The sequence below is a fragment of the Stegostoma tigrinum genome, chromosome 1, assembly GCF_030684315.1.
Source record: "Stegostoma tigrinum isolate sSteTig4 chromosome 1, sSteTig4.hap1, whole genome shotgun sequence".
Lineage (NCBI taxonomy): Eukaryota > Metazoa > Chordata > Chondrichthyes > Orectolobiformes > Stegostomatidae > Stegostoma > Stegostoma tigrinum.
In genome coordinates, this window is record NC_081354.1 from 48588499 (window position 1) to 48815316 (window position 226818).

Sequence of the window (226818 nt, forward strand, 5' to 3'; positions counted from 1 at the left end):
TGCGCTGGTTTTGGGATGCGCTGGGGGAAGGGGAGATTTTGAAGCTGGTGAAGTCCACATTGATACCATTGGGCTGCAGGGTTCCCAAGCGGAATATGAGTTGCTGTTCTTGCAACCTACAGGTGGCATCATTTGGGCACTGCAGGAGGCCCATGATGGACATGTCATCTAAAGAATGGGAGGGGGAGTGGAAATGGTTTGCGACTGGGAGGTGCAGTTGTTTATTGCGAACTGAGCGGAGGTGTTCTGCAAAGCGGTCCCCAAGCCTCCGCTTGGTTTCCCCAATGTAGAGGAAGCCACACCGGGTACAGTGGATGCAGTATACCACATTGGCAGATGTGCAGGTGAACCTCTGCTTAATATGGAAAGTCATCTTGGGGCCTGGGATAGGGGTGAGGGAAGAGGTGTGGAGGCAAGTGTAGCATTTCCTGCGGTTGCAGGGGAAGGTGCTGGGTGTGGTGGGGTTGGAGGGCAGTGTGGAGCAAACAAGGGAGTCACAGAGAGAGTGGTCCCATACAGATGAGTTTTTCTCCGTAGTGTATGACAGAGTAACAGGTAAATCAGAGCAGCTATGCACTGGGTACATATGTTGCTGCATACAGATGCCACTGGTTGTGATTTCTGATGCCCGTATAACAGTAATTTTTACCTAACTAATTACCATTTGCTTCTTGGGTTGGACCTTTAAGCATTTAAAGGAGAGGACAAAGTCTCCTACATTCCAGCCTCTAAGCATAGAATAGATTAGATAAGACTGTCTGTTAAATATTTCTTCATTTATCTTACCTGCCAGAGTTTTTGTTTCTTCAGGCAATTAAATTGAACACCACATGACGAGAAAATATTCTACACGCTCCTTTTCAGTATGAAACAGAAATTATATGCTTTGGATCAAATGACAAGACCAGGAGTTAATGTTATGCTACTTAAACTAATTTAGAGAAAGGAAATGAAGCAGACAAAAGCAATTGAAACAATTTGTTTTATGCAAATTGGCTGCTGTATTTGCCCATATGATGGCAATGATCGTACTTTACAAGTAATGAATTATATGTAAAGCTTTTCAGGTCATTCTGTAGACGTGATCATTTACTGCACAATTACAAGTTTTGTTTCATGTTAGCACTTAGAGACAAATATGAACTTTATAATTGCACAGTAATTGTGTGCCAATTGGACTTGATTAGATTGACCAAATGTAACAGTCTGTATTGTTATGATGGAGAGAAAGCGCTGAAGGAACACAGCAGGTACAAACAACATCTGTGGGAAAGACAAAAAAAAATCAGAGGATGGTGAATCTGTGGAATTCATTGCCACAGAAAACAGAGATGGGCAAGTCATTGAATACATTCATGACAGATAGATATGTTCTTGATTAGTAAAGGTTCAAAAGTTATGGTGATAAGTAAAGAGAATGGGGTTGATAAACATATCAGCCACAGTTGAATGGCAGAACAGTTTCAGTGGACGAAATGGCCTGATTTTGCTCCTTTCTCTTATGGTCTCATGGAGTTATAAACTGCAATATTCTTATTCCATCCACATACTGAACCATGTGATCTCTTGACAAAAGTCCTTGAAACTGTATGACTCTGTGTGAGCTCTCTGCATTGCTGCTGTTGTACCCAGTGCCTTTTCCTCAGCAAAGTGTCCTTTGTTTAAAACATGCAAGATATTTTTACGTGTTTACATAATCTTTTTAAAAATAGCATTGAGCTTATGTGTTTTTTATGACAGCATTAAAAACAAACTGCAACAATATTTCAATTGGCATATCTACACAATGGTAAACTAAAATGGAAAAACAATTCACAATTATTGATGCTTATGATCATTTCATTAAATGTTTATCCATAAAACATAATAATTGAATTTCTCACTACACAGACTTCCATGAGGAATTGCTACATGAAATATTTTTAACTGTTCAAACCAAAAAAGGGGGAAAGAAAGCTGATGAAAATCAAACAATGCCATTCAGGCTTTATTCAGTACATATCCAAATGACTAATACTTGAGAAGCAAAATGTGATGATGCCATAGACACAGCAATATTAATTGATACCAAGGTATCAACTAACGTTAAGAAAATGCCATGTAATCAAAGTGGACAGACAGTAATAGGAGTCTTGCCAATCCAAAGGAAGTACTTTGAAACAAGTTTGAATTTTGGGAATCTACTTCTGTTATAGAGTCACAGATGACATAGTTCCTCTTCATATTTTCAATGGGAGCAATGTCAGGAAGTAAGATCTGGCACTATACCAAACCACTTCATAAATTATTAAATTCCCTGAGGAAGACTGTCTATATCTAAGTGGAATTATTCACAATTGTGATCCTAGCCACAAAGCCAGAATCACACAGATACTGGAACACTGGAAGCCACTTTCAGAAATTCACATTTACTCAAAGATATAGAGTTCTGTAACATGGGAGAAGGCCCTTCAGCCATAATGGTTATCAAGCACCTGTCTACTTTAATCCCATTTTCCAGAACAGGTCCCAAAATCCTTGTATACTGTCATGTTTCATCTGTTCCTCTAAGTCCTTCTTAAATGTTATGAAGGTACATGGCAACTATATTCATTACAGAAGAGTATTTTGCATCTGTATTTAGTGTAGAGAAGGACAAAGTTGGTATAGTAATTGGGGAGAGGAAATGTGCTATTCTTTAACAAATTAGCATTGAGAGGAAGGAGGAATTAGCAGCTTTAGAGGGATGAAAAGTAGACAAATCACCAGGCCTAGAGACATTGTATCCCAGTAAATAAAAATAAAATACTGCAGACACTGAAAATCAGAACTAAGAACGGAAAATGCTAATGTGGGTTGATATACAAGCATTCTTCTCACAAGGAATATAGAGCCTGTCATTTTGGTATAGAAGGTGACATTCATATTCACACACTGCCAAGATTTAATGCAGCCAGATAATGGAGGCTTTAGAAAATATGTATGAGAATAGTTTCAGAAATGAACAACTTCATTTACATAGATAAACTGGAGCTGCTGGGAATATTCCTCTCTGGGAATAGCAACATTGCAAGATGTTTCAGTGAAGTGTTCAAAATATGAGAGATCTTGACAAGGCAGATAAAGAAAAATTGTTTCTATTGGTGGAAAGGTCATGGCCCTTTTATAGAAAGGATATTATTCAATTGGAGAGCATTCAAGAAGATTTACCAGGGTGTTGCCAGGAATGAAGGGCTTGAGATATAAAAATAGACTGGAAAGGCTGGGATGTTTTTCACTGAATTGTAGGATGTTGAGAGGTGGCCTTTTTGAGGTTTATAAATTCTTGAGGAGCATACATAACGTGAATGACAAGGGTCTTTTCTCTGGAGTAAGGGAGTTCAAAACTAGGGGACATATCTTTAAAAAGAAAATGATGGGCAACTTTTTAATGGAGAGAATGGTTCATGTGTGGAATGAACGGCCAGAGAAAGTGGTGGATGCAATACAGTTACAACATTTAAATGACATTTGGATAAATTCTTGAATAGGAAAGTTTTGGAGGGATGCGAGCCAAGCGCAGGCAGGTGAGATTGATTAGTTTGGCAGCATGGTCAGCATGGACTGTAGGGTCTGTTTCCATGCTGTATGACTCTATGACAAGAGACAACAAATTAAGGTTAATAGCAACAGAACCAACAGCCGTATGAACCATGAGGAAATGGTTACTTTTGCATTGAATGGTGGGATCTGGAAAGCACTGCCTGTGAAAGTATTGGAGGAAGATTCAGTTATTGATTTCGAAAATAATTAGGCACCCAAATAAAGAAAATTTGCAAGGCAAAGCAGACAAGGGTAGGAACAAAAACAAAGTTGCTTGAAAAGCTCAGCAGGTCTGGCAGCATGTGTGAAGGAATAAAACAAAGTTAACACTTTGGGTCCAGTGACCCGTCCTCAGAACTGAGGAAGGTGGGTAGGTGTGTACGGGGTAGGAGGGTAGGTGTGGGCCTAGTCCTGTTGCCCTGGCAGGCTACTCATGCCCATGACCAGAGGCTGTCTTGAAGAAAAGTCGCTGGACCCAAAATGTCAACTCTGCTTTCTCTCCACAGATGTTGCCTAACCTGCTGAGTTTTTCCAGCAATTCCTGATTCTGCTTTTAATTCCCACACCAGTTTTTAAGGGACCAGTAAGGAAGGTGCTAGTGAATAATGTGGGATGTTTACCAAAAGAAAATGCAAGATATCAGAATATCCTTATTATCACAGATATGACTATTCAATTTTCAGAGGCCATCCTATTAAGAACAATCACTGTTAAGATAGTGTTAAAGAAGTTAACGTGGTTCTTCACTTAATGACTGATTGCTGATGCAGGTCAATCGGATCAAGATTCTACTTTTCAAGGAGTTACGTAGTCTGGGAATAACACATTTAAAGGATTCAGCATGCCACATACTCAAGGTGCTTTAAAAAGACACCACCAAATCCTCAGTATGATGATTATGGCATACTGTAATAAGCATCTTTATGATAAGGATAAAACAATTTATTCTGTCTGTCACATGGGATATACCCAATGATCCTGCAGTTTTAGTCCAGTTAACAACCATCTGACACTGATCAAAGCAGGGTTTTTAGGACAGAGGGATGTGTCATCCATGTTAAACTATGTATCCTTGTTCCAAGTGCAGCTCACAGAAGCCTGTAATGTGAGCTCAAGAATACCTTACAATGGCAGCATGAAAAATGGGACAAACAGAAAGCCAAATCTCAAACATTCAATATGGGTTAATATATTGATATTACTGTTTTTACAGGGTGAGCAACTAAAAGCACAGTTCATTGGTTCACACACTGATACCCCAGATCACCAGAAAAAGAATCATGTTTAATCATTTATGATCTTTGTATATTTGTATGTTATTATCTGCCTGTACTGCATGTAAGACAAAACTTTTCACTGTATTTAAATACTCATGACAATAATAAATCACATCAAAATGTTGAAACCTTATTACCATCAGGAAGTGATAATGCAGGTACAGATGAATCTGGTGGTAAAGACCAGAAGCGATAATGAGGATGAGGCAGGAGGAGGACAAGACAATTCCCAAACTGAGCAACCTACTATCCAGTTAGCTAATATTAAACTGTTAGGGGATGGGGGTTAAATGCTACGCTTTCAAATTTAGAGGCAGTAGGACAAAAAGCCCTGCTTTTACTAAACAGCTTGTCATTCGAAAAGAGAGTTACACCTATTTCTCAGCTATCGGCTGAGCTACCAGCCCAGCTACCAGATTTTTCGTCCCTTGCTCTGAGAATCAATGGATATCAGGAGTAGGCAGGAAAGTCGATTTGAAGCTAAAGCTCAGGCACAATCATGCTGAGTGATGGAACAGGCTATACATTCTTAAACCCTTCCAACTGAAAAGCATTCCATTGTATTCATTTGGTACACTTAAGGGAGTAGTACGAGATATTGTGAAGAAGACTGGCCTGTCGGTGAAACATCATTCTCACTCATCCTACTTCACTCTGACAGTAGAGAAATAGACGTAACTCTCAAGAAAGGGCTTCATGCGTTTCTCCCCAAGGAACTTGAGCTAGGAGTATGGTCTCCTAAAGACCATTCATGGACATTGTAACCCCCAAATGCTCTTCCTCCTGTTTTCTTTCTTTTTGTAGCTTGTCCTGCTCTGTGGTGCCTTCATTAATGCTCCAAGCAAAGCTATATATTCAGGGGAGCCTTTGTAATATCATGACCAATTATCTATGGCAGTCCAAAATTACAACTTAAATTCTGCATGAAGCAAATGCACATCATCTGCATAATTAAGAATTATTGAATGGTTACAGCACACAGAAGCAGGCCATTCAGCTCAACATTCTGAAAAAGGGTCACTAGACCTGAAATGTTAACTCTGCTTTCTTTCCACAGATTCTGCCAAACCTGCTGTATTTTTACAGCGATTTCTGTTTGTGTTTCTGATTTCCAGCATCTGCAGTTCTTTGATTTTCAGATGAGATTTAAAAGTGCCAGTCTGACTTCATGTTTTGATTTTCCTACCAAAGACACGTTTGGTACATTTTACAAAACTTTACCACAACCTGTGAATGTCTGCCAGTAAAAAGGTTATACATATTTGGGTCTTCTCAATTCTGACATGTTCCGCCATTGAAATTTCATGTGCTGTCCTTAACATTTCTTGACAATATTTCAGCAGTACCAATATCTGGTGAATTATTACCCACTCTTTGTCCACAGGTCCTGAGGAAGTATCCGCTTTCTTATCAGAGTCATATTTTTCATATAGTAGCACTCTGGATTTCTCAATTTCTACTCCAGTTTGAGTTTACTAGCTACTTTGCTTAACTTTAGATCAGTTTGCTGAGCCTTGATCATTGAATACTTATTGAACACTTTCCTTAGATTTTCCAAATCCTCAAAGAATATTTCAGGTAACCAAGAATCTGGCAGCGGTGCCAATTTGACCACATTTGATGGATTTTGTTTAGCTATTGCTCAGTTTATTGCACAGGAAAGAAAATTTCCTGGAAACTTTTTCTGTAATTGCTCTGTTTCCTTGCCTTCACTCGGCCTTCCTGTGACAACTGGAGAAGCCACAACTCTTGCTCCTGTCAGATCATTCCCAAGAAGTAAGTTAACTGCATCTACAATTAAACTACGGACATTTCCAACAGTTACTACTCTAGATATTAGTCTCCCTGCTAATATCATTCACTAAAACTTTAGCATTCATTATCACTCTCTGGTGAAAATGTTGTACCGTTCCCCAGCAAGAGTTTGAGTAGTTTCCACATCTCCAAATATAACTAGATTTATTTGCCTCCTTTGAGGTATAACGAGTTATTTTCCTTTTGATGAGAACTTCCTATAACTTTTGGGTACCTTGTTTATTTACCCTACATTCAAAGCAGTATTTATGTATTGTCTCACCATTATAGTTGGAGCTACAACTTGATCTATTGTAGCCTCAGTCAGGGTTCTTTTCTCTGCAGTGACTTGTTTACCCCAAATAAACCCTATGAACTTCTCTTAAAGCTTTCAGTAATCTGCATTAGATCATCTTACATTGTGGCAGTGGAAATACTTGAGCCTTTGGACATCACTTCCAACCTCAGCACCTGCCTTTCATGTCTGAGAGAAAGATCCTCGGGCCTTTCCAATTGTCCTTTCCTTTCATCATCCCATTTGCTGTCCTCCTCAGATTATGAAGGTGACGGAAGAAAGGTTTGGATTTGTGGAGCAATAGGTAATCATTAGTCATCTCAGCTTTCTATCTCGCTGTTGCAACATATTGGTTTTCTCTAAATTTGCATAGTGGACAGAGGGAAGGAATTACTAAATTCTTCCTGAAGAACAGCACAGAGCAGCACAGTGGCTCAGTGGTTAGTGCTGCAGCCTCACAGCACCGGGGACCCGGGTTCAATTGCAGCCTCAGGCAACTGTCTGTGTGGAGTTCGCACATTCTCCCCATGTCTGTGTGGGTTTCCTCCAGGTGCTCCGTTTTCCTCCCACAGTCCAAAGATGTGCAGGCTAGGTAGATTGGCCATGCAAAATTGCCCAAAGTGTTCAAGGGTATGTGGGTTATAGGGGGATGGGTCTGGGTGGGATGCTGAAAGGGGCAAAGTGGACTTGTTGGGCTGAACGGCCTGTTTCCACACTGTAGGTAATCTAATCTGAAAAAACTACTTTCTCAACTATCTCATAATTAGCTCTACCTTTAATAACCACATCCAGTGACTAAAGTTATTTTGCTTTACTGTTTCAAATTCTACGTAAATCTGTCCAGAGAGCTTCCAATTATTCCAAAGTTTCTGTTTGTATGTTTCAGGAACCAACTTGTACACCCTGAGAACCATTCCTTTTTCTCGTTTCAATTTATCAGTCTTCTCAAAAAGCAAAGCATAAACTTTATGAGCTGTCCCTGTCAGCCTGAGCAATAATCTGATTTTTTTAAAGTAGTTTTTTAAAAATAAAATTCCCTGGCATCCCTTTTAGCAAATTTTGGAGGGGCTTTCATACATTTAAACAGCTTACTACTTGATCTTTCCACTTCAGAATCTTTACAAGAGTGAGATGTCTCATTTTTAGTTCAATCCTTTCAAGATAGCATTCTCTATCTGTTCTCTTCCCTTGGGTTAAATTTTAACTCTAACTTTTTAAATTCTCTTTCTTTGTTCTTCTGTCTGAAGTGCTCGTTCTCTCTCTTTTACTGCTCACTGAATTGCTTCTGTTTCAAGTCAAAGTTTTTTAGTTTCCAAATAAAAAGCGGAAGAACTGTGAATGATGTAAATCTGGAATAAAAACAGAAGTTGCTGGAAAAGCTCAGCAGATCTGGCAGCATCTGTGAAGAAAAATCAGAGTTAACGTTTCAGGTCTAATGACCTTTCCTCAGACCCTGCTACCTATTTTTAAAACACTGAGCTATCTATTTCTAACTTATATTTATTTTATTATTTAAATACACACCATATAGGGCTGCTACACCCTTTAAGAAACTTACTTCAAAACAGTGCTTCTGTGAAACTGCATAAATGAATGTGTAAGTACTGTCAAGGCCAGCAACAGTAAATGAAATCTCATGAGCCAGCTGCGGGAGATCAGTATCCTCTATACTTTTATTTAGTACACGTGTAATTTTTTTTACTTATTTAGGTCATATAGGTCAAGTATTTTTACTAACATTATTAACTGTAAAGACAAAAGGATGAGGGGAAGGTGATGGCCTCGTGGTATTATTGCTGGACTGTTAATCCAGAAACTGGATAACATTCTGGGGATGTGGATCTGAATCCTGCCACGGCAGATGGTGGAATTTGAACTCAATAGAAAATAATCTGGAATTAGGAATCTAACGATGACTGTGAATTCAGTCGATTGTTGGGAAAAAAACAATCTGGTTCGCTAATGTCCCTTAAGGAAGGAAACTACCATCCTGACCTGGTCTGGACTACATGTGACTCCAGACCTGCCACAATGTGGTTGACTTTTAACAGCCCTCTGGGCAATTCGGGATGGGCAATAAATGCTGTGTAGCCAGCGATACCCTCATCCCGTGAATGAGTGAAGAAACTAACACCTTTTAATTATGCAATCTCAGACCAGACAGACATTCTAATCCCATCAGGAATAACAGTTTAGGCACGTGCTAAATGCTGGCTATCTTTGTCCTCCCTAGGACAAACCTGTGTACAATAGATACACCAATGTGACACTATCATGCTAACATATTAATGTATGTAAAAACTGTGTAAAAGAGTCTACTGTAAAATTGTAGGCCAGGTAGCATCAGTGGAGCAGGAAAGCTCCAAGAAATGAAGAAGGGTCCAGACCTGAAATGTCAGCTTTCCTGCTCCTCTGATGCTGCCTGGCCTGCTGTGTTCATCCAGCTCCACACCTTGTTATCTCAGACTCCAGCATCGGCAATTCCTACTATCTCTCCTGTAAAACTGGACTTTAGAATCCATCACTGCCTCGAACTGTGCTCCTGCAAATGCTCAATAAAGAGGCTATTTTCACCACTCACCAATCTCTGCTATTATTAAATATGATCCCACACACAGCTTGCTTAGGAAATGCCATGTTGAATTGTTTCTTCAATCATTCTTTCAAAAGAACAAATTGGTTCCATCCTGAACTCAAAAAGAGAGTTTTCTTTTTAGAAATGAGAAGAATGGATGGGCAGGTTTTCTAAGCAAGTAAGAACTCCAGATGGTGGAGTCAGAGATAATATAGTGTGCCACTGGAGGAACACAGCAGGCCAGGCAGCATCAGAGGAACAGAAAAGTTGGTGTTTCGGGTCGGAACCTTTCTTCCAACTCACTGGTTTCTCTGAAGCTTAACTAGAAAAAGCAAGCTCTAATCCAAGCCAGTCATTGTTCAAAATAGCTCCAGCTGGTTCTACGGCACAGCAAACAGATATCACCAATTACTTCCACATTTAATGGAAGTCTCGCCAAAAGAAAATCCAATGTCCATAGTGAACTTGCAAAAATCTCTTGTGAAGAAACAACACCAGGTATTCCCAAAAAATTTGAAATAAAAAACTTCTTTGTGACAAAATATACAAGTCTTTAAGGGTGTATTAGTTGCATGGCTTTTTTGTCTTTTTCTGAGTTGGTAAATGCAGAGGTGAAGTCGATTTGTCACTCCTTTGTAAACAAGGCTAATTCTGGAACTCTGTCAAGAGTAGAAGTGTACTATTATCAGTGAAGGGAGACATTTCTATAAGAGGTTACTAAATAGCATTGTGATTCTAAACCAGTAGGCCATTTGGGTAAATTCCCAATGTGTTTCCAAGAACACTTTTTTCAGAACATGATCTGTCTTCTGCAATGATCTGTATTCTCAAAAAGAGCTTGTTTCTTCACAATATTTTCTAATATAGTAAATTAAGATTTTTGTTCTCTCTTGCTTGGTTTTCTCTTTCCTTTTTAAGCTCTGATTCACTTACACCCCTGTAGCTGAATGTTTTTATCAGATAACATTGTCCAATGTTATTCCTGCTTGAAATGTTTTTGTATCGATTTCATAAGCACATTTGCTGCCTCAGTAGAGGATTTTACGAAGGCTATTGTAGCCTTATATGACTTACTCTCCAAGCTTCGACTGTGTTGGTGGACTACAAAATGCTGAAATTTTAGAATAGCACTCTCCTATAGGTAGTTGGACCTCACCAACTCCTGATTACTTTTAATGTGCTCAAGTTCCTTCCACCGCACTATGTTAAATCTATTGCAATGTAGTTCTCGAAGAACAGATTTGTGAAGATGAGGATGATCCCATTTTGAATGAAGGACTTCCTTTTCCCTGCCATTGATAGATCTTCTGAGTGTTTGTTTCTCCCTCATCTCTGTACATTGTTAGGATTTTCTGTAATGTTTTATGGACTGTTGCTGGTTGATGATGGTTTCTCTGTTCTGTGCCTTCTGTCTTTTCTGTCAGCTCTTGTACTGGCTTTGCTTCCCAACGGTTCAATGTCTAGGTAGGTTTTGAGTTCATTGTTCACTGGTCCTTTCAGTGCTGAGCTTCTCAGGGTGTTGCCCCTAACTCTGGATTTAGATTGTTGCACTGGCCTCACAATTTAATCATATCACTCTACTGTTTTTGAGTTTCAATTTGTGCTCCTTCTATCACTTGTGTCTGATTGCAGGAGTCTGATCATTCTTGGTGAATTTATAGAATTACGTAGTCCACATTCTTATGAGAGAACTTCAACAAGCTGGGGAGAGAAACCATCAGCCCTGGGGCTTCACTTATTCCTGGCCCACTTAACTTCACTGTTTTAACTCTCAACAGTTTCTGTCAAGCACCATCAAATGTACCTTGGGTCATATGGAATAGAATACTGCATTGCAGAAACAGTGCATTCAGCCCAATTCAATCTGCATCAGTACTTCCATTACCTATTATTTTTCTCCAAGTATTTGTTCCATTTTGTTTTGCACACTAATATGAATTTAAATCCACAAAGTCGTGGAAGGAGTGAATTCTAGATCCTAGCCACTCATTGTGGAACGGTTTCTCCTCGGGTCACCTCAGTTCTTTTGTCAATCAACTTAAATGAATTTAAACCTAATGAATTGTCAATCCTTCTCCAACAGGAAATAGTTAGCATTTAACCCTTTGTAATTTTCTAAAGCACTATAAAATCTCTTTAAGTGTCTTAGATCAAAGGGAATAACCCCAGCTTCCGTTTGTCCATAAAACCTTTAAGTCTAAACATCTTTCTGGTGCCCAAAATTTGAAACCATAGCCACAGTAGATTGAACTGCTTCATATAGATTCAGCAAAACATCTTCAGACTTGTACTCTATACTTCTATTGTATGTTTCAGTATGATATGCTTTACAACCATAGCTTAGTTAGACAATCACACACAATTTAGCCATTCATATTCTGTAAAAAGTTCCACTAATTTGAAATTGGCCAGATGCTAGAGGTGGACAGCAAAATCCAAAAGAATTGAAGCTCTTAAATAGCACACACACCAACCCAAACATGCTCAGTCATTATTCTTGGAGTAAAGATACAATTAACAAAACAGTCATCTGATACTACAAAAGTTGAGTTTTGCTGAAGAAAGACATTTTGTCAACGATTTTTGTCTTGCACTCAACAGACTAATTCACAAGAAATAATAAAGGGAAAACAATATTTATACTGTATGAGAGGATGTGCTATTGGTAAACAAGTGGCACATAGACAACTTTTAACTCCACATTGTTTAATCAGCGTTCAATCAACCTTCAGTACACCTGATGTTAAGAAATAAATTTTGTGATCTCTGACACATGCTCCCCTTGACTGATGCCTGAACCTCATAATCTATTTTCAGAATTATGTGTTTAATGTCTCATAGTTGCTTTTTTAAATTATTTTCTCCTTCATTCCATCCCCTTACAACTTGCTTTCAAAGCCACATACCATCCTGACTTAGAACTATATCTCCAATGCTCAGTGAATTAAAATCCTGGAGCTTTTTTCGAGCAGCTCTGTGCATATACACCACCCTGTATCATTCCCAACACCGCCCCCCCCATCTCCCCCCATATGAAGTACAGTAGTTCAAAAAGACAGCTCACCACAACCTTCTCAAGATCAATAATTACTGGTTAAACCCCTTCTCCTTCGAAAGGCAACAACTTATGCTTCCACATCTGCAGTCAGTTCTCCAGTATGTTGCCCACATGGTAAGAAACTTCATTGCATATATTACAAAATTATTGGCTGTAATCTAACTGACCACAGAGACCATTCAGCCAAACCAAAATATTTTGTTTTTAACCTTCTGTTGACATAAACCCTTTTGATAGAGGTCAAATTAAAATTACTGTACATGCCAGAAATCTTAGAAAAAGCTGGTGAAACACAGCAGGTTAGTCAGCATCTGTGGAAAGAGCAGAAAAGTTTTTCTTTTGGTCCAAACAATAACCTGCATTTGTACAGCATTGTTAACACAAGAAGCTTTACACAAACTGTCACGATCAAGAGGGCGGTAGGAGGAGGTGTCAGAGAGTTGATGCCTGGACTCAGCGATGTAGAGGTCAGTGCGCCATACTAATACTGCACCTCCCTTGTCCGCAGGTTTTATGGTGAGGTTGGGATTGGAACAGAGGGCTACATGTTCTGCAGGGGAGAGGTTGGAGTGGGTGAGAGGGGTGGAGAGGTTGAGGCGGTTGATGTCTCGACAGCAGTTGGAGACGAAGTGGTCGAGGGAGGTAAAGAGGCCTTGGGCTGGTTTCCAGGAGGAGGGGGTGTGTTGCAGGTGGGAGAAGGGGTCAGTAGATGGAGGGTTAGGCTCACTGTTGAAGTAGTAATCATGGAGACGGAGGTGGCATAAAAACTGTTCAATGTCCAAGTGTGTTGATGTGTGAGTTGAGCAGGGCACAGAGGTGAGCCCTTTACTGAGGATTGGCCGTTCATTCTCAGTAAGGGGAAGGTCTGGGGGGATGGTGAAGACTCAGCAGGGCTGGGTGCTATTGTCTCAGCCTTGCCCTACCCTTACCCTGCCCTGTCGAGTCTTCACCATCTCCCCAGACCTCCCACCCACCTTCCTCCAAAAATGCCATCCCCTATTCCTAAGTACTTTGCCTCTGCCGCATCTGCTCCCAGGATGAGGCATTCCACTCCCGTACATCTCAGATGTCCTCATTTTTCATGGACCGCAACATTCACCCCTCAGTGGTTGAGAGCACCCTTATCTGCTTTCTGGAGGGACCACTCTCTCTGTGCCTCCCTTGTCCACTCCACACTCCCGTCCAGCCACACCACACCCAGCACTTTTCCCTGCAACCTCAGGAAGTGCTACACCTGCACATCTGCTAATGTTGTATACTGCATCTGCTGTTCCTGTTGTGGTCTCCTTTAGATTGGGGAAACCAAGCGGAGGCTTGGGGACTGCTTTGCAGAAAAACCTACACTCAGTTTGCACTAAACAACTGCACTTGCCGGTCGCGAACCATTTCAACTCCCCCTCCCATTCCTCAGATGACATGTCCATCCTGGGTCTCCTGCAGTGCCACAAATATGCCACCCGAAGGTTGCAGGAACAGCACCTCATATTCCACTTGGGAACCCTGCAGCCCAATGGTATCAATGTGGACTTCACAAGCTCCAAACTATCCCCTCTCTCTACCGCATCCCAAAACCAGCCCAGCTTGTCCCCGCTTCCCTAATCTGTCCTTCATCCCACCTATCCCTTCCTCCCACTTCAAGTCCCATACCCATCTCCTACATACTAGCCCCATCCCACCCCCTTGCCCAGTCCATCCTCCCTGGACTGACCTATCTTCTCCCTAACTCCCCACCTACTCTCACCTTTCCTGGTTCCATCCCCGCCTCTTGGACCTGTCTCTCTCCTCTCCACCTATCTTCTCCTTCAACCATCTTCTGTCCACCTCTCCCTCTCTCCCTATTTATTTCAGAAGCCCCTTTCCCTCCCCCATTTCTGAAGAAGGGTCTAGGCCTGAAACGTCACGTCAGCGTTCCTGCTCGGCCTGCTGTGTTCATCCAGCTCTATACCTTGTTATCTCTTACCTCCTCACCCATCCAGCATTGTATATTTAACTTCCACACGAAGAAACATGTTTATAACTGAAACACCTTTGTAAGTGGGGAGAGATAATGGGAACTGCAGATGCTGGAGAATCCAAGATAATAAAGTGTGAAGCTGGACGAACACAGCAGGCCAAGCAGCATCTCAGGAGCACAAGGTCTAGGCGCAAAATGTCAGCTTTGGTGCTCCTGAGATGCTGCTTGGCCTGCTGTGCTCATCCAGCTTCACACTTTATCATCTTTGTAAGTACTATTTTTAAAGTCCTTCAAAATTTGTTGCTTTCGATGTTACCATTCTTGCTTTTGCCAAAAAGACATTACATTCTCTTTGGTCCCACGTTTATTTAGCAGAACACATTGTGTTCAATGTTCAACACTGGGAAGTGGTTTTACTCTGTCAAGCGGGCGAGAATAAGGCAAAAATTCCGACAGCGTTGCTTTTGGCGTGACTGGAAGGTCAGTTATTTGATTCCCATCCTGAAGGAAACGCACGGGATTAAAATGAGCAAACATCAATTGATCGGTGTTGGACTGGGCTGGGTGTCGTACCAATGCCTGGAGAAAAGTTGCATAAGGAGCGTCGCTTTCGTCTCGAGGTTAGGGAGGCTTAGTCGACGCCTCTTCTTACCGAGTGCGAGTGCTCCGCCCTCATTCTGTGGACTGCGCGAGAACCGGGGGTTGAGGCTACAACCTCCTGGCAAACGCCTTGCAACTCTCGCCTCGGTACTTTGTTGCAGTGCTCTTATCCCTTGCAGCCTCGGATTTGCTTTCGCCTCCTTGTCGTTCTTCACATAGCTCCCGAACGGAGTTGTTGTCTTCGTGCAGATAATTTCAGAGAAACTCGGGATTTTTCCGGGTGTGGTGAATTTTCCTATTCTGTTCTCCCTTTGAGTCTCTGTAAAAGGATTTCAAGGCGGGAAAGAATGGGATTGCAGCCTTTGGAATTCAGTGACTGTTACCTGGAGAGACCTTACTTTCGGGAAAGGTTGAAAGCACACGAAGCTGAATTGGATAAGTCCAACAAGTTCATTAAGGAGTTGCTGAAGGATGGGAAAGCGCTCATTGCAGCCAGCAAGGGTAAGTGAACTTCGGCTGGCCCAAACCGAGCTCCTAGTGGCGGTTTTGGATTGAGGGTGAACTGTGTCGGGGCCGGGCCTGGGGACCTATTGATGGGAGCTGGGAAAGTCTTGACTGTTTGAACAAAGTTTTCCCCGCCCCGCGGCGTGACTTTTCGAACACCTGTGAGTTAAACACTAACAAGTTGTCAATTCATTTAGACAGTGTCGAAAACTTCATTTTAAAGGACATTGTGCATCCTGAAAATACCTGAACCAGATCTTGGGGAAAGAACGTGTTGAATATTTTGTTTTTTTTCGTCTATCAGCTTTCTTCTTTCAGTACATTCTAACTGCAGGCTGGATATCTCCCATTGATTGGTTGTAAATGTTTTCAATGTCAGCGATTTCAGGAAGCCTTTTGGCAGACTGAACTGAGTACTGTGAACATTCTTTGGTAAGGGAGGGAAGCATTCATAATCTGGATTTAAATATCTAGAAAGAAAGACTGGTATTTATATAGCTTTTCATGGTGAGTGAATGTCTCGAAGCCCTTTACAACCAATGAAGTGCTGATGTTTTGTGGAAGAAGATTGAATTATAAGAGTTGAAAAACCTCAGCCTGGGAAGGAGAGAGAGACTCAGTGCTTTAATAGATGTATGCAATACATAGAACATAGAACATTACAGCACAGTACAGGCCCTTCGGCCCTTGACGTTGTGCCAACCTGTCATACCGATCTGAAGCCCATCTAACCCACACTGTTCCATGTATGTCCATATGCTTATCCAAATCGACTTAAATGTACCTAAAGTTGGCGAATCTACTACCGTTGCAGGCAATGCGTTCCATTCCCTTACTACTCTCTGAGTCAAGAAACTACCTCTGACATCTGTCCTATATCTTTCACTCCTCAATTTAAAAGCTATTTAAATAGTCAGTCCCTGGTCAGTCCAGGGAGGATGGACAGGCCAAGGGGGTGGGATGAGGCTAGTATGTAGGAGATGGGGATGGGGCTTGAAGTGGGAGGAGGGGATAGGTGGGATGAAGGACAGGTTAGGGAAGCGGGGATAATAAGATTTTATTTAAAATAAAGTAACTATTCAAAGTGTAATCAAACCACTCTGAGATACATCTCAGCACATTTCTCCCCACCATCTTTAAAAAACACTTCCTGTTTTTGCTTCAGATTTTCAGCAGCCACAGTTTTTTGATGTTTATGTGATGGAATAATATTCACTTGGCTGGATGAGCACATCCCAAAAAATGCTCCAAAAGCTCAACACCATTCTCGACAAAGCAACCCACATGATTGAAATCTAGTCCATTATGCTTTGTGGCTGTGTTGTTTACCATCTACAAGGTATAATACAGCAACTCTTAAGATATCTGTGATAGCTTCTTTCGACCCTGCATGCTGTACTGCCTGGAAGAACAAAGGTAACAGATTGTGTTAATCTTATCAATCTGTAAGCTTCCCCTTCAAGTCATGCACAATCCTGTCTTTGATCTATTAACTGGACATTCTTCATTGCTGCGCCAAAATCTTAGAATTCTGCATCAACATCACAAGGCCTGCAGCAGGAGAAGAAAGCAGCTAACCACCATTATCTCGAGTCAATTTGTGATGGCCAAAAAATACTGGTCCAGCCAACAATGACCAGATCCCTTGAATAAATTACCAAAACCAACTGTCAGTGCTGGACTTGAATTGCAATATCTGTTGGCACACTTAGGATTGTTAAGCAAGTGCTGCCTTCTCGTGGAATCATTTCCAACGTACATTGTTTCTTTTTGTTTTGTAAATTCAGGCTGGTTTTATTTGGTCTATATTCTGCCTGTAATGAACAACCAACAGAATGTGTTGTTTGATTTGATCAGCCATTCACTGGGACACCGTGCCTAGATAATTTGAAAAATATTTTAAACAAACTATTTCACACAGCTATTACAGAACAGTTACTTGAGTGATATTTTCCAGCAATCGGACACTGCCATCAGCCCAAAAACTAGTTTTGCGTCGCACAGTTGAGCCATGTATGAATTTCAGAGCACTTGCTGAACAATCCTGAGTGCATTCAGAACTACACTAAAGCAATTTATGATAATTAGTTATGCTCATGCCATGGCTAATTTATATGAGCTGAAAGTGGCATATAGTTATTCACGGGAACAATTCTCTACAAACAAAGGGAATACATTCAAGAGTTATAGCATAGTTCCCTGTTGTTTTCTGTATGGTAATGCCTCAGCCAATCAGCATTGACTTGCCAACTAGTCAATACCCTCTTCTTCTTATAAATTGTCCTGAACATTTTGGATTCTTGTGTTTATCCCAAGAAGTGCAAGATACAAAGCTTTAGAAAGATAGCTCTCCTTTTAATAAAAAAACCTATTCTTACATAATTACAAGTTTGGATAGACCACAAAAAATAATTGTGCAGCTTAGAATAGTAAGACAATGGAATGTGCTGAATATTTGAGAAAAAGTTTCTAGAAATAATGTTTATGTTAACTGCTGCTTTCTTTCAAATTATTTTGTATCTATAGTTATTAGGATGGTTTTCCAATATTACTGCAGGAATTATACTTCAAAAGTACTTAATTGGCTGGAAAACACTTTAAGGTTGTAAACAATGCTATGTTTAAAAAAAAAAGTCATAGAATCCTAAAGGGCAGATAAAGGCCATTTGGACCATTGAATTTGCACCGACCCTCCACTTAGACCCATACTTCCATGTATTCCATTAAACCTGCATATATCATCGTTAATCCACCTAACCCACACATCCTTGAATACAACGGGGCAATGATGTGGAGGTGCCACTGTTGGACTGGGGTGGACAAGGTCAGAAATCACACGATACCAGGCCTGTTAGACTATAAGCTGGTGTTGTGTGATTTCTGACTACGGGGCAATATAGTATGGCCAATCCACCTAACTGTATGTCTTTGAACTGTGAGAGGAAACTGGAGCACCAGCGGAAACCCTCACGGACATGGAGAATGTGCAAACCCCACACACAGTTGCTCGAGGCTGGAATTGAACCTGTGTTCCTGGCGCTGTGAGGCAGCAGTGCTAACCACCAAGCCACTTGTAGCTTTGCAGATCCACACTAAAATACTTGCAAAATTGGCTTTACTAAAAATCGTTTTTTAAATAGGTTTACTGGTGAGATGTTTCTCCCATAGACCCTGTTCTTAGTTATGGTCGAAGTGTTGAAGTTTTACTAAAGTGAAGGTATATATTACTTTGTCTTTTATACAAACATTTGCAATTATACAATATAGATGTATAATTTAATTATGCATTTTAGAAAGTATTTCAAGTCTCCCAGCTTTTTTTTGTTACAGTAGGGTGTGTTTGGCTAGCCAGTTTAGAAACAGCTGTTTTAGATGAGCAGCAATATGACTCATTTGAGCATTAATTGTGGGTGTGAGTGTTGCATAAAAACAGTAATTCCAAACGTTGTGTTGGCAGATTGAGTAAAACACGGGTAAGTGTATCGATGAAGCATAAGCAAATGACTGTGTGCAAGACAGAAATGATGTGGGATTTAATGACACACCAAATTGGGTGTTGTGGCAAAAACACACAAATTTAAGAGAAATTTGATCATCTCGATCTATGAGCAAAGAAATGGCAGGAAGTATTGGCAAATGTAAGTTTATGAAATTAAGGAGCAGGAAAGTTGAAATGGATTCATGGACTAAATGAAAATGTACTCAAGGCATCATCTTAAACTATTTTTCAGCAGATAAGTCATTAAAACAATCAAGATGTTGTCTTGGAGACAGCAAGAACTGCAGATGCTGGAGTCAGGGACAACACAGTGTGGAGCTGGAGGGATACAGCAGGCCAGGCAGCATCAGAGGAGTGGGAAAGTTTAATTTTTCCAGATAAATAATATGAACCAATTTGAATTTCAGTTGTTATTTATAGAAAAAAAAAATGTAATTTCAAACTAAACGTAAAAAAATGGTTTCAACTGTAATAGATTCTGGAATGAATACATGTATCAGTTTTTTTAAAAAACAAATGCTAATCTAAGGGGCGGTAATTAGCACTGACCTCTGGAGTGATCTGGCAAAATATACTGTAAGTACGACTGATTTTAATGATAAATTTGCCCCCATTCATTAACGATTTTTTTTGTAGAAGAAAAGGGAAAAGAAAAATGAGGGGTGCTGAATGCGCAGGAAATAGCAACTTGCATGTTTGATTTAGCACAATTAATACAACTTTGGCTGGGAGTGCCAATTGATAAAATGTATTAAAGTTGTTTGTAATTTTTGTCATTGTTTTTCTTTGTATTTCGCTTTTTTTTTGCTTTGCACATTTACACACACAAATCTACTCACTATATGCACGTTGTATTTTTAGCTGCCAGAAACAAAATTAAAGTTTACATTGTTAAGATGGACTGCAAGCCAGTGAAGACATGAAACCTGGGATTTAATTGGTGTGGCTTTGTGTCGCTAGGGGGAGGGAAACATGTTTTGAGTGGTTTTAGCTGAGAATATTTAAATTGTATCAGAGATAATGGGAACTGCAGATGCAGGAGATTCCAAGATAATAAAATGTGAGGCTGGATGAACACAGCAGGCCAAGCAGCATCTCAGGAGCACAAAAGCTGACGTTTCGGGCCTAGACCCTTCATCAGAGAGGGGGATGGGGGGAGGGAACTGGAATAAATAGGGAGAGAGGGGGAGGCGGACCGAAGATGGAGAGTAAAGAAGATAGGTGGGGAGGTAGGGAGGGGATAGGTCAGTCCAGGGAAGACGGACAGGTCAAGGAGGTGGGATGAGGTTAGTAGGTAGCTGGGGGTGCGGCTTGGGGTGGGAGGAAGGGATGGGTGAGAGGAAGAACCGGTTAGGGAGGCAGAGACAGGTTGGACTGGTTTTGGGATGCAGTGGGTGGGGGGGAAGAGCTGGGCTGGTTGTGTGGTGCAGTGGGGGGAGGGGATGAACTGGGCTGGTTTAGGGATGCAGTAGGGGAAGGGGAGATTTTGAAACTGGTGAAGTCCACATTGAAACCATATGGCTGCAGGGTTCCCAGGCGGAATATGAGTTGCTGTTCCTGCAACCTTCGGGTGGCATCATTGTGGCAGTGCAGGAGGCCCATGATGGACATGTCATCAAGAGAATGGGAGGGGGAGTGGAAATGGTTTGCGACTGGGAGGTGCAGTTGTTTGTTGCGAACTGAGCGGAGGTGTTCTGCAAAGCAGTCCCCAAGCCTCCGCTTGGTTTCCCCAATGTAGAGGAAGCCGCACCGGGTACAGTGGATGCAGTATACCACATTGGCAGATGTGCAGGTGAACCTCTGCTTAATGTGAAATGTCATCTTGGGGCCTGGGATGGGGGTGAGGGAGGAGGTGTGGGGACAAGTGTAGCATTTCCTGCGGTTACAGGGGAAGGTGCCGGGTGTGGTGGGGTTGGAGGGCAGTGTGGAGCGAACAAGGGAGTCACGGAGAGAGTGGTCTCTCCGGAAAGCAGACAGGGGAGGGGATGGAAAAATGTCTTGGGTGGTGGGGTCGGATTGTAAATGGCGGAAGTGTCGGAGGATAATGCGTTGTATCCGGAGGTTGGTAGGGTGGTGTGTGAGAACGAGGGGGATCCTCTTGGGGCGGTTGTGACGGGGGCGGGGTGTGAGGGATGTGTCGTGGGAAATGCGGGAGACGCGGTCAAGGGCGTTCTCGATCACCGTGGGGGGAAAGTTGCGGTCCTTAAAGAACTTGGACATCTGGGATGTGCGGGAGTGGAATGTCTTATCGTGGGAGCAGATGCGGCGGAGGCGGAGGAATTGGGAATAGGGGATGGAATTTTTGCAGGAGGGTGGGTGGGAGGAGGTGTATTCTAGGTAGCTGTGTGCAGGAGGGTGGCCTCAAGGCCCTCCGCTTCTTCCTGTCCCGCAGGCCCGACCAGGCCCCCTCCACCGACACTCTCATCTGCCTAGCTGAACTTGTCCTCACACTCAACAACTTCTCTTTTGACTCCTCCCACTTCCTACAGACTAAGGGGGTGGCCATGGGCACCCGCATGGGCCCCAGCTATGCCTGCCTCTTTGTAGGTTACGTGGAACAGTCCCTCTTCCGCACCTACACAGGCCCCAAACCCCACCTCTTCCTCCGGTACATTGATGACTGTATCGGCGCCGCCTCTTGCTCCCCAGAGGAGCTCGAACAGTTCATCCACTTCACCAACACCTTCCACCCCAACCTTCAGTTCACCTGGGCCATCTCCAGCACATCCCTCACCTTCCTGGACCTCTCAGTCTCCATCTCAGGCAACCAGCTTGTAACTGATGTCCATTTCAAGCCCACCGACTCCCACAGCTACCTAGAATACACCTCCTCCCACCCACCCTCCTGCAAAAATTCCACCCCCTATTCCCAATTCCTCCGCCTCCGCCGCATCTGCTCCCACGATAAGACATTCCACTCCCGCACATCCCAGATGTCCAAGTTCTTTAAGGACCGCAACTTTCCCCCCACGGTGATCGAGAACGCCCTTGACCGCGTCTCCCGCATTTCCCACGACACATCCCTCACACCCCGCCCCCGCCACAACCGCCCCAAGAGGATCCCCCTCGTTCTCACACACCACCCTACCAACCTCCGGATACAACGCATTATCCTCCGACACTTCCGCCATTTACAATCCGACCCCACCACCCAAGACATTTTTCCATCCCCTCCCCTGTCTGCTTTCCGGAGAGACCACTCTCTCCGTGACTCCCTTGTTCGCTCCACACTGCCCTCCAACCCCACCACACCCGGCACCTTCCCCTGCAACCGCAGGAAATGCTACACTTGTCCCCACACCTCCTCCCTCACCCCCATCCCAGGCCCCAAGATGACATTCCACATTGGCAGATGTGCAGGTGAACCTCTGCTTAATGTGGTATACTGCATCCACTGTACCCGGTGCGGCTTCCTCTACATTGGGGAAACCAAGCGGAGGCTTGGGGACCGCTTTGCAGAACACCTCCGCTCAGTTCGCAACAAACAACTGCACCTCCCAGTCGCAAACCATTTCCACTCCCCCTCCCATTCTCTTGATGACATGTCCATCATGGGCCTCCTGCACTGCCACAATGATGCCACCCGATGGTTGCAGGAACAGCAACTCATATTCCGCCTGGGAACCCTGCAGCCATATGGTATCAATGTGGACTTCACCAGTTTCAAAATCTCCCCTTCCCCTACTGCATCCCTAAACCAGCCCAGTTCATCCCCTCCCCCCACTGCACCACACAACCAGCCCAGCTCTTCCCCCCCCACCCACTGCATCCCAAAACCAGTCCAACCTGTCTCTGCCTCCCTAACCGGTTCTTCCTCTCACCCATCCCTTCCTCCCACCCCAAGCCGCACCCCCAGCTACCTACTAACCTCATCCCACCTCCTTGACCTGTCCGTCTTCCCTGGACTGACCTATCCCCTCCCTACCTCCCCACCTACACTCTCTCCACCTATCTTCTTTACTCTCCATCTTCGGTCCGCCTCCCCCTCTCTCCCTATTTATTCCAGTTCCCTACCCCATCCCCCTCCCTGATGAAGGGTCTAGGCCCGAAACGTCAGCTTTTGTGCTCCTGAGATGCTGCTTGGCCTGCTGTGTTCATCCAGCCTCACATTTTAATATTTAAATTGTGATGCGATTCCTCCTGTTTTCCTTGATTCGAGTGCAACACAAGAACAAGATTCCAGCCTTGAGCGACTGTCTATGTGGAGTTTGCACATCTTCCCCATGTCCATACGGGTTTCCGGTGATTGTGCTGGTTTCGACCTGCAGTCCACAGTTGTGCAAATTAGGTGGATTGGCCATGCTAAATTGTCCATTGTGTTCAGGGATGTATAGGCTGGTGCATTAGCTGTGGGGAAATGCCGGAAAAGGATAGGGGGAGTGGTTGTGGGTGGGATGCTCTTCAGAAGGTCTGTGTGGACTTGTTGGGCCAAATGGCCTGTTTCCACACTGGGGATTCTATGACAGTCATTCAGATGAATGTTTTATGATAGTAACTGAACTTGCATGGTGACAAATTGCACCCACCTAGTGAATAAGCTCCGTATAAGTTTCATTTTAATATTACATGGTTCACATCAGGGATTTATTTGATGATTTTTTAAAAAATCGTGTTTAGGGCTAGCATTTCTGAAACGTTTTAAGGATTTTATGTGCTTTCTTAAATCTGTGCTGTACAAAATTTAGGTGATGTTTTGAACTGTAATCCAGCTATTGGCTCTCTAACATTCTAGGCACTTGTTTAAAATTGGTGTGGTGCAGTGTGATGGCATTGTTAATAACTTTAGGATGTTGAATTAAGTGTTGGTTCTTCAGGGAATGAGACTAGGAAATTAATAATGAAAACAAGGAAATGGCAGAGACTTTGAACAAAAATTTCGTTTTTGACTTTGCTAACGGCATTGAAAGCTATCAGGTACTAGAACATTAGTGGTGAAAGAGAACCAGGAACTTCAAACAATATTTATCAATGAAGTACGAGGCAAACAAATGGGAGTAAAGGATGACAAGACCCTCTAACTTGAGGCCTGCATCCTGTATCCTTAAAAGAAATGGTTGAGGAGATAGTTGATACATTTGCTATAATCTTCCAAAAGGTTGTAGATTCTCAAAGGATCCTAGTGATTGGAAATCTATAAATTCAACACGGAGGGGATCTTCATCTTTTGAAAGGCTACAATGGGGAGAGTGTGGGGAAGTGGAGTTGAAATGCCCATCAGCCTTACGTCCACTCGGCTGTATTATGGTCTTTATGGCTGTACAAAATGGTGTAATAGGCAACATGTTAGCTTGGATAAAGGACTGTTTAGCCATTAGGGAGTAGATAGCAGGGATATTAGACCTCTCTGCTGGCCAGGATGTGATTTGTGGAGTGTTTCAGATATGAGTACTGGGCCCCTGATTTATCAACAAGGTGCTGCTGAAGGAGCCTTGTTGAACTGTGCCAAAAAATTATTTGGATGAGGTGATTGAACGCATGGTGGTTAAATGTGTTGAAAGCAGTAAGATAGGTACGCAAGTGACTTAAGAAGAGGAGGTAGGGAGCCTGCAGAAGAATATGGGCTGGTTAAGCGAATGGATGAAATTTTGACATATGGAGACCAATTTAGAAAAATGTGAACTTCCTACTTTAGCAGGAAGAATAGCCAAGCTGTATGCTATTTACATGGAGAGTGATTGAAGAGGAATTTTGAATCTCCTTGTGAATTACAAAAAGATAGTGTACAGTAAGTGATTAGAAATGCAGCTGTATCGCTGGTATTTTGTTGCAAGGAGAATGAGCCATAAAAGCACAGCTATTGTTTAAGTACAAAGCCTTGTACATCTGGAGTATTGTATATAATTTTGATCTTCTTATTTGACAAATAGTATATTTGCATTTGAAATGGTTCAGAATAGGTGTACTCGATTTTATTTATTTGAATCTTATCACTTTACGAAGAGGAGTTAAGCAGATTGGACATGTACTTGTTGAAGTTTAGAATTAGGAGAGGTGATTTTCTTGAAACATATACAATCAGCTGGACTCTGGGAAGATGTATTCTTGTGGGAGAAACTGGAGCTAGGTGACACCATTTAAAAATAACCAGAGTCACTTTTAAGCCCGAGATGAATTTTTTTTTTCAGGGTCGTTAATCTTCGGAATTGTCTTTCTCCAAAATCAGTAGAGGCTGGGTCACTGAATATTCAAAGCTTAATTAGATAGGATTTTGCTTGATAAGGGAGTCAAGGGCTAAGGAGGTGGGACTGAAAGGGAAGTGAAGTTGAGACCACAATCGATCAGCCAAGATCTTGCTGAATGGTAGAGTAGCTATCTGCGGAACAGGCCAAATTACTGACTCCATCTCCAAAATCCTGTGTTCCACTGTGAAAATCCGTGGTGTTGGTTATTTGCTGTTTTTTAACATCTGTCAACACATTGAATTGGGATAGGACATAATTTTAAAATTCCCAGATGACACAAACATTCAAGTGTGAATGCTTTTGAGGCTGGTGTGATAGGGTGATAAAGCAGAGAAGATCATTAACTTTTTGAAAGGAGAGATAGAATATAAAGACAAAGAAGCTATGATAAACCTATATAAAATACCAACATGGCTCCAGCTGTAGTATAATGTCCTGTATTCACTCTCTTGCCTCAATTATTTGCTCCTTTCTCCACCAACGCACAGTGACATCAGAGAGTACTAGATGCAAGATGCACTGGCACAGTTCAGCAAGGCTCCTTCTGCAGCACCTTACAGACCAGTGACCTTTACCACTAAGACGTCAATGAGCAACAGATGATTGAGAATACCACTTTCTTGAGGGCACAAATATTGGCCTTGACAGCGAAGTTCATATCCCAGTAATGTATTACAATAAAATCCAGTCATTTCCAGACAATATTCTGCAATGGTTTCACTTTCTGTATCTGCATTGGTGACATTCAAGGCTCAATCTAAATTTATCGTATCATGTCATTAAGATCACTTTTTCTGTCTCTTTAATATTGCCTCACTTCAGTCCTTTGCCTCAACTTATGGGCTGCTGAAAACCTCATTAATGACTGTTGTCTTCAGATTTTAACTGTTCCAACACACTTCTGGCTGGCCTCCTACTTGGTAGCTTCCATAAGCTTGACTTTATCAAAAACTCTGGAGTCTGTCCTCACTTATACCAATCCTGTTAAGCCTGCCTAACCCATTGCTGTAATGATGAGGGTCAGGGTGCACTTATGGGCTGACCTAGTGACAAGTCCGGTTTAATAGGAATGCCATGTATCAGGAAGCATACAATAATATTGCAAAATTAATAAGCAGCAAAAGAGGAGGAAGAAAACCCTTGAAACAATTGTGCAGTGAGTAGGTGGTTGGTAGAGGATAGACCTGAAATGGTCCCAATATTTTCAACAGGTGATACTTAGCCTTAAAGCATGGAAGTGACATATGGTGAACCATCCACATGCCATCCTGACTTGGAACTATGTCAACGTTGCTTTATTGTCACTGAGTTAAATCCTGGACTCCTTCCTTTGAGCACTGTGCTTGCCCCTACATCCCATGGCTTGTGCTGATACAAGAAGGCAGTTTCACCAGGGCAGTTAGGATGGATAAAAATGCTGGCCTAGCCAGTGACCTCAAGAATAAACAAAATGTGTTCCTGAACTTGTAGCTTTACCTTTTATCTGTAGAGAGGACCTACCACAAAACCAATAATATCAACCTTCACTAATGTTCTTGTGAAGATTTGTAGCTCTTCACTTTGTTGATAATCCTCAGAGTGTCAGACCTTTCATAAGAACACTGATGAAGTTGATGCTCCAAATTGTAAAGGTGTAAGGAGTTAACAGTATTTTTACTGTGATAGTTTGCCTGTAATTACTAATTTATTACAAAAGACAAGGGTCCTTCAACCAAATAAATTTTAAAACCATTGTTTTCTTCTCTCCTCAGGGTTAAAGTCTCCCATCACTTGTACAAATCTGTAGTTTGTGCAGGTTTAGTATAGCTTTCGAGGTTTTGTTCTCAATAGCTGTATTTATAAAGTTATGTGTCTTGTTTCCTGTTTTCTTTTTAACTTCCTTTATCAAATTGTTATACCACCTTCAAAGATATGTTTACATGACCCCTCCCTGTCTCTGTGCATGTCCTTTGCCATTTAATTGAAAATACCTTTCCTTGTTGTTCCTTTCAAATTGACACATCTCTATATTAGAACGTAGAACAGCACAGCACTGTACATTGGCCCATGACATTGTGCTGACCTATAATCCTACTTCGCTCCAATGAGAAAAGCCCTAGCTCTCTCAACCTTTCCTCATAAAATCTGCCCTCCATTCCAGGCAACAAAGGGTGGAGCTGGATGAACACAGCAGGCCAAGCAGCATCTCAAGAGCACAAAAGCTGACGTTTCGGGCCTAGACCCTTCATCAGAAAAGGGGGATGGGGAGAGGATTCTGAAATAGATAGCGAGAGAGGGGGAGGCGGACTGAAAATGGATGGAGGAGAAGATAGGTAGGGAGGAGAGTATGGGTGGGGAGATAGGGAGGAGATAGGTCAGTCCGGGGAGGACGGACAGGTCAAGGGGACGGGATGAGGTTAGAAGGTAGGAAATGAAGGTGCGACTTGAGGTGGGAGGAGGGGATAGGTGAAAGGAAGAACAGGTTAGGCAGGCTGGTTCGAGCTGGGCTGGTTTTGCGATGCAGTAGGGGGGAGGAGAGATTGTGAAGCTGATGAAATCCACATTGATACCATTGGGCTGCAGGGTTCCCAAGTGGAATATGAGTTGTTGTTCCTGCAACCTACGGGTGGCATCATTATGGCACTGCAGGAGGCCCAGGATGGCCATGTTATCTAAGGAATGGGAGGGGAAGTTGAAATGGTTCGCGACTGGGAGGTGCAGTTGTTTATTGCGAACCGAGCGTAGTTATTCTGCAAAGCGGTCCCCAAGCGTCCGCTTGGTTTCCCCAATATAGAGGAAGCCGTACAGCGGATGCAGTATACCACATTGGCGGATGTGCAGGTGAACATCTGCTTGATGTGGCAAGTCATCTTGGGGCCTGGGATGCGGTTGCAAGGGAAAGTGCTGGGTGTGGTGGGGTTGAAGGGGAGTGTTGAGCGGACAAGGGAGCCATGGAGAGAGTGATCTCTCTGGAAGGCAGACAGGCAGTTTCCTGATAAATCTCCTCTGCACCCTCTCTAAAGTTTCCACATCCTTCCTGTAATGAGGTGACCAGAACTGAACATAATATTTCAAGTGCGTCTAACAAAGGTTTTATAGACCAGTAGCATAATCTTGCAGCTCTTAAACTCAATTCCCCTGCCAATGAAAGCCAACACACCATACACCTTCCATACAAGCTATCAACTTGGGTAGCACCTTTGAAGGCTTCATGGACGTGGATCACAAGATCCTTCTGTTCTTCTTCCACGGGCCAAGAAACCTGCCATTAACCCCGTATTCAACATTTAAATTTGACCTTCCAAAATGAATCACTTTGCACTTTTAAATTTAATGATTAAATTTCATATTAAACATATCAGGTCATTTCACTAATCTGTGATGATCATCTTGAAGTCTGCTACTGTAGTTTGTTCCTACAACATTGCTTACTGCATTTTCAAGCTTTCCGTCATCTGTGAACTTTTTAAAATGATGTCTCTCAGCCAAATTCAGTTCATGAAGATGTATGTAAAGAAGCTGCAGGCCCAACACAAATTCCTGTAGGACTTCCTGTTTGCTTCCCTCCAGATTGATGAACTGTGCACTGTACTCACTATTTTCTGTCTCAGCCTGTTTTGTTTCCACATTTAAACTGCCCCTTTTATCCAATAGTTTACACTTTTGCTGCTCTTTCATGTGATACTTTATCAAACTTCCAAAAATCAATATATACACCTACTGTACCACCCTGACTAACCCTCTCCTTATAATATTTGAAGAACTTTATCAAACTTTGCAGACATTACATTGTTAAGCCCACATTTGGAGTACTGCGTACAATTCTGGTCACCCTGCTCTCGGAAGGATGTTATTAAACTGGAAAGGGTGTAAAAAAGATTGACAAGGATGTTACTGGAACTGGAAAATTTGAGTTATAAGGAGCGAATGGATTGGCTGGGACATATCACCCTGGAGCATGGGAAGCTGAGAACTTTCCAAAATGTGGATCATTAGATGAGGTGCATATCCAAGGACTTTTTCCCAAGTTAGGCAAGTCCCAAACGAGAGGGCATAGATTTATGGTGAGAGGGGAAAGATTTGAAAGAGTCTTAAGGGGCAACTTTTTCCACACAGAGGGTGGTGTGTCTATGCAATGTGCTGCCAGAGGGAGTGGCACAATGGAAGAGGTGGGTACATTACAACATTTAAAAGTTATTGGGATAAGTATATGGATAGGAAAAGTTTGGAGGGACATGGGGCCAAATGCAGGCAAATGGGACTAGTTCAGTTTACGAAACCTGGTTGCCGTGGATGAAATGGGCTGAAGGATCTGTTTTCGTGCTGCATGTCTCTGTGACTCTGACACTGACTCTATTTTTGCTTTTGACAAATACAGTTAATATTTTCCTGGATTATGATCTTACAACTCAAACTGTGCCACAACTACGCTGTCTGTCTATTAATACTACCAATTGACATTAGGCTAATTAATCTGGTTTAAATTTTCTCCTCATTTAGTAGGGGTGTAATATTTGAAATCCCGCAGCGTTCACCCAGCACTCGTACTCCAGGAGGGCTATAAGGTTATGACTAAAACCTCTGTTGTTTCACCCTACTTGCGTCAGCAGCGTAGGAGACCATTCTACCTGAAGCAGGTGACTTTTCTACTTTACACGCTGCTAGTCTTTTAGGAACTATCTTTAGGCAAATAGTAAACATGTAGTAAATTCTCGTAGTGAACACCAGGGTGTGATCAAGTTGCAGCAGGTCAAAATGCCAGACAAGGTGAATGGAACTGTCCTGTTTTGGATTTATTGTGAAATATTGTGTTTGTCAAAGAAAGCTTTGTACCATTTGGCATTCCCTTTCCAGGTCTAGTTTATTACAGCTAAACACACAGCATATCTGCTAAGTTCTGTACCAATAATGTGCCTTTGTATTGCCTTACCTACCTTTCATTGCCAAATAATCCAAACAATGTCCTAATATTGAAAGGCCATTTGTTGTTCTCTGGACTTAAATCTATTATAAGAATGGTTCAGAATGTACAAGACCTTTTTATTATCGTGGCAAAAAACATGTTCACTTTCCTCACTGGACAGAATTTTGACGAAAATTAAGAGACAGTATTTGAAATGTACACTCTCTAGCCCAAACTCCTATTTATCTGAAAATCACAGTGCCGTTTTGTCTTGTAACATATGGTACTTTATTTTAAGTGACTTATTTGTCTGGATTCACTTCCTCTGTTTTTAGTGCAGCTAGAAGGATAATCAGGTCAGGTTGTTCCATTCCTTTATGAAACCCAATGCAATTCCTATTTTCTAACCCTGCTCATTATGATATTTTTTCCTCTCCTTTTCCCTTTTTCTCTTGATGCTTGTTTTTTAAATTAAAAAAAGAAAGAGAAATATGAATGCTATAAATCAGAAACAAAAACAGAAATTACTGGAGAAGCTGATCCTTCCATTCTGAGGAAGGGTCACTGGACCTGAAATCTTAATTCTGATTTCTCTTCACAGATGCTGCCAGGCCTGTTGAGCTTTGTCAGCAACATCTGTTTTTGTGCTTGTTTTACAATTTGCTTAATTGAAACGCACCTGATAAGTTTTGTTCCAGCCATTTAAAAACACTTGCACTCCATGCATGGCTTAGTGCCATATTGAGATGTTTTTGTTTTAAAAGCAAGAATCTTAAATTGCAGGGGAAATTTCAACAAATTTACAGAATAATTTCTTAGAAAGGCATGATGTGGAGATGTCGGTGATGGACTGGGATGGACAAAGTCAAAAGTCACATGGCACCAGGTGATAGTCCAAAAGATTTATTTAAAATCACAAACTTTCAAGTGCTGCTGCTTTGTAAGGTTAAAAAAAACATGCTGTGCCTGTGCACCCCCTTCACTTCACTTGACAAAGGAGCAGTGCTTTGAAAGCTTGTGACTTTAAATAAATCTGTTGGATTATCACCTAGTGTTGTTTGACTTTTGATTTAGCAAATCTATGGTCTTTAGGTTTAGAAAATGAAATGAGCCCATCCAAAAACTTCTACTATTATTGCTTTTGGTATATCAACAGTAAAGTGTCTTGATGGTAGTTGCACCCACAAGCAGCAAAAGCTGAAGAGTATTTTCCAAAGTGAGTTACTGTCACAAGAAGGACATTTACTGACAATTCTTAATATCTTATATTTCAATGATTAGTAACTGTATTTTTGGACCATGGGCTTTGACAGTTGATAAATTGTGGATAACCTTCAATGCACCAAGTCTGTTTATAATTTAAATTACAGGGTGCACAGGTCGGTATGCAGCACAGCAGTGAGAAAACCGGCTTTTATGGAAAAGAGACTTTGTTATCCAGCATCTGTGACAGCAGAGAAGCTGCAATCTCTCTGGAATTGAATGTGCATATGGCTTGATCTGAAGCACAGTGTTTTTTCTATAGATTGTAGATGCTACGAAAAGTAGTCCTTATGAACTGAGGTGGTTAACACCATATCTCCATCCACAAGTATCAGCTGTGGCTCAATGAGCAAAGCTCTGAGTCATGAAGTTCAAATGCCACTGCAGAAACCTGAGCACCGAAGTCAGCATTGATATTTCAGTGCTGTACTGAAAAAGATGCTGTCTTTCCTTTGACGTTTTAGACCAAAGTTTTAGTTGCCATATCAGGTGGATAGAAGAGATTCCCAATCTACTATTTTGACAAAGAGCAGGGGAATTCTCCTTGGTGTCCCTACTTGTATTGACTCTGGAATCAACATCATGAAAAAAACAAAAGACTGTTTAGTAATTATCACATCACTGTTTGCAGCAGATTAATGGTGTTCCTGTACTTTGTTGCAACATTTGCTTCATTCCAAAATGACACACTTCAAAAATTTATCATTGAATGTAAACCACCTTAGTACATCCAAAAGAGATGAAAAATGCTTTTGTGGGTTTATATACACACACAGTATAGTAGGTACTGATGAGATGCATTCCACTCTCAAATACTTGAGACATTCATCGTCGCAGTTTACAAAAGTCCTGGACCACAGGGCACAACTCCCTCGGAATGTGATTTGGAATTTCTAGCAACTCTGGCCTTTCTGCGGCCTTCCTACCCTGTGCAGACTGCCAAACTGACAGATGCAGGAACACAATGTACCTCCATCAATTAAAACGATTCCTGGCATTGAGTCAAACTTGGAAATCCAATCAATGTAAGGAGGATATACTACAGGGGGACCTTCTATCCCGAAACACTTGGCTAATCTGGTTCACGGTACATACAAGAACCATTTGAAAGTAATAACACTGCTTACCTATGAATTGCCCCTGATTTACAGGTTTTGCTGTATAGCCAATTAAGAATTTGGGAATGTTGAGAGATTTCTTTTTCACCTCCCTAGAATTCCGAGTTGTCCTTGAATGCTATAATTTGTTTTGCAGCTATATGCAAAATTGCAAAGAAATATGTTCATTGAGATCTGATGTAGGAAAAGCTTTTGACTTCATTGGGACCATTTAAAACTGTGTCTGTATAGCCTTTCATAGTTGCCAATTTAACTGTCAAGCATTGTGCTGCATTTGAACAACAATGGTTTCCATGTAGTATATCCAGAGGTTAAGATATACTGAAAAGTTAAATTAGGAGAAAAAGAAAAACAAAAGGTTATATGCTTTTTAGTGAGTTTCCTGAAATTTCTTTCATAAATGTGAAGTACTGTACCTAAGAAATAACTAAATACATTTTTGCAGGATAAGTATTACTTGCAAATGTTTGAGTAGATGTTATGATATGTTGTAGAGTTTTAATTCCAGTAAAAGTTCTGTAAATGTGATTTAAGGAAAATGTGTACAACTTGTCATTTGTCAACTCATAGTATGGACAAGTGACAAATTTAAGCTTCATCGCAAATGTAGTGCAACTTGCTGGATACTTCCAGCATTTCAGTTTTATAGCAGGTATGGTGCTTTTTTTGTGTCTGGGGATTTTTAGCTTCACTCTGAGAATAAAGTACCATGTAATAGTCTGGTTAGAAAAAGTGAAGCAAGTTGGATTAAAGAGGTAACAAGGTAGCAAGTTTTGAGAAGATTTGTAGCTCAGGTTGAGGTTCTGGATGTGAGTTTGCTCGCTGAGCTGGAAGGTTCGTTTTCAGACGCTTCGTCACCATACTAGGTAACATTATCAGTGAGCCTCCAGACGAAGCGCTGGTGTTATGCCCCACTTTCTATTTATAATAAATAAATAGAAAGCGGGACATAACACCAGCACTTCGTCGGAGGCTCACTGATGTTACCTAATATGGTGACGAAACGTCTGAAAACGAACCTTCCAGCTCAGTGAGCAAACTCACATCCAGGTAACAAGGTGTAGAGCTGGATGAACACAGCAGGCCAAGCCTTCTTCAGAAGAAAGGCCTAGGCCCGAAACGTCAGCTTTCCTGCTCCTCTGATGCTGCTTGGCCTGCTGTGTTCATCCAGCTCTACACCTGTTACCTCTGATTCTCCAGCATCTGCAGTTCCTACTGTCTTTGGATTAAAGAGGCATGGATACTAAATTGGCTACAAGAGAAACAGTAGATGGTGAATACTTCTTTATTAACCGCAGGGAAGTATACAATTGTGACCTCTGGAATCAGCATTCGGTACATAATTTTTTTGCATAAATGGGACAGACTTTTTTCATTCCTGGGGCTCTCAGTGCCATTAACATTTATGTATAGCCACTTATTGCCTTTCCAAATTCCCGTCAAGAAGGTGGTAATCAGCTGCCTTCTTGAACTGCTACAATCTGATTGATTTAGATCTCCTCAGTGTTGTTAGAAAGTGAGTTTCAGGATTTTAACCATCAACATTGAAGGTATGGTTCTCTATTTCCAAGTCAGGTTGCTGACTACATTGGACCAAAAGTTTGGGTTGTCTTGTGGGGAGTGTTGTCCATTCTTACTTTGGGTCCAACATGTAGATGACACCTTTTGTGATTATTAAACACGCAAAACTAGAAGAAACCCACTGACATGTAAACAACATCCTCACCAGGATAAAATTCATGAATTAAGAAACGAATAAGAACAGACTACCCTTCCTGGACATAATGGTAGAACACAAAAACAACGGGGAACTCCAGACTAGCGTATATAGAAAGACCACACATATGGACCAAATACTCAATTACACTAGCAACCATCCCAAAGCCCACAAACAGAGCTGCATCAGGACACTATTTAAATGAGCCACAACACATTGCAGCAACCCAGAACTACGTAAAGCAGAGCAGGAACACCTATAGGGAGTCTCCAAAAGAAATGGATACCCAAAAAGCTCAATCTGCTGTTGCCTCCGAGGAAGACACAACATGATTGGACTCACTAATCACCCTACCGTATATCAAGGACAATTCAGAGATGACCACAAGACAACTCAGACCTCTAGGTATCAGGGTAGCCTACAAACTGACAACCACTTTATGACAGCTACTGACAAACGTAAAGATCCCATATCCAAAACCAGCAAAACTGGAGTTATATACAAAATACCATAGAAGGACTGTGAGACACACTACATAGGCCAAACCGGAAGAAAATTGACTATACGGATACACCAAGCTAGACACCATGAGACATGACTAATTCTCACTTGTCTCAAAACACACAGACAATGAAGGACATAAATTCGACAGGGACAACACATGGATAATCACACAAACCAAACAGAGACATGCCAGGAAATTCCTGGAGGTCTCTATCAAGAAGCACATTAAACTAGACCCTGTATACGAACCACAGAGAAACAAAATCAGAAGTAATACCAAACACCCCAGCAAACTGAGGCATATAAAATAACAAGCTGGACAGAACACTGATGCTTCACCGGAGGCACACTGATGATGTTACGTAGCAGGGCGATGAAGCGTTTACAAGAAAACCCACTAACTTGGCGAGCATGTCTACAACCTCATTTCCAACATGTATTTCAAATTTCCAGCAGATGTAATATTTTCTTGTTAGTAAATAAAGTTGACTATAGGTCCACTCAAGTCATTTTGGAAGGTAGTAGACATTGCTTCAGTAAACAAATGCAGTTTTGGAACTGTTTTGGATGCCAATCAACTTGAAGTCCGGAATTTGAGTCTTTCCCTTCAGATAGCCAATTCAGCCAAATTATTTTTTTTTCTTTGGAATTAAACATTTGACACCATTGTGCTGTAAATCTGCTTGAACCAATTGTTAGTCTGACTGATAAAGCAATAATTAAATTTTCAATGCTCATTGCATCCCAGAAGTTAAAACTTATTTACAGCACAACTGTACTTAGCTAACTAACATCATCCAGAACAGGATCTGTTTTGCAGATCAGAATCTCTGATTTTAAAAAAGTTTGACAAATGGATTAATATTTGATTTAAGGAATTCTTCCTCTCAAAAAAGGAGGTAATCAGTTACTGTATTTGTACAATTTTGACTTTACACACAGCAGATGAGATTAAAAGAAAAACAAGCAGCATTCACTGATGCAGCAGTTTGACACTGCCTTGATATTGTAATCTCAAGCTCCTCTCCAGAAACCTGAGCACAATGTACAGTGGAACATGCCAGCTCAGCACTGGAAGAGTACTGCATTGCTGGAAGGACCCGCCTTTGGGTGAAGTGATAAACCGAGTTCTTGTCAGCCCACGTAGAAAAATGTTAAAGATCCTACAACATTCTTAGGAGAAAACAGGAGAGTTTTCTTCCTTGGTTAAAATTTTCCTTTCTACCAACATCACTAAAATATATTAGGTAGCTATCATTTTGCTGTTTGTGCAAATTGCCACGTGCAAATTACTGCTGCATTTCCAGACCTTATAACAGTGACTAGCTTCAAAGGTAATTAACTAACTTTGATCTGCTTTGGGTTACCTGTAACCTCTTCCATCCCTCAGTGGTATTTCCAGTTCTGGCCATTTGCCAAATCCAACTTTAAATACTTCATCCCTGTCAGTTGTGCTTCCTGTTGCCAAGGACCCATATTCTGGATTTCAACCTCCATTAACAATACAGCCTCGATATTGATTGACTTTATTGTTGTTTCATTTACCAAGGTACAGTGAAAAGCGTTGTTTTGCGAGCTCTGCAGCTCTACCAAAAAAAGTACATTTAAGGTAGCAGAAAAAATGCAGAATACGTCTCTTTATCTTTCTTTAATCCTTCCTTAACGCCAGGTATTTTGTTATGTCCCTGATATCCCCTTAACTAGAGTGGAGTAAAATTTTGTTTGAGAATGGTCTTGTGAAGCACCTTCAACTGCTTTGGTACAAGAAAGGCATTTTAGCAGGACAAGTTTTGGTGTTGCCCTGTGGTCATGGAAGAGACTAATACAACTTCAAATTTCAGGCTGTTCATTTTCATTACTTCCAAAATAATTAAGGCACAGATGTATTAAAGTATTGAGCTCCTGTTTATTTTCCTGCTGTTCAATAGAATGCTGGAATAAACATATAATCTTTTCCTGCATTATATCTGGTAGACATTTAATAATCATCTACAATGACACAATAACTTGAATAATACTCAAACTTTGACAGTGGACTCAAAATACATTCTAACCTACCACTGTAACATAAGTTATTTTAGATATCAGCAGCAATTTACGCTGTTTTATTAAATATAAAGCTGTTAAATTAAAATTTAATTAAAGAAAATTCTTAACCCAAATAATCAACACTCAGAAGCAAACAACCTGCAACTGTATGCTATTTATCATAAAATTTTAGAGAAGAAATGAAGCCATTCAGCTTTTTGTGCCTTTGTTAGCTCCATGAAAGAACGAGCTCTGGCCTTTCTCCATTTGATATTAAATCCTGTCTTAAAATTTACAAGCATTCTCCTTCATAACATCCTAGTCGGACATTCATGTCCAAACAACTGTGCACAGTAATACTGTCCTTACTTTAACAGTCCCTTCATGCTTGTAATTATAAGTCATAGTATTCAATGTGGCCACATTCAGCTTTGCTTGATATGTGTTCAATCTCTATTCTGCTCATTATTTATTCACTCTATAATTTGACAGGCTAAGTGCAGTCTTCTCAAGTATTTTGACTAAAGTATAGTATTTATTCAACCTATAAAAGGTACAATAAGTAAACTCAGGAGTACTGAATATCTAAACTGATTACTCCCTACTGTGCCTTCCCAAACTTAGCTGCTGGGATACTCATTTTTGAAACTGGTGGACATTTTTTTCAAACTGTTCACCACAGTTCTATAAAAACAAATGTTTGCCTTTTAGTCATTGACAGATAGTGTAAAATATTGTCCCTACACCATGTGCCCTCGATTCAAAATCAAGCTAAAGTTAGATAGTTACCCACAAGGTCAGAAATCAGATGTCCAATACTCAAACTTGCAAACCTTCCAGTAGCCATCCAAAGCGGCAGCTCACATACGGTTGCATTTGCCATATGTGGAGCTTGGGACTTGATAATGTTATAAGAAAATACAATATCATGATAAAGACCCTTAAAAGCCCAGAAGGACCACTTTGAGCTGTCAATGATTTTTGGCAGACAACTCAGTAAAAATATCATAGTTTGAACATCTTTATTAAATCTCCCCTCAAAGTTTCCAGCTTCTCTCGTATCTCCAGATAACAGGTATCCATCCCAGTATCACTCTAGCAAGCCTGCCCTACACATTGTCCAAGGCCTCATCATTCTCCATGAAGTATGGCACCCAGAAATGTGCAGCACTTCACTCTCAAACTAACTAGGATTTTATAAAGGTTTTGCATAACTTTTCTGCTTTTGCACAACTTTCTTGCTGTTGTACCCCATGCATCTGTTTATAAAACCAGGAGTCTTATTTGGCTACTTTGCCAGCTATTGACAGCCCGGATTTGTGCGTGTAAACCCCCAGGTTACACTGTTCCTTCATAATTGCAAGATTTATAAAGAAAAGGAAAGAAATATTTGTATTTATGCAATAAACATCATAATTTCAGCTCATCCCTATTGACTTTACAACCAGTGAAATTAATTTATCTTACAGCTACTGAGGATTTATTTTTGGACCACAAATCATTTCATTGCACTAAATTTAACTGAGGGTATATTTGTCCATCATGTTGATTCCTTTATGTCCTCTTGTGGTCTGATACCATCCTCCTCACTGTTTATGACACTTCGAATCTCATCTGATTTTGATTTGATTTATTGCCATGTATACCTAAGTACTTTGAAAAGCTTTGTCTACAAGCAGTACAGGCAGGTCAACATAAGCAAGGTCATAGATCGTAGGATGGAAAAAAAGTCTTGGATAGAGCCATACAGGTTATATTGCATAGGGAATATGCTATGCAAATCAACATTAGCAAGATCAGCATTATTTGAAGTTAGAGAGCCCATTCATCATAACGGCAGGAAAGAAGCTGTTCTTCAATCTGCTGGTGCATGTGTTCAACCTTCTGTATCTTCTGCCCAATGGAAGAGGTTGTAGGAAAGCAGTACTAGGGTGTGATGGGTCTTTGGCAGCCATTCTACAACAACAAGCCATGTAAATGCAGCCCATGGTTGGAAGATTGGCTTCCGTGATGGTCTGGGTTGTGCACACTACCATCAGTAGTTTCTTACGGTCCTGGGCAGAGCAATTGCCATACCAGGCTGCTATGCACCCAGAGAGTATGCATTCAATGGTGCATCTGTAAAAATTGGTGCCAAATTTCATGAGCCTCCTGAGGAAGAAGAGATGTTGTGCCTTTGTGACCATTGCATCCATATGACAAGTCCTGGAAACTTTCATTATTTTCCCTCAAATCTTATTATTTCGCCAAACCCTTAGAAATCTATGATTGATGCCGCCTCAAACACAACCTGAGCTATAAATCTTCTCGAACACTTTAAACATGTTAGAAATATTTAGTAAGTTAGGTAACATCAGTGGAGGGAGAAACAATCGATGGTTCTGGTGGTGTAAGTTCTTATGGAACATCGTTGATCTGACATTAATGATGTTTCTCTCTCCACGGGTGCTAATTGACCTGCTGAGTATTTTAAGTTTTCAGTTTTATTTAATTTTGTTTATCAAGCCCATATGTGCGTGCACTTTTTGAAAAAATTAAAAGTTTACCCATATAATTTTAACTTCTGCCATTGTAAAGTTTGCAAGTATTCATTTGATACTTATATGGTGATGTTTGCCATTATGTAAAGATTTAAAGTAGAATATTGTTCTCAAAGAAATGCTGATCCTGTGTTGAATTTGAGATATAGTTTTATAAAAGAGATGATATTTTAAAAAAAACTTCTTAAGAGCTCTGGGTCCATTTAAGGTGGGAATTCTGAAAATAGAGCCGAGGTGACTTAAAATCTTATCAATTTATTGGACCAGACAAGGCAAGAAGTGAAAAGGAGCATATGCCAGAGATTGTGGCAGAATTGGAGTTTGTGAAGCAATGGAGGGATTTGAAGATTTTAACCTTGGTGAACAGGTAATTAGATCCTTTACTGAGGATATCAGAGATGGGTGAGCAAAGGTTGATTTAGATCACAATATGTATGACTGCATTTTGAACAAGCTTAAGTTTGTGGCAATTGATTGAAAGGATGGTGAGGAGTCAGTTGGTGAAATTGCATAAATAGCTGTGGAATAAATCTGACCTTGACCATTTGTAGGTGGTGACCTTAAGCTGACAGTTGCCTAGGAATAACATTGTGCAGGTATTGTACATTAAAGAGAAGAAGCCATGGCTGGGTCTTTGACTCTGAAGGTGATCCTGGGTAATGGGAGAATTGTGACTTTGACCAGAGCATGCTTGGAACTCTGAGAAAGTAGGAAGATTTTAGAGCAACAGCAAATTATATAGCTTTGAGCCAAAATCAAATGTCTCCCTTGTCTGTGTGAGTTTCCTCCAGGTGCTCCGGTTTCCTCTCTTGGTCCAAAGATTAGGTGGATAGGCCATGCTAAATTGCTCATAATATCCAGGAATGTGCAGGTATCCATGGGAGATGCAGGGTTATGGGGATAGGGTGGGTGCTGAGTCTCGGTGGGATGTTCTTTGGAGAAGTGGTGTAGACTGGATGAGCTGAATGTCCAGTTTCCACACTGTAAGGATTCTATGATTCTATTAACATAGTAAGTGAGACAAGTACGCCATACCTGGCAAAGCCAGATTTGATGGAAGCTACAAATCTTCAGCTCTGTGCTCCCATTTAGTTTTAAGACCTACAGCACAAAAATCATTCAGTTTGCTTCAGTTGTGTGGCATTCCATACGGAAGGCTGCTTTTCAGAGAGCCTGGCTACTTTTGTTGATCTAGAGCTATAACTAGAAAATTTGAAGTTGCAGAACGTTACCTCACAAAACTTTGAGATTTGTATGTGGAAAAGCAAACGCCAATGATTTTTACCCATAAAAGAAACCTTTTATCTACAGGTATAAGGGAGTGGGGAACGGTCTTAGTTTAACTTATTTATTTACAATTTACCATTTAGCTTCTCAGCTACAGGAAAACTGAAGAAAAGCTGATTTGAGCTTCAGAATGTTAAGCAGCTTGAAAAGGCCATTTCTTTGTATCAATTTGTCTGAATTAAACCTGGGCCCTAAGTGTGAAGAATGTTTCCACTTGCAGATTAACTTCCTCATTTCTAGAATCGTATGATGTTTACTGGCTGCTTCTAATAGTAACAATTTACTTGAAATAAAAAATATATATGCTTGATGTAATATTACTTAGTTTGCTTTGCTATATCTTTCTGAAGTGTAGTTGGGCTGTGCAAAATTTTAAACCCGACCTTCAGTTTGTGGCCATAGGAATTCTATCAGAAATGAAAATTAGCAGGAGTGAGATAACTTTGGATAATGTAATAGAAATGTAAAAGGACACATTCCGTCTTTCTTTGATAAAACAAAGAAATGTAGCTGCTGAAACAAAAACAGAAATTGCTGGAGAAACTCAGCAAGTCTAGCAACATCAGTGGAGAGAAAACAGAGTTAACCTTCTTCTGAGAAGGGTCACTGGACTTAACAATTTAACTCTGCTTTCTCTACACACACCCCACCTGGTAAAATGCCTTTCCCAACCTCAGGACATCTCGAGGTTCTGAGCAATAATGATGAGCTTCTTGAAGTGCCATCACGATTTGCAATGTAGAGACAGTTGGCCGCTGCATTGCAAAAAAAAACTAGCTGTCCCACATGACAATGAGATGAGTGATCACATATTCTGTTTTAGTGATGTTGGTGGTTGAAGATTAATGTTAGCTGTTTGGCTAGGACATTAGGAAAAATTCCCCTATGACCCTGGGAGAGTACATTGCATTCATTTAGCCAAATTCTTTTCCTGCAGCTGATGAATTGGCATCCAACAATGTGGTCACTGTGTACTCGAGCAGTTGCAGAAGTTGCTTTAATTCAGTGATTTACATTATGGAATGTGGATTACTGTGACCAGCTGTTAACTCTGTGGAACCTACATTATTGAAAATAAGCTGGTTCCATGTTGAGCTATTGGTTCACATCAGTGAGTACTTGCAATCAGTGTCTCATAATGATAACTTCCTTGTTGTATATGTTCTACAAATATCTGCAATTTGGGCAAGTGTTGTGAGCCAAAGCTAATTTCATCTTTGAGCACCTTCTTCAGTCACAAGAAGTGCTTATTTTCATTTGGACTGGGCTGAGTTCCAACAGCTGTCCCACATGTGAACATTCAGTCTTGATTGTGTTTTGATTCAAATTGCTGAACTGTGTATGGTACTTTCATAGCTTATTTTGATGTGCAGTAGTTTGGCCTTGACATTTTTAACATTCTAATACTTAAGATATTTTTAAAGCAAATACAATGAACTTCTGTTTAATGCCGATAGTACTTAGTGAACGACGGCATCATTTTCTTGCATTAAGAAGAGAATTATTGCTTGAAATTAATTTGTATCTAAAACACTACTTCTGTTATAAGTTTTTCCACTTTAACATTGTCTTAATAGGAGCTCACTTTCTCCTTCAATTGCAAAATTTCATTTTAAACTTGCTACCCACATGTTGTGACAAATGTACCATGATCCATCAGGCACCGTTTTGGAGTTGTTTATGCTGCTCCTTCGCTCACCCTGATCAGCTCTCCATCTTGCAGCTAACCTTCTGCAAGTGTGAAGTTGTTCTTTCGGCTTCTCATGGTTCACCTCCGGAGTCTTGCTAACAGCAGGAGATTGGGAGAGGTGGAGAGTGGAAGGGTTTACAGTGACTGTGAAGGTCAGGAGCAGGATGTATGGTATGGCCTGTCAGATGGGTGAGATCAGTAAGAAACAAGTGAGTTAGTGTGTTGGAGATAAGTATCTCTTAAATTTTGAAATTTGTTTAATTTTAAAAATTACTAATTTTACCAAGTCTTATTCTAAGAATCTTGTAACTCGATGGTATTGTGAACTCGAAGGTTGGGTTCAAAACCCATCTGTCCTGGAGGTGTGTCATAACATGTCAAACCATTTGATTAGGAAGTTTAATGTCTTTTTTTTGTTTATAGTAGGAAGTTATGATGCACTTAACATTGTTTCATTTTAAAGTTGTATTTTCCAGGAACATAACTACAACTTCAAATAGAGATGTTTACTGTTGTTATTCTTGACATTGCAAGCTGTCTTAGATGAAGGATCAAAAGAACAATACATGACTCTCATGTACTACTTAACTGTGAGTCATTTTATTGTTGTCTTGAGAACAACTGCTGCAGAAAAGAAACATATCCTGTTTGGAGATGTGCCTGCGTAAATTTGGTAATCTCTACTGCATCTGTTCAATGGCTTCCTTTCACTACAGTAGGATGTGAATGAAAATGTTTTGTGAATCTGAGTTACATGTTCTCATAACATAATCTTGATGTGCAATTTAATATGAATACAGCCATTGCAATTAGAAGTTTCAAAATGTTCAAGAAAGTTTCATATTTATGTATCCTGAAACCTACGGTGTTGAGAAATGCAGTCAATAATTATGTATTTTTCACAGGGTAAGTTGACAGTATTGTATGGTGCTGACAACTGTTTTCTACTGATTTTTTTTTAAAATTTTGGCCAACGTCCTGATTGATCTTGGCAATGCTTCAAAATTTCTTATGTGGCGGCAAAGTCTTTTCACAAAAATGTTAGGCCACACACAGTAAGCCACAGCTGTTTTTGGAGCAGAAGATGATTTTGCAACATTCGTCTTAGAAATATGTGGAATGAAGGACAGCTGTTAGCACTTCCTGGTAACAAGAAGTTATCAGAAGTTAATAGCAAAAAATTATTTCGGTACTTTAGCGTAATGGTATCTGACAGATTATTGCCATGAATAACTTGTTAAGTTTTTTAAAAATTTATATGATATTGGGTTATGCAGTGATTAAAAAATTATCAGCTATTTGTCTGAATTTGCTATCCGTGTGATCTACTTCATCGGATGACCTTTCCTCATCAAAATCTGACACCTTGGGAAGCCAAAGAGTTTGGTTAGTAATCCTGAGAGATCACATTGAAAATGACAAAGTGATTAAAATACTTAATTTTCAATTTGCAAGGATTGTATGTGTAAATCCTTAAATCTCTGAAACTTGGAAAGCTTTTGAAATAGGTAAAGGTTAAACAGGTTGGGACTCCACTCATTGGAATTTAGAAGAATGAGGGACCCTCTAATTGAAACATGTAAGGGGTTTGATAGGGTAAATGCTGAGAGGATGTTTCTCCTCGAGTATCTAGAATCAGGGGGCACAGTTTTGGACCAGCTGAAGTAGCCTAACAATTAAGGGGTGTCAATTTAAGACTGAGATGTAGAGGCATTTCTTTTCAGAGTTTTAGATCTGTAGAACCAAGTACCTTAGAGAGCTGTGGGAGAAGAGTCCTTGTGTTTGTTTAAAGCTGAAATACATTCTTGATTCATGGGGCAAACAAGAGTTATGGGGAAAGGCAGGAAAACTGATCTGAGGAATATCAGAGCAGTCGTGAATGGCTGAGCAGCCTACACCTCTTCCTCAGAGATTGCAAGAATTGCAGATCCTGGAGTTAGAGATAACACAATGTGGAGCTGGGGGGACACAGCAGGCCAGGCAGCATCAGAAGAGCGGGAAAGTTGACGTTTCAGGTCAGGTTCCTTCTTCAGAGGAGGGCTGGGGCTGGGGAAGGTCAGTGTGGTGGTGATAGGTGAATGCAAGTAGGGAGTGGTGGTGATTGGTCAGTGGGAAGCTGATAGGTGGGAGAGAACATAGGCAGTTTGTGTCAGGCCAAAGAGGTGGGGATAAGAGGGAGGCTTAGGCATGGGATGAGACCGGGGAGGTGGGAAGATTTTAAAACTGGTGAATTCCGTGTTTAGGGCAGTGGGCTGTAGGCTCCCAAGACAGAATATGAGGTAGCGAGTTTTGAGATGATTTGTAGCTCAGGTTGAGGTTCTGGATGTGAGTTTGCTAGCTGAGCTGGAAGGTTCGTTTTCAGACATTTCGTCACCATTCTAGGTAACATCATCAGTGAGCCTCCGACGAAGCGTTGGTGTTATGTCCCGCTTTCTATTTATCTGGTTAGGTTTCCTTGGGTTGATGATGTCACTTCCTGTTCTTTTTCTCAGGGGATGGTGGATTGGCTCCGAGTCAATCCACCATCCCCGAGAAAAAGAACAGGAAATGACATCACCAACCCAAGGAAACCTAACCAGATAAATAGAAAGCGGGACATAACACCAGCGCTTCGTCGGAGGCTCACTGATGATGTTACCTAGAATGGTGACGAAACGTCTGAAAACGAACCTTCCAGCTCAGCGAGCAAACTCACATCCAGAATATGAGATGTTGCTCCTCCAGTTTGTGGGTGGTGTCATTGTGACACTGGAGGAAGCCCACGATGGACATGTCACCCAGGGAGTGGGAGGGGGAGTTAAAATGGTTGGTGACTGGAAGGTGGTGGTGTTTGACAGGTACAAAGCACAAATGCGTTATGAAATGGTCTCCAAGTCTCCGCTTCGTCTCGCTGATGCAGAGGAGGCAATGTCTGGAGCAGTGGATACAGTAGATTAAGTTGACGGATGTGCAGGTGAACTCCTGTCTGATATGGAAGGTTTGTTTTATTGCTTAAATGGAGGTGTAGGGGCAGGTTTAACACTTCCTGTGGTTGCGTGGAAAGGTGCCGAGTGTGGTGGTGCTAGTGGCGAGTGTGGAGTGGTTGAGGAAGTCACATAGAGAGCGGCCCCAGCGAAAGGCAGATAGCAGTGAGGAGGGAAATATCTCTTCAGTTGTGGGTTCGGATGTGGCAGAGAATGATATATTGGTTGCTGAAATTGATGGGATGATATGCGTGGATGAGGCGGTGTTCTGTCTTTATTTTTGTTGGGGGAGAGGGTGTGAGGGCAGAAGTGCAGGAAATATAAAATATGTGGTTGAGGGCAGTTTTGATCACCGGAGAGGGAAAGTTATGGTTCTTGAAATAGGAGGACAGCATCTGGTATGTTCGGGAGTGGAATGCCCTATCTTTGGAGCAGGTGCGGCAGAGAGAAGCAACACCTCATTCTGCCTCGGGAGCCTACAGCCCAAAGGCCTAAGTGTGGAATTCACCAGTTTTAAAATCTCCTCACTCCCGGCCTCATCCCATGTCCAAACCTCCTTCTCATCTCCGCCTCCTTGACCTGACACAACCTGTCCATCTTCTCCCCCATCTATCTGTCCCACCCATCCCACTGACCAATCCCCACAACTCTCTACCTGCACTCACCTATCACCATCCCACCGACCTTCCCCAGCCCAACACTCCTCGATCGATATATTTCCAAAGAAGGGTCCCAACCCAAAAAATCAACTTTCCTGCTCTTCTGATGGTGTCTGGCCTGCTGTGTTCCTCCAGCTCCACACTTGTCCTGTTCCTGTCTCTTTTGATACTATAGGAATGCAACTGCGGTGAATGCTGAATAGCTGACGTATTGCGAAATGAAATGATTGTAGTTTGCTTCCTGGCTCATGCATTCAGGTGCTCCTCATGATTCACTGCTGTTCATGATATCTGCAGAATTATAAGTTGCTTTTAGGTTTGTTTAGCATTAATCTATGCATAATCATTTAGAGGTGAAAGATTTGAATATAAATACTTTTCTCCATAAATGTGTATCTTCGTGTAGGTGGGAAATTCATTTCCATTGAGGAATTCACCAAAGCCTATTGCAACAATTTAAAATTGCTTTTATCTAGTAATTCAAGTATAGTAAAATGTCCCAAAGCACTTCATGGAAGTCTAATCAGACATCAATTGACAGTTTGATGTAAGAGATATGGGGAGGGATGAACAATGGCCCTCTTGTTGTGCAGAGGTAGTGTCCCTAATCCCTGAATTGGGAGGCCTGTGTTCAAGCCCACCTGCTCCAGAGGTGTGTAATAACATCTTTGAATAGGCTGATTTGAAAAATAGTTGAAATAAAAGGGTACTTGTTGCTCAGTGGTAATATCCCTATCCCTGGACTGAGAGACCTAAGTTCAAGTCCCACCTGCTAAATAAGTGTGCAATAACATCTCTGAACAGGTTGATTAGAAAAGTAGGTTTAATACAAAAAACAAGGATGGGATGAGTGCCTGCTTGGTCAAAGAGCTATGTTAGGGATGGTCCGCATAGGCAAGCAAAGTGGAGAGTGAGAAATGTTTCAGAAGGGAATTCTAATACTTAGGGCCTGGATTGTTGAAGGCACAATTGCCAATTGTTGGCAAATGTAATGGAGCTGATGCATATGAGGTTAGAACTCCAGATGTTTCTAAGGTTCTGGATTAGATTTGTAGCTCGGGTTGTGGGTGTTGAGGTTGGTTGGCTCGCCGAGCTGGTTTGTTGTTGCGCAGACGTTGCGTTACCGTGCTTGGTAACATCCTCAGTGCAGCCTCTGATGAAGCGTCGGTGTGTTTTCCCGCCTGGTTTTTAAACTCTGGGGCCCGTTGCGATGGATTGCCTCACGTCCAGGTTTCGTCCGTGGTGGAATGTATATGGGGTCAAGTTCAATGTGTTTATTAATAGCTTGCTTCGTGGAGTGCCATGCTTCCAGGAAATCTCGTGCTTGTCTCTGCCTAGCCTGTCCCAGGATCTTAGTGTTGTCCCAATCAAAGTCTTGGCTCTCCTTGCCCATGTGGATTGAGATGAGTGAGTATTCATCATGTCTTTTTGTAGCCAGCTGGTGTTCATGTACTCTTGTTGTTAGTTTCCTTCCTGTTTGTCCTGTAGTGTTTCTTGGAGTCTCTGCAGGGCATCTTGTAGATGACATTGGTCCTGTCCATGGCGGGGAGTGGGCCTTTAATTTGGGTGAGCACTTGTCATAGGGTTGATGTGTGCTTGTGTGCCACTCTGATGCCCAGCGGTCGTAGAAGTCTTGTGGTGAGTTCTGATGTGTTCCAGATGTAGGGTAGAGGGATGTGTGTGTCGTGGTGTGTAGAATCTTCCTGATGTTGTTCCTGTAGGCATCGCATGTCCTAGTTCTTTGGATATCCATTATCTTTGAACACATGGAAGAGATATTCCTCCTCCTCCTCCTGGCATAGTACCATGTTGCAGCAGTGTGTTCTTGCTCTTTTAAATAGTGTTCGCACGCAGCTTCACTTGTGTGTGCTAGGATGGCTACTGTTGAAGTTCTGGTCTGTGTGTGTGGCTTTTCGGTGTGCTTTTGTTTGCAGTTCCCATTTGTCTTGCGCTCTAGCATGATGCCCAGGATTGGGAGTTGTTTGTTCTTCTCCTCCAGTGAATTTTATTCCGGTGAGGGTGTTGTTTGAGTTTGTGTGTGTCTCTTCTTATTTGATCCATTTAATGATGACAAAGGCGTCGTCTATGTAGCGTATCCATAGTTTAAGTTGGATTTGCAGAAGGGCAGTCCTTTCCAGTCTTCACATCACTGATAGCGATCATGATTTTGTTTGATGTCACCGCCTATTCACGTCAATAGACATACCACTAGCAAGTGAAACAATGACAATGCTACTTGATAATGGAACATGACCCCAGTGAAACCATCTCCAAAGACAATATGCTTAAACTACTGGACCTATGCCTGACCGCCCACTTCACCTTCCATGGCCAAACATATAAGCAATCAAGGGGACACCCATGGGATCGCCTATCTCCGGACTCATAACAGAAGCAGTGATGCAAAGACTCCAGAGGTTTATAAATCTAGAGAATGCTACAAAGAAAGGGAGAGCTGAGGCCAAGAAGGAATTTTTAGATACTGAATTGAAAATGTTAAACTGCAATAATCAAAATACAGGCGGCCAATAGACAACTGTGCGTGCAGTGGTGGGTGAAAAGGGCTTAGTGTAGATTTAGATGTGGACAGCAGAGCGTTGAATAAGCTGAAGTTTGTGGAAAAGGAGAGGCAAGAGCTTTGGCATGACAAAGGCTTGCCGAGTTTCAGAAACAGAAGAGCTGAGATAAATTATGCTGCAGGGACAGAAATGGACAGTCTTTTTGATAGAGAGGGAATTGAATCAGCTTCAAATAGAATGTCAAGTGCCTGCTTCATTTTTCTTGGCAGTGGGGCGTACTTTGACTTGATTCAGTTAAACATTGAACAGATTAAAGTTATGATCCACCTAGGGATGGGAAGCCAGATAAACAGGCCAAATGGCACAAGAGCATTGAAAGGGGAGAGAGAGGGATGGAGTTAAACAGCTGCCATAGTTAGGCACATGGATGTCGAAGTCCTGCGGAACAGCATATAGATGAAAAACAGCAAGGGACAAAGGATAAATTCTTGAGGACTTTAGAGGCAATGTTGTGGCACCACTAAGAGGAACTATTGTTAGTGTTTCTCTGGTTACAGCTGGAGAAGGAAAAATGGATCCAAGTGAAAGCAATCCCGAAGAGCTGTTGTGTGCTTGACCCTGATAGACTGGAAAGGTCAAGAAAGGCGAGGAGAAGTTGTACACCACAGTCACAGTCACAGTGAGTAGTCATTCATAACCTGCATTGGGGCTGCTTTGGTGCTATGGCACATTTGAGAAACTTAATTTGGAAGGCAACAGCATGTTCAAGGACTTTGAGGACAATAAAAAGGTGAGGTTTGGAAGATAGGATGGGTTTTATCATGAGAGGATGTGAAAATGCCATAGAGTCATGGAGGGATACAGCATAGAAACAGTCCCTTCAGCCCAACCCGTCCATGTTGACTAGATTTTCTAACCTGTACGAGTGCTATTTACTTGTCTTTGGCCTTATCCCTCTAAACCTTTCCTGCCTGAATATCTTTTAAATATTGTAATTGTACCTGCCTGCATCACCACCTCTGGCAGCTCATTCTGCACCACCCCTGTTTGGAAAGGTTGCCCCTCCAGGCCCCATCTTGAAATCAAGGGGATAACATTAAGATGATGATATAAAAATTACAACAGGGAAACAGATCATTCAACACATTTGATCAATGCTAGTGAAGGGATAGGTCAGTCCAGGGAAGACAGACAGGTCAAGGAGGCGGGATGAGGTAGTAGGTAGGAAATGGAGGTGCAGCTTGAGGTAGGAGGAAGGAATGGGTGAGAGGAAGAACAGGTTAGGGAAGCGGAGACAGGCTGGGCTGGTTTTGGGATGCAGTGGGGGGAGGGGACGAGCTGGGCTGGTTTTGGGATGCAGTGGGGGAAGGGGAGATTTTGAAGCTTGTGAAGTCCACATTGATACCATTGGGCTACAGGGTTCTCAAGCGGAATTTGAGTTGCTGTTCTTGCAACCTTCGGGTGGCATTATTGTGGCACTGCAGGAGGCCCATGATGGACATGTCGTCTGAGGAATGGGAGGGGGAGTTAAAGTGGTTTGCGACTGGGAGGTGCAGTTGTTCATTGCGAACCGAGCGGAGGTGTTCTGCAAAGCGGTCTCCAAGCCTCCGCTTGGTTTCCCCAATATAGAGCAAGCCACACTGGGTACAATGGATACAGTATACCACATTGGCAGATGTGCAGGTGAACATCTGCTTGATGTGGAAGGTCATCTTGGGGCCTGGGATGGGGGTGAGGGAGGAGGTGTGTGGGCAAGTGTAGCACTTCCTGCGGTTGCAGGGGAAGGTGCCGGGTGTGGTGGGGTTGGAGGGCAGTGTGGAGCGGACAAGGGAGTCACGTGGGGATGGAAAAATGGCTTGGTTGGTGGGGTCGGATTGTAGATGGCGGAAGTGTCGGAGGATGATGTGCTGTATCCGGAGGTTGGTGGGGTGGTATGTGAGAACGAGGGGGATCCTCTTTGGGCGGTTGTGGCGGGTGCGGGGTGTGATGCGGGAGACGCGGTCAAGGGCGTTCTCGACCACTGCGGGGGGAAAGTTGCAGTCCTTGAAGAACGTGGACATCTGGGATGTGTGGGAGTGGAATGCCTCATCCTGGGAGCAGATGCGGTGGAGGCGGAGGAATTGGGAATAGGGGATGGAATTTTTGCAGGAGGGTGGGTGGGAGGAGGTGTATTCTCGGTAGCTGTGGGAGTCAGTGGGCTTGAATTGGACATCAGTTTCCAGCTGGTTACCTGAGATGGAGACAGAGAGGTCCAGGAAGGTGAGGGATGTGTTGGAGATAGCCCAGGTGAACTTGAGGTTGGGGTGGAAGGTGTTGGTGAAATGGATGAACTGTTTGAGCTCCTCTGGGGAGCAAGAGGCGGCGCTGATACAGTCATCAATGTAACGGAGGAAGAGGTGGGGTTTGGGGCCAGTGTAGGTGCGGAAGAGGGACTGTTCCACGTAACCTACAAAGAGGCAGGCATAGCTTGGGCCCATGCGGGTACTCATGGCCACCCCCTTTGTCTGTAGGAAGTGGGAGGAATTGAAAGAGAAGTTGTTGAGGGTGAGGACGAGTTCGGCTAAGCGGATGAGGGTGTCAGTGGAGGTGGACTGGTCGGGCCTGCCGGACAGCAAACTGCCTTTTTGAAAGAGATGGTACAGGCTCAATTGTCTGAAAGCCTCTTTGTGCTATGATTTTTTGTGCTTTAAGCCCCTCGGAGATTTGCTGGCCAATAGTTGAATGGGAATGCAGTCCAGAGAACAGGTGATGGGCCTTGGGGAGGGCATGTCTTGAGATGGAAGGGACACTGGATACAAAATTAGTACAGCTATGATCCTTAGATGAAGTTTGGCTTGTTGGGCAATGGAAAGTACGTAATGTGGCAAAGGAAGTTTCACAGATGTTCTCACATTTAGTGATCAACGAGTTTATGAACTCCTTGCACTTTTTTGAAGTGTTATGGAAGTGGCAGAGAAAAGACATTAAAGCAGACAATTGATAGTGGATAAACGTGTTGATAGGTAAACGTGCTGGCCTAGAGCCTGAACAAAATTGAAAACTTGGGGCTTATTAAAGTTATGAATGCTCAGAAAATTTATTCACAAAATAGCAATCATCTTGTTAGCAATCCCGAAACATTTTGGATTCTCTAACTGGGTTAATTGGGCCAACAGAGAGTTTTTGTTTTCTAGTTTAATGAATTTGTCTGCAAACATCTTTGAGTGATCGGAAAATTGAATAGAAAGAAGCCAGCATAGTTTATTGCAGCTGATTATTGTACTTATTGTTTAGTAGAGCTATTCGATAGACCCCATTTCCTGCTTTTCCTTATAGTCCTGTAAATATTTCCTCTTCAATTATTTGTCTAATTCTCTTTGCATGTCACTTTATATCCGCTATACTCGGGTTTCAGGCATTGCATTCCAAATTTCAACTGTTTTGTGCAAAAAAAGGTTTCCTCAAGTCATTTCTGGTTCTTTTGTCAATCACCTTAAATCAATGTCTTCTGGTTGCCTACACTTATTGATTCAGTGTTCTCTGACCTACTCTTATGTCTCTGAAAATAGTTTCATATATATATGCTAAGAAAACCATTCGTGATTTTTAAACAACTTTGTTCTAGCCTCTTGGTCCAAGGAAAATAACTCCAATTACTGAAGTCCGTTATGTATCTACTGAATCTGTCCTGCACCATAAAATTAAACACTGTTTATTCACAATATTGAACATAATGGAACCTATATAGTGTTTTATGTGTTTAATATAACCTTCCTTTCTTTTGCAACTTGTCCTGTATAAGAAAGCCAAAGATCTCACATGTAGTTCAGTAGCTCTCAGGATTTGTCCAGGATGCTTCAAAGATTGTATATTCACCTTGACATTGTTTTCTTCCTGCATCCCTTTTAAACTTCTAATGTTTATTGTACAAACATGTGTCACTTTAAACTTCGGATTGATGTTCATCTGCCATATGTCTGTTCATTTTGCCGATCTATGTCCTACCAGTCTGTTTACTAATCTCCTCAATTTTTACTACCTTTCCAAGTTTTATATCATGTGCAACCTTGAAATTAAATCCTAGGTCCTCAAGTGTTGCTCATTTAACATATATCAAACAGAGCAGTTGTCCCAGTACTGACTCTCTAGTCTAGAATCTCTGCTGATTAGTTTCTGACTTTTAGTCAATTTTGTATTCATAATGTCACAGCTCTTCTACTTCTCTGTTTCAATATCCTAACGAGCCTATTTTGCATTATTTTGGCACATGCCTTTTGAAAGTCCCTATGCACAATATCAGAGGCATAACCATCACCAAACCTCCCAATTTCTTTTTAAAAAAAGACAAATCAAAATAAGAGTTGTGATTAACTCTCAACAAATTAACATTGACTTTTATTGATCATACTTTTGCCAATGGCAATTCATTTTGGTCAAGATTTGTGTCTTAAAAGTTCCTTCACCACAGATACCAACGTTTTGCATGCCAGGTTTATTTCACACTGGTGTTTGATTTTTCTTTTTAAATAATGGAGTCCTTTGGCATTCATGCCTGTATAAAGAATTAGAAGATTGTGAAATTTGCTTCCTGTATTGCTGAGTCACGTAGAGTGCATCTCATCCTGGCCGGCTAACCTTTCTATTTTGAGGACTGCCAACCTTTTAAGTACAAAGTGAATACTCGATTATGACTCTCATTCTTGCCAATGTTTTTATTCAAATGGGTGGTTCAGTATAATAAAAGATAAGAAAGTAACTTCTTTGTAATTATCTCATATCTGTCAATACCTCCTGGTGCTAGACAGAGTTGAGATTGTGGACCATTTTCAAGCAGCAATTTATATTCTTCCTCTAAAAATTCATAGTGGGCTGAGATTTCAAAGACTCGACATCTCAGGAGGAACAATCCTAAGGTTGCTATTTGAAGCAGGATATTGATCATCACAGGGTGTACAACCTGTTCTTTTATTTGATCATCTTGATTTGAGATTCGCCTGATGTGAAATGAGTGACGTACCAATGTGGTGGTCTGTGTTTTATTTGCTCAGTTTGCTGATTGTTCTGTCTCATCATGATCTTGAATCTTGAAGAAAACCAGTTCCACCACATGTACAGTTTTTGGTTTTCGGTCATTTGGGAGGAGTGCATTGTTCATATAATTTTATGGGTACAGATTATAGTATGAAATGTCAACATGATTGTGGTAGCTCTGTTCCAACCTGCAGTCACGTGACATTTCTGCTTAGATAATGGCTTCACTTTCAGTACCTGTATAGACTGGTCACATTCAGAAGCTTTAAGATTGGGTTATAAAAATAATTAGAATTAAGATAAATGGTTCTATAAAGCTTTAACAATCCTGATCTCCAACTGTGAAAGTCCGAAACCTTCATTTTAATCAATGTTTGATTTAATTTTCAATATAAAATAAAAGCAAAATACTGGAGCAACTCAGCAGGTCTGGCAGTTTCTGTGACGAGAGAAACAGAATGGATGTTTCATGTTCAATGACTTTTCTTCTGAACATGTTTTTCCTTGATTAATGTTTGCCTGCCAATCATTTCCAAATTATTTGGTCCAGACTAGTTCTCTCATTGTTGAAGTTGGCCCTGCCCTAGTTTATTATTTTTACTTTGGATTCCTCTTTGTCTTCTCCACAGCCAAAATAAACCTGTCCTGCAGGTACTTTATAAGGTGTGCACCTCTACGTAAATTCCTAAGGTTCTCCATCTCTTTCCCACCCTTTGGTTGCAGAATTCAGAATGCTCTGAGCAATGTAATCATATTGCCACAAGGTCATACTTTTAATATGGTTCAGCTAATCGAAGCTGGAACTGATTTAGTCATGTAATTTATAACTATAACTCAAACTGCTTATTATGGTAAAAGATAAACCCCAGAGGCAAATTAAATAATTCACAATGTTTGAATTTTTTAGGTTGTCAAAGCACACGTGGTACATTAAGTCTTCACTTAAAGTTGCAGTTGAGTTCCTGGAAAATATAACTTTAAGTAAAAACAACTTAAGTGAATCAGATATTCCCACTAAAACCAATGTTAAATTTGTAACTTGGTGACATAAGCCTTACCCATCAGAAAAATAGTTCAAATAGTATGAACTAAGAGGTGAAGTATTCTACGTTGCTAAGTTCCTATATAAGTAAATGAAATAACATTTGCATTTTAAAATTTATTTTATTGGAAGAGAAATATGCTAACTTTTACTTACTTTCTACTTGTTGAACCTCCTGCTTGCCACTCCTCTCATTCCCTAATCCTGCCAGTCACTGCGAACCTTCCTGTTACAACCCTCTGGTCTGGGGACTCTGTGTACTTCTATCTTGTCACAACATCTCAGTCTTTCCCGCTCCCAGTTAATGGTCCATTAAGGCTGCTACCACTGGTATTTTTCCAGTGGGATGAATGCCCATGCTAAATGGTGAGGCTTCCAGATATACAGCAGATGTCTAGCTGCAAGCTTAAGAGGATAGGAAGGTGTCTCTTTGGCTTCACTGCTCTGCATTTACGCCTCTAGAGTCGTTAGTTCAGTTGACTGATGGCTAATTTGTAATGCAGAGTGATGCCAATATCTTGTGTTCAGTTCTTACACCAGCTGAGGTTATCTTGAAGGATTGTCCTTCTCAACCTCTCCTGAGGCGTGGTGACTCTCTTGTTAAACCACCACAAACTGTCTCGCTCTAATGCAAGAGCATCCCTATGTTCTGGTAAGCTGATGGTGACTTTACCTTTACCTTTACTTGCATGACTGGTGATGTCGATGAGGTGGCAGCAGCAGAGTCAAGGATTCCTGGGGCATTGGCTGGACCCTGAATGGGAACTCATTGCAGCCAGGAGGCTGGAACACCTTTACAGAAACCCCAGTCTCAAGAACAACTGTAAAGTTGCATATTATTTCCTATTTTTCTGCCTTTATATTTTTCAGTCAATTGAATAGAAAATTAAGCTCCATTTAGGCAATTTCTTCTTTATTCATTTTGCAATACAAAATGGCATTGGCTTATGGTGATAAAACACTTCTCACTGTATTTTCCCAAATACATGTGACAGTAAAATCATTTGTTCAATATAAGACTTCATCTCCACAGGACTATGCAGTGAGCACTCTTACCAATACTGTCTTGAATATTCACATTTGTGAAAGCTAGTTTGGTCATGATAAAATTAAATATGTTTTTCCATCTTGTTGATTACCTTATCACGTACCACAGACCTGTAGGACCCAACCAACTCGACCTTGCTGAGCCACTCATGGTGGTTGACCTTGAAACCCCATCCAGTGGACATTTCTGAGCCACCTGCCATGCTTCCTCCAAGGCTTGATCAATGTGCATAAGCACTGATTCATCAGCTGAGAGGATAGCAGTAGGTGATGATCAGCAGGAGTTTTCCTTGCCCATGTTAAGCTGATGTCATGACATTTCACAAGATTCAAGGCCAATGTTACAGATTCTCGGGAAAATTCCTCCACTATATAGCACTGTGCTGTCTGGTTTGTCTCTCTGCTGTTCCTTTCGTTTCAACTTCCCCAACTCTTCCTCTACACCCCTCCATTCCCCACTCTTCCTCTTGTTACACCCCTGTTCTTCTTACACACCCCATCCTCTTATCCCTTTCTCATCCTCTTCCTGTTCATTCCTCCATGTACCCCTCACTCTTATGTCTAGTACCTGCTTTGTATCCCCTCGTGGTCTTTGGTTAACAATCCACATGCTATTTGTTGCATTTTTTCTTCTCCTATTCAGTGCTCTGGGGAAATTTACAATTAATTTTCATATTAGGAAATTATGTTGTGAGTTCTTAAACCTGTTTTCTTTCCCAAAGATAAATTGTGTATCCCAAAATAGCTGCAGCCAGCATTCTGTTAAAAGAGATAGTGGGCCAGAATCCAATGTTTTGAATCTGTGTTGACAAGATTAGATACTTTGCATTGCGTTGAAATTCTTTGTGTTGTTCGGTTAACGGCCACAGTCAATTTCATTTCTCCAAGTTGTTTAGGAAAATGTCTCAAAGTGATCAGGATATCTAGTTTTGAAAGGTGTCACAAATGTACATTTTATTACTCGCATCTGAGTACGCCTCCATTTCCTAACTCATGTTTTGCATCTCCCCGAAGAAGACGTGCATGTTCTGTAAGACAAACAAAATTCTAATAAAGGTTCAATCTTGTACAAAATTATTGCTCCCTTTCACCCCACTAAAGCTGGACTACTTAATGGGTGGAAGCTATAACCATAGAGTGTTCCTGCAGTTGAATGCTAAGAGACTTGTGGGGACTTTATATGATTAGTTTTCTCTAAATTCTGAAAAAAACACATATGAAGAATCTATTTTTCTGTGATAAATTCACATTTTTCCCTTGTTTATTCTTGACAGCACTTTCAGCAGCACAGCAGAAATTCGCTCGATCACTTGGGGAATTTTCCTTTGAGTTTATTGGAGATGCTGAGACAGATGATGAGCGGTGCATTGGTAAGGGGTCTCATTATTTTTAATGGAGATTTTAATTTCATTTTCAGGCTTTTCATACACCAGAAATTGCAGTGTGAATGAGTATGATGCCTGCTTTTAAAAATGTAGTGAATGACAGATGTAATATACTATATTTGGAGAAACCTTTTGAAAAAGTATTAAACATTATGAACTTGGGGTTATAAATCTGCCTTTAATAAAACTATTTTGCAAATATTTCTGTAGGTTTAAAGGTTAGACCAGAAGTTGCTCCTATGTTCTGTCTTAGCTCAAAACCACATTTTAAAAGTGTCCACGAGCATTAACCTTTTTTAATTACTTCTGTATATGTATATTTACCCTATAGTCCCTCTGGCCTATCTATATAACTCTTCAGCTATGGAAGAGTATCCATGCATCAACAATACAGGTTGAGAGCAAAGTAACTTCTGCATCATGTAACTTGTTTATGCACTTGATGTGGTTCTAATAACTCAGTATATTCTCTTACAAGAGGTTCAAAATGAACAAATTCTTGGCAGGTCCACTTTAATGGTGTCAGGTAGAACACCTGCATTTGAAATCCAGTGATAAGATTACGTTGGGATAAAACTGAGTTCGCAATTAATTGTACCTAAAATATGTGATCTTCACACTTATTTTGTTAAGTTTCATTCTATCATTCTATCATACAGAAGATTGTTGATAAGTTTTTAACTGCATGAAATTGTTTTTCATATGGCCCCCGTATGAATTGGGTCTGCCAGCTCTTAATAGACTCCTTGCAGTTTGAACACTTGATATTTGACAAATGATATTTACAGTTCAACATGTAATTGCTTTTGAATTTCTAGATGTCGTGTCCCTGTAGTGAAATGTCTTTGCTCGAACAAAAATCAATAATTGCAAAAATAATCAAAAGCTACCCTTGTTTAAAGTTTTCAAGAAGATTTGTAGCTTGGGTTATGTATGAGGTGGTGGACATGCTCGCCAAGCTGGCAGATTTGGGCGCATACATTTTGTCACCCTGTTCGGTAACATAGTCAGTGCGCCTCCGGTGAAGTGTCAGTGTTCTGTCCTGCTTGTTATTTATGTGTCTCGGTTTGCTGGAGTGGTTGGTGTTATTCTAGTTCTGTTTCTCAGTTTCTCACTCCAGCAAACCTATAAATAACAAGCAGGACAGAACACCAACGCTTCACCGGAGGGGTACTAATGATGTTGCCAAGTAGGGTGATGAAACATTTTTAACCAAACCTATCAGCTTGGCGAGCATGTCTACAACCTCAGATAGCCTTCTTGTGTAAAAACAAAATTTCATGTATTTTGCATTTTCTAACATAATCATCTTATCTCTTTTTAAAACTAAACAAATGGATTAAGTAGTACACGGATTTTCAGCCTGGTTGTTTAAGGAACTTATTAGCCTAAGTGCTACATACAGGAAGGGGAGAGGAGTTTTTAATTTTTCGTCTGTCCTCGAGCAGAGAATTTTTAAGAGTTTTCTAATTTTCTTTCTCAGAGGGTTGTGGTGTCTTCCCCCAGTTAAATCGTACTCCAGCACAATCTGCAACCTCCTGACCCAGTATGTCCCCCACTCAACAATTATCATCAAGCCAGGAGATCAACCTTTTTTACTGGAGAGTGCAGGAAGGCATGGAGGAGCAGCACCAGATGAACCTATGAAGAGATGTCAACCTGGTGAAGCTACCAAACATGTTAAACAGCAAGTGATAGGTGGAGCTAAGTGATCCTATAGCCAACGGATCCAATCTATGCTCTGCAGTCCTGCCACATTCAGTCGTGAATGGTGGTGGACAATTAAACAGTAGGTTCCTAAAATATCCCCATTTTCAATGACGGAAGAGTCAGATACATTGGTGAAAAAGATAAGACTAAAGCATTTGCAGGAGTCGTCAGCTGAAACTGCCAAGTGGATGATCCATCTTGGCCTCCTCCAGTGGTCCCCAGCATTACATACAGTTCAGCCAATTCGATTGACTCTGCATGATATCAAGAAACATTTAGAGGCACTGAATTTTGCAAAGGCCATGGACCCTGTCAACATTCTGGCAAATGTACTAAAGACTTGTGCTTCAGAACTTACTAAACCCCAGCCAAGTTGTTTCAGTTCACTTACAACATTGGCATCTATCTGACATTGTGGAAAATGCTCAGGTATGTCTTGTACACAAAAAGCAGGACAAATCCAACCCAGCTAAATACCACCCCATCAGTTTCCTATTGATCATCTGTAAAATGATGAACGATGCCATCATCAGTAGTGCTATGAACAACATCTACTCAGCAACAACCTGCCCAGTTTGGGTTCATCAGGGCCAATCAGTTCCTGACAGTTCAAACATAGACAAAAAATAAACAGAAGAGATGAGGTGAGAGTGACAGCCCTTAACATCAAGGCCACATTTGACTGAGTGTGGCATCAATGAGCCTTAACAAAGCTAGGATTGGTGGGTGCCAGGGCAAACTCTGTACCAGTTGGAATCATACCTCTGCAGCCATCTTGATATGTGCACTGTTGGAGGTCAGTCATCTCAACTCCAAGACTTTACCCTGAGCAACTCATGCGCCAATGAATTAGGTCCAACCATCTTCAGCTGCTTCATCAATGACCTTCTCTCCATCATAAGGTCAAAAATGGGAATGTTCACCAATGATTGCCCAGTGTTCAATACCATTTGTGACACCTCAGATTCTGAAGTAGCCCACGTTCAAATGCAACAAGATTTGGATTGTTTTCAGGCTTGGGCTGATAGGTGTCAAGTAATATTCTTGACATTTGTGGGGCATGAAATGACATTTCCAATAAGAGACAATATAGCCACCGCCCCTTAACATTTAGAGGTGTTGCTGTCATCGAATCCCTGAATGTCAACATCCGGGTGGTGGTGGTGGTGGTGTAGGAGGGGAGAGGTTACCATCAACAAGAAACTCAGCTGGACTCACCATATAAACACTGGCTACCAGGACAGGTTGAAGGCTTAGAATACTGCATTGAGTAATTCACCACCTGGCTCCCTAAAGCCTGTCCGCCACCTGCAAGATACAAATCAGGAGTATGATGGAATCTTCCCGACTTGCCCAGATGGGTGCAGTACCAACAATACCTTGAAACTTGACACCATCCAGGGCAAAGCAGATGGCTTGATTGGCACCACATCCATTCCCTCCACTGATGCTCAGTAGCAGCAGTGCATACTATTTGAAAGATACACTGCAGAAATTCACTAGTGATCCTAAAACAGAACCTTCCAAACCCATGACCACTTCCATTTAGAAGGTCCTAGGCAGCAGATATATGGTAACGCCACTGACTGCAAGTTCCCCTTCAAAGTACTCACAGTCGTGAGTTAGCAAAGGAACAACAATACATTTATGTCATTGGGTCAAAATCCTGGAGTTCTCTTCTTCAGGGCATTGCTGGCCAACCTACACCAGGCGTACTGCAATGGTTCAAGAAGATAGATAACCACCACCTTCACAGGACACTAGGGATGGGCAGTAAATGCTGGCCAGCTAGTATTGCCAATGTCCCATGAGCAAATTTAAAAAAAACTCTGTGAACTCCAGTGTAAGAATAATGCAATGCTTCACTGTGGTAGTACGCTGGAAATTGAGCCCAGCTATTCCCTGTGTCATCGTAAAAATGTAAATTTTTAAAAGAAATACACAAATGTCCTCAGGCTGCATGATTTTCAGACCCTGTTAGAAAGCATAGACTAGGTTTTTGTACTTAACAAAAATTATTGTTCATTACAGATAATTAGATTCTAGCTACAAGTAAACAATTAAACTAAATTAAGTAAACTCCACAAATAAATGTCTTAACTCCTTATAGACTCCACCTTACACATACATGCAGGCAAACAAGCAGGGCAAAAACACCTGGGCAAAGGGAAAACTGGGAAATCAGTTCCATAGTCTTTGTTCACAGCATTTGTTGATGTAGAGGAGGCCACAACAGGTACAGTGGATATGGTATACCACGTTAACAGATGTACAGGTGAACATCTGTTTGATGTGGAAAATCTTCTTAGGGCCTGAGATGGCGGTGAGGGGGGAGGTTTAGGGGCAGGTGTAGCACTTCCTGCGGTTGCAGGGAAAAGTGCTGGGTGTTGTGGAGTTGGAGAGGAGTGTGGAGCGACAAGAGAGTCCAAGAGAGAGTGGCCCCTCTGGAAAGCAGATAAGGGTGGGGATGGAAAAATGTCTTTGGTGGTGGGGTCGGATTGGGGTCGGAGGGTGATGCGTTGGATCTGGAGGTAGCTGAGGTGGTATGTGGTATCTCCACCTATCTCTACTCCATTTTCTCCCCTTTGGTCCAGGAACTCCTTACCTATGTCTGTGACACCACCCATGCCCTCCACTTCCTCCAGAACTTCCAATTCCCCGACCCCAACACTTCATCTTTATCATGGACATCCAGTCCCTATACACCTGCATTCCCCATGCAGATGGGCTAAAGGCCTTCCATTTCTTCCTGTTCTGCAGGCTCAACCTGTCCCCCTCAACTGACGCCCGCATCCGCTTAGCCGAACTCGTCCTCACCCTCAACAACTTCTCTTTCAATTCCTCCCACTTCCTACAGACAAAGGGAAAGGCCATGGGCAATTGTGTGGGCCCAAGCTATGCCTGCCTCTTTGTAGGTTACGTGGAACAATCCCTCTTCCGTACCTACACTGGCCCTAAACCCCACCCCTTCCTCTGTTACATTGATGACTGTATCGATGCTGCCTCATGCTCCCAGAGGAGCTCTAACAGTTCATACACTTCACCAACACCTTCCACCCCAACCTTAAGTTCACCTGGACCATTCCTGATATCTCCCTCTCCTTCCTGGGCCTCTCTGTTTCCATCTCTGGCAACCACCTGGAAAGCGATATCCATTTCAAGCCCACCAACTCCCACAGCTACCTAGACTACACCTCCTCCACCACATCTGCTCCCAAGATGAGGCATTCCACTCCCGAGCATCTCAATGTCCACGTTTTTCGAGGACCGCACCAACCACCCCCCATCAGTGGTTGAGAACGCCCTCGACTGTGCCTGCAACACATCCCAGACACCCCCTGTTGCAATAACAACCAAAACAGAATCCCCCCTCGTCCTCACATACCACCCCACATACCAACTTCCGGATGCAACGCATCGCTTCCACCATCTACAATCAGACCCCACCACTAAAGATATTTTTCCCTCCCCACCCTTATCTGCTTTCAGCGGGGCAACTCTCTCTGGGACTCACTTGTCTGCTCCACACTCACGTCCAACCCCACCACACCCAGCACTTTTCCCTGCAACCGCAGGAAGTGCTACACCTGCCCCCACACCTCCCCCTCACCCCCATCCCAGGCCCCAACAAGACTTTTCACATCTTGCAGATGTTCACCTGCACATCTGCTAATGTGGTATACCGCATCCGCTGTTCCTGTTGTGGCCTCCTCTACATTTGGGAAATCAAGCGGAGGCTTGGGGACCGCTTTGCAGAACACGTACGTTCGGTTTGCAATAAACAACTGCACCGCCCAGTTGCAAACCATTTTAACTCCCGTCTCATTCCTCAGACGACATGTCCATCCTGGGCCTCCTGCAGTGCCACCACGATGCCAATGGTATCAATGTGCATTTCACAAGCTTCAAAATCTACCCCCCGCCACCACTGCATCCCAAAACCAGCCCAGCTTGTCCCCACCTCCCTAGCCTGTCCTAACTCCCAGCTACTCCCTCCTCCCACCTCAAGCCCCACCCCCCCTCCGACCTACTAACCTTATCCCACCCTCTTGACCTGTCCGTCTTCCATGGACTGTCTTACCTCCTCCCTCCCTCCCCACCTATAACTCACCTTTACTGGCTCCATACCCGCCTCTTCGACTGGTCTGTCTCCTCTCCACCTATCTTCTCCTGTATCCATCTTCTATCCGCCCTCCCCCTCTCTCCCTATTTATTTCAGATCCCCCTTCCCCGCCCCCATTTCTGAAGAAGGGTCTAGGCCCGAAATGTCAGCTTTCCTGCTCCTCTGATGCTGCCTGGCCTGCTGTGTTCATCCAGCTCTATACCTTGTTATCTCCATTGTCTAGTCTACTTGTTTTCATTGTACTAAGCAAGCTAGCAACCTGTGACTGGAAAAATTTATGGAAAAAAGCATTTCCAAGAGTTTCTCAGTGATGGTATTCAATTATGCATGTTAATAGAGGAGCGACTTATTGCACGGTTTCCGATGGATCACTCAGGACAGTTCAGAAAGCCATGGGTCAGGCATTTGAAGGAGATCAACAGAGTGTTAAAAGAAGTCAATAGTATGTGAAGGAGACAGATATTAGATTCCCTGTTTAAAGTGCTAATTTTTAGCTGTATTGCAGGGTACACAACGAACGCTAAAGGGTCTGTGTCGGTGACATAGCAAGTTACGTCCCAAGAACACTCAAATATCTCTGTGCTGCTAAACCCAGACTAACTTCTTAGAGTTATTGGACAGCTAAGTGTTGCCCTCAGGACTTGGGAAAAGTCCTGAACGTTGCGCTGGATTACAACAAGGTCGGTGACATTAAAAAGCCAGTTTCACTGACAGTGTGGCTTGAAGTTTTAAGCTGTTACTGCTTGACGCAGCTGAGCAAGGTGCTAGCTCAGGGAAAAGCAAAAGGAAAGATTATTGCTTGGTGAAGCTAGTTGTCAGTGAAAAGCTGGAGTGATGCCATGAATAGGTGAGTACAGCCTTTGAATTTTGTGACAGGATAGTGTTTAACCAGAACAGTTGTTGATGCTGCCTTCTATAATAGAGTGGCTCTTGAGAGGGAGTTCCACGGCCAAATGGGCAAAAATGAAGAATTGTAATACCTTACATCGTTTAATTAGATTTGATGAACCTTTTGGGGGCATTACTAAGAAATTTGCGATTTGTCTTGTTTGCTTTGGCTAGTTTTGTGTCTGCTGTGGGATATTTGGATCACAGTCTATTACCCATGTTTACCACATGTTAAATTTGGGAATTCGAAATAAGTTTTGAGTGTATTATAGACTGTATTAATGATTCAACTTGTAGAGAATGTCTGTCTGTTTGTTCAAAATCATGTAATCTTCCAGCTTTACTCTCCTTTCTATATCCTCTGGACCCTAGACCACTGAATTACGCACCAGCTCTGAAAACCAACAAAATAGAACTGATGCTTACATTCCATTATTCTGAGCTGGAGTATTCAAGTGCTTGAAGCTAAAACAAACATGGCTGGAGAAATTTAGCAGGTCTGACAGTGCCTGTGGAGAGAAAGCAGAGTTAACATTTTGGGTCCAGTGACCCTTCTTCAGAATGGCGTAGAGTATCAGCTTAGACCATCAAAGGAGCACTGAGAGGCAGAGACTGGGGAAGCTGTAGCTTACCTCAGTGGACATCTGGCTCAGTTCCTAGGTCCAATTATGAGCTTTTTAACAGCAGCTGTTTTAATATCTGCCATTGAAACTGGAATTACCCTGTGGCTGCTGGAACCAGGCTTGTATTCCTTGTTAAAGGATCTAAAGTGTACTCATTCCAACTACAGGTCTTTGCTTGTTCTGTTATTTTCTGTCACTGCCTCCCCGAGTCAGGACTGAGTAATTTGTGTGCCTGCTCCCTTTTATGGATGTGTTCGGAGTTTCTCGAGCTCTATCTCCAGAATTCAACCCTGCTTCCTCAGCACCATGAAAGACTCCGGAGTAAATTTTGAATGTTCATTGAGCAGCCATTTGGATAAGTTGTCGCTATCACAAGGATATGAGATCAGCCTGAGATTATCTAGTGACCAGGTGAGCTCATTTTGGATTTGGTCTGTTAAGCGGACTCATCCCCAACTGGGTCTGTACTTGTTTTAATGAGTCACTTGCAGTTTCAGCTTACCAGCCTTGTGCAGTTTATTCTGCATGGCTTACTCCTTGAGATAAGCGATTGCTGCTGGCAGGATTGACCAGCCAACAAGTCTGGGGGAAGGGCCTGCAGGCATAATAATTCGTAGTAGATCCCCCTTAATCTCAGTTGGGGGAACGCCATGTCTCACGTTCTTTTGTATGTGTTCAATACAACATCCTCAAAATGCAAGAATGTGAAATTACAGGAAGATGGCCTAAGCTCTGATAAAAGTAAATTATGGCAGATGCTGGAAGACGCTGAAAATAGAAAATGCAGGAGAAATTCAACAGGTCTAGCAGTATCTGTGCAGAAAAACAGAGTTCATGTTTCACATCCAATATGTCTCCTCTTTCTCTCTATTCCAGATGAGTCACTTCAGGAGTTTGCAACATTTTTACATAACCTTGTGGAGCAAAGAGAAATGATGGTAGGTAGAACAGTGTTATAGGGGCATAGGAAAGAATTTGTGTTGGCATGCTGCAGCTGTGTAGTTTGGGAACTGTCTTGCCTGTTTGCTTAATTCATATATGCAGCAGGATCCCGAAGTGATCAATTTGTCAAAAGTGAAATTCGTATCAACAGGAATTTGATTGTACTATGCTCTAGCATGGACAGTATGTCTATACTCTTACTCTCTCCTTCCTAAATCCCCTAGAGCAAAAGGTCATAATAAGTTCTGGCACTTGTTCCAGTCTGCTTTTTACAGTTCCCACATCCAACTTTTCACTCAGCTGTTGTTCTCCAGATGCATTGTGACCTTCATTCTGTTTCGAGTTGATTCCAAAAATGAGATTTGCTTTACGGTTTGAATTCCTTTTATTGAAAATCTGTTAATGTATGGTAATTTAAAACCTTGACTGCTTTTCATCTCTTTACAGTTTTGTCAATTTTCTTGATGAAATTTTGTTGTTCTGAATTGATTTGCCTCTGAATGATTCCAGAGTAATTGTTACATTGGCAGCCTGTGACTGCCATTCGAATTTAAGACAGTTGTTGCTTTGCAAATTCTGTTTTGCTTGTGTACTTATTGTTTCTTGGCAATTATTTATGGCAAATTGTTCATAACTTCACATTTTTACAAAGGTTACATTTATGGTCAGATGGGGAAGAAAGGTCAAAATTTTAACCTGGTTTCTGTCTCAAGTTTGATCTGTTTATACAGTTGTACAGACATTGTTGCACATATGCCTGCTTTGAGAAGAAAAGTCAGGGTTAGGAAGTGGGGAGAGTAGAATACACACAAAAACAAAAAAACAATACAGCGCAGGAATGGGCAGTTCGGCCTTCCAAGCCAGTGCTGACACTTTTTGCCTTTCTCTACTAAAACTGTTCTTACTTACAGGATCCATATCCCTCTTTCCCTTTCCTATTCATGTATTCATTCAGGTGCTACTATTCTGTTTGCTTCCACCACCACTATTGGCAGTGCATTCCAGGCACTCATCACTCTTTGTGTGAAAAATTTGCCATGCTCATCTCTTTTAATTGTGCCCCTGCCCATACCTTGAACCTGAATTCCCTAGTAATTAACCCCTCCACCCTGGGAAAAAGCCTCATATTTTCCATTCTGTCCATGCCATTCACAAAATTATAGACTTCTATCAGGTCACCCCTCAACCTCCTGCATTCCAGTTAAAATAAACCCGGTCTATCCAACCTTTCTTCACAGCTGAAATCCCCCATACCAGGCCACATCCTGGTAAACCTTTTCTGTACCCTCTCCAAAGCATCACATTCTTCTGGTATTGTGGTCACCAGAACTGTATGCAATATTCCAAGTGTGGCCTAACTAAGGTTCTATAAAGCTGTAATATAATTTGTCCTTATACTCAATGCCTCTTCCAATGAAGGCAAGGATACCAAAGGCCTTATCTTACTACCTTATCTACCTGTGCTGCCACTTTCAGTGATCTGTGGACCTGCAACACCAAGATGCCTCTGCAAATCAATATTCCAAAGGATTCTGCCATTCACTGTATAATTTCCACCTGCACTTGACCTTCCAGAATGCATCACCTCACATTTGTCCGCATTAAACTCCATCTGTCATTTTTTTCTGCCCATGCCTCCAACTGATCTATATCCTGCGACAGTCATCCTCTTTATCCGCAAATCTACCAATCATTGTATCATTTGCAAACATACTAATTAGACCAGCTATGTTTTCCTCCAAACCATTTATGTAGACCGCAAACCGCAGAGATTCTAGCACTGATCCCTATGGAACACTATTGGGTCACAACCCTCCATTCCAAAAAGCAGCCTTCCACTGCTTCTCTTTATCTCCTTTAACTGGGCTAGTTCTGTATCCATCTTGCCAACTCTGATAACATGTGACTTTACCTTTTTATACCAGTCTGCCATGAGGTGCCTTGTCAAAGGCTTTACCGAAAGCAATATAGACAATATCAACTGCTTTTCCCTCATCAATGATCTTTGTCACCTCCTCAGAAAACTTTATTAAGTGAGTGAGGCACAAACTCCTCTGCACACAACCATGCTGTCTATCGTTACTAAGACCATTTGCTTCTAAATGCATATAGATCTTATCTCTGAGAATCTTTTCCGATAATTTCCCCACCACTGACGTGAGTATCATAGCCTTGTGATTTTCTGGATTATCCCTGCTGCCCTTCTTAAACAATGGGGCAACATTAGGTATTCTTTAATTCTCTGGGACCTCACCTGTGATCAAAGAGGATACAAGGATGTCTGCCGATGCTCTAGCAATTGTTCTCTTGCGTCCTTCAGTATTCTAAGATAGATTCCATCTGGACGTATGGAATTATCGAACTTAATACTTCTTAAGACACACAACATCTTTTCCTTTTTAATAGCAATCTGGCTTGGACATCCAACACTCCCTTACCTGAGATCATCCTCCTACAATTCCTTCTCTTAGGTGATCACTGACACAAAGTACTTTCTGTTAAGATGTGGTTCGAGTAAAATACAGTTACAATATCTTACTGCTATAAGGCAGCATGGTGGCTCAGTGGTTAACACTGCTACCTCACAGCACAGGAACCCAGGTTTGATTTCAATCTTGGTCTGCTTATGTGGCCTTCTCCCCATGTGTGCGTGGGTTTCTGCTGGGTGCTCTGGTTTCTTCTCACTGTCTGTGCGTGTTAGTTGCATTGGCCATGCTAAGTTGTGCTGTAGTGTCTAGGAATGCGCAGGCTAAGTGGGTTAACCACGGGAAATGTGAGGTTATGGGGATTGGGTGGGGGACTACTGCGTCTGGGTGGGGTGCTGTTTGGAGGGTTGGTACAGACTCAGTGGGTTGAATGGCTTCATTCTGCACTGAAGGAATTCTGTGATTCTATCTCCTGACCATGCACAGATCAGCTAGCTTGGGCCTAACCACATCAGTCACTTGAGTATTCTACTATTGGATGGATGTGGCATGTTCATTTTAATTGTGACCTGTGTTTTGGGCCAGTTTAGGAGCTTCCTCAGAACTGTCCCAACTTGTGAAATATGCTGCTGGCTTCACATTGTTGACATGGAGCTGGCACAGACTTTTCTAGGCAGTGCTGGATGGGTTCCCAAACTAATTGAAGACTTTTTGTCCTCTGCTAAAATTTTGTTGTTCAATCTAGACCTTACTGAATTCTTTCCTGTAATCTATTTACTGATCTGAATCATTTCAGCAGCAATTCTGATCATATCTAGGAAGTTTTTTTTAAATTCCTCAATGGTTCCCATAGTTGTTTTTCTTTTAAATGTAGTACTTTAATTCTGATTGCATTTGATTTAGTTAAATTACAATTCAGCCTTTTTTTAAAACCATTTTTCCATTGCCATTATTTTGCACCTAAAGGTGTTGATTCTTGCTGGGGCATAATTACACTGGTACCTGTAATCCTAGGGTGCTTAAGCATTTGTCTGGGGGTGCATTTAAAATGAAGGTAGTCACTTGTCCTCCTCTGCCCCGTTGTGTTCCAATGGTAACATGCGCTTTCAATCAAATGTTGGTATTTTTATTTTCATTTTTAAAGATCCAGAGCATGTCCTCAATAATATCTTTGGGCCTTGACTGCAGTGTTAACCTGAAGCCAGAGTATGTAAACAGCAATGGTGTCCCAGTCATGCCAGGAGATGGCTCATGGGCAAGATCGGTCCAGGAAGAGAATATTTAATATTATGTTTCCTTGCAACAGCAAGAGGAGCATATCAGGTAAAGAGGAAATTAATCTTAATGAAATTTGGAGTGCCCTGCACATCGCTGGGTTTACATTCCGCTTTTGTGATTTGGCAGACCGTTCCTTGGCTGATCTAATCTCTCCAAATGCTCCCGTCTATGGAGCTGCATTGCTTCTAGTGTCTCGCTGGCTGAGATCAACGAACAAAGGGATGAAACCTAAACAGACTTAGTGGAGCTCCACTTTAGAGGGCAGAAATATTATTTAAAATTACAGGATAGATCCTTTTTTTAAAAAAAAGCATCTGTAAAATATCTCATTGCATGGCCTATTGCATTTTGGTTGTTTTGCGGATTACTTTTTGTTTTGTTTCAACACTGTTCATTAGGTTTCTATCCCAAAATAATTTAACAATAATAAACTATTGTCATATGGCAGCTCCCTGCTCTTTTATGGTAGTTAGTATCTCACTTAGTTGCTGTGAACAGTGTTATCATTTTGGTTACCAAATTAGTGTGGGTGCGGCTGTGCAACATTGATCAGCCTTTCTGGGTAAAATCTTTGCTGTAAATTTACTGTATATGAAATCTAGCTGGCTCTACAGTATGAGTTTTAGAATATAAGTTTGGATCTTCTTAATATCTCCAGCTTTATCAAGTTAATAGTTAACAGATAAGCATCAGATGTGGCTCAATTGGTAGTTGACTTGACTGAGTCAAATGATCATTGGTGTGAGACTGCAGGACAGGTGAGGACAAACATTAAAACTGACCCTTTAGTGTTGTGTTGAAGATGCCTTCTTTCAGATGGACACTTATTTCCATTTAGGGTCTTGGTTTAAAAGATCCCACAGCATCATTTCAAAGAAGGAATATCCCAAGTGTTCCATCACAGTGGCTCAGTGGTTAGCACAGCTGCCTCATGGTGCCAGGGACCTGGGTTCGATTCCACTCTTGGGCAACTGTCTATGTGGAGTTTGCACATTCTCCCTCTGGCTGTATGGGTTTCCTTCCAGGTGCTCTGGTTTCCTCCCACAGTTCAAGGATGTGCTGGTTAGGTGATTGGCCATGCTAAATTGCATGTAGTGTTCAGGGATGTGTAGATTAGTGGGTTATAGGGGGATGGGTCTGACTGGGATGCTTTGATCAGTGTGGACTTGCTGGGCCAAAGGGCCTGTTTCTACACTGGAGATATTCTGTGATATTTTATGATCAGTGAAATAGATGATCTGATCATTGTCACGTGATTGTCGTTTGTGGAAACTTGCAGTCGGCAAATTGACTGCTGTGTTTCCTACATAATAACAGTGAGTGAAATTATGAAGTACTTCATTAGCTGCAAAGAACTTTGAGAATTCCAATAGCCAAGAAAGACACTGTATAGATATCATCTTAACGTAGTGATCAATTGATTTGGACAGATTAAGTATGTAGTGGATGAATATCCAACCAAGGCATTCAAAGACATATTGGATTATTTGAAAAGGTACAGTGAGCACATTTTCCAGGAGAAAGCAGGCAAATGATGGTACATGAGCTGCTTATTTGAAGAGCCAGTGCACATATCGTGTGATAAAATGGCTCTTGTGCTGTAACAGTTCTGTGATTATGTTCTAGTTCACTGATATGCATTAAATTCTAAATGACAAGCTAACTTCAGTTAAGACAGACATGCAACTACCAAGTTTGATCTTTGACTTAAATCCATGAGATTTTTCTGCTTTGTAAGATTTGCAAGTAGAATTTGTGTTGGCAATTCATGCCAGCACAAGTACAACATGAAAGCATGCATAGTGAGCATTAGTGAGGCTTTACTGTGGGGAAACTGAAACATCACACTAGTACAAGTAGAATGTCCGTTATGACATTTAAGATGATTTGTGAACTTAGAAATTACTGTCAAAAGAAATTGCCCAAACTAGAGAGAACCCTTGGTTCCTGTTCAATTTTATGCCACTCAGTATTTGCTTCTCAATAAAGGCTGTCAAACCCTCACAATTCCAATAGTGGTTACATTTGCACATTAATGACTGATGACGTTTACACAACAAATTAAAGTTTTTCTGAATTACCCTGAGAGCTTGAGCCTATAAATGCTTGTTGCATTCTCCATGTCAGTGCTGTGGCTAATTCATCAATTTTCCAACTAATCGGTATCAAAAATTGTTGTGATTATTTGAAATTTGACATCCTGGTCATTATCCTGAGCAGTGCAAGACACGAGCTTTGTCAGCATTCTTCTCGTTTCAATAATTTTCTAAGATAGAGCTGCTAATTGATAGCATAAAATTACTTTAAATGAGGTAATTGTTATCCGTGCAATGCCAATCAACTTCTCTGGCCCCGTAAGAGAAAAATATCAATTAGGCTGCCTCATCCTTTTAGGTAGTAATTTATTATTTGGACATTTTTAAAAACATAACAAGTAATAAAATTCTTTTCCGTTATCCTTTGCTTGTTCACTTTCATTTTGTCTGCCTTCCCTTTACTTCTCTTTCTATATATGATGGGATACTCTTTCAGACCACCTGCGCCATTTTTCCTCCATGTTTTTCAAGCCATTAATCTCATTGGTTAAGAAGATACATTTTGTTCACTAGGATTCTAGCTGCTTCATTGATGTCATCCTTTCTGAACTTTGAATAACGTTATTTTGAGCTGCAGGACTAATAAGCTCTAGAATGTCTGTGGTGCTATACACACCCCGTTTCAACATCTAATGTTGTTTTACAGCAGATCAAAAACTTTGAAATGTACTCATTCTTGAAATGAAAGAAAATACAACAGATGATTGGCACACATCCAGCTCCAACAAACAGCAACGTAATAATGACCAATTAATGTGGCTTTATGATGATGTTTGAGTGCTACATATTGGTCACAATGCACAAAGTAAGTGAGTTCAGAGAAGGAATAAATCCCAGTTTCTTTTTTGCATTTGTGCCATGAGATCATTTATATTCATACGAACACCCAGTTGGAGCCTATGCTTAACATCTTATCCCTTCTGACAATGCAGCACTCAGTACTGCACTGGAGTGTCAGCCTTGATTTTTTTTGAAGCTACCCCTGAAGTAGGGCTCGAACCCAGAATCTTGTAACATAGATCAGAGTGCTACTGAGTCCTGACTGATACCAGAAGAAAGCCAACAGCCAACTAATGTGTTGAAAGTTCCTGTTTTGTACTGTTTTGAAGTCAAGCTTTGTGGTGCTGCTAAAAGTTGAACGCCTTGAAATCTGTGGGAATTAAGCTTAGTACAGAATAGTTAAAGAACTACCAAAATGACTACTTTAGCTAAACACGGGAAACATTCTCAAATGTGTTTTTCTGAATCCCATAAATATTCCCATGCGAAACTTGTGTGAAATAACATGTTTTTGTAGAGTAACCCAGTGAGGAAGAGTTTTATTGTTGCTGCCCACATTGGTTAGGGAAGAAAAATCAGCTTTAAGCAGGAAAATTATGAGAAGGGATGATTTCATCAAAGGAATTTCCCTAATGATTTGCATTGCTGTGTGGCTTTGTCACCAGATCTTTCAAATTCCCTAAATTCTGTTGGTTCTAAATATCTCACCTCCTCAGACTTGATCTTTCAAAGGGATAGTGGAGATAGAGTTACTTTAATGCATAAACTGAAATGTGTTCAATTATGTGAGCCTGAAATATCCACTGTGTCTGTTTGAAACCAGCCCCAGACCAAATCTTGAGTAACAGCTCGTCAGCATGTAGACCCAGGCATTTCTACCTGACACCCAGTCTCCCCACTCCTGAAATGACCAGACCCATTTTGTAAATGAAACATTTAAGGTGAGATTTTTCCCCCAAACTCATTAGAATACACACAGACCTTTGGATATGAATGAATCAGCATATACAACTACTGCTCATGGAATTCCATCTAATTTTGTGATGCAATTATATAAGTTGTGCAAGCAACCAAACACTGTCATTTTGGTTTTCCATATGATTATTATCCTGACTGACTTTGAGTGTAGGTATGCCTTACTGTGAATTTTTTTGCAATCCTGAGACGAGTCTGCCAAATGCCTCAACTTACAAAGTGACAAACAAAATAGTTGCCCTCTTCCTCATCATATCGGAAAGTTCAATTTTTTTTCTTTGCAGCCACCTGCTCGACTGAGTACCATGCAGGTCTGCAGATTCACAGGAAATAAATCAAGTACAAATTGTCTTATTCTAAAAATGCTTGGAATAGTGGAAGCTTCAGTTATGAAAGCCTGTTTCAAAAACTCTGCAGAGACATTCTGTTACTTTGTGTATCTTAGTCTGGTGGATGAGTATTCTTAGTATTGACCATGCTTGAGTGAATTCGCTTTTCCAAAAATAACCAGTCAGTTTCTTTGCTATTTTATGAAAAGGGTTAAACCATAACTGAATATCTTTAAGTCAAATAGCATGACAAAAATTTAAAGCATAATTTAGCATTCACAGCATTCATAATGTCATCTGCTTGTCGTATGAGGACTTCTGAGTGAATACTTATTAATTTATGTTTTCAGTGTTTTAATCAATCTGCCCAAATATGTTATTACACACCTCCTGGAGCGTTGAGACTTGAACCCAGTCCTCCTGACCCAGAAGTACGGACACTGTTTCTGTGCCAAAAGACCCTTTGATTTGCTTGTTTATATTCATCAAAATATGCGTTGTCAATCCATTGGATTTTGTGGACTTTAATCAAAGCTCTTTAAATACAGTTTGTTGCAATCTCTATGTTTTGTTTGTCTGTAGAATCCAAGACCAAAATCTGGTTATTAATAAAATGATTCACTTGAGCTTTGTGATCCTGATAACGTGGGCTTACGGTCAAGTATGACCTACAAACTCTAGCATGTTTAGACATTCAAATTATCATCCGTTAAATGTCAAAGTCCAATTACACAATATTCCAATGTACCTTGCACTTCATAAATTACTGGATTATTCAGTTACAGAGCTGTTTATAATCCCACAATTTAAAGGATCTGTTATGGGACTCTGGAAACTCACCAATGGTTGGACTTTCCTCCTTAGTATCTTTCCCCAAATATAACTCCACTTCTGATTTAGTTTCAGACTCAATAACAGATAATGTTATAAAACTGTAATCATTTTACCTATTGTCCCAATCTGCATTGGAACAAAAGTTCACTGTTTGACTTGGAGTAAATTGGGTGTTTCTGGAGATGATGAAAGTATGACTGGGTGTGATGGAGCTGGGCATTGAAGAACATGCTTGCATAACCCACTATGATTTAATTATCCTTGGGCTGGTTTTTACCCAAACCAGGAAGATAAGACAGGGAGGAGCTCAAATTTATATGACAGCAGACTGCTGCCAGGGACTTCACAAAATGGCGATCGGTTTAGACCTATGTCATTAGTCAGTGCTGGGGAGACAGTCAGCGTGTGATCCCAGTCACGGGAGGAAGGGAGGTCCAAGGGCAGGAAAGAAACCCTTGTAGACCCTAGAAGAGTGCTCCTGTTGCTCCTTGTCCCTGAAGAAATGTTTAAAAAAATAAAATTTCCTTAACTGTTCTTCCCTATAGTTGAAGACTTTTGGGCATGGCGTATGATTTAAACTGTTCTTGAGTTACTGAGTGAGGATTATTTAGAGAGAGTTGTTTTTTATGAGATAGGAAAAGAACACTGTTTTAAAAGCTCAAAGTTAAAAGGAAAGCTGCAGAAAATGTTTGAAATGTTCATGATTTAAGATGAAGATGACCACATTCATTACCTATGGAGAGTGTGGTAGGTTTTTAGTGGCTATGTAACTGCTCAGGCTCACCTGTGTCAAGAAAGTTCTGCTTCAAGTAGAACAGTTCTGGGGCCACATTATTGAAAAGGTTTGAATGTATTCGAGAAGAGATTTACAAGGATGGTTCCAGGAATAAGAAATTTCAGTTAGTAAAGAATTTGTGACTATTCACTTTGGAGAGAAGAAAGATGAGAGAAGATTTAATAGAAGTTTGTAAAATCATGAGAGGGCTGGATGGGGTAGATAGGCAGAAGCTGTACCTGTGGTAAAAGAAAAAAAGGACCAGGTAGGCATAGATCTAAAGCAATACACAAATGAAGCAAGGGTTATGTGAGAAAAAGATTCTATCACACAGCAAGTGGTTAGGGTATGGAATGCACTGTTTGAAAATGTCGTGGATCCAGTTTCAATTGAGGCATTCATGAGGACATTGGATGATCATTTGGCTAAAAATGGTGCTCAGGGATATAGGGAAAATGTGGAGATTGATGCCAGTTAATAGAGCCAGGCTAACCTCCTTAAGTAATGATCCTGTTATTGAACAGAATACCTTAGAAAACTGAGTTTTGAATGAATGGCTGCCTCTAGATTTGCTCTCCATGCGTTTTCTCGCTGCCGTTTGTATACATTTTCTTTTGAAGATGGCTGTACCATTTTGGGTTACATCAGGTGGAGCAATTTAAGGTGAGTATCTCCCAGGACTCTATCACAGTTCTGAATTGAAGCCTTTATGGTGTCCTCGTGGCATATCTCTTCACTGCTGTGGCAGTTTAGCTCTGACTTAGACTCCTTTGTTGAAGATTTACTTTGGCACGTGATTGTGAAATGTCCTGACTACATGTCGTTCCTGCCTCATGCTTTGGGTGCTTGGCCTGCTTCCGTTTGCATGAGTACCTCAGTGTTTGGTATTTTGTCCTGCCATCTCATCTTCATAGAAGTCCAAAACTTCCCATGTATAAAGGAAAATGGGTAAGACTGTCTTTCCAAAGCAGACTTGGTGCTTTTTATTCCCATATTGATGTTGAAGTCTACCAAAAGCTACTTGTTTTGACAGTTTTGGATGTGTCCATTAATGTTGTCAATATGAGTGAGTGTTGCGACTGAGATAATTGAGCCTGTCCACTGCTGACAGATTTTGGTATTTTATAGTCATTAATCCTCATGCTGGAACAGCACATAGTACTACACAATTATAAATGGTGTGTTTCTAGCCATGCCCGAGCTTTTCCTGAATAAGATATCACTTCTTCTGTGTAGTTAGAGGCACTTTTAGTTTAAACATTTGTTCATTGTGAATGGGTTGATACTTTGAGTTAATTTCATTTAACACTTTTGAATACTGATTAAAAATAGGAAACTTACATTCCATAAAATCTAAGAGCAGAAGTAGGCTATTTTTGCATCGATTCTATTCCTTCACTCAGTGAGATCGTGACTTACAAGATCATTCTCAACTCCACTGCCTTGCCTTTATCCCTGAACCCTTTGTCCCTTGCTGATTAAAAATCTTTTCCATCTCAGCCTTGAGTCTGCATAATGACAGTTGTGCATGGTAAAGAATTCCGCAGGTTTACTACCCTCTGTCAGAATAAATTCCTTCCCATCTCTGCCTTACATGGGCAACCCCTTATTCTGGGATTATGTCCTGTGGACCTAGATTCACCCATGAGGGGAAACAGACTTTCGGCACCTACCTTGTCAAGTTTGCGAAGAATCTTTTATATTTCAGTAAGGTCTCATTCTTTTAAACTTGACTAAGTAAAACCCCAGCCTCTCCTTGTGAGACAGTCCCTCCATACCCTGGATCAACTGAATGAACCTTCTCTGGTTTGGATGTGTACCATATTGATGATATGCTCGGTTTCAGAGGTAAATAGTTCTCCTTTTCTTCCAAATTGTATTTGTCTTCATTGCTTCTTCTGTGCTCCTCATTCCATTCGCTGTCCAGTCACAAGTAACTGTTCTCCCAGCCAGTGATGTGAGGTTATTTATCTTGACTGCTGCTCCTGTTTTTGTTACAGATTTTCATTTCCTGCAAGATCTTGATCCATCATTTTATTGTTGCGTTTTTCAGCAATAACACTGAAATCAAGAATAAAGTTATAGTAAATTGTGGATATGAATTTGTGTTTAACCAATGTTTAGAAATTGCCTTCATATGAAATCAGTATTGAGACATAAGACAATACAGAGACCATCTGTTACTGATTATGCAGCTTCATGATGAGCTTGATATCTAAAAGAAATTACTATCTAACTGTAGGTCCATATTTCCGTATGTTATCTTAAGGTAACAAAATTTTGTCATAAGCTGCAATGAATGGTAAAACTGCCATTTTCATGGCTAGGTAACAAGCTACTACATTACAGATTTGTTCCAAATCCTAAAGGTGTATCTTCAAATCAAATTAAGGACCCAGGCGAAAAGCTTGCATCTTTCTAACATTAAGTTCTTTAATCATAAGTAAATTTGTTAAGGACATTTTTCTGTATATTTATTATTTTCTATTATTTTCTTGTTGTGCTTGTTCTAACCCCTTTTGTTAGATTAATATAGCAAATATTATTTTTGTTCAATATTTGGTCTTGAGCCTAATGCAAGAAGGAACAAGCTATCCGTGGAGAAATGGGCAGGTACTGGTGTGGTGAGTTCAAATGAACATGATCTATCAGTAAAAGTAAACATTTCATATTGTGTGAAAGCATTACATGCTTTATTTTTCTGTTGGAACAAAATGCTTCTTGTATGATTGGTCACATTTTCTTTCAGACACTTAACATCTTTGAAACATTTATCAAACCACTGGAGAAATTCAGAAAGGATCAAATTGGAGCAGCAAAGGTAAAAAAAATTCAGAATAAATTACTACAAAAATGTTCAGATCTGAAAAGATTACAGTTCTTTTTGCATGTGGACTTTGACTTAAATAAAATTCTAAATTCTGCACATTCATTGTTGGTTCTATTGAGGATGTGTACTAGCAACAATTATTTCCATTCACATAACTGCTTTTAAATGCTGAAATGCGCTAAGGCTTAGGAGTATTATCAAATCAAACTCAACACCCAACCACAAAGAGATAGTGGGGAATGTGTCCAAAAGCTTGTTCAAATAAAGGTTTAAGGAGAAGGAGAGTTAGAGAGATTTAGAGGGAAAATCTGAGCTTAGGGCCTTATGCAATTGAAGATAAATGACCAACAATTGTAGATGGTGAAAATTGGCAATGAATATGAAATCCTGTAAGGGGGAAGAGTTGGAGGATATTGTAAAGATAGGGTGATGCATCTACATTTTAAAATATTGAGCAGCATATTCATTATGCATAAATCCTCAGGCTAGTGTTTTATTGTGGTCTTTATATTGGTTGCACATTGGCAAACTAAAAATTTGCTGGTGTTTTCTCAGTCCTCTGCCATTCTTTGAGAGAATTGTGCAACCTGTAGAGAAATAGCATGAATAGCAGGTTATTCTATTTTCCTGGAGGTTTTACTATTTTTCCAATTGTGCACACAATACAGTCGGCAGATTGCTATATTATCAGAGGTGTTGTCTTCATGAAAATATTACATTTTCGAATTGGTCATAGGACATGAGCTTCACTGATGAGGCCACTGCTTATTACCAATCCCTAGTTTCCTTTGAGAAAGTGACGATGAAACACCTTCTTAAACTGTTGCAATCTGAGTTGTGCATCCACAATGCTGTTTGGGAGGGGAAAGTCAGGATCTTGCCCGAGCAACAGTGAATTGATAGAGTTGTAATTCCCAGTTGAGATGCTATGTGGAGAAGAAGTTGCAATTTCTCGTATTCCCGTGTGTCTGTTGCCCATGTCTGATGTCCTTCTAGGTCATCAAAGTTGCTCATTTGGAAGGTGCTTTGCTCAAAGGGACAAGTCACTGCACTGCTTCTTGTGATGAAGCTATGGCTTTAAGATTTGTATTTTGTCCATTTTTTATGGAGGAGGAGAAGTAAAGGACTAAAGATAAGAATGTTGAAGTTCAATTATTAAAAAATATTGATCAAATGTTTGGGAAAACACAAGAACAGGTAGAGGACAAAGTGGATATTTTTAGTTTGGAGAACTAGCTGAATTACAGCAGAAAAATGAACAGCTAGAACAGTTGTATCAAAAAGCGTACAAAGAAGGAGAATCTGAGTGTACCCTAGAATGTCACTAAGTTTAAAAATGAAAAATTAAGCCTTGATGAGGAAATTGAGATCGTGACATATTCTGGCAGGTGAAAAATGGGCAGATGTTCATCAAGTTGTATTACCAGTGAGTTACAGAAAAGAGGTAGCGCGAGTAGCACATGAATTACCAGTAGGAGTAATTTGGTAGGAAGGAAAACTTGAGCCAAAATAAAAAAAAAAAAATTTTTATGGCCTGGACTACATAAAGATGTAGTTGACTTTTGCCGCGCATGTCACATGTGTCACCTAATAGGAAAACCTCAGACAGTGATGAAACTAGCACTCTTAATATCCACACCCACATTTGCGGAACCTTGTATAAGAGTTGATTCATTGTGTAGGACCTCTCCCAAAAACAAAAAGTGGGGATCAATATTTGTTGATTATAATGGATGTGCCTATTGGATTTCCAGAGGCCATTTCAGAGTATAGTAACATGGTTAAAAAGATTGTGGAAGAGTTACTCGATGTTTTTATTAAATACAGACTAGCCATACAAATACAATCTGATCAAGGGTCAAATTTTACATCAAAATTATTCAAGCAAGTTTTGAATGGCTTAGGAGTAAGACAATTAAAATTCACTGCATACCATCCAGAATTGTAGGGAACATCAGAACAGTAGCATCAAAGTTTAAAAGTCGGGATCCCTGACTTTTGAGAGTTTATAGTCCAAGACAATCCAGAGGGTAGTCCATTTGCACCTTTTGCAATTAGGGATGCAATTAATTGACTCGTTTTTGGACATGAGGTGAGAGGACCACTGAAATTAATTAAGGAAAAATTGGTAAGCCACAGTTCAGAGACCACATATTTGGACTATGCGTCAAATTTTAGGGAAAGATTAAATAGAGCAGGTGAGTTGGCTAGACAACATTTAAAAGTGGCACAGCGTATGATGAAACAGGAAGCAGACAAGAAATCAAAAATTCACAATTTTGCTGGTGGAGATAAAATATTACTGTTACGAGTGATAGGTAAACCTTTGAAGGCAAAATTTAATAGGCCTTATAAAACTGAAAGGAAATTGAGTGAGGTGAATTATTAAGTAAGAACACCAGGTAGGAAAAAATTGGTGTCATGTGAATATGCTCAAATGTATTTTGATAAGGAAGGAAAGCAAAAGGAGAATGTTACTGGTTACAACACGGAGTGAAAAACCAAGTTCAAATGATTCTAAATTGGACATTTCTCAAATTAAATTAGATAATGAGAAAGTTCTCAGAAAATAGGATAAATTATTCGGTTACTTTCCAGAAGAAATCAATGACCTGAAAGAGTTAATACTATCACGTGAGGAGATATATGGGAATAAACTGGGAAATACTAATCAGATTATGCATGATGTGTATATGTAGGAAATGCTGTTCCAAATGAGTGACATCCTTATAGACCTAACCCTCTAAAGTTGGTACAGGTTTAAAAAGAAATTGAAAGCATGTTCAGAGATGACATAATTGATGTGAGTTGCAGCAAATAGATCTCACCCATTGTAATAGTGCCAAAACTAGCTGGTACCCAACGATTATATGTGGACTACAGCAAAGCCAATGCAGTTACAAAATCTGATTCATATGCTATTCCATATTTAGAAGACTGTTTTGAGAAGGTGGTGCAAGCAACTTATTTTTCTAAGGTGGGCTTATTCAGAGGATACTGGCAGGTATCTTTATTCGAAACGGTGAAAAAAATTTCAGTTTTCAGGACACTAAATGGACTGTACCAGCTTAAAGTCATGCCATTTGGTATAAAAAATGTCCCAGCCATATTTCAAAGAGGTTATTTAGAGATTACTCGTTTGTGTAATGTACATAGAAAATCTGGTGATTTTTGGTTACACATGGAAGGAACATTTGGAGAATCCAGCAGAATTATTTGACTGACTTCAGCAGGTGGGCATGTTGATAAACCTGGCGAAGAGCAAGTTTGCAAAATCACAAATCACGTTTCTCGGCCATGTTGTTGGACATGGACAGATGACTCCATGGGATGTAAGGACAAAGGTTATGAGGAAGTATCCCATACCATCAATGAAAAGGGAAGTACTATGATTCCTGGGACTGAGTGTTTTTTATGTGAAGTTTGGACTGAATTTTAGCAGAGTGGCCGCTCCATTGACTGACCTTTTTTTGAGAAATGCAAAAGACTTCAATGGACAGATTAAAGTCAGAAAGCATTTAACAACCTGAAAGTTGCATTGACCACTGCTGCAACATTAGCAACACCAACTATACACAACTGTTCAAAGTGGCTGTCGATGAGACCGATGTGGGTATTTGTGCTGTCCAAGACGACTTGTGAGAATGGAAAGACCTATCAGGTATTTTTCCAGAAAGTTGAATATTCATCAACAGAAATATTCCATAACTGAGAAGGGCACCTTAATTTTGGTGTTGGGCATTGCAACGTTTCAACATTTATGTCACCAGTAATGTATCTGAGACAATTGTTTTTACTAATCACAATAGCCTGTTGAAGTTTTTGGAAAAAATTAGCAATAAAAAAAATTCCAGGCTATTTGGATGGAGATTATTGTTGGTGCCATTCAATTTAAAAATTATGCACATGGCAGGACATAATTGCTGACAGGTTGTCATGACTGAGTGAAGACAATGTCATTCAGTGCCAGGAGAAATGAACTGAAATGGACTGTGTATTAGTGAATGTTTGCATGCTAAGAGTCAATGTAATGCATGCTTATTGTCGTGTTCTTATAGTATAAGACAAACTGGTCTCAAAAATGCTGTCATCTTCATGTATTTACGATTTTTTTTAAGGCAGAAGGTTGCCATTACTTTAGCTTTAAGAGGTGTATTTAGTCCCTTTTTTAATGAAGAAGTTGAGACAGAGATGCAGAGTGATCTGTTCCAAACCAATAAAGTAAACCTGTATAAGGAATCATGGACAGGCTTTGGGGAGTCAGGAAGTGAGTTATTCACCTCAGTTTTCCAAGTCTCTGACTTGCTTTTTTAGCCGTTGTATTTATACAGCTATGCCAGTTGAGTTTCTGGTTAATGGTAGCCCCCAGGATATTGAAGCAGGGGATTCGTGATGATAAAGACATTGAATGTCAAGTGACAATGCTTTGATACTCTCTTGTGGGACATGGTTATTGCCTGGCATTCCATGGTGTGAATGTTACTTTGCCACTTTTCAACCAAAACCTGACTGTTGTCCAAGTCCTGCTACGTTTGGATATGGACTGCTTTAGTATCTGAAGAATTATGAATGGTGCAAACATGCCCACTCCTGACCTTATAATGGAGGGAGGTCATTGATGCAGCACCTGAAGATAGTTGGGCCTAGGACACTACTCCGAGGAATTCCTGCAGAGATGTCCTGAAGCTGAGATTTCTGACCTCCAACAATTACAGCCATCTTTGTATGTTCCAGGAATGACTTAACCAGCGCGAGTTTGCCTCCGGTCCCCATTGATTTCAGTTTTGCCAGGGTTACCTGCTGCCAGACTAGGTTAAGTGTGGCCTTGCTGTCAAGGGCCGTCATTCTCATCTTACCTCTTGAATTCAGCTCTTTTGTCCATGTCCACTAAAATTGCAATGAGGTGAGAAGCTAAGTGGCCGTGGCAGAACTAAAACCAGACATCACTGAGCAGTTTAAAAAATTGAAAGATCTGCAGATGTTGTAAATTGGGAACAAAATAAAAAATTGCTGGAAAAGCTCAACAGGTTTGGCAGCATCTGTGAAGAAAAATTAGATGAGGTTGTAGACTTGCTCACTGAGCCGGTGTGTTTGATTGCAAGTGTTTTGTTACCCTGCTAGGTAACATCGTCAGTGCGCCTCTGGTGAAGCATAAGTGTTCTGTCCTGCTTGTTATTTATATTGCCTCAGTTTGCTGGGCTGGCTGGCATTACTTCTGGTTCTGTTTTTCAATGGTTTGTATATTGGGGCTAGTTCAGTGTGTTTGTTGATGGATCCATGGATGTGTTGCCCCAGTCAAATTCATGTCCTTCTTTGTTCATGTGTACTGACACCAGTGAGAACTGGTTTTGTCTCTTAGTGGATAGTTAGTGTTTGTGTGTTCTTCAGTTTGGCTTATGTAATGTTTCTCATAGTCCTTGCATGGTGTATATTATGTTGGGTTTAGTGGTTGTGGATATGGGATCCTTAATGTTTGTCAGTAACTGTTGTAGGGTTGTTGTTGGTTTGTGAGCTACCCTGATACCTAATCTTGTGGTCATCTCAAGTGTCCTTGATGTACGGTAGGGTGACTAGTGTGTCTGACTGTTGAGTTTCTGTTGTGGATGTAATGGAAGATCGTGCTGTTTGGGTATCGATGCCTTTTAAAATCTCCTTTGTAAGTGCTTTTGTTCCGCTTTGTGCAATTCTGGGTTGGCGCACTGTTGTGGCTCATTTGAGTCATGTCCAGATGCAACACTATTTATGGATGTTGGGGTGTTTGGTGTAAGTATGTATCTGGTCCATATGAGTGGTCCTTCTATATATGTTTGTCTGAAGGTCCCTGTTGTTGTTGGGTTTCATTATTATGTCTAGGAAGGGTAGTCAGTTATTGTTCTCTTTTTTTCCTTTTATGAATTATATTCCGGTGGGGATGTTGTTTGTATCGGTGGTTTTCTTCTATTCTCGTGCATTTGATAGTCATAGAGGTGTCGTCTACATAGCACATTGAGAGTTTGGATTGTAGAGCGGAGAGCACAACCACAGATACTTAAGTAAACCAGCACCCTCTCCAACACGCATAAATGGTGCTGCATCAGAACATGATTCAAATGAGCGATAACACATTGCAGCAACTTAGAATTGTGCAAAGCAGAACAGGAGCACGCACTTGGAGTTTTTGAAAGGAAAGGATATGCAAAAAGCACAATCTGCCATTACCTTCACAACAGAAAGACACAACACAGCCAGACACACTAGTCACTGTACTGAACAGCAGAGACATATTAAAGATGACCACGAGACTTCTCAGACCCCTAGTTATCAGGGTGGCCCCACAAACCAATGACCACCCTGTGACAGCTACTAACAAATCTAAAGGATCCCATTCCCACAACCACTAGGACTAACGTAATATTCAAAATATCATGCAAGGGCTGTGAGAAACATTACAACAGCCAAACTGGAAGAAAACTGACAGTAAGGATACACAAACCAACTAGCCACCAAGAGACACGACCAGTTCTCACTGGTCTTAGTACATTTGGACAAAGAAAGACACAAATTCAACTGAGACAACACATCCATAACAGCACAAGCCAAATGGAGACATGACCAGGGAACTCCTGGAGGCCTGGCATTCTAACCTGAGCTCCGTCAACAAACACATTGAACTGGAGCCAATATACAAACCACTGAAAATCAAAACAGGAAGTGATGCCAACCACCCCAGCAAACCAAGGCATATAAATAACGAGCAGGACAGAATCCCAGTCCTTCACCAGAGGCACACTGATGATGTTACCTAGCAGGGTGACAAAATGTCTGCAATCAAACACACCAATTCGGGGAGCAAGTCTACAACCTTATCCCCAACCTGAGCCACAAATCTTCTCAAAAACTTGCAGAAAAATCAGAGTTAACTTTGCGGGTCCAGTGATCCTTCTTCAGTTCCTTGGTCCTGAAATGTTAACTCTGACTTTTCTTCACAGATGCTACCAGACCTGCTGAGCTTATCCAGCGACTTCCGTTTTTGTCACTGAGCAGGTTATTTCTGAGCAGGTGCTGCTTGATAGCACTCTGGATGATACCTTTCATCGCTTTACTGATCGTCAAGAGTAGACTGATGGTGTGGTAATTAACTGGGTTGAATTTATCCTGCTTTCTGAGTACAGGACCTACCTGAACTATATTCCATGTTCTTAGGAAAATATCAGTGTTGTAGCTGTTCTGGAACAGCTTGACCATGGATGCATCAAGTTCTAGAGCACAGGTGTTCATTTACTGTGGCTGGAGTGTTGTCATGGCCACGGCCTTTGCAGGTGATAAATGAGGCACTGATCAAATCAAGTGGATTATATTCTTTGAGTTGCAGCCATCCAGTGCAGGTGGAGGATATTCCATCACATTCTTGAGGTGTGCCTTCGTGATAGTGGACAGTCTTTGGCGATATCAATTATATGTTAATTCTTCGAGGTGACCAAACAAGTGGATGAAGGCAGAGCAATGGATGTAGTATACATGGATTTAAGTAAAGCGTTTAAGGTTCCCCATGGTACGCTCATGCAGAAAGTAAGGAGGCATTGGATAGGGGGACATGTGGCAGATTGGATTCAGAACTGGCTGACCTTTAGAAGACAAAGAGTGGTAGTGGATGGAAAATATTCAACATAACGCTCACTTGTGAGTGATGTACCACAAGGATCTGAGGTAATGGGAACTGCGGACGCTGGAGAATCCGAGATAACAAAGTGTGGCGCTGGATGAACACAGCAGGCCAAGCAACATCTTAGAGGCACAAAAGCTGACGTTTCGGGCCTAGACCCTTCATCAGAAATGGGAAAGGGGAAGAGGGTTCTGAAATAAGTAGGGAGAGAGGGGGAGGTGGATCGAAGATGGATAGAGGAGAAGATAGGTCGAGAGGAGACAGACAAGTTAAAGAGGCAGGGATGGAGCCTGTAGAGGTGAATGCAAGTGGGCAGGTAGGGTGGGGATAGGTCAGTCCGGGGAGGACGGACAGGTTAAGGGGGCGGGATGAGGTTTGTGGGTAGGAAATGGAGGTGCGGCTTGAGGCGGGAGGAGGGGATGGGTGGAGAGGAAGAACAGGTTAGGGAGGCGGGGATGAGCTGGGCTGGTTTTGGGACGCAGTAGGGGGAGGGGAGATTTTGAATCTAGTGCAATCCACTTGATACCTGCAGCCCAATGGTATCAATCCAATCTTCATCCAAGTTGTAATGCTAATTTACAGGCAGTGCTTGAATGCTAGTATGCTGACTTATGTGGATATAACCCAAACTCCGTAATAAATTGAATTTCATTCCCTTAAATATCAAATGTTGGCAGAAGCCTTCCGGCCCAGCTTTATTTAGGAGGCTAACTAAAATATTTTGATTTTAATCTCTCATATTTGTGTTATTCACTTTTAGGAAGAAAAGAAAAGGTACGACAAAGAAACTGAGAAATACTACAGCTTTTTGGAGAAACATGTCAATTTATCAGCAAAGAAAAAAGAAGCATTGCTGGTTGAGGTAAAAGTCATCTGTTAGGAAAATATAACTTTTTGCCCAAAGAAGTTTGGATCATTTTGAAATGTCAAATGTTGCAATTTCTTGAGGAAAAGAATTTTGGATTTGGTTACATATGAACTTAAGACAATATTTGTGAAAAGGAATTTATTTGATTGTGCATTTGAGATTCAGATTGTATTTTTGAGTGTACAACACAGTGCATTCAACAGAAGGGCTTTATTGAAGTGAAGCTTAAGATACCTGCTACTTGGTGTGTGCCTCATGGTTGTGTTTCAATCCAAAGAGATTGCATGATTATTGCCAGGCACTTCCACCAAAAATCAAGCTCTAAAGCACTTGTGTGCAATGTTGAGTTTACAACTGTAGAAGTGTTTTTAATTAGAAACATTGAATAGAGTCAATGAAGCTTCATTACTGTGGGAACTGAAAAGAATGCTTGCCACATCTGAACATAATATTTCATTTGAGAGTGAATTAATGCAGGAATTGATTGCTATTTCTTGTTATTGGCATTAGAAATCCTAGGACTCTGTGGGAAGAGAGGGAAGAGATTGCTGGGCACTTGCTACAATATTTGTGTCATCGATAGCCACAGGTGAGGTGCCAGAAGACTGGAAGTTGGCTAACATTATGCCACTGTTTAAGAAAGGTGATAAGGAAAAGCCAGGGAAGAACATACTGGGGATAGAAAACAGACTTTGGCCTGTGGTTAATCCTTGAAACTAAGGGATAAAATGTAGGATGTTCTAGTGTGTGTAATTCTAATGTTCTGGCATGTATGGTCAAGTTACTAGTCATGCATGGTTGTCTCTGACATCTTTGCAGACCCAGCTTTTATTAAATACATTTGTAGGATGTGGGCATCGCTGGCTAGCATTTATTGCCCACCCCTAGTCGCCCTTGAGAACGTGGGACTGAGCTGCCTTCTTGAACAGCTGTAGTCTATCTGCTGTGGGTTGACTCTCAGTGCCATTATGGAGGGAATTGCAGGATTTTGACCCAACAACAGTGAAGGAAATGTGATATATTTCTAAGCCAGGATTATGAGTGGCTTGGAGAGGAACTTGAAGTTGATGGTGTTCCCAAGTATCTGCTGCCCTTGACCTTTTACGTGGTTCTAGGTTTGGAAGGTGCTGTCTGAGGATCTTTGAATTTCTGCAGCGCATCCTTTATATAGTACACCCTGCTGCTACTGAGTGTCGGTGGTGGAGGGAGTGAATGCATGTGGATGTCATGCAGTCAAGTGGGTTGCTTTGTTCTGGACTCTGTCAAGCTTCTTGAGTGTTTTTTGGAGCTGCGTCCTCCAGGCAACTGTGAAGTATTCCATTACACTCCTGGCATGTGCCTTGTAGATGGTGGACAGTCTTTACTTCAGTGTTCCTACCGTCTGACCTGCTCATGTAGCCAATGTGTGAATGGTGAGTCCAGGTGAATTTCTGATTAATGATAACCCCCAGGATGCTGGTAGTGGAGGATTCAGTGATGGTATTGCAATTGAATATCAAGGGGCAGTGGTTAGATAGTCATTGCCTGGCATTTGTGTGGCATGAATGTTACTTGCCATTTATCAGTCCAAGCCTGGATATTGTCCAGATCTTGTTGCATTTGAACATGGATTGCTTCAGTATCAGAGGCATCACGAATGGCACTGAACATTGTACAAGCATTGGTGAACATTCCCATTTCTCAACCTTATGATAGAGGCAAGGTCATCAATGAAGCAGCTGAAGATAGTCGGGCCTAGAATATTACCCTGAGAAACTGCTGCAGAGATGTCCTGAAACTGAGATGACTGACCCCCGACAACCACAACCATCTTCCAATGTGTCAGGGATGACATCAACCACTGCAGAGTTTGCCCCCCAAAGCCCATTGATTCCAGTTTTGCTAGAAGTCCTTGATGCCACACTAGGTTGAATGTAGTCTTCATGTCAAGGGCTGTTACTGTCTCTTCACCTTTGGAATTCAGCTCTTCTGTTCATGTTTGAACCAAAGCTATAATGGGATCAGGAGCTGGTAGAACCCAAACTGGGCATCAGTGAGCAGGTGCTTCTTGGTATTTACTCAGCAAATACAGTTGTGGGAGATTCTTTCAAAAGAGCAAATAGATTTCACTAAACTGAAATAGAGGACTTTTTATTTTGAGAAATGAGAAACGTGAGTTCTGTCAAACTCACATCAGTTGAATTACCGATTCCTTGTTGGAATGTCCTAGCTGTTGGTAGTTCTAATGCATTAACATCGTTTTTGAGTAGCTGTTTGGCCTATTTGTTTCTCTGAAAGCGTGTCCTAATTCTGCCCATCTCAAATTGACCTATAATTTTACAGTTGTGGTATTTTGTAATAACTGGATGCTACTTGTGGCTGTAAGGTGTCTTTGTTCTGCAGCACTGACATTGACTCTTAATTTTTGATCTTTGCTCTATCATTTGTATTGGCTAGTCATATGAGTCTTTACAATGTTGATATTTTAAAAAATTGTTGGATTGTGTTGCCCTCCTTTGATAAAGTTGCCCTTCTCTTAGGCTTTATTGGCGAATCTGTCCAGTTCCTGCTCCCAGTATAATTTGAATCACTTTTTGCAAAACAAAATTTTCTTTGAACTTTAATATATGTGACAAAGATTTACCAATAATTTCACAAGTAATTCCATCTCTACTGACTTCAAAGCTCCATGACCGTGGTTTTTCACTTATCTAGCAAATTCATTAAGGAAATTATCCATTGGATTGTTCTGGATGCGGAACTTGTATTTTCAGTCATGCTCTTTTAATTGTTTTCAGATGAAAAGCTTGAAGAGTTCCTTCAAAATTTTCTTTGTCTCCTTTTATGCTTTGGTAGTGGTAGACCCTATTGAATAGGTTAGTGTGTTTTTGTTGACTGAAATTTAGTACTTAAGTTTGAAATAATTCTGCATCCTAGATCTGTTTTCTTCAATATGCCCAATGTTTTTCATTTGCTTATCCCGCCTATTAAATCATTGTGACAATATCATTTCTTTGCAATGTGTTCTGATTGTAATTATTTGTGATTCTTCCTTTGAAGCTGTAGTCATGCTGCTGTACCTAAATGCTGCTGTATTCCCGGCTTTAAATTTTTTAAGCTTTCAGTAAAACAAGCAATTTTCATCTCTTTCATTGGAAGACATTTAGTTCTGTAAATAGTAATGCTGTTATTTTCTTTTTCCATTATTTTACAAACTTCTGAACTGTGCATGTAGCATTATTGTATTTTTTTCTAACAAAACCTTAAATTGTATCAGATAACAATGTTGTGTCTAAACACTGCTTACCAGTGGCTCTTGCCATCTTCTTGCAGTTGAAATGACTGTTTCCTGCCTTCTGTGGAAAAGATGAAGTTTTTCTGGTTTTTGTAGTGGAGTTGAATATTTTCCGTTTTTAGGCTAAGTGGATTCTTTCACACCTTGCACAGCTTCAAATGCCATGTACGTTCCCTTCCACAATTTTGTGAACAATGTTTTGTAGCTAATACAGAGAAAGTTGGAGAAACTCAGCAGAATGCCAGATCAGCAATCTGTATTTGTTTTAGATTTCCAGCATCAGCAGTATTTTGCTTTTATTTGAATGTTTTATTGTTACAACCTTAAATCCTTTTAGCAAATCTCACAGTTTAAATTATTGATCTTCCATCCTTATTACAGCTTTAAAACTCTTTTAACTCTCCTCTGTTAGACTATGAGTTCTTCATCTTTACTTTGCCCTTCTATTGCATTAAATCTGCTGCATGATGTTCCAGTTGCTGCTGTCTTGGTATAAATTAAATTTATGACTCTGAACTTTGCAACTGCAGCCGTACCTCACGGTGTGCGTTCATTATGTTAGCAATAGTCATTGTGAGCGGTAATTATCCTTTCCTTAACTTCTGTCTTTCCCAGTCTTTGCATTCTTTGATCCCATGTGTTATTAATTTAAAGTTGTTTTGTTTTTTCCCCTTTTCCCTAATGGAAATCTTCACCTTAACTTAGAGCCAAAAACATGAAATAGGACTGCTGCATCAGATTCTCCTTCTGTAAGGACGTTGTTACTTCCATGTATCAATTCTTTTCAAGCTTTTAATAGGCCTGACTGCTTCACCTACGCTCTTTACCAGATCTAAATTGAAAGCTTTTGTCTTGAGTGCTGGTTCTGGCTTAGAACAAGGGAGTAAACCCATTTGTCTTCTGAAACTTCCCTTTCCGATGTTCAATGGATTTAAGGAACAATGCCCATTACCGATCACCATGTTGTCTATGTTGTGGAATTAACCACAAGACAGCATAGAACATAGAACGTAGAACATAGAACATAGAACAGTACAGCACAGAACAGGCCCTTCAACCCACAATGTTGTGCTGACCATTGATCCTCATGTATGCACCCTCAAATTTCTGTGACCATATACATGTCCAGCAGTCTCTTAAATGACCCAATGACCTTGCTTCCACAACTGCTGCTGGCAACGCATTCCATGCTCTCACAACTCTCTGTGTAAAGAAAGAATTTTTTAAAAAATTCTGGAACTCCCAAAAGGAACTGAATATTTAGTTGAACAGGGAAAATGCTGCATCATGGGGAAAGTGTGTGTGAATGCGATGAACTGGACTGCGCTTCCAGGCGGATAAGACAAGCCAAATGATTTTTAGCGACAGTAGGAACTGTCAATGCTGGAGAATCTGATGCAGCAGTCCTATTTCATGTTTTTGCCATTTACCATTTAGGCTGGATCCTTTGTAGCTTCCACAGCTGGCTCCAGCTGTGATACAGTGTGTAAGAGAGCCCGCAGTCAAATTATTAGTCATAACTCTAGTGGGGAGTGCCTCCTTTCTGTTATAAACTGAAAAATTGTCCCTTGCTGCATCTTCATTGAATTGACTATCACCCATTAATTTAAATAGAGCTCTGAAACTTCATTCCCTTACTCCTCTGACAATGCTAATCTCACTCATGCCAATAGTGTTCACTTGCTCTTAATAAAAGCGAAATGTCGATGCTGAAAATTCGAAATAAGCACAGTGGGGAAAACTGAAGAAGAGCCATACCGAACACAAAATGTTAATTCTGCTTTTTCTGTTTTTGCTTGAACCCCTGTCAGTTGTATTTTGACAGTGTCGTCTCTCACACAGACACACACACACATAGTTCATGTAACTTGCATTTAAATTATTGTGAAGTATAATAACATTCTGAACCAAGAATATGCAACTCTAAATTATAATCTTAAAAATGTCACAGATGTAACAATGTATCAAGATAACAGTGATCATAACATTGACTCCTCCAGTCTGAAAAATATTCACAGCATTTCAATTAAAAAAAGACTTGGATTTATATTTCACCCTTAACAAATGTAGACTTAGTACAGGCAGATCTTGAATTAATAAAAGCGCTTTGTAAACAATTAGGTAATTTGAAATCTCGACACTGTTGTGAGCAAGCCAGAATTGTACTGTTGAAAATGTTGATATCTGTTTTCCCTAATTGTCATTATGCACTGACCTACCTCAAAGCTGGCATCTAGGGTGCCTTGAAATGTCATAGTTCGATTGTGCCTAAACTATGACTCAACTGTGACAGGAGACCCTGCATTACTGACATAATGACTGGGTCTGTTTTTGAAGCTCTGTCTCCTTTTAATTAATAATTTGAGTAGGAAATTAATCCTAATTTCAATTTCATTGTTGTTTCCAAACTTTAGCCGAGATTCAGTCTTAAATATATTCTTCTCAGTTCAGCAAAGTATTAAACAAAACAGTAGAATCTGCAGTTATTGTTGCTTCACTTGTCTAACAGCTCAGAAGGCCGCAGATTTATTTTTTGGCTTTTTTAACTTTCATCTTCAGCCACTATAACCATTAAAGTCACTCTTTCAGGAAACTGCTAATTTCTGAGGCTAATGAAATGCAAGTTTTCCTCAAGTACTGCTTTGATCACTTCTTTTTAAAGAAAAAAGTAATTGCTCAGTTATCAGGGCATCCTAATTTGGTAATACAGTAAAATATAACTTTTACCTGACAGCAAAGTATGAACTTATGTAGAGATGGTGCCTCCAGCTTGAATTTATCTTGTGCCTTTAAACAGGAAAGTGTTCTGTAGAACATCACAGCAGTGCAGGATAAAACAAAAGATTGCAATGTGTTTGTAAGGAGGATCTTAAAGCAGGAAAAGGAGATGGAGAGGCAAAAGTGTTTAGGGAGAAGACTTAGAGCAACCAAAATCACAGCCATTAGTGCTAGGATAGTTGTAACTATCAAAAATACAATACTGAGGTTAAAGTTTAAATTAATTCAGTTTCAAAGAATAGTAATAAATTGGAGGTTCCTTTTGTTTGTTCTTTGTTTAATTTAAAAACATTCTTCAATGAGGGCTGATGCCATCATGGAAAAGTGCAAACTGGAATAGTTAGTGTTAAAGTCAAATAGCAGTCTATTCAAAAGTAGTTTAGATTATTGGTTATTCATTTCTTCTCTCATCCTGTCTGCTTCAGTAACTTGTTCAAGTGATTCCTGTGATAATATCATAGACATTTATCATTTAAACCAAGCATTTTCAATTAACAAATGATCAGACCAAAGCAAAAGAAAGAAATCTGTCAACACTATAAAATTATATTGCACCCAATAAACATTTAATCTAGTAAGAATTTTAATTCTGGGATTAGTGGGAATTTTATTATAAAGGTGGCAGCACATTTCTTTAAAACTCTTGTATGATTGTTGTGCCCAGCTAATGAATGAAATGCAGACAGTGAAATTCTAAGCAGTCAAGCATTCATGTCTCACCTTCAGCATGCCCAGTTCCTGGCCACAGAGCAAACTTATTCTGAGGAATGTGACCACGTCTTAGGGCAGCATGTCCAGGGGAATGCATGGTGTCTGCAGCACAAACTTCAACTGTACGACTCAGATCCAATATTGCTCAAGTTGCAAATACTTGCTACAGATGGATGACACCCAGCTGCTGCAACATGCAATAGCTGCATACATCACCTGACCTGCCGTCTCTACCACGTTATTTAATTTATTAAACATTCTAGTACCCCTGCTCTTTACTTTTTAGTTTTTTAACGTATCAATCTTATACCTAAAAGCCTTGTTTAAAAAAGAGAAACAGAAGACTAGACACCTTAATGCAGACTAGAGAACTTAGAGACTAAAGGCCTTATTTTAACTTTAAAGACTAGAAATGCTCATCAATCCTCTTCACCAATAAGCACCAACATTGCTGTATGTTGGTGATGTGTATGCTCCCAACAGTGAGGCTGGTGAGTCACTTAATGAGGATCCACTTTTCTTTTCTATTCATTTGTGGGATGTGGGCATAGCTGGCTGGCCAGCATTTCTTGCCCATTTCTAGTTACTCTTCAGAAGGTGGTGGTGCACTGCCTTCTTGAACCACTGCAGTCCTCCTGCTGTGGGTTGATCCGCAATGCTGTTGGGGAGAGAATTCCAGAATTTTTACCCAGTGACAGTGAAGGAACAGAAAAATATTTCCAAGTCAGGATGTGAGTGACTTGGAGGGGAACTTGGAGGCGGGGGTGTTCCCATATGTCTGATACCCGTGTCTTTCTAGATGGAAGTGGTCGCCAGTTTGGAAGATGCCGTCTGAGGATCTTTGGTGAATTTCTGCAGTGCATCTTGTAGATAGTACACAGTGCTGCTACTGAGCGTCAGTGGTGGAGGGAGTGCATGCTTGTAGATGTAGTGCCAATCAAGCAGGCTGCTTTGTCTTGGATGGTGTCAAGCTTCTTTAGTGTTGTTGGGGCAGCCCTCATCCAGGCAAGTGGGGAGTATTCCATCACACTCGTGACTTGTGCCTTGTAGATGGTGGACAGGCTTTGGGGACTCACGAGATGAGTTACTTGCTGCAGTATTCTAGCTTCTGACCTGCTGTTTTAGCCACTGTGTTTATGTGATGAGTCCAGTTGAGTTTCTGGTCAATGGTAACCCCCAGGATGTTGATAGTGGGGGATTCAATGTCAAGGAATGGTAGTTAGATTGTCTCTTACTGGTGATGGTCATAGCCTGGCATTTGTATGGTGTGAATGTCACTTGCCACTTGTCAGCCCAAGCCTAGATATTGTCCAGATCTTGTTGCATGTGAACATGGACTGCTTCAGTATCTGAGGCGTTACGAATGGTGCTGAACGTTGTGCAACCATTGAACATTGTCCAACCATTGGTCAACATCCCCACTTCTGACTTTATGTTGGAGGGAAGGTCATTGATGAAGTAGCTGAAGATGGCTGGGCCAAAGACATTATCCTGAGGAACTTCTGCAGAGATGTCCTGGAGCTGAGGTGATTGACCGTCAACAACCATGACCATCTTCTTATGTGTCAGGTATGACTGTAACCACCAGAGAGTTTGCCCCAATACCCATTGATTCCAGATTTGCAGCGGCTCCTTGATGCCACACTCAGTCCAATACAACCTTGATATCAACGGCTGTCACTCACCTCACCTCTGGAATTCAGCTCCTTTGTCCATGTTTGAACCAAGGCTGTAATGAGGTCAGGAGCTGAGTGGCCCTGGCGGAACCCAAATTGGGCGTCACTGACCGGGTTGTTGCTGAGCCAGTGCTGCTTGATAGCACTGTTGATGACACCTTCCATCACTTTACTCATCGTCAAGAGTAGACTGATGGGGTTGGATTTATCCTTCTTTTTGCATATAGGACATACTTGGGGAATTTTCTACATTGTCGGCTGGATACCACTGTTGTAGCTGTACTGGAACAGCTTTGCTAGGGAAGCAGCAAGTTCTGGCGCAGAAGTCTTCAGTACTACTGCCAGAATGTTGTCAGGGCCCATAGCCTTTGCAGTATCCAGTGTCTCCAACCGTTTCTTGATATCATGTGGAGTGAATTGAATTGACTGAAGACTGGTATCTGTGATGCCGGAGACCACTGGAGGAGGCCGAGATTGATTACCCATTAGCACTTCTGGCTGAAAATTGCTGTGAATGCTTCAGCCTTATCTTTTGCGCTGATGTGCTGGGCTCTCCCAACATTGAGAATGGGGATAGTTGTGGAGCCTCCTCCTCCAGTGAGTTGTTTAATTTTCCACCATCATTCATGATTGGACGTGGCAGGACTACAGAGTTCAGACCTGATCCATTGGTTGTGGGATCACTTAGCTCTGTCTATCACTTGCTGCTTTCGCTATTTGGCATGCAAGTCATCCTGTTTGGTGACTTCATCATGTTGATACCTCATCATCAAGTACGTTTGGTGCTGCTCCCGGCATGCCGTTCTGCACTCTCCAATGAACCAGGGTTGATCGCCTGGCTTGATGGTAATGGTTTAGTGGGGAAAATGTCGGGTCATGAAGTTATAGATTGTGCTGGAGTACAATTTGGCTGCTGTTGATGGCCTGCAATGCCTTGTGGATGCTCAGCCTTGAGTTGCTAGATGTGTGTGAAGTCTGTCCCATTTAGCACGGTGATAGGGTCACACAACACAATGGTGGTTGCTCTCAAAATGAAGGCGGGACTTTGTCTCCACAAGGACTGAGCCATGGTCACTCTTACTGATACTGCCATGGACAGATGCAACTGCAGCTGGCAAATTAGTAAGGATAAGGTTAAGTATGTCTGTCCCTCCTTTTGGTTCCCTCACCACCTGCCACAGACCCGGTCTAGCAGCTATGCCCTTTAGAACCCGACCAGCTTGATCAGTAGTACTGCTGCTGAGCCACTCTTGGTGGTGGACATTGAAATCCCCCACCCAGAGTACATTTTGTGCCCTTGCCATCCTCCTCGCTTTTTCTAAGTGTTGCTCAACATTGAGGAGTACTGATTCATCAGCTGAGGGAGGGCAGTATGTGGTGATCAGCTGTTTTCCTTGCCCATGTTTCATGGGGTCCAGAGTAAATGCGGAGGACTCAGAGAGCAACACCCTCCTGGCTGTATACCACTGTGCCGCTACCTCTGCTGGGTCTGTGCTGCCAGTGGGACAGGATGTATCCAGAGATGGTGATGGTGGTGTCTGGGACATCGTCTGTAAGGTATGATTCTGTGAGTATGACTGTCAGGCTGTTGCTTAACTAGTCTGCAAGACTACAGTTTAATTAATTTACTCTTTCATTGCAAACCTGGCAAGGTGGAGGGGCACTCCTTAAGTGTATCACCAGAAGACTTTAAAATAATAGATTTCTATTTAATGCCAACTGTAAGCTAATTAAACTTAATTAAATATTTAGACTATTCCCCCAGCAATGGACAGATTCAGTCCTTGGGTTGCCATGGAGGAGGAATCCCAACTATGAAAGGCAGTTCAGAGATCAGAACTTGTTAGGCGAGAAAAGAGAACAACAAGCCATCTGGAGTTGAGATTCTTTGAGCAACTTGTAGAAGAATTTAATGTCTACACAAGGGGCAAAATAATTTGGCTGTGTGAAATATGATTTTGGTTGTGCTAACGAAAAAGAGGAATATTTTGTATTAAATTTGAAAATACACTTTCCCTGCAAAGAAGGTGTTCAATAATGCTTTTGAATAATTTGTAACAGTCAAGATTTTGTTAAATTTGATAGGATGCAGAAAAGATTTACAAGGATGTTGCCGGGATGGAAGGATTTGAGCTATAGTGAGAGACTGAATAGACTGGGGCTATTCCCTGGAGCATTGGAGGCTGAGAGGTGACCAAACAGAGTTATATAAAATCATGAGGGGCATGGATAAGGTGAATACCCAAGGTCTTTTTCCTAGGGTGGTGGGGGGGTCCCAAAGCTAGAGTTAAGGTGAAAGGGGAATGGTTTTAAAAGGAGCTGAGGGGTAACTTTTGCATGCAGTGGTGCATGTATGGAACAAGCTGCCAGAAGAAGTGGTGGAGGTAGGTACCTTTTACAACATTTTAAAAAAACATCTGGATGGGTACAGGAATAGGAAGGATTTAGAGGAATATGGGCCAGATGCTGGCAAATGGGACTAATCAGATTAGGATGTCTGGTTGGTACACATGAGTTGGACTGAAGGACCTGCTTCTGTGCTATATGATGTGGAAATGCTGGTGTTGGACTGAAATGGACAAAATCAGAAATTAAGTGACACCGGCTTATAGTCCACTGTTTATTTGAAAACACAAGCTTTCGGAGCCTTGTTCCTCCTTCAGGTGTTAGTGAGAGAGGCAGATCAGACCACTGACAATGTATTAAACAAACCTAAACCCAAAGATTTCAATTAAATCATTAAAATGCTTTAATTGATTCATATGTATTTGTAAATCCCAAATTCTTTTCAAGCCACTGTCCTGAGAAAATAAAGGCTTTATTAGTGTAAAGAAGAGGTGACATTTTAGGTCATACAATGCGTGTTAGGTATGAGGCCTTGTTTAGTATCTGTGCTTTGGTTTGGAGTCAGACTGGTATTAACAGTATCTTAAGTTTGTTTAATACATCCTAATCAGTGGTGTGACCGTTTGATCTTTTATTTATAAATTCTGTACGGTATGACTCCAAATACCGGACAATCTGCCCACACATTTATGTTAAATGGAGCTTTGAGACAACTGAGGGAGCCCTAATATAATGGAGTTCAAATGCACTCAAGCAAACAAAACCCTGAATGAAATCACCGTAAACCAGTAAGTATGTGAAAATTGTCTTTTAATTTGTTCACACCTTGCAATGGCCTGGCCTTGAATGGTGTAAGCATTAAATATTGTTGGGAATTAGCTCAGGGAAGTGTCAGAAATCTTTAATGTGCTGACTTTGGATGAGTATGATTTGGCCTGTCATGTCAAATGTAGTTGAACATGTTATACTATGGTGTTGCAGTACACTTCAATGGCTTTTGCAATTTAGCTAAGGAAACAAGTGAGCCATCAGGCAGACATTCATCAGACTTCTGAGTTGTTGAGCAATGCGGCGGAGGAACATACTGCATCATGATTGTCTCATCTGTCAGTTCTGTTGGAAATGGTACAAAGGTGTACATTTGCACGGTTGTCTGTGCTGAATTTCTATGCCAACCTCCTGTCGATGAGTGAAAAGAGGCTCCATTTCAAGTTAGTTGACCTCATCCTGCTCTTTCTCCTCTTGGCGTCGTATGCAGATGTAACCCATTTGAACCCACTGGGCCGGAAGCCTTTTGGGGCTTCCGTCACCATCTTCCACTCTTCCGTCAGCGATGGCAGAGTCCACAGGGCCATTGCCTATAATCGTATTCCTTTTCTTCAACTGATATTTTTGTCCACTTTCCTCACCCATGCCTTAACGCTGGAGGTCATATAGGTCGTGTGTTAGCTTTCTGCTGCTTGGTTAGTGTCTGTGTATTTGTAAAGCAACATGTGCTCTTGGACTTTCCTCTCTCAAGAAGTGGCATCTTTCCAGTGACATCCACTTTGGTGTCGACCATAGCAGTGACACATTCCTTGGTTTGTTTACCTCCATTATATCATAAACATCAAAGAATGACCTGGTAAAAAGTTAGTGGAACAGTCTTGTTTCATCAATGTTAAAATTGTCCCTTGGTGCGTACATGTTCAGGATGTGGATGAGACCATTTTGTAGCCAATCATCTGAGACAGCTGCCCTAACCATTGCACTTTCACTGCCTGCTGAACAGACGCAATGAGACTATAAGATATATGAGCAGAATTAGGCTGTTTGGTCCACCATGTCTGCTCTGCCAGTTGATTACGGCTAATATATTTCTGATCCTCATTCTTCTGCCTTCTGCCCATAACTCTTGATCCCCTTTCTAACCAAGAATGTATCTATTTCTGTCATAAAGGCACTTAATACTTGGCCTCCATAGCCCTCTGCGGCAATTGGATTGATTTGATTTATTGTAGTCACACGTACCAAAGTACAGTGAACAGCTGTGTTTTGTGATCGGTACATGCAGATTTTAGCAAACAAGGACACACAGATCATAGGGTGCTTAGAGCAAGGCATACAGGTTACAAGTGCAGAAGGGGGATGCATTATCAGCATTATTCCAAGTCCATTAAACGGTCTAATAATGGAAGGGAAGAAGCTGTTCTTGAACCTCTTGGTACATGCGTTCAAGCTTCTGTATCTTCTGCCTGACAGAAGAGGCTATAGGAGAACATTACTGGGGTTGGAGGGATCTTTGATGATGTTGGCAGCCTTTCCATGGCAACAAGAAGTGTAAATGGCATCCATGGATGGGATATTAGTATCAGTGCTGGTCGGGACTGCGCACACAACCTTCTGTACTTTCTTCCAGTTCTCAGCAGAGTAGTTGCTATCCCAGGTCATATTGCACACAGATAAAATGCTTTCTGTGGTGCATCCGTATAAGTTGGTGAGAGTCCTCATGGACATGCCGAATTTCCTAACCATCAGCCTTCTTCCTCAGGTGGCTTATCATTTCTCCTAGGAACTTGACACTGTCTACCCTGTTTGCATCAGCTTGGGCCCTTGAAGTCAGAAACGGGTGAATTTATTATGGGGAACAAGGAAATGGCAGAAGGGTTGAATAGGTACTTTGGATCTGTCTTCACTAGGGAAACACAAGCAATCTCCCAGATGCAATAGTGGCTGAAGGACCGAGGGTAATGGACGAACTGAAGGGTATTTATATTAGGCAGGAAATGGTGTTGGATAGTCTGTTAGATGAAGGCCGATAAGTCCACGGGACCTGATGGTCTGCATCCCAGGGTACTTAAGGAGGTGGCTGTAGAAATTGTGTACACATTGGTAATTATTTTCCCAGGTTCTATAGATTCAGGATCAATTCCTGCGGATTGGAGGGTGGCAAATGTTGTCCCACTTGTCAAGAAAGGAGGGAGAGAGCAAACAGGAAATTATAGACCGGTTAGCCTGACATCAGTGGTGGGAAAGATGCTGGAGTCAATTATAAAAGATGAAATTACAACTCATTTGGATAGCAGTAACAGAATAGGTCAGAGTCAGCATGGATTTACGAAGGGGAAATCGTGCTTGACTAATCTTCTGGAATTTTTTGAGGATGTATCTATGAGGATGGATAAGGGAGAACCAGTGGATGTAGTATACCTGGACTTTCAGAAAGCCTTTGATAAAGTCCCACATAGGAGATTGGTGAACAAAATTAGGGCACATGGTATTGGGGGCAAAATACTGACCTGGATTGAAAATTGGCTGGCTGACAGGAAGCAAAGAGTAGTGATAAACAGGTCCCTTTCGGAATGGCAGGCAGTGACCAGTGGGGTACCACAAGGTTCGGTGCTGGGACCGCAGCTGTTTACAATATATATTAATGATACAGATGAAGGCATTAAAAGTAATATTAGCAAGTTTTCTGATGACACAAAGTTGGGTGGCAGTGTGAAATGTGAGGAGGATGTAATGAGAATACAGGGTGACACAGGCTAGGTGAATGGACGGATGCATGGCAGATGCAGTTTAATATGGATAAATGCGTGGTTATCCACTTTGGTGGCAAGAACAGGAAGGCAGATTACTATCTCAATAGAGCCAGGTTAGGTACAGGGGAAGTACAATGAGATCTAGGTGTTCTTATACATCAGTCAATGAAAGCAAGCATGCAGGTATAGCAGGCAGTGAAGAAAGCTAATGGCACGCTGGCCTTCATAACAAGAGGAATTGAATATAGGAGCAAAGAGGTCCTTCTGCAGCTGTACAGGGCCATAGTGAGACTGCACCTGGAGTATTGTGTGCAGTTTTGGTCTCCCAATTTGAGGAAGGACATTCTTGCTATTGAGGGAGTGCAGCGTAGGTTCACGAGGTCAATTCCCGGAATGGCGGGACTATCATATGTTGAAAGATTGGAGCGACTGGGCTTGTACACACTTGAGTTTAGAAGGTTGAGAGGGGACCTGATTGAGCCGCATAAGATTATTATGGGATTGGACACTCTGGAGGCACAAAACATGTTTCTGCTGATGGGTGAGACCAGAACCAGAGGACACTGTTTAAAAATAAGGGGTAGGCCATTTAGAACAGAGTTGAGAAAAAACTTCTTCACCCAGAGAGTGGTGGATATATGGAATGCTCTGCCCCAGAAGGCAGTGGAGGCCAACTCTCTGCATACTTTCAAGAGAGAGATGGATAGAGCTCTTGAAGGTAGTGGAATCAAGGGTTATGGGGATAAGGCAGGAACAGTATACTGATTATGGATGATCAGCCATGATCATAATGAATGGTGGTGCTGGCTCGAAGGGCCGATTGGCCTACTCCTGCACTACTACTCTGTTGCCTATTGCTGATGTAGATTGAGGTGTGTTCTCCTCCTTTCTTCCTGAAGTCAATGATTCAGTTATTTTGTTTTGCTGACATTGAGAGAGAAGTTGTTGTCATTGCACTATAACACCAAGCCCTCTGAGTTCCACGGATTCACCACCCCCTGGCTGAAGAAATTTCTCCTCCTCTCAATTTTAAAGTATTGTCCTGTCAGCCTGCGGCTGTGCCCTCATGTGCTAGTCTCTTCTTCTAATGGAATCGTTTCCACATTCACTCTATCCAAGCCTTAGTATTCTCTACGTTTCAATCAGATCCACCCTCATCCTCCTATTCTCCTGGGAGTCAACCCAGTGTCCTCAACAACTTCTCATTTGACAAGCTGGCCACCACCAGGATTATCTCATAAGATTCTTCCAGACCTCCTCCAACACCAACACGACCTTCCTTTGGTATAGAGCCCCAAAACGGCTCACAATATTCCAAAATGCAGTCTGCCCAGAGTCTTGTAGAGCCTCAGCAGTACATCCCTACTCTGGTACTCTAGACCCCTTTGAAATGAATGCTGACATTGCATTTGCCTTACTAACTGCCAAGTAAACCTGCATGTTAGCCTTAAGAGAATCCTGAACTAGGATTCCCTAGTTACCTTTTATGCTTCAGATTTTTGAAGCCTTTCCCAGTTTAGAAAATAGTCTACACCCCTATTCTTCTCACAAAAGTGCATAGTCTCACACTTCACCGCAATGTATTCCATTTGCCCCTTCTCTGCCCACTCTCCTAGCCTGTCCAAGTCCTTCTGCAGCCTGTCCACTTCCTCAACACTACCTATCCCTCCACCTATTCATGTCATCTGCAAACTTAGCAACAATGCCCTCCGTTCCGTTGTCCAGGTTGTTCACGTACATCATGAATTGTTGTGGTCCTACCACAAACTCCTGTGGAACTCTATATAATGCCTTGCCATGAATAAGTTTTTAGTCATCTGTTACTGCATGTGAGCACCCTTTGACCCAGCCTCTCAGCTAGAATGACTCCCCTTTTCTGTTCACCACACAGTGGCATTGTCACTGTCACTGGGCCAGAATCCAGAACCCCAGTATAATGTTCTATGGACATGGTTTCAAGTCATACTGTAACAGATGGAAATAGATTTAATAAAAACCTGGAATAAAAAGCTAGCCTAGTGGCGAGCATGTAACCACTGTTGATTGTTACAGAAACCCATCTGGAGCCTTTTTAGGAAATGTCATCTTTACCTGGTCTGGCTGACACATGACTCCACACCCACAGTATAGTGTTTGTCTCTTAACTGTTGTTTGGCAATAAATGCCACATCTAATGAATGAATGAAACGATTGAATTGTTGTTTAATTTGTTGCATTTTTAAAAAAAGTTCCTAACTATTCAAATAGACTTTGTGGATGATTTAAAGCAATATATGGGTATAAGCAGAAAAATAGGCAATTCAGCAAGCAGAGATAATGGGAACTGCAGATGCTGGAGAATCCAAGATAACAAATTGTGAAGCTGGATGAACACAGCAGGCCAAGCAGCATCTTGTGCTCCTAAGATGCTGCTTGGCCTGCTGTGTTCATCCAGCTTCACACTGAGTTAATTCAGCAAGCAGACCATGCCAACATATATGTAAACTTACTTTGAACCTCCTGCCTTCCTAATCTCACCATGCTAGTCTAGCCCTGCATTCCCTGCTTTCTTATGTTTTTCTCGTCTAGTCTCCTTCATTGCATGTTCATTTCACCAGCTTTCTGTGGTAGTGAATTCCATGCCCTGACCACTCTGGGTAGAGTTCTTTTGAATCGTGGTTTGGTTTCTCATTGACCACCTTCTATTGATGGTCTCAAATTTTGCTGCTGTTCTTCACATAGTAAAACTGTCTTTGTGCCTGTTGTAGCAAAGGTTTTCAGAATTTGAAATATTGAGCTATGTTAGTTCCAAACTTTCTCTTTCTAAGGGAAGAGATGCAGCCTGCCCCTCATTTCTTTATAGTTATAAAAATCAGATTCATGATACCAGCCTAATAAACCTTGTTTGCACACACCCCACTTCCTCTACATTTTTATAACTTTGCGGTCATTGGTAAATACAACTTGAGTTGGGAAAATGAGATTAGATTGCAACAGCAGTAAGAACTTCTATAGCACTATTGACATATTAAAACATTTCAAGGTACTTCACGGAAATATTAGAAAATATACTATGGCATTATGTCATATAAAGGAGACATTGGATCAAAGGATAAAAAGTTTGGCCAAATATATTGCCACTTTCTTGGACACTGCTTTGTGATTGAGAATGACAAGCTTCCATCTGATTTGATGAGTTCCCAAATGGCTGAAAAATCCATTGTGAAATTCGCAAGCTCTGTCACAAACACGGCAGGTGGTGCTTGAAGAGTTGGGTTGAGATGTTCATGGTATGGTTTCTCCTGCTCCTGCCTTGATGCTGTCCATGCATATTCCTGACATTCTTTCTTGAAGTGTTGGGTGGCCTTCCTGCAGGAGCCTTCACTGTGTTGTCAGTCACAAACCAGGGTCAACCGTGAACCAGAAAATTTAGTTTTGTCCATTCAATGCTCAAGTAATACCTCAAGTTCAGCCCTCAAGCTTTTCCATGTATACCTGGAAGTCTCCTGCCATGAATCAAATTCTAAGTAGAGCTGTTGCTTGGTCTGTGAATGACGCATCACATCCAGTTGAGCTACATTTGTGTGATGAACACCTCGATGTTGGGCATGTTGCCTTGAGAGAGGGCATTGTTGCTGCATTGCCTTTGTTGCCACTGGATTTAGAGGATCTTGCACAGAAACTGCTTGTGGTACTGTCCCAGCATTTCAAGATACTTTCTGTCAGTTCCTCAGGTCTCTGAGGCACCTTGCAACATGAATCTCACTGCTGATCAGTAAGATATGATTTTACTGTCAGGTTTTAAATCCTGATTTTCAAATGTTGTTTTGCTTCGTTGGCTGAAAGCTGAGTTTGGCACATTGATGATGATGATGATTAACTTGTCAACAATATTTGGCTTTGTCGCAAGGAGGCTCCCAAGATAAATGATGGCCCATATTGTCCAGGATTTTGCTGTTAGTTTAGTTGGTGTGGAGAAGTAGTTAGCTGTCCAAACTGGCCAAAAAGGTAGGTTTGAGGAGGAAAGTGAATCAGAGGGGCAGAGAAGTGTAGGGAGGGTGTGCCAGAACTTGGTGCCTAGGCAATGAGGTGTGGCAATCAATGTGGAGTGATTACATTTGGGATGATCAAGAGAAAAGAGTTTGAGAAGGATAGATATCTCAGAGCGTTGTGGGGCTAGAGGAGTTTGCAGGGGGTCACAAGCATGTAATTACAATATCATAGATTTTGTCACAAAATATAACCTTTTAAAAATGGACATTAAAGAGCCACAGACTTCTCTTGTAGGTTTGATTGCAGTCAATGCAAAGAGCTAGACCCACTGAAATCTGATTAATAAGACTTTCCTTTCTTCAAGAGTCAATCACAAAGGACTATTAATTCAAGAATTTCAGGACCACCCAAAAAGACTCAAAGCTGTTGTAATAGAATCTTAGAGTCATACATCACAGCAACAGACCCTTTGTTCCAACTTGATTTGTGCCAACCAGACATCCCAATCTGATTTCGTCCCATTTGCCAGCATTTGGCCAATATCCCTCTAAACCATTCCTATTCATATACCCATGCAGAAGCCTTTTAAATGTTGTAATTGTACCAGCTTCCACCATTTCCTCTTGGAGTTCATTCCATGCATGCACCACCCTCTGCATGAAAAAGTTACCCCATAGGTCCCTTTTAAAACTTTTCCCTTTCACCTTAACATATGCCCTTTAGCTTTGGACTCCCGTACCCTGGGGAAAAGACCTTGGCTATTCACCCTATCCATGCCCCTCATGATTTTATAAACCTCTATAAGGTCACCCCTCAGTCTTTTACAGTCTAGGGGAAAAACACCCTAACCTATTAAGGTGTATCTCATATAGTCATGATAAAAAAGAACTGATAATGATATGCATTTGGGGACTTTCCTCAGAGAGAAGTTTCTGGAAGGTGTTGTCTTCCAGACTCATGAGAGAGTTTGGATGGATGAAGGCAATTACATCAAAAGTGTGGAATATGGTATCAGGAAGACTGAGCATTGGAAAAAAGAAAAAGTTTATTTATTTGGGACCTTTTCTGATACATTTGAATAATGATGTAGTCAGCGATGTGAGACTGACAAACACTGATTAGGCCGTTATTCCCAGCAGTCTTACAAGTGCTGTGTTATTTGTTCCTTGGACATGTGTGTAAGAAAACTCTCGAGGGCAGTATTCCAAAGAGGTTGGACAATCGGATATTGGAAGTTGAAGAAGCATTCGCTAAGGATACTGTGTCAATAGACCACAAATCAGTGGAATAAATTTGCTCCCAATATTGTTGAAAAATATTTCTAAAAGTGTCCACTTGCTGCTACGATGATGCTATTTATGATTTTGTTTGCCCAGTAAAATATACCACAACATATGCAAAAATAACAAGGTGTAGAGCTGGATGAACACAGCAGGCCAAGCAACACCAGAGGAGCAGGAAAGCTGACGTTTCAGGCTTTACCCTTTGACTAACAACATTAAAATAGATTTTCTAGTGATTATCACTTTGCTGTTCACCCTTCTAGGCCCAGAACGTCAGATTTCCTACTCCTCTGATGCTGCTTGGCCCACTGAGTTCATCCGGCTCTACACCTGGTTATCTCAGATTCTCCAGCGTCTGCAGTTCCTACTATCTTTCCACAACATATGCATCCATGTTGAGTCTGTTATCTTGAAATTTATTACAACAGAATCAATTTACAAGGCTATAACATCACAGACTCACACACACCGCCTCAGTTCATGCTGTAATGATGCTACTATACATTGCATGAACTTAACAGACTCCATTACAGACACAGTGACTAAAGATGATGCTAGTACCAAGTATTTATGCTTCGTTAACACGAATCGCCTATAACGTGATTGAATAGTGGATGCTGTTTGGATAACGGCAATTTTCTGCAATATAGGTGTAGCGATTTTTCTCTATCAATTTCCCAAGAACATGATTTTCTATAGCATGAGGTCGCACAAGAACACAACGATTGTGTTATAGGAGAAATACCTGTAGTTTTATGTCAGAACATCATGTCCGTAACTTTCTTAAAGGTACAAGCCTGACTGGTCTGAAATCTATGTTCTAATACAATATAGTGACAGTACCAAAGGTGATTACTTGTAGAATGGTGATATCAATGTTACAAAAAATGAAGAGTAAGAGAATTCTTATGCTATACAATGAGGTAGTTGAGACAAATTAATCAGTCATTTTGATGGTGATCAAATTAATTTTGAAGAATTTCAACAATGTGTTGTAGTTAATTTGTTGTGCATTTATATTGGTTTGGATGACATGTACGCAGTTTGAAAAGTTGAAGTAAATTAGCATTAATATACATTACCTAGCATTGTTGGTTATTATTTTATTCTATTTATTTTGGACTTTGCTTGGGCCTAAATCAAGCCTGTATATTAACCCCTTGAGAACGTTGCCCATGTAAAAGGTGACCCAAACGTTTGGCCTAAAATATTGCTACAAACATGTATAAAGTTTGTTATACTTATCGTTACTTCAGGATTTCCCATACCGCTTTACAGTCAGTGCATTACTATGTAAGTAAACACTTGTAAGTTGGAAAATATTTCCACCAGTTTTTGCACAGGATCTCTCAAACAGCAAAGTGATAATGACTAGAAAATCTATTTTAATGTTGTTAGTTAAAGGATAAATTTTGGCGTGGACTGTCTAGCTCTTCTGTGAAATAATGTCGCGAGACCTTTTACATCTATCCAAGAAGGCAGAAAGGGCCTTGTTCCATCATTCCATCTGACAATGCAGCGTTCCCTTGGTTAGCCTGCATTTTCACTCAAGCCTGTAAAATGGAAGTATAGCCAGAAATATTCTAGCTTGTGCAAATATAGCATATATTTTCCATACCATAATTCAACTAAAATAACATTTCAAAGTATCTTTCTGCTTTTTAGGCAGATAGTCAGCTAGAGCAGATTCGACAACACTACTATGAGCTGTCATTGGAGTATGTGTGTAAGGTGCAAGAAATTCAAGAGCGGAAGAAGTTTGAATTTGTGGAGCCTGTAAGTAAAAAATTATACTTGGGTATAAAATTTTTGATTAGTTTCTTTTTTAAAATCCATGCAGTTTGTACTGAAATCAATAGTGTAATAATCTTTTCCTGTCCCCTAAAACTGTCAACATGGACTTCTTTAATTCTGGAAGTCATTTTAATCCTAATTCCAATGTTTGATCTAAATCAGGGTTCTGTTTTGCTGAATGAACTGATGCATTATTGCAGGTAACAAAGTGATGGTGGAAGTCACTAGCTCTAGCCATAGTGCCCCAATGCCCAGTCTTTATTGAAGGATAGAGCAAAGAACCATGGATACTGGAAATCTGAAACAAAAACAGAAGCTGCTGGAGAAACTCAGCAAGTCTGGCTGCATTAGTAGAGAGACAGCAGAGTTTAAGGTTTTGAGTCCAGTGACCCTTTGTCAAGAAGGCTGTGAAAAAGGATCACTGGACTCAAAACATTAACCCTGTTTTCTCTCTACAGATGCTGCCAGATCCGCTGATTTTCTTCAGCAGTTTCTCTTTATTTAAGGATGTTGGATTGGATTTTGCTAGTAAGAAGAAAGTCCCACTATAGGGATGACAGCATAGCAATAATATTGCTGTAACTCGTTCAAAAGACTTGACTATCACTGCAGAAGCCATGAGTTCAACCATAACAGAAACCAGAATTAAAATTCAATAAATTCATTAAAATCTGCAATAAATACTGGTTAACAATAATTAACAATGATGCCACTTGATTGTTGTAAAGGCCCCATGAATGTCGTTTGGAGGGGTAAATCTGCCATATTGACCAAATCTGACCTGCATATGATGTTTAGCAATGTGGTGAGTTCTGACTGTCCTTTGAATCAGTTTACCAAGCTATTCCATTATATGCAGTTTGCCATCATTTGCTCAAGGGCAGTTAAGGATGAGTAAAAAATGTTGGCCTTACTAGCAGTGGTTACATTCCATGAATGAATTTAAAAATGCATTCCAAGGCTTTAATCTCTTTTTAACTTTTGGTTTAATAACTATTTTCTCCCTTTCAATATCAACTATGTTGTCATTCTTTTTAAGCTTATCCTTTAGTGAAGTGCCTATTTTGTTATCTTGTTAGTGAACACTGAGCTAAAGTAATTATTTAATTAGATTTACCTCTTTTCGCTTGCTTTTACATTATCAAGGAATAAATGATTATATAATTTTGTAATTTTTTTGTTTCTTAATGCTGAATTGTTTTAATTTCTTTCCTAAGTTTATCTTTTCCTCCTCTTATTCCTACTTTTCATATCTTGGTACTTATTTGGTTCAGTTTACACTCCAGTTCATTTGCCATCTATGGTTGTTTTTCTGTCTGAGTGAAATATATTTCTGGTGAAGCTTATTAATTAGGCTTTGTTCTTCCATTTATTCTTTTCAACATTTTTACTCCTTTTACCTTCTTTGAGGTTCGACATTTGTATCGTCAAAATTTTCATTTTATGAACTTATTTTGTTATTCCACTTCTGTAAGTCTCAATCCTTGAATCATTGTACATTGTGACCAATACATTGGAAGTCTTCTCTCTGCATACTTTTATCTATTGTGGTTCATCTGAGTGTGAAAGGCCTGCTTTGATTGAAAGTGCGAAAACTGAACCTGGTGCTATCACAGTAGAGCTGGAGGAATGAATACATGCTCTTGAATGCATGTTGGGAAGAAACAATGGCAACTTTTACCAAAATGAAATGACAAAATTCAAGTTCAATGAAATATGGAGAAACAGAAGGTGACTGGGAGAATTATGAACTGGATAAAATAAAATTAAACTTGTTGAAATATTAAAACAACTTCAATGGTTTCTTTAAAAAACAATCTGATAAAGACGACATTATTTGGCAGAAAATTGATCCTGTATTTAATTAGGATGAGTGAATTAAATTGTCCTTAAGAGCATTTTAGGTGTTTGGTTGGGTAACCCATGTTTGTAGTGACTTGGACTTTTTAAAAAAAAACTTTACAGACTGCAGGAGCTGGAAATCTGAAGTACAGACCTGAGCAGAATGATTCAGAACCAGTCTTAAAAAGGTAAAAGCTCTGATGCTAGCACCAAAAGAAAGCCTGGGGGTAGTTTATTGTGTGGCTTTAAAGCGAAGCGAGCAAATTTCTGAATGCAGAGCAGCAGAAACAGCATGATCAGGAATTTCTTATGTTTGAATTCGTTATAGCCAGTGGCCAAAACCAAATGAATCACCATCAGTCAGCAGTGCTAAAGTTTATCAAACTAAATTAATTGTTTTACAGCTATGATTAGTACAACTATTATATTTTAGAACTGTTGCTTTAACTGAGGGTAAATGAAGTGAGTATATGACCTGTTCTCCAGGTCTGTCTAGTAGTAAGTCTGGGTATTTTAATTGTTAGCGATAAAAGGAAGGTATATTACTGAGAAGATATAAAGTACCTACATTTGGATACGATGGGAGCAGTCTCAAGTTATCATGGGTAGATTCTGAGTCTCCTAAAGATTGTAAAATCTATTGCAGATACTGCATTGTAAACAGTTGTGTTGTGAACTGTTTACTTCTGAGATGAAAGGAAGTTGGATTCAAGGGTAGCTAATTAACATTTTTACCAAGACATGAGGCTTATGTGTTCCTTGTTGGCATAGAGAAGAGGCCACTGGGTGCTATGTTTGAGATCAGACTGAAGACTTCCCTACAATGATTGTCATAGATGGCAAAACCTCTCTGTCTTGAAGAGAGATGGACAGTTTCTTGACTTTACAAGCAACTACAACCTAATGGAGGAGAGAGTTGGTCTCTAGTTATAGAGGAGCATCCTGCAGCCTCCTATATATTCTGGGAAATTAGTTCAAACTTGACAAGGGGGAGGAAAAATCAGCGGCTTTATCATTGGTAAGTCATTTCAGAAACTTCCTGAGAACTGAATAAAATGTTTTGAAGAAGGTCAGTCCACCTACTGACTAGCACAGCAGGGATACTGGAACTCGTGTGAGTTACAATCCCTCTAAAGGCTAATACTGTTCAAAGAAAACAGAGAAAATCGCTGGACAAGATTTCACTACCTGAAACTTTTGTCATAATAAACAAACTAAAATGAACATACATTGAACATTAATAAACAAGTGAAGGGAATAACAAGAAAAGAGGTAAATTTTGTTTTAAATGGCTCAGTAGTTTAACAAAGCTTAATACTGTTGGAAGCACACACTTTGCTTTCCAAACAAATGTAGAGCTACCTGCAGTCTCTCAATCTTTCAAATGACGTCTATTTAGTAGATTTCCCATTTCCCATCCAATCGCTTTGCCTACTGAGTGGCATATAGCAGCAGCTGTGTTCTGCCTGAAGCCCCACAGACACATTTACCAATGACTGAGGGTGTGTCTATGAACCTCTCGCAATCAGGCCATCGTACATAATAATACAGATTCTTGAGACACAACCTTCTCTGACTCCTTTAAATGACCTGGTGGACAATGATGACACTGAGACGTTAGCAGTGGTTCTTGTCCAATCACAATCCAGTCACCTTGCTATTCTCTTCACATTCTTCTGTTTTTTTAAAAAGGAGCTCATAGAATCCTTGCAGAGTGGAAACAGGCCCCTCAGCCCAACAAGTCCACGCTGCCCCTCCGAAGAGCATCCCACCCAGACCCATTCCCCTTCCCCCAATTTCCTATGTCTAACCCACCTAACCTAAACATCCCTGGACATTATGTGCAATTTAGCATGGCTAATCCATCTAGCCTGCACATCTTTGGGCTGTGGGAGGAAACTTGACCACCCGGAAGAAACCCACGCAGACACGGGGAGAATGTGCAAACTTCACACAGACAGTCACCATGGCTGGAATTGAACCTGAGTCCTTGTGCAAACCACTGAGCCACCGTGCTGCCCATCTGGAAAATAGTTGAATGACTGCATTTTCTGCTATATTCTCAAGGATCTGTTTCAACATCAATATCTGTTTGAAGGCTGCCAAGCAGAAGCTGTCCCATTTTGAGAGAACCTTGCTCTTCACAGAAATGCACAGTGTGTTCTTAATTCCAAACAGGTAACATTGACTGAATTACTCAACTCCATTGCAGTTACCTTTCTATTTGCCCCTTGCTTCTCAAGCATTCAACCCCATGAACACCCAAAGTCACATGAACCTAGCAATATAATAAACAGGATGCAGTCATCTTTTCTGAGAATGCTTATCAGCAACTTTAGCCTTGTAGGGACATCACACAAAAAGAAAACACATGCTTCCGAAAACAAGTTGGGTCATTACATCATCTATTGCTTTGATAATTTTCAGATGGTGTGATAATTATTGGGATTACACTCTTCTTTTGGACAGACTTGTGCAACTTTCCACATTGTTTGTTAGCTGTTAGTATTGTAGCTGTACTGAAACACCTTGGCGATGGGTGCAGCTAGTTTTGGAGCATATATTTCAGTGCGACCACTGGATAGTTGTGAAAGCCTGAAGTGTTTACTGAATCCAGTGGTTATTTTTATGTCGTGTGAAGTGAATTGTATTGGCTGATGAATGCAATGTTGGAGACCTTAGGTGGAGGCTGAGATGGATCATCCACAATGCAGTTATGGCTAAAGATTGTTGCAAACATTTCAACCTTTTTCTTTGAACTGATGTACTGGGCTCCCCTTTTATTATGAGTCAGCATGCTTGTAGACCATTCTCTTTTGTTATTTGTTGAATTGTCCATCACCATGTACAACGGAATGTAACAAGACTGCAGATCTTTTACCTGATCTGGTTCTGGGATTGCTTTATTCAGTTCATTGCTTACAGTTTTCTCTGTTTTAACATTCTTGTAGCCATGTGTTTGCCAATTTGGCAGCTCATTTTTAGATATGCCCGGTGTTGCTCTTGTCACCTTTGTACTCTTTATTAAACGAGAGATCATCCTCTGACTTGATAATGGTAGAGAGGTGGAGGTGCTGAGCCATGAGGTTATAGTTTGTGTTTGAATAGAATTATGCTGCTGTCACAGGCCTGTTCAGTGGTCACTTGTTCCAGTGCTATTATGGACAGATATGACAAGTGCATTTCCTCCCTCATGTACCTTCAAGCTGACTGTGTTAGATATGTTCTTCAAGACTCAGCCAGCTCAGTCATTAGTATTGCCACCAAGCCAATCTTGATCACAGAATGCCTGCACCCAGCATACTGGCTGTGCCGTTATCATCCTTGATGTTTTTCAAAAGTTGTAATCAACAAGAAGTAATATACAGATTCATCGTTTTGAGGGAGAGCAGAAGTTGGTAATCAGCAAGAAGTTTCCTTGTCATTCAAATAAAAATAAAATACTGTGAATGCTGAAATTCTGAAATTAAAAAAAACAAAGGGAGAAGAAACTCATCTGGTATGGCAGCATCTTTGGAGAGAGAAATCGAGTTAATATTTCAAGTCTAATTATGGCTTTTCTTCACTACCTTCTCTTTTGTGTTCTGAGGGACAGTATTCCAAACCTGCTGAGGGAGAACTTTTCTGCTCTTCTGTGTCCTAAAAAGTGATGACTAATTTTGTATCAGTGTCCTTTAGTTCTGGACACCCACAAGAGAAAACATCCTTTCTGCATTCATCTGTCAAGACCTGGATTATTTGACCAGTAACATTACTGTAGTCCCTTTAAAGAGAATAAGTGCTCCAGCTCCTCTTCCCAGCGAAATGTAAATATCAAATAAAAACTTGACTTTTTTTTTCTCTTTCAGATGTTGTCTTTTTTCCAGATGCTTTTCACCTTCTACCATCAAGGCTATGAGTTGGCCAAAGATTTTGACCACTACAAAACAGACCTACACCTAAACATACAAAATGTAAGCATTGTTTTTCATTTGGAAAGCTGAGCATAAATGGATCTACATTGTATGATTGCAAGGTGGCTCGTTGGTTTGCACTGCTGCTCACAGCACTAGGGACCCGGGGTCAATTCCACCCTCAGGCGACTGTCTGTGTGGAGTTTACATATTCACCCCTTGTCTGCATGGGTTTCCTCCCACAGTCCAAAAATGTACAGACTAGGTGGATTGGCCGTGCTAAATTGCCTGTAGTGTTCAGGGATATGTAGTTCAAGTGGTTTATAGGGAGTCTGGGTGGGAAGCTCCAGGGGTCAGTGTGGACTTGTTGGGCCGAAGGGCCTGTTTCCACACTGTCGGAATTCCATATTAAGAACTGGAAGTGATGCCAACCACCCCAGCAAACTGAGGCATATAAATAATAAGCGGGACAGAACACCAGCGCTTCATCAGAGGCATACTGACAATGTTACCTGGCAGGGTGACGACACATCTGCAATCAAACACACTGGCTCGGTGAGCAAGTCTACAGCCTGAGCAGTTACTAGTTAATACAAAGTAACAGATAATGCCCATCAAATTTTTCAACTTGTTCCATGCAATGTAACTGTTTGCTGCCAGCAAAAAATTAATTGTGAATTATTGAGTAATCACTAATATTTACGTAGATATTTTCAGTGTAGTCAGAATTTTGCAGTGCTTAATTTTGCTCTTGATTATTAAAATGCCTTGGGTATTTTTCAAATAATCAAGTGACAATTAATTTTCAAATTGAACCACACTAAACTTTGTCACAGAACATGAACACTTACTTTGCAATGTGTTTCATGAATATTTGCAAAAAATGTTCCTGTTTTCATAAAGCTTTAATAGTGATACTAATGCTGCAGTTTAATATGCACACTAGTGCAAGTAGCTCAGGTGCTGCCATCTTCTGTCCAAGTAGTATTAAATCACCAACTGGAGTTGCAAGTTTTATCAGATAATAAAATGTGAGGCTGGATGAACACAGCAGGCCAAGCAGCATCTCAGGAGCACAAAAGCTGACGTTTCGGGCCTAGACCCTTCATCAGAGAGGGGGATGGGGGGAGGGAACTGGAATAAATAGGGAGAGAGGGGGAGGCGGACCGAAGATGGAGAGTAAAGAAGATAGGTGGAGAGGGTGTAGGTGGGGAGGTAGGGAGGGGATAGGTCAGTCCAGGGAAGACGGACAGGTCAAGGAGGTGGGATGAGGTTAGTAGGTAGCTGGGGGTGCGGCTTGGGGTGGGAGGAAGGGATGGGTGAGAGGAAGAACCGGTTAGGGAGGCAGAGACAGGTTGGACTGGTTTTGGGATGCAGTGGGTGGGGGGGAAGAGCTGGGCTGGTTGTGTGGTGCAGTGGGGGGAGGGGATGCACTGGGCTGGTTTAGGGATGCAGTAGGGGAAGGGGAGATTTTGAAACTGGTGAAGTCCACATTGATACCATATGGCTGCAGGGTTCCCAGGCGGAATATGAGTTGCTGTTCCTGCAACCTTCGGGTGGCATCATTGTGGCAGTGCAGGAGGCCCATGATGGACATGTCATCAAGAGAATGGGAGGGAGAGTGGAAATGGTTTGCGACTGGGAGGTGCAGTTGTTTGTTGCGAACTGAGCGGAGGTGTTCTGCAAAGCGGTCCCCAAGCCTCCGCTTGGTTTCCCCAATGTAGAGGAAGCCGCACCGGGTACAGTGGATGCAGTATACCACATTAAGCAAAGGTTCACCTACACATCTGCCAATGTGGAATGTCATCTTGGGGCCTGGGATGGGGGTGAGGGAGGAGGTGTGGGGACAAGTGTAGCATTTCCTGCGGTTGCAGGGGAAGGTGCCGGGTGTGGTGGGGTTGGAGGGCAGTGTGGAGCGAACAAGGGAGTCACGGAGAGAGTGGTCTCTCCGGAAAGCAGACAGGGGAGGGGATGGAAAAATGTCTTGGGTGGTGGGGTCGGATTGTAAATGGCGGAAGTGTCGGAGGATAATGCGTTGTATCCGGAGGTTGGTAGGGTGGTGTGTGAGAACGAGGGGGATCCTCTTGGGGCGGTTGTGGCGGGGGCGGGGTGTGAGGGATGTGTCGCGGGAAATGCGGGAGATGCGGTCAAGGGCGTTCTCAATCACCGTGGGGGGAAAGTTGCGGTCCTTAAAGAACTTGGACATCTGGGATGTGCGGGAGTGGAATGTCTTATCGTGGGAGCAGATGCGGCGGAGGCGGAGGAATTGGGAATAGGGGATGGAATTTTTGCAGGAGGGTGGGTGGGAGGAGGTGTATTCTAGGTAGCTGTGGGAGTCGGTGGGCTTGAAATGGACATCAGTTACAAGCTGGTTGCCTGAGATGGAGACTGAGAGGTCCAGGAAGGTGAGGGATGTGCTGGAGATGGCCCAGGTGAACTGAAGGTTGGGGTGGAAGGTGTTGGTGAAGTGGATGAACTGTTCGAGCTCCTCTGGGGAGCAAGAGGCAGCGCCGATACAGTCATCAATGTACCGGAGGAAGAGGTGGGGTTTGGGGCCTGTGTAGGTGCGGAAGAGGGACTGTTCCACGTAACCTACAAAGAGGCAGGCATAGCTGGGGCCCATGCGGGTGCCCATGGCCACCCCCTTAGTCTGTAGGAAGTGGGATGCTGCTTGGCCTGCTGTGTTCATCCAGCCTCACATTTTATTATCTTGGAATCTCCAGCATCTGCAGTTCCCATTATCTCTTGCAAGTTTTATCATCTTGCTTGGAATAACCTCTTCTCTAATTTTTGATATATACAGTACGTCAGTCAAGAAAATGAAAGAAATACAGGACTTTCACACCTATATGCTTTATTCATGAGCACAGGCTGTCTCAAAGCATTTTATTATGTCTCAAAGCAATCAATTAATTAAATTCTCTTGACATATTGGCCCCAGGAAGTGGCACTGAAGGTGTCAAAGGGGATGTGATAAAATTACAGGAGGTCCAGCTGAGACAATCTTGCAGATGACTTCACTCAGAATCTTGCAAGCTATCTGTCCCAAAGAAATAGACAACCGACTTTAAATATGCAAAGTATCTACTAAGGGCTATTGGCATAGGCTACTTCCTTTAGAATTTGCAACAGTGTAAGGAGACTGTGAGCAAGATGGCCTCTCACCAGTGTCTGCCTGACAAAGCGGTCAAGAAACTTTAAACAAAGAGCGAGGGGGCATCAATTCCCATAGCTGTAATGCTTACAGCCAAAAATTTTATCTTTTGATTCTTCCCACTGGAATTTATTAAAAGTGTTTTCTTGTCTACCTGCTGCAGGCTGTCAGGGTCCTTGCTATCTCAACAGTGACTCTATAGCACTGTAATTGGGCCTGCTGTTTTCAGGTGCAGGCTGCAATTAGAAGGGGGTGGCACACTAGATGCCCATATGTACTCCCAGCATTCTTTTCCTGGAAGCTGGATTGACAACATTTTAACACATTGACTGTGATCTTGGCAGGAACTGCTCATGGATGGGAGGGGAGGGGATTTGTTCGGTGTTTGGGGAAGGAGGAAGTGGAATTGTAGGAAGAACTGTTGGAAAACCCACAAGTTCAATTGACCCTGCCAACTGTGTTATTCTCACTCTACAACATATGTGCATTATATTTATTTTGTAGGTTATCTGTCTGTAAATCAGCCTGATTGTCAGACTTGGTTTCAGTTGAGCAGGGAACAGGAGGGGAACCTGCAGCTGTTACAGTGAACGGGGCGTGGATTTAATGCCTCACCCTCATGAAACTGCCCAGTTCCAAAGGCTGGGTTAGGGGAAGAGAGAAGGCAGTTTGGGGAGAACTTGGAAGAGTCTGGTTGAAAGCCAAAATTCTCTTTCTTTTCCTGGGTTGGTGTGAATTTCTAACCTTCTCTCTCAACCTGTTCCTCCCCTTTCTCAGCTGCAGAGTTTTTGGTTGGCTGAGGAACCTAGTCTGCTGAGGCTATGCCCACAAAGCAAGTTAAATCAGAGACTGCTAGCCTCATCAAAATACTTACATTGCCTCCTGTGAGTGAGTTGACTGTCAGTCCTTAGTGCAGCCTCCAATAAATCAGCAAGTGGGGTCAGATCTGAGATTTTTAAACTTTTCAAAGTTTGTGTGGGCCTAAACTGCTACTGCTTTTGAGATTAATGTATCAGTACTTATTACTGTTGTAAGAAGTACCACAACAAGGTTCCACAAGTGGCAATGAAATGTAACCAGTCAATGTTGATGCTTCATGCTCTTTCACAGATTGTGTTTTGTCAAAAACTTTACATTGCTCTGTTTTACAGGCAAGAAATCGATTTGAGGGTGCTAGGTCAGAAGTAGAGGAACTAATGAATAAAATTAAGAAAAACCCCCATGAGTTGCCAAGAACAACCACATTTACTGCAGAGGGTTACCTTTATCTGCATGAAAAAAGTATGTATGTTTGTTAAATCATTTTGGATGGTAGATTTCACTTAAAATCAGCAGTTTTCAAGTGAATAATATTTATGGAGGCAGTTTTAAAAAAAACGGAGCAGAGCTTTGATTCCCTGCATATTTTACTTCTTTGCCTCCCCCCTCCCCCATCAGAATTTGAAGTACATTAGTAGGGTTAACAACGATACAAGTTGGAAACATGTTTTAGCTGGAAGAAGCTTCGTTGGTCACGAGATATGGACTTATTTAGAATTTTAGTCTCCAGGATCATTAAACTAGCAACATAAACACACCAGATAGAGCAGGCAAATGTTCCTATCAGTTGAACAGCTTCAATAACCATTCAGTTCCTTATCAGGAGCTATCCACCTCTGCATTATAAATATTAACAGTCCTGGCTTTCACTGGCTTTTGAGAAAGAGAGTTTAAAATATTAAGACATTCTGTGAGGGGAAAAAAAAATTCTCCTCATCCCTTCTTAAGCACGTGATCCACTATTTTTAAACCCTAATTCTAGATTATTCCATAAGAGGAAACATCTTTTCCACATTCTCCCTTTCTTAGACTCCTTTTCAGTGAAGTAACCTTAGTCTTCTAAACTCTAGTGAAAGTAATTCCTTTACTCAAAGACAGAGGGAAACAGTTTGCAGGAAACTACATGCTGGTCCCTTATTCTCATTAGACCTTTTTGATTTCTTTATTGTTTTTGGAATTTTCTTTGCATTATGTTCAATGAAGGTTGATGCACAGCACTTGGTTAATACTTTTTTCAATTCCTTATTCCTGATTATAAATTCTATGTCTGCCTCTAAGGGACCCACGTTTACCTCTGCTCATCTTTTCCTTTTTATATTGCATCTGAAAGCTTTTACAATCTGTTTTGTTGTATCTTGCTGGTTTACTCTTATTTTTTAAAATTCAATTTTGCAGCATATCTTGCTGAGTTCTAAAGCCCTCACAACATTCAAGTTGACTGGATGTATGGACAAAATATAAGCCTCTTTCTTTAATCTAATGCTTTGCTTAATTCCTTTTATTAACAACGATTGGGTCAATTTTCCAACTGTGTTTTTGCTCCATAAGAGGTATGATGTTTGTCATTCGTTATGAATGACTTCTTTAAGTGTTTACAATAGCTTGTCCACCTTCTTTTAATGTGATCTTTCAAACTACCTTGACCATTTGTCCCTCTGACCTATATCATTTGCTTTATTCAGAGAAAGACCCTAGATTTTCTTAAGCCTGTTTCAAATTTGATTATAAAGTTCTATCATATTATGATCACAGCTCCAGTTCTATCCCCTTATGATCACTGTTCCTGAGGGGCTCCTTCCCTGCCAGATTATTAATTAGTACTAGTGACTTTTCCCCCCACAGTGGTTGAGAACGCTCTTGACCGCGTCCCCCGCATTTCCCGCAACACAGCCCTCACACGCGCCCCCACCACAACTGCCAAAGAGGATCCCCCTCATTCTCACACAGGACCCCACCAACCTCTGGATACAACGCATCATCCTCTGACACTTCTGCCATCTACAATCCGACCCCATCACCCAAGACATTTTTCCATCCCCACCCTTGTCTGCTTTCCGGAGAGACCACTCTCTCCGTGACTCCCTTGTTCGCTCCACACTGCCCTCAACCCCACCACACCCGGCAGCTTCCCCTGCAACTGCAGGAAATGCTACACTTGCCCTCACACCTCCTCCCTCACCCCTATCCCAGGTCCCAAGATGACTTTCCATATTAAGCAGAGATTCACCTACACATCTGCCAATGTGGTATACTGCATCCATTGTACCCGGTGTGGCTTCCTCTACTTTGGGGAAACCAAGCGGAGGCTTGGGGACCGCTTTGCAGAACACCTCCGCTCAGTTCGCAATAAACAACTGCACCTCCCAGTCGCAAACCATTTCCACTCCCCCTCCCATTCTTTAGATGACATGTCCATCGTTGGCCTTCTGCAGTGCCACAATGATGCCACCCGAAGGTTGCAGGAACAGCAACTCATATTCCGCTTGGGAACCCTGCAGCCCAATGGTATCAATGTGGACTTCACCAGCTTCAAAATCTCCCCTTCCCCCACCGCATCCCAAAACCAGCCCAGTTCGTCCCCTCCCCCCACTGCACCACACAACCAGCCCAGCTCTTCCCCTCCACCCACTGCATCCCAAAACCAGTCCAACCTGTCTCTGCTTCCCTAACCTGTTCTTCCTCTCACCCATCCCTTCCTCCCACCCCAAGCCACACCTCCATCTCCTACCTACCAACCTCATCCCACTGCCTTGACCTGTCCGTCTTCCCTGGACTGCCCTATCCCCTCCCTACCTCCCCACCTGTACTCTCCTCTCCACCTATCTTCTTTTCTTTCCATCTTCGGTCCGCCTCCCCCCCTCTCCCTATTTATTCCAGAACCCTCACCCCATCCCCCTCTCTGATGAAGGGTCTAGGCCCAAAACGTCAGCTTTTGTGCTCCTGAGATGCTGCTGGGCCTGCTGTGTTCATCCAGCCTCACATTTTATTATTAATTAGTACTGTCTGTTTGCACTGTAAAAAATCTGAAATAGCTTGTTCCCTGATATTTTTCTGAATCAATGTTAAAAAACTAATTTGATCACATGCCATTAACTTATCCTCTGCTCTATGATTGTAAATTTGGTTTATCTAGTCTAGGCAATGATCATTGTGGAATCCTCGTTAAATGTACCTCTGCATTGCTAATTAATAATGTACCTAACATTGCAACTACTGAGTGGGAAGGGTCTGAAATAACTCCACAGATGCCAGTATCCCATTATTTACACATGAATGGTCCTTAAGACCATAAGACCATAAGACATAGGAGTGGAAGTAAGGCCATTCGGCCCATCAAGTCCACTCCACCATTTAAATCATGGCTGATGGGCATTTCAACACCACTTCCCTGCATTCTCCCTGTAGCCCTTGATTCCTTCTGAGATCAAGAATTTGTTGATCTCTGCCTTGAAGGCATCCAACGTCCTGGCCTCCACTGCACTCTGCGGCCATGAATTCCACAAGCCAACCACTCTCTGGCTGAAGAAATGTCATCTCATTTCAGTTTTAAATTTACCCCCTCTAATTTGAAGGCTGTGCCCATGGGTCCTAGTCTCCCCGCCTAACGGAAACAACATCCTAGCGTCCACCCATTCTAAACCATACATTATCTTGTAAGTTTCTATTAGATCTCCCGTCAACCTTCTAAACTCTAATGAGTACAATCCCAGGATACTTAGCCGTTCATCATACATTAAACCTACCATTCCAGTGATCATCTGTGTGAATCTCCACTGGACACGCTCCAGGGCTAGTATGTCCTTCCTGCGGTGTGGGGCCCAAAATTGGACACAGTATTCTAAATGGGGCCTAACTAAAGTGACTTGACTATAGTGCTGCCTGAAACAGAGTTAGGCATTAAAGTGTCAGTGTCTCTAACACTGACCCTTTTTTCTGTGTCACCCAGGGTTCCCTGATTGGACCAGATTAACACCTCCAACCAGGAAACTCTATTCTATGGCTGACTTTGTTACAATCGTTATGGGGTCTATAAAGTTCTACTACCAGTGTCTTCAGCCTCTTGTCATTCTGAACCTTGATCATCTATCTGCAAGCACAGCTGAAATTTAATCTGACCCCTGGGAGCTGGTGCTGAGATGACAGAAGGCAGATGCATTACAACTGAGAGGGAAGGCAGGCCGTGGAGCGATTGTCACCTTCCCAACTCTGATTATTTCACTGGGGCACAGAAAATTGAGAAAGGTCTTCTCGCCTGAAGATAAAATATGGCTCTTAATTAATCACTTGAGAGCTATTTCCTGCCACTACAACCAGAAAATCCTCCACCATATAGGAGGAGAGCCTGCTAAGTGCTGCTGGCTTCCTTGTGCATCTGTACTAGGTGACACAGGCATGAACTCCTGATCAGGCATCTTGAGATCCATGGAGCCTCCATCAATGTTATTCGCTCAAAAACAGCTTACGTTAGATGTGTTCTACAATGCTTTTTTCTGTTTTCTTGGGTATCATCTTAGTTACCAACATCTTACTACTTTTGCTGAATGTTCTTTCTTTTCCGACCTATTCCAACCAATTTTCCAAATTGTTACTCTGTTGTGTAGCCTTGTTTGTTGTCTGACTGTGTTCTTAAATTGACTTTCCTAAGTTCATTCTGCAATCTACCAGTTTACTGATTTGATTTATTGGGATACTGTGTATAATTGTTTGATGGTATGGTTCCAACAGCTAGCTTGCTTGTACAACAATGAGACAATAGAAACAAATTGAAGATTTTACAAATAGAAGCAGTTGCAATGTCACTTTTAGCAAATGATGTCTAAAATTGGGACAGGAGTCAGCTTTTCATTGATGATATCAGTCTTCACGGGATGATTATTTTTTGAACTGTAGGCAAATCTTGCTGACATTACTCAACACCTGTCAACAAAAAAGTCCCATTCACTTCAGTGGAAAGAATATAGTTCTCAAAGTAGTACCTAAAAAACATTCTAGAGCCTGTTTCAAAATAAAATTCAAATTTTACTGCCTTTGTGTCTTTCTAAAACTCTGGTTAACATTTACGCACTGATCCGATTTTGGGGTACAAGAACTGCACATAGAAAATGCATTATGTTATGTTGTGGATGTGATGCAGCTGGACCTGCGTACATGGTTTTTGATGAAGGAAAGACAGGGGTTGTCTGTTGAAAACAGTGGGAATTGTTCCTAACGAATCCTCTGTGTTCATCAAATAGCTGCCGTACATTGTCCATTGTGCTTTTAGGCAAAGCAAGTTTGGCTTCTTCAGCAATTCAGCTGTTTGTATTCTCAAGTTAGTCAACCGTCACAACTCATGAAAAAACTTTTCTAAAAGTACATATTTGCGCAGTGCCTGAAGGTAAATGGTTTTATTATTGCAATGTGTTAACTATCTTGGTGAATAGTATAACATATAAATATATTTTGTGCGTTTTAGGAACAGGCCCTTTTGGCTCAAGTTGTGTGAAACATTACTGTTCGTACAAAAAGGAGACAAAGAGGTTTACCATGGTGCAGTTTGATCAGAGGTCAGGTGGAAAAATTGTAAGTATTTAAATTAAAATTGTTTGCACTTTGCTGTTTTTCATCTTACCTTCAAAACTGACTGTAGAGCTAAAGTTTAAAGATTTTGAAGAATGATTGAGATGCTGCATTGAAAATTTGTTCATACGCACTCTAATAGTTACTTTCTTTAGCTTTGCATTCTTCACAAGCTGTAGAAGTACAGCTTAACTGCTGGCATATGTAGAAAAATGTTTGACTAACAGCATGTACATGGGATTTCCCACTTCAGGAAAATCTGACCGTATAGTTTCTGTATGTCTGCTCCATCAAGACTGTATTAGATGATTTCTGAGGAAGATATATTTGGATCCACAAAAGAAATGCTGTGGATAATAATAAAATGATGGATTTCAATTGGAACCTAAGAAATACTAATGACTCAATGTGTATTCTCATTGGCATCTTTTCCAATAGGGTTAGCTTTATCTTGCCACCTTTGACTTCTGTCTTTATTTTGTTTAATTTTTCAGCCACCAGCAACTTGTCTGTTTGTACTTTAGGTTTTCAAATAGTTTGCATGGCAAGCTGCTAAAAATGTAAGCCGGTAATTACATAGCAAGGGAAATGAGCATGAATTTCCAGTCACATGTGGAGGTGAAGATGGATTTGGAGGCAGGAGGCATTCAGTTTTCCATTAACTCACTAATGTGCTGCCTAAGCCCTATGCTCTGCAATTGCCTTTGCTGAATCTTTATCAACATTGTTTCCCAACCTTCAAGCTGGGACTTAAAACTTACCTCTTTTAAAAATAAAGATTTTGGTCATAATGTAATGCACCACAATTGCCATTTTGCAAGTTGACTTATCAAAAGACTGTTTACATCATGAATATGCTTTGTTGATTGTTGAGAGCAAAAGGAAAGTTAAATGAGTTCAGTTTGTGTGGCCAAGCTCAGGTGCATTAATCCAGATTCTCCATAGATGACTTAAAGTTGAATTTTTTTCTGTAATATTCTTTTCAACATTCTTCATGATATTTACTGCATCAAAATTATGAAATAATGCAAGTCATTACTATTATTGCTATATTTATTCATCATGCAAATTCTGATATGGTCTTGATGGAGCAGACGTACAGAAATAAGTCAGATTTTCCTGGATTGAGGAATCCTTTGCACATGGCATTAGTCAAACATTCTTCTAAGTAGAGGGCCAGCACGGCAGCTCAGTGGTTAGCATGCTGCTTCTCAGTGCCAGGAACCCAGGTTGGATTCTACCCTCAGGTGACTGCGAGTGTGGAGTTTGCACGTTCTCCCCATGTCTGTGTGGGTTTCTTCTGTGTGTTCCAGTTTCCTCCCACAGTCCAAAGATGTGCAGATTTGAGTGGATTGGCCATTTTAAAATTGCTCATAGCGCCCAGGGGCGTGCAGACTAAATGGGTTAGTCATGGGAAAAGCAGTCTTAGAGGGAAGGGGCGGGCGGGAGGGAAGGGGCGGGCGGGAGGGTGAGTGTGAACTCAATGGGCCAAATAACCTGCTTCCACACTCTAGGGATTCTACGATTCCATGATCATTGTGTCAACTTGTGAAATTGCTGCACTGAAATGAGCTGGAAGTGAGAGCATTTATTTAACAGCACAGAAAGGAACTAGAATTGTTGAAAAGTTGAGTGCAATGGATTAGATGAATTTAAGTCATATCAGGTACAGAAGGAAAGAAAAAGAGATATAGAAAGGAGAAGTAAGGGGAACAATTAAATTGACATTTTCACATTAGATTCATATGCTAAAATAAAATTGAGCAATTTAAAATGTTCCCATTCTGACTGGAAAAGCTGATTGTTATTGCATTGCAGCAAGATTCTTAAACTATTTATGAAAAGATACAAATTTCTAAATAATTCTAATCTATTGCATAGATATGTTATGACAAACCTTTAGACACGTGGGACAAGGGACCTAGGCTTTCTGGCCCAGAGGGATGGAGATACGGAGATAAGGAGAAACTTCTTCAGCGAGAGCGTGGTGAATCTATGGAATTCACTGCCACAGAAGGCTGTGGAGGCCAGGTCATTGAGTACATTTAAGACTGATGTAGATAGGTTCTTAATTATCGAGGGGATCAAGGGTTACAGGGAGAAAGCAGGAGAATGGGGTTGAGGAACTTATCAGCCATGATTGAATGCAGAAAAGACTTGATGGGCCGAATAGCCTCATTTCTGCTCCTGTGTCAAATGGTCTTATGGATACTGTCACGCTGTACAATACCCCAGATCTGTGTTCCCTTGATGAACTTAGTAGACCAATACAATGTAAAGCTAGTAAGTTTCTGAATAATTAGGTGATGACAACTAAAGGCAAATTATTGTTTGTGTGAAACCAATGGTAAATTTATTATGTGAATCAACCATCACATTCTGGAAATTCCAAACTTAAGGCATACTTTTTTTTAATCATGCTGGTTGATATGTTCATTAATAATGTGTGTTGTAAACATGCTCTTATTTTTACAACAATATATCTGGCCCAACATTTTGCTGAAAAAGTGATGTAACTTTGATTATTTTCTTTGAGAAATGGATTAATTTGTACTATGATAACAAATTGCTGACATGTAAACTCCCATTATAGTAAGTAGACAATATATGTGAGAGGGGTTTTGTGATGCTTCAGTGACATGATCAAGTGCCATATAAATTTGACCTGTTCTTTTTCTTGACATTGAAATGTTAATGATGTGACTATGTGATTACCATGAAGCATGGAATGTTTTCTTTAAAATAAATTAAGCCTTGTGTGTATTCTTTTTTGTTAGGGGGATGAAGACACATTCATTCTTAAATCCTGCACGAGAAAAAAATCCGATGCCACAGACAAGAGATTTTGTTTTGATATAGAAGCAGTGGGCAGGTAAAATAGCTTTTTGTACTTCAGTTGCAGTTGGAAAAATAATATTTGTACTTATTTGGAGATTGTTCTTGTTTTGCAAGTGCATCTTTTCCTTGACCATTGAGTGAGTTAAGTAAGTGACGCAATGCTTTGGAGTCCAGAAGTCACTAATAATGACAATTTGAAAGACAAGTGTGGTTATGAGCATATATAATTGACAGTTTGGAAGGGACCATTTCATCCATCTTACTGTCCATACCATGATGACCAGACCATCATGGTTGAGCTCTGTGTCTCCAATGACTTTGTCACCTCCATTTCATGACCACTGTGAGATTATGACGTGAAATGCTGCATTTAGACGTAGAATGTTTCAATATCTGAGCAATTGAGAATGATAATGAGTACTGCGCAATCTATCCTCTGTTCTGACTTTATGATAGAGGATATGTCATTGATGAAGCAGCTGAAGATGTTTGAGGTTAGGACATTAGGACCTTGACAAACTCATGCAGTGATATTCTGAGAATCTGATGATAGATGTTGAACAATAACAAGCATTTTCCATTGTGTTAATCTCTCCTGGTGGACTGTAGTGGTTCAAGAGGGCAGCTCACCACCACCTTATCAAGGGCAGCTAGGGACGGGCACTAAATGCTGGCCAGCCAGTGACACCCTCATCCCACAAATGAATAGGAAAAGGAACTGTCGACTTATTGTTGTAGGAGTTAATGTTGAAGCGTTGTATTGACAAATATGATGCTTAAACCTTTGTTTAAAAGTTATTATCTGTTAAATTTGTTTTCCACACTTAGAGCTGAGAGAGTTGGATCTGTCCACATGAAAACCCTTGAAGGTGGCAGGTTGAACTGATAAATGAAGAGTAACATTCATACCATTAAAAGGTCAATAACCATTCCCAACAAAAGAGAACCTCTTGCCATAATTATCACTGAGCTTCCCCCCCCGCCCCCCAACCAAAAACTGCATTCTGGGTGGAGGAGTGCAGGAAGCAGGGCAAGTTGGTTACCATTGACCAGATAGTGAAGCTGTGTAAGTACAGTGGTGACAAGATCAGATTAACAGCTGGCTATTCTGTGCTGAATTCTCAGAGCCTGTGCATCTACGGGGCACAGTTGTGATATGGGTGCTTTCTACTTGCCTGGATAAATGCAGTTCCTATAACACTGAAGAAATAAGGCACCATCGAGTCAAGGCAACCTGATTTATTGGCATCATCCACCACTTTAAACATTTGCTTCCTCCAACGTCACTGCACCTTAGTTTTCCAAACATACAACATCAATGTCCTAGAAGGACAAGGGTAGGAGGAACTTGGAAGCATCACCACTGCATGTACCCTTCCAAGTGTCTCACCATCTTGACTTGTAAGTATCACCATTCTTCATTCTTGCTGAGTTCAGTTCTTTCCTAACTGCTCTCTAAGCATTACCTTCGACGGATGGATTGCTGACACCAAAGCAGCACTCTGTCAATCAGGAATGTGTGGTAAATGCGTAATTTGTCAATGATATCTACTTCCTATGAAAAGAATGAAAAATAAAAGTTAAATTGGCCATTAAAGGAAAATATAAGATCATTGGCATCACAAATCAAGGCTTGAAAGAGGATGAACACAAGGAGCTAATGCTAAACCTTTATAAATTATTGGTTGGAGCTAAATTTGTGGAGCCATTTCTGCCCAGGTTGTCACGGACTTGTAAAGGGCACAGATTAATTTATAGAAGTGATGGACTTTAGTAATGTGAAGAGACAATAGGAATTAGGGATGTTCTTCCCAGCATGGAGAACTTTCACTGATTTAATAAAGATTCAGTTTGACGACTTTGAAATAAATGAGGATAAACCAGTTCCATTGTCAAGCAGGTTGGCAACCAGAGCAAATAGACCTAAAGTAATTGGCAGAAGAACCAGTAAAAGCAAATTTTTTTTTTAATACAACAAATTGTTTTGAACTGGAATGTCCTGCCTCTGTGGGTTTTGGAAGGAGATTCAATCCTAACTTTCAAAAGGTAATAGATAATTGTAGGGAAATATTTGCAAGGTAATAGATAAAGAGCATGGGAGTAGGACTAATAGTTAGCTCTTTATAAGTGTCAGCACAAGCAGAATTAACCAAAGGGACACTTGCTGAATGGTGTGGTTCTGTGATATTCATTATATCTTTATATGTGTAGCTAGCAAACCCAGCATCTGCCCTAACTGCTGTTGGAATTAAGTGGCTTGCTGGATCGTTACAATGGGCAGTTACAGGTCTGCCAAATTGCTGTTGGCCTGGAGTCACATGTGGGCTAGACAGGGCAAAGATGCCAGATTTCCTTCACTGGAGTACATTGTGTACCAGATAAGTTTTGCAGCAATCTGTGTAATCATCATGGTCATCCTTAGCGTCTAGATTATTATTTCTGATTTCTTAATCAAACTTACTTTTCACCCCTGATAATAAAATGTGAGGCTGGATGAACACAGCAGGCCAAGCAGCATCTCAGGAGCACAAAAGCTGATGTTTCGGGCCTAGACCCTTCATCAGAGAGGGGGATGGGGGGAGGGAACTGGAATAAATAGGGAGAGAGGGGGAGGCGGACCGAAGATGGAGAGTAAAGAAGATAGGTGGAGAGTGTAGGTAGGGAGGGGATAGGTCAGTCCAGGGAAGACGGACAGGTCAAGGAGGTGGGATGAGGTTAGTAGGTAGCGGGGGGTGCGGCTTGGGGTGGGAGGAAGGGATGGGTGAGAGGAAGAACCGGTTAGGGAGGCAGAGACAGGTTGGACTGGTTTTGGGATGCAGTGGGTGGGGGGGAAGAGCTGGGCTGGTTGTGTGGTGCAGTGGGGGGAGGGGACGAACTGGGCTGGTTGAGGGATGCAGTAGGGGAAGGGGAGATTTTGAAACTGGTGAAGTCCACATTGATACCATATGGCTGCAGGGTTCCCAGGCGGAATATGAGTTGCTGTTCCTGCAACCTTCGGGTGGCATCATTGTGGCAGTGCAGGAGGCCCATGATGGACATGTCATCAAGAGAATAGGAAGGGGAGTGGAAATGGTTTGCGACTGGGAGGTGCACTTTTCACCCCTGTTGTCTAAGCCTTAGCCTGAGTCTCTGCATTATTTGTCCACTGGCATTACCATCTCCTACTACTGCTCTGTGTCTTGTGTTCCCAGCTCCTAGCTTCCAAGCGCCTCATGTTTTCCTGTTCCACCAAGTCACAACGTTCCATAGTCATAGAAAGGTACTACCTTTCATTTCATGGGTATTTCTAAAGTGGTTAACAGTAGTAAGGACCACTTAGGCACTTTCCCCTCCTTGTTTGCCCAGCACAAGTCTTCCAGAAGCTTCAGAGTATCATGGGATGTCCCTCTTCAACCAGAGTTGGCTCTTCCTGCTATGGTGACCTGACCAGCTATAGCTGCTTGTCTGTGTGAGGCCTCTTTTACTGCCCAAATTCACAGGGACTGAGTTCATCCACGCTCAGCCCAGCTGCTCCTGCCTTTGATTTCTGCTGTGAACACTTTACATCTTGCTGTCAGTATGCTTCAACTTGGGTCCACAGTATCCATGGTAACTAAGTGTCATAGGCTTGTTGGGAAGAGCTCATTACAGATCTCATGACCCTCTTCACTTTACCTTGAATTAAAGAGACATTCCTAAACATAATCCTAAGTAAAGCCTCTCATAGATAACAATGTTGTCAATTTGAAAATGGCTGCCTGTGTTTCAGGTCCTACAACTCAATAAAAATGCAGCTTTGAGTGTCATCAGCCCAAGCCACAGGGGAACCTTGTGCATATCGGATAATTCAGCACCAATGGTTTGACCTTCCATTTCAAATATAACTTTTTTATGTTGATATGTTTTGCAGGCAAGGTGTGATTACCATGCAGGCTATTACAGAAGATGATCGCAGGCGGTGGATGGAAGCATTGGATGGAAAAGAACCCGTAAGTTAGAATGAGCATTCAGTGTTTTGATATTGTGTAGCTGTGAAATTTGGTGCTTAACAGTGATTTTAAGATTCTTTAGTATGTAATGTATCATGCAATAAAAGATAATGGAGTGAAATTGGTACACAGTATTATAAATAGGATTTAAATTTTACATTTTGTTTATTATTAAGTACATTGCTAATAGTGCAATTCATTGAACAATGTGCTTTGTGGAAACTTGGCTTCATTGGGAAATAATACAGTATTGAGCAAATTTTCAAAAAGAATGCTTCACAGTCAGCTTAGCAGGCATTTAACTAGTGCAGTTAACTGCTATACTATGAGCCAACACAGAGTATAAGAGGAAATGGGCATCTTTTACCTTGGAAGCTGATGTGGGATCACAAATCCACAAAAGTGAACAGTGTCAAGTGAGAAATGAGAATGAATACGCTTACAGATATAACACTATTGATCTTCTTCAAAGTTATAGAACATCTCTTTCTCTTTGGCTTGATCAAATAATCTGGAAATGGAAAGATATCAAAATGGTTGAGAATTGGAAAAACAGTTCTAAAGAACTTACAAAGAAGAAGTTGTGAAATCTTGAAGACAATCTATAATAATTTACATCTAGAGATGACATTTGCTTAAAAGTTTTGATTCAGATAAATTTTAAGTAGGGCAAAAAACTGCTGCTTAAAGCACATAGCACAAAATACTTGCTTTTCCAAAATACACTTTTATATTAGAAAAGGGTATCCTTAATAAAAGGAACTGAAGCCATAACGTGGTAGTTCTGAGCAATTCTTCCTTTGAGAGATAATATTGCTGTTCCTTGGGCTGGGAAGTAATGCACATGTGACAAGTGACTGCAAAATGAGGACAGTTCAAATAGTACCTGCTTGAAAAAAGCAGTGACTAAAGTGAGGGCTTGGTCTGCAGTCAGGAAGTGTGTCCCGAATACAAGAACAGATAGTTTGCTGTACAGCCAACTTTCTACCTGGCCTTGTCTTTAGACAATTGGCAGAAGAAGTGCCAAAACTTAAAAAAAAGTATCCCATTAACTGGATAAGGCAGGCAATTCCTGGTTCACAAACAGACAATGTCGGCATGTTGAAGCAAACACATCAGAGGCTGGCATCATCTACACCTTTCAGCAGTAAATTAGAATGACTGAGTCAGAATAACCTCACTCTGGAAGAGAAAGAACAGCCATGTTACAACTTATTATTTTAAAAATTAGCCTGTATCTTCCAGTCTTCAAAACTTAAAAACAAGATGCTCTCTAAAGGATTTGCATTAGGAAGTCCTGACACCTTACTGAGCACTAATTGCCTGTTACCTGGGAAGTTTAAACTTCTGATGGGCAATTGCTGTGTATATTGTTGGATGTGCTGCCCCTTTGAGAATTGGTCAGAAGACCTTGACAGGCAGAGTTTGAGTCCAGCCTAGAATCGGCTGTGGAAGTGAGCATTGTTAATAGAGTGTTCCTGTTCAGATTCACCATTTGTCTACCTTGTGTATAATTCCTCCTTCCAAAGAAAGCACCAACTTAACAACTGGGGATGAGAGGAGGTCTGGCCCACAAATTGCGTGCAGGTGACTTTGGTTTTTGTCTGGAGGACATATCGGTTAGACTTCAGAAGTGATGTAAGGAAGTAATGTCGAGGGAAATGGTCACGTTGAAAGAAGCCACTCATTGGAGATGGGGCCAGGTGCTCTGCTTGTGAAGGGATTCGGGTTGACAACTGAAGAAGAGACTATGCACCTGGAAGCTACTGACGTCGCTGTGGAGAGTAGTCGCGATGGGACTCTCTCTGGCTGCGGGCAATGCCAAAGAGAAGTGAGTCAGTGAGGCAGCAGCTGGCTTGGGACTGTTTATTGAGGGGACTTGGGCTGTGAATGGTGTCTAGACTTTATTAGCAGGAAATGTTCCGGTCAGCAGGAAAACAAAATGGCAAACCGATTTGGAGCTATGGGACCATTTGATGGAGGGTCAGAAAATTGGATTTTACACATAGAACACTTTAGGTCATTCTTAAAGGTGAACAAACTGGCTGAGAACTTCATGGTACCAGTTTTCGTAAGTATCATTGGGAGCAAGACCTTCATAATTCAGAGAGTCGGGTGCAACCAGGGAAACCCATGGAGAAAACATTCCAAGAGCTACACGAAGTGTTAGGAAATTATTTTGCATCAAAATTGCTGATGATTGCAAAACGTTTGCATTTTTATAAATGGGTACAGCATGAAAAATAGTCCATTGCCCAATTTTTGGCCACTTTAATGAGGTTGGCAGAACATTGTAATTTTGGATGGTTCCTCTAAGATGTCTTGTGGGGCCATTTGATTTCTGGCCTCTTGATATGAAGCCATCCAACAGATGTTATCAACAAGGAGAGACCTAGATTTCAAGTCAGCTTTTGAAATTGCTACCTTGATAGAGTTGGCTGCCAGTGAAGCACCACAGTTGAGTGATAACACACAGGTGTTTCAAGTAGCAGATACTCAGCAGAGTGTGGCACCAACTGCAAAATGTTGCTGATGTGGAAATTGCAGTCACACAAAGTCAACATGTAGGAGTCGAGAAGCGCAGTGCTGCAGGTGTGGGCAAATGGCCATATTTCCTGTATTTGTCAGGTACAACTGAAGCAAGAGAACGGGAGTCTAAAGAAGACAACTCAGAGAACAAGGCATAAGGTAGAAGTACATCTAAGGGACCAGTGTGCTGTATTACCATTTTGCATAGTAAAATGTGAATATCCTGAATTATTAAGATGCTCCTGGCTTAAAAAAATTAAGCTTGAACTGGGGCATGGTTAATAGGCTGGCAGATTCAAACATGAGTTTACAAGAGATCCTGGACAACCACAAAAATGTCTCCAAAGGAATCTTGGGAGAAATGAAAGGAGTCAAAATTAAATTACAGCTGAATCCAAAGGCTCATCCCTAGATTCTGAAGGAGTATCCCGTACCGTGCACCATCCAGCTGAAAGTGGAGGTGGAGGTAGAACAGCTGGAGAACCTGGGAACATTGGAATTATTAATCACCAATGAACATGGCATTTTTGGCCCATATACAAAAATGGTGGCAGCACGCCTGCAGTGATGGGTACTGGCTGTGTCAGTCTACTCACATATGACCAAATGCTGACAGGCGGAGAAGCACAGCAATGTAGATGCTTTGTTGAGGTTACCTTTGCTGGGAAATAAGAATGTTTCTGACTGGAACCTGAAAATTATGCACTTTTCCCAGGAAGACAAGATGCCATTGTCAGCGAATCAGGTAGGGAATGCTACCTGGAATGACCTGGTTTTTACCCAAGTGGTGGTCTTAGTCCTAAGAAGAAGGTGTTATAATAGAAACTGCCCAGAATTATGCTCTTACTGGCCAGGAGTTGGACGTTTTCTGTATTGGAAAGTGTTTAATGTGAGAAATGAGACTTGTTATCCTTTTAAGAAGAAAGATGCTGGAACAAGTGCACCAAGGGTGCCCTGGTGTGTGAATGAAAGAAATAGCGAGAAGCTACTTTTGATGTCTGACTGTGGACTCCCAGATTGATGTTAAAGCAGGATCATATGAATCCTACGTATTAGTAAGAAAGGTGTTGCCATTGCCACCCCTTACTGCCACCTTGTTAATGGACTCACTGACTGCAACAGTGGACTCATGTAGATTTCATTCGACCAGTTGACGGACACATGTTAGTAGTGGTCATGGATACCTATTTCAAGTGGCCCAAGGTGGTGGTCATGAGTCAGTATCAGTGAAAGCAATGATAGACTGGTGGATGAAATAATTGCCGGGTACAGGAACTCCAAACAAGTCGTGCGTGGCGATGATTCACAGTTTGTGGTGCAAGAGTTCAAGGAGTACCTAGAAAGTCATAGAAATGGACTTGTGAGATCACCTCTGTATCACCTGGTGACAACCAGCCAGGAGGAAATAGTTGTTAAAACCTTGAAGTAGGCCTTATAGGCTCCATAATGGGAGGAGCCTCGGACGGTGACTCAACCGGTTCCTCCGCACACACACAAACACGCCATACATGATGACCTAGTGCTCAACAGAAACCTTAGTGTTCAACCACCAACTGAGAACCATGTTTTATTTACTGCAGCTAGAAGAGACAAGAGAGATGGTAGACCGAAGTCCAGAAGGACTGACGGTCAGAAGGGTGGGAGCCTCACTGTCGAAGGTATTCCAAAGAAGAGCAATTGTGTCAGCCAGAATTATTCATCTGGGGAGAGATGGATCCCAGCAGTGGAGGTGGTTCAAACAGGACTTGTCATATGATGACATGGGATGAGCTGGGTCTGGAGAAGATGCATGGACCAGCTGATCATTGCGCCTCATCAACAGAGGGATGTCCCTCAGAATACCTAGGTGGTCCAGTGGGTGTCGACCAAGTGGTGTGTCTCCAAGCCAGAGTTGACCGTACCCAGCGAGGAGACGACAACAGCCAATCAGAGAGAGACATACCTTTGGAACAACAGAAGCTTCTGGAAGCCTGGGAAATTGCACTAGAAAATATTCCTAAGTTGATGAGGTGGTCTTCTAGAAATTGCAGTCCTCCTGAGAGACTACTTTGCATCAAAGTAGACGATGGACAGAATGTTCTGTATGTTGGGGAAATGGTGATTCTTCCATGGTGTTCCAATGCTTTTGTAGATATTCCTGGTTCTCTGTATATATTGGCTGCAATGCCTGTGTAGTGTTGATAATTGGTGTTTATATTTTTATTAATGGGAGCTTTAAAACAAAGGGGAAGAAGTGTTAGTAATAGAGTTGTGCATGTTACCCCTTAGATTGTCATGTGACCCAGAGGGGCAGCGTTTAGGTCTAGTGTAGATCAGGCTGTAGTGATGTGAGAATTGTCAATAAAGTGTCCCTGTTCAGATTTACCATTTGTCTACCTGGTGTGTAATTCCTGCTTCCAAAGGAAGCACCATCATAACAGCAATTATCTGCCATGTTGATCTGGCACTCTCTGAAAAAGACCCCAACTCTGCACTCAGAAGTGCTTACCTTTATTGGTTAACTAGGAGAGGTTACAGGATTAAAAACTTACCCTAGTCTGAATCTGAACCCTGCCTACACCTGATACCCAAATGCCCCACAACCCCAGACCCCAAACCTGTACCCACTAACGTGACACCTGTACCAACTCACCTACCATCCAGCCATTCCATCTTCCATTACCTGACACCTTGTGCTCATCCAACTTGCAACCTACCCCCACACTGACTCACCTAGCATAATACCCCTTTTCTAATCCACTTGCCTCCCTACCCCCTCTCCCATTTACCTAACAGATTTCTGAGTAGCTGTCGAATTGGCTTTGGGACCTTGAAATATTTTCTGTTCTGGAACCCTATTGCAGTAAAAATGGGGCATAGCTCCTAAGATGTGGTTTTGTCTGTATGGTTTGTTGGACTGCATTTGTTGTAATGGCTTCTGCATCAGATGGCTGGCTGGAAAGATCTTGGGTAGGTAAATTGATAACTTTTTGTCTGATCTGGCATGGAATAAGGGATTCTAGTCCCAGTGGGAAGATTTGGGTCATCATTTTGAGTGTTTGTTTAATTATCTTTATTTCTAACAATCCATTACCTGCTAAACAGTTGCAACAAGAAAATTATCAATGTAGGGAATAAAAAACTGCCCAATTTAACATAAAATTACTCCTGGGACGAAAGAGTGCTTTATACTTTAATCTGACAAACAATGCAAATGCCTGTACTAACTGTTGCTTTTGGTAGTTGCTTCCAACACATTATCTGCCTCTGGCTCTTATTTGTTGCTGCTCTGCAACATAAATACAGACTGTATTTCTTCACGTGGCTGTGCTGTGAAGCATATGATATATGTTCTGTAAGCATAATCTAGGACACTTTACAGACCATCCTTATGCAATAAAACTTGCAAAACATTGTTTGAGAATGCAGTTTCTGCTCCTTCATTCTTGACATTGTGGAGAAGGATGTATGCGCAGCACATATAGTAATTTGTCCCATACTTTCAAATACCTGCAAAGGACTTCACTGTTCAGTCATCACTCTCTAGAATTCTGTTAAGGTATAAGTGACGTAGCTTACTCTTTGAAACAAATACATTCTTACATATAATTATTTAGATGTGTTTACTGGCCATTTGAATGAACCCTAAGTGATAAATCTTGAAATAAAAGAGAGTAAAAATTATGAAAGATTAACCTTTTCTACATAATATCATAAAAATGAGTCCCCTCTCAAATGTCTACTTTTAAGGCTCCAAGTTGTCCAGACTTATTCATAATAAGATCTTCTGAAATGAGGAATCAGCTGCAGTTCCCCTTTAACTTGTTCTAGGACTTGAATGTTTTATTTGTTTCACAATGATGAAAAATAAGCACCGTTTCATGTTGTCACGTCAATTTGGTACTGGTCAGGCATAGCGTAGTTTCCTCAGACTTGAACTCTCTCGATTTGACAACACAGCTCAGCATGCTGTTTACCTTTGTTATGTGTTATTCTGCAAGGTGTTAAACATGGTCAATTCAGAGCCTACTCTCACGTCCAGTTTCTTGCTTGGTTAGTTCTGTGCCATTCAATAAAGAAGTCTCAAAATTTTCTCTTAAAGCTCTTTGATTTCAGTTGTAGGACCTTTTCACTTGTTGGCAGTTTGCCACCTACTGCTTTCCTTTGTGTTATCTCTAAATTTGATTGGCTTTCATTGTGCTTCTGAAACATAAGTCATTTGCCTGGAATAAAAACCATGTGGATGGGATTGGGAGCTTAATAGGTTAATGTGCTGTCAAATATTTGTCCTATTAAGATATCCAACTAAGAAAAGCAAATACAGTTGAGAACGTTAATGTTAACAGCATTTATATAGTGATAGGAATTACAGCTTATGAGAGTTAGGGTATGCCTACAATACAACTTCATCTTTCTTTTACAGTGGATACTATTTAGTCAATTCACATGGAAGTTTACAAGTGCTGTGCAAGAATTGTCACCGACGAATCAAAAAGTAAATTCTATGTCAAAAGAACTATTTTAAAATAAACGTTAAGTTGCTTTTAGACATAATTCCCATTCTATTATTCTTTATTATAATGTTGGTGGACTGATGCGTGTCTACTGTGGACAGCTCCTGCAACCAAGCCAATGTTGTATATAGTGCTTTGCTCTCCTTTGGACCTAACCAAGGATGTTAAAAAGGGTTTGTGGTGTTCGGACAACCTAGCAACTCCATATGTTTTGCCCAGACTTGTCCCCTAAAGTGGACATTCCAGTTTCACTGCAATGTTAACAACAAAGATATTGTACAAACATTCAGCTTCTTGCCTTGGCTAATGACTGTGATCATGGTTTTCAATGCAATGACAGTACAGATGCTTTCAGTTTTCACAGTATGGCTAAGTCCTTAATTACAGAGATGAATTTACTCTATCTCTTAAATTTCCCAGTGATTTTCTGTCTCAGGTATTGTAACAATGTTTCTTTAAATGACAGGTATATTTAATTACTAGGAGCAATTCCAAGAAAGAAGGAAGTAAGTATACCATGTATATTGAAATATTAAATCTTCTTGTGGATTATCTACCATTTGTCAGCACACCATATTATTAATTTTCCTTCTAATATATTAAAATTATGGTTTATATTTTTAATGCTGTCATTATGTTGTTCCGTCAACTCTTTGAAAAATCTTGCACATAAACTTTTCATTTCAAAGTTAAATTAATTGTTTAGTATTTATTAATACAACAAAGGCAATTTTATCTTCTACTAAGGTGTACTGCTGGATGAGGTGGGCTTCAACATAATAAAGAAATGCATCCATGCTCTCGAAACACGGGGTAATCTGATATTTTACTTGTGAAACTGATTATATTAAAACAACGTATTGAAGTCAATAATACTTTTTTAATATTTTGAATAAAAAGGGGTTAACAATATTGATGTTCTCTGTCACCATTTTGCTACTTGAAAAATAACTGCAGATGTATATGTTAAGTCGCCTTTTTTAATGTACATACTTAATTGACCTAATTAGCTTTGATGGTGAGTTATGTCAGTGATTTAGTATTTTTTGATGCATCTGTGAGGATTTTCTGACGTGTCTTCCAGAATTCCAAAACAAACCACCTTACTGCCAATAATAGTTTATAGTAAACACACAATTAATTATTTTAAAGTAATCACCTTTGCAAGTAATACATATTTCATTGTTAGTAATAAGAAAAAAACACAAACTAGTGGTGGGTAATGTCCTTGCCTCTGAGCCAGATGTTCAAGTCCCACTCCAGGACTCACTGGCCATAAAGGTGAATTCATAATACAATCAAACGGGTTGAGTATCAGTCTGCAAATGCCTCCAACATAGGCCAGTAGAAAATGTGGGAGAGATTCTTTTGAAAGAAAGAAAACAGAGTTTCATTGTAATCAATGTATGTACATGAAAGTGCAAGTCACCACAACAATGCAGACTCCTTGAGTGGGTCAATTGACTGGGTGACTGGTATGGATCAGAGTGGTGTGAATAGCATGGTGTTGTATGCCTGTTCTGGTTGGGGTGGATTTGGAACCTGCTGTTTTGTCCTCCTTTTGGTGGCGATCATAGTACTGGCATTCAGGTACCTTTGGGCAGACAACTAGAGAAGTGATATGGGGAAATCCTGCTGTTTTGAATATGATATAAAGAATGGTGGCTGGGGGAGATTAATTAGGTGGTGTCCAAAATTCAGAATCCCTCAGCGCAAGAGTCAGAAAATCTATTTGCCATGCACTTATATCTCATAAAAAAAAGACTTACGAGCTGGGATCAACTGTTCCCTCCCACTTGAGTTCTGCTCAGTGGAGAAATTTGCATCTTCAGATTCTTGAGTCAGTACCTAGTGAGTTTGATTTCCTCCAGATCTTTGGAGTGAATACTTGCTGCTTTGACCTTGTAGCAATACAACTTTAAATCAAAGTTACGTTGAGTTACGGTCTTGGTCTTGCAAGTGAAGGCAACATAAGAGAGGTAGAATCAGTTGGAAATGGCAGAACACGGCCCAAAGAAAAGGGAGCACCAAATGAGGAAAGAAGGAAGGGTAGACAAGACAGCTTGTGTCTGTCATACCCTAGATTGGTTAGATTGATAGCCAGGCAGTTTATGTCACAGATAGCTGAGTCATGAGGATGTGGTCATTGGTGTCAGGAGTTTGTCAGCGAGTCTGAATGGTAATGATATATGTTAGGGGGTGTAATTGAATTTGGATAGTGCGCAGCAGTTCCAAGGTCAGGAGTAGGAGTTGTATTTGTATTTGTGAGGAGGTTGCATTGCGGTTGGGGAACACAAAAAATGAGGCTATTGGTTGCCTCAACATTGTGACGGGTCAAAGTCAGGAGTGTATTGGGAAATCAATTAGTGGCTGGCTTCAGGACATGAGTAGGAAAATCAACATACACAGTATGGGATCAGGGGAAATTCATTGATTTGAGGATGAAGCTCAACAGGAATCACAAGTTGGTGCAGGGGAAAGATAATGAGGGGAAGTTGGTGGGTGGGGGGGCAGAGGTTGAATGTCTTGGTTCTCACAGAAAAGGTGAAGTAAAGCACCTTTTGAAAATGCACCTGCAGTCACCTGTGCTGGAAAAAAGGTGACACACAAGGTTGGAGGAGCTCTTTACTGAGGAAAGGATGATTGCTGCCAACTGAAGGGACATCCTATCACTCCTGAGTGGAGTAGGTAAGGAATCATCCTAAACTGAGCGCCACTCCCTATGAACCAGCATCACTTCAGAACTCATGCCATTATCTTCCCATGAGATCTCATAAGGACATGGCATTCTAATATACAGTGGGCTGTTTGCCATCTTGTGATGCCAAAGTTAGAATATTGGTGAAGTGAGCAGGTGTAAACCATAAAGGTTCCAGTGGCTGAGGGTAACAGTCTCATTGGGGAATGGATGGTCTCGTGGTATTATTGCTAGATTATTAATCCAAAGCCCAAGTACTGTTCTGGGGTCCCAAGTTTGAATCCTGCCATGGTAGGTGATCGAATTTGAATTCAGTAAAAATCTGGAATTAAGAGTATGATGTTGACCATGAAACCGTTGACCATTGTTTGAACGCTCCAAGTTTTCTAGTGTCCTTCAGGGAAAGAAATTGCCATCGTTACCTTGTCTGACCTATATGTGACTCTAGACCCACAGCAATGTGGTTACTCTTAACTGTCGTCTAAACAGTAAGGAATGGGCAATAAATACTGGCCTAGCCAGTGATGCCCACAACCTGTAATGAATAGAAAATAGTCTCCAGGATTGGAACTTCCTGTTCTCTGGTTCGATGCTCATGGCATTGGGGGAATGGATAACAGATTTCTTGTTTCAAGGGTGCAGTGGTTTGATTTCAACCTAGTTGAAGTACCCCAGCAATATACAACATCTCAATGTACATGAATCTTTTGTCATAACTGGTATCTTATATTTTAATATCTTCAATAACAGGAACTGTTCTTCATTAAATATTGATGTATACCTCCACTACATGCTGTACCTGCTGCCTGCTTTTTTGTTTCCTGTTTACTGTGAAGACTAATAAGTTTATATTCACAGGAACAGGAAGGACAAATAAACCATTTGTAGCACAGCAAATCTGTGTTGTGTCAGAAGAGATTTTACTTAGAAATACTGAGTGTGCGTTTCAAATAGCAATTCTTGTTCAGTTATCCTGAATTGTTGCTAAAATCACTGGTACTATTTACAGAATAGAATAATTATCACATTCCTGAAATGCGAAGATAAGACTGTTAGCAGTTTTCTTAATTATCACTGTTAATAAGATATTCTTTTTGATTTTTTTTTAGGACTTAATGATCAAGGAATATATAGAGTTGTTGGAGTCAGCTCAAAAGTCCAGAGGCTTATGAGTTTGCTGACTGGTAAGTATTTTGACAAATATGCTGGATAAATACAACTGCATTCAGACCAGAATTATTGTACATAACTTTTTTAAATTGTTGAAATTCATAGACTTGTAGAACTTTCCTAGAAAAAGGAAGCCATTTAGTGCTTTGTGAATTACTAACTCCTTGAAAGTTATTCCCTTTTTGCCCCAATCCTGCTGTTTTTTTTTTCTCAGGTATGTATCCATTACCTCTAGAAAGTTGCTAGTAAATTTGCTACTCTCAGCCTTTTAGACAGTACATTCCAGTTCACCACAACTCGCTATGTGAGACAATGTCCCTCTGGTTCATTTAGCAATTTTCTTCAATTTGTGTGCTCTGCTTGGTGTCCTGCTTACCAGCAGGAAAAGCTTCTGCTTATCTACTTTAACAAAACCCTCATGTATTTTGAATTCTTCTACCGGATACCCCCTTAACCTTATGCTGCACACAGAATACTCCCAGCTTCTTTGGTCCCGTGACATGATGAATTTTATCTAGGTGAGCATGCAGAGCTAAGTATAGAGTCACAGAGATATATGGCACAGAAAATGACCCTTCGGTACAGCTCGATCATGCTGACCTGATATCCTGAATTAATGTAGTCCCATTTTCCAACCTTTGGCCCATTCCCTCTGAACCCTTCCTTTTTATGTACCCATAAGGAGTGGAGCGTGAATATCCTCTCACTGATTGTGGAAACAGTTTTTACATTATTGTTGTTGTTGGAGAGAAACTGTGAATGGAAAAGTGTTTCTAACAGCTGAAATTTCCAATGACTGCCTATTAAGTCAATGAGTTAAATGATTCCAATGAAGTTTGGTGTTTTGTATAAGGGTGAAAATAAAATGCTTCCTTCCCAGTTATACATGTATATAAACAGGCAAATCAAATGAGGGTTGGTGAACTGCAGTGCAGCGAGCCATGTTGGAATATGAATGATGTGGCCTTAACTGAGCTCAACAGGTCTGGCAGCATCCGTGGAGGAGAAAACAGAGTTAACATTTTGGGTCCAGAGACCCTTCCTCAGAACTTAGTTTGTTTTTGTACCTGATTTACAGCATCTGCAGTTTTTTTCGCCTTCACAGTGACCTGGCTCAATACAGGGCAGACGTTGGTGCTGTAAATTCCTAAATGTGAGGTATTCAGAAAAGATAGGGAATGAAAGAAAGGATATGGGTAGCGGCTGCATTGATTAAGAAGAATATTACAGTGTTAAAAAGAGAATATTTAAAAAGTGTCAAAGACAAAGTCGGTTTGGTTAGAGCCGAGAAACAGTATTGGTATCTGACACTACTAGAAGTCATTAACTAATGGCAAAATCATGAAGGAAGAAATTAACAAGGAAATTGCAGAGCAATGCAAGAATTGCAACATAGTTACATTGGGAATTTGTATTATTTTAATGTAGGCTGGGATAGAAACAGTATAAAAGACAGAGGGGGAAGATTTTTTAAATTGGTATGTTTCTGGCTCAATGAAAAAAGGGAAAACAGCTGGATTCATTCTGCAGAATGGCATGGATCAAGTATTTTAGAGGAATATTTGGGAGAAATGATCATAGCACCATCACTTTTCGGTTTAGGGGTCAATGCTTACTTGACTTACTCTTTTCCTCTTTAGATACCTAGTGAAACTGTTGCTACGTTTTTTTAGGAATTGTGCTTCCATACATGTTCTAATTTGTTTACCCCAGTGAGCCTTTTAATTATGTGTTGCTGTTCTTTGTATTCTGACTGGTCATCTGAGCTACACTCATCTTTGAGCAATTATAAGATCTTTCCATAAGACCAATACCTTCCTTAATTTTAGTTACCAATGAATGGTGGGTCAGTGATTTGGAATTTTTCTTAATAGTAGAAATGTACTTATATTGAGTGTTCTGAAATGTCCCTTTAAATGCCTTTTGCTGCTTCTCTCCTGATTTATCTCATAGTCTAACATTCCAGTTCACCTCAACCATCTCGGCCTTCATGCCCACGTAGTTGTATTTACATAAATTCAGAATAATTGTCTTAGATCATTCTCCTCTCTCTTTCAAACTAGATACAAAATTCAATCATACCATGATCACTGCTTCCTAGAGATGTCTTTACTCAGGTCTTTAATTAATCCTGCCATGGTTTGCAATACCAAATCTAGAATAGCCTGCTCCCCAGTTGGCTCCAGTTCATGCTGTTCTAAGAAACTATCTCAAAATCATTCTGTAAGTTCAGTGGTGAGTACCATTACTTCTCCATTGACAATAACTTCCAAGTCTTTGAGTTTACAGTATTCCTGGAGGTGTAATATGTGACACTGTGGTTAGTTGGTCTTCAGATTATTTACAACCCTGTGATTTCCCAACAGTGACAATGAGATCCACGTGCTGGTAAATTTGTGTGTATTTTCTAGATACAAAGATTTGTGCTGATTTAGATCTGGACAGTTCTCCAGAATGGGAAACAAAGACTATCACCAGTGCATTGAAACAGTATTTGCGGTAAGCAGCTATTCTGAATGGGGGATTTCAGTGTTAATTATCAAGAAGGCCTAGCTGGCAGCATTACTGATGGAGCAGACTGAATCCTGAAGCACATAGCTGTCAGACTGGTTTGTGCCAGGATAACTTGTATTATAAACTGAATGCTGAGTTACAGCAATGCAATCACACACCAACATATCAAGTCAAAACTCTTTAAGTGGGGTAGGCGATGGCCAAGTGATGTTATCACGGCAGTATTAATCCAGAGACCTGGTAATGTCCTAGAACCTGGATTCATATCCTGCCATGGTAGATAGAGGAATTTGAGTTTAATAGTAATCAGGAAAAAAGAGTCTATTGATGACTGTGAAACCATTGCTGATTGTCAGGAAAAACCCACCTGGTTCACTAATGTCTTTAAGGGCATTACCTTGGTGGCCTACATGTGACTGCAGACCCACAGCACTTTGGTTGACTCTTAATTACCCTCTGGGGAATTCGGAGTGGGTAATAAATCCAAACTAGTGAAACAGACATCACATGAATAAATAAACAAAACTAAGACGTCCAGTTGTAAATGATGGTGGACATTTAGACAATTGGGAGTAAGATGGTGAATGAACATTTATACTTTCAACATTGACAGAGTCCAGCATGTGTGAAAAAGACCTGGCTGAATTAGTAAACATTGGCTTCAGGCAGAAATATGGAGTAAATGATCTATCCAAGCATCTTGCCAAAGTTCTTCTTAGAGAAGCCTGTCTGATATGTTTCATTTGATTGCTTCCACACTGACACAGCAATAGTTTAATATTAAGAATGTCTTGCTGACATCTTGTGCAGTTGAACTTAGTGTAGCTCGAGCCAAGTTGTTCCAGCAAGCTATACTTCTACCATCTACCCAACAAAGTAGAAAATCAGCCTACAGATAATTTCCATCACGTCATTGATGATTATCATCACAGCCTTTCAAGTAACCATCAATAATCTGCTACTGACTGGGCTCTGCCAGTCCCATTCTGTTGCTGACCTCATGTGGTCTTGATCCAAAAGCAGACAGTAAAACTGAATTCCAGACATTAGCTATGAGTAACTGCCCTTGTCATCAAGTAAATCATCTGACTGTGTTGAACTGAAATGAAATCCAAGTAAAATGAATATCACTGGGAATTGTGGGGAAAATCCTTCACTGATTTGAATCATACTCAGCAGTAAGATAGCTGATTGTTGTTTTTGGAAATCGGTTATCTCAGGTGCCGGAGTTGTCACAGGAGTTATTCAGGGCAGTGTTCTAGACTCCAGCACCGTAAACGTCCCTCCATCACAAGGTCAGAAGTAAGGAATGTTCAGTAATTGTTGCACAGCTTTCATTTACACTTAGTTGTTTAGATAATGAAGGAGACCGTATCTGCGTGCAACAGAACTAGATAAAATTCAGCGATAATGGGAACTGCAGGTGCTGGAGAATCGGAAATAACAAAGTGTGGAGCTGAATGAATACAGCAGGCCAGACAGCATCTTAGGAGCACAAAAGCTGATGTTTCAGGCCTAGATCCTTCATCAGAAAAGGGGGATAGGGAGAGGGTTCTGAAATAAGTAGGGAGAGAGGGGGAGGCTGATTAAAGATGGATAGAGGAGAAGATAGGTGGAGAGGAGACAGACAAGTTAAAGAGGCGGGGATGGAGCCAGTAAAGGTGAGCATAGGTGGGGAGGTATGGAGGGGATTGGTTAGGTCAGTCTGGAGAGGACAGACAGGTCAAGGGGGTGGGATGAGGTTAGAACGTTCGGAAATGGAAGTGTGGCTTGAGGTGGGAGGAGGGGGTCGGTGAGAGGAAGAACAGGTTAGGCGGGCGGGGACGAGCAGGACTGATGTTGGGATGCAGTAGGGGGAGGGGAGAGTTTGAAGCTTGTGAAATCCACAGTGATACCATTGGGCTGCAGGGTTCCTAAGCGGAATATCAGTTGCTGTTCCTGCAACCTTCGGGTGGCATTTGTGGCACTGCAGAAGGCCCAGGATGGACATGTCGTCTAAAGAATGGGAGGGGGAGTTGAAATGGTTCACAACTGGGATGTGCAGTTGTTTATTGCAAACCGAGCGTTGGTGTTCTGCAGAACGTTCCCCAAGCCTCCACTTGGTTTCCCCAATGTAGAGGAAGCCACACCGGGTACAATGGATACAGTATACCACATTGACAGATGTGCAGGTGAACATCTGCTTGATGTGAAATTCATCTTAGGGCCTAGGATGGGGGTGAGGGAGGTGGTGTGGGGCAGGTGTAGCACTTGCTGCGGTTGCAGGGGAAGGTGCTGGGTGTGGTGGGGTTGGAGGGGAGTGTGGAGCGGACAAGGGATTCCCGGTGAGAGTGGTCTTTCCAACCCCACCCTTGTCTGCCTTCTGGAAAAATGTCTTTGGTGGTGGGTTCAGATTGTAGAAGGCGGAAGTGTCAGAGGATGATGCGTTGGATTGTAGGTTGGTGGGGTGGTATGTGAGGACAAGGGGATTCTCTTTTGGTGGTTTTTGCAGGGACGGTGTGTGAGGGTTGAGTTGCGGGAAATGCGGGAGACACGGTCAAGGGCGTTCTCGACCACCGCGGGAGCGATGTTGTGGTCCTTGAAGAACGAGGACATCTGGCATGTACGGGAGTTGAATGCCTCATCCTGGGAGCAGATGCGACGGAGTCGAAGGAATTGGGAATAGGGTATGGAATTTTTGCAGGAAGGTGGGTGGGAGGAGGTGTATTCTAGGTAGCTGTGGGAATCGGTGGGCTTGAAATGGATATCGGTTTCTAGGTGGTTGCTTGAGATGGAGACAGAGAGATCCAGGAAGGGGAGGGATGTGTTGGAGATGGTCCAGATGAATTTGAGGTTGGGATGGAAGGTGTTGGTGAAGTGGATGAACTGTTTGAGCTCCTCTTGGGAGCATGAGGCGGCACCAATACAGACATCAATGTAATGGAGGGAGAGATGGGTTTAGGGCCAGTGTAGGTAAGGAAGAGCGACTGTTCCACGTAATGTACAAAGAGGCAGGCATAGCTTGGGCCCATGCGGGTACCCATGGCCACGCACTTTGTCTGTAGGAAGTGGAAGGAATCGAAAGAGAAGGTGTTGAGGGTGAGGATGAGTTCAGCCAGGCGGATGAGGGTAGTGGGGAGGGAGCCTGGTGGCTTCTGTGGGACAGGAGGAAGCGGAGGGCCTTTAGGCCATCTGCATGGGTAATGCAGATGCATAGGGACTGGATGTCCATAGTGAAAATGAGATGTTGGGGACTGGGGAATTGGAAGTTCTGGAGGAGTTGGAGGTTATGGGTGGTGTCATGGACGTAGGTAGGGAGTTCCTGGACCAAGGGGGAGAAAATAGAGTCCATATAGGTGGAGATGAGTTCGGTTAGGCAGGAGCAGGTGGAGACAATAGGTCGACCAGGGCAGGCGGCTTTATGGATTTTGGGAAGGAGATAGAAGTGGGCAGTGCAGGGTTGGGGAACAATGAGGTTGGAGGCTGTGGGTGGGAGGTCACCTGAGGTGATGAGGTTGTGGATGGTTTGGGAGATGATGGTTTGGTGCTTGGGGCTGGAGTCATGATCCGGGGGTGGTAGGAGGTGGTTTTGGAGAGTTGGCGTCTGGCCTCAGCAATGTAATGGTCAGTGCGCCATACTACAACTGCACCTCCCTCGACTGTGGGTTTGATGGTGAGGTTGGGATTGGAACGGACAGAGTGGAGGGCTACATGTCCTGCAGGGGAGAGGTTGAAGTGGGTGAGATGGGTGGAGAGGTTGAGGTGGTTGATGTCTCGACAGCAGTTGGAGATGAAGAATTCGAGGGAGGGTAGGAGGCCTGGGGGTGGCCTCCAGGAGGAGGACTTGGTTTGGAGGCGGGTAGTTTTTCTGCCACCTCCGCCTCCACGCTTACTTCTCTAACCGGGAGCCTAACTCTCCTTCCACTGACCCTTTCACCCGCCTCCAACACAATCCCCACCCTTGACTGCCTTCTGGAAAGACCACTCTCTCCGGAACTCCCTTGTCTGCTCCACACTCCCCTCCGTCCCCATCACACCCGGCACTTTTCCGCTGCAACCACAGGAAGTGCTACACTTACCCCCACACCACCTCCCTCACCCTCATCCCAGGTCCCAAAATGACTTTCCACATCAAGCAAATGTTCACCTGCACATCTGCCATTGTGGTATCCTACATCCACTGTACGAGTCATGGCTACCTCTACATCTTGGAAAACCAAGCGGAGGCTGGGGGACCGCTTTGCAGAACACCTCCGTTCGGTTCGCAGTAAACAGCTGCACCTCCCAGTTGCGAACCATTTTAACTCTTTCCCCCCCCCCCCCCCCCCCACCCTTCCAGTTCCTTAGACGACACGTCACCCTAGGCCTCCTGCAGTGTCACAGCGATGCCACCCGCAGGTTGCAGGAACCGCAACTGATATTCCGCTTAGGAACCCTGCAGCCCAATGGTATCACTGTGGATTTCACAAGCTTCAAAATCTCCCCTCCCCCCACTGCATCCCAAAACCAGCCCAGCTCGTCCCTGCCTCCCTAACCTGTTCTTCCTCTCACCTGTCCCCCACCCCCACCTCAAGCCACACCTCCATTTCCTACCTACAAACCTCATCCCGCCCCTTTGACCCGTTTGTCCTCCCTGGACTGACCTATCCCCTCCCTACCTCCCTACCTATGCTCACCTCTACAGGCTCCATCCCCACCCCTTTAACTTGTCTGTCTCCTCTCCACCTATCTTCTCCTCTATCCATCTTCAATCCGCCTCCCCCTCTCTCCCTACTTATTTCAGAACCCACTCCCCATTCCCCTTTTCTGATGAAGGGCCTAGGCCCGAAACGTCAGCTTTTGTGCTCCTAAGATGCTGCTTGGCTTGCTGTGTTCATCCAGCTCCACACTTTGTTATCTTAGATAAAATTCAGGCTTTGATAATAAAAAGTAAATGGTATGTGCCTCTCCAGTGTCAGGTGATGACACAAACTCTCACGGAATAATATTCAGGTGTATTTCAATAATCAAATCCATTAAAATTAACATTTTAGCTGGCACTGTTAATCAGGAAGCTAACTGGGCCAGTTGCATAATCACTATAGCTACAAAAGCAGAGACTGGACATTATATGATTGACTCCCTGCTTGACTTTCTAAATCTACCACCCTGAGAAAACAAGTCAGGAATGTGATGGAATACTCCCTATTTATCTGGTTAATGCAGCTTCCACAACATGAAAAGCTTAACAACAGTCAGGATAATATAGCCCACTTAATTAATGTGCATATACCACCATAAATATTTACTCACCCCATCAGCAATGTGCAGTGGTTGTCATCTTGCTGCATTGCATTAACTCAACAAGACTCCTTTCGCACCACCATCCAAATTAGCCATCTCTATCACTGAAAAGAACAAGGGCAGACTGTAGGACCACTACTTTCATGTTATATGCCGTGCTGATTTAGAAATTTATTGCTGTTCCTTCATTGAAAACATTGGAGCTGGGTCACAATCCCGAAGCTCCCTTTCTGAGGGCGCTGAGATTGCACCAACACCACTTGCATCATCACCGCCTCAGCATGATGGGGATAAAAAAAAATGTTAGCTTTACCAGGTAAGTACATACCTTTCGCGTAAGTAATATTAAAAATTCTGATTGAAATACTGTAAGGTTAAACAGACTGCGCAACAAGAGAACCATTTTTATCCTTTTCTGTACAAAATTATTGATCCAGATGTAAAATATATTAGGTAAATCTCATGTGTTCATCTAGATTAGGATAAACTAGTTGAAGACTTGGTTTGAGATTGGTGTTGGACACTGTCATACATCTGATAAAACAAGAGAGGTTGAACATTGAAAAAACAATTGTCTGAGCATGGTACATGAATAGCAACACTTTGGTTACATTAATCAGTAGACAGTTTATTTAGATTGTCATTTAATTTTTAGTTTTGTAAATGTTCTAGGAATCTACCAGAGCCCCTCATGACATACGGCTTGCATGGGGAATTCATCTTACTGGCCAGTAAGTATTCAATTTGAATTCGCTGTTCTACAGTTTTCATAATATACATGAAAGTGATACATCAGATGCAGCTTGTTGCTGCACAAAGATATCAAGGTGATGTACCTTCCTTAAAGTGCGTAGCCCTGGCTACAGTCAGGTCTTGTCGAGGCAAGCATCAAATAAAAAATTAAGCATTGAACTGTTGTTGGGCAAGTTGATGTTTATAGAACTGTACGTTGTTTATGGAATTGTACATTGAGAGGAGTGAATGTAACAAAGAAAGAAACTTTTAAATTTGACATGTCATGAACACTGAGTGATTCTGGGTCAAAGCAATAGCTGAGTCAGCAAAGCTTGATGTGCCAGTAGGTACAGGTGGCAGGTTTTTGAATGGATTGGCAGTTTCAGTGGAGCAGATAGAGAATTGACCAGGAGAGTATTGGAATCTGTTAATATTAAAAACATGGATGAGGGATTTAGCAGAAATGGATGGAGGCAAACTATGTTACAATGGCAAGGCGTTACTGCAGTAGTTTTTTAGGATAGTGTCCTAGGCCCAACCATCATTGATTACTTGCTTTCCATCATAAAGTCAAAAATGGTAACATTTACTGATGATGTTTGCAGAATGTTCAGCAACCACAACACACACAGTCATAGTTTATTTGAAGGAGGCCCTTCAACCCATGATGTCCATGCTGGACATCAAGTATTTATCTATCCTAATCCCATTTCTCTGCAATTAGTAAGCCTTGTATGCTATGGCACTTCAGCTGATGGTCTGAATGCTACTTAAATGTTGTGATGGGATTTTCTTTGTCATGTTTTCAGGCAGTGAGTTTCAGACACCCACCACCATTTGGATGAAAATAATTTTTCTTAAATCCTCTCTAAACCTCCCCCTTCTGTTAAATCTATTCGTCCAGTGTGGGGAAACAGTTCCTTCCTATCCACGCTAACTAGGTCTCATAATTTTGTTGATCTCTCATAAAGTTCTCACCAAGCCCTCCCCGACCTCCGGCTTCTCTGCTCTAAGGAAATCAACCCCAGCATGTCTAGTGTTTTGATATAGCTGAAATACTGCAGCCCAGAAACATCTGGTGAATCTCCTTTGCATCTTCTCCACAGCAATCACAATGCTACAGTGTCATGACCAGAACTGCACACTGTACTCCAACTATTGCTGAGCCAGCGCCTTAAACAGATCCATCATAACCTCGCTTCTCTTGTATTCAGTGTGTCAATTAGGCAAGTATCCCATATGCCAGTTTAACACGTCATCCACCTGTCTTGCTGCCTTGGAAGAATCTATGGACATGCACGTCAAGATTCCTCTGATCCTCAGTACTTCTCAGTACTACCGTTTATTGTGTACTCCTTCGCCTTCTTAATCCAAACAAAATACATCACTTCATACTTACCAGGATTAAACTCTAACTGCCATTGCTCAGTCCATCTATTTCATTCTGTAGTTTAAGGCTTTCCTCCTTGCCAGTTGGTACACCACGAACATGTGTGTCATTTGTGAACTTATTATCAAACCTCCAATACTTGTACCAATATCAGCACAACAAACAGCAATGAACCCAGCACCAAGTCTAGAGGAATGCCACCGGAACACAAGCTTTCAGTCACAAAAATGACCTTTGACCATCACCCAATTGTCTCCTTCCGCTCAGCCATATTTGGTTCCAGTTTGTCAATTACCCTGAATCCCTTGGGCTGTTTCCTTCTTGACCAGTGTGGCATGCGACAACTAGCCAAAAGCCTTACAAAATTCCATGTAGACTACAGCAACTGCTCTATTCTCATCCTTCCCTCATATCACCTCAGTTCCTTAAGCATTCCATGCCAGTATGCAGCAAGACCTGGATAACATCCAGGCTTGGGCTGGTAAGTGAGAAGAAACATTTGTAACACACATGCAGCAGGCAATAACAATTTCCAACAGGAGAGAATCTAATCATTGCGTTTTGAGGTTCATTGACATTACCATTGCTGAAGCCCCAGTATCAATATCCTGGGGGTTATCACTGACCAGAAACTGCACTGAATCAGCCTTAGAAGTGTAATGATTACAAGAGCACATCAGACATAGTGAATTCAGCAGCAAGTAACCAATTTTCCTTCATTCCAATGCCTCTACAGCATCTACAAGGCACAAGTCAGGAGTGAGATGGGGTATTCTTCACTTGCCTGGATGAGTACAGCTTGAATACACTCAAGAGTGTTGATGCTGTCCAGGACAAAGCAGCCCTTTGGTACCCACCCATCGCTTTCAGTATTCAGTCTTTTCATTACTGATACACAGTGGCAGGAGTGTGTAATATCTACAAGATACACTGCAGTAACTCACTAAGACTTCTCCGACAGCAGCTTCTAAACCCGTAACCTCTGCGCCTAGAAGGACAACGGCAACAGATGCATGGGAAAAGCACCACTTGCGAGTTCCCTTCCAAGCCCTCCTCAATCCTGACTTGGAACAGAATCACTGTTCCTACAGCATCATTGGATTAAAATCCTGGAACCTCCTAAAAGTATTGGTGCCCGGACAGCCCTGACAACTGCTATGGTTTAAGAATTTCTCTCATCACCATCTTCTTCAGTGCAGTTAACAATAGACAATAACTACTAGCCTAACCAGTGATGCTCCTATCCTAAGAAGAACTTTTTTTAAAAAAAGAGGATAACAAGGTGTAGAGCTGGATGAACACAGCAGGCCAAGCTGCATCAGAGGAGCAGGAAAACTGATGTTTCATAATGTCAGCTTTCCTGTTCCTCTGATGCTGCTTGGCCTGCTGTGATCATTCAGCTCCACACCTTGTTATCTCACTTTCTCCAGCATCAGCAGTTCCTACTATCTTTTAGAAAGAAAGGTTGGTTTTCATGAAGGAAGAGTTAATAGGTTGTGAAGCTCCACTCAAGACCAAACAGAACTAATAAATTGAAGCAGTCTGTTCAGCTGGAGAGACACCAGGAAAGGGAGTGCAACTGGTATCAAAGATTTATAACGTGGTCAAAGTTAATGCCTTCAAAATTCAGTATTGAGCTGAAAGAAATTGAAGATCACCCAGGACTACAAATTGGGTTTGCAATTTGACAATATTGAACCAGAGAAAAAGATCAAGTGAAGGAAATTGTCATCAGAATTAAAACTTGTTTATCGTAATTTGACATTTATTACCTTCTGTTTAAAAGGTTTAAGGATGCTCTGTTCAGGCCTTTTTTATTTGTGTAGGAACTCGTTCTTCTAGTGAGAGTGTCCAGACGGGGAAGCCACAATCTCCAAACTAGAGGTCAGCCATTTAGGAATAAAATCAGAAAGCATTTCTTCACACTTTAACAATTGTTACTATTATTTTGCAGAATGTGCCAGCCCAGATTCCAGGACGAAGCCAATTCATTCCCTCATTCATAAACTTCCAGAAAAAAATCGAGAGATGCTAGACATTCTCATCAGGCATTTAGTTAAGTAAGTGTGGTACAGCAGTAAGTATACCCTGGTAATGTAGTCAGCTGTTTATCGTTTCACAGCAGTCACCTGGTGTCTTCTGACGTTTAAAGGCCCAGGTAACCACTCTGACAACCACTGTCAAACAGTAAGGCAAGTACTATTTGAGGGTGGTGGGAGGATGGGAGGCCAGAGCGGGCCATTTGGGTGCCAGGTAAGTAGGATAGAAGCTGAGAAGAGTACCGGGGTAGGGATGGAAGAGTAAGAGGTAGATTGCCTCAATAGTAGAGGAGCAGCTGGATAAGTTGCTGTGTTGCCAGTTTAGTGGGGTGGCGGGTATATGATGTCAAATGGTTGTGAAGTTAGGGGCTAGAGTGGCAAGTGCATAGAGTATCAGGGTGCAAGGTAAGTAGTGCAGTGTTTAGAGGAGGTCACGGGTGGGAGAAATTTGATTGGCAGGGGACAGTCTCTGGAGTACGTGTAATTAAGTGTGTGTGAAATAAGTGTGGGGGCAGTTGAATAGCTATTTAGGAGTCAAACTATGTATTTAATAATCTAACATTTCCTGAGTAACTATTTTACTTACTTACTTTGGAATTCTTCGATGTGTCTGATTTAAACAGAAACTTCTGGAGAATTCAAGATGTAGATGTATTGCCCCGTGGGAAAATCCAATTTCCGGGGCAATTCCTTTGGAGTATGTTACGATGGGGATTTCACAGGATCCCTGTTTGCATCTCCCATTTACACTGAAATAATGATTCTCAGGCCATTGAAAATGCAATCTTATTGTTCAAATATGTTGCTTTCAATGTCTACTTCTCATTCAATATATGAGCAATTCCTTATTCGCTCATGTAACCAAGAAGGATATTTTTGGTACTGATATAGCTGCTTGGATGAATACACTGATATTTCATTCATTTTGAGGCAACAAAATGTGTTTTAGATTCATATGCTGAGTGTAATAATTAGTGAGCAACAGAAGTTCAATGTTTGATGTTTGCTTGTGTGAATGTAGATGAAGCAAACTTGAAATAGTTTTTTACTAGAATTAAATACTAATTGAAGTTGTAACGAGCATGCATTCACTAGTTTGGGGTTTTAGTTATTAACCTCTTTATCAGACATGAACTTGGTTTAGCTGAGCTGATGGAGGAGGGACAGAGGAATTTCACTCCAGCTTTGATTGGCTTGACAAGGAGGAGGCTGTGCTAAGAAATCTGATGAACGTAGTTTGAAATTTAAGTCAGAATGTACACAGATTTACAAAAAGGACAACAAGAGGTTCCAAGGAACAAATTAAAGGTTGTCTTCCAAAACTACTTCAACCAATCTTTCTCATCCCATCACCTCCCTCTTTCCTTACGTTAACGAGTGACCTTTTGCTTCAGGCATTATGTTGTTAATTGTAGAAGTTGTAAATTTTAGATATTCCATTGAGATCCATATTTTTAAAAAAGAGATTCAAATGATAAGCTATTTGTTGAAATAATGACCAAGCAAAATATTTCATTTTAAAATTGGTCTGCAACAAAAAACACTAATTATATGGTATTTTCTTTTTAAAGGCAACTTTTAATTTAATCTACAAAAAAAGTATTCCATTTTATTTTGTCACCCATTTTACTCTCCAAAGAATTATTGTCCTTTCTAAACAAGTCGTTCGCAGATGCTCATGGGTTCCAGTGAGTTCCAAATGTATCTCCAGTTTGCTAAGCAGTATCATTGAATGAATATTTCAAGATGCTTACTTCAGTTCTTATGGAGTGCTCCATTAATGCACCAGCAATAATAAAACATGTTCCAGTATTAGAGGTAGGAACTACAGATGCTGGAGAATCTGAGATAACAAGGTGTCGAGCTGGATGAACACAGCAGGCCAAGCAGCATCAGAGGAGCAGGAAGGCTGACGTTTCAGGCCTAGACCCTCCTTCAGTATTGGGGGAGGGTAAGGGGGTTCTGAAATAAATAGGGAGAGAGGGGGAGGTGGATAGAAGATGGAGAGCAGAGAAGATAAGTGGAGAGGAGACAGACTGGTCAAAGAGGTGGGGATGTAGCCAGTAAAGGTGAGTGCAGGTGGGGAGTTAGGGAGGAGATAGGTCGGTCCAGGGAGGATGGACAGGTCAAGGGGACGGGATGAGGTTAGTAGGTAGGAAATGGGGGTGTAGCTTGAGGTTGGAGGAGGTGATAGGTGGGAGGAAGGACAGGTTAGGGAGGCGGGGATGAGCTGGACTGGTTTTGAGATACGGTAGGTTGAGGGGAGGTTTTGAAGCGTGTGAAGTCCACATTGATACCATTGGGCTGCAGGGTTCCCAAGCTGAATGAGTTGCTGTTCCTGCAACCTTTGGGTGGCATCGTTGTGGCACTGCAGGAGACCCAGGATTGACCTGTCATCTGAGGAATGGGAGGGAGTGTTGAAATGGTTCACGACTGGGAGGTGCAGTTGCTTAGCGTGAACTGAGCATAGGTGTTCTGCAAAGCTGTCCCCAAACCTCAGCTTGGTTTCCCTGATGTAGAGGAGGCCACAACGGGTACAGTGGATGCAGTATATGACATTTGCAGATGTGCAGGTGAACATCTGCTTGATGTGGAAAGTCTTCTTGGGGCCTGAGATGGGTGTGAGGGGGGAGGAGTAGGGGCAAATATAGCACTTCCTGTGGTTGCAGGGAAAAGTGTCGGATGTGGTGGTGTTGGAGGGGAGTGCAGAGCGGACAAGGGAATCACCTGAGAGAGTGGTCCCTCGGAAGGCAGACAAGGTTGGGGAGGGAAAAATGTCTTTGGTGATGGGGTCGGATTGCAGATGGTGGAAGATGATGCATTGGATCCGGAGGTTGGTGGGGTGGTATGTGAGGACGAGGGGGATTCTGTTTTGGTTTTTATTGCGTGGAGGGGCTGTGAGGGATGAGTTGCGGGAAATGTGGGAGACATGGTCGAGAGTGTTCTCGACCACTGAGGAGTGGAAATTGCGGTCCTTAAACAACGAGGACATCTGAGATGTATGGGAGTGAATTGCCTTATCCTGGGAGCAGATGCGGTGGAGATGAAGGAATTGAGAATCGGGGATTTTTGGAGGAAGGTGGGTGGGAGGAGGTGTATTCTCGGTTGCTGTGGGAGTCAGTGGTCCACCCCAACCTTAAGTTCACCTGAACCATCTCTAATACCTCTGTCCTTCCTGGACCTCTCTGTCTCTATCTCTGGCAACCACCTAGAATCCGATTATATATGTCAAGACCACCAACTCCCACAGCTACCTAGAATACACCTCCTCCACCCGCCGTCTTGCAAAAATGCCATCCCCTATTACCAATTCCTTTGCCTCCACTGCGTGCGCTCCCAGGCTGAGGCATTCCACTCCCATATATCTCCGATGTCCTCGCATTTCAACGACACCAACATCGCCCCCTCAGTGGTTGAGAACGCCCTCAACTGTGTCTCCCGCAGTTCCTGCAACTCATCCCTCATGCCATCTCCCTACAATAAAATCCAAAACAGAATCCCCCTTGTTCTCACGTACCACCCCACCAACCTCCGGATCCAACGCATCATCCTCTGACACTTCCACCATCTGCAATCTGACGCTACCACCAAAGACGTTTTTCCCTCCCCACCCTTATCTGCCTTCCGGAGGGGCCACTCTCTCCATGACTCCCTTGTCCACTCTACACTCCCCTCCAGCCCCACCACACCCGGCACTTTTCCCTGCAACCGCAGAAAGTGCTCCATGTGCCCCACACCACCTCCCTCACTCCCATCCCAGGCCCCAAGAAGACCTTCCACATCAAGCAGATGTTCACCTGCACATCCGTCAATGTGGTCTACTGCATCCACTGTACCCGGTGTGGCTTCCTCTACATTGGGGGAAACCAAGCGGAGGCTTGGGGACTGCTTTGCAGAACTCCTGTGCTCAGTTTGCAATAAACAACTGCACCTCTCTGTCGTGAACCATTTCAACTCCCCCTCCCATTTCGCAGCTGACATGTCCATCCTGGGCCTCCTGCAGTGCCACAACAATGCTACCCAAAGGTTGCAGGAACAGCAACTCATATTCAGCTTGGGAACCCTGCAGCCCAATGGTATCAATGTGGACTTCACAAGCTTCAAAATCTCCCCTCCCCCTACCATATCCCAAAACCAGCCCAGCTCGTCCCCGCCTCCCTAACCTGTCTTTCCTCCCACCTATTCCCTCCTCCCACCTCAATCCCCACCCCCACCTCCTACCTACTAACTTTATCCCGCCCCCTTGACCTGTACATCCTCACTGGACTGACCTATCTCCTCCCTAACTCCCCACCTACACTCACCTTTCCTGGCTCCATCCCGCCTCTTTGACCGGTCTGTCTCCCCTCCACCTATCTTCCCTTCTGTCCGTCTTCTATCTGCCTCCCTGTCTCTCCCTATTTATTTCAGAACCCCCTTTCCCCCCCCTCCCTTTCTGAAATAGGGTCTAGGGCCCGAAACGTCAGCCTTCCTGCTGCTCTGATGCTGCTTGGCCTGCTGTGTTTATCCAGCTCCACACCTTGTTATCTCATGTTCCAGTGTTACTTCTTCACGATGGCTATGTCAGAACAACAAATCTCCCAGACTCTGTGAAGGCTACGTGATAGGTTGACGCGAGACCATTTCCTTCTTGTATCTAGCTTTGGTTCACATAACTCAATGACCTCTTCTCTGTGCTGATCATAGTAAAGCTCTATTGTCTGCCTGTGGTATGTAATGATTTGTAGGAAAACTGTAATCTGCTTTCCAAAATGGCTTCCACTTCCTTCTTTTCCGTGGCATTTTGAAACAATTTTTTCCTTTTCATCTCAGAAGTAAAATGATATTTTACAATCTGGTGCCTACAAGATCTTTCTGGGACTTTGGGAGACTCAAGCCCAGACTTCCCTTGCTGAGCAAGGTCCGTATGGATTGTCCTCAAAGAAGAAAAAGAGCACAGAGTATCACAGCCTTCACATCCAACGGCTGAGTGGTTGGAAGACATGCCTTGATTCTCTGGGACTTTATCTTAATTGTGTGATAAGATTTTAGGCCCTCTAACCCTCTCCTCCACCTATCTCCCATGGCCCTTTTACTTTTCAGGTTGAATCTTGAGTGCCATGGCCACTTGCGTTTTGTCAACACATGCCTTTTCCATTTATCACATGGCTCTTTATACCTCCCAAGCTAACTCAGCAAGTGTCCACCCTGAACTGATCTGAACGCTCATGCAGCCAAGAAAATAATGCTACAACTCACAATGCAGCCCTGATAGTAAAAACAAAATCCCCATTCATGAATTCAATGCCACGACCTGATAAACCACAGTCTATCACCTTATGTGCAACTAATGATTGAGCAAGATCCCTATTTAATTGTTTTTCCAGTCTCGTCCTTTTTATGAAATTACTTTTCAAAACATGGCTGCAATTAGAATGATAAAGTAAATGGACCTCAGTCATTGAATGTGTGCATTCATTCATCGCTTGATGTTATTCAATTTGATAGTCAAAGTAGATTTTTGTTTTGTTGTCAGTAGTGAATAAATGTATGGTGAATAACATGACTTGAATTTTGTCTCGCAATAGCCATATCAGTCAATGCTATCATTTTATTAGCTTTCGCTATCATAATGGTGCCATGACACAGGAGAATGTTTCCAAGTCATTCATGTAGCTAATGCCAGGCTTACTACTCAAATAGCACAACAATTTGTAGTGACTTTACTACTTCTTCTCTCCAGTGTATCTAATAATTCAAAGCAGAACTTGATGACCATTGCAAATCTTGGTGTAGTGTTTGGACCAACTCTGATGCGCGCACGGGAAGAAACGGTTGCAGCCATCATGGACCTCAAGTTTCAGAACATTGTTGTAGAAATTCTAATTGAAAACTATGAGAAGGTGAGTTCTGCATTTTATTTCTATCATTGCAGTAACCAAAACCAATGTGGTATAGTTTGTTCTTAGTTACTCTGATTTTCCATAGGAGAAAGATATTGTCATTGGTTTAGGAAATTAACACCATGTGGCTGCCCGTATTCAATTTGTTTTAATTTTTGGTGTAATTCAGCTTCCTAAATTCATGAATAATTGTTAATCCCTATCCTGAATCTAATTTTTGAGTGATATTTGTTTATTTTAAAGTATTTCACAAGATATGCCTGGATTGTAAATTTCTTTTTATTTGACTTAGTGGACATACGTCTGTCTGAGCATTTATTTTTCATTCTCATTTTAGAGCTAGGATTTTGCAAAATATTATGGTTCTGTGATTAAACATTGGCCCCAACTTCAATGTTGGAGCACTGTGTCCAGTTTTCCTTCGCTGATAAGTGCACACCAACATTTTCAGGAAGCTGATTGGGATACACTAGAGAGATACAGTCAGTGCCTGTTGACAAATATTTGCTGTCAGATATAGATAGGAAATCTACTTCAAGGAAGGGAAATAGCTTTCATATATTAACATTTTAAAGCAAGGTCTGTAGCACTTAGTTACTTTAGAATCGATTGCTCAAATATCCCTGTCTCAGAGCAGCTGCAAGTACATTCTAATTATTTATATCCATCAATTTTGCATTTATTCCTTAACAAATTTCTTACTAATGCCCTATCCCATTGTTGTGCAAATGCATTTATCCACATGAATCCTGAAAGAAGCTATTTGGATCAATGCAGCATGTTAAGATTAACAGCTGCCATTGATACCTGATGAGAGGTCAGTTAACCAATACAAACATTAGGCAGGTTTAAAAGTGCAACTCCTTGAAGCAGAAAACTTTGAGCAGTTGGAATGTTGAAACACGTTACCAAGGTACTGTATAAAGATATTTTGTTTAATGGAAATTGATCATAACAGACTAAATGGTGCTGTTGACAGACTTTCATTGTCTTTCTGGTATAATCTAAGTGATAGGGCAAAGTGGTGTTAATTGAACATTGACACTGAGTTTATGGGTGAAGAGGAGATATGATAATAGAGTTGTCACCGTTATAGAGGTTCATAATGGAACAGTGCAGAGGATCTTAGGAAATTTTGGCATGGTATGTAGTGATTCTAACAAAGTCAGTCAAGTGGACCTCATAGAATATGAATTCACTAACTGGGGTGTTAATGTGGTCCAGTCAGTGACCTCTGGCTGACAGAGTGTCAGAGATTCCGGATTCCATCGACTGACTCTGATGAGCCTGTGCTAGAGACCAACCTCTGTGGAGTTATTTCATGCTGTTGTGATCAGTCACCACACCTTAATTTCCTGGGAATAGTAATGAAATACATTGTAAATGGGCAGTTATTATTGTTAGGGTCAGGTTTCACATCCTCACAAGAGGATTCATTAATGTTGTTGGGGAGGATTTAAATTAGACTAGAAGACGGTGGGAATCTGACAGAGAATTCAGATTCAACAGAAACAGAACTGATAAAAGAAAGTAGAAAGAAAAAACAAAGATGTAAAAAGCAACAGCATGTATCAAATAGGATCAGATTACAGAATAATGTTCAAAACAAACAGAATTTAAGGCATTCTATCTGAATGTATATGGAATTCAAAAACTGACTGTTTGAATGCACAAATTGAGATAAATGGGAATGATTTACTTCTCATTATAGAGACATTGCTACAGGGCGACCAGTATTGGAATTGAATATTCAGGTATGTTCAGTATTTAGAGAGGGATAGGCAAAAAAGAAAGAGAGGGAATAGCATCCTGTTTAGGACACAAGATCAGTACATTAATTAGACAGTATTATTTGGATGGAACAAGAGTTAGAATCAGTTGTGGTGGAACTAAGAAGCAACAAGGAGCATTAAATATTGTTGGGGGTTGTTTACAGGCTTCCACCAAACTGTACTGATAATGTTGAGCATGATATAAATCAGGATATTAGAGATATAAGTAATATGGCTGATATGGTACTCACCTTGGTTTGAAAAGTAAAAAGGCAATTTATTATCTAAATGAAGAGAAACTTCAAAATGCTTCGAAGGAGAGAAAGCTGAGCATCCTTGCATGTGATTTGCAGACCACTAGTATCCAGGTATAGCACGAAATAAGGAGGACAAATTAAATTTTGGCATTTAATGTTAAAGGTACAGTGTGTAAAATTAGGGAGATTTTGCTTCAACTTTACAAGACATTGGTGACACCATACCTGGGGTACTTCATGCAGATTTGGTCCTCTTTACTTGAGGAAGGATATAATTGCATGAGAGGCAGTTCAGAGAATATTCACTAGATTAATTCTAGGGCTGAGGAGAGATTGAACAGTTTAGGCTTATACTTGCAAGAATTTAGAAGGATGAGAAGAAATCTAATTGAGGCATGGAAGATGCTAAAGAGGATTGGCAAAATGGATGTATATTTGATGTTTCCTCTTGTCGTGCAATTTAGAATAAAAGATCAGTTTTAAGGATAAGGGCGGCAGGTTTGAAACCGATCAGAAGAAATTGCGTCGCTCAAAGAGTCATGGATCTGTGGAATTTATTACCCAGGAGTGCAGTGTATGCAGGGATACAGAATAATTTTAAGAAGGAGACAGACAGATTTTTAATTAGTATTGGGTGAAAGGGGGAGCAGGCGGGAAAGCAGAATTGAGGCCGAAATGAGATCAGCCGTGATTGTACTAAGTAGTGGAACAGGCTTTAGGGGCTGAGTTACCTATTCCTCTTCTTAGTTTTTATATTCTGTTAGTAATAATGGGCAACTTGAATTAATACATAGACTAAGTTAACCAATCAATACTAGTGCTGTGGAGCTAAATTCCTGGCGTGTGTATGAGATGGGAGCAGCACTTTGAACAGCCAAATGGGGATAGTGCTATTTTAGATGTAGGTGTTATACAATGAGAAAGAGTTAGTTAATAAACTTACTGCGAAAGAGCCCCTAAGAAATATGATCATAATATGACTTTTACATTAGCTTTGGATGAGAGTGGTTCAGAGAATTGTGTGTCAACTTACCCTTTTCTGACATGTTCAGATTCTGTCTGTCACCAAACAGGCCAGCTTCAGGATGTCAGTGCTCCTCTGGGTCTGCGGCAACCTTTTAAAGATGGTGCAGATGCAAGGAATGCCTGTCTTTAGTCAGATATTTATTGAGTGCCGAGTTGTTCCGGGAGTTGAGAGCGGTAAAATGAAGCCAGAATGGAAGTGAGATTAATAGGTTTATTGTTAAGGAATGGGTATTTTCTTACCCTCCAATATTCTCCAATAAAATAATCCTAACAACAAGCTTCTTTTAAGTATGTAAAATAAGAAATACGACTTATTACCATGATTACCCTAATATTTAACTACCTAGCTCACTCGTTATTATACACATAAATATTAGATGCAGACTAATGTAAAGCAACACATTTATGAATTAAGATTATTTCAGTCACTTTTATGGCTGGCCTGTCATTCCTTAGGTGGGCTAATGCTTTGGTTGAAGTGAAGGTCTTCTAAAAGAAAGGTTTTCCCTGCAAAGCTACTTGTAGTCAAATTTCCAGGTGATCGGTTCTCAAGTGAAGTTAAAGTTGGAACTAATTAGTGGGAGCCCTTCTCCCACTTTCAAGGTGTTGCTGTTTGTTATCTGGGCTGCTCAGCAGCCTTGCAGCTTGTTTGAAGGCTTTGTGTTGGAGCTTGTTTGAAGGCTTTGTGTTGGAGCTGTTCCTGTAGAACAATCTTTCTGTTTTAAAAGCCGGCAGAAAATAATGGATGACCTGGATGTGAGTTTGCTCGCTGAGCTGGAAGGTTGGTTTTCAGACTTGCGTCATCATTCTAGGTAACATCATCAGTGAGCCTCCGACAAAGCACTGGTGTTATGTCCCGCTTTCTATTTATCTGGTTAGGTTTCCTTGGGTTGGTGATGTCATTTCCTGTTCTTTTTCTCAGGGGATGGTAGATTGGCGCCAAGTCAATGTGTTTGTTGATGGAATTCCGGTTGGAATGCCATGCCTCTAGGAATTCTCGTGCGTGTCTCACAGGCAGAAAGCTAGCCACCAGGATACATGAACATCAACTAGCCACAAAACAACATGACCCACTATCACTCGTATCCTTACATACAGATGAGGAAGGACACCACTTTGATTAGGACAACACATCCATCCTAGGACAAGCCAAACAGAGACACGCACGAGAATTCCTAGAGGCATGGCATTCCAACCGGAACTCCATCAACAAACACATTGGCTCCAAATCAATCTACCACCCCCTGAGAAAAAGAACAGGAAATGACATCACCAATGCAGGAAATGACATCACCAACCCAAGGAAACCTAACCAGATAAATAGAAAGCGGGACATAACACCAGTGCTTCGTTGGAGGCTCACTGTTGATGTTACCTAGAATGGTGACAAAACATCCGGGAACAAACCTTCAAGCTCAGTGAACCAGCTTACATCTGGAACAAAATAAAGACCCACTCTCTTGTGGGCCGAGAGGAGGAGAGTGTTATGTTGGAGGTGAAAGGAAGACGTTGGGTTGGCTGTGCACCCTTGCAAGCGGTGGATCTTAATGCTGGCTTCGGCCTAACGCTGGTTCAGGGGAGCAGCCAACCTGCAACGATGGCTGCGGCAAGTGCTCGTGCCCCAGGTCAGGGGGTCCAGAACACCATCCGTGTTTCTGTAAAAAAGGTGGATGAAGGTGCACCTCTGGACTGCACCTTCTTTGTGAAGAGGGTCCTGTTGGACTGTTGCGGGTTCACTGCTACAGGCACTTACTGCCTGCAGGATTTCCCCGGAGGAAGTTTTTATGATGTGACCTTCAGGAGTGCCAAGCTTTGCGAGCGCTTCCTGGAGGTTTTCAAGGAGAAAGGAGGTGAGGGCCCCCTCTCTGTATTGACCGCTGTCCCGCTGTTTGTGATGTCAGCGCAGAGGAGCCGTATGGTGACTGTATACGTACCACCCGCATGTGCCAGCAGTTGATGTCCTGACCTTCCTTGGAAGGAACGTGAAGGTGGAAGGGGACCTAACTGACATCGTGGACCCCTTTGGCATCTGGACATGTAAGAGGCAGGTCAAGGTGACGCTAAAGATGGGCGCAGACGGGAACGTCGTACACCCACCGTCCAGCTTCGCGATCGGCGGGAGCAAGGGCTACCTGACCTATGCAGAGCAACCTAAAGTCTGCCATGCCTGTAGTAGGTTAGGTCATGTGGTGGCCGACTGCAAAGCCATCATCTGCAGGGAGGAGGGACACCTTGCAAAGGATTGCCCACAAGAGAAAAGCTGCAACCTTTGTGGGGAAGCGGGCCACTTCTATAGGGCATGCCCGCGGCGGGGTACCACCTACGCCCAGGTCGCCGGCAGGGGAAATGCGGGGCCAGCCCCCCCCAGAGGAGAGGAAGGCACGAGGGCCCAGCAAGGACCCCACTAATGTGCAGGAGGGCCCAGCCCCACAGGACGGACCAGAGGCCAGCAAAGCGCCCCTGCAGGCTCCGCTCCCCACTGACAACCCGGAGTCGATGGAGGCAGCGACAGGCGACCCAGGGGAGCGGACGACGGTCCGGAAAGCGAGGAGGAAGGTGCGTCGGCGGGCCCAGGAACCGCAACCATCAGGCGGGAAGAGGCAGCTACACGGGGGCTATAAGAGCTCCTCTGACGAGGGGGATTCGGAGAGGGCCCGCCCGAAGCAGAAGTTAAAGATCTCAAGGGAGAAGGAAAGCAGCACCACGCTTCCAGGTGACGGGAGGCGTCCCGAGGCTCCCTCCGACACCCAGTCACGTGCTGCTGGGGCACTGGAGGGCCCCCCAGAACTTCCAGGCGGGAAGGAGGAAACAGCGTGTCCCCAGCCTGACCCAGAGCCGGACTCTCCTGCCTCCGTACCCCTGACGGGGGATGCTCTCCTCAGCCCGGAGAGCGTCCAGCAGTTAGCCTGGGCAATGGGCATGAAGGGACAGATGGAGGGGCTGGACCTTGGACTTGGGGAGGGTACTGCGGTCACTGCCCACAATGGGGGTACGAGTTGCGAGCATTAATGTGCGCAGTGTCAAGTCCACTGCAAGATGTGTATCCACATTGGCCTACCTGACCACCATCAAGGCGGACCTCCTGTTTCTGCAGGAGTGCGGGATACTGCACCTCGGCAGGTACGGGAGATGGTCCGGCGCCTGGACCTGTTGGTCTTCGATCTGGTCGGGGGTGTGGAACGACTGTCGGTCCTCAGGCCTGGCTATTCTGCTGCGGGGACGCAACTTCACCATCTCTCAAGTTCAGGAGGTGGTGGGGGGGACGCTTCCTAGTGGCTGACGTCACCTACAGGAACGCTCTTCTGAGGCTGATCAACATGTACACCCCAGCGGTACGGAGTGAGCGGTTGGCCGTCCTGCAGCGGCTTCCACCCCTGCTGGCTACGTCCAGGCCGGTCATCCTGGGTGGAGACTTCAACTGCATCATTGATGCAGATGGAAGATGCAGATGGAAGATCCGGCGTGGGGACAGTGGGTGTGGGGAGTCAACTGGACGTCCTGTCCAGATTCCTGATAGGTACGGTGAAGGACGCCAAGCTGGTCGACGTCTTCAGCACCCCTGCAGACGGAGCGCAGCGGAGGTACACCTGGTCGCGGCCAGGCGGGTCTATTCGCTCAAGGATAGACTTCCTGTTTGTGTCACGGGCGTTCTCGGTCAGGTCCACCGGCATCGAGCCGGTGTTCTTCTCTGGCCACTGCCTCCTGCTGGCCGACTGTCACTTACAGGACGACCAGCCGGCCGGCAAGGGGACGTGGAAGCTCAACACCACTCTGTTGATCCCAGAGAACGTCGAGGAGCTTAAGAGGGAGTACGCCGGTTGGAGAACCGTGAAACCCCTCTTTGAGTCTCCGGGCGACTGGTGGGAGACGGTGAAGGAGAACATCAAGAGGTTCTTTGTCCTCAAGGGTGTTCAGAAGGCGAGAGAGAGAGGTGGGGAAAGCTGTCGCGACTCCAGAAAAGGGTGCAGAACCTGCTCCTTCTGCAGTTGATGGGGGTCGATGTCACGGAGGACCTCCGCGAGGTGAGGGGCCAGCAAGCCTTGCTCTTTGCCGCGGAGGCCTCCAGGATAATGTTCCGGTCCAGGGTCCGCTCCGTGGAGCAGGACGAGACGTGCTCGCATTTCTTCTTTCAGAAGGTGCACAGAGAGCTCTGTGCTTAGCCGGCTGAAGGAGGACGACGGCTTGGTGACGTCATCTCGGCCCGACATTTTGAGGATCAGCAGATCCTTCTATGCTGGACTGTACGACACGAAGCCCACGGGCAGCACGGCCTCCGAGTCGTTCCTGTCGTCTAGCACGGAGGTCTTAGACGACGGCACAAGGGAGTGGCTGGACCGGCCGATATCCCTGGACGAGCTGACCAGAGCCCTCAAGTCCTTGAAGAGGAATAGGACTCCCGGGAGCGACGGCTTACCGGTCGAACTGTATTCCGCTCTGTTTGACCTGGTCGGCCAGGACCTGCTGGAGGTGTACGATAGTGCGCTTTGGGCAGGGGAAATGTGCAAGTCCATGAGGAAGGGCATCATCACCCTCATTTACAAGAGGAAGGGGGAGAGGGAAGAAATTAAGAATTGGCGTCCCATTTCACTATTGAACGTGGACTACAAAATCCTGGCCAAGGCCATAGCCAACCGGGTCAGGTCTGTCCTGGAGTGGGTGATTCACCCTGACCAAACCTGTGCTGTGCCGGGCAGGAAGATCGCTGAGAGCCTCGCGCTCATCAGGGATGCGATCGCCTATGTACAGGACAGGCGGGTGGACACCTGCCGCATCAGCCTGGACCAGGAGAAGGCCTTCGACAGGGTCTCTCATGCTTACATGAGGGACGTCCTCTCCAAATTGGGGTTCGGGGAGGGCATCCGCAATTGGATCCGGCTGCTCTACGCCAACATTGTTAGTGCAGTCTCGATCAACGGGTGGGAATCGGACAGTTTTCCTGTCAGATTTGGAGTCAGGCAGGGCTGCCCGCTCTCTCCTGCCTTGTTCATGTGCTGTGTGGAGCCCTTCACCGCATCCATCAGGAAGGACATGAGCCTGAAGGGCGTGACTATCCCAGGCAGCGGAGGCCTTCAGATCAAGACCTCCCTGTACATGGACGATGTCGCCATCTTCTGCACCGATCATCGGTCGGTGAGTAGACTATTGGACATCTGCGGCCAGTTTGAACTGGCCTCGGGTGCCAAAGTCAATAGGAGTAAGAGCGAGGTCATGTTCTTCGGGAACTGGGACGACCGCTCCTTCATCCCCTTCACCGTCAGGACATACTTACCTGAAGGTGCTGGGTATTTGGTTTGGTGGAGCTGGGGCGTGCACTAAGACTTGGGAGGAACGTGTCACCAAACTGAAGCAGAAGCTGGGCAGGTGGATTCTCCGGTCCCCCTCCATCGCGGGTAAGAACCTGGTTGTCAGGTGCGAGGGGCTTTCGGTACTGTTGTATGTGGCGCAGGCCTGGCCTATTCCCTGGACCTGCGCCGCTGCGACCACCCGGGTCATCTTCCACTTCATTTGGGGGTCGAGGATGGACCGGGTCCGCAGGGACACCATGTACGAAGACCTGGAAAATGGGGGAAAGGACGTACCGAACGCCACCCTCGCCCTGACGGCTACCTTTGTGTGCGGCCGCATCAAGCTGTGCGTAGATCCTCAGTATGCAAACACCAAGTGTCACTACTTACTGAGGTTCTACCTGTCCCCGGTGTTGCGAAGGATGAGCCTGGCCTCGTTGCCGCGGAACGCTCAGAGTAGTTGGACCGTCCCGTACCACCTGTCCTTCGTGGAGAAATTTTTGAAAGGAAACACCTTTGACCACAAGGCCGTCAGGCAGTGGTCAGCACGTAGTATCCTCGAGACCCTTCGGGAAAAGGAGAGGGTGGATCCCGTTGTGTGGTTCCCCACGCAGACTGCCAAAGTCGTTTGGCAGAATGCCTCATCGCCAGAACTTTCAAACAAGCACAAGGACATTGCTTGGCTGGCGGTGAGAGGGGCTCTGCCAGTGAGATCCTTTGTGTATGCCCGGAATCTCTGCGCCACCGCACGCTGCCCTCGAGGTGGCTGCGGGGGGGACGAGACTGTCGATCACCTCCTTCTGGAGTGTGCCTATGCGCAGGAGGTCTGGAGGGGATGCAGTGGTATTTGTCGAGGTTCATCCCGAGCAGCTCCGTGACGCGGGACTCCGTGCTATACGGGCTGTTTCCCGGGAAGCACACCGAGACCAACGTCAACTGTGCCTGGAGGACCATCAATGCGGTGAAAGACGCTTTTTGGTCTGCCCGCAACTTGCTGGTCTGCCAGCTGAAAGAACTGACCCCGACTGAGTGTTGCAGACTGGCGCACTCCAAGGTCCAGGGCTACAAGCTGAGGGACGCACTAAAGTTTGGGGCAGCCGCCGCCAAGGCGTGGTGGGGAAAGACCACGGTATGAAACCCCTTGTCCAGAATAGAAAAAAGGGCCCTGTCTGGTAACTGGGCCCAGCTGGCGCCTTCCCCAACTGGTCAGGGGGCCAATGGGAACTGTGCGGGGTGACAGCTGCCCCGGGGTGTTTTCTTTGCTTTGTTTTTTTTCTTCTTTGTTTGTTTTTTTTCCTTTAGTTGGTGTATGTACCCTCTGGGTAACGCGGAGCGGCTTGCATGAAGGGTAGGTGTGTAAATATGTTTTATTTTTTGTACATCTTACGAATAAAGTATATTTTTTCAAATAATAAAAAAAGTGACGAAACATCTGAAAACTAACCTTCCAGCTCAGCGAGCAAACTCACATCCAGAACCTCAACCTGAGCTACAAATCTTCTCAAAACTCGATAATGGATGATTACGAGGTGTAGAGCTGGATGAACACAGCAGGTCAAGCAGCATCGGAGGAGCAGCAAAGCTGACATTTCAGGCCTAGACTCTCCTCCTCCTCCTTTTTCTGAAGAAGGATCTAGGCCTGAAATGTCAGCTTTCCTACTCCTCTGATGCTACTTGGCCTGCTGTGTTCGTCCAGCTCTCCATACACCTTGTTATCTCAGATTCTCCAGCATCTGCGGTTCCTACTATCTCAGAAAATAATGGGTGTCACTTCATGTGATCTGTTACGTGACAGGATCTTTTTCAAAACAAAATGAGTGATTATATAAATCACATTATGGATTTCACACCTTTAGACTTTCAGATGGGCAGTTCCTTCATGTTATTTGAAGTCTCCCTTCAATTGATACTAGCCATTTGAATTAGTTCCAAGAAAAGACATTAAGCCAACACTTTGAAGGTTGACTTTGTTTCCACTTGAGACAGGAGAGTGTATCAATCCTTATTATAGCTCATCTATTTGCAGTCTTTTGTGAACAGCCACTCCCACATATCCCTGATGCCCTTCTTTTTCAAGGATTGTAACTTGCCCCCACCAGGGATCAAAAATGACCTCAACCGCATCTCTTGCATTTCCCACACTTCTGCCCTCACATCCCCTCCCCCCCAACAAAAACAAAGACAGAATTCCCCTTGTACACCCCACTAACCTCTGCAACCAAAGTATCATTCTCTGCCACTTCGACCACCTACAATCTGCCCCATAACCAAAGAGATATTTCCCTGCCCACCTCTGTCTGCCTTTCACAGGAGCCGCCCTCTCTGCAACTCCCTCATCCGCTGCACACTTCCCACTTACCCCACCACCCCGACACCTTTCCCTGCAACTGAGGAAGTGCTCCACTTGTCCCTACACCTCCCCCCTCACCTCCGTTCAAGGCAAAAAACAAACCTTCCGCATTAGACAGGAACTCACCTGCATATCTGCGAACTTGGTCTATTGTATCCGCTGCTCCCGATGTGGCCCCCTGTACATCAGTGTGACCAAGTATAGACTCAGACTGTTTTGTAGAGCATCTGAGCTCTGTATGTGACAAATGACAACACCTTCCACTCATCAACCATCTTATCTCACCAACCCCCCAACTCTGTGGGTGACATGTCCATCCTGGGTCTCCTCCAGTGTCACAATGACACCAGCTGCAAACTGGAGCAACAGCACCTCATATTTGGTACAGTGGCTCAGTGGTTAACACTGCAACCTCACAGTGCCAGGGACCCGGGCTCAATTCCAGCCTTGGGCAGCTGTCTGTGCGGAGTTTGCACATTTTCCTTGTGTCTGTGTGGATTTCCTCTGGGTGCTCCGGTTTCCTCCCACAGCCCAAAGATGTGCAGATGGGCTAAATTGCCTGTAGTGTTCAGGGGTGTGTGGGTTATAGGGGAATGGGTCTGGGTGGGCTGCTTCAAGGGGTGGTGTGGACTTGTTGGGCCAAAGGGCCAGTTTCCACACTGTAGGGAATCTATCTATAATTCCACCTCAGGAGCCTACAGCCCCATGGCCTAAACATGGAGTTCACCAGTTTTAACATCTCCCCATGCCCAGCCTCATCCTACGCCCGAACCTCCCTCTCATTTCTGCCTCCTTGACCTGACACAATCTATCCATCTTGTCTCCCATCTGTCCGCCCATCCCATCCCACTGACCAACCGCCACTACTCCCTACCTGCACTCACATATCACCATCCCACCTATCTACCCCTCCTTTCTCTGTTTGTTTCTGAGCTCCTTTCCTCCTCCCATTCCTGAAGAGGGTCCCAACCTGAAACATCGACTTTCCTGCTCTTCTGATGCTGCTTGGTCTGCTGTGTTCTTCCAGCTCCATACTGTGTTATCTCTGACTCCAGCATCAGCAGTTCTTGTTAACTCTTTTGAAGTTCATTATGAACTGAGATGTGACAAGTACAGGTGTGAAGTACAATTACACGTTGAAATAAAGCAGTTTATCAATGAAAAACGGCGCTGGAGAAACCCATCACATTTGGCAACATCTGTGGAGAGGGGGGGCTCAGGTTCTCTCCACAAATGTTGCCAGACCTGCTGAGTTTCTTCAGAATTTTTTGTTTGTTTTTCATTTCTCCAGTGCATTAATGTTGTAGAATAAACATAACATCATTTTTAAAAATGATAACATTTTGATGACCAAGTATAATTGTCCCTAATTTAAGGAATTCTTCCTGATGTTTCTCTTGTTTTTAAACTGACATGATAAAAGACACATCATTTCATCTGTTTTGTGCAATTCCTTTCTTTGAACTATATTTAGCATTTTCCCTCTGAGACCTACTGAGAGCTGCATCACTATTGTTTATACGTACCAGGCAAAACTTGTTTTATTGTCATTAATCACTTTTATCTTTAACGGAAATTACTGTTGTTAAATAGTAACAGTTGAAATAATTGACTGCACTCAACCATTTTGCAAGAGCTTGCGATTTTTGGAAATCTTCACAAGGTGAATATGCTTGGTTACAAATACTATTTATGCATTGTTTGTTATGGTCAAAGAGACTGATTTATGGCTTTTTCAGAATGATGGAATCTCACTAATAGTGTAGTTTTAAATGAAAATGTGAGGGCCTTGAAGGATGGACTGTATGAACTGATGATTTTTCTTTCTTACCCCCAATAACTGGCCACTGCCAGAAGCTTGGAAGTCATCTGTTTGTGCTGTATGTTAAGTGGCATCCCACCACAGTTTTAATGGAAACTGGTTAATTTCACAGATGATCTCAAACTTGAAATGAGAAATGAATATGGCTTCTGAAGAGGTAGTCAATGGAGAATGGCTTCATTTGGCCTGATCAGTGCCAAAGAAAGTACAACATGCTGCATATATTTGAAATAAAAATACAAGATATATATTCCTTGTGTAACAATATGAAGGGTATGTCCTGGTTCTATTGAAAGGAGGTGTTGTAAACCTGGAGGTGAGGTGTCTGCACCATGAAAAGCAGAGTAAGTAGCTTTGGGCTTTTAAAAATTAAACAAAAGAAGCATGTGTCGGTGGTGTCAGCGTCGTACAGACCCAGGGTTTTAGCTTTGCTTTCTGTTAGTGCAGTTGGAGTTTTTGCAGTCCTTGTTATGATTTGAGTGGATTTAATCTTGTCCATAACATTTGGATAGGTATAAAAGAACTCTGCGGGGGGATGGAATTGAAAGAAAAGTCTGGATTTTGGACTCATTTGTCACTGCCTAATCAGTATCAGGCAGTAATAATGTAAGCATTCCATAGGAGTGGGTACACTTGCGATGCTGTTCACAAGGGAATTCCAGGATGTTGACCACCACCAAGTGAAGGTATAAGGATATCGTTCCAAATCAGGATGGTGCGTACATCAGAGAGGAACTTACAGCTGGAGCTCGTTCCCAGGAACCTGCTGCCCTCACTTTCTAAATGATTGAAATTGCAGTTTTTGAAGGTTCTGTATAAGGAACCTTAGTGAAACAATGTATCTTTCAAATAATGCACACTGCTGCCACTGCACATTGGTGGTGGACAGAATGAACCTTTCAAGATGACAGACAAAATACTAGTCAAAAGGCAGCTTTGTTCTGACTGGTGTCAGAATTTGAATGTTGTTGGGGCTGCACCCAGGCTAGCAAGGAGAATCCTATCACACTCCTAGCTTGCACTTATAGATGTTGGACAGGCTTTGGGTAACAGCAGGTGAGTTAAACACCACAGAACTGACAATCTCTGACCTGCTAACGTGCCTAAATTATTTGAATGGCTTGTCCAATACGGTTTATGTCTTTCACATTAGGGGTATTCAGTTCTGTTAATTTATTTAATGTCAAAAAGAGGTGGTTGGATATACTTTCATTGTAAGTTGTGTGGCGTGAATGTTACTCCCCACTTTTCAGTCCAAACCTGGAATTTGTAGTCTTGCTGCATTTGGACACGGATTGCTTCAGTAGCTGAGGAGTCACAAATGACACTGAAAATCAATGAACAGCCCCTGTGTCTTTTCACAGCCACCTGATATCCTCTTTACAATTTGCATTTCCACCTATCTTGGTGTCATCACCAAATTTAGTAACCACATTCCTTCATTTCATCTAAGTCGTGCATTGACAGCTGAGGTGCAACACCAATCCCTGTTAAATCTTGCTAACCTATAAAAGTCCGTTATTCCAACTCTCTACTTCCTGTCAGTTAGCCAATCTCCTATGCACACAAACGTTCTATCACCAGTACCATGCGCTTTTATTTTCTGTTCATAGAATCATAGAATCCCTACAGTGTGGAAATAGGCCATTTGCCCCAACAAGTCCACTGCAGCTCTCTGAAGAGCATACCACCCCAACTTGCCAGAGCACCCTACCCCTGCATTTCCCATGGCTAATCTACCTAACGCATATATTCCTGGACACTATGGACAATTTAGCATAGTCAATCCACCGAACCTGCACATCTTTGGAGGAAACTGGAGCACTCGGAGGAAACCAACGCAGACATGGGAAGAATGTACAAACTCCACACAGACAGTTGCCTGAGACTGGAATTGATCTGGAATCCCTGGTGCTGCGAGGCTTTAGTGCTAACCACTGCTGCCTTTAAATGTGATACCTTACAAATACATGCTGAAAATCTAAATGTAGCACACCGACTAGTTCCTCCTTGTCCACAGCACGTGTTACCTCCTCAAAGAACTCCAATAGATCAGTCAAGTATGATATTCCTTTCCCAAAACCATTTTGACTCTGACTGTTTACCACCAACTTGTCCAAGTGCCCCGCTGTAGTTACTTTAGTAATAAATTCTAACATTTCCCTTGTGACAGTTGTTAATCTAACATGCTTGTAATTTCCTGCTTCCTGTCTTCCTCCTCTTTTGAATAAAGAAGGTACATTGATTATCGCTCAGTCTATTGAGATTCTCTGTGGATCGAGGGAGTTTAGAAAATTAAAGCATCAGCCATTTCACTCAATCCTTTCAAAATGCTGGGATGAAGTTGATCATGCCTCACGTACTTGTTAGTTCACAGCTCCAACAATTTGCTCAGTACTATCTCTCTGGGGATTTTTCTGAATTCTGCCCGTCTTTCCATTTCCTTATTTATTGTTACTTCGAGATGGTATTGTGTGTTCAGTAGGGAAAACTGCTACAAAATACCTGCTTGATCAATCTGTCATTTCTTTATTTTCCATTATTAATTCTCCATTCTCACTTTCTATGGGACCCATGCTCACTTTATTAACTCATTTCTTCTCTAAATATTTATAATATTTCTAAACTTTGACTTTTTTTTATTGTCGGTTTCTATTGCTAGTTTTCTACTGTACTCAAATTTTCCTTCATGATTAATTTTTTGGTCATTCTTTGCTGTTTGGTATTCCATCCAATGTTCTGATCTACACATCTTTACACAATAATATGCTTTTTTCTTTTAATTTGATTCTATAGTCAGTATTTCTTGTTAACCACAGATGGTGGGTCTGTCCTTGCAGTTTGTTCCTACTAGTTGGCAAGTATCTATTCTGTTTTTTTCGCAGAGATCATCTTAAATGTCTGAAATTGCACTTTATTGATGTATCCTTGAACCTAATTTGCCATAAACTAACACAATACCCAACACTGCTTTCATGCCCTTATGATCATTCTTGTTTAATCTTTTGTTTAAAAAAATACTCTCCGGGCCAACTCTGTTTGCCTCAAACCTAATGTAAATTTCAATCGTATTGTGGCCTTTACTATCCAAGGGTGCCTTCACTATGAGGTCATTAATTAATCATCTCAAGCATTTTTCTTTCCACTTCACCATGCCATGTGGTTCCTGTTAGGAGTCCATGCACCACTTCCACAAGTGACTTTTGCCTTTGGCATTTCTCATTTCCACGCAAACTATTTCTACATCTTGGTTTCCTAAACTTATGTTACCCTTTCTACTGTGTTAATGCCATTATTAACTAACAAAACCACCACTTCACCCTTTCCATGTTGCCTGTCTTTTCTAAGTGACCTGTACCCCTCAGGATTCAGATCTGAATTCCAGTCATCCTGCAATCACGTTTCTGTCAGGGCTACCAAATTGTTGTTATTCATTTCTGTTTCTGCTGTCACTTCATCTGTTATGTTTCGAATACTAAGTGCATTCATGTGTAAAGCCTTTACAGAGAAACACAGAAAATAGGAGCAGGTATAGCCACTTGGCCCTTTGAGCCAGCTCTGCCATTCATTGTGATCATGACTGAACTTCAAACTCAGTAGTAGTCTGTTCCCATTCTTCCCCCCGCTATCCTTCACCCCCAACTTTTAAATCCAGCTCCTTCTTGAAGCCATTCAATGCTTTGGCCTCAAACGATTTCTGTGGTAGAGAATCCCACAGGCTCACCACTCTCTGGGTGAAAACATCTCTCCTTGTCTCAACCCTAAATGGTGTACCCTGTATCCTTAGACTGTGATCCTTGATTCAGGACTCACCCACATCCTTCCTACATCTACCCTGTTAAATCCTGTTGGAATTTCATTGGTTCCTTTGAAAGTCCCCCTAATTCTTCTGAACTCAAGAGAATAAAATCCTGATTGATTCATTTTCCCTTCATATTATCAGTATTGCCATCCGAGGAATCAGTCTGGTGAACTTCCACTGTACTCCCTCTATAGCAAGAACATACCATCTCAAATATGATGAAAACTGTGGACAATATTCCAGGTGTAGTCTCTCCAAGGCACCAAGGTAATCAGAGCTGTTCCACTTATTTTGCTGCCATGACTCTCCAACTAGTCACTCCTTCAGTCACCTCAGCCAGACTTTCTTTGTGAGACTGACTGGCCTCCTCCTCCTGTCCTCTGAAATGATCATTCTATCTACAGAAATCTGATTTGAATACTGTGCTTTGATCTTTCAGCCAACTGCCCTCCCAGTTTTCCTTAGCTGTTTTAGTTTGCAGCCACTATGAGTACTCAAGATGGCTGTTTAAAGATATGGCGACATCACCTACGCTGACGGCTTTTACTTCTGTTCATGCCAATATGGTCAGTTCCCCCCCCGCAGACCTGCCTTGGGACTAGATGATTTACTCTTCGAACATAAGTGCCTCAGTGGCCTTCTTTTTTACTATAAGCATCCTATGACTGTGCAGGTTACTTTCACAAGTCTAGCCATCTACACCTGTGAATGTCTGACCTCAACACGACCTCAGTATTGGGTTCTGGAACCAGTCAGCAAAAATCTCTTACCTTATAGCTTTAGACGTAGGCCATTCAACCCATCAAGTCTGCTCTGCCATTCAATGAGATTGTGGCTAATCTGATAATACTCAACTCCACTTCCCCATAAGCTTTTGAATCCCTTACAATTTACTGTGATGATTTCTTGGTTAGTATGTTTAGATTAAGATTAATTTGATAAATAAAACAGATTTGCAATGATATCACTGCTTCCTTAGTGACTTTCAAGACCAGATTCTGTGAGCTTAAACTGTTATATTTGCAACTTCTGCAGTCAGCTTCTGATGTGTTGTTAGTTCTGTCCTGCTTTAAAAATACATGCAGTAATGACCATGACAGGAAAAGCTGTCCCTCAATGACCAAACAGCTGATTTAACCCGTCACAGCAGAATGACTGGAAACTGATATTTTGGAATAAGACAGTAGCAAGCAGTTTGATACACTTTCACAGTTTCACCAGCAGGTGCCTCCCTCAAGCTAAATTAAAAACGAGAGAGGGGGATGGGGAGAGGGAACTGGAATAAATAGGGAGAGAGGGGGAGGCGGACCGAAGATGGAGAGTAAAGAAGATAGGTGGAGAGAATATAGGTGGGGAGGTAGGGAGGGGATAGGTCAGTCCAGGGAAGAGGGACAGGTCAAGGAGGTGGGATGAGGTTAGTAGGTAGCTGGGGGTGCGGCTTGGGGTGGGAGGAAGGGATGGGTGAGAGGAAGAGCCGGTTAGGGAGGCAGAGACAGGTTGGACTGGTTTTGGGATGCAGTGGGTGGGGGGGAAGAGCTGGGCTGGTTGTGTGGTGCAGTGGGGGGAGGGGACGAACTAGGCTGGTTTAGGGATGCAGTAGGGGAAGGGGAGATTTTGAAACTGGTGAAGTCCACATTGATACCATATGGCTGCAGGGTTCCCAGGCGGAATATGAGTTGCTGTTCCTGCAACCTTCGGGTGGCGTCATTGTGGCAGTGCAGGAGGCCCATGATGGACATGTCATCTAGAGAATGGGAGGGGGAGTGGAAATGGTTTGCAACTGGGAGGTGCAGTTGTCCGTTGCGAACTGAGCGGAGGTGTTCTGCAAAGCGGTCCCCAAGTCTCCGCTTGGTTTCCCCAATGTAGAGGAAGCCGCACCGGGCACAGTGGATGCAGTATACCACATTGTGGAGCGAACAAGGGAATCACGGAGAGAGTGGTCTCTCCGGAAAGCAGACAGGGGTGGGGATGGAAAAATGTCTTGGGTGGTGGGGTCGGATTGTAAATGGCGGAAGTGTCGGAGGATGATGCGTTGTATCCGTTCGCTCCACACTGCCCTCCAACCCCACCACACCCGGCACCTTCCCCTGCAACCGCAGGAAATGCTACACTTGTCCCCACACCTCCTCCCTCACCCCTATCCCAGGCCCCAGGATGACATTCCACATTAAGCAGAGGTTCACCTGCACATCTGCCAATGTGGTATACTGCATCCACTGTGCCCGGTGCGGCTTCCTCTACATTGGGGAAACCAAGCGGAGACTTGGGGACCGCTTTGCAGAACACCTCCGCTCAGTTCGCAACGGACAACTGCACCTCCCAGTTGCAAACCATTTCCACTCCCCCTCCCATTCTCTAGATGACATGTCCATCATGGGCCTCCTGCACTGCCACAATGATGCCACCCGAAGGTTGCAGGAACAGCAACTCATATTCCGCCTGGGAACCCTGCAGCCATGTGGTATCAATGTGGACTTCACCAGTTTCAAAATCTCCCCTTCCCCTACTGCATCCCTAAACCAGCCTAGTTCGTCCCCTCCCCCCACTGCACCACACAACCAGCCCAGCTCTTTCCCCCCCCCCCCCCCCCCCCCACCCACTGCATCCCAAAACCAGTCCAACCTGTCTCTGCCTCCCTAACCGGCTCTTCCTCTCACCCATCCCTTCCTCCCACCCCGAGCCGCACCCCCAGCTACCTACTAACCTCATCCCACCTCCTTGACCTGTCCGTCTTCCCTGGACTGTCCTATCCCCTCCCTACCTCCCCACCTATACTCTCTCCACCTATCTTCTTTACTCTCCATCTTTGGTCCGCCTCCCCCTCTCTCCCTATTTATTCTAGTTCCCTCTCCCCATCCCCCTCTCTGATGAAGGGTCTAGGCACGAAACGTCAGCTTTTGTGCTCCTGAGATGCTGCTTGGCCTGCTGTGTTCATCCAGCCTCACATTTTATTATCTTGGAATTCTCCAGCATCTGCAGTTCCCATTATCTCTGATACTGTTAAAAACTAGAGAGATGGCTTAGACGTAAGAGTAGGAGCAGGTGTAGATTGTATAACGTCTTGAGCATTCTGCAATGTTCAGTTGATTGCTGTTGATCTTTTACCTCTGTTTCACTTCCTTGCCTACTCCTTGTGTCCCATAACTCCCTGACAGACCCACAGTTTATCTCAGTCTTGAATATTCTCAAGTGGAGCATCCACAACCCGCTGTCTAAAAAAATTTCCAAAAAGGCCTCACCTTATTTCAGTTTGAAATGATCAACTTTTTTGCTCTCAGACTGTGTCCTGTGTTCCAGATCCAACAAAAGTAATTCTGTATCCACCTCGTTTAAGTCCGTCAGAATCTGAAACAAACAAAAGTAGACATTGTTGGAGGAACTCAGCAAGTCTGGCAGCACTTGTGGACAGAAAGCAGAGTTATTGTTTTGGGTTCAGGGACTCTTCTTCAAAATGCTTCTGAGTTCTAAAGAAGGATCACTGAACTAGAAACATTAACTATGCATCCTCTCCATAAATGCTGCCAGACCTGTTGAGTTCCTCAAGCAATTTCTGTTTTTGCTTCAGATTTCCAGCATTCCCAGTTTGTTTTTATTTCAGTCTTCCTTATAAAAGTGTACCCAAGTCTATCTGAACTTCAATCTCTCAAAGTTTTGTACCTTTTTGAAAATAATACTCTAGTTTTCTACTATAGATATATGCGTGCTCAGCATCACAAAAGACTTCACCACATACACTCCATATTCCACCTTGTTACCCACTCACTTAACCCAGTTATCACTTTGCAGCCTCATTGTGTTTTCTCCAAAGCTTGCCTTCCACTCAACTATGTATCTAAACTTTACTTAAGCCATTAATACATTTGTAAATAATAGACACCCAAAACTGAACCTTTTGGAATTCCAATCTGCCGATTTGAAAATAGGCTGTATATCCATACTAATTCTCCTGTCCATAACAGATGGTGATTTTGGTGTTGAGGGAACAGTAATGTGGGGTGTGGTCTATGATCACATTTATCTAAAATGGGTCGTTGACGATTTGTAGCAATTTTTTGATAGATTATTGATGTGAAGCAGCAGTTTAGATTTGATGCATTAGTTAATTAGGCAAAGAAAGGAAGTATAGCACCCACAACAATTGGGGATAGTTCACTGATGGGTGACAGTCTGTTGATGTGGAAAATATTGATCATATTAAAGTTGTAAAGGCAGCATCCTGCTCTCTACCTAAGATATTAGCGATCACTTCCCTGGGTCCTCTTTTTCTGGTCTTGCTGGAGAATGTAGCTCTTTGAGGACTGACTGAGGACGGTTGTATGAAAGGCAGTGTTAGAAACATCAGAGCAGAGACACTGTCACCTACTTCTGCCATCCCCAGCAGGCAAATCTGTCAGGTGGCTCATCAGGCAGTGTGAAGTCTGTGGTATTGAACTTCCTCGCTGATATCTACTTACATGGCATTTGCCAATCAACAATCTGCCAATACATTTATGAGTTTACCGATTTCCCTTGTTCACTTTGGCAGAGGGGAGATGCTGTGGCAGGGCATAACAATTGCTGAGTGCCTGTCTGTCGCTCCCCAGCAGTGCAACTACCCCTCTCACCCAGTGCAGCTACACCTCTGAAGGGAACAAAGGTCCTTCAACCCACTCTTGCTTAGCCTGGGAATGAAGGTCTGAGTATTAGTGTTCAATGCTGATTGTTCTACTGGACTTGGCTCTCCATGGCAGCCACCACGTGATCCATATAGGCTGCTATGCACTCAATGCCAAGGTCATGACATTAGATAGAACTTGCTAGGGCCCTCTGTTCTACACTCCAGTCTGTGCAAGGTCTCTGTCAGAATTCTCCTGCTTGCCTCTAAATCTCCATCAGCTCCTTAATGGCTGAGTCCAAAGACTCATCATCTGACCCGGACTCAGGAGGGACCTGTTTTCCAGCCCTCAGAGTGTCAGACACCTCAGTCTTTTCTTCTACCTCTAGCAATAGTTCTTCTGATGAAGGGTCAAGGCCCGAAACATCAGCTTTTGTGCTCCTAAGATGCTGCTTGGTCTGCTGTGCTCATCCAGCTCCACACTTTGTTATCTTGTGACAGTGCTGTACTCACTCTGAGACCACTCATGATAGATTACCCACTGAGGTGGATGTCTTTCTACTGATGGTGGGTGGAAGATGGTGGATGCTTTATGGCATTTCCTCTGAGGCTCATAATTATTTGTCCTCTGAGGCATTCTCAAAAGGCTGGCAGAGACAGGCCCTGAAGCTGAGGCTGTTTTATTATGTCCTGGTAATCTGGAGGCTGCATAAAAAAATTAAAAAAATTCAGTGTCAAGAGCTGCCATCTTTACCCAAGGTTTTGTCAGTGTTCAATGTTTAGTGAGACAGAGAAGATTGGAGGCTTTTTCACCAGATGGCTGTAGATATCCAGCTCTCCCTTAAGTACACAGATTTTACCCTTGCTATCCTGCCAGCTCAGTGACCTGATCCTCAAGATATTTCCTCCCACTCACACTGCCTCTGCCTGAATTTACATGCTTACCATGCATGCTCTTCTGTTTTGGATGGAGACGATCATTAACAGATATCAGCACGGGTAAATGAGCATGATGCCTGTATTATTGACGGATTTAGATAGAGTCATTAGTCCACAGAGCTCTGATTATCAATATGTATTAATTGCTGGATGAATGTGGTAGAGGGGACGTTAGCTACTAACGGACTCTGAATGCAGATGGGACTGGACAGGCTAGATGTTGGAAGAATGTTTCCGATGTTGGGCAAGTCCAGAACTAGGGGTCACAGTCTAAGAATAAGGGGTAAGCCATTCGAGACTGAGATGAGGAAGGATTTCTTCAATCAGAATTGTGAACATGGGAATTCTATACCACAGAAAACTGTTGGTGCCAGTTAATTAGATATATTCAAGAGGGAGCTGAACGTGCCCCTTGCATCTAAAGGGATCAATGGGTATGGGTCGAAAGCAGGAAAAGGATACTCAATTACATGACCAACCAGGACCGTATTGAACGGCAGTACGGCTTAACGGGCCTAATACCATAGTCCTGCACCTATTTTCTATGAAAGGTCATCAAAGATTTACAGTTGGTGAAAACCAATGAAGCATTATGTGATGTGTGTGCCTGGGATACCTGTGAGGAGTTCAGCCTGAAGCACCTTTTGCGTTTGAGTCCTTTTTGGTGAAAGGTTTCTGATTTGTGCATTGAAGTCAGTGAACTGAAGGTACATTAACTGCTGACTGTTGTAGCTCCTTCTGTATTTTAGATTAATGTGAGGCAGCAGCACACTTTTGCCAATAGTGTTATAGTGGTAGCTACAGTGAATTGACAGACATTGATTGTATATGAGGGAAATGATGGAGATGCATGGGCATTCGGTCTCATGTGTGATTGTCCTTTGCAGTAGCAACCTCACAATGACAGCTCTAACTCAAGGCCATGGAGCATTGAAAAGACAGTGCGCAGCAAATCACTCATCCTCTTTGTGGCACTGGAGTCAAGTTCTCCTGAACCACCCAACATGTACTGATCTCGTCAGCCTTCTCTGGCCTGTCGGGATTTCCTTCTATTGTCATTCCTGGAGAAAAGAACTTCCCTTTTCTACTGGAGAATCTCTTAGAAAACCACCATAGTGGGGTGGATATCTAACAACGATGAGTCAAAATACAGAAGGGAGACGGAGGGCTTGGTGATATGGTGCAATGAAAACAATCTGTCTCTCAGCATTGGCAAAACTTAGCAACTGATCATTGATTTCAGAAAGAAAGGAGGAGAACCGTCCCTATCTACATTAATGGAACTGAGGTTGAAAGAGTGAAGAGATCAAGTTCCTCGGAGTGACAATAACTGACAACCTGTCCTGGACTTCCATGTAAATGTGACAGTCAAGAAGGCACAACAGCACCTTCCTTCCTTTGGCGGCTCAGCAAATTTGGCATGTCCATAAAGTCCCTCACCAACTTCTAGAGATGTGCCACTGAAAGCATACTGTCTAGATATGTAATGGTCTGGTATGGCAATTGCTGTGCCCAGGACTGTAAGAAATCACAGAAGATGGGATGCACGGTCTAGATCATCATGGAAGCCAACCGTCTATCCATGGATTCTGTCTATGTACTCACTGCTGCGGAAAGGCGACCAACATCATCAATGACCATCACAGCCTCCTACAACCTCTTCTATCAGGCAGAGGATGCAGAAGCTCGAACACGCACTAACTGGTTTCGGAACTGCTGCTTTCTAGCCATTATCAGACTGCCAAATGGACTCTAGGCTCAAATGGTGTAACCTGCAATGTAACTTGTGTGCCTCTAAGTTGTTTTGATCTGTGCATCCTTTGCTGTGAGCTGCCTGTACTGCTCGTAAACAAAGCTTTTCACTATATTCTAGAACATGTGATGATAAAATCAATCAATCAATCAGAAGGCATCAGTGAAATGTGATGCTGCCTTTTGCCTTACCTGTGACACCTCCAGCAATGGTTGAGGTGATGGAGTTGAGTGCTGGTCATGATTGCTGAGTGAGATGTTGGCTGGGTCCTGGTGGGGAGTAGAATTTCCTGCCCACCTACCTGATAAAACGTGGTTTTCTGCTGTGCGTGCACGTGTAATAAGATGAGAAAGACATAATTGTGTAAGGAAAGGTGATCTGCCCTTGAGAAAAGGTACACTGCCTGCTTTTACATCCGCTGCCACACTTCATCTCAGACAACAAGATTCTGTCTTCTCTCTACCCTTCATATTTTTGTCTGCATGAGAATTGACTTGCTGTTTGATTATTAATGATGGTTTACTTGCATATCCCAGTTAGACATTTTAATAGAGCCATTACAGTTCAGCGTCCTTTAAGCTTCTTTAGGTGCTAGCTGGTTTAAGCATTTTCAGGAGAGTTGTCTCCAAGGTAATTGATCTGCACAACATATGTGATTGAGAGCTATCACAGAATTGATCTTCACAACAGCAAGTTGTAGTGAATTGTCTGTCTATTTAAATGGCATCTTGTAATGTATAAGCCTCTTGTCAGCTATGTGCAGTAAGTGACATTAATTCCTTTTCATTATCCACTCCAGCTCTTCAGGGAGATATATTAAGAAGGATCTCAGAAACTCAAACATGTACACTGAGTACTTGTATTTAGTGGAAGGTGAATATCATCAGCTCAGCAGCATTGTGATCATCAGTTCCTCATAAGCCTTGTTTGTCTGCATGTTTATGTGACATTGTTTTGAACAGAAAATTGAGACTACAAGAAATGAGACCAGTTGATCACTGTAAAATCATTATATTTTTACTACTTTTGTAGCATTTTTTCAATGATCATGAAGTAAATTTATTGAATCATCATGGCACTTCAGTCAATTCATTATGTTAATCTTTATTCATGTGATGCTCTTAATAGCCTGAGTAACAGTTGACTGGTGTAGCAACATAATTGCAAAGCTCTAAAATGCATAGTAAAGTATCATTCAAATACATAAAGACTCTTAAAGAGTAATAACCTACAGTTTATGTTTTGAAATTAAGCCGCAAAATCTCTGTTCAACCATTGTCTGTTCACATGCTGACCTGTGTAACATCACTTTGTTTATAGATTGCTGTTTTCAAAGTGTATAACTCAGTTCCACTACAGAAACTTTCATAGGCCCTCTGCTGTGTGGGGAGACTACCTGGTGAACTCCAGGCATCCACCTTATAGGTTTAGCAGGAGAAAGTCCTGGTTGAGAACTCTTGTGGCCCACAGAAGTAATGACCACTCGCGTGACCAAACCCTCCCCACCTTGACCAATGACCCTCTGTGAGCCTTGCCATGGCCACCCATGACCCCAAGGCTTGTGTCTAACACTGAATCAGCTGACAATGTGTAATTCCAGCAGTGGCCACCATGCTTAGCCTATGGCGCTCAATTTTAAAGGGACAGAAACTCCAACGATAATTCATTAACTACAAAATAGGCTTGAAAACCAACCAAGACTTCCCAAAAAAAGCTGCTGTGGGTAGACCCTGACTTTCCGAGTCACTACCGGGGCTATTGAATAAACCTTCAACCCCATAAGTATGGAAATTGATATGTTTTGAGTGAAGGTAATGCACGGAGTAATTACCATAATATTACGTAGTATGAATGTAACTTGTTTCTTGGAGATTCATAACATCTTTACACTATCTTGAAATTTGGTGCTTTTGAAAATGTGAAGCAAGTTATTTTTGGCTTAACTTTATCTTATCATCCAGGGACAAGAGTTGATAAAAATGGCTTGATGCTAATTTTGTAGTAGACTTTAAGATAAATCTACTGTTTGTTCATTGCAGATATTCAGGACAGCTCCAGATTCGAGTGCAAGCCAGTCAGACACTACTTCAACACCATCTTCAAATATACTGACCAGGCGGACTTTGCATGGCCCACGCCATTCAAGGCCCATAGCTGTTTACAATTTTTCTGTGGATCTAAGTAAAGGTAATAAAGAAATGTAATTTTCATAGAAACATGCCTTTAAAATTTTAAAATTTTACTCTTGTGCTGTTACATTGATCTATTATCATCTTATTTGTTTGTTAGAGACAGAGAGTTACCAAACTGAACTGGGCTGTTGACTTTCTATCCTTCTCTGCCAGGAACTACCAAGTCTAAAAGAATTTCCCTTTTTATGGTTCATTTGGGTTGAATTCTGTCAATGTATTTGAGTTGTAAAGGCCATTTTTTTTGTATTTTTGATTGTGGGCTGAAATGAGAAAATAACTTTTATAAAGGACTGTAGAAGGGATTTCAACCCTATTTAAAAAACAAATTATCTGATACTAATTGTAAGTGCAGTTTATATCGCTGTTGGTTCAAGCAATAGAGGAAATTACTACTGACAAGCTGGAGCTAAGGAGTGTATACAAAGGGAAATTTGACCGGTTACAAGTAGCTGATTAGTCTAGCAATTGGTGACCTTTTATTGATGTAAAAACTTTTCTGCGTACCAACAGTTACGTGGTTGACTCCATGGTAGCATATCAGCTTGTAGATGTGAATATTTGGGCAGAAAGCTTTGGATCACTGGAAAAGAAGGAGCTGTCCTTCACTCTGCTGTAAATCAATTCAATCCTGAAAAAGCCAGTTTATTTCCCTTATCAGTAGTTGTTAGCTGTGGCTGTTAACCAATAACAGAGACTTCATCAATGTGAACCAGTCACTCAGTACCTTCTGCAGCAAGTACAAGTACACAGAGAAGGAAGATTAAGGAGCGGCAAATCCTGCCAAGCCAAAAGAATCATTTTAACAAACTCTGTGGATAGGAATCTTTGACTGCCTTCTCAGTCTTCTCCTCCATCTGTGACACGTGTATTTATTTCCTCTGTATGTTTGTGTAGGCGGAATTTTAGAGTAGGCTTGGTTAGTATTTTAACTAGTAGAGCGATATGTCGATGGTTCATAATTATTTATCTGTAGCTAGAATACATTTATTTGTAGTAAAATGTAACCATTGTTAAGTATAGAAACTTAGACCTGGGTTGACAGAAAACATGGACCAAACAAAAAACTTGAACTTGGATAGCCAGAGACTTTTCCCCAGGGCAGGATTGACTGCCACGAGGGGTCATAGTTTTAAGGTGTTAGGAGCAAAGTATAGAGGAGACATCAGAGGGAGGTTCTTCACCCAGAGAGTTGTGAGCGCATGGAATAGTTTGCCAGTGGTAGTCATGGAAGCGGAGTCATTAGTGACATTTAAGTGACTGCTGGACATGCACATGGACAGCAGTGAATTGAGGGGAATGTAGGTTAGGTTATTTTATGTTTGGATTAGGATTCTTCCATGGCACAACATCGTGGGCCGAAGGCCTGTACTGTGCTGTATTTTTCTATGTTCTATGACTTTAGAAATAGCAGAATTTGATTTTCAGCATGCTAGACCAAGGAGGCATGACAGAGGAAATGAATTAAGACTATCCCAACTCATTAGAGCCAATTTATAGAGGCTGTAAAAAGAAAGTCATTTCATCACGTCAGTCTGGATTAAGTTCAGTCTAACTCTTGGATCATGGCCACCAACTAAAATGAATCGTGCGCTAACCTGCTGACCCATGTTATCCCTTGCAAATGTGCAATGTTTCCTTTTTAAAAAAAAAATCCTCAAATGGTTTTGAAACAGAATTTTTTTAATGTCGATGCCAAGTTTCAATCCAGTTAGTTCCTTTTGAGGTTGTGATTTGAAAAAATTCTTCAGGCTTTCACACATCTAACTACACTTAATAAAATCTGTCATCATTTGCGCTTTGAGATTGAAATTTGCTTGTAATTCATTGACATATTATGGACTTGAGTAGTTAGAACAGATGTCTAGAAAAGAAAATAAACCTAACCATATCCATGCTTGTTGATAATTTTGACCCCATCTGTTGACCTTATTTATTTGAACATTAAAAGGGCCAAAGCCTTGTCAGTGAATAGGGTAACAAATTGTAAATGTTAATAAGACAATGCATCCTGATGGCAGACTGCAAAATTATCAGTCTAAATACTGTTTTAATAGTTTTATTTTGATATTTTTATGGAACTTTTCCCATGAGGAATTGGGTGAGCTGAGAGGACATTTTTTGTAGTGAATTGCTGAAATTCCAGCCTCTGACTGAATTTATTCCTCTGTTCTTGCAACACCCATCCAACTTCACAAGCCTGAATAAGATTCCTAATTTACAGTCAGCCCCTTTAGCATACAGCCATGACTTCCAACAACTTGATTGACTTCGCCCAAACGAGAACCGTAATGAATGGCACAGAGAGGAAACTTTAATCTCATCAGTTTGGGCTGCATTTGAATCCAAGCTCCAGTAGTGACGGACATAGGTTTTGTCCTGCATAGGACTGAAGAATCTGTGGACGGCAGCACTCTGCCACTGCCCCAGTCTATCACAATCTCTTTTTCTTCAGCCCAAGTCACATTTTTCTATTCCAGTTCCTTCTTTAAATGTAACTTTCCAACTCTTCATTGACTGGCCTCATCCTCATTTTCCATCTATTGGTGTTTATTCTACTATCATTCTGGTGGGGTTTATGCCAGGAGGTGAAATCTGTATTCTGCCAGTATCTGTCAACATGGTGACCTGTGTAGTATCTCTTTGTTGAAAGTTTACTTTGTTTGCAAAATGTGCCACTCAGTTCCACTGTAGTCTGTTACTGAACAGGTTTCAGAGATCAGATTTTTAATATTTCAAGATCAGTAACTACAAAATGTAACGACAGCAAAAGACCATTGAGGTACCTACCTTTCTCTTATAATTTTCCTTTTATCATTTCCTTTAAATCTTAACAAAAAAACTTCTGAGCTTTCATTTAAACAAGCAAAGTTTTCATCTGTTGAATGTTTCAGAGTCAGCATATAGTATTGCGCCACAATGTAAATGACCTTCGACGTATGAAATTAAAAAGTTTTGAATTTATAAAGCACCTTCTAATGTGTTCATGAGGTTCTAAAATATTTCACAGTCGGTTGAATGTTTTTGAATTGCAATTACTCGTTTATGCCAGAAAATGATGCATCCAGCTTGTACATGATAAAATCCCACAATCAACAATGAGATAAATGATCAATTAACCTGTTTACTTGGTAGATTAGTTTTAGCTAGGATACCAAGCAAATTACCAGACACTTCTTCATTCATTTGAACAGTTAGATGGCCTTTTAGTCGAACATCTTAGACAGTTCAGCTGTCCCTCAGTACTGAGCTAAAGTTTCAGTGTAGGTTATGTGTTGAAATCCCAGCCTGCTAACTGTAAATTTAAAAGGTGCTATCACTGAGCTAAGACTGAAACTAAGCGATGACTCAGATTATCTTAAATTTCCATTGTGACATTTGCTTTTCTCAATTCAGCACAATAATGGGACGTTCCCTGTTCTTTTCTCCCTTCAAATGATTTGATTTCTATTGCATTCGAGGTAGCAATGTTGTACTGACATTCATTTTATAAAAGATAAGTTACATTAATTCTAGCTCTTACCTTAGTCATCATTTCAGCAGTTTCCTTTGCCTTAAGCATTCCCAATGAGAATTATTTCAGGCATGGGTCTCCTGCTTCAGTAAGCCTCATACTTAATTGATATTTGGTATAAATAATCATTCTTATGATTGACGAACAAAGTGAAAAAGTCTTATTGTTTGGCATTCTGTTTGTTAATCACAAATCAGCTTGGATAATTGGTGTTACCCATGATTCAGATGGTACAAACTCCACTCCAGAACTTGATCACGTAATTTAGATTGACAATTAAGTGTAGTGCTGGAAGAACACAAATTTGTTATCAATACTATTTGCAGATGACATCTTAAACTATGGTGTTGACTATTTGTTCAGATGGATGTAAAGATTTCATCATAAAACTCCTCGGGATCCATATTTATATGTCAAGTAACATTATCAAAATAAGTTACAGAATGATAAGTTATCTCATTGCTGTCCAAGAGATCATACTTTCTATATAAGTTGTTTGAAACATTTGCCTACATACCACTAGTCATGAACAACAATCACATAATTAACTTTGAGACATCCTAAGAATATACACAATTCGATGTAAATTCTTTTATTTGTATGTATCCTTTCTGTAATAACTTGCATGCAGAGAAAATTTCTAAAACATTTATTAATCAATTCAAATAAGTACAGCATTACTGTGTCGAATATTTGGGTGGCAAACTCTAACAATAAAGTTGTGAAAATTCAAGCAAGGTGCTGTGATGGATTTTAGAAAAAGAAAATTAATCCAGTAGGCCATTGGTATTGCTACAAGGATAGATTATGTAAGAGATAGGAAATAACATAATAATGCAGGCTCATATTATTGACTTTGCTTGGTCGTAAACATGACACAAGCATAAAAAAGGCAACAAATAATACAATAGGGAAAAATGAAGGACTTGATTTTGTATGACTAACTGATGTCTTTATAAATGCTTTGCAATCACTGAAGTATTTGTGTCACATAGTCACCGTTGTAAGAAAAGTAACAAATTAATCACAGGAACATAGTCCATATTAATACGCATGAGAAAGATTGTGTCAAATTCGTAATGTGGAGTACTTAACACTGTAATTGAGCGTTTTTGGCATCCTGGTGTGCAAGGTAATGATTCAAAAATAATTCCAATGTGTGCTACATTGCAGTAGTTTTCCACAGTTCAGAGAAACCTGTTTGGCATGACCTAAAACTTACCAAACAGTGACAGACTAATTAATTTTTAAGAAATAAATTTGATGCTTGGCTGACTGACATTTTTCATTTTGATGAGGCAGAGATGTTTATCAAAGGCGCCGCCAATAAGGCAACATATTATGATCTTTGAATGATCAACTAAGTCCTCAAGGAGGATGCATCTTAACTTTAATTTGGAGCTGTCTCTGTTGATATTAATTTAGAAGAATGAAATTGATCTATTTTATATTCTCAGGAAGTCTTAAATAGCAATTCAATTCTGAATTACTCTTGAATTGCAGTTACTCTATTTTATCAATCATTTTTCAGGATATGAAAATTACTAACAGGGTCAAACTCTCAGCCTATTCCTCTTTGGTGGTGGTTCCCACTTCAGTCTTGTGACTTTTGTTATAGTTAGGTGCAACAAAATTGCTTGTTAAGCTATTCAAGAGATAGTAAAGAGTCAATCACATCAATGTGGGATTTGATTCACGTATATAGGCCTGTCCCAATGGAAGTGGAAAGTTTTCATCCTTAGAGGGCACTAATAAACGAGTTGTGTTTTTAGAAGAGTTTCAGGGTCACGTTTTTAGAGAATTTGAAACTATTTAATTGCCACAGTGAGAGTTGATTTTGATTCTGTGGATTAATAGCTCAGACCTCTGGTTCCTAGTGCAGTAACATAACCACAGTGCCCAATTTTATGATAAAACATTGTAGCCAATTTACCACAGCGAGGCCTGGTAAACAACTGACCCCATAATTTGGCCTTTTGTCACAGGTTTTGCCTGTCTCTTTGGGCTTTGTTGGATGTGACAGATTGAAGATCTGTGTTCAGGACACTGCAGTGTGTGTCTGAGGAGTAGGGTTCCAACAGCAGCATCAGAATCATGGGGAACAACATTGACACTGGATGCTCATTCACACATGGGAATCCTTTATGTCTTGTTGAGCAGGATTATGGAACTTTGGTATATCGTTTTAAGCAAAGATACCAGCCAAAGCAAGGCATCAATCCCTCCATACCTCCTAAGTTAGTAGATTTGGAAGCAAAAGACTGATCGACAGTGGACTGTTTTATAAGCAAGCTAAAATGTTTGGATTAATTTGAAGATTGTTGAGTAAATAGAACGCTTAAAAAGTTTGGAACTCCAGTAGTGCTATAAAGCAGCCATCAGCAAGGGGGTGATACATGAAACTCTCAAAAGCTACATGTTTTAAACTAGTACTTAATTGTGGGGCATATCCTCTCGTGTTAACGTAACCATTTAAAAATATTGCACATAATGCTTATCCGTGCTCTCACTTCCATGCTTTTCACAGGTGCACGTTAAAACAATGATTATACATAAAGCTTAAAACCAAATGTTTTTGATAGAACTTTTCAAAATACAGTGCAAATCTCTTAATGGGAACAGCCTAATTATGAACAAAGTGTACCTTTTCAAATCTCATCTCTATTCAATAAATTTTCTCTAGGAAATGAATGGTGTAGTAATTGTTCTCTCTGAATTAATTAGCATCGTACCCATTAATTGATCATGTGCCGATTATCCCTGTGAGCATAATAAATCGTGTGGCTCTTCTGAGAGAGAGCTCAGATAGTTAAAGCGATCAGTAGCTGAGTCATGCCTGTTACAGGATCCCAGGAGGGCTCTAGTTCTGCCAAAGTAGTGTCCTGTGGATGAGAAGGTCTGGGGTGAAGTTCTCCCTTCCCCAGAGCTTTGTCATGACATGTCAAAAAGATTGAGTGGTAGACACCTACAGCAGAGGGAAAGACCCTTCGGCCCACCATGGTGTGCCAGTCAAAAACAGCAACATAACTACTCTAATCCCTTTGTCGAACAGTTGGCCCATTGCTGTGTATGCTTTAGCATCACAAAAGCACATCTAAATACTTAAACATTAAGAGGGTTTCTGCCTCTATCAGCATCGCAGACAGTGAATTGCAGATTCCTACCACCCTCTGGGTGAAGGAGGTTTCCTTGCATCTCCTCTAAATGTTCTGCCTCTTACCTTTAAATCTATGCTCCTGGTGATTGATCCTTCTATCAAGGGACAAAATTTCTTTCAGCCAACTCTACCTATGTCACTCATTTTATATATCTTAACTATGTCCCCTCTCATTCTCCTGTACTGTAAACAAAATAACCCTGGCCTATCCAATCAGTCTTCATGATTGAAACTCTCCAACCCAAGCAGCATCCTGGTAAATCTCCTTTGCACCTTCTCCAGTGTTGTCACAATCCTCCTACAGACTGGATACTTCAACTGTGAACTAAGCTTTAGCAGTGGCCTAACCAATGTTTTATGCTGTTCCAGCATAACCTCCTTGCTCTTGATTGAAAATAACTACAAAATCCCAGGTTTATTGTCTAGTCTTTTTTGTTTGTTGTTTATAACCAGAGTAGCAGAAGAAATAAGACGTGGAATATTGAGGGTGTAGACTTGCTCGTCGAGCTGGTTTATATGATTGCAGACATAACATCATCAGTGCACCTCTGGTGAAGCAATAGTGTTCTGTCCCGCTTGTTACTTATATGCCTCAGTTTGTTGGGATGGTTGGTACGACTTCTTGTTCTGTTTCTCAGTGGTGTGTACAATGGTTCCAGTTCAGTGTCTTTTGTTGATGAAGTTCCAGTTGGAATGCCAGGCCTTCAGGAATTCCCTGGCATGTCTCTATTTGGCTTGTGCCATTGCGGATGTGTTGTCTCAGTCAAATTAGTGTCCTTCTTTGCCTGTGTGTATTGAGACCAGTGAGAATTGGTTGTGTCTGTTGGTGGCTAGTTGGTGTTACTGTATCCTTATTGTCAGTTTTCTTCCTGTTTGGCTTTAGTCATGCTTCTCACAGTCCTTGCGTGATATTTTGTATATTACATTTGTTCTGTTGATTGTGAGTATGGGATTTTTTATGTTAGTCAGTAGCTGTCGCAGAGTGGTTGTTGGTTGTGGGCTACCCTGATACCAAGGGGTCTGAGTAGTTGTGTGGTCATCTCTGATGTAAGGTAAGGTGAATTGTGTTCTGTTTTCTTGTCTGTCACAGAGGTAATGACAGACTGTGTGCTTTTTGGATGTCCATTCTTTTTAAAAACTCTGTGTAAGTTCTCCTGTTCCGGGTTGCTGCAGTGTTGGTGTGTTCAGGGTCTTTTGAATAACATCCCAATGCAGCTCTATTTATGGGTGTTAGGGTGGTTGCTGGTGTAATTAAGTATCTGGTCCATATGGATGGTCTTTCTATATACGTTAGTCTGGAGTTCCCTTATGTTCTTATGATCTACCATTATGTCTGAAGGGTAGTCCGTTATTGTTATCATTTCCTTTCGTGAATTTTATTCTGTTGAGGATGTTGTTTGTATGTCGGTGGGTTTCTTCTAGTCTTCTGTGTTTGATAATCACAAAGGTATCATCTCCATAGTGGACCCAGAGTTTGGGCTGTACAGTGGGGAGTGCTGCCTATTCTAACCTTTGCATTTCTGCCTATGCGATCAGTCCTGATAGTGGGGATCACATTGGGGTTCCATTGATTTGCTTGAATGTATGGCCATTGAAGGTGAACTAGGTTATGAGGCACGGATCCAGCAGTTTCAGGGTGTCTGCTGTCCTTGTTGATGCTGTTGGTCTCGTGAAATGTCCGCCTTCCCGATTCGTCCAGCAGTGTGGCAATTGTCTGTGGCTAGGTTGATGTTTATGGATGTAAATAGTAATGTTATGTTGATCATTATCAAGTCCTCTTCTCTTCGGGTGTCCTTGATAATATTGAGGAATTTTTGGGAGGAGTGGATGGATTGGGTAGTGGTGTCAGCTAAGTATTTCAATTTTTGTTGTAGTTCTTTGGCCAGTCTATATGTTGGTTTGCATTGTAGTGAGACAATGGGGCTTGTGTTCCTTAGAGAGTCCATAGAAGTGGGGTGTATTGGATAACCTCTGGCTTCATTTTTTGGTAGCCAGTCTTGCTGATATTTCCTAAATTGTGTAATTTCTTCAGGGTCATTGTAATCCGCTTCTCTGTGGTATTGGCCTATCACCATCTGTTGGTAGGTGTCAGTATGTGCTAGTAGTAAGTTAGCTTTCTCGATGCACTGGACTCTATTAAGGAGTACTGTCATGCGTCCTTCGTCTGCTGGTAAGGCTATGATGTTTCTGTCTTTCTTGAGTATTTCCAGGGCTTTCTTCTCTTCTGTGTTAAATGTGTTCCGCTTACTGTTTCTGCTCAGTGTTGGGACTGCTGTCTGTCTGATGGTCTGTTGTATTTCCTCTGTGAGTCCGTTGCTCTTTAGTGTTGATTCCAGTACAGCCAGGAAGTCAGTTTATTTTGATGTCTCTGTAGTTGTAATTCAGTCCACATACTAGGACGGTCTTCTCAGTGTCTGTAAGTGGTCAGTCTGAGATGTTTTTGATCCATGTTTCTGTATTGTCTGTGACGATGTTGTGGGTGAGTTTGGATGGTTCTTGTAGGGCTATTCTTTTCTTTGTTCTGGTCTTTTGCTGTTGTATGGTGATGGCTTGTTCCAGTGTGGTTGTCCATTCTTGGTCAGTTGCATTGGAGTACAATGTATTGTGGCACACAGTTTCCCACTCATCCATGTGGAGGCAGTATGTGGGCATCATTGATCGTAAGCCTTATCATTTTGTGACCATTCTATGTAGCTGTTTGCCGTGCCTGTGGATTATTCATTGGTGGTTTATATTTTACACTTTTTGTGGCTAGAATGGACAGTGCTTCCCACTATACAACCCAAACTCTGGGTCCGCTTTGTAGATGACACCTTCGTGATTATCAAACGCACAAGACTAGAAAAGACCCACCAGCACAGAAACACCATCCTTAATGGAATAAAATTCACGAAAGAAGATAACAATATCCGACTGCCCTTCCTAGACATAATGGTGGAACTTAAGAATAACGGGGAACTCCAGACCAGTGTACGCAGAAAAACCACCCATACGGACCACTTACTTAATTACACCAGTACCCACTCCAACACCCATAAATGGTGCTGCGTCAGAACATTATTCAAACGGGCAACAACACACTGCCGCAACCTGGAATGATGCAAAACCGAACAGGAACACTTACATGGAGTATTTAAAAGGAATGAATACCCAAAAAGCACAATCGCCATTACCTCAGTGATAGACCACAACAAGAAGACACAACACAGCCAGACACTCTAGTCACCCTACCAAACATCAGAGACGTTATCAGAGATGACCACAAGACTATTCAGACCCCTAGGTATCAGGATGACCCACAAACCAACCTCTAGCATGCAACAGCTACGGACGAACATACAGGATCCTGTACACACAACCTATAAAACCAACGTAATATACAAAATACCATGCAAGGGCTGAGAGAAACATTACAACAGCCAAACTGGAAGAAAACTGACAGTAAGGATACACGAACACTAAACAGCCACCAAGAGACATGACCAATTCTCAGTGGCCTCAATACACACAGACAAAGGACACTAATTTGACTGGGACAGCACATCCATAATAGCTCAAGCCAAACAGACATGCCAGGGAATTCCTGGAGGGCTGGTATTTCAACCGGAACTCCATCGCCAAACACATTTAACTGGACCCGATATACAAACCACTGAAGAACAGAACCAAAGGTAATACCAACCTCCACAGCGAACTGAGGCATATAAATAACAATTGGGACAGAACACCAAAGCTTTACCGGAGGGACACTGACTATGTTACATAGCAAGGCGATGAAACATCTGCAATCAAACACATGGGCTGAGCGAGCAAGTCTACAACCTCATCCACAACCTGAGCTACAAATCTTCCCAAAAACTTTAAACGTGAAACATTAGTGTGAAAGCAGGCCATTCAGCACAGTTGGTCCACACTGACTGTCCAAAGAGCATCCTGCCCAGTCCCAAGTATGTGCAAGGATTGATACTCCAAACATTAAATTCCAACATATTAAAATGTGAGGCTGGATGAACACAGCAGGCCAAGCAGCATCTCAGGAGCACAAAAGCTGATGTTTCGGGCCTAGACCCTTCATCAGAGAGGGGGATGGGGGGAGGGAACTGGAATAAATAGGGAGAGAGGGGGAGGCGGACCGAAGATGGAGAGTAAAGAAGATAGGTGGAGAGAGTGTAGGTGGGGAGATAGGGAGGGGATAGGTCAGTCCAGGGAAGACGGACAGGTCAAGGAGGTGGGATGAGGTTAGTAGGTAGCTGGGGGTGCGGCTTGGGGTGGGAGGAAGGGATGGGTGAGAGGAAGAACCGGTTAGGGAGGCAGAGACAGGTTGGACTGGTTTTGGGATGCAGTGGGTGGGGGGGGGGAAAGAGCTGGGCTGGTTGTGTGGTGCAGTGGGGGGAGGGGATGAACTGGGCTGGTTTAGGGATGCAGTAGGGGAAGGGGAGATTTTGAAACTGGTGAAGTCCACATTGATACCATATGGCTGCAGGGTTCCCAGGCGGAATATGAGTTGCTGTTCCTGCAACCTTCGGGTGGCATCATTGTGGCAGTGCAGGAGGCCCATGATGGACATGTCATCAAGAGAATGGGAGGGGGAGTGGAAATGGTTTGCGACTGGGAGGTGCAGTTGTTTGTTGCGAACTGAGCGGAGATGTTCTGCAAAGCGGTCCCCAAGCCTCCGCTTGGTTTCCCCAATGTAGAGGAAGCCGCACCGGGTACAGTGGATGCAGTATACCACATTGGCAGATGTGCAGGTGAACCTCTGCTTAATGTGGAATGTCATCTTGGGGCCTGGGATGGGGGTGAGGGAGAAGGTGTGGGGACAAGTGTAGCATTTCCTGCGGTTACAGGGGAAGGTGCCGGGTGTGGTGGGGTTGGAGGGCAGTGTGGAGCGAACAAGGGAGTCACGGAGAGAGTGGTCTCTCCGGAAAGCAGACAGGGGAGGGGATGGAAAAATGTCTTGGGTGGTGGGGTCGGATTGTAAATGGCGGAAGTGTCGGAGGATAATGTGTTGTATCCGGAGGTTGGTAGGGTGGTGTGTGAGAACGAGGGGGATCCTCTTGACATTCCACATTAAGCAGAGGTTAAAGCATGTCCGCCAACATTTGAAAATGATGAAATGAATTAATATTCCAGGTGTTAAGCTCTAGCTTGAACTGAAAGGTGACTAAATCCTCTTATGTTACCATTGAAATTGTTGAGGGAGAGTGCAGAGGGATAAAGAAGCTGTCTTCTGCAGGCAGTTAATGGGTTTAACAGTCCCTTAAACAGATTATATTTCAGATATTGAAGTGTTTCCTATCAGTCCAGATGGCATTGACATGGAGTTATTGTGCTCGTAATGTGCTGCGGAGAAGTAGAGTACCATAATACTTATCTTATGATATTGTCAATCGGGTTAAAGTATTACATCCTTGTACACTGTATATATTAGTTTTTGACTTTTTTTTTGATTTTATGAAGACCGCCAGGGTTCAGAACTAACCAAAAACAGAAATACTGGTGACACACAGTGGGTCAAGCAGCATCTGTGGAGAGAAAAATAGAATGAACATTTCGAAACCCTTAGTCACAATTGAAAATAGCCGAGAAAGAGTGGTATTTATGCTGATGACGGTGTTAGGAAGTGAATAGAATATATGGAGACCTGGCCCAGAGAGAGAGAGAGAGAGAGAGAGAGAGAGAGAGAGAGAACCAAAGAGAGCTGCTAAGCCATGAGACAAATAAATGCTAGTTAGGGTGCCTTCAAGAAGTCTGAATAGTTGAAAGTGGGTTGGCTGTGCAGGGAGCAACTTGTACAGCTCAGGACCTAGGAGTATGTGGGGAGCGTAACTGATACGGATATAGATGTTCATATTTTGCAGTTGTTAAGTTCAGTATTGAGTCTTGAAGGCTGTACGGTCCCCAAGTGGAAGATAAGGTGGTGTTCCTCCATCTTGTGTCAAACCTTGCTGGAGCATTAAAGCAGATCTAAGACAGAAGTGCTGGTGAGGGAGCGTGGTGATGTGTTGGAATGGCAAGCAACTCAAAGCTCCGGAGCACTCTTATGGACCAAGCGTAGGAGTTCAACAAAGTGATCAACCCCAGTTCTGTCTCCCCAGTATACAGAAGACCACGTTGTAAATAGCCAGTATGGATAGTCTAGATTGAATGAAGTGCAGGTAAATCATGGCTTTGCTTGGATGGTCTGTCTGGTGTTGGGTAGTGAGGGGGGAGGAGGCAAATATACATGTGTCACACCTTCTGCGATTGCATGGGTGGGTGCCATGAGGTGATATGAAGAATGGACCAAGGTGTCCAAGGAGGAACAATACCAGCAGAATGCTGAACAGGGAGTATCCATGGTTCTTTTGTGTTTATTTTAGGAATTTAATTACTCACTCTTGCAAATTCCCTTGGTGTCTCCTTAACGATGACCTTGTCTTGTTCTGCGTAATATAATTGGTAGGCATGTACAGGCTGTTGATTTGAGCACAACTAGAGGACTAAATAAATTTTGGATGCTTGATTTGACTGATAGCTGAAATGATGGGATTACCTCACGAGGAAAGGTTGTACAGGCGGGGCCCATATCCATTGGAGTTCAGAAGAATGTGAGGTTATTTTTTTTTTGAAGTATCAAGTTTCTTCAGGATCTTGTGTAAGGTAGATGCTGAAAGAATGTTTTCCATTGTGGGAAAGACAAGAACTAGGAACATAATTCAAAAGTAAAGGCTGTCACGTTTTAATAGTGATGAGGAGAAATTTGTTTACAAGTTTTGCAGCTTTCAGACTCCATTTCCCAGAGAGTGGTGGAGGCAGATTAATTGAATATTCTCTAGGCAAGTCAATTCTTGGTCAACAAGTGAGTCCAGGGTTGTCAGAATTGGTGCAAAGATGGAGTTGAGACCACAATCAGATAAGCCATGGTCTTATTAAATGGTGGAACAAACTAAGAAGGATAAATGATACTTCAGTTGAAGGATCCAAAATGTTAACTCTGGTTTCACTGCACAGATGCTGCCAAACCTGCTTGGTTTTTTCAACAATTTCTGGTTTTGATTTAGAGGGCTAAATGGTCTACTGCTCCTAATTCATGTGTTGGTATGCTACTCCAATGACAACAGCATGTCTGATGAAATGCTACTGGTCTTCAGTGGGAGAAACTACAGATGAATTTTCAGGTCACTGAGCAATTCTATGCTGAGCAGACCGAATTTCTAACAGCACCACTTTGGCTCGGCTAGCAGCAGTCTGGACTGAGAGATGACATGATGATTACTGGCAGATTGGCTGTAAATCTGAGAAAGGACAGCAGGTTTCTGTTCCATGGCATCAATGTCACTCCCTTGGGATGGCGTCTCAGTAACCCAGGTACTGTACTGAAGGACAAATTGATGAAACTGTTGAAAGAATCTGCCAGCTCCTTTGTGGACGGAGGTATGCAACCATGATGACAGCAAGAATGGACACATGACTTTTGAGTCATCAGGTGACTCATGTTTATTGCAGTTGGAATATCTGGGTCAGAAACTGCATTTGACTAAGTTTGTTGATGTTCTTGGGAATACTTTTTCACTCTGGATGTAGCAGAGAGCCCTCAGCCTGTCCTGTTGGAGGATGAAGTTGTGTGGAGTTCAGACATCTTTGTGCAGAGAAGGTGGTTAGTGCACCAAATTGGAAACTATTTAAGTGATGGAGGATAATGGAAGAGTCAAGATGTTGAAACTTGACAAAGGGAGGAAAAATACAATCAATGTGGAAAAATCAGTTCAGCAGGACAGATACTGGCTGATATGGAAGATTTATAAGGCAGTATTGCTTGTGGATATTGGCAAGGAGGGAAAAATAAGTTGTATAGTATGAGGAACTGAGTTGAATATTATGAAGGGAAGATCACTAGAGACAATGACATCTGTTATGAAAAGAATGGCATGGTGTTTAATGTCTGCCGATCGCAGATCTTCCTTTGTCCTCATCCTACCCGGCCCTTTTTTAGAGCCTCCAATACTACTAACTTTTCCAAGTTCTGATTAAAGACCCATGATTAGAAACTTTAACTGTTCTCCCTTCACTGTTGCTGTCTGACCTCCTGCGTATTTCCAGCATTTTCTGTTTTCAACTGAAAAGTTGGCTTTATTCCAAAGTTTTGTAAAGGTTGCAATTTCTGTTTAGCCTGCTTATCTCCTTTGTTCATGGAGATGTTGAGTTTTATTATGATATGGCTCCACAGCAACCATCAAGTGTCCCATCTAACTAGTCATTCTTGAGATATGGTCTAAAGCAAAGGGCAAAAGCTAAATGAAGCCACTCAGCTCAGAGGAGGGGTGCCAACAGCAGATAGCAAAGCCATTTTGTCACTTGGGGTCTTCTTGGCATCTTATTGCCTATTCCCAGTCACAGTGTCTCGATAACCAACAAAAACAGAAAGTGCTGGGAAAGCTCAGTATTTTTTAAGCTTTTCAATATTTAAACAGGCTGCAAAATTTGCTTCCGATAATAACTTAAAAATTTTAAAACATCCTAATAAACTGTAGCCTGGTATTCATTGATTCTTTAGTGGCTCGGATGTTGATAAAGTAGCAGAAGATATCTGAAGGAGGCAGCATGGATCTTGCTGCTGCTCCTGGGATTGTGGGCTTAGAAATTTATTATGTATTTTTTAAACAGTTATTACCATTGTTGTATTTTACTAGTGTAAGATTTTTATTCATTTTGTTTCATTTAACCAACCAAAAAGGTCTCACTTTTTTTCAATCGGACTTTAAATGAATGATTTTAAATGATTTTAAATGAACTTTTCAGGGTCTCCAATGAATGGCTGAGTTTTTTTTCGTTCTAAATTCAGAGGTTAAATATGAGCATAAGTGTTTTCAAGGGTATTTTTTTTACATCGCAGAAGATTTTTCTCTTGTAAAACGTAAGTTCCTTTTGAAAATAAGGGGTTGTGTTTTCGTTTCAAGTCTTATACATAGCTCCGGAGGAGGTTATTTTTTAATAAGGGAACTTAATGAATAAGAGTCTTTTTTATTCAGTTATTCAGTTAAATGGTTGATTAATTTAAGTGTTATCCTTTTGATATAAATGAAAGAATTTATTTTGTATATAAGGTGTTATTGAAAGTTCCTTTTTTAGGCTTAACATTATTATGGTCATATATGAAGTACAGACTGAGATGTCTAGTAGATGTAGAAAAGTTATTACACAGCAGGATTAGTCACATAGATGGGTGACTGTTGGGAAAGGTAAAAAAAAAAAGCCCAAAAGTCTGCGGTGGCTATTCCTCTATAAAATAGATATTCAGTTTTTCAACCTGTTGAAGGGCTTGTCTCTGAGGAAAATGGAAGGGCCAATCAGTATTGGACATTTGAAATGATCCTTATGTTAGGCAGCATTTGACGAGATTTAATTGAATTATTGTTATAGGGGACTGTCCTGCTTATTCCATTAAGGGAGACATTATACTGATCGGGAGGGGGAGTGGAGAAATTCTAAGTAGCAGTGTGAACAGAAGGATTGATGGGGAAGGTTCTGAATGTGAGAGCATGTCAATTAGAAAAGGAAGATGAGAGAGAGGCAGAGTATGCAGCAACTCTGAAGAACTAAATTACATTTATTTCAATACAGCGGGTCTTTCAGGTAAGGCCAATGAGCTCAGGGCATGTTTAAGTATATGGGATTGGGATGTCATAGCTATTACAGAAACTTGGCTGAGAGAGGGACAAGTGTGGCAGCTTAGTGTTTTAGGTTTTAGATGCTATAGGAATGATAGAAAAGGAGGCAAGAAAGGAGGGGGAATGTGACATATTTGATTGAGGAATGCATTACTGCTGTAACTAGGGAAGACATTTCTGAAAAATTGCTGATTTAAAAATATATGGGTAGAAATGACAAATAATAAAGGAAAGATCACTTTGGTGGGATCGTACTATAGGTCCCCGAATAGTAAGAGGGAAATTAAGAAAATAAAGTAGGGTGATCTCGGATATATGTAATAATGATAATAATGGGGGATTTTAATTTTCTGAACACTGGGGCTACCGTAGTGTTAAAGGTTTGGATTTGTCAAATGAGTTCAGTAAAATTTTCTTTATTGATACATGGATGCTCCTGTTAGAGAAGGAGCAAAACTAGACCTTTGGGCAAAAAGGCAGGGCACCTGACTGAAGTGGGGGAACACTTTGGTCTAGTAATCATATTCTATAAGTTTCAAAATGGTTATGGAAAAGGATAACCCTTCAATAAAAGTTAAGGTTTTTAATTGGAGAGAGGCAAATTTTAATGGTATGAAACAAGAACTTTGAAGAGTTGATTGGAGTAGACTGTTCACTGGCAAAAGGATGTCTAACAAGTGGGAGGCATTCGAAAGTGTGATGAAAAGATTTTGAGGCAATATATTCCTGTTAGAGTGAAGGATAAGGCAAGTGAGATTAAGGAACAATGCATGAATAAAGATGTTGAGGTTCCAGTCAAGAATAAATGAGAATCTTATTTTAGATACAGACAACTTAGTTCAACTGAATCTCTAACTCAATATAAGGAGTGGCATTCTTAAGAAAGAAATCAGGAAGGCAAAGAGGGAATATGAGATAGCATAGACAGATAAGATCATGGATAATCCAAATAGATTCTACAAATACATTAAGACCAAGAGGATAACCAGAGAGGACATAGGGCTTCTTAAAGAACATGTTGTGTTGAACCCCAGGAGATGGGAGAGATACTAGATAAATACCTCTTGTCAGTTTTTAATGTGGAGAAAGAAATGGAGTCTAAAGAATTCAGAGAAATAAACTTTGTTTATAAACAGCTCACATTACAGAATAAGGTGTTTGGGAGGTATTAAAGAATATAAAAGAATATATTGCAGAAATATTTGCACCATCTGTAACTATGGGTGAGGTGCCTGATGACTGGAGGATGGCGAATGTTGTACTGTTGTTTAAGAAAGTTGTAAAGAGAAACCAGTGAATTATAGACCTGTGAGTCTGACTTCATTTGTGAGTAAATTGTTGGATGTGATTATAAAAGATAGGATTTATGGACGTTTAGAGAGACAAAAATTGATTAGGGATAGTCAGCATGGTTTCGTGGAAGGATAATTGTATCTCACAAACCTGGTTGAATTTTTTTGAGAAAGTTACCAAAACGATTGACGATGGCAGTGCAGTAGACATTATTTATTTAGATTTTAGTAAAGCACTTAACAAAGTTCCATGTGGCAGACTATTTGATAAAGTTAGGTCACATGGGATTTGGGGTGAGCTTGCCAGTTGGATACATGATTGGCTTAATGGCAGGAGACAGAGACATTAATGGTGGAGGATTGCTTTTTGGACTGGAGACCTGTGATCAGTGGTGTTCCACAGGGATCAGTTCTTGGTCCTCTTTTGTTTGTCATTCATATAAAATGATTTGGTTGAGAATATAGGAGGAGTGGTTAGTAAGTTTGTGGACAGTACCAAAATTGGTGGCATAATAGACAGTGAAGAAGGTTTTCTAAGATTACAAAGGGATCTTGATGAAATGTGTCAATGGGCTGTAAAATGGCAGATGAAGTTCAAACTGGATAAACGTGAGGTATTGCATTTTGGCACAACAGACAAGGGTACGTCTTATACAATTCGTGGTAGAGCCTTGGGTAGTGTTGTAGAACAGAGGGACCAAGGGGTGCAGGTACATAGTTCTTTGAAGTTTGCATCATGTATAGACAGGTTGGTTATAAAGGCATTTGTCATGCTTGCCTTCATTGCTCAGTCCTTTGAATATAGAATCTCTACAGTGTGGAAACAGGCACTTCGGCCCAACAAATCCATAGAGCATCCCACCCAGACCCATTCCCCTATAATCCACCTAATCTGCACACCCCTGAACATGATGGGTCATTTATCATGGTCAATCCACCTAACCTGCACATTTTTGGACTGTGGGAGGAAACCGTAGCACCCGGAGGAAATCCATGTAGACACAGGGAGAATGTGCAAACGTTACACAGACAGTTGCCCAAGGGTAGAATCAAACCCGGGCCTCTAGCACTGTGAGGCAGCAATGCTAACCACTGAACCACCATGTCGCTCCTAATGGGAGTTGGGAAGTCATGTTGAGGTTGTACAGAATATTGCTGAGTCTTTTCTGGAATACTGTGACCAGTCCTGGTCGCCACTTATAGGAAGGATATTATCAAGCTGGAGAGGGTTCTTAAGAGATCTACTTGAGTGTTGCTGGGTTTGCAAGTTATGAGTTCTAAAGAAAGGCTTGATAGGCGGGGACGTTTTTCATTGGAGTGTAGAAGGTTGAGAGTCAACCTGGTAGAAATTTATAAAATAATGAGAGGTGTAGAGTTAATGGTAGTTGTTTTTCCATAGGATGGGGGATTTCAAGGCCCGGGGACACGTTTTTAGGGTGAGAGGGGAGAGATTTAAAAAATACATGGGAGGCAAATATTTTGCACAGGGTGGTTTGCGTGTGGAATGAACTTCCTGAGGAAGTTCTGGATCCTGATACAATTACAACATTTAGAAGACATCTGGATAAGTACATGAATAGGAAAGGTTTGGAGGGATAAGGGCCAGGAGCAGGCAGGTGGGACTAGTTTAGTTTGGGATTATGTTCGGCATGGACTGGTTGGATCGAAGAGTCTGCTTCTGTGTTGTATGACGGTCGGAGGTCTGGCAGCATCTGTGGACAGAAAGCAGAGCTAATGTTCACGGTCCATTGACTCTTCTTCAGAACTGACAGTAGCTAAGAAAAAGTTAGTTTTTAAACGTTAGTTGATATAAAAAAAATTTCCTAGCTATCGTCAGTTCTGAAGAAGGGTCACTGCATCCAAAACATTAACTCTGATTTTTGTGGACAGATAATGCCAGATTTGTGGAATTTTTCCCGCAATGTTTTCTTTTTGATTCTGATTTCCAGCATCCACAGTTCTTTCAGATTTTTTTCCCCCTTGATAACCAAGTCTGGCCCTACACGGCTGTTGGTGAGGCACACTTTGGCAGGGTCCCAAACATTAAAGGATCATTGCCATGGGCATTTCAGAATTCCAGAGCAGGAGAACAAGCAGCTTTTGTTGAATTCACAGGCATAGTGCCATGTAAAATCAAAAAGAAACGTAAAAGAAAGGCATTTTAGTTTCAGAAGGGTGTGATGAAAATTCCACCTGTCTTAATGTAAATGAATCGTGTCCTTTATTCCAAGTTCCATTGTCCAATTGTCTCCGTTATTGCCTCCTTCCTTCCAGATGGACATTGACTTTGATGGGAATGGTATGACCAGTGTGGAAGAGGAGCAAAAGGTGTTACTTAAATGGTTCAGCATTGGTATGACATAAGGTTTCAAACACTGTGTCAGTCAAGAGCTTGTATGGAAGCCAGCTGAGGAACCTGGTTCCTTCTCATCCTGTTGCAACCTCCTTTGAGGAAGCAGATAGTCATTGTTTTCCCTTCCTGCAAGTCCCAACGCAGAGCAGACCATTACCATTAGAGTCATAGAGATATACAGCAGTGAAACAGATCATTTGGTCCAACTCTTCCGTGCCGACCAGATACACTATATAAACCTAGTCCCATTTGTCAGCATTTGGCCCATATCCCTCTAAACTCTTCCTATTCATTTACCCATTCAGGTGCCTTTTAATGTTGGAATTGTACTGGTCTCTACCACTTCCTCTGGCAGCTCATTCCATACATACCCAAACTTTTGCTTGAAAATGTTACCCTTTAGAGGTACCTTTTAATATCTTTCCCTCTCACCTTAAATACATGCACTCTAGTTTTAGACTGCCCTACCGCAGGGAGAAGACCTTTCCCATTTGAGGTGACAGACTTGCTCGCTGAGCTGGTATGTTTATTTGCAGAAATTTCATCACCCTTCTCGGTAACATTGTCACACTTCCAATGAAGTGTTGATGTTCTGTCCCACTTGTTATTTGTATGCCTTGGTTTGCTGGGGTGGTTGGCATTACTTCCAGTTTTGTTTTTCAGTTGTTTATATATTGGGACCAGTTCAGTGTTTGTTGATGGACTTTTGGTTGGAATGCCGGGCCTCCAGGAATTCCCTGGCCATGTCTCTGTTTGGCTCTTGTTATTATGGATGGGTTGTCCCAGTTGATTTAGTGTCCTTCTTTGTCTGTGTGTATTGAGACCAGTGAGAAATGGTTGTGCCTCTTAGCAGCTAGTGGGCGTTCGTGTATATTTATCATCAGTTTTCTTCCAATTTGGCCTATGTAATGTTTGTCACAGTCCTTGCACGGTATTTTGTATATGACATTTGTTTTATTGGTTGTGGGTATGGGGAGCCTTTAATTTTGTCAGTAGCAGTTGCAGGGTGGTGATTGGTTTGTGTACTACCCTGATACCTAGGGGCTGAGTCGTCCTGTGGTCATATCTGATATGTCTCTGATGTACGGTCTGGCCTTGTTGTGTCTTCTTATTGTGGTCTGTCGCAGAGATAACCATAGACCCTTTTGATTGACAAAGATTTCTGGTTGATATGAGAGCCATATGTTTGCAATCTGTGATTTGCAGACATCTGGGAATTCAGCCACTCTGGCAAATATGAGAACACTTTTATTTGCACTGACTTCATCAATGTCAAAGTGAATGCAGATTGAGCTCTCGAAAATCTCGCCTCAATCACGTAGGAGATATATATGGGGCAGTGGATTGGGTTGTCCTGCAGACATTACCAGCTGATCGTTGGAAAGAACCAGCAGTGAAGAGGGTCTTGTTAATGGAGGCTGTGGATGTCAGTAATGAGCAGCAAGAATGAGTCTGAGGCTCAGTCATAAGACTACCTGACATAGGAGCAAAAGTGGGCCATTTAACCCATCGAGACTGCTCTGCCATTCAGTATGATTATGGCTGATCATCCATTTCAGTACCCTGTTCTCCCTTTCTCCCATACCATTTGTTCCATATCTAAATTCCTTGTAAACATTCAATGTTTTGCCCTCAACCACATTGTGTGACAAAGATTTCCACGATCTCCTCCTTTAATTCCATAAAATCTTTGTAAATAAACAAACCTTTTCACTAGTTCTAAGATGTGACTTGTCAAATATTAAAAGCATGACATAATTGCAAGTTATTATTCTGGTGATGATCAAATGGGCTTTGCACATTGTTAAGTGTTGTAATCAAGAAAAACAAGAGCTCTGATTGTTTCAAAAACAATTGCAATCTACTACCACTATTGCTAGGATTATGTATACAATTTTCTTTTGATGTAAAGATTGAGGGTGGAGGAATTTTTGAGCTATGATGCTACTTGTACCTCTTAATCTTTCATACGTTGGGGTACAATTTTTGCCAACTGACACCACCTTCCATATTCATGAAATGTGAGCAGTTGTCTTTATTTTTACAATGTTGCCCTGTATTTGCTTTTGAAATATTATTGTACCATTTGCTATATTCCTATATTAATAGTTGTGTAAAACTTTATGCAAGATTTAAGCAAAGGTTAGGAATATCCATTTTATCCCAATTTGCCCAGTTGTCCTGTGTAAGATTCCACTGGATATTTTCTCTAAACCACTCTGACACAATTTGTACAGTTTTGTGATTGTGTTCAGCAGTTCATAAATGATGTTGTATGACGTATGGCTTTTCTCAAGGAGTTATTTCTCTTTCAGCTGAGAATCCCAACAGTGTTGGAGATAATACTCCAAGTGGAAGCATGGAATCCATTTCCTCCCATTCCTCGATAACTACAACATCCTCCAACTCCAACAGCCCCCCAGAACAGGCGAGGAATCGTGTCCTTCCTGGGAATATAGAGACCACTGATTGCACATCTTCTCCGTAAGTTTGATTTTCGATTTAGCAAATAAGAAATTTGTGAAATTTCTTTATTTTTCCTTTTGGTGCCTTTTGTATCCTTCTCCAATCCTAACCAGTCCCGACTGCTGGTTTCTTTTGTACCAAATCTGAACTTTTGGGTTGATCTTAAAGCTGGGAACTTGATGTTACTCCGCATGTAAGTTTCTTTCATTCTCGATATTACGCTCTGGAGAAATGAGTAATGCTGAAACATATACCATCAGTAGAATATGTAAATGTTATTCACAGCATAACATGTTCCACTCACATAAAGTCTGACCAATTTAATAGCACACATAAGTGAATATTTGTTTTGATGCAGCATTCTAGGTGGTTGCCATGTAGTTTATCCTATTCTGACATCAGGAAAACACTGACTCACTGTCTCCATTCCTATTACATGGGCTGCCAATAAACAGAATTCATTTGCAGTGGAGTACACCATTTTGGGACATAATCGTTCATAGCAATAACTGTTAGTCTACTGTATAGGTTAGCAAGGTGCTTTCAACATTTAAACTTTGTGAATTGGCCACCAACACAATTGTTGAACAACGTTTAACAGAACTAGTGAATTTGACTTTAAGCTATGTTGAAGACCACAGGATTGCTCGGGCATTGGTAGCTTTGGAATTTGAAGGCAGGCTTGGCAGTGATCCAACTCTGGGATATTAAGCCAGCAGAGCAGTGAATAGCCACTCTACATGAAGAACTGCAGAAATGATTGGCTTGTCAATGAAAACAAACCAAGATTGATTTAATGAAAATTTCTATGTAAATCCAAGAGCGTCATCAAAGTGAATACTCCTGCCATAATTGATTACTTGCTGTGGTAAACACAAGCCTCAGTCTGTCCGAGTAGGACAGACAACGAATGGTGGTGCTGGCTCAAAGGGCCGAATGGCCTACTCCTGCACCTATTGTCTATTGTCTATAGTCCTGTCATCTCTAGTGTCCCACAAACCCCGCAAATAGGGAAACCTGCAGCATTCTGCAAAATAATCAATTCATCGAAAACAACTAGCGGACATTGCACACTGGGAGAATACACAAATGTGGACAGATATGGGAGTGAGTGAGATCCTTTACGAAGCTTTGAGATCTGTATATGGACTTGCATGTTGGCACAGGAATGGACACCCACGAAAATCTTGCAATCACATAACCCTGCTCATAGGATAAGAATCCAGACTGATCATTGGGCAGAACGCTGGGGGAGTCTATTTGGTGACCAGCAGATGGTGCAGAAAGTGAGCATTGCCAAACTCTTTCAGAAGAATGTGAAATCTGAGCTGTGTGAACCAACATAAAGTAATCAAAACCACTACAATGCGGTTCAAATCCCACAAAGCCCCTGAAATAAATGGGATTACAGCCAAAGTCTATAAATGGAGAGGGGATTTGTTTCTTGAAAGGCTTTCAGATACATTTACAGCATGCTTAGAGAAAGGAACAGCGCCCTCAGACCTATGGGATGGGGTCATTGTTTCTGTCCACAAAAACAAGGAAGAGAATTTGACAGTTCAAGCTATAGTGGCATCACCATGGCAACCTGCTTTAATAATAGGATTAAAGGTTATCAAGACAAAGTCCCACAGTATAGTGCTGTCAAAACTCAAAATTACTTGTAATGAACTTAAGCTGGTAATTATTTTCTAGGATTTTTTTATTCTCTCATGGGATGTGGGGGTTGCCGACTGGGCCAACATTTATTGCCTATCCTTAGTTGCCCTTAAGAAGGAGCTGCCTTCTTGAACAGCTATACTCTTTGTGCTGTAGGTGGACCCACAATGCCTTTAGGGAAGGAATTCCAGGATTTTGACCCAATGATAGTAATGGAACAGCTATGTGTTTCCAAGTCAGTATACTGAGTGGCTTAGAGGGGAATTTGCAGGTGATGGTATTCCTACCTGTCTGCAGTCCAAGGATCTTTGGGGAATTTCTGCAATACATTTTGTAGATTGTACACACTGCTGCTAATGAGTGTCGATAATAGAGGGAATGGATGTTTGTGAATGGCGTACCAATCATGTGGGCTGCTTTGTTCTGGATGGTGTCAAGATTCTTGAATATTGTTGGAGCAGAAACCATCCGTCATGTTCCTGATTTGTGCCTTGTAGATGGTAGACAGGCATTAGGGAATCAAGAAATGAGTTACTATCCTAGCCTCTGACCTGCTGTTGTACCACTGTATGTATATGGCGAGCCTAGTTGAGTTTCAGATTAATGGTAAACCCCGAGATGTTGATAGTGGGGAATTCAGTGATGGTAACACCATTGAAGGTAAAAGAACAATGGTTAGATTGTCTCACTGCAGATGGTCATTGCCTGGCATTTGTTTGGTATGAATGTTACTTGACACTTTTCAGCCCAACCATGGATAATGTCCAGATATGAGAAATTATAAACTAATCTTAACCACAATTTATCTGCATGCTTTCAAAAAATCTATGGCTTACTCATTTTATTTTGTCTCATCTATAGTTCTTCTGCATCAATGGCTTCCTGGTTCAATTCTTCACCAACTTCACCAGCATCATCTTTGCCGTCCTTCCAGTTTCCACCTGTGACTGCTGTTAGTGACAAACCACCTAATGGGTAGGAAAATTTCCCTTTTTTTTTCACAACATAGTAGTTAATGCCAGATAAATGGCGTTTCCTTACGCCTTATTACCACTTGGATAGTGGATCACAATCAAAAGAATGAAATTATTTGATATTGTAATAATAAGCGGAGGAGAAGAAGATATACTCTTGTATGGCATATAGTCACATTAGGGAAGCAATCAAGTGAATGTATTAAAGTTCTTCTTCAGTTGCATTATGTGTTAGGTTCGGCATGTTAGGTCTCTTCTTTGAGGAAATATATGATTTAAAGCACCACGTTGCAGTACAAATTTGTTGAGAAACTTTCTCTTCAATATCTTTTAAGTCTCAGTATTTATAACAGACTCATCAGTTTACAGCAGATATTTGAAACCTGACTTAATTTTTATGAGTGTACACTTTGATGTGGTGAGGTCAGAGTATAAATCCTTACCGGGATCCACTCTGCTGATGTGGTGGTTGCAGCACTTGCAGACTTGTAGCTGGTTCTCCAGAGCACACACACACACACACACACACACACACACACACACACACGTCCCATTGCTCGCCCAGACATATGCAGCTATGACCATCTGACATCTGAGGAAGGGTCACCAGCTGTCAGACCTGCTGAGCTTTTCCAGCAACTCTTGTGTTTGTTCCTGAATTACAGCATCTGCAGTTCTTTCAGTGTTTATTAAGTATACTCATATTGGTAAGGTTAGGGATTCAATTGATGATAATTGTCAGGATACTATCCAGGCTAGTTTGTCTTAAACCATGAGCTCCAGAGCCGTGTCTATCCAATGATGTAACATTGTGCTGTACCCCTGGTGGAATTATAGAGTCGTATGGAATGGAAACACACCCTTCACTCCAACCAGTCTACATCGACTGTGTTTCTGAACTTGTTCCACTTGCTTGTATTTGGCCCATATCTCTCCAAACCTTTCCTATTTCTATACTTATCCAAATGGCTTTTAAATATTGCAACTCTAACTGAATCCACTACTTCCTCTGGCAGTTCACTCAATACCCTTTAAGTGAGTTTACTTAAACGCACTCAGAAATTAAGATAAAATCTGTGCTCTGGCCAAAGATCAAGGCATCCAAGAAGGAGCAAGTAATTTTAACATTTGTTTTCTTAAACATCATGTGATCACTAGAAATATGAACAGATGTAGGCCATTTGACCCATCGAGCATTCTTTACTATTCAGTAAGTTCATGGCTGATATGATTGTGACTTCTTTTCTGCTCAGCTGTCTACCATCCATTATCAATGCACTTTGCTTTCAAAATCCTGTTAACATGTCTTTGTGTATTCAGTAACCCAACCTCACTACTATCTGGGCTGGAGAATAACAAAGTCTAGCAGCATTCTTAGTGACAAAATTCCTCCTCTCTCCTAGGAATCCTAAGTTTTAAAACTGCACTCCCTAATTTTGATTCTTCCACAACCTGTGGAGACCCTCAGAATCTGATAGGTTTCAGTGAGATCATATGTCATTTTTTAAATTCTAGTGAACGTAGACTCAGCCTTTTCAGTGTTTTCTCACAGAAAAGCCCCTCATTTGAGTGATCAACCTAATAAATCTTCTTTAAATTGTTTCCAGTGCAACTGTATAGCTCCTTAAGAAAGAAGATCAAAACTAAATATAGTACTCTAGGTATGGTCTCACCAATGCTCTGTGTTTAGAACAAGATTTCCTTGTTTTGTAACTCCATCCTTACAATAAAGACCACATCCATTTTTCTTTTTTATTACTTGCTGTATCTGTGTGCCAAACTTTTATGATTCATGTACAAGGATACCCAGAAACCTCTGTGCCATAGCATTCTCTCATCTCTCTCCACTTTAGCCTCATTATATTCAGTCTGCTAAATTTATTCCCCACTTGCTTACCTCTGTCCCTTTTCAGTCACTTTGCTCCCTCCTCACAACTTGCTTTTTTTGTTAACCAGCCTTGGTGTTATCAGCTAATTTGACTATAATACAATTGGCCTGTTCATCCAAGTCATTAATATAGATTGTAAATAGTTAAAACCCCCACACTGATCCCTGCAGCACTCCATTAGTTACTGTTTTAACAAACAGGAAATGATCCATTTATTCTGACTCTTTGATTTGTATTAATGAGCCAATCCTCTATTCATGCTATAATATCACCCCAGCACCATAGTCTGTATTTTGTGCAATAACCTTTCATGTGTCCCCTTATCAAAAGCCTTTTGGAAGTCCAAATACACTTCAACCGCTGGTTCCCCTTTATCCATTAAACGTGTTACTTTCTCAAAGAACTCCAGTAAATTTGTCAACACAATTTCCGTTTTGACAAAATCTTGGGGACTCTGCCTGATTATTTGATGCGTTTCAAAATAACCAGCTAGTAACACCACAGTAATGGATTCCAGCACTTTCCTAATGATAGACGTTGAACCAACTGGCTGAACGTTTCTTGTTTTCTGTCTCCCATCTTTCTTGATTAAACATGGTCTTCTTTGGTTTTCCAATCTATTGGACCTTCCTGGAATCTATTCAATTCTGCAAGCTTACAACTGGCTCTGCAGCAATTTTTTTAATCTGGAGACTTGTCAGCCTGTACTTCCATTAGATTTCACAAAGTTGTTTCTCTCTAAAATAACGAAGTGTGAAGCTGGATGAACACAGCAGGCCAAGCAGCATCTCAGGAGCACAAAAGCTGACATTTCGGGCCTAGACCCTTCATCAGAGAGGTCTAGGCCGGAAATGTCAGCTTTTGTGCTCCTGAGATGGTGCTTGGCCTGCTGTGTTCATCCAGTTTCACACTTTGTTACCTTAGATTCTCCAGCATCTGCAGTTCCCATTATCTTGCTCTAATGACTGTTTTGCATTTCTCCTTCAAGGGGCCCACATAATCAATATAACAACATGCGCAATGTTATAGAAACATAATTCAAGGAGGATATGCTCATTGTGTTATATTTTCTTTACAGCATAAGTCACTAAAGTAATAATGCAACTTTGCCCTAATTAAAACTTAGCAATATCGAATCTTCTCACTTGCACCTTCAATTGACTACTTAGACATTGCAGAGATCGTGATTAACACACTAAAATTCTGGCATTTCAGGTATATCATTTTTGTCAGTTTATCAAGAGTGCCAGTTAATAACGTGCCAGTTAAAACAAAGTTTGTTGCACTTGTCCAAAGTCTGCTATTTCACTTTCCCATTATTAATTCCAAAATCTCATCCTCTAAGGGAACAATGCTAACTTTAGCTGCTCTTTCTTAAATATTGTAGAAATATGTCTATTTAAGACAATGATAACAGAACATGGGAAATGTGATGCAGGAATCAGAAGAGAAGTAGCGATAGATGGAGAAGTCATTTTAAGATGAAAAAGGATCTGTTAGTAGGAAAATACTTGAGCTTTAAAAAAATGTCATAAATGCTGCATTCTGTCCATTTTTTTGCACCTGAAATGGAACAGTTAGTAAGAGAGGCCTTGGAAATATGTCTGCTCAAATGTATAGTAAAAATTCCATATACAGACTACAAGAAAAATGAAGAGGCGCTTGAAATTGCAAAAGCAAAGGAACTCTTAAAAGGTGAGGCCCAGAAAAGAAATTTTGGCCATTTGATTAGAACTAAAAAGCTACAGCGACCTCCTTCGAATGCAGAGTGGTGGGAGTAGAAATAGGGGTTGACCTGGGCGACGTTGGTTTCACAGAGTGACTGCAGACACTCAGTTATGGGATTGTGAGGATGGCACAATGACAGCAGGTTTCCTTGCAAGAATAACTATAAGCACTGCAAGCCTTTTTAACTGCATTTTTAAAATATAACTTGCTGATATTCTCACTTACCCTAGTCCCTACTTTATTAATTTTCTGGCGGTTCTTTCCTTTTCCCAATAATCTGGACTGCTAGTAATCTTTCCTAATATTGAACTTCCACTCTTTCAATTTGGTATTGTCCTACACCAGCTCCATTAGCACGTACAGTACTTCCAATAGAGTCTTTCTTTCTCAATGGAATATATTCTGTTGAGAGTTATCAAATATCTCCAATGATATTTTTTCAAATTCCAGAGTGCTGAGCCATAGATTGTAAATTTTCATTGCTCCCTATGTCAGGACAATCGTAAAATAGCCTGCTTTTCTCTCCAAAGTTGCTCAACATTTCCACTTTAATTTCCTTAAAAAATTTACTTTGGCTTGGTTGATCATTGATCCTTTATTTTTTAGAGGGGTAAAAAAATTGAGACAATATCTGCGAATGGAATTTGTTCAGTTCCAGATTATTTACAAGACCTTTTTGCAAAGATGTTATCCTGTCCTTTCGGCTGTTCTGTTTTATGTATCTGCCAGTAAAATTAGATCAGTATATGATTATTACTGACATTGATAGAAGTCACTATAATGACAAGTTTACATAATACTAAGGAAAATATACATTTTTAAATATAGTAATCTTTTGAATACTCAATCTGTTTTAGATTATTGAAGCAGTCACCAAATTTGCTATTGTTACGTATTAACTCACAAAATAATGTTGCTTGAATTCTCTTGAATGAGGTAACAATTCATTTACTTTTTAGGGTTCCAAATGATAAAGCCAAGGCTGTTTACTCATGTGAAGCAGAACATTACTCTGAGTTATCCTTCAAAGTAGGAGCAATATTTGAAAATGGTGAGTGTGACCAGAGGTGTTAGATTACTTTTCCCAGCTTGAGCTGCATTTTACTCCTTACTAAACAAATATCATCACTCCAAAGCTGTTTGTTAAACAGTAAACATCCTCCACTTAATATAGATTTGATTGTTACGGGAGAAACCTCTTCTTGTTTTGGATAGGCAGGTATCACCTATTCTCTTTTTGTGTAAAACCAGACTGTCTTCCCACAACACAGACCTTTTGTTGTTCCATAGCCAGATAGTGTGTTTTAGTTCTAAATTCAAATCCTGCCATTGGATTGGACTATATTTTCAATGTCCCTCTAATGCATAGGTCAGATTTGACAGTCTTTATTGTTCTCACAGTCTGACATTTTTATTTCAGCCAGTCTGCAATGTTTATTTCTTCCAAGATTTTCACTTGGGAAGTTAGAGTATTCTCTGCTAAAACAGTAGTTTTGTCTTTATTTACAGCACAGGCAATGTTAACAAAAGTTTTTTTTATTCTTTTTGTGTGGAAGTTCAACCTAAAGGTAATTTTAGAAATATTTGGTATTTAGAATACCCAGAATTCACTACTTCAATTTTTTGGATAGCTACCAGCTCCTATTTTTCTGGTCAGATGTTTAGGTCACATCATCTTGAAGATTTTTGGTCCCACAAATAAGGTAATGTTATCTTGAAGGCCTCTCATTGACTTTAATATAGGCCATCAGATGGAATCAAGATTCTGCTTCTAAAATTTCTTTTGTTGGTTTGTGGAGAGTTTGGTATTGCATCCTGTGCAAGAGGTGGCTGCTTGACTTGCGAGTTAATAAAAGTAATGACTGTTAGAACATCATCTCTATTCTTCAGTAATAAATACATTGATCAATTTATAAGATTGACTAGTTCACGAACCAAGCTATTGTTACTGTGGAAAATACTCTCTGTAACCATGCCCTTAATGCCCTTTGAGCTTTTGATAATTTGAAATAAATGCTAGAAATAATTTAAAAGCGCTTTTGAATTCAGATTCACGTTGCAACTATTCTAAGCTCTGTCAGCAAAGTTGAGGTGGTCTATTGTTATCAAGTTTTATGAAAGTAATTATGGAACTGCACTCTGAAAGACTTTCTCTAGTTTTGAATTGGGATCTTCAGTCTTTCAAAAGTTAAAATCTTTGATCAGTTGTATGTTTTTGAATGAAACATCTTCAATTTCTTTATGTGAAAAACTGGACTCTTAGTTTCATTGTGCATGGTTGGAAAATTGGAAACTTGTTTCGTTGAATCAGCCAGTTTAGAATCCTAACAAGGATTGCTTAAGGGACACACACATTCCCCTCAATGAAAGTTGCTTCTCAGTTTCATTTGAACCAACACCTTTTGATGCCTTCCCTCATGTATGGCATTGTTTTCCTTGTTAGATGCTCATTTAAGTCTCACTGTCTCTTGATTGGAGCTGGAATGGGAAGTCTCTATGATTATTTGTTTCCTATAGTACAAAGAGCAACATAATGACAATCATGATTGCTATGTGGATGATAGTGTTCCTTCTTATTTTTACCAATATTTTATTTTGTTTGAACTTGGAATTGAACAGCACTGGTAAAGTCAACATTTATTGCCAATCCGTAACTGTTCTTGAGGCATAGAGATGAATCTTTTGAACCACAGTAGTCCTGTATTGTAGGCACACCAAAGCAATCTTATACAGGGAACTTCAGAATTTTAACTCAATTACAGCAAAGAAACAGTGAAATATTTCCCAATAAGCATATATATAACGCGATGAACTTGCAGACAGTCATGTTCCCATACATCTCTGTCCGTTATCCTTCTAACTGGTGAAGATCATGTATCTAGAAGGTACTGTTCCAAAGGAGTCTTAGCAAATTTGCAGGAAAGAAACTAAAGAGACAGTTAAAGTTAATCCTGTCTTTTCCATGAATTTGTATATTTTTACTGTTGCAAGGACTAATGTACAAAGGACATATTTTTTGACGCTTTTTTTAATCTTGCACTGTTTGAATACTCTCTTTTTTCATCTCAAAATAACCAGTTGTTAATAGGCAAAAATTCCAGGATTTTTATTAAGAAACAGTGACGGTTACATTCTGATTGCTAAGAATAAGCGTGTAACTGTGTTGATTCTAAGTTTGGCTTACATTTTTTAAAACAATAAGACGCTGATAGCTTTATCTATTTATATTTCATTTTCAAGCCTTAGAAACACTAAGCCAATTACAACAGGACATTCCATCAGTAAACCATAACACTGTTAGCAGCAGAAACAATTTGCTGTACAATACCAGCTCAATCACACTTTTCTTTTATCTCCACATGCTCACCACAGCAATTTGCAAGACATCACTACAGTAAAGGGAAACTAACACATACTATATGAAGGGAGAGTACTGATTGGCAGAAGTGTTACCATGGATAATGCATCAGTTAATAATTTATATGATGATGACAGGGGAAGGCAATGGCTAAGTGATAATAACAAAGACTATTTATTCCAGAGAGCTAGGTAATATTCTAGGGACCAGGGTTTGAATCTGCCCTGGGCTGAAGAAATTTGAATTCAAAGTTTCTAATGATGATGAACCCATTGCTAATTGTTGGAAAAACCCATCTGGTTCACTAATGTCCTCCAGTAAAGGAAGCAACATCCATAGCTGGTCTGGCCTACATGTGACTCTAGACCCTCAGCAATTTGGCTAACCCTTCACTGCTATCTGCAAAATTAGGGATGGGCAATAAATGGTGGCCTAGCCCTCATTCTGTGAAAGAATAATAAAAAAAATTGACAACAGCCAAGCATTATTTAAATTGTAAACAAGGCAGTTTGACTCTAATTGGTCAAGGCATCGCCAGAGGAATGAATGGCTGTCATCTATTTTGTTGAGTTGAAAGAAGTACAGCGTGTGGCCATGTTCTTTTTTTTTGCAAGGAACAGGGCCCGATGTGTTAATAAATGTAGCTTCTAAATAATACATAGAACATTACAGCACAGTACAGGCCCTTCGGCCCTCGATGTTGTGCCGACCTGTCATACCGATCTGAAGCCCATCTAACCTACACTATTCCATGTATGTCCATATGCTTGTCCAGTGATGACTTAAATGTACTTAAAGTTGGCGAATCTACTACTGTTGCAGGCAAAACGTTCCATTCCCTTACTACTCTGAGCAAAGAAACTACCTCTGACATCTGTCCTATATCTTTCACCCCTCAATTTAAAGCTATGCCCCCTCATGCTCACCGTCACTATCCTAGGAAAAAGCCTCTCCCTATCCATCCTATCTAACCATCTGATTATTTTATATGTCTCAATTAAGTCACCTCTCAACCTTCTCCTCTCTAACGAAAACAGCCTCAAGTCCCTCAGCCTTTCCTCGTAAGACCTTCCCTCCATATCAGGCAACGTCCTAGTAAATCTCCTCTGCACCCTTTCCAAAGCTTCCACATCCTTCTTATAATGCGGTGACCAGAACTGTACGCAATACTCCAAGTGCGGCCCCACCAGAGTTTTGTACAGCTACAGCATAACCTCTTGGTTCCGGAACTCGATCCCTCTATTAATAAAAGCTAAAACACTGTATGCCTTCTTAACAGCCCTGTCAACCTGGGTGGCAACTTTCAAGGACCTGTGTACATGGACACCGAGATCTCTCTGCTCATCTACACTATCAAGAATCTTACCATTAGCCCAGTACTTTGCCTTCCGATTATTCCTACCAAAGTGCATCCCCTCACACTTGTCCGCATTAAACTCCATTTGCCACCTCTCAGCCCAGCTCTGCAGCTTATCTATGTTTCTCTGCAACCTACAGCATCCTTCGTCACTATCCACAACTCCATCAACCTTAGTGTCGTCTGCAAATTTACTAACCCATCCTTCTACGCCCTCATCCAGGTCATTTATAAAAATGACAAACAGCAGTGGACCCAACACCGACCCTTGCGGTACACCACTAGTAACTGGTCTCCAGGATGAACATTTCCCATCAACTACCACCCTCTGTCTTCTTTCAGCAAGCCAATTTCCGATCCAAACTGCTTTATCACCCACTATCCCATTCCTCTGCATTTTGTACAATAGCCTACTGTGGGGAACCTTATCGAACGCCTTGCTGAAATCCATATACACCACATCAACCGGTTTACTCTCATCTACCTGTTTGGTCACCTTCTCAAAGAACTAATAAGATTTGTGAGGCACGACCTACCCTTCACAAAACCGTGCTGACTATTCCTAATCAATTTATTCTTTTCTAGATGATTATAAATCCTATCTCTTATAACCTTTTCCAATACTTTACCAACAACTGAGATATGGCTCACTGGTCTATAATTACCAGGGTTGTCTCTACTCCCTTTCTTGAACAGGGGAACCACATTTGCCATCCTCCAGTCATCTGGCACTATTCCTGTAGACAATGACGAGTTAAAGATCAATGCCAAAGGCTCAGCAATCTCCCCCCGGCTTCCCAGAGGATCCTAGGATAAATCCCATCTGGCCCAGGGGACTTATCTATTTTCACACTCTGTAGGATTTCTAATACCTCTTCCTTGTGAACCTCAATCCCACCTAGTCTAGTAGCCTGTATCTCAGTATCCTCCTCGACAACATTGTCGTTTTCTAGAGTGAATACTGTCGAAAAATATTCATTTAGTGCTTCCCCTATCTCCTCTGACTCCACACGCAACTTACCACTACTATCCTTGATTGGCCCTAATCTTACTTTTGTCATTCTTTTATTCCTTAAATACGTCTAGAAAGCCTTAGGGTTTACCCTGATCCTATCCGCCAACAACTTCTCATGTCTGCTCCTGGCTCTTCTGAGCTCTCTCTTTAGGTCTTTCCTGGCTACCTTGTAGCCCTCAAGCACCCTAACTGAGCCTTCACATCTCATCCTAACGTAAGCCGCCTTCTTCCTCTTGACCAGAGATTCCATCTCCTTCGTAAACCACGGCTCCCGCGCTCTGCAGCTTCCTCCCTGCCTGGCAGGTACAAACTTATCTAGGACACACAGGAGCTTTTCCTTGAATAGGCTCCACATTTCTAATGTGCCCGTCCCCTGCAGTTTCCTTCCCCATCCTATGCTTCCTAAATCTTGCCTAATCTCATCGTAATTGCTTTTCCCCCAGCTATAATTCTTGCCCAGTGGTATACACCTATCCCTTTCTATCACTAAAGTAAACATAACAGAATTGTGACTGCTATCACCAAAGTGCTCACCTACTTCCAAATCTAACACCTGGCCAGGCTCATTACCAAGTACCAGATCTAATGTGGCTTTGCCCCTTGTTAGCCTGTCTACCTACTGTGTCAGGAAGCCCTCCTGCACACACTGGACAAAAACTGACCCATCTATAGTACTTGAACTACAGTGTTCCCAGGCAATATTTGGAAAGTTGAAGTCCCCCATGACAACTACCCTGTCTCTCTCACTCCTATGTTACACTAAAGTGTGTTATACCAGGAGTCCAATGAACAATCCTGATAGAGTCATCTAGACTCAAAATGTTAGCTTGCTACCTTTCCATGGATGCTGCCTGACCCGCTGTGATCTCCAGCATTTTTTGTTTTCAGAACAATCCTATAATCTTTTTCAGTAATATTCAAGTTCTGTGCTACTAAATGATTAAGTATAAAAGAGGAAATTCTTTACATGTTATATATTGGTGTATAAGCTTATTCTAATAAAGTAAGGGTTGCTGCACCTAATTGATGTTTGCACGGAAATTAAACTTGTTCTTTGTATTCTTATTCCCCAGTTCACTTTTCACAGGAACCTGGTTGGCTGGAAGGAACCCTCGATGGCAAAACAGGGCTTATTCCACAAAATTATGTTGAATTCCTGTAGCACAGAGCTATATAAATTTGTAGAAAATGCTATTCATGGTATCCATGGCCATGTTCTTGACAGGACAGAATTACTGTTTGTTCTACCTTAACTTCGCGACTGAGATTTCTCAATTGGACTCAGGAGGAATATTAATTTCTCTCACTAACATACAACCAATCTCAAGCTGCTGTAAACCTATGTGCTTTTTAAACTTCGTGGTACTGTAACTTCTTCACACCATTTTAATTATTACGTGCTTTTATCATAGGATCAGTGGGTACAGTTTTTAACAATATATTTGATATTGTAATAACATGAAACAAAATTTGCTTGTTTAGTGGATGTAATTTTTTCTATCAGTTTTGACTTCAGTCTGATTCTATGAATTCCCTTATTTTAATTTACTAAAGCAAATGAAGCATCACAATAATCAATTGTTTGGGGGGTGGGAGAGAGTTGTTTCTGTTTAGTTTTGCTTATTAGTTGTTGATTATGTCAAATGGTGAAATGTTTCAGTTTTAAGAAACATTGGGGAACCTTTTTTAATGAAAAATCTTATGCTTTTGTACAATATTTGATAATTTGCTGAATTTTATCTTTCAATATCAAACAACAAGCTTAATGGCTGCAGTGGACTTTCATTATTAGACCATGTTAGTGAATATTGGGAGAGGGTTTTCATCAATATTTGAACATTGGGAAATTCCACTCAGTTTTTGACAAGAAGAAGTATTTACAGACTGCTCACTTGTTGTGTATTTGTATTTATTTTAACTATGCAAAATGTATTATTTCTGGTTTAATGATTTATCATCCTTCTGAAAACTCTCCTTGCTTAAATAATCACATGCATGTGAATGTGGTCAACAAAGTCACAAACCTGAAGCCTTCAGAAATCTGCAGAACATTATGCTGTAACTATATCAGAAAATAAAGATCACTGTCAGTGGTAGTTTCAAGATTTTATTATTAATTTGAAGCACATGGTTCTTAATATTTAACTTGATTTTAATACTTATTGACATTTCCATAAATTATTTCAAATTCAATCTTAGTTTTAAAGTAACTAAACTGTGTCACTTCCACTTTGATGCAATTTATAAATTAGTCTGATTTTAAATTTCACATTTTCAACTGCTCATTTTTTGTGTGTTCTGTTTAAAGACTGCAAATCATTCACAGTTGGACATGCAGTAATAATTTGCTGATATTATCCATCACTGCTGAGTCACTCATTTTGCTATAAAAATCTGAGTTAAACCATCGCTGATGTCAGCCATGGAGGCATTAGAGGAAGTGCCACTTTCTCCAGTGCACTAGGGTTAAGAAAATAATTATTAACCAGGATTCATGAACCTGATAACACTCCTGTGGATGTTAAGCCAGGATAAGGTCCACACATGCAGTTAGGGCCACCACTGTAAAGTGCAGAGACTACAGCAGAGTCTGATGTAGACTGACTGTAAAACAGATCTGGTTCTCGTGGGCATTCAGTGATTAGGAGAAAAAGGTGATTTAAGTAAGATTTATTTCAATTCATAATGTTTTAGTTGTATTTATTAGTACAGCAGAGCTTTTATTAATGTTAGTAATGGTTCACTTTATATTAGCATTAACAAGATTAACTTATTAGCTTGGCTTTTTCAACCTAGAGTGTGTCCATCCTGCAGTATGTGGGAATTCCAGTAACATTTCCTGTGTCCTGGATAAACATTCATGCAGGATGTTAATTCGTTACAGCAACTTGAGCTTCAGTTTTCAGAATTTGACGGCTGTTGGTATCACTGTGGTGCATCTACTTTGTGTTGAAAGCTACTTTGATAGCATGTTTATAAATGCAGTCACTCTGTAGCTAAACTGTATGTAGGATGAGAGGGAATGGGTGATCACCACATAGTAGAGGAGCCCTCTCAGTGCGTCCTGCCAGTTATACTGTAACCTTGTTTTCTTAGCTTGATTAGTAATTCTGCCTTGCTGTTCTGTAGCCACACCTTATCTATATTCCCTTGCTGCTTTCCTGCTGTAATTGCTTGACAGCTTTTAATCAATAGACCTTTCCACACCCTACCCAGGCCACTCTTCTCAGGGTCTCATTGATATTTAACAAATCATTCCATTGTGGGCTGACTATAGGAGGAGAAGTGGTGGTGTACTGGTACTGTCACTATATGAGTAATCTAAAATTGGGATTCTTACCATGACAAATGGTGAAATTTGAATTCAACTAAAATATATACTAAAAGTTGTATCTATAAAACCTTAACCATTGATTGGTATTAAAGCTGATTTGATTGGGGACGTGATGGTCGAGTGGTATTACTGCTAGACTGTTAATCCAGAGACCCTGGTAATGTTCTGGGGACCTGGATTCGAATCCTGCTATGGCAGATTGTCAAATGTGAATTCAATAATTTATCTGGAATTAGGAGTCTAATGATGAACATGAAACTATTGCCAATTGTCAGGAAAAATGCATCTGGTTCACTAACCCCCTTTAGGGAAGGAAATCTGCCATCCTTACGTGGTTTGGCCTGCTTGTGACTCCAGACCCACAATAATGTGGTTGACACTTAATGCAGTTAGGGATGGGCAATGAATGCCTCATTAGTGACATCCTGTGAATGAAGCCTAAATAATTACTATTTAAAGTATTATATATGACTACAACAAAACCCTTTAACAACATCAATACAACATTCTTCACAATACTGTCTTTCATCCTGACTCCCAGACAAATAGCAGATTAATCCATCTCACAGTGCTGTTCATTCCAGTGTTGGACACCCTGAAGGTATTTCATTCCCCCTTTCAACCAGGAATATCAAACACAAATATGATAACACCTCTGCTCCAGCTAGTGTCATACACTCCCTTTATGTTCATGTGTCATTAGTGTAACGTATGTTGGTCTGATCTAGAGGGATTGCAACAGGCGTCTGTTTTTTGGGCTTTGCATTGGCAGTTTTTACTGTTTGGTTCATTTGTTCTACCTTGTCTGAACTCTGAGCATGTTATGGGATTTGGAACCTTTGCTTTATTCCACATAATTGGCATTCTTTCTTCTTTATTCAGCTAATGTAATGGGTTCCTTGGTCCAAATTTATTTGGAGGGGCATTTCCCTGCATGGGATTTCTTTGTGAAAAATCCTGCTACAGCTCAGAATCTAAGTCATAGTACTGAATAAAAACAAAGAACTGCAGATACCGTAAATCAGAAATTAATGTTTCAGTTTGAGATTGTGGAAGCAATCAAGGAAATCCATGAAGTCAATCTATAGATTTTCCCAAGGCCCTTTTAATCTAATTTGTTTGGTTAACAGCATTAATAGCCTTTCCCATATTGTGCTTTACATATATCAAAAACTTTTTGGCCATTTCCCGGCCCATGCCCAGGCCACCGCCAGTGGCACTCCCTCCCTTTGTATCATTCCATGATATATTTCCAATAAGCTGACACACACCATGGGGCTGCCACTTAACCATCTTTTTACCAAATGTCATCCTCTCCTTTTCAGACCCCTATCCTTTCCTACTCTTCCTGGGGCGTTTTCTCATAAACGTTTTAATGTTGACCTCCTTTGGATCAATGGTACTTGTTGCCGATGTCAGAGTTTTAGTCCACCTCCTAACGCCCCCTTGATCATGACCCCACCCCCAAGCACCAAACCATCATCTCCAACACCATTCATGACCTCATCACCTCAGGGGACCTCCCACCCACAACCTCCAACCTCATTGTTCCCCAACCCCGCACAGCCCGTTTCTATCTCCTTCTCGAAATCCACAAACCTGCCTGCCCTGGTCGACCCATCGTCTCAGCCTGTTCCTGCCCCACCAAACTCATTTCTACCTATCTGGACTCCATTTTCTCCCCTTTGGTCCAGGAACACTCTACCTACGTCCATGACACCACCCACGCCCTCCACCTCCTCCAGAACTTCCAATTCCCTGGCCCCCAACACCTCATTTTCACCATGGACGTCCAGTCCCTATACACTTGTATTCCGCATGCAGATGGCCTCAAGGCCCTCCGCTTCTTCCTGTCCCGCAGGCCCGACCAGTCCCCCTCCACCGACACCCTCATCCGCCTAGCCGATCTCGTCCTCACCCTCAACACCTCTTTCGATTCCTCCCACTTCCTACAGACAAAGGGGGTGGCCATGGGCACCCGCAAGGGCCCCAGCTATGCCTGCTTCTTTGTAGGTTACGTGGAACAGTCCCTCTTCTGCACCTACACAGGCCCCAAACCCCACCTTTTACTCCATTACATTGATGACTGTATCGGTGCCGCCTCTTGCTCCCCAGAGGAGCTCGAACAGTTCATCCACTTCACCAACACCTTCCACCTCAACCTCAAGTTCACCTGGGCCATCTCCAACACATCCCTCACCTTCCTGGACCTCTCAAGTCTCCGTCTCACGCAACCAGCTTGTAACTGATGTCCATTTCAAGCCCACTGACTCCCACAGCTACCTAGAATACACCTCCTCCCACCCATTCTCCTGCATAAATTCCATCCCCTATTCCCAATTCCTCCGCCTCCGCCGCATCTGCTCCCAGGATGAGGCATTCCAGTCCCCCACATCCCAGATGTCCAAGTTCTTCAAGGACCGCAACTTTCCCCCCACAGTGGTCAAGAACACCCTTGACCGTGTCTCCCGCATTTCCCGCAACACATCCCTCACACCCCGCCCCCGCCACAACCGCCCAAAGAGGATCCCCCTTGTTCTCACACACCACCCCACCAACCTCCGGATGCAACGCATCATCCTCCGACACTTGCGCCATCTACAATCTGACCCCACCACCCAAGCCATTTTTCCATCCCCACCCTTGTCTGCTTTCCGCAGAGACCACTCTCTCTGTGACTCCCTTGTTCGCTCCACACTGCCCTCCAACCCCACCACACCTGGTACCTTCCCCTGCAACCGCAGGAAGTGCTACACTTGCCCCCACACCTCCTCCCTCACCCCCATGCCAGGCCCCAAGATGACTTTCCATATTAAGCAGAGGTTCACTTGCACATCTGCCAATGTGGTATACTGTATCCATTGTACCCGGAGTCGCTTCCTCTACATTGGGGAAACCAAGCAGAGGCTTGGGGACCGCTTTGCAGAACACCTCCGCTCAGTTCGCAACAAACAACTGCACCTCCCAGTCGCGAACCATTTCAACTCCCCCTCCCATTCTCTTGATGACATGTCCATCATGGGCCTCCTGCATGCCACAATGATGCCACCCGAAGGTTGCAGGAACAGCAGCTCATATTCCGCTTGGGAACCCTGCAGCCCAATGGTATCAATGTGGACTTCAGCAGCTTCAAAATCTCCCCTTCCCCCACCGCATCCCAAAACCAGCCCAGTTCTTCCCCTCCCCCCACTGCATCACACAACCTGCCCAGCTCTTCCCCTCCCCCCACTACATCCCAAAACCAGCCCAGCCTGTCTCTGCCTCCCTAACCTGTTCTTCCCCTCACCCATCCCTTCCGCCTACTCCAAGCTGCACCTCCATTTCCTACCTACTAATCACATCCCACCTCCTTGACCTGTCCGTCTTCCCTGGACTGACCTATCCTCTCCCTACCTCCCCACCTATACTCTCCTCTCCACTTATCTTCTTTTCTCTCCATCTTCGGTCCGCCTCCCCCTCTCTCCCTATTTATTCCAGGACCCTCACCCCATCCCCCTCTTTGATGAAGGCTCTAGGTCTGAAATGTCAGCTTTTGTGCTCCTGAGATGCTGCTTGGCCTGCTGTGATCATCCAGCTTCACACTTTATTATCTTATGTCAGAGTTTTAGTACTGTCTTTTGCCTCCTAATTCCCTTTCTGGATGTGATCATCTGTTCTTAGCTGTACCTTGACCTTTTGGAGAATCCCCTTGACTGAGTGGCATGCTGCCTCCACTGGTGGTTGAAGAATTTCTTTGTGTGATGTGACCTTCTGCCATAATCATGTGCAGTCTCTAAAGTACATTGGTTACTTTCGTAAATATTTGTCTTCACTCTGTCCCACCATTTCTCCAGGAATACTACTAGCTACCCAAGCAAAGAAAACTCTTCCAGAGCCCCTTGTTTTACTATTTCCCCTTTCCTTTAATATTATGGCCCACTGAATCTTGGGCTTCCTATCTATCTATCTATCTTGCAGACCTCCTCCACAAACAATTCCTCTACTTAATGTGAAGGAGATGTCCTTACCTCCACTGCTTTCCTCATCTCCAGATGATATTTTACAATAATGGGTCTCTCCTTCTGACATTATCCTTTCTGTGGGAATATAGTGTTACATCTCCAGTGAAAGTGCAGAGAAAGATCCATTTTCATATGAGAGGTCTGTTCAAAGGCCTGATAACAGTGGGGAATAAGCTGTTCTTGAATCTGTTGGTACATGTTTTCAAACTCTTGTATCTCCTGTCCAATGAATGAGGGTGGTAGAGAATATAACCAGGGTGAGAAAGGTATTTGATTATGTTGGCTGCTTTCCTGAGGTGGCAGGATATGTAGATGTTATCAATGGAAGGAAGGCTAGTTTGCATGTTGGACTAGGCTACATTCAACAGCTCTGCAGTTTCTTGCGGTGTTGGGCATTTCAAGCTGTGATGCATCTGGATAGGATGCTTTCTATGGTGCATCTATAAAATAAGAGTAAATGGACATGTCAAATTTCCTTGATCTTCCGAGCAAGGAGTTGGTATGCTTTCTTGATTATAGCATCAACATGGTTGGATCAGGATAGATTGGGATTTTTATCCCTAGGAGTTTGAAGCTCTCGACGAACTCCACTCAGCACCGTTGATACAGAAAGGGGAGTGTTCTCCGATCTGCTTCCTGAAGTTGATGACCAGCACTTTCATTTTGCTGACATTGAGAGAGAGATTTCTGTCTTTACATCATGTCACTAAGCTCTCTTTCCTGTATCCTATCTGATGTTGTTTGAGGTCTGACCCACTCTGCTGGTGTCATCAGCAATCTTGTAAGTGGAATTAGAGCAAAGCTTGGACCACACAGTGGTGAGTGTATAAGTAGTATGGTACGGGACTGAGTAAACAGCTTTATGGGGCACTAATGTTGAGGGGTACCATGGAGGAGGTAATGTCCCCTATCCTTACTAATTGCAGTCTGTGGGTCAGGATTACTTTCCAATATAAAACAAGTAGAGTTCTGCAACATTGCTTCTAAACCTATTTTATCGTGTCCCTTTTGTGCTGCGTGGATAGGTGTAGATAGCTTACTGGAATAGCAAAGGATGCTGTCTTAATAGTATG

At 41.8% G+C, this 226818-nt stretch overlaps 1 protein-coding gene across 1 annotated transcript; it reads left to right on the top strand.

Annotated features, from left to right (window-relative positions):
* The first annotated feature begins 15204 nt into the window (after positions 1–15204).
* arhgap10 (Rho GTPase activating protein 10) lies at positions 15205–220489 on the top strand. The gene is made up of 23 exons (XM_059645226.1): positions 15205–15615; positions 56843–56938; positions 65174–65235; positions 77482–77553; positions 85965–86066; positions 107299–107409; positions 113118–113222; positions 117468–117597; positions 122591–122697; positions 125472–125566; positions 129422–129500; positions 136989–137028; positions 137270–137335; positions 140330–140404; positions 142802–142889; positions 148839–148897; positions 152246–152351; positions 158053–158212; positions 183852–183999; positions 206280–206448; positions 208951–209064; positions 213640–213731; positions 219484–220489. Exons 1-23 carry the CDS (start codon positions 15462–15464, stop codon positions 219570–219572), a joined length of 2319 nt encoding a protein of 772 aa, XP_059501209.1. The 5' UTR covers positions 15205–15461; the 3' UTR covers positions 219573–220489.
* Positions 220490–226818: the final 6329 nt, after the last annotated feature.

What these genes read in the sequence shown, in the direction of transcription:
- arhgap10 (XM_059645226.1), top strand. Translation starts at nt 15,462, where the DNA reads ATGGGATTGCAGCCTTTGGAATTCAGTGACTGTTACCTGGAGAGACCT. An exon ending in TTCTGTGGATCTAAGTAAAG is followed by an intron (nt 184,000 to 206,279) that starts GTAATAAAGAAA and finishes TTTCTCTTTCAG; the next exon opens with CTGAGAATCCCAACAGTGTT. An exon ending in AGTGACAAACCACCTAATGG is followed by an intron (nt 209,065 to 213,639) that starts GTAGGAAAATTT and finishes TTTACTTTTTAG; the next exon opens with GGTTCCAAATGATAAAGCCA.